Here is a 288358-nt window from a genome sequence, read left to right on the forward strand (position 1 = left end):
TTTCTCTCAATGCTACCTCCTCCCCTTCCTCATTTATCCTACCATTTCTCCCTGTTCATCCTCAAAAGTATATTACCACTTCCCCAATTCTTCTTTTCATCTATCAGGCCCTCCTTTTAGCCTCTTTCCCTCCTACTTTCTTGTAAAGTAAAATAGATTTCTTTCTCCAACTAAGTGTGCATATTATTCTGTCTCTGTGCCAAATCTGATGAGAATAAGGTTCATACTCTTCCCCTCTTTCCCCCATCTTCTCCTTTACTATAAAAGCTTTTTCATGTTTCTTTTTTGTGGGCTAATTTACTTCATTCTACTCTCCTTTTGCTCTTCTTTCAGTGTATTCTTCTTTCTCACCCCTTATGGGATTATCCCATAATTATCCCATCATATTCAACTCACACCTATGCCTTATGTCTATGTATATTCCTTCTAACTTCTCTAGTAATGAGAAAGTTCTTAGGAGTTACAACCATCATCTTCCAATGTAGGAATGTAAACAGTTTAATCTTTTTGAATCCCTTGTAATTTTTCTTTCTTGTTCAACTTTTTTATGATTCTCTTAAATCTTGTGTCTAAAAGTCAAAATTTATATTCAGCTCTGATCTTTTTATCAGAAATTCTTGAAAATTCTCTATTTCATTGAATGTTTATTTCCTTCTTACCTCCCTCCAAAGTATCATACTTAGTTTTTCTGGATAAGTGATTCTTGGTTGTAATCCTAGCTCCTTTGCTAGGAATATCACATTCCAAGTCCTCCCACTCTGTAAGGCAGAAATTACGTGACTGTGGTTTTCTGATATTTGAATTGTTTCTTTCTGTCTGCTTGCCATATTTTCTCTTTGACCTGGGAGCTCTGTAATATTCCCTAGAGTCTTCATTTTGGGATCTTTTTCAGGAGATGATCAGTAGGTTCTTTCATTTTTTATTTTATTTTCCTCTGGCTCTAGAATATTAGGACAGTTTTCCTTGATAATATCTTGAAAGATGTTGTCCAAGCTGTTTTTTAATCTTTTTTTTTTTTTCAGAGGGTTCAATAACTTTTAAATTATCTTTCCTTGATCTATTTTCCAGGTCAGTTGTTTTTCAAATGAAATACTTCACATTGTCTTCTGTTTTTTCATTTTTTTGGTTTTGTTTAATTGTTTCTTAAGATCTCATAGAGTCATTAGCTTCTACTGGTCTAATTATAATTTTTTAAGAATTGTTTTCTTCAGTGACATTTTGCAACTTCTTTTCCATTTGCCTAATTTTGCTGTTTAAGGCAGTTTTTGCTCATTGGATTTTTATGCCTCTTTTACCCTTTGGCCCTTTTCAGTATTGTATGTGGTGTATGCGTGTATGCCTCTTTTATAAAATTGTGACTCTTTTTAAATGTTTTTTTTCTTCATGTATCACTCATTTCTTTCCCTGACTTTTCCTCTATTTTTCTTACTTGATTTAAAAAATTCTTTTTGGGTGTTTTCAGGAATTCTTTTTTTTTCAGTCTGAGACCAATTTATGTTCTTTTTTGAAGTTTTAGATGTAGCAGTTTTAACTTTTGCTGTCTTTTTATGAGATTGTGTTTTGATCTTCCTTGTCATCATAGTAAACTTTCTATGGTCAGGATTTTTTTGTTTGTTTTGCTTGCCTATTTTTTAGCCAATTTCTTGACTTTTAACTTTATGTTAAAATGGGGGTCTACTTCGGAGTAGAAGAGACACTCTCTTAAGTTTCAGGTTTTTTGTGTAGCTTCAGAGCTAGTTCTGAAATTCTGTAAGTTTTCAGTTCTTCCAAGGTGATACGATCTAAGGATATGTGTTTTTTACTCTCTGCTTGTGGTCTGGTCTGTGAACAACCACAAGTACTCTGGAACTGAGACCAGGGTCCCAGTTCCCTTGAGATTGCAAATTCTGATGTGCTAGATAGTGCTCCTTCTTGCCCAGAGGCTGTGACCTGGATTGGATTATGGGCAAAGCAACAGAAGCCTGTCCCAAGTGCCAAGAAAAGAATAATTTTATTATATCTATTATTATAAATAATAATAATATTATTATTATTAATATACTTTATTATAATTTCTTCTGTGCAGATGACCTTTTAAAAATTTAATAGTTTTGTTCATCTCTTCTTCTTTACTTATTTTGCTTATTGTCTGTGAGCTGAGACCTCTGGACTTTGCCCTTGGTTCAGTCAACCCCAAGGCCTGCTATAGTTTGCTGAGGCATAACTTGACATAGTTTGCAGTGGACTGTGCACCACTCTTATCCTGTGTGACAGACTTTTTCTGCTGATCTTTTAAGTTGTAGTGGGCTGGGAAATTATTTTACTCTATTCTTTTGTGGATTCTGTTGCTCCAGAACTCATTTTGAGATATTATTTAAAGTTGTTTGAGGGGAATTTGGGAGAGCTCACAAGTCCCTGTTTTTTCTCTGCCATCTCGGCTCCACCTTGATAGATCTATTCTTTTTGGGAAAAAAGACTTTTTGTTGTCAATTAAGTAGAAGTGAAAGACTTTAAAACTCTTATAGGAAGTTTTTAGATGTAGAATTGCTCAGCTTAGCCTTGATGAATGATGAATAAGTTCACATTCACCACATTTATGCGCTGTAAACAGAAAACCATTAACATATAAACCCTTCTTTTAACACAAGAAGGACCAGGCACATTGAGTGATTCATTTAAAAATAATTTTATTATAATTTACTATAATTTCTCCTGTGCAGATGCCCTTAAAATTTTTTTTTTAGCAATTTAGTTCATCTATTCTTGTTCTTGTTTTTCTTGTTCTTGTTTTTCTTCCTCTTCTCCTCTTTCTCCTCCTCCTCCTCTTATTCCTCTTCTTTATCCTCCTTTTTCCTCTTCTTCCACCTTTTTTTTTTTTAACATCATCATAGTCATCCACAGTATCTTTCATCTCCTCTAGAGCTTCTCATATAAAAATTGGTATTTTTTTCCTCAATAGTATTTTATTTTTTCAAATACATGTAAAGATAGTTTTCAACATTCTTTTTATAAGACTTTATGTTTCAAATTTTTCTCCCCCTCTTTCTTACCTCTTCCCTTCTCAAGACAGCAAGCAATCTGAAACAAGTTAAATATGTTAAATCTTCTAAATCTTATTTCCATATTTGTCATGTTATGCAAGAAAAATCAGACCAAAAGGGAAAAAACACAAGGAAGAAAAAACAAAGAAATAAAAAGGTGAAAATCCATAATTCCCTTTCTGTATGGGGATGACATTTTCCATTACAAGTCTATTGGAATTGCCTTGAATCACTTCATTATTTAGAAGAGCCAAGTCCATCATAGTTGATCATCATATAATCTTTTTGTTACTGTGTACAATGCTTTTCTGGTTCTGCTTACTTCATCAGTATCATGTAAGTCTCTCCAAGCATTTCTGAAATCATCCTGCTGATCATTTCTTACACAAAAATAATAATCCAATACACAATATACCATAACTTATTCAGCCATTCCCCAACTGATGGGCATCTATTCAATTTTCAGTTCCTTGCTGAAAAGAATTGCTACATTTTTGCACATGTGGATCCTTTTCTCTCTTTTATGATCTCTTTGGGATACAGATCCAGTAGTGAGATCAAAGGATATGTACAGTTCTATAATCCTTTAGACATAGTTTCAAATTGCTCTACAAAATGATTTAATCATTTCACAACTCCACCAACAATGCATTAGTAAGAATTATCCCCTTCAATACATTATCTTTTCCTGTCATCTTAGCTAATTTGAGAGATGTGAGATAGTACTTCAGAGTTGTCTTAAAATTAGTGTTTTTTAAAATCAAAAAAGGGGAAATTGGCATAATTTACTAATGCATTGAAAAAAGTCAAAAAGTTGGAGAATGGTTGAATAAATTGTGGTATATGAATATTATGGAATATTACTGTTCTGTAAGAAATGACCAACAGGATAATTTCAGAAAGGCCTGGAGAGACTTACACGAACTAATGCTGAGTGAAATGAGCAGGACCAGGAGATCATTATATACTTCAACAACAATACTATATGATGACCAGTTCTGATGGATCAGGCCATCCTCAGCAACGAGATCAACCAAATCATTTCTAATGGAGCAGTAATGAACTGAACCAGCTATGCCCAGAAAAAGAACTCTGGGAGATGACTAAAAACCATTACATTGAATTCCCAATCCCTATATTTATGCACACCTGCATTTTTGATTTCCTTCACAAGCGAATTGTACAATATTTCAGAGTCTGATTCTTTTTGTACAGCAAAATAACGTTTTGGTCATGTATACTTATTGTGTATCTAATTTATATTTTAATATATTTAACATCTACTGGTCATCCTGCCATCTAGGGGAGGGGGTGGGGGTTAGAGGTGAAAAATTGGAACAAGAGGTTTGGCAATTGTTAATGCTGTAAAGTTACCCATGCATATATCCTGTAAATAAAAGTCTATTAAATAAAAATAAATAAATAAATACATTAAAAAAAAAAAGAAAAGAAAAAGTCAAAAAATATGTGCAATGTGTAGTGTGTAATATCTGTGGACCACCTACTTTCATTAAGGGGTGGATTAGTGTTGTCCTGTTACATCTCTTCACTGGTGATATACTTGATCGTTATAATTTTATTATATTCTCTTTCTCTATTTTTTCCATTTATATTATTGTACTAATATTAGTACTGTAATAGTTGTTTTCTTGCTTCTGCTTTTCTGTGCATCAATTCATGCAGATTTTTCATACTTTTGTGTCTTCATGACACATATCTTTTCTTCCAGCTCAGTAATATTCTATGACATTGAAGTACCACTATTTGTTTAGCCATTCCCAAGTCAACAGGTTTCTACTTTGTTTCTAATTCTTTGCTATCACAAAAAATGTTGCCATAAATATTTTGATAGAAATGGAGATTTCTTATTGATAATTTCCTTGGTATGTAAAAAAGTAATAGAATATCTTGTTTGAACCAATAATGTGTGTTAGTGTGCCTATCATCTCCTAAATAATTAACAATTTTAATTAAAAATTTGTCATGTTAATTAGTTCATTCAAAATATGTTAAAGTGGAAATATCATGAGATTTGCAATCAGCAGATCATGATTTATGTGTTTGTTCTGTTACTTAGTAGTTTATAGCCTTCTAAAGTAGCAGAACTAAAGTATTCTTTAAGAAGAATATGATAAATTTTTAACTAAAATACAGAAGTAGAAGAAAATTTGTCAGAAATATGTGTTACAAAGGTTTTGTTTTTCTTTTTTCAATGGGAAAGTTGGGAAAGAGAAAAAATGTTTGTTCATTCAAAAAACAAAATGTAATAAAAATAGAAAAATTGGCAGTAGACAAGGAAAAGAAAACTTTGGAAGAGCACATGTGTTCTAAATAAATATAAGCAACTATCTTGAAAGAGAAGGTACACAAAAATAATTAAAAAACCATGAGTCTCCCAGGGGGAAATATGATAAATTTTAAATTTCTGAATAAGTTTATAAAGAAATTAGGTAAGAAAATGTCATAAAAGTTTTTTAAATGCTTGTCTTTGACTCCAAATCTTACAATACTCTGCACTGGTCAGACCATACTTGAAATATTATGTTTAGCTTTAAGCACAGTATTCTAGGAATTACATTGATAACATAGAGAGCATTCATTAAAAAGAGACAAATTTGGTAAAAAGCCTCATGATAATATCATTTGAGCAACAGTTGAAGGAATTGCGTAAGGCTATCCTGAAGAACAGAAGCTTCTTCATGGTGTTATAACTATCCTCAAACATTTAAAAAGGTTATCATATGAGTGAGTGATTATCCTTGTTCTCTTTGGCCTCAGACAGCAGCTCTAGGAACAAAGGATAGAAATTGAAAAGAGGTAATCTTATATTTGACATAAAGATAGTTTGCTGGAATAAGCTTCAGTAACTGGTTTGGAAAGGTGAGTGTTAAATTTTTAGCATGATCACCTTTATCTTAAAAATCAACAGATGTTACATGTCAAGGTTTCATTTATTGTTTTGTTGATTATCTATACTTAAGAAAGTGATGGAGAAAACATTAATATTGAATATTAAACTTAAAAGTGTGTAAGGGGTATGTTTTTTTTTTCTCTCAGAAATCCAGTTAAACATTTACCAGCATACTCCTGTATAAAGGAAAACCCTCCTGACAATTAGAACTATTCAGTATGCTCATCAATTTGAAAATGGCTGAATAAGTTATTATATATATACTATATATATTATTATATATAAGTTATTATATATAATATATACATAAGTAATGGAAGACCTGGTTCTGCCTGGTTCTGCTTGTTTTACTAAGCATCAGTGATGTAAATCTTTCCAGGCCTTTTTAAAATCAGCTTGCTCATCATTTTTTGGTAGAACAATAATGTTCCATTGCTTTCCAGAATGTTTGAATCATTTCACAACTCCACCATGAATGCATTAATGTTCCAGTTTTCTCACATTCCCTTTAACATTTATCACTATCTTTTCCTGTCATCTTAGCCAATTTTAGAGATGTAAAGTGGTACCTCAGTTATTTTAATTTGCATTTCTCTAATCAATTGTGATTTAGAGCTTTTTTTAAAAAAATAGGACTAGATACTTTTAATTTCATCATCTGAAAATTGTTTATTTACATCTTTTGACCATTTATCAATTGGGAAACAACTTGTATTCTTATACATTTGACACAATTCTTTATTTTAGAAATGAAGCCTTTATCAGAAAGACTGCTGTAAATTCCCTCCCACCCCCACCCCCCAGCTTAGCATTTCCCTTTTAATCTTGTTTGTTTTGGTTTTGTTTGTGCAAAAGCTTTTTAATTTAATGTAATCAAAGTTATCCATTTTGCATTTCAAAATGTTCCTTAGTAATCTTTGGTCACAAATTCTTCCTTTCTCCAAAGATCTAATTTGCTTATGCCCAAATCGTGTACCTATTTTGACCTTATTTTGGTATGGGATGTGAGATATAGATTTATATATTGCTTCTGACATAGTATTTTCCAGTTTTCTCAACAATTTTTGTGAAATGGTGAGTTCTTATCCCAGAAGCTGGAGTTTTGGAGTTTATTAAAAACTAAATTATTACAGTTTTAATTATTATGTCATGTGTATTTAACCTATTCCACTGATCTAGCACTCTATTTCTTATTACCAAATGATTTTGATGACTATTGCTTTATAATATAGTTTTAGGTCTGATACTGCTCGGCCACCTTCATTTATAATTTCCCCCCATTAATTCTCTTGATATTCTTGCCCTTTTATTCTTCTAGATAAATTTTGTATTATTTTTTCTAGTTCCATAAATTTTTTTGACAGTTTGATTGGTATGGCACTGAACAAGTAGACTGATTTAGGTAGAATTGTCATTTTTATTATATTAGTTCAGCCTACCTATGAGCAATTGATATTTTCCCAGTTGTTTAGATCAGGCTTTATTTGCATAAGAAGTACTTTGTAATTGTGTTCATATAGTTCTTGGATTTGTTTTCTCAAGTAGGCATCCAAGTATTTTATTTTGTCTACAGTTATTTTAAATGGAATTTCTCTTTCTGTAACTTGCTGTTGGACTTTGCTAATAATATATAGAAATGCTGGTGATTGTGTGGATTTATTTTATATCCTGCAACTTTGCTAAAGCTGTTTTATGTTTCAAGTAGGTTTTTGGATGATTTTCTAGGGTTCTCTAAGTATATCATTTGCAAAGAGTTATATTTTTATCTCCTTATTGCCTATTCTAATTCCTTTAATTTCTTTTTCTTTTCTTATTGCTAAGGTCAACATTTCTAGTACAATATTGAATAATAGCAATGATAATGGGCATCCTTGTTTCACCCCTGATCTTATTGGGAATGCTTGCTGATGGTTTTAGGGAGATTCTGCTTATAGTTTTAAGGAAAACTTCTAGTATTTTAAATAAGAATTGGTGCTGTGTTTTGTCAAAATTTTTTTCAGCATCTATTGAGATTAGTATATGATTTCTGTTGGTATTATTATTGATTTGGTAAATTATGACAATAGTTTTCTCTGATATTGAACCAGTCCTGCATTTCTGGTATAAATTCCATTTGTCTATAGTGTATTATCCTACTTCATTAATATTTTATTTAAAATTTTTGCTTTGCTAATATTTTATTTAATTTTTATTTTATTTAAAATTTTTGCATCAATATTTATAAGGGAGGTTGGTCTGTAATTTTCTTTGTTTTAGCTCTTCTTGGTTTAGGTATCAGTACCATATTTGTATCATAGAAAGAATTTGGCAGAATTCATTCTTTACTCATTTTTCCAAATTGTTTACCTAGTATTAGAATAATTATTCTTTAAATATTTGGTAGATTTCAATTGTAAATCCATTTGGGTAGGGTTATGTTGTTGATGCAACTTTAATTTCTACAAATTTAGCACTTTTTTTCTTTTGAGGTTATTAATTGAGGCAATTATTCTGAAAACAACTAATTTCCATCTTGCTAATCACAATTCCCTTTTCTTTTCCCCCTTCCCAAGCCAAAGTTTATTTCCTGATTTATTTACAGAGATGGACTCTAAATTTAGGGAGAGCTCAAGAGAAGTCAGGGGAGCATGAAACTTTTGAAGAAAAATATGAAGACAGATGAGCTTAGATATTGGGATAAAACTAGCCAGCTTGTTCTCTCAAACTGTTTATATATGCTGAAATTGTAAGAACAAGGCAGTGCCTATTTGGACATAAACCAGATTCAGGCATTAAGAGAGACAGGGAATTTAGTGAGAAGAAGAGAGCTTTAGATTCAGTGAACAGAACTATAATGAACAGTTTCTGTGACAAGGTGAAATTATTTAAAGATCATGCAAATAATGAATCTGTAAGCATATATTGGAGATATTGCAGGTTTGATTACAGATCATAACAATAATGTGAATATTGCAATAAAGTAAATTACACTAATTTTTTGGTTTCCCAGTACAGATATTAAGTATGTAATAGTATAATGAATAATAATAAAATAACAGTAAATAGTAAAATTGGAAAAAATAGTAAATAAACAATGTACATACCCTAATTAAAATTACTTTATTACTAAAAACATACTAATCATCATTTGACTTTCAGTGAGTCATAATCTTTTTGTTAGTGAAAGGTCTTGCTTCAGTGTTGATGACTGCTTACTAATCAGGATGATGGTTGCTGAAGGCTGAGGTGGCTGTGGCAATTTCTTAAAATAAAACAACAATAAACAGCAAGAGATACAAAGAGAAATTCCATTCAGAATAACTGTCGACAGCATAAAATATTTGGGAATCTATCTACCAAAGGAAAGTCAGGAATTATATGAGCTAAATTACAAAAAACTTTCCACACAAATAAAGTCAGACTTAAACAATTGGAAAAATATCAAGTGCTCCTGGATAGGTAGCTTAATATAATAAAGATGACAATACTCCTAAACTAATCTATTTATTTAGTGCTATACCAATCAGACTTCCAAGAAAATATTTTAATGAACTAGAAAAATAACAACAAAATTCATATGGAATAATAAAGGTCAAGAATTCAAAGAATTAATGAAAAAAAATCAAATGAAGGTGGCCTAGCTGTACCTTGATCTAAAACTATATTATAAGCAGCAGTCACCAAAACCATTTGGTATTGGCTAAGAAATAGATTAGTTAATCAGTGGAACAGGTTAGGTTCACAAGACAGAATAGTCAACTATAGCAATTTAGTGTTTGACAAACCCAAAGATCCTCACTTTTGGGATAAGAATTCATTATTTGACAAAAACTGCTGGGATAACTGAAAATTAGTATGGCAGAAATTAGGCATGGACCCACACTTAACACTGTATACCAAGATAAGATCAAAATGGGTCCATGATTTAGACATAAAGAACAAGATTATAAACAAATTGAAGGAACATAGGATAGTTTATCTCTCAGACTTGTGGAGGAGGAAGAAATTTGTGACTAAAGACGAACTAGAGACCATTATTGATCACAAAATAGAAAATTTTGATTACATCAAATTTAAAGCTTCGTACAAACAAAACTAATGTAAACAAGATTAGAAGGAAGCAAACAAATGGGAAAACATCTTCACAGTTAAGGTTCTGATAAAGGCCTCATTTCCAAAATATATAGAGAACTGACTCTAATTTATAAGAAACCAAGCCATTCTCCAATTGATAAATGGTCAAAGGATATGAACAGACAATTTTCAGATGATGAAATTGAAATTATTACCACTCATATGAAAGAGTGTTTCAAATCATTATTAATCAGAGAAATGCAAATTAAGACAACTCTGAGATACCACTACACACCTGTCAGAGTGGCTAAGATGACAGGAAAAATAATGATGATTGTTGAGGGATGCGGAAAAACTGGGACACTGATACATTGTTGGTGGAGCTGTGAACGAATCCAACCATTCTGAGAGCAATCTGAATTATGCCCAAAAGTTATCAAACTGTGCATACCCTTTGATCCAGCAGTGTTTCTACTGGGCTTATACCCTAAGGAGATACTAAAGAAGGAAAGGACCAGTATGTGCCAAAATGTTTGTGGCAGCCCTGTTTGTAGTGGCTAGAAGCTGGAAACCCATGAGTGGATGCCCATCAATTGGAGAATGGTTGGGTAAATTGTGGTATATGAATGTTATGGAATATTATTGTTCTGTAAGAAATGACCAGCAGGATGAATACAGAGAGGCTTGAGAGGATTACATGAACTGATGCTAAGTGAAATGAGCAGAACCAAGAGATCATTATATACGTCAACAACGATACTGTATGAAGATGTAATCTGTTGGAAGTGGATTTCTTTGACAAAGAGACCTAATTCAGTTTCAATTGATCAATGATGGACATAAGCAGCTACACCCAAAGAAAAAACACTGGGAAATGAATGTAAACTGTTTGCATTTTTGTTTTTCTTCCCGGGTTATTTTTACCTTCTGAATCCAATTCTCCCTGTGCAACAAGAAAACTGTTTGGATCTGCACATATACATTGTATCTAGGATATACTAGGACATATTCAACATATATAGGACTGCTTGCCATCTAGGGGAGGGGGTGGAGGGTGGGAGGGAAAAATTGGAACAGAAGTGAGTGCAAGGGATAATGTTGTAAAAAAAATTATCCTGGCATGGATTCTGTCAATAAAAAGTTACTATAATAATAAAATAAATAAATAAAAAAATAAAATAAAATAAAACAACAATAAACTTTGTTCCATGGATTAATTCTTCCTTAATTGCCTCTATAGGCAGTTAGAGCCCATAATAGAGTCATTCTTTGGTCTAATTTCAATATTGTTGTGACTCAGGGATTAGGAAGGCCTGAGGATGGGGAGAGATAGGGAGTTACTTGCCAGTGGAATAGTCAGAACACACATAACATTTATTGATTGTTAGTCAACTAATAACATTACAGTAGTAACATCAAAGATTACTGATCACAGACCACCATAACAGATATGATAATAATAAAAAAGTTTGAAACAGTGTGAGAATTGCCAAAATGTGATAGAGACATGATATGAGTGCTTGCATAGAAAAAATTGAGCTGATAGGTTTGCTCAATGAAGGATTGCTACAAACTTCTAATTTATAAAACAAGAAAACCCAAACAAACATAACCCACTATCAGTGAAGTTAAATAAAGCAAATTGCAATAAAATGAGGTATACCTGTATTTTGGTAATATTACTAGTTGGTATTAGTTTTGGCTGTTGGGGAGTGAAATGAAGGAAGTTGGTTTAGTTTAAAAGGGAAATGTTGTGGCTCTATGAATGGATAAATGATAGCTAAATTGATCTCATTGATTCTAGTTTGCTATTCTCTTATTAATTAAATGTTTATTATAACTATACACGAGATGAAAAGGGACTAGATAAAAGAAATGCTTTTTCTAAATAGGAAAGGAGTTAAGAGTTAAGTGGTGGAAACTTAAGTCACACTCTAAATGAGAAAGTTATATCACTATATGGATGTATCAGAGATGAGTGGCAGTCATACAAAATAAGCTTAGGAGAGCAGGGAGGAAACTACACATGCTCTTAAATATTTATGTGCACAGATGTTATGGGCCAGAACTCTGAACTTGAAACAAGGATTCTTACAAGGTATTAACTAAGTGGAATTGATGAAACAATGGTTATCTAGTTTAGCATGGTGCTTAATAGTTCTCTAAGTTCAGTATGATTGATTTAATCTTACAACAAATAATGGTTTCCTAGTGATATTATGATTGGTTTATACTCAGTGTAGAACATATAAGCTGGGAGCCTCAGCAAGATTCATACAGAGGCAGAGAACTGGATGCAGGAGCTTAAATTAAGCTCTGAGAGGAAAGGAGAGAGAAATTCATTTCCACCTTCCGTTAGGCCTCCTTTTCTGAGGCCTCAGCTAGCTTTCTTAAAGCTTCCTGAGTCTTGGAGTGACAGTGAAGAAGCTAAAGAGGAGAGCCTGCCACCAAGAGTCTGACTTTGAAAGAGATAAAGGATTTGGACTTTAATCCCTGTCTACTCTTGTGATTACTGAACTGAAAAGAAGGCTGCTGCTTCCAAGACCTCCAAGAAAACCAAAGCAGAACATTATACACAGACAGATCTAAGCCTTACTCAGCTACTACAAGGTGTATCCATACTGTTGCTATTGGTATGATCAAATTTACCATCATGTTTTTCTAAATGAAAGATAGTTGTGTCAGAGAGATCAGCAAAAACTAAATATAAATGTGTTTTTATATACATTTTGTTGTTAAAAAGTTTTTTGTTTTGTTGAATTGTGTCTGACTCTTTGTAAACTTATTTGGGGTTTTCTTGGTAAAGTTGGAGTCACTTGCCATTTCTTTCTTCAGCTCATGTTATAGTTAAAGAAACTGAGACAAATAGGGTTAGTATGCAGGGTCATATAGCTACTAACTGAAGAAAATTAGTGTTCTTGATGCTAGGCCCAGGATGCTATCTACTGTGCCAACTGTAGCAAAGGGCAAGAAAGCTGTTAAAGTTTTTCCAGTTGTTCTTTTTTAAAATAGCTTTTTATTTTCAAAACACATGTAAAGATAGTTTTCAGCATTCACCCTTGCAAAACCTTCTGTTGCAAATTTTTTCCCTCCTTTCCTTCTACTCCCTCCCCAGTTAGCAAATAATCCAACATATGTTAAACATGTACATTTTTTCTATACATATTTCCACATTTATTAGGCTTCCTGAGAAATACCAGATCAAAAAGGAAAAAAAAGAAGAAAAAATATGTAAACAACAACAAAAAGGTGAAAATATTATGTTGTGGTCCACCTTCAGTCCCCATAGTCTTTTTCTGGATGTGATGTCTATCACAAGTCTATTGGAATTGGCCTGAATTGTTGAAAGGAGCCAAGTCCATCACAGTTGATCATCACATAATCTTGCTGTTGCTGTATACAATGTTATCTTGGTTCTACTCACTTCATTTAGAATCAGTTCATATAAGTCTCTACAAGCATTTCTGAAATGATCCTCTGTGGATCATTTCTTATAGAACAATAGTATTTCATAACATTCATATAGCATAACTTATTCAGTCATTCCCCAACTGATGGCCATTTACTGTTTGCAGTTCTTTGCCACTACAAAAAGGGTTGGTACAAATATTTTTTCACATATGGATCTTTTTTCCTTTTTTATGATTTCTTTGGGAAACAGACCTAATAGAGATATTGCTGGATCAAAGGGTATGCACAATTTGATAGCCTTTTTGAGCATAGTTCCAAGTTGCCCTTCAGAATGGTTGGATCAGTTCACAACTTCATCAACAATGCTTTAGTGTCTCAATTTTCTCATATCCCCTTCAACATTTATTTTTATCTTTTCCTGTCATTTTAGCCAATCTGAGAGGTATGTAGCAGTATCTCAGAGTTGTCTTAATTTGCATTTCACTAATCAATAGTGATTTAGAGCATGTTTTCTTAAGATTAGAAATGGTGTTAATTTCTTCATTTGAAAATTGTCTGTTCATATCCTTTGATCATTTATTAATTTTTTCATTTATTCTTGTGATATTGACATTTCTACATCTAGATTTCTAGTGTGGAAACTCCTTGCTTCTCAAGACTACTAAACATTGATCCCATCCCCAAACCCCTAAAAGAATTTTCTATTTAAGGGAAGAGACTACTTTATTTTTCTCTTTGTATCCCCCATAAGCACATACATCATAGTTACTTAATAATGTTTTATTGTGTCAAGTTAAACTGGGACACAGAGACCTAGGATGGCCTGTGTTACAGAAATTTACTTAGATAAATCTGATCAGGTCTGCCTTACACATATCCCCAGGATTTCTATGTTTGTGAAAATCAGTAAGACAGCTGTTACTGAGCAATGACTCTTGATTCTCTGATCTTTAAAAGGAGAATTGGGAATTATATTTATCTATTATATGTCAAATACTTGGAATGTAAGACCATGATTTTTAGGCAGGATAAAAGCCCCTTTCTCTGATTACTCTGGCTGGATAGTAGTCCTGTTCCACATTTGTATGTCTATAAGGTAATAGATTAATTTATGAAGCAAGCAATTAGCTTGCTTCTATTACTTATTACATAAAAGTCAGTCATGATTATTGAGCAGAGATGTTTACTGAAACAATCTGTAAAACACATATTGGAAGAATCTATAGAGATTTGTTTAGGGCATAACACATTTAAGTGGTGAGACTCAGAAGCAAGATAAAATCTTAGCTTAGTCAAAGGGAAAATTTTCTCATCCCATTTTAGGAGTTTTGGAGGTGAAGGCACTCAAACTCAAGAAACATTTGGGGATACTTGTGAGGGAAGAACTTTACTTAAAGCAAGGATACTTACAAGGTGTTAACTCAGTGGAATTGATGAGATGATGGTTTTCTAGTTCACATATATATTTAATACTTAGTATCATAATGGAATGGTTCTCTAGTTCACACATACATAGTATGCTGTGATGATGTTATTATAATAGAGTATTTAAGGACTGAGAAAGACTGGAAAACAGACATTCCATTTTTGACCTTCCTCCTGGTGACTCTCCTGCCTCCTGCACTAAGATCAAGGCTGGTCCTGAGATACTCCAGAAAGCTAGCCTGAACATTACAGATATTGGCTCTTCCCTAAATGTTTTGAAGTTCTAGGACCTCTCATTCAACCAGTAAAGGTTTATACTTTCTCTCCTTTTCTGATTCTCTTATTCTCTGCTTTTCTTCTTTTTTAAAGACCCTCATTCAATATGAGGTCATTTTAAAAAATATATTCATAATTGTCACAGGGCTTTCCTTCTGGTAATCACCCAAATCTCCAAGTCTTAGCCCTGGAGAATGGCTGGGGATATAAGACATTAAATTTTCTTTTTCTTCCAAAGAAGAATGACTATACCTGATTGTGGTTGAGTGTAAGCAATTTTTTTCTTGGCATAGAAATTCCTATAGAAGATTAGCAGATGATTCCTAGAATATCAGTTTCTGGGAAAGTGTTTGCCCTCTAAAAAAAACAATTCTATCATATTATAAGTTATTTGAAATTAAAATCTGTAGAGAAGTAAAGACTATTGCTTTTGTCTCAAGTTTATTTTTTTAGAACTCTACACACATGCCAGTTTTTAATGATCAACCTTGTTTTATAAGGTATTTGATTTCTTTGCAAGAAATATCACTGTGGTTCAGATAATGGCTGGATACTTGCTCTCCCGTTTTGCATTTGGTAAAGTAAATTTCCTGCAGAAACTATTACAAGGATGTAATTAGATGTGTTTTTAGCTTAAAGAAGCTGACCCCAAACATGGCTGTGGATGCTTTTTCTTTTTTCCACAGTGAGATGCTACTGAGCATCAAGGTATTTGAAAATGCCGGGGAGCACATGCAAACAAGTCTTCAGAGCTAGAGAAGAATCCTCAGCTTTTAGTGCTTAATGAGGATAGTGATTTTAAAACTAGTCTATGGAGATGGTCATAGTCAAATAGAATCTTGTTTTGTATGCATAGTGTCAAGTCAATCAAGTTTCTGATGATCTCAATGTGCTAGGAAAGGTGTTCATAGGACTTTGAACAGTGCTATAGATGTCTATTAGTGGGCTGAGTGATTACATAGCAGGTAGGTATCAAATATAGGTGCCTTCAGTAGGACCCACATATAGTGGAACCCACATATAGTGGAACCACTTTGAGACCATATTGTGAAGGCCATTAGCTTTTGGTCAGGTTACTAGTTGTATAGTACCTGTTTTGACAATGCTACTATTAAAGGTCTTCCTTTATTTGCCTTTCTCATCATAGGACTATGGATAAATTGGTAAGCCAAAGGGGTTAGAAACTGAAACAAAAGTTGTCAGATAGTGGTCTTCTGTTAGAGTCTTAATACCCTCTCCTTTTTTCCTAGAAACCATAATGAATTAGTACAATAGAAGATTATTCTTTTCGAAGTTTAAGATAGTATCCTATTTAGCAGAGAGCTTGATAAAAAACTTTGCATCTAATCAATAGAAAAATACATGAATTAATGATTCATATCAGGTTCTATACATCCTACCCCCCAAAAGATAGAAAGGGTTTCCACTTTTTTGGGGGTTGTCACTGCCAATGTAAATGTCAATGAACAGATATCTGCTAGGAACTGGAGGAACTGGTTCTTTTGAGCACTAAGGTATCCCTGTTGTATAGAATGAGACTTTTCTGATAATAGGCTTATCTTATCCTATAGATTTTCACTTTACTTAGGCAGAGCATTATCAACATGAAATATACAGAGGGAAGCTATTGGCTCTTCATACTTAGAGGCTGTTCTAATCTATTGCAATCTAAAGAAGAGATATAACTTATAAGATTAACTAACAGGAGCTGTGTGCAAAGGGGTCAGAAATGCATTGGTTTCAGCAGGGAGAGTAGAGAGCCTCTTTAGAGATTAGATGAAAATGATACATTGGCAGTTTTTGGTTGAAGTTAAAATTGAAGTTGATTACTGAAGTTAAGAAATAGGCAGTAGTTATTAGAAAATCAATGGTTTTGACCAGTATAGAAAAGCAGTGTGATATAGTAGCTATAGCATCAGACTTGAAGTTAAAAGATCCAGATTTTAATTCTCTTTCATAGTTATTAGCTTTGTGACAATGGATAATTAATTTGACCTCTCTATATGAGCTTTCATTTCCTTATTTGTAAAGTCAGATTAACAATATTTGCATTATTAATCTTATAAGGTTACATGAAAAACTTTGAAAAATGTGAATTATTTTAATTGTATTTTTAATCACTTATAAGTACTTATAATTACTATATGATTTATGAAGAGAAAAAGTAAGTGGAAGCATGGAAACAAAGTAAAAGTTCTGAATCTAGGGCAGGTAAACAGGTCTGAGAGCCTCTGTTCAAGAGTAAATTTAGGACTAACAGGAAGCTATTACTGTAGGTATATTTTGTCAGTCTTTAAAGAACCTGGTATCCTAGTCCTGTCTAGTTCCCAGTTGACTCCAGCTTATAGCAATTAGCTTTATTAGTTTTCTTTTTCTTCCTTCCTTCTTTCCTTCCTTCCTTCCTTCCTTCCTTCCTTCCTTCCTTCCTTCCTTCCTTCCTTTCTTTCAATTGGGTCAGGTTTTAATCATCTCATTGTTGAAGAGAGCCACATCCATCAGACTTGATCATGGTATAATCTTGTTGTTTCTGTGTATAATTATCTCTTGGTTCTGCTTATTTCATTTAGCATCAATTCATGTAAGTCTCTCCAAGCCTCCCTGAAATCATCCTGCTGGTCATTGCTTTTTTTTTGGATAATTTTTTATTTACAAGATACGCATGGGTAATTTTTCATCATTGACCCTTGAAAAACCTTTTGTTCCAGTTTTTCCCCTCCTTCTCCCCACCCCCTTCCCCAGATGGCAGGTAGACCAATACATGTTAAATGTTAAAGTATATGTTAAATACAATATATGTATACATGTCCATACAGTTATTTTGCTGCACAAGAATAGGACTTTGAAATAATGTGCAATAAACCTGTGAAGGAAATAAAAAATTCAAACAGACAAAAACAGAGGGATTGGAAATGCTATGTAGTGGTTCACACTCATTTTCCAGAATTCTTTCACTGAGTGTAGCTGGTTCTCTTCATTATTGAACAAATGGAACTGATTTGGTTCATCTCATTGTTGAAGAGAGCTATGTCTATCAGAATTGATCATCACATAGTATTATTGTTGAAGAGTATATAATGATTTTCTTGTCCTGCTCATTTCACTCAGCATCAGTTCATGTCTCTCCAGGCCTTTCTGAAATCATCCTGCTGGTTATTTCTTACAGAACAATACTTACCCAGCCATCTCCAATTGATGGGCATCCACTCAGTTTCCAGTTTCTGGCCACTACAAAGAGGGCTGCCACAAACATTTTTGCACATGTGGGTTCCTTTCCCTTCTTTAAGATCTCTTTGGGATATAAGCCCAGTAGTAACACTGCTGGATCAAAGGGTATGCACAGTTTGATAACTTCTTGAGCATAGTTCTAAATTGCTCTCCAGAATGGTTGGATTCGCTCCCAGTTTCACCAATAATGCATCAATGTTCCAGTTTCCCCACATCCCCTCCAACATTCATCATCATCTTTTCCTGTCATCTTAGCCAATCTGACAGGTATATAGTGATATCTCAGAGTTGTCTTAATTTGCATTTCTCTGATCACTAATGATTTGGAACACCTTTTCATATGACTAGAAATAGTTTCAATTTCTTCATCTGAAAATTGTCTGTTCATATCCTTTGACCCTTTATCAAATGGAGAATGACTTGATTTCTTATAAATTTGAGTAGCAGTTAGCTTTCATTGTTTTTCATGCTGAGCCAATGGGTGCTGTCCAGTCCTGAATTCACATTAATCTTTTCATAGGGAGATGAGTTGCTACCTTCACAATCTGCAGTTAAATATCTGAGACACCGCCCCATCCTTTATGTAAGTTGTCATAGCTATAAAAACTACTGAAAAGTTTTTCAACAATTTTCTGTAACATCAGATTTGCTGCATGCTTTTTAGGAATGATAATAGCACTTGGTATTTATATAAACTTTAAGACTTGCAAAGTGTTTTATAATAAATTAACTTATTTTATCCACACAATAGCCCTCATTTTTTTTTAACAAAAGAAGAAACTAAGGCAGACAAAGGTTAAGTGTCTTGAGCAATGTGACATATTTCTGAATGCATTAGCTGTCAATAAATTCTTATTAAGGCCAAGTTTTGTTAAGGACACTTATTCCTTGTCATTTGACCAACCCTATCCAACACGTGCATATGTGTGTGTGTGTGTGTGTGTGTGTGTCTGTATTCTTTTTAAGCATCTCTGTATTGGGGAACAGGCCTTTGGCTTAGGAATCTGGTTGTTTCTTTATGTGGGTTTGGGAAGAGGCAGAAACACCACCAAATTTTGTCAAAAATATTAGAGCTGATGATGCTATATGCCCAGTACCTCATTCTATCCTGACTTGGATGTGTATCTCTCAGGTTTGAGGTCTTGCTTTGATTCTCTGTGTTGGAGTACAAAATCTAGAAGATAGTCTGTTACTTGAGAGAGATCTGACAGTAGGGAACTCTCTCCTGATTGAGATCTACTTATTAGTAAACACTTTGAGTGCATTTCTCCAATCAACTTAAATCTATTTAACTATACTAATGTAGCCCACATTTCTCTTTTTTGTATACAAAGATACTGTGAATTATTTTGTCAAATGCTTTGTGGAATTCAGGACTTGAATCATTCTACTGATTTATCATTCTAAAAACCTGGTCAAGAAAGGAAATAAAATTATTTTGGCTTGATTTCTTTCAGTCAACAAGCATTTATCAGTGCCTGCTCTGTGCCAGGCACTGAATTAACTGCAGATTTATTCTATTGAACCAATGTTTGCTTCTAGCATCTATTATTTTCCTCCAAAATACCTGCAAGAAATCTCTATAAGAATCCATCCCAGAACTTTGCTTGGGTTTCAAGTCAAGTTTATTGGTTAGTAGGTTTTGGAAATTACTTTTTCTTAGGGCTCATTGTATTAATTTTCTTTGACAAATGGTGACTCACAAGATAAATATTATGACTTTATCCAACCTATGATTAACACCAGTAGTTTTGGGATGATGAAAGAAAATTGGATTTTCCTCCTGAGGGATGTACAATGGATGCAACTAATAATAATTTATACTCTAATACTTAACTGTTCTTCTAGAACCAAATGTTTTTATGATTTAGAAACTTGGAAACAAATGTATTTTTATTTATTTATTTGAGGAGGAAGCAAAGTGGAATAGTTAAGATAGGACATTGGCTTATTTTAGTCTTTATAGTGCAGAAAACTATGTTATATGTATTATTGCATCTCAGCTTATATGGTTTTTTTTTTTGGTTTCTGTTTTAGAGATTGAATAATAATTGATTGATTCCTATAGTGGGCAACACCATCTACCCAGTCTCTTAGATTCATAACCTATATTAGCTTTTACTATTAACTATTTCTTATTTCCATATACAATCTGTTGCCAGGTCTTATAAATTTATATCTTTATAAATTTAATGATTACAAAATCTTCAAATACCTCCCTCCTTTCTTTCCTCTGAGACTATTACTATTTTGATCCAGGTCCTCATCATCTCACTTAAGTCTATTGTAATAGCCTACTGATCTGTCTCCTTGCCTCCCCTCTCTAATTCATCCTCCAATCGTCTCCTAAAATTATTTTCTTAAAGCAAAGAACTAATTACCCTGCCCCATATTCCCCAAATAAACTCCAGTGGTTCCCTGTTATATCAAATACAAAATACTCTGTCATTCGAAGTCCATCATAATCGATCCTCTTGTACTCATTCCCGTCTTCCTACACTTTACTACCCACCACAGACTCTTTAATCAAGTGTCACTCATCTCTTGGTTATTTCAGTAACAAGATATTTTATTTCTCACATTTGGGAGTTTGGGAAGTTTTCTCTGGCTATCTCCCATGTATAGAAAGTTCTCCCTCCCCATCTATGCCTACTTCCTTAATCCCATCTTCTATGGAAAAGCTTTCCCAATCCCTTTTATTTCTAAAAATGTTCCTCTCTTATTTCTTTTCTATCTATCTGTATACACACATACGTATATATACACGCATTTATGTATATACACACACATATATTTGCATGTGTATATCTATCTATCTATCCATCTATATCTATATGTCTTTTTTTGTATATGTTTGTTGTCTCCCCTCACTAGATTAGGAGTTCTTTGAGAGCAGGGACTGTCTTTTGCCTCTTTTTGTTCTATCTTCATTCTTTAGCATAATGCTTACCACATAGTTGGCAGGATTTCAAGAGACTATCAATGATAACTAGATAAATTACTTAAAAATTCATCTGGAGATACCAACGGTCTACTTCTTTAGACAAACAATGGGAAAATGAGCACATGTTCTTCTGAATGAACAAATTATAGGTAATAGGTGATTCTAAGAAGACAATTCCTTAAAACGTTTGGAGTCTTTACCAGATATCCTTAGGGTGGTTCTGAGCAAACTGGAAACTACCAAAGCTCTTAGCAAAGATTTAATCAAGATCACTGCATAATCAATTAAACTGTGGCTCATCTAGAAAGAGACAGGGACCATATAACATAGACATTCATAGTGTTACTTTATCGTGGAGCAGGCATTTTTACCTAATAGAAGTGGCCTTGATTTTGTCCTTATACAACAACAAAAATGCTCCTAAGTTTTGAAAACTGCAATATAAAAATTACTTGTTCTTTCTGAAATAGGAAATGTTTAAGTTAAGGCCTCTAAAGATACAATCAATTTTATTGGAATTATTATTTTGAATGAAAACTTTGACTTCCTTTGTCTTTTACCTTTATAATTTTTGATGATGTAATGGTGATTACAGAACATATTGATAAACACACACATACACACATTCACACACACACACATTTTGATTATAGTATAATGAAATGTCTGCTATTTTGAAAAGAGAATTGGCTTTTTCTTTCAGGGAAAATTACTTCACATCTTTGCTGATGTTCTTTAGGCTATATATTTGTTCAACCATAAATCTATTGCTCATTAATGACAGACTGTAGATATGAGACTTAATGTCTCACAGTTTTTTCTTTGCCAAACACTATACATTATGGAAAGGACATTTAGTACACCTTTTTTTCTTATTTGATGAGACTAAATATCTTAAATGTTTGTTGAGGAAGAAGAAATGGCAAGCATTGAGCACTCCATTAATAATTAATGCAAGATTATTGATTTAGATGATTCTCTGAGCAAGATCTGTTGACTATAAAATAAATGTGTATGTAAAGTGTGTAAATATTTTTAGATAAATGGTAATGCTGCTTACTTTATTTATTTATTCTAGTGAGGTAATTGGGGTGAAATGATTTGCCCAGGGTCACACAGCTTGTAAGCATCAAATATCTCAGGTTTTATTTTGAACTAATTCCAGGGCTGGTCCTCTATCTATTGTGCCGCCTACCTGCACCATTTACTTTATTTTGAACAAAGTAAAAGATTATTGCTTGGAATGCCAACTTGCATATGTTTTCTCAAATAATTTTTTTTAATAATACTATCTTTTCCCCATTTAAATCCAACAGAGGTCTGGGTGATTTCCTATTGGAATTTTGTCAAAATGTTCTATACATTCAGATAAGATAATAAGACCATCTCCTACCTCAATCATTCCCTAAAGTGATTTTCCTAAAGCAAAGAACTGATTACTCTGCCCCATGACCCCCAAATAAACTCCAGTGGCTCCCTATTAGATCAAATACAAATTATTCTGTTTGTTATTCAAAGTCCCCCACCCCAAATTATATTCAATTTCTTCTGTATATATTTTATTTGCATATGAGTATTTATATATTGTTTTCCCCCATTAGATTATGGACTTATTGGATATAGAACTGTTTTTGCATTTTTTTATTCTCAGCATTTAATATAGTAACTGAAATATAAATGCTTATAGATGCTTGTTGGCTTAGTAACCATAGAGTAGTTTATTCATACTTCTAAAATTAGTAATTCCATGTCAGTTTTCTGCATGTGAAAGGAGGGTGACTATCAGATAAGATTAGAAAATGGTTCTTCATTTTTTCTTCCTCTAAGAAAATACACTCTTACTTATACAGTATTTCCTTCTCTAATTCTGGATTTTGAAAAGAAGATGACAAGATGGTATTATAACTTGGGCCCTTACAGAAGAAATGAAAGTCAAGTCATTACTCCCTTTTTAAAAAGTCATTTTGTATATTTTTATAGTTGTATGTAAAATATAGGATCAAAATATTATAGACCTAGAATCAGAAGGCACTTTAGAGACCATCTAGACTAATGGACCAGGAAACCATGAATAGATCAGGAGAAATGAAATCACTTCTCAAAGCTCATATAGAAAGTGTTGCATCATTTCCCAATAGATATATTTCCTGGATTTGATTCCACCATCATCATGTTCCCTCACCAGAGAAATGGCTGTTAAAAATTTATCAACACATGTCAATGAGAGGGAGGAGAGTTTGAACCAAGAACAATAGTATGATCCTGGAGATAAAAAGAAGATGCTGAACACAATAAAGAAATACAATCAATTGAAAGAAGCCCAAGAAATAAACCTAGACCAGTAGAACAACTATACAACAAGTCCAAGGAGAATGGCAGAGAAAAGAATGATGTAGTCACAAGAAGTGGTACCTGGAAGAATTTAAGGAAAAGGTACAGGCAGCTAGTTGGTGCAATGGATAGAGCACCAGCCCCAAACTCATGGAAGACCTGAGTTCAAATTTGACCTCAGATACTTAACACTTTCTAGCTGTGTAACCTTGGGTAAGTTACTTAACCCCAATTGTCTCAGCAAAAAAAAAAAAAAAAAAAAAAAGAGGTATAACATGTAGTGTTAAATGAAATGAAAGCTAGAGATAAAAGAATATGAAGGAAAGCTTTTAACAGAAGATGGTACACCTCATCAAAGAATTGGATTTTCTGAAAATTAGATCAATTAGATCTAATTAGATCAATTAGAAAATTAGATCAAAAAATTAGATATTCTGAAAATAAGATCAAATTTAAAGCAATATGCTATAAAATAAGAAATATTAAAAAGTTTAAAATAGGAGGAAATGAAAAGCATTTGGTATTAAAAACAAAGTGAAGAAAAAAATCTAAGAAGTATCAGATAACTTAAAAATCAAGAATACAGTATATGGAATATTATGGCAACAACTCTGGATCCTAAATCCTTAAAATGGGACTGTTAGAGTTCTGTGGAGGCAGTGCCCAAGAGAAAGAGATGAGTAAACTAGCCATTGCCTAAAACAAACAAATAAACCTAACATGCATAGATATCCTTAGCATGCTGGCACTGAAGAATGAGGACTGACTGACTATTTGAAAACAATTCCACTTTCTTCCATATGTGAAATCCTTGCATACTTTTTTGTGACATTCCTTTCTATCCTTTTTTTCTTAAAAATATGTTGTTAACATTCATTTAAATTCATTTTCTTAAAGAAGGTATCAAGGTAGAAAAAGAAAGCATACATGGCTCATATCTAAAACAGTATTTATTCTAAAGTTAAATTTCACTTGTGTGCATTGGGCAGTAAATGATCAAATATACAAAGAAATGACATTTTCTTGTTATCTTTGGATAAACAACAAAACCAACTCAACCAATTCTTTTATTTGCCACAGGAAATCCTAAGGTTTATAAAGAAATATATAATTACAGAAACAATTGGGGTTGATTTTATGTCAAGAGCTGGGCAAAAACTAATAGACAACTCTGTGTTCCACTGGTGTCCTTGAAATGCCAAAAGTGAGCAAGGAAATACTCAGCATATTGATTGGACTCCCAAGAATATGGGAGGATAGGAACAAGATGAGCAGCTCTAGCTAAGTTCATGTCCCGAAAAGAAAATGCTACAAAGTTTTGAAAATTATAATGTGGAAATACTGAGTGTTCTTTGAAATAGGAAAGGTTTAACCCAAGGCTGAGAGTAATGCTTCTAGTTTTTATTAGAAATGTTATTCTGAACGAAACTTTGACCTTCTTCCTCTCTTTCCTTTGTAACAGTTGATGAAACAGACTTTTAGATTCATGGTTCTAAAGCTATAAGGGATTTCAGAGACCATCTAGTCCAACCCTCTCATTTTAGAGATGAAGAAATGAAGCCCAGAAAAGTCACGGCCTGAACAAGGCCCATACATCAATGGGATCACAGATTCAAAGGAGTGCAATTGATATTTTGTTCCTTATGGATTCCACACAATCCATGAGACCTCATTCAATAAGTAGCAAATGATGGAGATGACTTCAATTGTCACAAATATTGTACATCTAGAAAACTCATGTGATGTTACCTTTTATTCCTCCTGTCTGAGTCATAAGGTGAAGTATTATTTTAATAGTAGAATTACTTACAGTGGGAGTGGTTGTATTTCCCCAGTACATATCAGTTGAATAATTTAATTTTTCAGGCTACAGGGGATCTTTGTTGTCATTACTATTACAATGAAGGGGCAGTCAAGTGGTTCAGTGGATAGAGCTTTGAGCCTGAGAAAAACTTATTTTCATGAGTTCCCAATCAGACCTTAGACATTCACTACCTATGCAACCCTGTTTGCCTCAGTTTCCTCATCTACAAAACAGAGAAGGAAATGGCAAGCAATTCCTTTATTTGAGAGATGATAGCTGACCGTGACTTTCCCTTTTATCTGATTATACTGGCTTCTTAAATAATTAATAAAGTACTTTCATAGCAACATAATCCAGTAAGTGCTGGATTTGGAGTCAGAGTGGGTTAAATCCTCATTTTGCTTTTTAAGTATCCATATCACTCCCTCTCCAGTCCTTATTATTCTTATTTATAAAAAGAAAGGAATTACTTCTTAGTGACTATTGTGCATGTTTTATGCTCCACATTATTATTATTTTCAAGCAATAGAGAAATAAAGATAAGAAATTATGTAAGGAAATTACCTGAATCTGTGAAAGGAAATAATCAAGTGACTATCATAGACAGAAAATATTTGGCTTTGCTTTTTTTATGCAAAGAAAAGTCAGTTACTCTCTAGTCTATGTTAATTATGAGATGAATTTCTCAAATTAAAAAAAAAAGTAATTCGAAATTCATTATAGCTTCTAAGAAAAGCTAGTATTCACTTTCACTCCACCCCCTTCCAAAGGCTTTGTCTCCAGATGTTATTTAGTATTTATTTTGCAATGCTTATTATGACAGACCAAGCCATTTACGTCCTAAAGAAGTATTGGTCTATTTATTTATAAAGAGACAGCTCCTTGAAGTGAATACAATTTGCTTTGGGTGTGGGCAAAGTTACATACCATTAGAAATGAGTGGGTGAGGCTTCTTCCTCTAGTGTGTTCTCCATTATTGCTTTCATTTCCTTTCCTTATGGGGGCTTTGTTTTTTGTCCCATAAGGTTTAGCATGGTTTACTTTAGGGAAAAAAAAAAGAGTGCCATTATCCTCATACAGGAAATGAAAGAAGGAATGATGGAGTTATTGGATTGGCACATTAACTTACAAATCTGGCCTTGGTCATAAGTGGAGCTGGAATGGCTGGAGGCCTTTCTCATGTCACCTAGACTATGGGGTAACTTGATAGAGTTGGGTAACTAGACTTGCTCTAATTGGAACTAGGATAGGCTAGGGAAAGGGCTGCCAGATGAGACAGAAGTGCAGTATTAGAACTCTATATGTGGGAGAGAGCCAGTAGGTCAAGGGTATTACAAAGAAGCAGCCTGGAAAAGGGAGACAGTGACCAAGATGTGTAGGTACTAAGGAATGTTGTGGTTTGGAATGGGCAAGGACATTCTTTCAACTGTGCAGCAATGATTTTCAAGATACCTGAATGTTCAAGTAGAGCTCTTGCTAAAGTACATTCATTGGATCATAGATTTAGAAGTAGAAGAAACTTGGAAGTTATCTGGTCCACCCCATCCATTCCCCATTTTGTAGATGGTAGAAACTGAGGACTAGAGAGATGAAGTAATGGCTCAAAGTCAGTTAATCTTTGAAACAGTTAGAATTTGAATCAGATCTTCTGATGCTGAATCCAGAAATTTTCATTGATGTATTAAATTTGTTTGTTTGTTTGTTTTTTTAGTAGTATCTAATCCTTTTCATGACCCAATTTGGGGTTTTCTTTGCAAAGATACTGGATATTGGAATGGTTTACCATTTCTTTGTCCACCTAATTTTACAGATGAGAAAACTGAGGCAAACATAGTTAATTGACTTCTCCAGGATTACATAGTAAGTGTGTGACTTTGGATTTGAACTCAGATCTTCCTGACTCCAAGTCTGGCACTCTGTCCACTCATTGTATCATCTAGCTGCCCCATATAGTCAATGGGGAACAATTAAAAAAGATTGAAACCTGTCTTTTAAGAGTATTATTTTTAAAGTCAAATTTTACATGATTAAATAAATTTTCATTTCTTGGGAGGTTTGAGTATTGAATCCTGTCTTGAAACAAAAACAATACTAATCTTTTCATGCTCTGTGGGGGAAGAATCAGTAAAGGTTTTGCTCTTTTATAATAAATTGAATGTGAGAGCTTTTTGGATTTCCTTATCACAACTTTACATTAGATATCAAAAATATTTTATTCTTGATTATGATATTCTATCTTGGTGTATTTACTTTCAGTGAATATCTAGGTTCAGAAGAGGCTCCATGTGCAGTAGAAAGAGCATTAAATTTGGAGCTTGAGATGTGAGTTTGAATCCCCAATCCAGTTCTGTGTTGTACTGCCTGTGTGACTTTAGACAAGTTAAAGTTAAACTTTAGGTCTTAGTGGTCTGACTTGTAAAATAAGGGGGTTGGACTAGATGACTTCTAAGGTTCCTTCCAATTCTATATCCATGAGCACTAAGAATGCAAAAGGGTTTGTTTGTGTTAATTACCTTAAATTTGGGCAAAGTGGATTTTTTTGAGAAAATATAGTCATTGATGTGGCAAAGGTTTATCAACTATACATTTGGTGAAGGGTGATATGAAATAATCTTGCTCACTTTCAGAAGATCTGACTGTCATAATCAGACTTTTATCTCATCTATCAATTCTTTAGATATTCCATTTAAAGGATGCAGAAATATTTCCATTTATTTTATTCCCTGCCTTCTTCATTCCTTTCCCCTTTCTTCCCCTTTCCCTTCTTTCACTCCATCTTTTCTTCTTTCCTTTCTTCCTTTCTTCCTGCCTCCATTCTTTCTTGTTTACCTTCCTTTTACTTACTGTCTTAAGTGTTAACATTCCAAGTCATGATTTCTGTCTTAGGTAGATGGCTTCTCTTTCCCTTAGAAATTTTCTCATATTGAAATTTTTCTTTCAGATAAAAAACATAGTTCTTTTCTTGTTCAGTACTTTTCATATTTAGTGTCCTCTGAATTAAACAAGCCAGAAACAATCTGGTATAAAATAGGTTTCAATACCAGCTCTGACATTTTTTGACAAGGTTTCTATAAGCATTTAGACTCTTTCATCTTGCATCTTGCAGTGAATAAAGTGCTGGATTTGGAGTTAGTATACCTGAATTTAAATTCTGCCTCATCTGAATTCAACTTCAGCTCAGTTCCATCCTTGGATTCTGGGCAAGTCATTTAACCTGTATGCCACAATTTCCCCAACTATAAAATGGAGATATGACGTATAATAATAATATTTTGTGAGGATCAAATGAGAAAGTATTTGTAAATTACTTATCATAGAGCCTGGCATATTACAGGCTCTTAAAATGCTCATTTCCTTTCTTTCTTCTTTTTCAAATGGCAAAATGATGTTTACGCTCCCTAAATCTACAGACATGTTATGAGAAAAGTGTCTTATGAATCATAAAGTGCTAAGTGAGTATGAACTCTGTGCACAAAATATTATATTATCTTGTAGGCAAATATGGCAGGTCACATATTTATTTATGGTTCATATGTAATAGTATACTTTATTGGAATTTATGAGAATGGTGGGCAGGGAATGAGAGTTTTTCTTTTGCCTTCTAAAGAAATAATATAGATTGATCACTTAGAGAGCTGTCAGAAGCTTTCAGAAGAGGCTTATTATTATAATTATATCCCTAAGAAATTGTATGTCATGGGGCCAGAGTGCTAGGCTTTTTTGAGTAAAAAAAACAAACAAAAAAAAACTTAAGTTCAAATAGCAACTCTGACACATACTACCAATGGAAAACCATTTAAACTTTTAATGGTCTAATCACTTTGCTAAGATTGAATGTCACAGAGAAGTTGTAGATCTGTATCATTAAGAGGGAGCTCCCAGAGAGAGAAATCCTTATGTCCTTTTCCTCAAATAAATTATATATAGAGTTGTATCTTGATCTAGACATAGATTGATTTATGTTTATGTATTATAATTGAAGCAAGATATTTCATTCTACCTTATCACTTTCTAATACTACTGATTCACATTAAATATTAATTTAGGAATAAGTATAGTTTGTAAGTATATTCTGCAGAGTGGTAGTTTCTGATTTTGTGTGTTTTATTGGCAATGAATGTCTGTGGTCCAACTAAGGTTGCAGAATGCTACTGGGTTTAAGGATGAGAAAGTTTGCAGGCAGAATCATAAAAATGGAAAGGATCTCTAGAAACCACAGAAAAAGCACAATAAATCTGCAATAAAAGGGTGAAAGACTTCTGTTCTATCAGCTAATTAATTGTTCGACATAGACAACTAGTCATTTGGGGATACATTTTCTGAGGTTTTAATCTTCATGGTCCTTTAAAACATCAGGGCAGAAATACTACCACAAAGCCATACCCTATCAAAATGAGGTTGGGCATCTGGAGATTCCATTGCTTGATAACTCTCGGCAGGGACCCAATTTGATTAAAGTGAAATTCTTTCTGGCTTTCCTTTTGGTTCCACATTTTTCCTTTTGTTTGTCTCACTTAGGTTATTGTTGCATTCGTTCCCCTTGTTCTCTCTGCACTTAGATTCCCCAATGTCAATATACAGCAATCATTTGACTCTCCTGTAAATCTCATACTCCCCTTGCAAATTGCATGATTTCACCAGCTAACCTTACACATCATGGTTCTGGCTGCCCTCTGCTGGTTTTTGTGAATATTGAAGATGACGTTACCTTGCCCCTTGCTTCTGAGATAGGTCTCTATGTCCCAACAAGAATTAACAGGAAATGTTTAATTAGAGGTACTATCATCTCAGTAATTGTTAGCCTTTTAATAGAAGGAGACAGTATGCTAAAATGGAAAACACACAGGACTTTAGTTAGAGGAGCAGAATTTTCTTTGTTTTCCAGGTTCAACGAACCATTGAATATGACCAGCTACCTTTCCTCTTGTTGTTAGGATTATCAAGTGAGATATCTATGGAATATAAAATTTATAAAAGCTTATTTTAAAACATCGATTACCATGAATTATTCAACATATATTTTTTGTTTCATCAGTGAAATCAACAGATTTCTTTAGTGTGGGCAACTCTCTTCAGAAACTTTTCCCTGATGAAGGCATCATTTCTGATTATTATTCCATTCTATTCTATTATTATTTAGAGGTAATGAAATTTTTGGATTATATTAGATTATTTGCATGTACAAATTAAGATCTATTCTTTCATATATTGTATAACAGATTATTCTTTAAACGTGTTAATTAAATAAAATTGACTATTTTGCCAGAATATATTCTTTTCTGCCCTCTTATCCTAAACCTTTGCTTTACCAAGTAAGACTAGAATGGAGGTCAGAAATACCATAAACTTTTATTTGCATGAAACTGAATCATTTTCCTACTTAAACTTTGCTTGTCTACATCTTTCTGGAATCATAGATTACTTTCACTGGTGGTTTGGATGAGATAGAAATCCACTTTCCTGTAGCATTTGGCATTTTCTGAAAATGAGTCATAATCACTTTTTACTATGGGAAAAAGAGGGAGAATTCAAATTTGCTAAGATTTAAGGCTCCAAAAAAGGGGCTGATATCCAAATAACTCCTAAGGAAAATCCCTTAGATTCTAGATAATTGATGTTTAGATTTTTTAAAAAATTAAACTACCGCTTGAAAAATAATTAAGACAAAGTCACGTCTCTTCCAAATAGGAAGGGAAGAAACTTGCTAAAGTATATATGTCTTTGTCCAATGGTGATTTTCTCATTTCTTTTGGAAGCCTGCCCTCTCTTATTCCTTCTCCCCAACTCTTTTCCCTTTCCAACCATTAATTGTTCTCCTGTACAAATATTATGGATAGTCCATATCCAACCACCAAAAGCTTTTTGGAATTGTAAGATGAACTTCTACTACTCTTGATGCTTCATCATGGTGGTGAGAGAACCTTGCATTCTCAAAAGGTCTGGTAATGGAACACAATTCTTGGCAGGACTTATTAAGTTGAAAGTGATTTAATTATAGTTTCAGGATAGATTCTCTATCTATCATTTGAATACCAGCTGAGTGAAGTTCAGAGAGGCTACCATTAGATTAGTTTCCAGTTGATTTTTGTTGCCATTGTTGTTTTTCAAAATAACTTATGAAGAGCATGGGTTGAAAGTTTTGCATCTGTATTGCTAGATGAATAATCCACATAGATAATATCAAGTATCTTTGAGGTACTGAAAATATCTTAGAAAATCTTGGAACTTTTTTTTTTTTTTTTTGCTAAGGCAATTGGGGTTAAGTGACTTGTCCAGGGTCACACAGCTAGGGCGTGTTAAGTGTTTAAGGACAGTTTTGAATTCAGGTCCTGCTGACTTCAGGGATGGTGCTCTATCCACTGTCCACCTAGCTACCCTGGAACTTTCAATAATAAGAAGAAAATGACTACCCGTGAGTGACTTCCCTGTCTGAATCTTCTTTTTGGTGGAAGAATTCTTTTTCAAGGTAATTCTTTGACTCTACTTTGTAAGCTTTGTCTAGTGAAAAGAACACAGGACAAGGGAGATGAGTGCAAATCCTACCTCTGACAATAAACTGTGTGACATAGATAAACTACATCATTTCTAGAAGCCTCCAATTCCTAATTTTTGGAATGAGAATAAATTAATATTTTTTTCTATTTAGCACAAAATTATGCTAAGCCAAAATACCTTTTAACCTTTACAAGGCTTTATTCGTGTAAGCACTTACTATAACTACTTTCTGTTTCTTGTTGGGGGAAAATTTATTTTCCCAGGTCTCCAGTGAGGACAATATTTCTATCTGCAAGAAAAGGCCTATGATGAGATACCTAAAGGCTGCCAGTGTCTGCTAAATTTTTTTTCTAACCCTCATACGACTGTTATCCTATGGTCGAAAGCAGTGGTTCTCAAAGTATGGTCTAGAGAATCCTGGGGATCTCTGAAACCCTTTTAGAGGGTCTACAAATTCAAAAATAGTTTTTATTTCCAATATGTTAAATGTCTACAAATATAACCCAGATAAACAAAACCGCTTTGGAGAGATCCTCAATAATTTTTAATAGGATAAAGATACTGAAAATAAAAGTTTGAGAACCACTGGTCTAAAGCATATGACCATTCAATCTCAGGTCTTTTCTAAATAGAAATCCCTCTTTTCACTCTTTCTCAGAGATACATAGGGAGTTTAGGGATATTAGATTGCTAATAAACATATTAAAACAGTTCTGCAATCCTATTGTTCCTACAGCAAAACTATAATGTATAACTAACATTTTGCATGTGAAATTCATGTTATCATAGCACACAGATTGTTTCTCCTTTCTTTATATTAGGGATTCTTAACATTTGTTTGGGTTATGGATCCTTTTTGGCAGTTTAGCAAAACCTATAGATCCCTTCTTGAGATAATTAAACTATAATTGAAGGAAATCTTTTTTTTTTCCACTAAGAAGTTAATGAAATGAAAGATGTAATATTTTTATCCACCCAAATTCATGGACCCCATGAAATCTATCCATGGAATTTCTGTTTTATATAGTATTTCTGAAATCTCATAAGAATAATAGGTAGTACATAGTAAAATAATGATTGTTTTGGCATCAATAATGGGTTCAAATCTTTCTTCTGTTATTGATTACTTGTGTAGTCATAGGAAAGTCGGTTTATCTCTCTGCTCTCTCCCAAAATGATGGGTTGAAGTAGATGATTTCTAATATTCCTTTTAGCTTTAAATGCATGATCCTATGATACCTTAAGAAAGGGAACATTAACTAAATAGGTAGAAAAACAAGGATCAAGCTGAAGAAGCTATGTCCTGAAATTAAGTGAAGATAACTGAAAATTACAAATAATTTTATCCAGATTATTAATGTAATATTGAAATTTGGCTTCATTGTCTATATAATTAACTGTCACTCTGTATAATAGCAATTAATTCCAGAATCAAATTACCTGGAAAGAGGATGGAATTAGGGAACTCCAGTGAAGAAGAAATAGGAATGATGAGTTTTCCTGTCAATCTCTGAAAAGAGCCATCTTCTCTCAGACCCAGGAGAATGAATGAGAGGTAATGAAGACTTGGTATTTAATGAAAAATTAATTGATTTTCATGGTCAATTCACAGAAGATTCCAAGTTTTATTGGGAAGTGAGGGATAAGAGGGGGAGGAATGATTATTTAGCTAGTTTAAAAATAAATTTTAAAAGCTTTGTTTTTAATATGAATTATACTTTGCTATACACATTGTGTCTCCTTATTAAGAAATGTAATTTTCTTGGAAGACAGGGAGAGCTTCATTTTTGTTTTTGTATAGTGAGTGCCTAGCATAATACATCTAATAGATACTTATGAAATGTTTATTGATTGATTTCAACAAAGAGTACAAAGAAACCAACCTATGTAAGATGCATGGTACAATCAAGTAAGCATGGAATTTGAGTCAGAGGATATCCTTTCTTTCTCACTACTTTGGTCAAATTGATGCAAAATGTGATGACCGTGTATTTTAAAATCAGCCGGAGTCAGGAATTCAGGTTAGGGGAACATCTTCAATCTTTATTCTCAGTAGAGATGAAGAAAGATCGGAGGTAGAAGGGAATTGGCAATAGCAATGTCAGCAGCTGAGTCAAGAAGCTAGCTAGATCAGAAGCCAGGAGACCAGTAGCCACCAGACCAGAACCTAACCAGCCATCTCTCTCTCCCCGCCTCTCTTCCTGCCCCTCTGCCTCCACCCCCCAAAATCGTCATTTCCTATACAACACATCAGGACTTGCACAGAGAGTGGGCGGGGGTCATTCTTTCTCCAAGCATATATATTAATAGAGTATAGTCCAAGTATAGTCCAATTACTATTTAGCCTCATGGGCTTGGGACCTCAGTGCATCAACTCGAGCCTCAGCCCATTACACAAATTGTGTCCCCTTTGATTTTTGAGGGGAAATGAGGGGGGTGAACCCTGAAACTGTCCAAAATCTCCTCTGAAAGAAGGCCACCCTCAGGGAGCCCAGTTGGGTGGTCTCATTTAGTTGGAGATCAGGCCAGGGATATGAGCATACCCTCTATTGAGTTGAAGATTAGTCTACAACCACTCCCAGTAGCTCAGACTCCCAAGATAAGTAAATTTTTTTTCAGTTAGAGATCTAGGCCCGGGTCATTGTCAACAACTAGGAATCTCATTCAATTTTGAACTGAAGCCAGAGCCTCAGATGGCTAATAAAAGACAACTCTGAACCCCGAATCTTTGCAGAAGTCCTAAATGGGATTATGCTTGCCAAGGAAACTGTCTTCTTAGCAAGGTGTCCTCCCAGGACTTTTGCCCACTGGCAAAGATATTCTCTTTTAGTGCCAAGAAATCCCTTTTGCCACACAGATTTCGGGTTTGTAAATTCTTTCGCATAGGACCTGCACCTCAGACCAGAGAGAATTTCCCACCCCAATTCTTGCACCTCATCATGATTACCATTAACCTCATCATTTGCACCTCATCAAAATCACAAACTCTCTGAATAGCATTACTTTGAATCCTCCCACCCCACTCCCTTTCCTTCTTTGAAGTGAAGGAATTGGACAAGATGAACAGTAAGGTACTTTTCAACTCTTCATGGAGGATACCATGTGTGGTATTTTTCAGATATCTGAACTTTGAACAGAATGGTTTCATTCTGCCTCTGCTGCTTTTGTATTATGGGTATGTTCATTATTTCATTCTGATAAAAATTTTCATACATCAATTGACAAAGATATGCATGGGGAACACAAGAAAGAAATCTGAGCATTAAAGGATGATTTCTTATTTCCTCTTGGTGTTTTTGTATTAGATTCATGTTTTGTCTTACTTGTACCCAAGTGTAGCTGCTTTGAGTCAGTTGCTGTTGTTGTGAGTGATTCCAATCCATTTATTTGCATAGCACCTTACAGGTTTTAAAATGTTTTCAAATATATGTTTCTCCCTTTCAAGTTTGTTTGTAAAATCAGGAATTTTGATTCAGTGTTTCTGAAATTTGGAGTAGCTGATCTGAATAAAGAAAAAAAAAATCATTTCTAGCTTAAATCAATCCATAAAATGTTTTCAGTTAATTGGTAATTCAGATTAGCTAGGTTTTGATGGATCAAAATCTTTAAAGAATATTGGACCTGGAATTCGTAGCTCCAGTTTTGAGTGTCAGTTTGCCATGTAACATTGGTAGATGTTATGGTCCAGAACTCTGAACCTGAAACAAGGATTCTTACAAAGTACTAACTAAGTGGAATTGATGAGACATGATGATTTAGTTTAGCACGATGCTTAATAGTTCTCTAAATTCAGTATGATTGATTTAATCTTACAACAAATAATGGTTTCCTAGTGATATAATGATTGGTTTATACTCAGTATAGAGCATATAAGCTGGGAGCCTCAGCTAGATTCACTCAGATTCAGAGAGGCAGAGAAGACAAGCGGACTGGAGGCTGAAGCACAAGCCCTTGGACTAGATTCATCCCATCTCACACCATCCTGGTCACAGGCTCTCCTCAGCTTCCCCACTGAAACCAAGACTCCAGAAGGTCTTTAAGAAAGCTAACTGGTCCCCAGGAAAGGAGACAAGACCAGGAAGGAGATAATAAAGAATCTGGACTTTAACCCCTGGCTATTCTTGTGGTGATTACTGAACTGAAATGAAGGCTGCTCCCAGAGACCCCAAGAAAACTGAACAAGAAGATATTACTGGTTTGGTTTTCTTGGAGGTCTTGGGAGGCAGACTTCATTTCAGCCAAGTAATCACCACAAGAACAGCCAGAGGTTAAAGTTCAGATATTTTATTGTCTCCTTGCCTGGGGCTAGGCAGCTTTCTTAAAGGCCTTCCAGAGTCTTGGTTTCAGTGGAGAAAATAAGGAGGCAAGCCTGCCATCAAGGGGGTGTGAGATGAAGTGAATGAATCTGTTTCTAAGTTCCCAGGCTTGTGCTTCAGCCTCCAGTCGGCTTTGTCTTCTCTAGCTCTCTCTCTTATCATGAATTTGGCTGAGGGTCCCAGCTTATATGCTGAGTATAGACCAATCATTATATCACTAGGAAACCATTATTTGTTGTAAGATTAAATCAATCATACTGAATTTAGAGAACTATTAAACATTGTGGTAAACTAAATCATCATGTCTCATCAATTCCACTTAGTACCTTGTAAGAATCCTTGTTTCAGGTTCAGAGTTCTGGATTAAATCATTCATACTGAATTTAGAGAACTATTAATCACCATGCTAAACTAGATAACCATTGTTTCCTCAATTCCATTTAGTTATTACCTTGTAAGAATCCTTGTTTCAAGTTCAGAGTTCTGGCCCATAACAGGTAGATATTAGATAAGATGCTACTTATCCTTGCTAGGCTTCAGGTTCGACATTTGTAAATTGAGAGATTTAGACTAATTGATTACCAATGTTCTTTTCAACTCTAAAAGTTTTAATCTAGGCAAATATATGCAAGTAGTATTTAATGTTTTATTAAGATAAAATGAATATCAATTTTTTTCTACATGCTTGGACTATTCACTTTTGCATGTATATTTATATGAGAAGTACTAGAACCTAGTTGATAGATAGTTAGGTTCAGGGTTAGGAAGACACAGGTTCAAGTCCCACCTTTGACATATTGTATGAGGTTGACCAAATCTTTTAATTATTTAGTGCACAAGACAAGTCTAAGACTATTGGTTACAAAGTAGGTGCTGACCTGAGTTGATAGAAGGAATTTCCCCAAATGGAAGTTCTTTATGCAAATGAAATCAGAGATCCAGTACCTATCTGTAAATCTCTTTGTAAATATATCCAAAGCATATAGTATCTGATTAAATGTGGTTGTGATCTCAAGGAGTCATGTGTGTTGGCTGAAAGGAAGGTTTTATATTGTTGAATTATGTGCTTCCTGGCTATCTACTGATAAGGGATCTAGAGAAAAGTCCCTCAAATATTGGGAAGACATTTTATGGACAATTTATGAAAGGGCATAGACAAGAATTAAGAAGGATGAGGAGAGTTTGGATTTGTTGCTTGCATTATAGGTCACTTCACATTAATGAGAAAGTATCAAAGTATGAATTTTAGGCCAATTGAAATCCAAAGATTTAATTTTGTGCTGTTATTAGATGTTAAATGGTCATATATGAATGTCATCCTAGGAGATGTGTTTCTGGAAGGACTTGACATATTCCTCAGAAACTCCCATAATCTTTTAATAATAATAATGATAGCTAAAATTTATTCAGAACTTTAGTTAGATGTTTATTAATACTATTATTCCTATCTTACAGGTGAAAGAAGATATGAGGCTCACCCAGCATCCCATGCTTATAAATGACTGAGATGGGATTTGGATTTATATCTCCAAGTCCACCTTAATTACTCCATCAGCCACCTGTTTCCTTGCAGTCTTTTGTCTTTTGGTAGCAATAGAAACTGATGCTCTGCCAGGATTAGTATGAGAGGATTACTTGGTGATGAAGATGGTAGACCCAGCCACATTTGCTACTGTTTCCCTTTTACTTGCAAAATAAAAAAAAAAGTTTGTTTTAGTTCCTCCTCTCCTTACTTCCTTTTTTCAGTTATGATGACATTATTTCTTGGAAGATGGGGAACAGAAGGTGGACATCAGTTGTAATTAACACTATAACTATGCATTATGGCTGACTGGCTCAAAGAGTATATATCTAGGGTAGTGGTGATCTTACTGGCTCTGGAGATATTACTAATCACTGTAATAAGGAATAGAAAAACTTGGCATACAATAAAATGCATTGCAATGCATTGATTATGAGTGAGAATTATTATTTATTTCCTGAGTCAATGAATCAGCAAGCATTCAATGGATATCTATTGTGTGCCATATCTGAATTCACTGAAGGATCATTCTTAAGTTGCTTTCAGTGAATCTGTCACAGATATATATCCCTATGAATAATCACATATACGGGATCATATCATGTTTCACATATAGCAACGAGACTGATTGTTGTCAATGATTTATGGAATCAGTCATTGCTTTATAGCCACTTCTTTTGTGTAGTTGCTTGCCTACATGATAAAGTTAGAATTACAATCTTGTGGAGATCAGTCTTCTTTAACATTGGCTATGATTCTGGTTCTTGTCTAGCCATTGTTCAGAAATCAACAGTTTCCGGGTTAGCTGATCCTAGTCAGTTTTGCTTTAACTAAGAATTACATATACTATATGCTAGAATTTAAGTCCACAATTGAGAATAACAAAGTCTGCATGTGTGAACATTTTAATTCTCAAACTAATTGTTTATTTTACTGAAAATGTATGTCAACAAACAATGGTGTTTGTTGAGTCTAGCAAAGAAATAAATGATATTTTTATTTACCATTTTGTTCCCAATGCTAATTGTGTTTCTAAACACCCTTTTGATATGCTAAGAATTCCCAAGAAAGAACAACAGCTGTTATTTAAATAACATCAATCTAGCTTTAAGGAATAGTCAAACTGAAAGCCATGGGGTCTTTTTGTGAAGAATCTATTTGAAGGAGAATGGTGGTTGCTGTGGTAGCTAGGAAAGAGTCATGGTTTTGGAGTCAGATAACCCTTGGGTTTGAATTATAGCTCTCCAGTAACTTTTTGAACTTGGATAGGCTGCTTCATCCCTTAGAACGATGGGCTTATCTTTTCCAACTCTAAAGTCTGAAATCTTTTGAAGAATTGCCAGTTTTGGGGAGACAATTTTTATAGCTAGTGTTTCTGATAAAGGCCTCATTTTGAAAATTTATAGAGAACGAAGTCAAATTTATAAGAACACAAATCATTTCCCCAATTGTTAAATGGTCAAAGGATATGAACAGACAATTTTCAGATGAAGAAAGTAAAGCTCTCTATTATCATAATGATGGGGTTCTAGTGGCAGAGAGTTGTGGGAATCCCCTTTTGGTCGGCACAGGTCCTTTGTGAAAGAATTCAAGAACCCAAAATATTAATGGCAAAAAGGAGGTTTTATTGGCACTGCAGAGGTCATCTTTAATAGGAAACTGAATTCCTTAGTGGCAGAGAAATAACAAAAGTTTTTTTGCTGAGAAGAGAATGTCTTCTCAGCGGGCAGGAGTCCTGGCAGCTATGCCAAATTGGCAAAGCATACTGCTTTGGACATTCTGCAAAGAAGTGAGTTTAAAATTGCCCTTTAAAAGGGAATCTTGAGGCTCGAGATTCAGGTTGAAAAGAAACCCAAAGTCCCCAGGCCTAGATCTCTAATTGAATGGAAATCACTTTGAAGGCTTCTGGAATTTGGAATTTCCTGAAAAGGGCCTGCATTCCCAAAAGATCAATGGGGTGATGTGCCTTAGAAAAGCCCAGCCAGGAGGATATACTCTCTCTCATTGACTCTCTGGAGTCTGTGAGACCCCAATCTCTCTTCTTTTGCAGATCAAAAGGGGATACAACTTCAGAGTGATTAATTTTACAGATTAAAGGGAATACAATATGAAAAAATGTCCTAAATCACTATTGCAAATAGTGATGCAAAGTAAAATAGAATAGAAATACAAATTAAAACAACTCTGAGGTAACATCTCACATCTAACAGATTGGTTAAAATGACTGAAAAAGATAATGATAAATATTGGAGGGAATGTGGGAATACTGGGATACTGATGCTTTGTTGATGGAATTGTGAATTGTTCAATCATTCTGAGGAACAATTTGGAAGTATGCCTAAAAGGCTATCAAACTCTATTTATTCTTTGATCCAGCAGTGTCTCTACTGGGTCTGTATTCCAGAGAGATCTTTAAAAAAGGGAAAAGGACCCACATGAATAAGAATGCTTGTAGCAGCTCTGTTTGAGGTGGCAGGGAACTGGAAATCAAGGGGTGTCCAACAATTGGGGAATGACTGAATAAAGTGTGGTATATGAATGTAAAGGAATACTACCATTCTTTAAAAAAATAAAAGAAAAACCTAGAAACCCTTATATGAAGTGATGCTGAGTGAAGTGAGCAGAACCAGAAGAACACTGACAGTAACAACAAGATTATGTGATGAGCAACATGATAGACTTAGCTCTTATGAGCAATGCAGTGATCCTAGACAATTTCAATAGACTTTGGATAGAAAATGCCATCCACATCTAGAGAAAGAACTATGAAGACCGAATGCAGATTGAAGCACACTATTTTCACTTTTTTTCTTTCTTACATTTTTCCCTTTTGTTCTAATTTTTCTTTCAAAACATGACTAATATGGAAATATGCTTGAAATGATTGTACATGTAAAAACAATATCAGATTGTTAGCTGTTTTGGAGTGAGGGGAGGGAAGGAATGAAAAGAGAAAAAATCATAGTCCAAAAATTATAAAAATGAATATTGAAAACTAATTTTACATGTAATTGGAAAAAATGAAATATTATTCAGTGAAAACAAGAACTGCCAACCTTATGCTTTTTTTAAAGTCATAAAGCAGGAACAGGTTAAAATGGCAAGTTAAGAGAAAAACCTCAACAATTATTCTCCCTGCTTCCATAGCAGGAAGACATTAGCCAATCACTAGATTTTAAGAGCTGAGCAAAAGACCAATGTAGACTATGGACCATAAGTACAACCGGCAGAAAGGATGGGTATGGAGAGCAGTATATGACCTTTATTAGCATCTGGTCCAAACAGGAAAAATCAAGGTCAGGAACATAGTTTAAAGGTGTAGTAGTAACGATCATTAAATTGAAATACATTTATCTATGATTTATAGCTAGTTATTGATTAAGATGAATTGATTTGCAGTCTTCAACCATGAATATGTATATTTTATATAGAAAGAGAATAGAAAAAGAAAGGAAGAGAAGGAGGAAGAAAAGAATGCTGTGATCACAAAATCAGCCTTACTTGACAATCCTTATTTTACTTAATATATACAAAATACTTTTAAGTTTTTCTTTCTTCAACTTTACTGAAAGTAATATTATTAAACTACCTTCGAATATAAACATCTTGAAGTCAGGAATTCTTTTACTTATATCTTTTATGCCTTGTGAAGGTGCACTTAATAAATGTTTGTTGATTGATGGGTTCTGAAGAAATCTCAATTAAAAAAGTAAAATGTGACTATATAATTCATCCTTGTCTTGAAAGATATAGAGAATAAATACTGAGTTAAGATGTATAGTTGGGAAAGTATGAACATTTGTTACAATTGTGTTCAGCTTTATTTCATCAACCCAGTTTAATCCAACAAGCATTTATTCTATGCATAAGGCACTACACCATAAATTAGAGAATGTGGAAAAAAAACACACACACACACAGTCTTTTCTTCATAGTCCTTCATCAGTACTATAGTGTACTTGAATAGTCCTGGAAAATCAGCAGATATGCAATGCAGGCTTATTGAATGTCTAAACAAATCGGGGGAAATAAAGGAAGGAATAACAATAACTTGATAAATGATACTAAAGTAAGTACCTAGGAGAGGGTGTCATTTGAGAATGAGATAAGTAGAGCTATAGTCCCTCTACATACAATTGTGTAGGATGATTTTCTGTTCTCCCATAATCATAGCATAGAAATTTTCTTTGGAGATAAAACAGGTGATATAAATTTATCATAGATTATAATAGTGACACCTGTACGACAATGGATGAAAATAGTAAAATAAGAAACAAATAAAGCATTTTAACATTTTATACCTTGACTGAGGAAAATACATATATATACACATGTGTAAATACACACATGCATATACACAATGCAATATATGCATATATATTTACATGTATAGTTATATAAACATATGTATATAAAATAAACACATTTATATAAACATATGTATAATTAAACTTTATGTGCATAATGTATATACAATATGCCTATATACACGTGTGTGTATATATACACACAATATATCACAAATCTATTATGCATGCTTTGTATATATACATACACATGAGTGTGTACATGCGTATGTGTTTGTATGTATGTGAAACAATAATGTTTAGACAGTGCAGATGTTAGAGAAGTGCCTAGGGATAGATAGCCACAAGACAAATTTATTTTAAAGTCTTCAGAGAGCAGCAATCTTGACAGGGCTAAGAAGAGTGATGGACCAGGTATTTTATCCCATCTACTACAACAGGAAAGTCAACATGGATCAGTGTAATTCTGTGCTCCATATTCAGAGATGTTCCATCCTGGAGCTGGCTGTCTCCTCTGTATAACACTGGTTGATTCCTTCAGTTATGGTGACGTCAATCCCCCAAAGAGATCCATAGACTGAGAAAATATGGAGAAGAAAAGGCCAAATGATGAAGTAACAGAAAGAGATGGCTTATGAGGAAAGATTTAAATTATGAAGTAGTTCTAAGCTGTCTAAGAAAGAAGAGGAAATATATAGTGGGTTTAATAGTCATTATTTATAGTAACTTAGTAATTAGGATTATATCTGTGCTGGTATAACTTGAATTTATGAAATGAAATTAGAAAAAAAAAACTTAGTAAATACTTTTTAACCCACTATAAAGCTTTAGATCTTTAAATAAAAATAGATTTTAAAAAAACAAGAAAAGGAGGCAGTAATGCATTCTGGATTAGAGAGGAAATTGGTTAGTTAATTTAGAAGGGATTCATGAATGAAAGAAAAACATTTTCTACTAATTAAATCAATTATCACTATCACATTTTAAAATAAAATGAAAAAATAAGCAGAACTTTACAAACTATCAACAAATATATTTATTATGGTGGCTTTTTTCCCACTAGATATACCTTGTTAAAGAAGCAATATCCCTTGGATTCCTCGTGGATCATAAAACAGATAAGGAAGCTTTTTTTTTTTTTCCCAGTGTGAGAGGGAAAAAAGACACAACTGCAAAAATGTGTTACATTTTCTGTGCTCTATTTTCTGTTCTTTATTAATTCAGTTTTTTCTCCTACAAGTATGGATTTGTTTGTTGTAAGTAAGGTTTGTAGTGTAGATACATTTCGCAGTTTATATGACTCTGGGGACAACCCAGACAGGAGCATTGATGAAGGAGAAACCCGTCATTTTTCCTTAGAGATTAGAGTGCTGCTCCACTGGAGCAGAACCACTGGTCCTTCACAGTTTTGTGAAGCACAAAAATACTCTCCATCCCAGCAGTTTCTTCCATATTTTTTCCTCTCCCCATTTTCACATAACCGTTACTATCCATTCTAGGGTTTCTTGCAGGTAGGAGTATAGGACAAGTACAAGGGAACCAATTTTAAAACAGTTCAGTTCTGATAAACCAATGGACAGAAAATCAGGGCCTAATTCTGAGCACTCTTGGTAATCTATTCAAGACATCAACACAGAACTCTTGAACCCTGGATTTCCACTGTCCTTTCATAGTTTTTTTTTTTTTCCTTTTCCCTTCCCCTTCGCCATCTCCCCCTCCTTTTTTTTTTTTTTTTTTGAAGGGATACCATGTCTTTGACTTAGTAGACATCTCTTTTGCTTCTTACTTAAAACAATAGCCTGAAAATTATTTTACAAAGAAAAAAATGTTGCTTTTCCAGATGCCATCATTATAATGTTATGTCCTATTAATAATTATATACAAAAATTCTTAGGTGTCTTTTTACAAAAGCATAGAAGCATATAAGATAACCCCTTGAAAGTATCCCTTCTTTAGACGTCTTTGTACTTGTGGCTCACGAATGTCTTGGTTATTAACTATGTTTGTATGGAGAGTATAGGAACTATCTGGAATGTTGTTTAGATGGAACAGTAACTGGTAGCATATTCCACTTGTGGTTCTAATGGCTAGAGCACCTGTCCTGGGAATCTGGTGGAGATAGCAGCATCATAAGTCTAAAACAATCACACGAGACCTTTTAGTGTACAGTGCTGACTAATACCGATTTCTGTTGTTTATCTTGGACTTTTCGTTTCTTCTGCTGCTGTTTGTCTTTATTTTCCCGTTGATCCCGGGATTCTGTAGTAGGCTCCTGGCCTTTGTTCTCAGGTTTTGTTTCCTTACTTTCTTCTTTACTTAGTTTTTTTCTTTTTCTCTCCCTTCCTTTCTTTCCTGAAACAAAAGGCATACAGGTCAATTTAAAAAAAGTAATGGGGGAAGAAAACCCATATATACATTCAGATTTGCTTAATGTTCATTTAGGCATAGCTTTCCAAAACTTAATAAAATATCTCTCAGCAGGTTTTTTGCAGTGAATCTTCAATCTAAATTGTTGCCTTAAATGTAAGATATTTATTATTTTACCAAAATAGAAATTTATTTCACAAGTCAAGAAGCATTTATTGAGCATTTATTATATACTTACCTGATACTATGCTAAGTTTTTGAAAATTTGAAGGCAAGAACATTCTTTACCCTCAAGGACAACATGTAAACTGCTTTGTATATATAGCTCCTATATCTCTACATTCTCCCCCCCGCCCCCTCCCACTCTCTACTTGTATACATGGGAAAGGATCAAGGATCAGTATCTACCAGAGTTCTTCCTGAAACCACCTCTTCCCCATTGAATTACTTTAGTTTTCCTAAGAATTAAAAAAAAATTAAACCAAACTGTTCTTAGCACTGATTAGCCTTTGTGTCTCCTTTGATTCTGCTTTCTTGTAGTTGTATTTGTTAGATTGTTGGGGTTTCCTATTCCCTTAGTGGGCATAAAAAGGCCCACTCATGTTAACTGTTTTCCCTTACTAACAGGGTAAATTAAAAATAATCTCAGAGAAAAAACATTATCATTGAAGAGGCCTGAGAGAGGTCTTTTGCAGAAAGTAGGACGTGAAGTTAAAATGAAAGAAGACAAGGATTCTAGAAAGTAGAAATTATGCTGGCACTGAATATTTGGTTATTTCTCCTGATCTTATGAATCAGATACAATAAGATTTGTTTAAAATGTGTCTATATATTTTAACATAATTGTTCTTTTTAAAAAACACTTCTTGCCAAATATGGCAAGAGCAATATGGCAATTTGTTTTCCAATCCTGAATTAAAATTACTATTCTATTGCTTAAAATATATCTGTAATACTATTTGTATATCATATTTTCCAACTTATTCATAACATATATATGTAACATGGTTCTAGATAAGGATTCATCCATATGACAAATATTGAAAGTAGAAATATTGGTGAATATAGGTATAAATATATATCTTTTATTATATAATCTAAACACTTAAGGTTGATACTACTTAATGAATCATTTTCACTGGAGTTAACATTTCTCCATTTATGTTATTTTCAATAGTCCTTCATTATTCTCCTGTAATAACAGTCAAGAATTTATTTAATAAAACTTGTCTTTCTGTAATCAATCAACAAACCTTAATTCTTGCCTTTCTGTTATCTATCAACAAACCTTAATTGAGTGCATACTATATAGATAGCATTAAGGAATAAGGTGTTTTGAGTAGAGGAAAATAAAGAGGCATATGATATGGTCCTTGCCTTAAAAGAACTTATAATTTGGTTGGGCAGAAGGAACAACATGTATTAATATAAAGACAGCCAAGAGTATTAGGTGCCTTGATTTCTATGCCCAGGTTTTTAAATTTTAATGCAGTATGATGTCCTGAATTATGTTAACAGGACCAAAGTTCCAGTTTTGACTATGACTAATTAATTAGCTGTATGACTTTAGGTAGTCACTTAATTTCTCTGATCTCATTTATAAAATAGAGACAATAGTAACTTCATAAAGTTGTGAAGGTGTTTTTTAAACCTAACAGTGCTATATAATTAAGAATTATCATTGCCATTACATCATTAAAAAGATAAAAAAAGGATATACTTTTATATACAGAAAGCAAATGCAAAACATCTATTAAAATCCTTGCCATATAAGCTAGAGTAGTTTTCCCCTAAATCTTAATTAAAACTATCCTCTGTACTTCATTAATTCATATAGGCTAGATCAGTAGGGTAGTAATAGAGCATTAGTCCAAAAAAAGTAGGGTAATTTTCCCTAAATCTTGATGAAACCATCCTCTGGGTTTCATTAGTCCATAGGACTAAGACTCAAATCCTTCATGTAGTTTCTAGCACTTGAGTTTTCAGGCATCAGTAAGGCAAGCAAGTATGGAAATAAGAGAGCTGTGCCCACTTAAATCAACACTGTATCTTAGATGAATATTTTTCCATCTTTTTGTTAACTTCCTTTTATCAAATATTATCTAGCTTAAGAATGTCTCATTTTGTTATAAACTCTTAACTTGAATCCTAGTCGCATAGACTAACAAAAGTTAGGCTGGCCCAAAACATGCCTAATGGGTTCTATTTAATTATTTCTTATGATTTTAAAGCATCACCAAATATTTCTGTGAGTTATGGAATACTCAATACAACAGATTTTCCTCACTTACTTGAATTGTTATGCAGACATTTTTGAAAACATCAAAATGAAAAGGTACCAATGATAGAGCTTATGAGAGCTTTCTGATTTAATATGAAATATTTGTTCACGATGGAAAATGTCAAATTTTCCTGCCTCTATGGATTCTGGGTTAGTTAATAAGTCTGGGTCAAAAATGTTAATATTGTATATGTTGCCATCTGATATATGCCATTTTCTATGTTGATACAACTTTAAACCAGACTTCTCTCATTCCATGATTCATAATGATGATGACTCATTTTACCATAGTGTTTTCAGAAATATACTCCATTTCAGAAGCATTTTCTTTTCTTTATTAAAATTTATTCTAACAAGTGTGTCATATTTATAAATGAGTTTTAGGCTTTAGCAAATTAGTAAGAATGATGAAGAGCAGGTTGACTTCAGAAAATCCTGGAAAGACTTAAATGAACTGATGCTGAGTGAAGTGAGCTGAACCGGGAGAACAATGTGTACAGTAACAGCAAAATTGTGTGATGATTCATTATGATAAACTTAGATCTTCTCAGCCATACAGTAATCCAAGACAATTCCAATACATTTGGGATGGAAAATGCAATTCACATTCAAAGAGAGATCGATGGACACTGAATGTAGATTAAAGCACTCTTTTCACTTTATTTCCTTTCTAATTTTGTTATGATTTTTCTTTCCCAATATGGTTAATATGGCAATATATCAAAAATGATTGTACATGTATAACCTACATCAGATTACTTGCTCTGTTGAGGAGGAGGAAGGTAAGAAAGGGAGGGAAAATTTGGAACTCAAAATTTTGTAGCAATGAATTTTGAAAACTATCTTTACTTGTAATTGAAAAAATAAAGTACTATAAAAATGAAAAAAAAAAAAAAAAAGAGAATGTAATCTCCTCATAGCCAAGGTATGTCTTTCCTTCATAGGCTTTGATTATAAAGAAAACCAAGTCACACTGGTTCCACTGTCTTACTGGATTAGAACTTTTGGCACACTGATTAACTCTACCATTCTTTTTAAAGGTACAAAGAATATTGAGTCAAATAATGTAAAATAAAATAAAAGTATTTTAGGTGAACAATGATTAGGAAACAGTATATTATTCATTGTTGTTTCCCAATAGGCTGTCCTATAACAATTAAAGATGCCCCAGGAAGTATCTCTTTTATGAAGAGGTCCTTAAATAAAGGAAAATGTCTGATGTGATTCATAAAACTCATTATGATAGGTCATACCAGGAGCTATAGTAATGAAAACTATGAGCATTGGGAAAACAACAGTAGGGAGCTACAGAAATCAGAATCATTAGACAGAAAATATAAGGATGAGGAAGCATAAAAATAGGCTGACAATTGCTTTTGTGAATAATTGTTATATATGACTAAGTCATGTGGGAAGAGCATATTTTCTGAAGAATTAGAAGTGAATATCATACAGAAGGCAATAGAGATGTACATGAGTGAAAACAGGTAGAACATATAACCACTGGAAAATCTTGAAAGAAAAACAGGAATTACACCATCACAGAAATGTGTGATAGAAAAGAAGATGAGCCAATCATATGTTAAGAATGAGAGAGGACAGCCTGAGTTCTACTTGTACCCTCATTATATCTGGAGAAATTAAGAAAGGCCTTTAGTAAGACAGGAAGTCATAAAAGATAGACAGGTATGGATAAATAGTGACCTGAATATTATAAGGCATATTCAAATTGTTGAGAGCATTTATGTGTCATATGAGCTGAACCTATTCAGAGGACATGTCCAACTCTTTAGTAACATGGAATTCTTTCTCCTTGCAGAACGACTCATCTGAGTAGCACTATATATCCAGAAGACTATATATGTCTCTGGGGAAAGCTGAAGATTACTGGAGAGGGAAGAGAAATTGGCTTGATTGTTTATAAGTTCAGGAACTAGTCCTTTGAATTTTCTCTTGGGTGAAACAAAGTCTTTCTTTTAAAATAGAATAAGTGCCTAAAGTGCTTTGCAAATCTTGAAGTGCTACAAAAATGCCAGGTTTAATATTATAACTTTTATTTGTAATTTTGTCAACCTGAATGCTTACATGGTATCTGAGGGTATTTTTCTTCTTCTTTTTTTTTTTTGTCTAGGTTTTGTAAAAACCTAGACATTATCCAAACTCTGATATTTCTAGGGGACATGAGCGACGGATTCTTGAGAAGCCCTCTGGATTAAATTCAGTTAATATAAATAGATTATGTAGATGCAGAATTTTTCTAAAAACATGATCAGTGTTAGTGATTAGAAATACTAAGTACTTTTTTTGCATAAATACTTTGTTTTACTGTTTCAAATACAGTGCAAAGAAAAATGAATTTGGAATGAAAAGAATTAGGTTTAAATCCTAATTCTATAACTTGTTGCTTATGTGATCCTGAACAAGCTATACAACTTTTCTGGCCATCCTCTATAAAATAAGGAGATTGAACTTGTTAACCAATTAATTTCTTTCCAGCTCTAAATTTTATGAGGACTTCATATTTAGAAGGACATTAAAAACATTAACAATAGAATATAAACTCCTTGAAGGCAACAAGTGTTTTGTTTCTCTCTTTGTATCACCACCTTCTAGCTAAGGGCCTGACATAATAGATATTGAATAAATATTTATTCAGTTGAATTGAACTTGGGAATCAGATGTGGTAAAATGAACAATACTAGAACTCTAGTGTTACTTGGATCCTACAAACTTCTACCCAATTGTAGTCTAATCCAGAGATGACAGTGCTTATCATGTAGTCTGTTTTCAGAGGGCTGGAAAGGCTAACTCCCCTACATTTTCATTCTGAGGAACTTTTTAGAGGTGTTCAAGTTCAACTCTAAAGAAAGAAAAAATGTTAGTGAAAATCTTATTCCAAAGTTCTGTAAAAACTATTGACCTCAAACGAAATGTTATTTTGATGGAAATCATCCAGAAGTTTAGTGTTTGACATTGTTCTCTTGATGATAGTCCAACATCTTACAGCTGTGAGCCCAACCGTCATGTCTTGGACACATTAGAAATATACTTTTTTTCCTTCTTTGCTCAGAGATTGATTTATATATTTTTTAGCCACTTATGACAATATATTCGACATGTAATATATTTCTGTTTATTAACAAACTGATATGGTTATTCTTTAAGACAGGCAGATACATTTTTGGAAGTCGCCTGAAATTCAGTATTATTGGTCTATTATCCAAGGAATAACTATTTAGTCTGGGAGGTGGTGGGGGGGAGGGAGCTGAATTAAAGTAACAGGAAACTAGCTCATTGAATAGAGTTACTATTCAGCAAACTGCTATTGCACAATATAGAAATTGGACTTTTTTTTTTTTTCCAATGGCCCTTGTGTTAGTTGTGGGAAATACTAAATGACCTTTTGCATTGATAGTCACATTTAAGATTAGAAAATCAAATAAAAGGGCCTAAAAATATAGATATAGTATATTAAACTTCACATATACTTGGTTAATTTAGTCCATATAAGACTGATATACATTAAAAGAGGAGTAATCTACTGTTTATTGATGTGGTAATATTTCACTGATGTGGTCAACAGGGATATTTCTAAACATTTTTATGATTTTGTAAACCAGGCACTCTTTGTTAAAGCATTATTTAACATGTGTTATTCCAATAACTATTAGTTGTTGTTGTTGCTGCTGCTGCTGCTGCTGCTGCTGCTGCTGTTGTGCCAGAGCTAGGGGTGTGGGGTCCTCTGGCAATTGAGATGAAGTTCATCTTTGCTTTGGTTTTCCAGCAATAGGGTGGAGTTTGAGCAAAAATCCCATAAAAAGGGAACTCCCCTTAGCACTGAGATAAGATCTGATCATGTGGTCAGTGAAAGGGATTTCTTTTTCAATCCTAGTTTTTAAAATATTACTGGGGGGTGGGGGGGGGGGAGAGGAGGCAAATGTTTCTCCATTATCTTAGATTTTAGATTCTAAAATTATTTATTATGCTTTTACCATTTGACAGATCTTGTGTGAGGCCTTAGAGATACAACGTTCAAAAAATCTCAAACAGTTTCTATTCTACTGTCTTAGACTGGAATTCTAAACCAGTATAATAGCAAGGAGGGGGAAAAAAAAACTACTTGTAAATGAATGAAATCTTTCAAAATGTGGTCCTATCTTCTAACTACACAAACACCCATATACACCTCACACTAGATCTTCATAATAGGAATAATTATATAGAAACATTATTTAATGTCACAGAATTTCATAATTAATCCCAATAATTTTAACATTATGAAAACAGACATTCTTTACCAAAAAAAAAAAAAAAAAAAAAGTAAAGCACATTTGCTGGTTTAGTAGCATTGAAACTTAATTTTTGAAATGTTACTTTAAAAGCTATGAGAATTTTGAATATTTGATATGGGAACTAAGTAATAACTTAGTATGTTTTGAAATGGCTGACAATATGTGATGTTCTGATTAGAATTATTTGTGTTTCTGCCTTATCCTCCTACTAGATATTAAACTCAATATATCAAGAATCTGTTCTTAGCTAAACTTTATTATCTCTCCCAGCCCCTGAAATAGTTCTTGCATATAATAGATAAAATGTTTTCCATGAAAGGATGAAATAAAACATAATGAGAAGCTCAGTCTACAAAATGTATTTTCTCCCTTCCCCCACTCCACTATTTTGAGGTCTATATATGGTACAAAAAATCCAAACGAGTGAAAAGAACCAAGAGAAAAAAAATGGCATTTGGTTAGTTTCCTGGTGTTTAATTGTAAATTTTGTAAATTTAATGTAAACTTTTCATTTAGATCTGAATCTCAGTCCAGCTGAGTTAGGAAATAGCTTATTATTGTGGAAAAAAGGAGCCGTGCTCTTTCTAAAGTCATCTAGTTCATTTATCGAGAATGATTTAGAATTACAAATATAAATTAATTTTTTTCGTATATGTTTAGAAATGTTTGTGTTGAAACTATTATAAATAGCTAGGGCTTTCCTGACCAAAATTTTGCTGGGTTACCACTAGGGGGAGCCTTGGAGCTTTAGCCATTCTGAAGTAAATTGGGAAACATCTATTTTGCTCCAAAAAAAAAATTCCCCCAAATCAAAATATATTCCAAATGCCAGAAATCCCAGTGAGTAAACAGTATCAAATCTGCGAGTCAAACCAATTAAAGCTGGCTTCGTTAAAAAGCCAAAATGTGCTGCTAAATCTTCTTTCTTCATGGTACCAGTAACATCATATCTCAGGTCTATGGTCCCTTCCTGAAATGCCCATATAGCACAGACAGAGTAGGAGGAAGGTTTAGCATAAGGCCTTCTGTTATAAATTTGGACCTGCTTATCTTTTACTTCCTGTTGTAGCCATGAGTTGGTGTGTATGTGTAGGAAAATTTCCTCCCTCCTTCCCTCCTTCACTCTCTCTCTTTTTTTTCCTTTCCCCTCCTTCCTTCCTTCCTTCTTTCCTCCCTTCCTTCCTTTCTTCTTTCCTTCCTTCTGTCCTTCCTTCCTTCCTTCCTTCCTCCCTTCCTTCCTTCCTCCCTTCCTTCCTTCCTTCCTTCTTTCCTCCTTCCTTCCTTCCTTCCTTCCTTCCTTCCCTTCCTTCCTTCCTTCTTTCCTTTTTTCCTTCTCTCTCTGATTCTCTTTCTTTTTTCTTCTTCCTTTCAGTAAGGCCCTTGTGGGCCTTTGTGGGAGAAAATTTATAACCAAGGGTTATAGTGTGGTTGTGTCTCTTTGGTGGTTATGATCTATTGTGCAGATACATATTTAAAGGCTGTGGACTAAAAAAACATAGGGCAGCTTGACCTAGTAGTCTGATCACACAGCTGAGCGTTAACAATGCCAAATTCTCTTCTTAGATATATTATTATGTTGTGGAATTCAATTCAACAAAGCTTTAATAAGGGCCTACTGGGTGTATAGCTCCACATCAAGCACTAGGAGAACTAAAAAATGTAGCTTAGACATGACCCTGTTCTCTTAGAGCTTATAGTCTAGTAAGGAGATCGAATATTTAATTTAAAAGTTTATGGCAAAAAACCCCAAATAAACACATAAATCTATCATAGAAGTACATAATTCATTAATATGCATTCTTGGGGTAAGAGAAATAGACTAAAAGGATGAGGATGAGGGAGGACTTCCTGAAAGATTTGACATATGCATCTAACCAAATTGATTTCAATTGTCTTTAGAATAAAATAAAATTCAGCATATAAAGTCCTTTGCAATCTGGTTCCAAACTATATTTCAGGGTTGATTTACATGATTGCCTTTTAAAGACTATGATATACCCCAGTCAAAATGGCCCACTATATACTTTGCTTTCCTCTTCCCCCCATCCCCACCCCATCCCAGTTCATTTCTTGTCTTCATAAAGTTGTCTTTCATAAAGTTTCCCTGTAGCTAGAATGCTTTTCTTCTACACATTTGACTCTTTAAATTTTAATAATTCTCTTCAATTTTCAGCGTGTTACCTCTTATAAGATTTTTTTTATGAATCCCCTCAGACATTAAAATTCTCCTTCTCTCCCATTATTTTGTCTATAGTTTGCATTTATTTATACTATATGTTGCTATCTCAAAATAGTATTTGATCTCTTAAATGCAGTAACTTTCCCTTTTTTGGTGTTCTTTTACTCAATGGCTAGTGTAATGTCTGGCACATAGTAGGTATTTAACAAACCTTGTTTGAATTGAATTTAAGAGAAAGCAAGGCCAATATTTTCTTCCCTTACTATTTTACCTAAGGACTCCCCCACATCTAAAGTGTCAACACAATGAATTGGAATGATAGTTTCAAATGGGGTAGGTTATTCTTCATCTCAGTATAGGAGATGCCAAGAATCACTATTACTGTGTGCAAGGCCTTAGTGATTCAAGGGGGAAAATAAAACAGTCTCTGACAACAAGGAGCTTACATTTTCATGCCTAGTAATAATTTAATCTTCATTCATAGAATTATAAGTTCTGTTACAAAAACAAATAATTGGTCCCCAATCACACGCACACACACACACACACACACACACACACACACACAGAGAGAGAGAGAGAGAGAGAGAGAGACAGAGATAGAGACAGGGAGAGAGACAGACAGAAATATAGAGAGATACCAAAGAGCGATTGAGACAAAAAAGATAGTGGTGGAGGCAATCTGGCTTAGAGAGCTAGTTTCTTTAGGAATGTTTAATTAACACTTTTCATATAAACTGGTTGTTTGGTCCTAGACAAGTCACTTAAATTCTCTGTGGCCCAGACAACTCTCTAATTATTAATTGCAGAGAAAGTAGAAGCTCCTCGCTAACAGTTCTGTGGACCCAAGAAGTCACAGGTTCAGTCTCTCTTCTCCACTGTGAGCAAAGATAACTATAAACATGAAACAAAGAGATCAATTTAGCATGTCAGCATGAGAGTCTCTATCATGTTGATAAAATGTTGGACTCAAAAATGGTATATTTTGCATGATCTTCATGGAAATTTTAAAGACAAGTGTTCTCTGATTTTAGTTCCATGAGTGTAAATTTAAGATGTAAAAGCTTTTCAGGAAACCAACAAATTTTGAATTGTGTTAAGCACTGTGTGTGTATGGGTATGTGTGTGTGTGTCCGTCCTTGAGGAATGATAATCTAGTAAGGGGAAAGTAAATGAAGCAAGGAATTTCAGGATTAGACTGCACTTTTGAAAGTGTTATGGCAAATGATAGGGGAATTTGACACCTTTGGTACACATTGTTAATTCTGGAAGAATTCAGAGAAATGTACAGTCATTTGTGGTGATAGTAGTCATATAAGACTTCATGGAGAAAATCAAACTGAAATTGAGTCTGGAAGGAAATGGAGGATTTGAAATAACCAAAAGAATATTGGACAGCTTCCCATAAGCAAAAACCCAGATAGATTTGGATGTGCAGGCACAGTAAGGAAACTAGCATCATTGTGATGAAGCTTTGCATCAGGGAATAATTGGAGACAAAGTGGGATAAAGTGTTTTGGACCTCTGGATTAAGATTGAATCATAGAAATCTATGTCACTCTAGGCAACTGTATAGTATAATGATGTGATGGGAGAAGAGGATAGTTTTAGAGACAAGATTTTCTGTGGAAAACTACCTTTGCATCTGATTGTTGTGAATTTGAGTAAGTGTTCTGGTGTTCTAAGTTTCTTTTATAAAACTTAAAGGTTTGGATTAGAATGATCTCTAAGATCCCTCTAACTTTGAATCTCTGTGCTTCACCAGCTATATTATTCTTAAAAAGAATATCAACAAGTATTAAGAACATTTTGCCATCTAATGGAAGCTTGCTTTCTCCTGTAAACAAAATTGTCTTGAAAAAGTGATGTTTGAAAGAGAAAAGGGACAGTTAAGACAAACCTTTCTGAATTTGGGAAAATATACAATAAACATTTTTTCCTATTCCAGTGAATCTGTAGAATCTATTCTTCTTGGACTGGGAGGATATCCAATACTTTATAGATTTGTACAGTCCATTCAGTTATATCTGTTTCTTTGGGTCCCTATTTGGAGTTATCTTGGCAAATATTCTGGAGTGGTTTGCAATTTCATTTCCTAGTTCATTTTACACTTGAGAAACTAAGGCAAACATGAGTGAATGATTTACCCAGAGTCACATGACTACTAAATGGATTTGAACTCAGGGAGATGCATCTTCCTGAGTTCAGGTCCAGCACTCTATCCACTATGCCATCTAGCTAGATGCCCCACTTTTATAGATTACTGTGCAATGTTAGCATACATTGGATGTATTTGTTGCTTAGTATTTAATTTTAAAATCCTTCAATATTACTTCTTTGGAAGCAAAGACTTTTGTAGTTATTAAACTCTGCCATTTTATTCTGTAGATGACAAAACTGATCTCCAGAGAGGTCTTCAGTATGGTATAGTAGAAAGTGTTGAATTCTAAGTCAAGGGACCTAGTTTTGGATCTCTACTTCTTATGATTTGTGAGACCTTGGGAGAGACATTAACTCCACTTACCTTTCTGTAAAATAAAGGAGTTGGACTAGATGAATTTCCATTTCTAAATGTATGATCTTATTCTGCTTTGACAAGGTTACAAGGTTATAAGTAGCAGAATCAAAACTTGAAACTAGCTCCTTTCAGCCCAGATGCAGCTTTCTTTACCCTACAATATGCTTATTCATTTAGAACTAGAATGTTTTTATTTTTTATTTTTTTGTCTTTTTTGATTATCTGGGCTGTGTGCCTAGACACTGTCCTGAGTTTGTTTTGCCACTGAAGATATCTTCTTATGCAAGGTGTAATCATTTCCATTCATATCATATTCCAGGATGATTGATTGATTAATGACTAATTATACACTTGAGCCACATCTTTGGACTTGGTCTTTAAAAGAGAGAGCATACTCATACAAAGAAAAAAGAAATGGAGCTGAGAAATGCAGCTGCTTGAGAATCCAGATGTACAGTCTCCTTCTCCAGGGAGCCTAATCTGAGTCTGTGTGTAACCCCTCTCCTAGCTGTGATATAAAGTTATAGTTTTCTTCTGATCTTTGTCTGTGTCTGTTTTCTTTTTTAATGGTCAAGTCCAAGAGTGAGGCTCAGGTGTTATGACTGAAATCCAATTGAACAAATTATCTTAAATCCTACTATATGCAAGGCACCAAAGAGTAAAAGTTAGGGATCCAAAGACAAAAAGGAAATAGTGTCTGCCCTCAGGGACATCACATTTTACTGGATAAATACAAAATATGTACAGGTAAATATATTATACTGCTCTATGACCCCAATCCATAGAGTATGCCCTTTTAATATACATACATACATGCATATATTTTATGTATGTATGTATATTGATATGCATATATATACATATATATATATATAGTTTTTATTAAGTGCTTGATCTATCGGCCTACTATCTACTATTTCACTTCTCTATCACCTTTTCTCTCTCTCTCTTTCTCTCTCCTCTCTCTTTCTACCTACCCAACTATCTGTTTATAATTTTTGAGGTCCAAAAACAAATTGTGAGGATTATCTGCATACATTTTCAAAGTAATGGATCTAAACATTTAAAATATACAAATAAGAAGCAAAGATAGTTCTAAATACATAACACAGAGACCTAGCTTTAAAATAACATGTAAGATTCTCAGTAGAATGAATAGCTCCTCAAAATGTTAATTATTGGTATAATTAATTAAGTGAAATTTTCTCTTAAGATACCGTCACTGGCCTTGAAGCTACCACTAGTAATAAACATTTTTTTTTCTAGTGAGAGAGATTAGGTTGAGTCTCCAGAATTTTTATATCAAATGTTTATCTTATGCTTCTTAAAAAAAAAAAAAAAAAAAAAAAAAAAAAAAAAAAAAAAAAAAAAAAACTAGCACGGCCATTTAAATGTCCAAAAGTTGAATACCATTTTTCTTAACTCCCATTATCACAAAAGGATGGCTAGAATGCTGGAAAATTTGCTGGTTTTGGAGTGGTTATATCTAGATAATACAGTAGGTTTGCAGTCAGGAAGACCTAAGTTCAAATCTTGTCTTAGACAATTAATAGATATGTGACACTGGCAAAATCACTTAATTTCTGTCAACTTTACTTTCCTTAATTGTAAAATGGGGATCTTAGTGGCACCAACCTCAAAAAGTTATTGTGAATATTCACTAAGATAATATATAGAAAATGTTTAATACAATGCCTGGCACATTGTAATTTCTTAATAAATGCTGATTCCCTTCTTTTCCCTTCTCATTTGAATGTGAGCAAATCACTTTTATCTGACTTTCAGTCCCTTAATCTATAAAATGGGAGGGAAAATAGATACTGTCTACCTTGAACTGTGAGGAGAGGTAATATAAATATGAATTTACTATAAATTTACTATATTATAAATATGATCATGCTAATGTATGATCAAACTAAAAATTATATCACAGCATGATGCAAATATATTGAAATGCCAATTAGTTGCCCTTATTTGAAAAATCTGAATTATACTTTTTGTTAGTTTTATATGTAAATTTATTTTTGTGCCATACATTTTGCCTCTCTTATAATTTCCTTTCAGGTTTATTTAACATTGTCACCACCAATCATGGTGTTCCTTCTGAAAAGTGACAGTACTAGTGGGAAACATGTTGGTACAAAGGAAATAATGCTACATTTGGAGTTGGAGGAAAATGAATTTGAATAATGGCTTTGCCATTCACTCCCTTTTTTACTTTGAGCAAATCGAGTTAACCTTCCTAGGTTTCAGTTTCCTCATCTGTAAAAATGAGAATGGATCAGATTTGAGGACTTTTATGAACCCTAAATCTATGACTCCATGATTCTAAGAATGCTTTCCATTCATTTACCTTCCCCCGTTACCAAGAATAAGGGGTATATTACTATACATTTCCCAAAATATAAGATTCCAAAAAAGATTTCAAAATTTATTTGCTTGCATAAAATTCCTTGACCTTTTTTATAACCCAAAATTTTAAATGCCGTTGCTCATTGATTCTAAACCTAATCTTTCTTGGTTTGTTTTTCCTTACACACTACTCCTGCCAAAGAAAGAGAATCTAGCAATATCACACCTGACAATTTTCATTAGAAAGCATTCATCCTGATGGACCTGGAGGTAGCTTTGTCATTCTTCCTTTTCCATAGGTATGCATGCTTCCAGTCTCTCATGGCTGAAATACATTATCTGGCGCCTGTTTGTTTATGCTCAACATCCCTCAAATGTCTGCTCTGCAGAAAGTCTCCAATCCCCAAACATTGTTTTCATCTTTGATGAAATGGGGCCTTCCAATTAAAAGGGAAATCCTTCATTTCGAAAGGTTGAACAGGATGCTACTTGAAAATTCATTCCAGCTGGCTAAATTGAGCTTTAAAAAAGGCCAAAGCAAGATAATTTTGGGGGCATTTAAAAATCTTGGTTGCCAAATTGATATATCTCTCTATACTACAAGTCCTAGTCTCTTAGGACTCTGGAAAAGGGAACACTTCTATTCCTCTCTTCCTTTGCATTACTGTTCCCTGAATGTACTAACTCCTCTAAGAGTCTTTACTGCTACATTTACAGTTATTGCTTCTGGAAGTAATGCTGATATTTTTCTACACTCTTTTGCCTTTTTAAAGATGCATCATTGTCAACTTGGCTTTTTTTTATCATTCCTCCACAGCTCACTGTTTCTTTTCTTTGAAGTCAGTATCTGTTCTATACAAAAGAATTAAATTTAATACTAAATTATATCATGAGAGGGGAGGAAAGAAGAGCCCACTAAATCTCAAATTCAGAGTGTTTGACTATATAAGCATAGGAATCCAGTTTTTTGAGCCAGAAGGATTCTTAGAAATGATCTAGTTGAATTCCCTTATTTTGCTTAGGGGGGAAATTGAGGCTCAGATTTGATTTGTGAAAGGGAAAAGTGAGTGGGAATATCTGGCTTTGAACCCTTTTTCTCTGATTCAGGGTCTAACACTCATGCCATTGTATCACTTTGCTATTTGAGTAAAATATTCTGAATGGTGCTTCTTAAAGACATTTCCTGACATTTATTTTTAGTTATAGGTTATGTTTTCTGCCTAAATAGAGCTGCTTTTTTTTTATTGTACCTCTAGGAACTGTTCCAAAGCATGTTTTCACTTTGCTTTTGTGGGAATCTCTTAAATTGCTTTCTCTTGGCTGGGCCTTACTCCAAGTTCCATTGTATCATTGATTAGATTAAAAAAAACCAAGTCCTTTGAAAACCTAAACATAGTAAACCATAAATCCTCATTAATTTAGAATTTATCAGAAAGCTACTGAAGAAAGAATTTATGAGGTGACTATGCATAAGCCTGCAGGTGGGTCATGTTTAATCTACTGAAGATAACATGGTTTTTAAAGGAATTCAGCACAGCATCTCATAGAATCAAAATAATGTAACTGGAAGAGATCCATGAGATCATGTGGATCACCTCCTTAAGTTCTTTCTATTCAAGTAGTTATTGTTCATTTATATCTGAGTCTTCCTTTTTCATTTTCACAATCTTAGCCTAATATTTACTAGTTAACACTTTGTCATCAGTTGGTTCTATTCAAAGAATTTCACACTAGGAAGGGGCTTCAGAATTATTTGTCCAACCCATACCCCAACAATTGTAGCCTTGACAATGTCTCTGGCAAATAATCTCTTCCATAGATCCAGTCTTTGATTGAAGACTTAGAGTGAAGGGACCTCATTACTTTCCAGGGCAACAAATTTTTCTTGTAAATGGTTTTAATTATTAGGGAATATTTTTAAAATTCAAATCAAGATTTGGCTCTGTAATGTCCTAATATTGGTCCTGGTTCTATTCCTTACTTCTTCCTCTAGTACTTATTCTTCCTCATGATGGACCTTGTGTAGTGTGGGGTTTGGGGGAGTCAAAACCACAAGTGTAATCACCTTTACAAATGATATCATGCTTGAATATAGCTATTATGTCTATTCTCTTAGGTCTATTTTCTCCTTCCTAAATATTTCCATTTCCTTTAATTGATTCTCAAAAAACAAGATCTCAGGACCCTTCACCATTCTTGTCACTCTCTTGTAGAATCCCTCCATCTTATCAATGGTTTTCTTAAACCACGTAGCCCAGAACTGAACAGAATACTCCAGGTGTAGTTTGGCCAGGGCAGAGTAAAATGGGACATCTACTTCATTATAATTTGATTCAGATTGTACATGGGATCCAAAACACTTTTCCTCATGAGTGTACCAGATCAGCATGATTTTACTAGGCTTTTCCTTTCACCATATGTGTTTGTATATATGGGGACTGGTGGTTTGGGGCGGTGAAGGGGTAAGGGTTGGTGAGACATGTGCAACAAATGTGTGTGGACATATGTATGCACATATAAATATATATACATGTAGTTATTTATAGCATTGTCCCCTTCTACAGATGGAAAAACTCTTCTGCTTGATTTTAAAATATCAGTTCAGAAATAGATCCTTCATTCTCATTCATTTTTGAATAATATAGAAGAGAGTTTAAGTTCTGCCCACAGCTTCCTGCCAAAATAGGTCCCAGCCAACATTGTCCTTTCTGTTGTTTTTCAAATGAAGAGTAGTCAAGCAGACAGAAAGCTGCCTGTCTGTCTAGAGTCAAAGCTGGTCTAAGGCATAACTGAGTAGATGCAGTTTTATCTTCTTCCCAGTTCCATTTCTGGGAACTTCCTACCTCCATTTGATATCACTATCTCCATCTTCATCCATCCTTCCATCAATGTCCAATGTTGTTATTTGAAAACTTGAACTCAAAACTGAAATTCATTCATGCTATTGCTAAAATAATGAACAGCAATAGAATTTCAGGCATTGATTAGAAGGTGGAGTTAAATAAATATTATGGGAAACTGATTTCAACTCATGATGTCAAATTAGATCACAATTTGGCTTGACTTGAAGCAGAAGTTGGAGAGTTTGCTGAGGGAAAATTGTTGATTGGAAGGATGTCTGAAAGGTTCAGTTTATATTAAGTAGAGAAATTTATAAGGGTATGAACCAAATGAACACCTCTTTGGGAAGTTTAGAATCTAGGGCAATTCTAAATAATTAGAGACTCTAATAATGCTCTTGAGATTTGGGTTCTGGGTAAAAGGACCCATTTAAAGTAATGCACATGTATTAAAAAAACAACAACTTTCTTATGGCATTTTTTTGGGGAAAGTGTTTCTTTTTGTGGAATTGCACATACTTATGTGAATATTTTGCTTTTTAATTCACAGTGATAATGTTGCTGCATATATATGGATTCTTCCCTGAGTGTTTCAACTCATTAGTAATTTGACAGAGGTTGAATAATTCAAGTAACAATAAATTCTTGTCCACAGATTTTCTAATAGTATCCCTTTTCCATTTTTCCAACATTCCAACCTGGTTACTGTGAAAGGAGAAAGAGCCCATAGGATACTGAAGGCCATTTTGTATTTCTGTCTATTTCATGGGTTTTGTGATCAACAACATAAAAAATTATATCACCAACTGGCCAACTTTCTGATGATGAACCTTTTTACATTCTTGGCTCTGTTGGTCTTTGAAGGACAGGCTGAAATATAAGCCCGGCTATATGTACTCTATACCAGAAATTCTGATCCACTTTCATATCCTTTGAGAATCAAAGGCTTACCTCCATGATATGGAAAAGTATCAATACTATTGATCAATAATGATTTGTACATGAGAAGCAGTATAAAAGCTATGCATGATCAGAAAGAGAATTGGTTCATACAGTAATAATGAGAGACAATAGAGAGAGCTTTGAAATGGTGTGAATGAAGGGAGCGGTGGAGAAAGGGAAGAGTAGCTAGATAGCAGATGGGAATTGGGGAAACAAATGAAAGGAAAGCTTTAAACACATTGGTTTTAAGATTATGCAAAGCATTTTGAAATATTTAAGTTCCCATATAAATGCCAACTATTTGGGGCAGCTAGGTGATGCAGTAGACAGAGTGCTGGGCCTGGAGTCATAAAGACTCATTTTCCTTAGTTCAAATCTGGCCTCAGACACTTATTAGCTGTGTGATCCTAAGTCACAACCATTTTAGACTCAGTTTCCTCATTTGTAAAATGAATTGGAGAAGTATTTTGCTATTTAGCAAACACCTCCAGTATCCTGCCAAGAAAACCTCTGTATTCACAATGAGTTGGAAGTGACTAAAATGTCTGAGCAATAACAGTAATAACATTATTATCATTTATAAGGTAAATTAAAAAAAAAGAATTATTCAGTGTGAGAAGGCATAAAGTCGAAGTAAAGGCAGATGCAAGGTACTGGCATCAGAAAATTTGAATTTAAGTTCTGGCTCTGATACTTCTAGCTATATTGCTCTGTATAAATAATCTCCTTTCTCTGTGCCTATTATCTCATCTCTAAAATGGGGATATTAGAACTTCATTACCCATTGTTGAACTATTGTGATGAAAGTGCAATAGGAAATGAGGGTGATTGATGAGATCTGTGTCTGTGAGGAAGTGAGTATCCATACCACTGAAATTGTGACTCTATCAAAGAAAGTATGTGTGTAGAGTTAGGGAGAAGAATGTATTGAGAAGTTCCTCTCTTATCCCCTAAGGTAGTTCTAACACCAATGGAGTATCTTCTTTGAAAGAAATGCCAGTGAGCTTTTATTCCCTAAAATTTGTTTTACTACCTATCCTGTATCATTTTACACAATAGATGGTTAAAACATTGTTGTTCCTTTGGAATACCATGGCTCTATTATATCTTTGGAAGATGGCAGCTTTCAGCTGCATTGGCCTCCACAGAGGGCATTTTTTTTTGATGAGGCAATTAGGGTTAAGTGACTTGCCCAGGGTCACACAGTTAGGAAGTGTTAAGTGTCTGAGGTCCGATTTGAACTCGGGTCCTCCTGACTTCAGGGCTCTATGCACTGTACCATCTACCTGCCCTGGCATTTTTTAAAAGATTAAATTTCCACTCTTTCCTAAAGCGGCCCCATCCATACATAGAAAGTGGATTGACTGTTGCTTTGTGTACAAAGAACTGAATTTTGCTTTCAGCAGAATAGGAAAAGAGACAAAGCATGCCAGGACATACCTTATGCAACTCTCCTTTTTAAAGGGTCATGGATAGTAGAATGAGGGCATGTTTAATATTCTAGTGGAGACAAGCAAACAAGATTCATGGAAGAGAGAGAAATAAAAATGGAAATGATGGGCTTTACTCAATCACTAGGAAAATAAATAAACATTGGTCATTTAATTGATGTCTTTAAGGATCAAACATTATGCCAGGAACAGGAAAGATATTTGGAATGACCTTAGAGAAAGCAAGCTTTAATGGGATAAATAGCATAACAAGCAAAAATAGATTGGGAGAGAGAAATCTTAGTGTACTGAGTAGAAGACTTGTCTTGAAGTCAGAAAGCACTATGTTCAAGTTTTGTTTTTGGCTATTAGTATCTGTGTGACCCTGAGAAAGTCATTTACCCTTTCAATATTTCTTGGTAATGCACTTAGATTCTAAATTTTAGTGAGCAGGAGTCTCCATATTGGAATATCTCTACTTGAATGAAATCACTCAAGCACTTGAGTTGCTCAAACTTCAGCTCTTCTTTTCCCTTCCTCTCTAAAAAAGTTTGAAAAACTTGGATCTGTTTTTCCAGATATGGTCTATATGGAATAGAGAGTATATTTGACCCTTGCCTTCTTCATTTAAGAAAGTGTTTTTGTGAGGATTTTTAGAGAAGTGGAATTTGGAGCTGTAAGGAATGAGAAAGAAATCAAAAGCAATTGAAGGCAGAGAAAAGATTTTTAAGAAAACCAGTTTCATAAATTCTTCTCTTTGTTGTATCTTTCTGACTTTTGTACTCTTTTTTGTGACCCTTTTTGATTATTACAAGCTGAATAGCTCTAATCTGGTTTTGGGTACTGTCATTTGGGTTAGAGATTATCTTGTCAAACTTTTTGATACTAAACAAGGTACGTTGTTGCAGAAGGCCAAGTGAAGGTCAGGTATTTCCATGCACTTTTATGACAAATGGTATGAAGGGGTAATCAATCCCACCAACATTTGAAGCTATTGATCTTTCGATTCATTGTATAGAATGAATAATGGAATAACTTGAACCAGTGATGCACTCTCTCCTTACCTCTATCCAAAGTCCAAATTTCCTTCAAAGTTCAGCTCAAAAGCTTTTTGCTATAGTACTTGTTGGGCTGTGGATAGAACACTGAACTTGGAGTCAAGAAGATTCATTTTCCTGAATTCAAATCTGGCCTCAGACACTTACCAGCTATATGACTCAAGGCAAGTCACAATGCTGCTTGCCTCAGTTTTTATTTTGTGTAATGAATTGGAGAGGGAAATGGCAAACTCCTTTAATATCTTTGTCAAAAAAAAACTCCAGATAGAGTCACGAAGAGTCAGACATGAATGAAATGACTTAATCCACATCATTAGGTTTACAATTTGACTACAAAGATAGAGTGCATAAAGGGATTAAAGTGAATTCTTAGGGAAAATAGTCTAAAGTTAGATTAACCTTAAATACCAAACATAGTAGTTTGTAATTTTATATGAAAAGAAATAGTGAATCATTAAATCTTCTTGAGTATTTACATGGTCAGATCTCTGCTTTAGTAATATTGTTTCAGCATCTTATAAAAAGTATCCTTTGTCATGTAAATGAATTATATATATATTTTAAAAGCCATCTCCTATTTGAAGCCTTTCTTGATTACCACCAGTTGCTACTGCCTCTGAAAGTATTTTATTTTATGTATAATTTATGAGTGTATGCACAAAATCCCCTGAAAGAATGTGAGTTCTTCGAGGGTAAGGGCTGATTCATTTATGTCTTTATTGTCACCAGCACAATATTGGATACATTGTAGGTGCTTAAAATATTCTTGTTGATTGATTGAATGGAAGTCTGGAAATTTGAGTTTCAGTTCAGAAGACTTTTATTTTTAGGAAATTCATGGAAACTTTCTGAATCTCATTTTTCTCATCTGTGAAAAGGAAAAAAAATAACACCTTTCTTCTTACCACATAGAATTGTTGTTTGGATTTAATATTGTAAATGAAAGCACTTTAAATTTTACAAATTGCTATACAAATGTAAGAAAAAAAGACAAAGATTTCATTTGGAAAGAAGTGTTGCTAGCTAAATAAATAGGACATCTATTAAATCAAGGCAGACATTCTCATAGCTACTAATCCCTTCAAGTTTTTGAGAAAAATTTTCCCATTCAGTCACTTTCACCCTGTTCATATTCTAAAACAAAGGCAATATATATATATATATATATATATATATATATTTCAAGGGAGCCAAACACTATTATAACTTTATGCTATTTATATATTTTCAGGACAATTTTATTAACTCATCAAAGCACACAATTCATCAGTAACATATTTTCTTTAGCTTGACTTCACTTAGTCACTATTATTTTACTTTAGAAGCATCCTTTCACTGTTGTTAAAAAAGAAAATTTTTGTTTCTGTTGGTGATATGATTCAATAAATAAAATCATCCCATATGAGGTACTAGGCTATGATATCATCACAGCTGCTGAGCAGTGAGTAGATGAGATTTAGCCATGTTGCTATTGCATTTGGTTTCATATTTATAGCATTTACTTTATTCTGTGATTAATGTGTCTAAAAGGTAGGATGATGAATTTAGTCTTTGTTTTCCTCTATTGTACTTTTAAGACAGATGAACTTTCTTGATTGTATCAGAGAAAAACAGGGATGGGGGAGAAGACAAGAAGAGAGGAATCAAACAGTGCTAGCCAGACAGAATTTATCAGTGATACTTCATAGAAGAAGTTAAAATTGCAGGGGGAGGTCAACTACTAAAACTCAAAAGTGCCAAGTGATGCTCATTGTTGGTTAAACTTTGAGTCACCTACAATCCATTAATAGATTCTTATGTAAATTTTGAGGAGCCAACTAATTTCCAAGAAGCATGACCCATTTTCTGGAATGGTTCTGACTTTTTAATGCTCTCATAATTCAATTCATAAACATATGCCAAAAACAGTCTTAAAGATCTCTATCCTAATGCTCCAATATAATCTGAGTCATTTATAGCATTGAACTCATCCATCCCTTTATCCCATTAGAAACCTCAGTGCTTGAACCCCTTCTTTGGGAACATCCTGTAGCAAAGATGGAAAAGTCAACTCTTTTGATAATCCAGATTTATGAATAATGAATTGTTCATAGTCAATTTCCAGAAATTCAGAACTACATTTTAAATGAATGATCATACATTCCCTATCAATACAACTAGGAAACAGATTTTACCTATTAAGGATCTACCTAATTTAGATATATTTTTTTGTCAGCTGGTTTGAGAAACATAATATTGAAAAGGTGTCTAGGTTTTCTTGCTACTTTTCTGCATATGTGAAGCAGATTGAGGGAGGGTGTACATTATCAGTGCCAGTTTGTGAATTGGAATTCTTATTAAGCAGAAATACATCTGGAATATATCATCAGCATTACCAGCTTTAAGACAAATAGAAGAATGTGAAAACATGAAGATTTTTTAAAATGGAATTATGCCTTTGTAGTGGTAGAAAAAAATGATCCTCTTTATATCCAAGGCAGGATATCATTGTAGAAATGCAAAAATTCATATAAGCATTTTTTTCCTTACATGCTTAGCCATTGTCATTCTATTCCTCACTATAGTCTTTCTTGAGGTCAAAGAGTTTTGCCCTTTTCAGAGAATTTATTCACTTAGTTCATGCTTCTGAGTTCACCAGAAATGAAAATGTGATGCTGTATTATGTCAGAATTGTATGTTTAGTCTGCCTTTCTAGAAATAATCAAGAAAAGTTATATATGAAAAAACACAGATGTTACCTTTTCAGTCACTGTCACAAAAGTTTCTAGCATAACATTTAGAGAATAGAGCAGACATCTTGAAATAGTTAAATATATATATATATATATATATCAGATAAAAACTGGTGTCAAAAATAGAAAGTGATCCATATGATAGCATATTGATTTAGAAAACCATAAATTAATATCAGCTCTGTTTTATTTATTTTGATAAACATTTACCAATGACATTTTAATCAAGTTCTTGCTGCATTCAGGGAGTTTTCTGGCCCCTGCAGATGGCCGGATGGACAGTTCTGCTTTGCAAAATCTCTCTTGATAAATGAACACTTATAGCCATATATCTAAAATCAGCTATTAATTTAATGTGTTCTTCTATGTTCTTCTCTTTAAAAATTTAGGAAGAATGATATTCTTGTAGCCTATTCAAGGTTCCACTTAAGCATTTTTGCCATGAAGAGTTATTTTCTTGAAGGCTCAGAATGGTTTCAATCACTTCCTGAAAGGTGGTTAAAAATCTTATTGTAATGTGCCACAATGTTTATCTTGGGATGTTGACCCTTATTTCTTATGCAGTACAAGAATAATGGTTTAAATGCAAGTTGCCAAATGATACTTTCCACTGTGATTCTTGTAGCTGAGATTCTGGCATGTTTATTCTCAAGACTCCATTGTTTCCCAGTCTATATTAATTTTTCTTCTTCTTCTTTGTCAAATAAAATACAGATTCCATTGTTGGTTTAGATCTCAATCATTTCTGACACCTATCACTGTGATATAATTGGATAATCACTTAATATTTGGAGCTGAGTACCAGGGATAAAGTATCTCCTGGAATATAAGCTAAGTTCTCATAATGCTTTTTTTTTTCCTGTGACAATTGGATTTAAGTGATTTGCCTAGGGTCACACAGCTAGGAAGTGTTAAGTATTTGAAGCCAAATTTGAACTCAGGTCCTTCTGACTTTGGGGATGGTTTCTCTATCCATGCACTATCTAGCTGCCCCTCATGATAACATTTTCATTTGAGCATCATGTCAAAGTTGGACTGAGTCTCATACACAATGAAATTAATCATCAATGCTTTCCAAGTTATGCCATTGTTCTATTTGGGATGGTGGGGCTGATTTTAGCACTTAATATTTGATTCTCTTCTATGATCCCCCCTTTTTTGTCAGGGATTACAGAGACTTTTTAGGAAAGAATGCCATACTTTTCTTAAGGGTTGGATTTCTTTTTAGCTCCATAATCTCTCTGTTTTCCTTAGTTTTATTCTATTTCTGTTATAACAAAAGACACACACGGAGGGTATCTATTTCTCTTATTTTCCTTATTATATTTCCACTTCTAATTCCTTCTTGATCACTTTTTTTCTCTTCTACCTTTAAAATTTTTCTCTAACAATTCTACAACTCTGTTTTTTATGATCACCTTTATCCATTTGTTATCTGCTCTTATTATCAGACCTAATAGAATTTAGTTCTTGTAACAGTATTTATTACTGGTACCAAACACCTGAAGGACACTGAGAAAAACTGTATTTTGTAGATTATATTGATGCATCACTGCCCCCTGCTGTCCCAGAGGATAAATTATGTGCATTTATGTGCCCAAAGATGCCAACCTATGTTTATGTAAACTGGGGTACACATAAACCACTACAGATTAAGAATGATGCTATCTGTTAATCAAATATAAATAAAACAACAACCAGAACTGTCTCTATTAATTGAATATGGCTGTTCACAGGAGCTACTGGGAAATTTTAGATCTTTATATGTTAATTGGAACTTGGTAATTTAAAATGACATATATTATTCATTCATGGTGTTTAAATAAATTTTAGCTTTGTTGGCTTAATTTTTTTTCTTCCTGAGAATTTAACAAATTAGATTTTTTTTTTGGATATTATATGAAAAATGAATCCAGCTTGAGTATGGGATTTGAACATCAAAACAACCAACCCTTTCGTGACTAGGAAACTACTTGTTTTCTCTAGAGCAGGTCAAATTCAAAAAGTCATAGGATTTGGGTTGCACAAAGGACCTTTAAAATCACTTAATTCCATCTTTTCATTTACAGATGAGATGAAATGATTTGATCAAAGTAACATAATTATTAAGTCAAGTTGCAAATCAAAGATTCAAAGTCAGATCCTCTAACTCTACATTCAGTTTTCTTTTATTACATAAGAATTATGTATGTTCTATATTTGTCAGGCTTCCAAAGACTATTTCCCTCTCTTTTATTCCTTTTCCTATCTTGCTAGGACATGCCTTCATTAGCACTACCCACTGACTATCACAATAGCTTTTTTATTTCCTGAGGCAATTGGGGTTAAGTGACTTGCCCAAGGTCACACAGCTAGGCCGTGTTAAATGTTTGAGACCTGATTTGAACTCAGATCCTCCTGACTTGAGGGATGGCACTCTATCCATTGCACCACCTAGCTGCCCCCATAATAACTTTCTGATATATCTCCTTGCTTTTCCTTCCAGTTTTTCATTCATACAGATCCTAAAATAATCATCCTTCTATTTAGATTTGGACATGTCATTCACTGGGTCTCTATTGTGTCTCAGTAGACTTCTAAATCTTTTTGCTTGACATTTCAGGTCTTTTACAAACCAACAAGTAAATACCTTTCTAGTCTTTCATATTAATCCTATCCATATACTCAATGCTCCAGTCAATCTAATCTCTAATTTATTCCTTAAAATGTACCAAAGATATTTATAACTTTGCTCACTATTCCCTGTGCATGAAATAACCTTTCTTGCTTTCTTTGCCTTTTGAATTCTCACTCATTCTTTAAAGTTCAACTCTGTCTAGTCCATTGTGCAATGAAAAGAGAACTAACTTTGGAATGAGAACATCAGGATTTGATTCTCAGTGATCCTTGGCAAATCGTTTACTATCTGAGCCTCAGTTTTCTCATCTGAAAAATGATGACATTGAATTGATTGCTCTCAAAAGCCTTCCAGATCAAAAATCCTAAATACTATATTCTGCAAAAAACCTTGAAGTCTTCCTTGATCTTTTTTCTTTCCATTTTGATGTTCAAATGTTACAAAACAGATTTTTAATATAGTTTTAATGTAAGATTGTATATTATAAATGTCAATGCCTTTTTCTCTCACTAGGCTGCAAACTCCATGAAAACAAAGATCATGTCTTTTTTAACTTCAAAATTTCCCCAGAACTTTGATTAGTGCTTTGTACATAGTAGGAATTTAATAAGTATTTGCTAAATGTTATTGCCTATGAAAAAAGTTAAATTCCCAGGAATTTCTTATAAAAATTTCAGGCTATGAAACTCATGGTAGAGGATAATTTAGTATGTAAATGAGCTAAGAATTTATTGTTGTTGAGGATTCTTAGTAATAAACAAGATCTTATAAAAAAAGCAATTTCTTACCTATGATGCCACTTGGGAAAAATGAAGATAGTTTTAATTCCATCCTTCCTCCCTGAATCAAAGAAACTAATTTAAATAATGAGTCAAATATAACAGAAAAATCTAGAACATGATATTTCTTCTTTAATGTATATCTTGAATTCTTTAATAGTGAAAGTTCTCTAACATTGTAAATGTCTTAAAAAAAATTTTTTTTGAGAGGCAACTGGGTTAAGTGATCAGTCAAGGGTGACCCAGTTAATAAGTGTTAAGTATTAAGTGTCTGAGGCCAGATGTGTACTCAGGCCCTCCTGATCCCAGGACTGGTGCTTTATCTAAAACTCCATCCAGCTGCCCCCATTGTAAATGTCTCAAATAATGGAAAGACCACTGGATATGGAGAAAAAGGAGTTGTATTCTAGTTCCAACTCCACTGTTAATTCATTGAGTAACTTTGGGCTAATCCTGTTACCTCTCTGGGCCTGAGTTATCTCATCTGTAAAATACTGGGTTTGAACTATATAATGTCTAACGGTCCCTTCTTGCTCTAATGGTCTATGGTTCTAAGTGCCTTCCTTCCCTCTTATCCCAGTAAGGCCTGAGAACACATCTTGTTCATTGGAAATTCTCTCTTCTAAATCTGTCTGGCTATATTAATAGACCCCTGGAAACCAACTAAGCCAAATAAATGGAATCTTAGTCCTGAATGAATAGGGGCAAGGGAGTGGGCATTTAAAGACTATTCGCAGGAAAGAAAAGCACGTGTCCCCCAATTTCAGTGCCAACTACTTTTGTCAGGCATGCACTCCCATTTCCTTTTCTGCTTAGTCACTGCTCTGCCTCCCACTCAGGGATTAATTGCATGACCTTTGGAGATGAATGATATTCTACTTAATTTCAGCCAACACAATCTGGAGAAGCTCAGGTTTGCTGAATTTCCTCTTGGGTGGTTTTCATTTGTTTTAGGAACATTAAAGCAGCTCATAAATCTATATTTATTATATCAATGAGTAACATACTGTAATTAAATATGAAATGCTAAAGACAAAGTTACGCTGGTATAAGGGTCACAAACCTATTTTTTGCTATAGTTCAATAGCTGTTAAAATCATTCTAGATCTTACCTTTGCAATTGTTAAAGTCTGGATTGATTTAATTTGCATTATACAACATCTAGTTAACATTGTGTGCAGGTGTCTATTTAGTAAATGCTTTTAATGATGATGAAGATAATATAAATGATAAATACTCTTGTCTTTGAGCCAAGAAATTCTGGTTAATGATAGTGTTTACTAATAGGAAAAAATATCAAACAATTGGGCATTTGCCATAGGTGAGGTCTATAAATTTGACAGTGTATTGTGTATGTATCTACTTATTAGAAATATCCTAGATTTACAATAAATAGGAATCTTTGATATTTATGGAATAGGGTTTTTCTCCCTAAATGTGAAGTTTAAAGGATTTCATGTGAGGGCAGCTTTCTTCTTTAGTAAGCCTTGGTCCTTTTTGAGAATGAGCAACAACAACCAAACATCATTTTCCAAAGATTTGTATTATATTCAGACTTAAGAGTATTATTCTCAATGAGGCCACAGTAAGGGAAAAGAACTAAGGAAATCAAACAACACTATCCTATGGTGAATCTTTCTCCCCCAGGAATTTATATAATCCTGCAATGTGTTATAATATTAATAATATAGATTATTAATAAATTTTGTTCAATTGAGTTGAGTTGAAATGAATTTCCACCTACACCTTTTTATAAATACCAGAGAGAGCTTCAGCTCTTGGAAGCAGGCCTTCCATTCTTACCTGCTTTTCTGGTTATATGGTATGAGTGCCTGTATTGAGAAAAAGTTTGGCCCCGTCTCTAGCTTGGCTAGAGACTTTATGATAACAATCTTAGAAGAGCAAAGGAACCAAAGAAAGAAAGATAAGATAACTAAACAAAAATCCAACAATAACAAGAAAAAAAAAAAAAAAAAACACCTGGTGGCTGTAAAGCCTTTTTTTGGTTTGGAAATAAGATTGTTGGTTATGAATCAGTGGTGGTGGTGGCCAGAAGAATCACCTTGAATGGAGTAAAGTTTGTTCAACCTTATATCACTTTAGGTATTACTGAATAAATCTACAATCACTTTTGTGAAAGGTCCAGAAAGGCAGAAGTTTGACATGGTAAAACCTCCAGAATAATGACTTCATGATTTTGGAATTTGTGATAATTCATGTAGGACTGGACTGAATTTGAATTTTGTACTATCTGCGGGAAAAGGATTTGTTAAGAAAATTAACAGCAGAAATGATAAATAAGGGAATTGTTTAACCTATACAAGAGAATGAACAGTAATCAAGAAACATGTCAGGATCAAGTTTTCTTAATTTTTTGTTAGATTTATTCATTTATTAAAGCCACTTCACAAAAGCTATTTCATAACAAGTTAATCATTTAGTTTAAGTCACTATTTGTATGTAAATTTGTATTAGGATCCCACTTCCTTAAACAATATTTCAAGTTGTTCACTACCTTTTAGATTTTCCTCAATTAATTTTTAATGAATGAGATTTTGCTATATTTCAACAAAGCCCAAAGAAATAAAAGAACAAATCCTGGAAGCTTCGAACTATTATCATCAATGAAAGACTCAACATTATCTTTCTTGTGAACCAAATAAAAATGAAATGAGCTTTTGCTGAAGATGGAATTATAAATAAAGGGAGAAATTTTGCCTACATATATGAATAAATTAAGTAAGTTACTGATATCGGGAAAAGAAAAATTCATGTGTTGAGATTAGAATTAAAAAGATGGTAGAAAATCATATGCTTTCAAAAGACATTAAATAATATTGTATTTATTTTATGTATGTATGTATGTTGTTTGTCCTTTGTTCTTGAAGAGAACCATGATATCAGGGAGATATTGCATGACATGCAAGTGAACTGGATTTAAGTGAGGGAAGGATGTTCAAGGTCACCTGCCTCACTTTTGCCTCCAGAGCAGGTACCTATGTGTATCTGTATATGTATGTATATATACATACTATCACCCCAAATAGAATACAGGCTTCTTGAGATTAGAATTCTTTGGTTTCTTTTAGTCTTTATTTCTGGTTCTGGGGATAGTGATATATACATAGTAGGTTTTTAATAAATGTATAGTGATTAAGTGGTGAGTTTGAGAAAAAAAATTGCCTTTTAATGTGGAGGCAAAGAAATATTGGAATAAGTTATTGTAAAAGATACTGGAATGATTTCCTTGATGGATTTTAAAGCTAGGATGGATGATTATTATATTTAAACATGGTTCTGTCTGAAGTCCAGGAAATGTATGACATGGCCTCTATGACTGGTCTATGATTCTGTGTCAACTCTGTGAATTAAAAATAAACTACCTGAGAAGAAAAAAGAAGTAGAAGTAGAAGGAGGAGAAAGAGGAGGAAGAGGAGGAAAAGAAGAAAAAGAAGAAGTAGGAGGAAGAAGAGGAGGGAGAAGAGAAGAGGAAGAGGAAAAGGAGGAGGAGGAGGAGGGGGAGCAGGAGGAGGAGGAGAGGGAGCAGAAAGAGGAGGAGGAGGAGGGGGAGCAGGAGGAGGAAGAGGAAGAGGGGGAGCAGGAGGAGGAGGAGAAAGAAATCCTTCATAACCCTACAGGCTACTTGTACCATATATCTCTCAAAATTAGTCAAATAAAATTCAATCAAATGCTTTAAAAAAATCCAACATGGGATTGAGAACAAGTATAAACTGTCTAAAATAAGTTCCAAAAAATGTAGTAGTTTCATATTTCTAATTCTCTGACTTCATACTGGCCACATTTGATTATTGAGTATTAGACATTGACTTTAAATTAATAGAGGATAGAATGGAATGGTGTTGAATGAGGACATTAAGTTATCAAGACTATGGTGGTACCATGGCAATCTGAAAAATTACAGCTGTTATCCTCTTACAGGACAGTGAAATGAAATGTGGGTCCAGGGCAGTAGCAGCTCTAGTAAATTTGGCTCTAACCCTTACTTCTTGATAGCCTTATTCTTCCAGTGTTCTCTCCATCTCTACCGGATCTCTGAATGGAGGGATTGCCCTATTACACCAAAACTGCCATAAGTACTGCATTTGTTAAAACAAGCACAAAGGCAAAGCAAAAATGGCAACCACAAATTTGTACTATGTTTCCATTAGGACATCTCTGAATGTGCAAATCTCTAATTATTTTTTCAGTGCTTTGGAGGGTTTTATAGGCTCCTAGAAGGTTTTTGCAACATCCTTAATTCTGAAAATCTGTGTGTAATTTAAGGAAAACATGTCCATGTGTTTCTGACTAACTTGCCATTAAGTTTCTTTTGTAAACTCAATTGCATGTCCAAGAAGGATTTAAAAACCAATCTAATTTTTTAGACTTTTCCCAAGAGCAAGGTAACGCAACACACGCCCTACAAGGTTTGGGCTCATCTCTAAGATTTCAGTCTCAGAGTTGCTACAAGGTTAAATCTAATAGGAAGAGAGGAAAACATTTTTATCTTGGCTACCTTTCTTTTTGATACTGTATTTTTAGGAATACCATATACCCAGGTGGGATGGGAGATGCCATGTTAAGATTAAACTATGTGAATAGACCCCTTTCCTTCCATCCCTGCCCCCCCTAAAGCTAAGAAATTCCTGGTGAAATTTTGTACTGTACCCTAACCTCAATCTAGTGTGCCTTTAGCAGATGTCTGCAGCATCTGAGATCAGCATGTGATTTGTACCATATATTCGTGCGTTCCCACTACACAGACTAAAAATCATTCTGCATTTCTTTGCTTGCACATGTACACTGTGTTCTCTCTTGGAACTCTACCCACTTACAGCATGCTTTGAGCTTGTAAACCTCCTGGGGTAGAACTTTTGCTCCTCATCTGGCATATTTACTTATTGTTTAACACTTAGAATAGCATAGAAGCCTTGTGAACAGAGTTGAAAATCCCAAGCTTGGAAATGTATTATCTCAAATAGTTTTATGAAGTTGACACTCTTTTCTTACAGTAGTAGGATGAAATGTTCAATTTATTTGCCTTTTATCTGAAAAAAAAGGTTTTTTTTTTTTGTTTGTTTTTCTAGGAAAAATAAGATTCACATTAAAATATATCCCTGAGAAAAATTATGGAGGAATTTCTAGCCTGAAGTTATTGGTTTTATAGACTGATTCTAAGAGTTTAGACAGTTACTACTAAGTATATGCATTTACTACATTTGAACATGATAGAAACTTATGAAAACCATTTGTCTTTAAAACAGCAGCGGGAATTAGGGTGAACAGTTAGTCATTGGACTGATTCTTTGAATGACAGAATGGGTACAAATTATCCCAGGTGACACCATAGGATAAAAATAGAAAAATAAGTTCTGAGTCATATTCTCCCAAGTTAGTACTCATTTTCCTTTCCCTTCAAAACATGTTGCATTTGTCCAATTCACTCATATAATAACAGTTGAAATTCAGTCCTTCATTGCCTTTTTCTTGTACTATTGTAATAACCTTTTAATTGATTTCCTTGTTTTAAGTTTATTCCCACTTGGCTCCATTGACTTCCTATTACCTCTAGGATCAAATTTAAGGTCCTCTGGCAATTGAAGTTCTTTATAACCCTGATATTCCAATTTTTTCCTCTTCTCTTCTCTCCTTATAAGGATAATTTACTTGTCATAGTAATTTACCTTATTTGTGTGAAATATCCATCACAAATAAAAAATGGGCCAACTGATAAAGCAATGTAATATTGAGAAAGCTAAAGCTAAGGATTATTTTACTTGGAAAACAATCATATTGTCTAGTCTAACAACTTGTTTGACAGATAAGGAAACTTAGGCTCAAAGAATTGAAATAATCTGCCTGGGATCACACAGATAATAAATAATAGAGTCAGGATTCAAAGTTAGGTCATCTGACTCCAGAGGAAGCATTCATGTCACTGCACTATGTTGTGATGGACAAAATGGTAATTATCCAGTCTGTTCAGGAGTTTTTCATCCAATCAGATCCAATTTTTTGAGAGATAGGGCTTGCAGGCTCTTTTGAAAGAAAAGAACAACAAATAAACAGAACAACCCTTCACAAGACAGATTCCTCAATTACAGAGCCCAGGCTTTCAGAAGCTAAAGTTATGACCCAACAGCGTATGTAAAATGTAAACATGAGGAAGCAGTAATTAGCTTTGAGTTAAATTTGAAATCTCAGTGGTCTGGTGGGTAATCAAGTAAGAGGTCATTAACCACAGTGGTGTTTTTCAGAGGGAACACACTCACACAGCTGCTATTGAACCCAGAATGGGCATGTCTTGACTTGTACATGCATGAATCAGTTTGGTTTATAGTTCCTCTCATCACCATACCTATGAGGATTAGAGTAAAGGATTCTCATTTGTTTTAGAAACCATTTTATCCATCAGCCACACTCCAGTGAATGAAGACATTTTTACTAGAATTCAAAAACTGTGAAAAAAGGTTTATTGAAATGAAAGATATCCTATGTATTGTGCCAAAGATGTGCATCCTGGATATAGGATGTGGAGAACATATAAAAATAGACCAATATGGTTAAAATAATTTTATCCTTTTTTGATGGCTGTCAGTTTATGCTTTTTCATCCAAGATTGATAAGAGATTAAATTAGCAGAATTTCATAAAATTAGAGAAGGTTATATATCTGCATGTGTCTCTCTGTGTATCTGTGTATATATATATATATATACACATAAGCCTATATAGGTGAATGTACTTGAGTCCATCCTAAATACATAACAGAGCCATAACTAGAAAGTTTCATGCATAAGGCAAATGGTTAATTAATTTGGAATGGGGAATGGAGGATAACAGAGAGTTGTTGTGATGGAAGTTCTGCTGCTGGGTTAGGGGAATAGGATGGAGATCAGACTGAAAAGGAGCTTAACTGGGTGGTGAACATCTTATAGCTTCTTATTTTAACTAGTTATTCTTGTTAATTCTCTAGGAAACTCATTTGTTTCTATAAATTTCAAGGATTCAAAGTGCTGCCAGTACTTCTCTAAATTTTGATCCCTTTAGGCAAAATCTCAATTGCTTCTTTTTAATTATGGCTTTGATACATATGTATGTTATGATTAGATTAGAGAATTGGCAAGGTGAAGGAAAGGCGTTTCTGAAGAGGAGAATTTGAAGGAAAAAGTTTTAAGAAAATAGAATTAAAATAAAATGAAAATTTTTAAATAAAAAAGGGAATTTATGGTAAAATAAGTAAGTACTAGAGAATAAAATGATTAAGGGGCTCTGAAGAAAATAATTGAATTCTATTCTTTCAGGTACAGGTATGGGAGCCATTTAAGCCTAAGACACTTGTAATAGAAATTCTATTATATGATGCATATGTTTGAGCAGAACCCAGAAGCTTTAACTATTAGAGAGAAAAATCTATAGTTATTGAGTGAAAATTTTAAGTTACCTCTTTGATACTTAAAAATTTATTCAGAAAATGTCTCTGTTCTTAATGATGTTACAAAGAAATTATTCATTTAATAGAAATTAATTGTGAAATCAAGATATATAATTTCAAATCTGAATCCAGTTATTTATTAACTATGTGGGGAAAGTACTAAGGTATAAGTTTCTTAAGATTATTGTGAAGAAAATACTCTATATACTGTAAGTAACTATAAATGTAAGTTATGATTATTATTTTAATTACCTAGATTGTACATATTGGGAAGTCTAGGGAAAACTGGTTATTACTCTTAGAAATATGGTCCTTCAATAAGTTGGTAAGTGAGTGGTTAGAGAAAAATAATTCAGTAATCTAATCTTTGAATAGAGTAATAATTCTATCCCAAGGACTTTGGAATCTGTAAAGTATAACAGAAGTGCTTTGACATGACAATAAGAGTCGTGATCCCTTCATTACTCTGGTTTTATGTGTAGCATGCTAAGTAGATGAATTATCTATCATTGCAAAAGGGCAATCAATAGTATAAACATAAATGTTATCTCTCTCCCAAAAAAAAAAAATTCAGAAAGAAGATTTCTTGAACCTTGACAATTAAAAAAAAAGATCTCCAACAGAGATAATTATCTGCATTTCATGCTTCTTTCCCATCCTTCAAAGTTGTGGATCAATCCTTGACTAGGCTAATTAGTTTATAATTGTCCCACAGTCCATAGCTATAAATTTAGCCCCTTTCAGCCATTTCTCAAACATACCAATATTAAAATGGTGGCCAAAGCCAAAGCATCAATTTACCTTCAGAATGACAATTATAATTTACAATATTCTCAGCTAAAATAAATACCCTTGTTATGCGCTTACTGGTCATAATGAAGATAGAAGCTTTCAGCAAAATGAATAAGCTATAAAGATGAAAACAGAAACTATATTAATATAGACAAATTACTTAATTATCTGACTGGTGATGAACAATAATTGGTTCACCCACTTTTGCCATGATATGCACAACTTGATTTACTTTTTAAAATCATATTATTGTTTATCACTTTGAGAATAGGGCTGGAAGGGTATTTCAGATAATACGGATATCATGGTATCATATTGACAGTTGCCTGATAGTTTCCATAGCATAACTATTGATACAATGAAGGGATCACAACAAACTCCCAGAGGAGGAAACACCTTGTATGGAACTTTGCTGTGGCAGCCATTTCAAAACCCTCACCAAAGTGATCCCTGAGTATAATATGGGAAATTGGAAATGATTTTATTTTCATCATAGTGATTCCTGAGAAGTTTATAATGATACCTAAGCAATTTCCAGAGATGTAAGCCTTAATGAAATGGCCAACTCCATGTTCTTCAAGGTCTTTTCTTTACTGTCTTGCAACTTTAGTCCTTAACAAGCAATGTTTGTTTGTTTGTTTTTAAAGCTCCTATTGACATCAAGAGAGCTGCTACTCTTACTGGTATGGGCAAAAATGGTCTAGCAGAAAGAACATTAGGATCAGCTATCATTGAATCTGGGATCTGCTAGTGACTGCCTGTCTAACCTTGAACAGTCTTTAAACATTAATTATTCATCTACAAAATAAGGTCTTTGGAGTAAATGATTTTTAAGGTCCTTTACAACTCTAAAGTACTGTTTCTATTATTACATGTCACAAAATATTGCCAACATTTCTTTTTTTTTTTTTTAAATCTTCTGCAAAATGAGATGGGTATAATTTATTGATCTCTAAAATCACTCCCAGTTCCAAATTCTCTACTTCTAATATCCACTACAGGTATACAGATAATTATTTGACACCACAAGATAATTACTTGTGTATTGAGAATTATTGCAATTAAAAATAGAACTTCAAATGAGATCTTTGCAAAGATTAATTCATGATTCAAAATTAATTTTATAAAAAATACATGTTTTTTTTTTTTTTACATAGGAGGGCTATTCTAGTGTTAATGCTATTCATTTTTTTCATTATTACATTAGAAAATATCTTCATTAAGCTTGCAGATCTAAAGATTAGACTTTAAAATGACTGACCAGTTGTTGGAAAAGTGACCAGAAAGAAACAACATGGTATCAAGTAGGGGCAAGAACTTGAGCAGGGAAGGAAAGGGGGTGGAGAAGGGAAGAAGGAGAACAGCCAACACAAGTACAAGATGGGAAATCCATGATTATGAAAGAAAAGGTGTATGTTGGTAAGACATGTTTCTTATGTTGTAGTATCACAAGAAAAAAAAGTGTTTTTCAGAAGTTATCTATTTACATCTTTCTTTACTGAGGCAATACCACAGCTGGATGGTTTCTGATTGTTATATTTTTAAAATATGCAGGGCAGCTAGGTGGTGCAGTGAAAAGAGAATCAGCCCTGAAATTAGGAGGGCCTGAGTTCAAATCTAGTCTCAGATACTTAACACTTCCTGACCCTAACCTCAATTGGCACAACAAAAAAGAAAATACCATGTTGTTAATTTCATTCAGTGAGCACTTAATCATTCTTTGCTACCAGACATGATGTAAAAATGCTATAGAAACTGTGTGTGGTACATGGTTAATGTAGGCAATTATTTTACTACATTATATAATATTTGTTACAAGGGTTTTCTTTTCTTTTCTTTTTTTTTTAATTTGGGATTTGTGGGAGTAAGAAAGGGGATAGATATAGACCATAAAAAAAGAAAAGAAGGAAAAGAGGATAATTCAAGAAGAAACTACATGGTAAATTTTTTATAAGTATTGATCAGGTACTGATTTAAGAATTTGTTGATTTGCTCTATAAACTATTAGAAATGAAATACTATTAAAATTAAAAAGCAATAGTAATTAGAAAAATATAAAATTATCAGATCTTTGACACATGGTCTAGGTTACTAGAGCTTTTTATCTTGGAGCCGAAAAGACAAATAAGTCAATAGGAATGTAGCAAATTAGGAATATTTAGTTACCACCTCCATGTAGTTTCTTCTACAGAAGAAAATAAATGAGTCACTTTTTTATAAAAGGTATTTACATTATCAATAATAAATATCTTATTGATAGTGAAAATCATTAAATATGAACAAAATGACACTTTCCCTAATGGATTTTTGAAAGGAAGATTATTAGAGATAATCTGAGTTCCTCCAGGAGAACAGGATAAGTGACTTCTTCAGGCTCTTTACATTTCTGTGATCCTATAGTATGTATATATGTATGACTACAAGGTGATACTGCCAAAAAAATCCCTCTCTGGAGTTTTAGATGGATTTTTGATTTTTATTCTTTTCTTGCTCACTTACAGATTCCTGCACTTTCTAAAATCTTGTTGAAAAACCACATTAGATTTTTTAAAATAAAAAATAAATAAGAAAAATTGTAGAAATAACTTTAATTTTAAAAAATGTGTCTGAGGTACTATTGCATGCATATCAATAAACTTTAAAGGGTTAAAACAATTGTAATCTATGAATTGAATTTTTATTTGAATTGAATTGAATTCAATTATTTTTCAGTAAGAAATGACATATGAAGAATTTAGAGAAATGGAGACAGAAATGGGAATGAGTGCAAACTGAAATAATAAAAATTAAAAAAAAACAGTATACACAATCATAACAACAAAGTATATGAAAAGATTACTCATAGGAAGTTAAACTGAATAATGGAAGTCAATGAAAATCCTAGGTCTTGCCTTATAGGAAAATATTTTTTAAAATGAATAAAATAAAATATTTAATTTAACAAAGGTAAGTATAACTTTTATTTTTGAGAGTAACAATATTTTTTCAGTTCTTTTTTAAGCTCTCTGAAATTAAATATTCTGAAATAAGGCACTTGTATGCTACAATAAAGCAGCTATGTGCTTCAAGTAGATAGAGTGCCGAGCCATCACTCATCTCATCTTCCAGAGGGACTCATCCTTTAAAATTCAATACTGGCCTCAGATACATATTAGTTGTATCACTCTGGGTAAATCACTTAACCCTGTTTAAGCCTCCCTCAAATGTCAAATGAGCTGAAGAAGGAAATATCTTTGCTAAGAAAACCCAAATGGGGTCACGAAGGAGGACAACACTGAAAAATGATTAAACAAAAAAAAGTACAACAAGTGCAATTTTTGTGTTCATCCTCAGACTGTCTAGATACACAAAGTAGAGTCACTTTTGCTTTACTTCTGCACATTTCTTTTCACCCAAGATTGTCCTAGCATAAATTACTTACGGACTATACTTTGGCTTTGAGCAATAGCCCATTAAAATTGCCTTGGGCCTAAACAGTCACTGGATATATAGGATAGCTTTAGATGGGAAAATGGGGATGTTGGAAGAAGGAAATCACTGCTGTGGAACACATTTCCTAGTCTCACTCTTGTTCTCATTCTATGTTTTGTCATACTTTGCCTTCTTGTGATGTTGGAATAGAAGGCTAATGTATAGTTCATGTAGTAACCTATGTAATTTGGGCTGTATATAAAGCTGAATGGGGTTTTACTCTATGTAGTTGTTTGTGGGGAGATGTTGACCTATATTACATTCAAATTCTGCTGGTCTGATGTCCAAAAATGGAGTCTCTTTATGTTGTATTCTATAATTACCATTGTTAGGAAACAGATTCTGAATGATTGATTATGAAGAAAATTATTTTGGAAATTAGAAATTAGTGACCTCTCTTATAATTTATGACATTATTTGTTAAACATTTTTTATCAATTAAAAACAAATTCCTGACAGTAAACAATAAAGGAGTTGTATGTTCTCTATTGTTTTCCACATTTGTTCTGTATTCATAATTAGACTGGTAACTGTAATATTTAAATTGTTTTATAATTTCAGATGTTTCTTTTCTACTTTTCCGTTCTACCTCAGGAGAAAGATTAGTTCTTTTCCTATTCTCCTTTTTGGCTATACTCATACTTCAAATGAAAATAAAATAGCATTCCTGTCCTTTTAGGATTTGAGCCTTTTCTTTGACAATACTCAGCCAGAAGAGTATTCACGTAAAGGTTCCTGGTCTGAACTCTGCCTTTGACAGCTGATAAGTCAGAATCAAGTTTCTGAGGGGCAATATGGTGTACTGAGGAAAAAAGTAGGATTGGGAAGTAGGAGACTTTGCTTTGAGTCCTGCTTGGGGCAATATGGTGTACTGAGGAAAAAAGTAGAATTGGGAAGTAGGAGACTTTGCTTTGAGTCCTGCTTGTTGCTCACTGGCCTACTACTCCATAAGAGACCAATTGTTTTGAGTCTCTTTGAGCCTCTGTTTTTCTTTAAAATGTGAACACTAATACCTGTCCCACCTACTTCATAATTCTGATGTAGGGAAAGCACTTTGTTAATTGGAAGACATCTTGTGGACGAAAAAGCACTATATACATATGGACTATTCGAAGATCCTTTCTTGACCTTTATGTAATAATAGCTACCTCCATCATACTAACAAATCTCTACCATTTTGTCATTAGAAATTAATTCAAAATTTATCTCATTCATCATATCATTCTGTACTTAGAAGAAATGTGAATATGTACATCTATTATGCTTCTTTTCTCATGTAATATATAGCTGTTTGTTTGCCTCTCTGTTTGTTTCTTCTTTTTTGGATCTGGTTCTATAACAGTCTATTCCCCCATTTTATACTTCCTTAATTTTAGTTCCTTATAGATTGGATCACATTTCTGAATTTTGTAACCCTAACCTCCATAAAGCCTAGAAACATGTACCAGCATGGTGGTTCATCCTTGGAATCCCATCTACTTGGAATTCAAGACTGATGATTCTCTTGATTTTGTGGTTCCAAGTTGTAGTGACTTTTAGTAATAATATGGCTAATCTCTTGGAATGTAGATCATCAGGTTATCTAAAGAGGGATGAACTAGATCATGTTTGAAATGGAACATATCAAAGCTCCATAGTAATAGGACAATCAAAATGGATCTGGGTTCATGATTAGCTTCTGTACTTCCACCCTTCGTGAAAAAGTAATACTTAAGCATTAAAATAGAAAGGAAAGAAAAAAGGAAGAAACAAAGGGGAAAAAAGCCTAGAAAATACCAGCTGCTTAGTTAGTGCATGATGAAAATGAATTTATGATGATGTAGAATTCATTGTCCCTCATTGCTGTTATTTCAATTTGGTGTTTGGATTTTAGCCTTTACAATTCCTCAGATTATATGGTACTTTCCCAAAGTTCATTTTAGACATTACAAAAGTATTATTCAATAGGGATAGGCTCTGGATGGAAACAGCTGCAAGCAGCTGAGAAATAATATAATGAAACATTTTTTTTATTAAAGATAGGAACCAAGGGGAAAAAGCAAGTTTTGATATGACTAAGTTTCATATCAGACTAAGAGCAATAATTCCAAATCGTTGATGAATAAATAGGAAGTAGTACATCAAGTGTCAGACAGGAAATCAGATTTAGCTTGGAGACTAAACTGTTATATTTGTTTCACTGAGAATCTTTTGATAGAAATATTCTTGACAGGGTTACAATATAGATATATTGAAATTTTACAATTTACTTTTCCAAAGTATTGTCCAAATAGAAGGCAACTACATCATGTCTGAAAAATATGGTCCATCTCTAGTGCATTACTTTTATTCTTTATTATATCCCTTACATTTATTTTGAGGATACTTTTGGGGTTTTATTATTTTGGGTTTTTTTGAAACAGGGTGATTAGTAATAAGAACATAGCTGGTAGTGTCATGCCCATGACCTTTATGTTTTCCAGGGTGAATTGTCTACCTTTTTGTGTATCAATACATAATCTTTTATGTCTGATTAAGTGATGTACATTGAAATTCTGTTTCATTTCACCTTTTTCATCAGCTAGGGACATGGCCCTATTGTTTCCTGAAATTTTAGAATTTCATGGATCCTAAGGAGTCTCCTTCAAGCATATAAAGAGAGGCTCTGATGGCAGATACAAACACATCTATTCCACCTGGTATCATTCTTTTTCTTGCAGTTGATATTTGTTTTTTGGTTTGGGACAGGACATTAGGTTTAATTGATATAAGGAACTGTCAGTATGGAAATTCCTTCTGCTTATACAGATTAGCAACTATTTTGCAATTTTAGCTTTAGAGAGTTTCATGTAGTCATTGAGGAATTAAGGATTGTTCTCAGGGTCACATAGCCACTATGTGTGAGAGGTAAGACTTAAACATAAGCCTTCTTGATTCTGAGACTAGCTTTTTATCACAAGGCTAAGCAGCTTCTCATACAGAGGCTTTATATTTTTCTAATGTCAATACTACCACTAATAAAAAAGATAATTTGCCTAGAGAAATTACATCTTTAATTAGATAGAAACAGAGGAGGCAAGTATCTTAATTAATTTGCCAATGCATTTTTCCCTGTGTATATGTCTCTTATTTCTGAGATCACAAGTTATTTGATGACAGTAACTGTCTTTCATTTTTTCATTTTCATTTTTCATTAAATTTTTTCTTTTTTTTTTCATTAAAAAAAATCAAAGCTCACACTGATTTATTTTGTGTAAAAGTTAACATTATACTCTGATTCATGCTGTTGTGGGACCTCCAAGATATAGTGGCTTTTCTGGTAGGTATAGTAAATTTGAAAGTGATAGTTGATAGTGGAATAATATTGTTCAGAAAAACCTATATAAACTGATGCTGAGTGAAATAATGAAAACCAAAACATTGTGCACAGCAACAGCAAGATTATATGATGATTAACTATGATAGATGTAGATCTTCTCAGCAATTCAGTGATCCAAGGCAATTCCAATAAACTTTAGATGAAAAATGCCATCCACATATGGAGAGAGAAATATAGAGACTGAATGTGGATCAAATCCTACTATTTTCATTTTTTTTCTGTTTTTTTTTTCTTGTGATTTTTCCCTTTTGCTCTGATTTTTCTCTCTCAACATGACTGATATGGAAATATGTAAAAAATAAAGGTACATAAATAACCTAAAAATAAGATTAAAAAATGATACTTTAGGGGCATATAGGTGGCACAATGTTTAGAACACCAGTCCTGGAATCAGGACCTCAGTTTAAATGTGGTCTTGGATACTTGACAATTATTAGCTGTGTGTCCCTGGGCAAGTCACTTAACCCCAATTACCTTACCAAAAAAAAAAAAAATAAACAACCCCACATACTTGATAAGTTTTTGTTAAGAGAATTTTAGATTTATTGTTAAACTCTGGAATGTATTAGAAAGAAAAATAGAGGAGAAGAAAGGAGAATTTGAACGTCTCTGAAGCATCCTTCTGTCTTTGATTCAATGAAAAGTAGTGGATAGGTGGGGAAGTTAAGATACAGAAAAGAAAGCATACAACAGCGAATGAAGTACAGGGTTGAAATAAAGGATTTTGTCTGAAAAAAAAATCACCACATATCCTGGTTGCTGAATTGTCTGTTGTAATAGGATAATGAGAACCTCACACCAAATCTTATCATCAGATTTTTAACTTTACACTTCTGTGTCTTTAGTTTAAAGATCCCAAATGCTCTGTTTAAGAACCAGGGGAAAGTGTTAGGGAGAGGGAAGAAAAGAGAGAGCAGAAGTAAGTGAAAAGAAACTATTAATCTATCTTGGGTAACCACCATCTAATTTCACATCACAGAAATGAGCTATCATTTTGTGGCATTATTTATTTAATGAATTCCTATTTTTAAGAGCATAAATTTTTAACATTGATACTTAAGTCAACTAAATGCTAGCAAGATGTATTTTTGTGGAACATTATTCTTAACCCAAGGAAAAGATATAAATACCAATTGATATCATTTGTCCATTCAGAAATGTTTTATTGACCTTATATCACAAAATCAAATTATAGCAAATGCTGATTAACCTAATGTATTTATAGAAAAATTAAAATGGACAAAATGCACCTGTAAGTCATTTTAATAAACACAAGTAAATATAACATTAATGGGAAAGTGCCAGCAACTGGAGTGATGAAATGTTTGATTGCCAAATCCTACTTTTTAAATCAGAGATGTTTTTAATTAAATGTTAACAAATGCCAGAAAGGCTCTCCACATTAGCCAACTTTCATTCCTAATTCTAAATTTTATTTAAAACAACTTTATTTATTTATTTTAATTTTTGCAAATCTCTAATATTTTAAAAACCTACTGATTTTAAGACCCTACAGGAATAATTACTTAATTACAAAATGATTTCAAGAAAGCTTTAAGAACTATAATGCTGACAGAATCTTCTTATTTTGTATCGTAAGGCCTTTTTACTTTCAAAGTAACCCAACACCTCCCGTCTATTCACAGTTAAAAGATTCATAGTATCAATAGACAGTTCTATGGAATTTATCAAAATAAAGTTTGTTGGCAGACTGCCTAGAGAAATAGGCAGATACATACATACATATATATACATAAATTAGCAACAGTTATTTGAATTAATTTTCTAAAGTTTCACTGGAAAATCATCAAAGACTACAGTATCAGTCTCCATGTATAATTTTTTTGGGGGAGAAGCTTTTAAAATATTATTATAGATGAAAACTTTAGTCCTTCCAAACCAGAGATCTTTAACACTAAATTATGTAGAATAATCTGTTTCATCTATGGTAATGTGAGGCATGAGAATCTAGCTCTGATACACACTCATTTAATATTATCTTAATAGTAAATGAAAATGGTCTTTGGTTGTTTCAAATATGTATGTGATCCAATCTTCTGGAGATATTGTTATTGAGACACCATTGCAGGACCATATGTTAGAGGATTTGCTGATATACAGAAAAGTCTGAGGATCTTTATTTTGGGGGGAAAATCAGTAGGAAGTTTAGGGAAGTAGAAAGTGTAACTGTGCTCAGGCTTTTGCATGGCTTTACAAACCTGTAAAGAGCTTGATATAGGCATGCTGACTCTCTTATTAATTGCAGAAAAAAATGGGGCAAGATGAGGTGAAGCACTGAGGTCCTTGTCCAGACCAGAGTGAGACTGGGGAGGAAGCAAATGAGAGTAGACAATTGACTAGAACCTACATTTTTAATAGTTGGTGATAACAGAGTTTAGTCCACAGTTCAGTTTTTGTCCCTTTCCTGAAGGGAATGTTCTGATTAAAAAAAAAAGCTATTTGGTAATGCTATTCAACGCCATGTATTCTAGCCTCTAAGACTTGAAATTGAGAAAAATAAAGCTAACAGAAAGGGAGAAGAGATAGGGGAGAGATGATTAAAGAGAAGTTTTTGGCATTTTGATTAAAATTGAATATAATAATATTCTCCCTAGACTATAAAACTGGTAGAACCTTAGCAAACAAAGAAGCCTAAAAGTGAAGAAGAATGGTGGTTGTTGTGGACTACACTCAAGTGCCCCCTATCAACCTTACAGCCTGTATTTAGCTTTGTCAACATTAGACTTCTCTTCATTGTACCCAAATGGTATCAATTCATGTGGGGATCCTTCTTTTACATATAGTTACTATTTTAAAAATGCATTCAAAGTATCTTTACAAAAGTGTCACAAATTTTGTATTTTGTAAATAATTTTTAATTGATCAATTTGCAATATAATTCCTCTTTAGGCAACATAGGAAAGCAAAAGAGAATTATTAGTGTCTGTTCACCATTGTCATAACTGGATGGATGGCTTTCTAGTGGCTAGTGAATAAAGACAGTCTAACAACTATCCTCAGCAATATAATTATCCAAGACAATTCCAAAGGACTCAGGAAAAACATACTATCCACTTCCAGAGAAAGAATTGATATTTTCTGAATACTGACTCAAAGATACTATTTTTCACTTTCTTTTGTTCTTTTTTTGTTCGTTTTCTTTTTTTTTCTTTTTTCTTTGCTAAGGCAGTTGGGGTTAAGTGACTTGGCTAGGGTCACACAACTAGGAAGTGTTAAGTGTCTGAGAGACTATATCTGAACTCAGACCCTTCTGACTTCAGGGCTAGTGCTTTATCAACTGCTCTACCTAGCTGCTCCTTCAAGTTTTCTAATACAAAATAACTGATGTGGAATTGTTTTACATGATTACACATGTATAACCTGTATTGGATTGCTTACCATTTTGCGGTGGAGGAAGGAAAGGAGAAAGGAAGGAATAATATTTGGAACTTAAATCTTAAAAAATTGCTTATTGTTTTAATATATAATTAGGGGGGAAATAAAATTATTTTTAAAAATAAATTTAAAAATAGATTTTTTTAAAAATCTCCTGTAATGTAACCCAAATGGTAAGCATGGAATTCATGTTTTCCCATAGTAGCTAGAGGTCCAGACTTTTAACTTTTCTTCTAAAGGGATGTCATCAATGATTATCTTATGTGAGTTCTACATATAAAAACACTCCTACTTTTGAATCCTGAGAACAATTTATGTATTGCAGCATCATACAAAAATTATCCTAAAGGGAAGCTTTTTTTGGAACTATGTAAAATTTTTTGGGAAGAACAAGTCTGTGATCTCATTAGTGTAGAAAAGGAAGGAAAGAAACAGACATTTATTTTGCATCTACTATGTGCCAGTCACTGTGCTAAGTGCTTTACAAATATTATTTCATTTGTTCCTCTCAACTAGCCTGGAGAGCAGGTGCTATTTTTACTCTCATTTTACAATGGAGGAAACTTCTTAGTGCCACCTAATTTTCTCTGCAACTAGGGACTTTTAGTGATAATTTTTTTTTTTTTTTGCAAGAATGCAGATGATCAAACTCACATGTAACTAAGACTGTAATTTACAGTCTTAGAAAGTTGCTCAAGTCAGTGAGAAATTAAATAACTTGCTCAGGGCCACATAACTACATGTGTCATAGCCAGGGTTTTAAACCTGGCCTTCCTAACTCTAAGGTAATTATCTAACACACCTCCCTCTTTCCTTCTTATTACAAATGCCATCTACATTGACATAATCCTTTTCAAACCTTGATATTTGTCTACCATATTGTAGGTAGAAGCTGGTAGAGAGTTAATGTCAAAGCAACAGATAGGTGACATAATTTTGGCAGTGTGCATACTTGTCAAATCATGAAAGTTGAAAACACAAACAACACATTTAACTTCTATTGTTGTACCTCGTTCTCCTTTTGGACATTTCTTTCTTTGCACCACACACTTTCTTGTCTCGCTCATGGGTGGACACAAGTTGCCCTTTGCAGAAGGATGCTGTATGATTTCTCTGACTCTTGTTTCAGTCCCTCTTTTGAAACCACATGTTTTTCCTTTTTTTGTGCATGGGCTCCATGGACTCCACTCGCTAGTTTCACAGTGCACTGTAATGAAACAACAGTAACATCTTGAGTTGGCTAATAACCATTTTAATTATTATTAAGTAAAGAAAAACTTGTTTTTACTCTTTACTCAGTAGTTCTACCAGAGAAAAATTCCTTCAAACTTGAAGATGAATGGAATGATTTGGAGTAAATGAGAAAAAAAACAAAAGGGAGGGCAGAGGGATAAAGAAAAATCAAAAGAAGATGGCAAATATACATGTGTAACCAAAACCATTTTGACTCTCATTGATTGGCCAACAATAGTTGCCAGCCCAAACCCCTGTTTGGGTCCTAATTGACTCAGAGTGAATTCAAATAGCAGTCATTTCTGATTTGGCCAGAACCTTAAGGGTCTCCTCCTCCCAGATTTATAGTTAGTTAGTTAGTTTTGCTTTGTTTTCTTTTTCTTTTTCTTAATGAAAGAGGCTATGTTTTTTTTTTTTTTGTCTCAATTTCTACTTAGCCTAAATCACTGAATGGATGGGGCATCATCAAACTGAGACCCATTGAAGATCTTAGCTTAAAAGGGACAAGATCTCCCAGTGAATTCAGGGACATTTCTAGTCATCCTGATCTATCTCTGGCCATTGGATGTAGCTGGCTCTGGAGGGGAAAGTGTGGCAGGTAATCTTGCACAGGTCTCTCTCACTTAAATTCAATCCAATTCACTTGTATGTCATGGTATCATGTCATGGTCCTCTTTGAGAATAAGGAACAAAATATTGTTAACTGTGGATATAGGATGGAGGAAGAAAAGCAAGAAGAGAATCACACACACACACACAGATAGATAGATACAGGAGTGTGCCTGTGTGTGCAGGTATATGTATATATGTATGTGTGTATATTTATGCATATATTAAAAACTATAAGCTGCAGCAAAAGTACTGGCTGCCTTCACAGATAGATGTTTCATTCCATATATATTATTCCCTCATTAAATAAACAACAAACTATGAAAAATGAATATATATATGTATATATATGTATATGTATGTATATATGTATATGTATGTATATATATTTATGTACAAATGCATACATATGTGTGATGAGGTACTGGGCAACTAAGTGGGATTGGCAGACAAAGCCTAAAGTACTGATAAGATTATTCCCTGAGGCAAGCAGGGCAGGACGCTGATAGAGATCAGCTCAGACTTACAGTCCCACCCTTCTAGAGGTCTTGGGAATCTCCACCTTACTGTATCCAATCAGAAAGCCAAGTTATGATATCAAACCCCTGAGTTACATTTCCCCTATAAATCTGCCCAAAGCCTATGCTGCCTTTGTTGAATCCCTTTTGGGGTTAGCCTGCCATGATGTTCTGCCTCATGGTGTATTTCTCAGCCCCTCCCATGTGTCTGATGGTGTTTCTTTTTCTTATTTCCTCCCCCTCACTCATAGTATCTTTCTCCTAGTTATAGCTAATTAACTCTTTCAGTATACTAAACTCCTCTATGACTTTAGTTAATGGCATATTCCCACCTCATGGAGTATTCTCTTTCTCCTGGTTAGTAGTGAATTCCACTGACTTGTCTTTTCCATTATTGTTAAATGATAATCCTTGTTAACGATAATCTTTCTAGTGCTTTCCTGATACTGTTTCATATTGACTATTCCTGGTGTCCATTTTACCTTTTTATTTTATCCATAATCTCTTCTCATAAGTAAAGAGAAAATCATTGTGAATTTTTTATATTTGCTTTGCACCCTGTGCTCATATTTGAACTGGGAATTGCAACCTCCACCTCATCATTTGGTGCTCAGTCTCATCATATGGTACCAAACCTAATCATATATACGGAGCTTACCTTTCATTGATACACACACAAATACACACACATGCACATACATGCATATACATGAATATATAGAAATATATGTATACAACAGTGTGATTGTGTGAATATATGTGCACATATATATAAAAAGCACATATATGCATAGATATATATAAACACACATATATATTTATACAATACACATACATGTGTGTATGTCTCTATCCATTCATCCATCCATCTATCTGTCTAACTAGATTTGTGGTTTCATAGGCACAGAAAGCTTTCTGATGAAGCTTCTACTATGCAGGTCAGCCAGCACCTACTCATAAGCTTAAAGCTTTGAAAAGCTGCCTGAGACAAGGAGATGTTAAATAGCTTGCCCAGGTTTACAATTAGTATGTGACAGAGGTAAAACATGAGCCCAGGTCAGTGTGGCCCCCTCTCTGCTTCTCTTTCTCTTCCCTTCCTATCTATCTGTCACTGCCTCTGTTATATTCATGCTTGCCTGGATGATTTTTCTCCTCCTGGGGCCAGCTTCATCTATCTAAGCCACCAAGAATCTCCTGGGCACTTGAGCAGCAAACAGTGAAATGAATCTGGATCATCTCTAAAAGGAACTCCTAATGGTTCTATCGAGTCTGTGTCCTCCCTTTGCAAAAGATTTTTTGTTTCTTCTGTTATTTCCCATTTCAGTTTTTACCGAAGGAGATTTGTGTCCTACAGATGAAGAGGAACATCTGGAAGAAGACATTTCCCTATATCTATTCATAAAAACTCTTTAACTTACAACACCTGGGACAACCCAGGATATTAACTCTTTTTGACTATATCACCCATTCCTCCTACATTAGGCTTTGCCAGTAACCTCTCTCATTACCTCCTATCCTAATAAATCCTTACTGCTGAGCAGAATACCATTCCTCATAATACCTCAAGATGACTATGGCTCTTAAAAGTTCATAGGAATTTAAATCCAATGCATGGCACATTTTTCATGTGCTCTTTTTTTCAGCTACTTTTCAGACATCTAAATGCATCAAGAAAGTAAATAGAAGTTGAGAGTGAAGTAAATGTAATCTCTCAAAACCATTAAAGAGATGCATTTAACTCATTTTAAAATCACCTTCAATCTTTACTTCTTCCTCCTCATATTTTCCTCCTCTTATTTATCAAATTATGTCACTTCATTATGATAAGCCTCAGTTTCTTCATCCATAAAATGGTATGTTGACAAGATTAGGTTCAAGATCACTTCTAGATATAAACTCTACTGATTCCTATCCAGTGGAAAAAAATATATAATTTTCTCTTTCTAATTAAGGATACATTTTCCATTTCTATAATGGTTCTAGAGGTCAGGAACTACTTTTGACTCCTTTGCATCCTCAGTATTTAATATGGTATTTGGCACATGTTGGTTTTGAATAAATATTTATCGCTTGCTTGATGATGATAATAATTATGATGATAAATACAAAAATCATGAATTTTATTCACCTGCACAGTGGCCCACAGAACACTAAACATAAAATAATCAATAATTTCATCAATAAGCTACATTGTACATTGTACAATATGTACATTGGAAATGTACTACGTGCTAGTCATTGTGCTAATGGCAGAAGAACAACTTGTCCCCATTTTTATCTGAATTCAATCAAACAGCACAAGAAGATTGCAATAATGCAATGAGGACAGCTAGATGGAACAGTGGGTAGAGCACCAGCCCTGAAATCAGGAGGACCTGAGTTCAAATCTGGTTTCAGACACTTAACACTTCCTATCTGTGTGACCCTGGGCAAGTCACTTAACCCTAACTGCCTCAGTTAAAAAAAAATAGCAGGTTGAGATAACATAGTTATGAAGGTGAGATAATAATAGTTTATTTTTATGCAGCACTCTAAGGCTTACAAAACTATCCATACATCATCTCAAATATTCTACTATTATTCCCAAAATAGGCTCAGAAAAGTTCAGTGATAGGCTCAGGTGAATTTTGAACTGTGATTTTCTGACAACCATTGTAATACTCTATTCCATATCCTTTGCTGCATCATGCATGGAATCTTTAATAACTTTAATATCCTTGTTTAACTACAACAACGCACTCTCCAGAATCTTCTAATAATACAACAAGAAAACCCAATAAACAATCAACTCCTGACTTAAGATGGAGTAAAATCAAACTGATTTTATGTCAAATTATGTGAACTTAATTCTGACCAAGAAATAATAATTAACTAATGATGTAGGGGAAATGGGAACTTTCAGAGGATGTGAAAAAATATCATCCAAGATTTTGTTGCTATGAAAGAAGGAAATAAAGAGTAAAATCTGAATATATTCTACATATCATGAAAATAGATTTCTCATAAAAAAGTAAACTTAAAATAACTATGACCCCATATTCAGAAAAGCTAGAAGAAATGCAACTCAAGAGAAATGGTAAATTCCAATAACGAAATTATGACTATACAATCTTGAAAACTCTTAGTTATTAATATGGGAAATTCTCTAAAAATAATGTTATGGTTTTAGAGAAAGACATATCTTAGAAGTTCATATCTTAAAGGGACAGGTGAAAAAGACTGAAGGAGGCCAGGATGAATGCAAAACAGCGGTACAAACCCATTAGAATAATGTTGGAAAAGACAAAGACTAGAACGAACTAAAGCTTTGGAAATATGCTAAAGATGTCAAAAAAGTTTTTGTCATTGCTGTTATTATTATTTAATATTTAGAGTGAAGAATCAAACAAAGAAGGGAAAGATCAGTTGTTTGGTGAAGATGACAAAGAGAACAGAATTCCTCAGCTTCTAATGTGTTTCTTTTGCTCTGCTGGAAATAATCTTCATATTGTCAAGAGTGAGTTGAACACCCAAATAAGAGAGAAGATAATAAGAGCACATGGTCATTTTAAAATGAGCTCATGTTTCCAGAGCTGTACAAATAAAATCCCAGGGTACAGAAAGAACTCGCAAAAGTGATTTTGGAATCACTGTCAGCAACCTCTGAGAAATCAGAGAATGGGAGGGATGCCAGAAGAAGGAAAAGGACTAAACATTATTCAAGTTTTCAAAAAGAGGAAAAAGATGGATTTTAGAAAACTACTAAATTCCAAATCAATAGTCAGCAAAACTCTAGTATTTATGATTAAACAAATATTGGTGAAAACTTATAAAATAGTGATCACTGAGTCAACTTGAGCTCACTAAGACTAGAATAAATGATTCCAAACATACTTCAAGCCTCTTAATAGGTTTATTAGATTAATAGATCAGGATAATTCCATAGATATCTTAGCTACAGCCTATAGGATAGAGACTAGATTCCAAGAAATCAATTAATGAATGAATAGCAATTTGAAAGGAAATCTTTATTGATATGATTAAGAGGTCTTTATCTGGTCCTATATTGTTTAATTTTTTTATCAGTAACTTGATAGGATAATGATAATTATGAATAATATTTATATAATGCTTTGAGGTTTGAAAAAATCTTACATTTATTATCTCATTTGTCTCTTGTCAACCCTGAGAAATAGGTATTATTATTATGATGATGATTATTTTATAGATAAGGAAACTGAGACAAGGTTAAATGACATATATAATATACTTATTGAATTTCCAAATGATATGAAGTTGGAAGGGATAGTTAATGTATTAGATAATGGAATCAAGATTTTGAAAGATACTGATACAAGATAAATTTAAACAATAAAATTTAACTAGGCTATTGATTGAAATAAGGAACGGAAGGAAAATCTGGCTAAAGGAAAAAAGATGAATTGAGTGGAAACTGGTAACTCAAACATCTCTGTTAGAGTGGAAAACTAAAGGAGAGAGAAGGAATTGAAAGGAAGCTGCATATAATTAGTAGCTAGTTAATAGCAAATAGCTAATAGATTTTTAAATCTTGATTTAAAGTTTACAAAATGCTATGCAACAGGAAAGTTTCTAGAGGCAAAGAAAATAAAGGTGCTAGAATCATTGGGATGTTATTAGCTTCCTCCCTAAAACAGCAGGGTATAAGCCCCAGTGGAATATACTTTCCCTTCTTTCCCTTTGAAAACACTAGGGTCTTCTCACTGACTACTGCACCATATTGATCAGATCATATTGATCCCTCTACCAAGGTCACTCATCTGAACCTCACAGCATTGATGTAAGGTACATACAATTATTATCTCCATTTTATAGATGAGAAAACTGAGGCTTACTAAATGATTTGCCCATAGAAATACAACTAGTAAATGTCTGAGGCAGGAATTGGATTCAGGTGTTTTTTACAATTCCAATGTTTTATTCACTGTGCCACCTACCTCCCTTATGAGAATGGTTTAGCTGTGATGGTGAGTGAAATGATGGAAGGAAGTAGAACAGGAGAAATAATGCAGCTGTGGCACAAGCTTCTCACAGATCTTCCTTTTGTTGTTTACAAAGAAAAATATCAATGGATATAGATGTTTAAATTTTCCCAGGATTCAGAAAAATTGTGTATGGAATTAGAGCAATAAATGATTTGGACATTGTGTTTCACTTCTATCTGGTTATCTATCTGAATTATATTACTCCCTAAAGAAAGGTTTTGAGTGGATAGTATTCAGATACATAACAACATTAAATAGTCCCTTTTGGAATGAAAATATTTAATATTTTATTATTGTTATTTAATATTTAGAGCAGAAAGTTAAAGAAAGAAGACAAAGGTTCATTGTTTGAGGAATAAAGAACCATGCTAACAGATGACCTTCTCCAATAAAGGAACTCTCCAAAGGATCTCCCTTTTCCAGTTACAGAAAAAAAAAAAGAAAAAAAGTTACTAAGTTCCAGGATTTAAAGGCAATTTTTGCTATCTTTACTACTTTTTGGAAATTGTTCATTAGCCTCCAGAAGTAACAAAGAAAAGCATTTACTTTTCTGTGTGTTTTTCTCCTATTTTTAGTTCTTTTTTTCTAGAGATAAAAATAGATGTAAGCTACTTTTAACCATAATGAAACATAGATGACTTTGAGATTCTTGTTTTACAGCAGACTATTAACTTATCTCAAACATTTCATCTATTTTATCCTATTCCAAATATTTTGAAATGGAAACTCCTTAACAAATTTGAAAGAGTTAAAAAAGGTACATTATTTCTATTACCTCTTGCATTTAAAAATAGAGTGAATCAGCAATGTGGGAACCCTAGTGCAGAGTCCTGGAGACTATCACGGACTGGATCAGGATGATGCTTATGTGCGTATATCAATAACATCTCAGCATCAAAAGTTCTTAGAGGTCTTGCCCAGGGGATCTTAAGATTTAATATGCCCTTCTCCCATTTGGGTCACCATCTGCTCCCCAAGTGTTCATCAAACTTATGGCAGTAGTAGCTGCACATCCGTTTAAAGAAGAAAAAAAAAAGGCCTGACAGCAATCCCTTATTTAGACAAACAGCTTGTTCAAGGACCTTCCCTCTGGGAAGCTCAGCCTGTAATTAATCAGATAGTGGAATTGTCTTATTCTGTCAAAGTGAGTAAATCCCAAAGCCTGCCTTTTTTTAGTCAACAACCTATGTGACTTGGGCTTTCACAAAGCAGTTTGAGAGTAGGATCATAAAATCATGAACTATGTCAATTCTAGATTCATGGTCTCTGATTGATTTCCCCAGGATATGTGCCCTAAATAATCTTGATTATTCTCCTTGGTTGATCCTGGTCAGTGCTTGGCCCAATACAGAATCCATATCTCTCTTAGCCCCAAGAAGTGACCAACAGCTGAATCACAGAACAGTTTTGGTCTTGTGATGGAATTAGCTCTAACTTTTTTGTTATGTTGTGATTGTCAAATTTTTTGAACTGTATAAAAGGAAAAGAAAGATATCTTGGATAATCCAGGTTAAATATATGTCAGGAATGAGTATTACAAAAAGGAATGTAACATGATGTTAGCATGACTTTCAAGAAGATAAATACATATAAATTAATCCATATATTACAGAGTCCCTTAATGTTACCTCATGTTCAAATACACTCTGGGGTTGGAATATGGGGGGAAAATTATGTTCATAAAAGAGGATGAAAGGAGCACAATTGGAATTTTACCAAGGATTCTATCCATCTATCTACCCATTCTCTTTGTTTGTTTATTGCCAAGACTTGGAAGTCCTTCTTGAGGACAAATTCTTTGGCATAATAGGTTCTTACTAATTTCTAAGAATGAGCTCAAAGATTCTCCTCACCAATACTAGTGCACTCCATAGTGTGATTGTTGGCTTCCAACCCTTCAGGGCAGGTGTCAAGGCACTTTCCAAGGTGTAAGTAAAATCCATTTTTACACTTTGTGCAAAAATTTTTGTTGAAGCAGGTATCACAGTCAGCTTTACATTCTGAAATAAAAGAGAAAACAAAACATATTAAGCTTTTATTATCCTCACTGGATTATTATAGGTCCAATTTGCATTGTAAAAACTGAAGCTATATGCAAACACTAAACCAAGGATTTTGAGATATAAACGATTTTGACCAGGATTAATGATTGAGTTCTATATGATTAAAAAGTCTTGTCATACAGTTCACGTATATCTGTCTTTAAGGCAGCACTTCAAATTTATTGATTTGTTGAAATATATTTTTTTTCTTTGGAGGTAAGAAGATTTTTAGACAAAGTTGTTTAATTGGCAGAGAAATCAGGAGACATGGCTACCTGTGATATATTTTTAAAAGTTGGTTAAAGTGTTTTAACAGAGGCTCATAGGTTTAGAGCTGGAAGTGACCTTACTCAGTACAAACTCAATTTTACAATTAGAGAAACTGAGGAACAGAGACTTAAATGACTTGTCTAAAGGCAAACATCCAGCAAATGGCAGACCTAGAACTTCAAGCCAGAAACTCTGTCTTTAAATCCAGCACACTTTTGCACTATGCTACACTAAAGACACATACAATTGAGTAAAAGCAGATGAGGGATGGAGAAGAGATGAGATAATGCACCTCCCTCCCTTCTTTGCTTAAAGTGGTAGGGGTGTTGATAGGCTACACTGATATGGTAGTTAGTTTTATGGAACTGCTTTTCTTTTCTTTTCATTCTTTGCTACAAGAGAGAGATTGCCAGAAAAGGAATGGGAAATGGATATATTCAGAAATGAAGGTGATATAAAAATAAAAATTATCAATAATTTTTTAAAGGAATAAATGGGAACCTTGACATGATGGTATTCTTGAGGCCTATGGCATAAGAAAGTCTCTTATGTAAAAATGACACAGTGAGGTCCCTTTAGCAGTTCTGTGTATAAAACACCAAACAATAACAATAGCTTTCTTTTCAGCATGATTCACACAAAAATCTAGAGTAGTGGAATGGTTTTTTCATTCTTTTTTGTTGCTCGTGTATTTTGATCTAAGTCTATGATTTCATCATTATAGGGGGCTCTGAGTGGGGAAACTACCCTTATTGATGCAAATCAGCAATCCTTTGTAATTCTGAATCTTAGAAAGTTGCCTAGAACACTAAAAAAATCAAATGAATTGCACATATTACTCCAGCTTGTATGTGTCAGAAGGAGGAGTTGGAACTGACTTCTGGGTTGCTCTCTATCTATGAAGCCACTCTAGCTATTCATTGATATTTTACTTACAAGCAAACTGAGTCTTAGAAAAAATTAAATGACAAGCCAAAGGGCACACAGCTGGGTTCAATATTTTCTGCTCTGGGGCAGCTAGATGACCCAGTGGATAGAGCACTAGCCCTGAAGTCAGGAGGACCAGAATTGAAATTTGGTCTCAGACACTTAACTCTTTCTAGCTATGTGACCAGCAAATCATTTAACCCTAATTACCTCAGCAAGGAAAAAGAGAGAGAGAGAAAAATATATTTTCTGCTTTAGCATCCCACCTTTCTGAATTTCAATTTGTTTTTAGTAGTGTTATAATGGATTTCAATATTTCATATTTTCAATCTATTAACCTATAATTCTATTTATTTGGCTAAAATTTATATGTTGACATTTTTATCTTTGATAAGAACAAGTATATAATAAATCATTTCTCCAACATTGTAAATTAATGCATTTTAACATACATATATCTCAGTGCTTATTTCATTGTGCTTATGTTAACAAAAAACTCAGCCACATTTTTGTGAAGACGCCAGTAGACATAAATGCATGCATATAATTATTTTTATCTTTAGAACTCAAAAGAGCTCAATTTAGGCATGTACCTTTCCAGGGAAATTTATGGTTGAATAAAAAAGAAAAGTTGCCGAGTTATCTATGTATTTCATATACTCATCAAATGGAGAGTTGAAATATATACTTGTAAATATTGCCCCTTTCCAAACTTTTTCTTCCTAAGTATCTCAATTTGTCATTATAGGAATTAAACTAAGCCAAACATGAAATAAATCTATTTTTAAACTGAAAATAAAAAAGGAATGTGATTTATTTCATATTTGTGGTATGTTAATTCATTTTAGCATTCTTTTACTTTTTTTTTTTTTTTTTTTTTTTTTTTTGCTTTCAAAGGGAACAAAATATTTCATGTTAGAAAACTATGTCCAGTTACTCCAGTATTTCAAGGGGTCTATGGTCTACATTTTTAGTTTATTTCATCGTATATTTTGTTAATTTAGATGATGACAACTTTACATTTAGAAGAAAATAATTAATTCTAGATATGAAAAAGAAGTGATGTGGAATAGTGGAAAGTAATTAATTTGAAATTGAGATAATTTAATTCCCTCTTCTGACACATATTATCTGACTCTGGAAAAGTCACTTAACCTCTGTTTTCCAAGGCACCTAAGATTTAGAATCACTGATAGTAATTCTTTATTAGAAGAAGGATTTTCTTCACCTAAAAGTTCCTTATACTATTGAACTTACCCATCTAGACTTCTATATCCCTCATTTCCTCAAAATATTCCATGATTAGAATGCAGAGATGATACTTTTTTGAAGCATTTTTGGTCTGAAAATTTCCTAGGAATAGGCACTCTAAAAATCTTTCCAACAAGCAGGTCAGGATCAGACTAGAAATATTTTCTCTCATGTGGATGGATTCCTAGATTAGATTGAGAGATGGGGAATAACAATATGGAGAAATGTGATGAAATTCTGATTGTGAAAACAATTGTTGTTGTTGACAAAGATTGCAGGGCTGGCATTGGCTAAAAGTTGGATCTAATAGTTCCCATTTATGTACACACTAGTTATATTTTATTAATCCAAATAACTTATTTTCTTTTTATGGATATCTCTCAATTACTGTTGTAAATGGCAATAATGAATTTGGTGAGTTAGAGTTTTTGTTAATAGATGTGGTTGGGTAAGAAGTGAAGGATATTCCATTCTCTAAGAGAAAGAGAAATCTGAGTTAGATGATAAGTAGGGAATTTATTCAGAAACAACTTGACACTTGTCAATCATTTACTTGTTGGTCCACATACCATTACTCTAAAGAAAAATCTGTCTGCTTTATGGTTTGAGACTAGTAGGAGAAAGAACAGAATAGAATGACCAGATACAAAACTTCCAATTACTTTATCGTAAATCCCTTTTGGAGTAAAAACAAACAGACAAGAAAATGAACATGATTCTTTAATTCTTTTAAAATGTGGTGAATTGTAGTGGTAAAGGAAAACTAGAACAGATGAGTCAAAGCTCAGAGCACTTTAGATTCAATTCAAAGAAAAATAACCATAGACTCAGATCAATTTTGCTTTATTATTGTATGAATTATTTTTAAAAAGTGACATGTTTATGTAAGTAAGCAACGAAAAAAATCCTATAAACGAATGCTCATTGAATTGGGTTGGATTCCCAGCCTAAAGGGAACGTGCAAATGGAGCTTGGTCTAATTCTCAGAGAAACACTATTATTTATATCATGCTAATGCCAAAAGTGTGTTAGAGGATCTGCCAATTTGACAAAGTCCCTGAGGTGAAATGAACCGGAGGCACTTACTTGTACATTTATTTATATCTGGAGATCGTGTTCCATAGTATCCACTTGGACATGAAGAGAGACACACTCCAATCTGCTTCATGCCATTCCTCTCCAGGACAAAAAATAGCCGGGGCTTACATGACAAACATCCATTGTAATCCGAACATGTTGCACAGCCTCCTTGGCAGCCTTGGCTGACGTTAGGATGCACTGAGGAAATAGATTTAGAAAAACAAAAACAACCCTTGAGCCAGGGATAGGTAGAGAATTAATACCTTAGGAGATTATGTAAGTATCTAAATTGTATTTTATATGCTCTGAAATTAGGAAGGGGCTTTTGGGATACAGCTTTTTTGCTTTGCCATTTCTTAAAATCTCTCATCTTCTTCAAGGATTAGATTAAATGCTTCTCCCACATGAGACTATTGTTTATCATCCCAGTGGCTAGTTTTGTTCCATCACAGAAAATACATAATTACTTGTGTGCATACACACACACACACACAAATATATGTAAATGTGTGTATGCACATGCATACACACATATAAACATGAATATATATGTATGTATGCACATTCCTTGGACTTGCCCCTATTATATCAATTTACCCAATTTGATTGTATTTATTTTTCTGTGTACATGTTGTATCCTCTCTAGCAGGAAGTATGCTTTTTTGGGAGAGTGGCTAATTTTTATCTTTGTACACCAGACACCTAGTATAGTGCTCTGTACATAGTGGCTGCTTAGTGTTTACCAAATCAGTTAATTTTTATGACTGTATTTTTAATGCATAAAACTGCTTTCAAACAGTTTCAAACCCATCTTTAACCTGTATCTTGTATCAATGTCAAATTGCAGGACACTACACAGAATGCATGCAATTTTGAGATTGTCCTAGTGGTATTAGTATCCCGAAAAAAAAAATTGTAATGTGTGAATTATTTCCATAGTTTTGTGTCTTTTTTCATAGTTGTGTGTGTGTGTGTGTGTGTGTGTGTGTGTGTGTTTAATCATGGGCTTTATTTTTGTTTATAATTTATGTGGCAGATTATTAGCACTACCATAATTCCAGTCATTCAGGATTCACTAGATCAATGGGTAGGACCTTAATTCTTCATTCTCATTAACCTATATATGCACTTTTCATTTCTATCCCTATGATATATCTTACTTAGGTCCCCTTCTCTCCACTTACTAGCCCTCACTGTAGTTCAGACCCTTATCACCTCTCACCTGGTCTTCTCATTGATCTAATATATTAGTTTCTCAAGTCTCTAAATTATTCTTTCTAACAGTGGTGTTAAACACTGCTTGGGAGTCTACACAATCTGCAGCACTTTAGACTATTGCTGAAATCAATAATGCAATTGAGAAATATTTAACAAACTAAAAATACAACAAAACATAAATAACATTAATTTTTGGTTTTCTAAGTCAGTATGTGTTCAGTGGGATCCTTATGTATGGTTTAGTGATCTCTGTTTCTATTTGATTTGACACTCCTATTCTACACCTTTGCCAAAGTGATTTTCTTTCCTTTTTAAAAATTTATCTTTCATTTTTTAAAACATTAATAATTTTTTTCTGTGTTCTAAATTCTCTCCCTTTCTCTCAGCTCTAACCCATTGAGAAGGCACGCAACAAGATATCAATTATATGTGTGAAGTCATGCAAAACAGGTTTCTACATTAGTCATGTAGCAAAATAAAAAAGCAAGAAAATTAAGGAAATAAAAAAATTATACTTGAATTTACACCCTGAGTTCATCTGTTCTCTCTGGAGATGGATAATACTTTGCATCATGAATTATATGAATTTCCCAGACATCCCTTTAATTTCCTATTCTTTACCCCCACAAAAGAGCTATTATACATATTTTCATATATATGGACTCAAAGTGGTTTTCTTAAAGTGCATGTCTCCCCTTCTCTTTCTTTGGGCAATAATCCCAGTAGCCCCTGTCATCTCTAGAATCAAATATAAATTTCTGTTTGGCATTTAGAACTTTTTACAACTTAGCTCTGTCTAAAGATTTGCCAGTCTTTTTTATCCGTTCCTTTTTTTTTTTTTTTTTTTTTTTTTTTACACCCTTACCTACTCCTCAACCATCCCACTCTACTGATCAAATTATACTGACTCTGGATGTTCCTTACACATAATGACCTATCTCTCATATGTTTATTACTTTGGCTCCTGGAATACTTTTCTTCCTCAAAGGCACACCTGGAATTCCTATTTTCTTTCAAGACTTTTCAAGTGCTTCCCTTTGCCAGAAGAAGAGATTTTCTAATCCCTTTAATTGCTAATAATCTTTTTACACCTCCACCTTCCATTACCTTAAATCTGCTCTGTATGTGACCATTTAATACTTATAACTGTTTACTGTCCTCTTCCCCCATCCCTTCACCCCTCACCTCCATATATTATGCTATCTACTTGAGATACTATTTTGTCTTACTATTGTGTTATTTCTCTCTGCCTTATCACAGTGTCTGACAAATCATAACTACATTTGTTAATAAACTGATTGAAGAATTTGCCTTTAATTTTTTAAGCTTAGCCAATAAAGTTCACAGGATTTTAGGTTTCGTATAGGCAATAAATTCTGATCACATTTCCTAATTGAAAGGAATCACATTTCCTTCAATTAGGTTTTATTGTGCCAGGCCACATATTTAATCTCTTCCAATTACAACCTGAAGTTGAAAATAAAATGAGGCATTCATCTTCCTATTTTTCCAACATAGAGCCTAAGTAAGTTTGTAATAATCTGTATTGAATTGTATGAGTTGTGTCCTACAGATGAGTGTATTTAGTTGCTTTCCCCTTTTATACCATGTCTTCCCATCCCCTCAAGTGAAAGTCATGCAACTAAGACAGTTTAGTCAGTTCCCCCAAAGGAGAAAGGTAAAATTTATTCCAGACTATCCAGAAGATTAAAAGGCTGATATTGGTTCCCAGGTGAAAGATGCTTGTTAGTCATCCTAAACAAGTATACTTTTAGTTATATTAACTTAGACTGTTATGTCTATTTGACATCTTTAACATTTTCAGATTTTCCTACACCTTTTAGCTTGATGTTGATCATTGTCCTATAATTTTTATGTATATGGTGTGTGAGTGGGGGATGGGGGTGGGGAATAGAAGGTTGAATTTAAAAATTATTTCCTGCCTCTTTTATCTTCTGTTATCTTAAGTGACTTCTTTACCCTAATATTGTATCTTTTCACACTCTTGTCTGGGATTCCAAAGGAAAAATTCTTCATCTTTGTAAAGAACAGGTTTTGTGTATAATCTAGTCAGTTGTGGAACTCTTATACAGGAGCTGAGCTATATTGTTTACTAGCCCTATTATATATGTAATCAACCCCGGACCATGCTTCATATCTCATCTAGTGATTGACTATCACTACTGCTCTGCCACAATCAATATACACCCCTCTCAAGTTCTTGCTCTAAAGCACAATAATCAAATCAATACAATTATTCTTTCCAAAACAGGGATGTTATTGATTCTATGCATTAATTCATCAATCTTGTGACATCCCAGATGAAAACAGCCTTCTTTGGTCTTTAGTCCCCTGTATATATCTTCCCTATTAGAATATAAAATTCTTGAGGGTAGCAATAATCTTACTACTTCTATTCCCAGTACCTAGCACAGTGGCTGACACATAGTAAGTGGTTTTTTTTATTTTTTTTTAAAATTCATTCATCCACTTAGTTATTCATTTGAATCTATTATAATTTTAGCCTTGCAGATTGATAGAATACAAGAAACTTAAGTTCTTTGGTTCAAAAAACTTTTTTTCCCATTCACAGACAAGGATATTAAAACTTAGTAAGATTAAGCCATATATACATATAAAAATCAATTAATGAATTTAATGATAAATACCTACAAGGCTTATGATTCCATTACTATAGGGTACTCTCTCTACCAGTTGTGACTTTATAGATGTACATAGAGGTCAAATGACTTGCCCAGAATCACAAAGCTAATAAATGTTGAAGCAGAATTTGAACTCGGGTCTTTCTGATTCTAACTCCAACCAATATCACCACTACATTTATTTGCCTCCATTAATGATAGATAAAACATTCTATGATATCGCCACCAAAATCTCACTCTGCTAACTCACTATAGAATTGTAGATGGCTGGGTGACATAGTAAATAAAATTTGGGGCCTAGAGTCAAGAAAACTTGAGTTTAAATGCAGTTGTGTGACTTTGTAAAGAACAAATTCCTCAGGAGCAAAATGGGATGTAAATAATAACTATAATAGCATCCACTTTCCATAATTATTGTGAAAAACAAATGAGATAAAGCACTTCATGTAGTTTCTGACATATAGTAAATTCTATATAAACAATAGTTATTATGATGATGATGATGATTGTTATTGTTGTTGTTGAAGTTAATATGAGTGCAGTGAGAGGTCTGGAAGGCTTTACCATTCTGGGAAGGTTTTGAGCATAGGCCTGGGGTCCATACACAAACATTATACTGGGACATGGCTGCTTCTAAAGGTCAATGTTATCTCAATCAATAAATCAATCAATATATAGGCATTGTGCTAAGTGCTAGAACATAAAAAGAGGCAAAAGGCAGCCCCTGTTCTGAATGAGTTTACAATCTAATGGGGATACAAAATGTAAACAAATATATACAAAGCAAGTTATATACAGAATAAAAAGTAATTAACAATGAGAAGGTGATAGAATTAAAAGAAATTGGGAAAGATCTCCTCTAAAAGATAGAATTTTAGTTGGGACTTAAAAGAGGCCAGGAAACTTAGAGTGTCAAGCTGAAGACAGAGAGCATTCCAAGAATGAAGAAATAGCCAGAGAAAAATGCCCAGAGCCAAGAGATGGAGTATCTTGCTCTTAGAACAGACAGAAGGGAAGTGTCATTGGATTAAAGAGTACATGACAGGGAGTAAATAAGAAGACTAAGAAAGTAGAAGGTTAGGTTATGAAGGACTTGAAAATCAAACAGAACATTTTGTATTTGATTCTGGAGTTATCAAGGTTTATTCAGGTTGTGGGTGTGGAGAGGAATGGGAAGGTATGGTTATGAGAAACAGACAGAGACAGACAGAGGCAGAGAGAGACAGAGAGATAAAGAGGACAGACTGAGAGACAGAGACAGAGACGCACAGAGAGAGATAGAGAAATATGGTTACACTTGTGCTTTAGGAAAATCACTTTGGTGGTCTAATGGAAAATGAATTAAAGTGGGAAGATACTTGAAATAAGCTGATTTACTAACAGTAGGTTAGTATTGCAATAATCCAAGCATGAGGTGATAATAACTTATACTAGGGTGATGGCAGTGTGAAAGGAGAGAAGAAAGCATATTCAAGGGAAGGGAACACATTCCAGAGATGTTAAGAAGGTGAAATCAATAGATCTTGGCAATAGCTTAGAGATAAAGAAAGAGAAACAAAGAAGAGTTGAGGGTAACATTTCGACTGTGAGGCTAAGGGAGTGGGGAAAATTATAATCTTTCATAGTAATAGAATATCTAATATAAAGAGTTTTTTCCTCATTACAATCTTATGTTGGTGTTATTGGCAATGGTTTCAATGGCAGATTTGTTAACTCATGTCTAAACACTTCCCCTTGTTAGAACTGCCTTTTCAAATAATTCTGGTGACTTAAGGAACCTTTTACCATGGAGACAAATCCTGCTAGACTTACTGAGAAATAGAAGCAATGAGACTGAGCAGTGTGATCACAAGGGAGCATGGTTTAGATGTAGAGAGGTCATTCGGTTGACCAGCATCCTCTGCTTGGAGAAAAAAACCCTGAAAAAGCCACAGGAACCACAAGCAGCTCATTCTCATTCCAAGAAGTTTTGTAAATAAACTGAGGAAATCTTTTTTTTTTAAGTCTCAGGCAGGATAAAGGGGAAGAAAGGAAGTCTTTTTCCTGTACATAAATTCACAGAATTTTGGAACTGAAAAGACTTGGAAATTATGTAGTATAATATAGCAAGCAGCTAGGTGGTATGGTAGACAGAGAACTGAGCCTGTACTCAGAGAAACCTAGCTTCAAATATGATGGCAGATGCTTTCTAGCTTTGTGACCCTGGATAAGCCAGTTAAGCTATTTATCTCAGTTTCCTCAACTGTAAAATGGGATTAAATTTAGCAGAGTGATTGTGAGGATCAAATAAGATAATATTTGTAAAGTACTTAGCATAGTATCTTGCATATAGTAGATATAAATACTCATTCTATTTCCCCTTTTCCATTACCCTCATTTTTACAGAGGAAGAAACTGAGACTGAAAGTAAATGCTCTATTGTTAGGGAGGTTGGAATGGGATGGGATGGAAACATTGTTAAGAATATAGGATGTTTAGACATTTAAGAAATTTGGAAGTGAATATTGATTGTCAAGTAGTAGGATTATTTTTTATGACAGAATCACAAATTTGGAGACTTCAGAGAAAGTAAGCTCACAAAGTACATATGGTACATTAGGAAGATAACTAAAGTGGGTCTTAGAACCCCTGAGTTCTGATTCCAGCTCTGTTACTAGCCAGCAGTGTTAAGATGGGCAAAATGTTTATCCTCTCTGATTCTCATTATCCAAAGTAAGGGAGGTGAGTGATTTAATGGAATCTTAGATTTGGAAGGGATTCTACAGATGAAGTACAACTCATAACTGAATAATAACTCCCCTATAATTAACCTGACAAGCAATTCTCCAGACTTAACTTTATGACACCCCCTTCCCCATGGAAAGGGGAACTACTACTTCTTAAGGGAGCCTGTTCTACTTTGGGATACCTCCAATTGTTAGAAATTTTATCCCTATTCAAAATTTGCTTTGCCTCTTTTCAGCTTCGGTGTGTTATTTCTAGGTTCATCCTCTGAAGCCAAGAAGTCTGCCCCTTCACCTTCATGACATTTCTTGGGATAGTTGAATACAGAAATCATATCTGTCACCACTCAAATCTCTTTTGGCTAAACATCTCATTTAATCAACTTAATCAATTAAAGTTCCTTTAATCAATCCTTAAGTGGCATTAAATCTAGGTTTAGGCTGTTGCCCCTTTCTAGATACTGTTTAGCTTAATAGAGTTCTCCCTAAAATTTAGTGCCTAGAAATAAAAAAAAATTCCTGCCTAACCAAAGTACCCTATAGAGAAACTGTCACCTCTCTAGTACTTTCCTAGTAAAATCACTAGCATTTATGATTACCATTTCATACCATTGACATATTAATTCTGCAGTTTATTAAGACTCCCTGATGCTTTCTAGATAAACTTCTATAAACCTATGCCTTCCCTATATTGCATTTGTGAAGCTTGTTTTTTTAACCCAACTGTCCCAATTTAGGTTTCTGATTCTATATGATGATAAGCCAGAATCCAGTATCTTCATATCACAGAACTCTGGTGCTAAAAAAAAGCACCTGGAATTCTTAAAATACAATTTCTAACTCCATTTTGCCTAAAGATGTTCAGGTGATAGAAACAGAAGTATGTGTAAATTATATATCTGTCTGGATTCCATCAATGTAGAAAATTTACAGCAAAGAAACTTCTTCTACCTATGCATATCAGCAACTGTTCTACAACTTAAAGTCCTAAAGAATATTTTGGGTCACTGAAAGTTAAACGGATTAACCAGAAATATAGGATCATTATGTGTCAGAAGTAGGACTTGAAGCCAGATCTTCTTGATTCCAACATCCATTTTCTAGAATGAGTTCATCATGTCATTCTACATCTAGATAGGGATATGTAGGTATATATATATATATATATACATATATATATACACACACACACATATAAACACACACATACACATGTGTTTATATGATATATATCTATATATATATGAATATAACACACACATATGAACATAAAACAATTACACCTAGGGCAGGTAGGTGACACAATAAATAGAACTCTGGGCCTGGAATCAGGAAGATTCTTCTTCCTGAGTTCAAATCTGGCTTCAGATGCTTTTAAGCTTTGCAATCCTGGACAAATCACCTACCCTTGCTTGTCTCAGTTTCATCATCTGTAAAATGAGCTGGAGAAGGAAATGGCAAATCATTCCAATATATCTGCCAAGAAAACCCCAAATGGAGTCATAAACAGTTGGATATGACTGAAATAACTGAACAATAATATGCACATATACACATACAAAAGTATATATTTCAACAATTTTATATTTTCAGTATTATGAGTATCTCCTACACTGGTGAACACTGCAGCAATCTATAATTTCCCATCCTGCATAATTTATCTGTCTTTTTCCACGTTTTTTACAAAAGATCTATTCAATATTTCTCTCACATGAACGTGTTTTTATTTATAAACATAGATAAGTATATTATTATTATAAATCATGACTAAAAGTCAGGATGACCTGCGTTCAAATCCTACCCCTCACAATAAGTTCTCTAAATCAGAATTTTGATTCAAATTAAAAGGAAAAGCAGCTCTAGAGGATAAGTGGCATAATACACAAAATACATAAAAATCTGGTCTTGAAGCTCATAAAATATGGGTTCAAGTTCTGACTTGGACACATACTGCCTATGGGACTCTGGTCAAGTCATTTAGGCTCTTAGACCACTAGCTACCCCTTAAGACTATAATTTGCAGAGAAGATGATGACCTACAATGATAGATTTTCTTTCATCAGGAAATTCCTTACATTAGTTAAATCAGAGATTTAGTCCTAGTCCTTTTGTCCTTGCACATATTCTCTCATATATAATTCCACATAATCATCCCACCTAGTTTCTCCCAAATTTGTTCCTATTAGTGGGGAAATGATTTTTAAAATTAAAAAAAAATGGAAATAATATGGGGAAATAGTAATTTACTTAATCTCAAAAAATTGTATTCTAGGATTTTTTTAAATAGGGCATTACAATGTATTGTTGAAAAACTGATTATTGCTGGAAAATGATGGGATTCTTAATCATCTAGAATTGTTTATATGTAGCACATTCCCCTGCAAGCAGGGGAATTGACTGAATGACCTTTTTAGGTCCTTTTTTACATTGCATTTTTATGAGGTCTTGGTTTTATGATTTTAGAGATCATAGTTGTATATCCTACATATTGCTCATTTGCAGGCTGTACAAGGATTACTTAGATTAGGCTTAATATTACACAACTAGACATTCTAAATTTCCCACCCTTTCCTTTGAGGCCAGACTTTCTGCTTTATTTTATTTTATTTTTTAAAATCAGAAACCACAGGAAACAGCTGGCCCAGATGATTTCTGAAGGCCCTTTGCTCTAAAATGCTATGGCTCTTCAGTACTTTCCAGCCCTATGATTTTGTCTGCATGAGCATATCCATCCCTACTCCACCCCTAACACAGAGTGCCAACACTGTACAACTTTGTAGGATTTGTTTGAGAACCACTAAATAATTAATTTGTTTGAGAACCACTAAATTAATCACTTTATAAACCTACTTGGTGATGGATCTTACCAAATTAAGGTAGACTGGTTATGAAATGGCAGATATTCCACCTATCAACACACACAAAGATTTTATGTTTTGATTGGATCTGTTATAACGTGCATTCTACTGGCATAGTTTTCAAGAACCACTGTCATGGCATAATGGGCAAGCAGAGGAGTAGCTTAGTGAGGTTGTTTTTTGAGAGAAAATAATTCTATCTGGTTTCTCTTTCTGTCTTACCATTATAACAGCACTAATATTCTACTTGTATTTGTATAGTGCCTTTAACTTATAAGAATACATTTCTTTACAGAATCATAATTTTTGAGAGTTGTGAGTATCATCAGAAAGTCAGTTAGTTTGGAATACCAGGCTTAGAGTCAGGAAGATCTGAGTTCAAATCTGATCCCAAATGTAAGTTGAATGACCCTGTATAAGTCACTCATGCCCTATTTATCTTAGTTTCTCATCTGTAAAATTTGATCACACTGGTAAAGGAAAGGCAAACCATTTCAATAGCTTTTCCAAGAAAGCCTCATGGAGAAAAGTCAATGAGATTACATAGAATCAGACTTGACTGAATGACTGAGCAACAACGTCTACAAAAGTCCTCAGAAGCCATTCAAGTCCTAGTCATACCTGAAGAAAATCCTTTATAATACGCCCAAGTGATCATCCAATCTTTTCTTAAAGATCTCCATTGAGGACCAACCCACCACCTCTCAAGACAGTGTATTCTACTTTGGGACAGTTCTAATAGAAAGAAATCATTTCCTTGCCTTGGGCATAAATCTGTCTCTTCACCTTCCATCCATTTCTCCTATTTCTGATTTGTAAAATCAAACAGTAAGGAGTTAATTTCTTTTTCTCATGATAGCCTGTATAACCAAGATCTCAGGTATCAGAATCATCCTAAATTTTCTCAGCTCCAGTCTAGTTCCTTCAACTGATTCTTCCATGGCACGCTCTTCAACTCACCATTCTAGCCACTCTTCTCTGGAGGTTTTTAAACTTATCCATATTCTTTCTACATTGTGGTACTTAGACTTACCCTTCATATGTCATCTAAAAAGTGGACAGCAGGGTTTTTACTTCCCTGTGATCATGGACACAATACATTTCTCAAAGCAGGTTAAGATTGTGCTTTTCAAGTGCATTATCACACTGCAGCCTCATCTTGAGCTTGCAAAGCAGTAATATTCTGGGATCTTTTTCTGAAGAACTTATTCAGCAACATCTATCTGTCCCACTACCTCCTTCCCCAACTACCAAAATGGTGGAGTTCTGCAGTGAATATATTTCTGGGCCTAGCATAGAGAAGATATAAGTTCAAATTGGGACCCAGGATGTATAATACTGGGCAAGTCAATTAACCTTTGTTTATGTCAGTTTCCATAAGAATAAAATGGATATTTTTAATAATAATAGCACCTATTATCTAGGTTGCTGTGAGTGATCTAAAAGTTCAATGAGCCGCCTTGGTAGGTAATGGGTCCCCTTTCACTAATGGGTGTATGGCTATTTGATAAATATGTTGTCATATATCTTCTTCAGATATATTTCAAGGTAATATATACACAAATGTATGATCATATGACAGAGAATGGATGTATACTTGTGGAAAGATTTCTAAGAAATGGAAAGTTTATCTTGTCAGGAAGAGGTGTTTTTATCTTCCTTGAGAAAGTTCTAAAGAATACAGACATATATTATAAAGTAGGAATAACTTGGTTGTGAGTAAAGATTTATTTTCTTTTCAAAGCACTCTTCTCTTTAACTGTATTTCATTTTATCTTCACAGCAACCCTGAAAGGTAGGGAATAATAGCACATGATGTTATCCTCATTTTATAGATGGAGGAAACACAGAGACATAAAGAAGTTATGTAATCAACCTATTCCTTAAGCAAGGATTAGAATCCAGATCTCTTCTCTTTAAAAAAAAATAGTATTTTACTTTTCCAAATTACATGCAAAGATAGTTTTTAACATTTACCTTTGCAAAACCCTGTGTTCCAAATTTTTCTCCCTTTCCCTCTTCCCCCAAGTCAGCAAGCAATCTGATACAGGTTAAGTATGTGCATTTATTCTAAACATATTTCCATATTTGTCATAATGCTCAAGAAAAATCAGATCAAAATGAAAAAAAAACATGAAAAAGATAAACAAACAACAACAAAAAGGTGAAAATACTATGCTTTGATCCTTATTCAGTCTCACATGTTCTCTTTCTGGATATTTTTTGCACTTTCCATCCAAAGTGTATTAGAGTTGCCTTAAATCACTTTATTTTTGAACATAGACAAATCCATCACAGTTGATCATCATATAATCTTCTTACTGTGTACAATATTCCCTTGGTCCTGCTCTGGGTGCTTTACTCAGCATCAGTTCATATAAATCCAGGAAATCTGGAAATTTCTTTTCTGAATTCTGAATGGATTTTTTCTGAAATCAGCCTACTTTCCTTATAAAACAACATAAAACAATAATATTACATTCATATACCATAACTCATTCAGCCATTCCACAACTGATGGGCACCCACTCCATTCCATGTCCCTACAAAAAGGGCTGCTACAAACATTTGTGCACATGTGGGTTCTGTTCCTTCTTTTATTATCTCTTTGGAATACAGAATACAGTAAAAAAAAAAGTCATTTAACATTACTCCTTGAGGTAGAAGAAGCTTCCTTTTTTTTTTTTTTTTTTTAAATTTCACTGTTCTCTGAAGATGAATCCCAGTCTTCCCTGTTCCCATAGTAAGTTTTCATACCTGCCACATTCCTGTCCTACTGCTAACTATGTTGGTGTTCTCAGAGGACATCTTAGAGAGTGTAGAAACAATGTAATAGATTCACAAGATCCGTCCTTTTTCGTATCAGTGTTTTCTTCCTATTTGTATGTGCTTTTTTATATATATCAATTAGAAGCAATTATTAAGCACTTACCATGTGCCAGATATTGTGCTAAGTGGTGGTTTACAAATATTATCTCAGTTGATTCTTACAAACCTGTTTGGTAAGCATGCTTATTATACTCATTTTACAGGTAAGGGCACTGAGGCATGTTGGAGTTAACTAACTTGCACAGGGCTACACAGTTATCAAGTGCCTAAGGTTGGATTTGAACTCAGATTCCTGATTCCAGTCCCAATTCTCTATTCACTGCAGTTGTTTTATATCATTAGCTTATCTTTTATACTTTGAGTAGGTTATACATATGAAATTGATAATAGTTATTACATTATCTAAGAAGCAATGAATCAAAATGTGAAATTTGATAAATATTTCATTGAAATCAGGTATATATGTGACAATTGCATGTCAGTTTGTAAGGGAATATTTTATAAAGGAATTATACCTAAGTGACACATGATATAGTAATATTTAATTGTAGTCATCAGTGCTTCAAAATGAAACTTCAAAAATGTTCATGTGTAATTTGCATTTTGTTCTCTACTTGGTTTGAGATAAAGTAATGTCACTGGTTTTAATAATGGTCATCTTATCATAATCCAGTTGTATTGTAATTTAAGACACCTTTGTTTTAAAAGTGTTTTTTTAACTTTCATTTTTTAATTTTTTAAACTTTTTTTAAACTTAGTATGGTGTAACAGTGGCTTAAACTTAGAAGATACTTCTCCAGCTCCTTTAGAATGTCAAGCATTGCTCCAATTTAAACTTTAAAACACTTTAAAATACAAATCTGACATTAAAGGTGTAAGCTACTTTTCAGTCTCTTTTAGGATATGTGTCACATATTCAAAATAATGTTGGAGTTCAGAGGTCCTATTTTTTGCTTCTGTGAGTTCTGAATTTGTCCAAAAGCTAGACAAGGGGTCTACATTTCAGAAACAAAACTGATTCTGGCCAGGGTTATGCAAGTAGACAGAAAGAATGCCATAGAAAATCTGGCCCAGTTTAGATAACCAAACTCATGTAAGAATTTTGTATCAATTATCAGACTTGTCCATCAGATTGCATCAACTCTTTCAAATCTCTAAGGTACCAGTTCATACTAAAGAGGTATAATTTTCTAAATGCTATCCTAGTCCTGTGGTTCTCAAAGTATGTTTCAGGAGCTACTAGTGGTCAATGACGGTTCTCCAGGTGGTCTATGGGTTAGTTTCTTATAGTGTTAATGCTTTTAAGGATGTCTATTCTTTAAATTTTGACTATTATTAAAATTGACATTTGCTTTAATAAAAACCAAATCATACCTAGTTGACATCTTACCCAAATATCCTAGACTCATAGATTCTTTAATAGCTTTGTTGTATTCATTTAGGTGAAGGATTTGTGTGTATATCATGATCACAGGGGTGGAGACTATATCTTTTGCCTCACTGAAACAGACCAAAAAAGATTTAAGAATCACTATCTGGCAGACATAAGGAGTATTTTATTCCATGACTGGTTTGGTAGTCTACCATTATTCTGTGGTAGAACATGTTGTTTTAAATGAGAAAATTTTTTGAGAACTTGGAACATTTTTTCTTACTGAATAATAATCTGCTGAAGGGAGTCTAATATTTTTATTCTATCAATACTTTAAAATGAAACCACAGCAGTCAAACAGACTTAACATTAACTAGCAATTAGATGGGTAGTCCACTAAAATCAAACTCAGCAGATCATAGTAGCTACAGTATTCTTACAATCTCAGATATGACAAACATTTGACTACTAATCTTTTGTTGGATTGCTGGAGTGGGGAGCTGTGCTTTGTCTGGCCATGGGGCAGAACCAGGCCTAGAAATGAGCAGCCAAAATAAGGGATAAGCTTCTTGATACTTAGATGCCCTGTGGAGATCATGCATTTTATTCTACATCAATGACTGCAGGGAGAAAAGAATAGTATAGATATCTTCATTCACTTATCCAAGTGTAAATGTGTGGGTTTTAGAATAGACCAAATATCTTATGCTTTATGTATGTGTTCTTTGCTTAATTATCATATTCAAACATTTCAAAGAGCAAACTCATTTGAGATTCTATTCTTTTAAGAAAACAAGAAAATGTGCAAAATATATTCTGTTTAATGAAGATCATCTCTTTGAAATCCTGCCCTCCTCTTTCCAGCTGCTACCAGTAGTTTAAGGCTGTCTAAGCTAGGAAAGGTAGCAAATACTTTAAAAAGTTTTTCATTTGACACTTTGTCAAGGAGGCTGCTTAGGACATGAGGATTTGCAAGACCATAAAGGGGAGAAGAAAGGGAAAAATGTGGCTATATGTAGTTTCCTTATATCTGATGAATATTTAAATCTAAATAGTTGATGGATCTAGTGATAATTTGTTGCTTTAATTACTTAAATAAATCAAATAAATTTGGAATGGAATAAAATATTCATTAGGTCACTCAGACAGTGATTTTTATACTTTTCTAGTTTATTTTAGTGATGCAAGAGATGCAATCCCCCTTCCTATGATCATGACACACACACACACACATTTCTCACTTGAAAAAACAAACAGTGGAATTGAATTGAAAACTCTATGATGCTATGGTATTTTGATGAGATACTGATTACTTGAGATTTTTAAAAATTAAGTGTATTTATTTGGTGCTATTGCTCTGAATAGCAACTATGCTTTGTTATATTGTTGTAACTTTTTCCCTGTGTCTTCAGCATTTTGTTCTAAATGAATTAAAAACTTTTTTCAATAGAATCAAGATTCATAAGAATTTTTTAATGATATGCCAGTGGTTTTTTTTAATCATCTCATTGCTTTTGCTATGACATTATAACAATATTATACAACAATTAAAAACCTAGGAGTCTTGGGCAACGATTTTAACCAATTTGTGATGAATGATTGATATGAGATATCCTACATATCCTATATTGTTGGCAAAGATTCCCTTTCTTCAAGTAGTCATTCTCCCAAGAAGAGAAGAAAAGAGGATAGCCTGGTTGGGAAATGGATAAAGTACACCTAAATTTTGAAATGAGTCTGGCTTTCTTGATGACTTAGTGTGTGGTATTAATAGCATTCTGCATGAGCATTATTCTAATAGAGTGCTTATATAATAGCTGGATTAATTATGTGCATTCACATGACAGAAAAGTTCCTTTTAAAGGCAGAGATGATTACAAATCACCAGAGTTTTTTTTTTTTTTGCATTCATAAGGTTATTTATGATTCAAAAACTACCAATGTCACAGACATTTTTTTTATCGATCAATCGCACCATTTTTTCTTAAAACAACTTTCCATAATGGCATTATAAACAAGCATCCATCTTGATGTTACACAAGATTTTAAGGTGTCATACCTGACAGCAGAAACTTCAGTGAAACAGATTGCACTTATATCTATGCCCCAGTTAAAAAAAAAAAGTCAAAATAAAACATCATTTGAGAAAACATAAAGGGACATGCAAATACTGAATTATGTGATTTTTAAATATTTCTTGCATTTCTAAAATTCTTTGATTTCATGAACTTATTATCTATGGCCTACTAACCTACTGATAAAGCATTCATTGTTATTGTATTGGCTATTATCTTCCATGTCTGATTTTCCTAGTGGTTACTGACTCCTTTATTTTCTTAGTATTTATATTGTATATATTTTGTATTTACTTATTTCTACAAATGTTGTATGGGCTTCTCTTTCCCATCCCAGTAGATGCTAATTTCTTGGATAGTAAGAACTTTTTTAATATTTGTATCACTTGGGGTTATATTCCATTATGCTTGTCACATGTTAGGCACTTAATGAAGGCTAGATGAGTTAAACCATTTAAAGGAGGCTATATCGAATGGTGAAAGACCTTAAGATATATAGCCTGGTGAGAAGATTTGAAGCAGGACATGTTATCAGACTTTAAGTATTTAAAGAACAGTCTAGCAAAGAAGGAATTAGACTTGTTCTGTTTAATTTTAGAAAACAAAATGAGGAACAATAATTGCAAGTCTGAGACAGGCAGAGTTAAGTTTGTTGTGAGGAAAAGCTTCTTGACAGTCAGAAGGATCTAAAAATATAATGAGCTATCTCATTGGGTAGGGACCCATCCCTCACTGAAGACCTTTCAGGGATGCTACAGAAGGAGATTAAATGAGAAAATTACCTTGGAATATGCAAACCCAACTCCACTGGTGAATCTTAGTGAAAGGCTGTCAAATTGCTTAGATCTGGAACATATTTTCAATTTCTTATTGCCATTATATTCAACTAAAACTTCCATACTCTATTCTCAGCTAGAAGCTAATCTTCATTTTGGTGGAGAATGTTCATTGTTATTCAGGGTAATTATTGCTAGGAGTAGAAACAATAAGAAAAAAAAAGAAAACTTCCATTTGCTGCCCCTTACTTTTCATTTCCTCACTCTGCTGTGGTTCCATAAAGAAAGCTTATCTGTTCCCACAAGTCTCTGGTTTGATCCATATATTCAATATTTTTCTTCCCTCAAATATAGTAATGAGATGATCATCTTTTCTCTTTTTGGATTTCATCTACCCTTTTAAAAGTAACATCTAATAGTTCCTTTTTTGTCAAGGAGATTGTTGGGTCATTTCAAGTGGACTCTTCATGACCCCATCTGAGGTTTTCTTGACAAAGATACTAGAGCCTTTTATTATTTCCTTCTCTAGCTCATTAAAGGATCAGAAACTGAGGCAAATTCATTTAGTATCACATAGCTAATAAGTGTCTGAAGCCAGATTTGAACTCATGAGAATGAGTCTTCCTGAGTCCAAGCCCAGTTCTCTACCCACTGTGCCAAGATGTCCACATCAAGAAAAAGCATTTCAAATTTAATATCCCATTTCTCTGACATATTAAAAATTTCAAATATAAATTGAAAAAATAGCAAAATGGAAAAATTTGGTAGCCATACCACTAATTACTTTATTCCATTTGTCCACATTCTTGTAGAATCATTGAGATTATAGAGTCACTTGGTGGCAGGGTGTTGCTGGAAATTTTTCTTTTATAATCTAGGTAATTTTTGTTGTTGTGACTGTAGTTTAATGCTTGGTATGTTCCCATAGTCCTAAAAGGGGAAGCTCAATGGATAGAGCACTGATCCTTAATTAAGGAACATTTGAGTTCAAATGTGACTTCAGACAATTTATCAGCTGTGTGACATTGTGCAAGTCACATAACTTCTGTTTACCTAAATCCACTGAAGAAGTAAATGGAAAGCCATTACTGTATCATTGCCAAGAAAACTTCATGGACATTATTGGCACACTGTGGTCGACAGAATCATAGAGTCCAACATGATTGAATAACTGGAAACCAACATAGCCCTATAAGTGAAATGAGAGAGAGACAGTATGGCACCTAATAGCAGGACAAAGAATTCACTTCCAAACCAGGAAGATTTAAATTTAGGTCTCACCTCTTATAATACTGTCTGTGTGACACTAGGCAAATAACTTAATCTCTCAATGCTCTGGCAAACTTTCTAAGATTACCTTCTAGAGAAGGTGCCTATCTTCATTAGTAGAGGGAGTTGCCTCATCTGGAAAGTCCCTACATAATGAAATCATAAATTCATTCCCTGTTCTACATAGAAGCATCACAGAGTAGGAATATAATTTTGAACTTACTAAATGAGTCTGGTTAATAACCCCACAGATTACTTCTATGGGAAAAGATTAAGCTAAAGTACTTTTCAAGTAGTGAATTTGAGGGAGACTGTATCCCTTAAAAGAATTAACTATAGTTGAAGAAGTTCCCCAATTTTCTTGTAGGTTACTTGCATAACAAACCCACTTTGAAATGACTTGTTGGCATGTTTGTCAAGGACATGTCATATTAGGCTTCTTATAAATCATGGATTTAGATTTGAGGAAACTTAGGGGACATCTTTTTTATTTTCAACATGATGAGACTAAAGTCTAGAGAAGAAAGTGACTAGAACACAGTAGTAAGTGGTAGAACAAGGAAAGAAACTCCCGGGTCCTCTGACACTGGATTCAATATCCTTTTTTTCCTCCATCTTCCCCCTCTCCTCCAGCATTCTTTCCAGTCTACCATACTGCCTTTCATGGACTAGTCAAGATGGTTATGTTACAAGGTTTGAGACATGCTTTGGAGAGATGGCAAATAATTCACTATTTGAAAAAATAGTTTTTAAAATTTCTAAAATGAATTTTAATTAGTAAACTACATTATTGTTCTGCAAATATTGCAATCAGCAGCTTAAAGATGGTTTAAAAAATTGCTCTATTACAAGCTCTACCTAACAATGCTAACTGAATTGATGGTACAGATAACTTGCTTTATATGATTGTCACAAACCTTCTGCTCAATGATGAGTTCATTTGTCATAAAATTTAAGGAAGATACCAGGAGAATTAATAAATGCCAGCTTTCTTTGTTATCTGAAGCTCATAAACCAGCTTCATTCCTTTATGGTTTTCAGTTTTCCAAGGAGAAAATCAGATGTGTATTTAGGCTCAGATGTCACCTATTCTTTAACTTTCCCATTAAATAGACTTTATATGATTCAGAAAAGAAATCTGAGTTGTATTTTATTGATAAATTTATAATACTTTAAGCTCTCTCCCAAATGCAATTTATTGATAAATTTAAAGCTTTAAACTCTCTTCCAAATGTAATTTCTTAATTATTTTTAAAATGTGTTGCTAAAAATTTGGTTATACAGTTAAAGCCCCATAATTTATAATAATAATAAAAACCAATACTCATAAAGAATTTTCTATAAGCACTGTGATAAGTGCTTTATAATTATCTCATTTGATTCTCACAATAAATCTGGAGAGTAGGTGCTGTTATGATCTTCATTTTACATAAGAGAAATCTGAGACAAAAAGAGGTCAAGGGACTTGTGTAGAGTCACACAGCTAGTAAATATCCGAGACCAGATTTGGAATGAGATTTTTCTGACTCCAAGCCAGATACTCTATCCATTGTGTCATTTAATTCAAAGTTTTGCTGTATATCCAGTGTCCAACTTGAATTTTGTCTATGTTGTAATAAACAATGGTTTCCTAAATGAGCATAGTACAAATAAGATCATCAGAATCACAAGTTTTAGAAGCTGTGGTTTAGTGGACAAGATGCTTAGTAGGGAAGCAAAAAGATCTGGATTCAAAATAGGGTACATGATTCTATGCAAACCACTTAATTTCTCTGAGACTAATTTTTTTAAAAATTTACCTTTAAAATTTTTTTATTTACTATTTTCTCCAGTTATATTCAGAACAAAAAAATTTACATTTGTTTCTAAAATTTTTGAATTTTAGCTTTTCTTCCTCATCCTCACCCATAATTAAGAAACAATTTCTGAAGTTATGCAAAAATTTCCACAAAGTCAAGTTGTGAGTCTTGATTTTTTAAATGTACAAATTAAATGTACAAAATTAGGTGTGTATGTGTGTGTGTGTGTGTGTGTGTGTGTGTGTGTGTGTGATAATAGTACCTATTTCATAAGGTTGTTGTAAAGATGAAATTTATGTATGTAAACTATTTTGCAAATTTAAAAACTCTAAAAATGTGAACTATTATCATTAACATTAGTAATAATAATAATAAATTTCTAGGCATCTAGAAAGCATAATATATAGACTTCTGGACCCATAGTTAGGAAGATCTGAGTTCAGTTCACCTCAAGCACCTACTAAATGTGTGATTTGGGGCAAGTGACAACCCGTCTGCTTCATTTTTCTGAAATGTAAAATGGTAATTATAATAATCACCTACCTCTTAGGTTTGTTATGAGGCATCAAATGAGTTAATATTTGTAATGAATTTTGTAAATGTAAATTAAACACTACCTATTATTATTAAATATTGATATTCTTTTAAATAGATTCCTACTTGGCAACATTATCCTAACTCAAGATAATTATATATGCTTTAGTATATTGAAATCATATTCCTTCAAATATTCCCTAATTTACCTCCTGACTAATTCATATTACTTTTCCTTTGTACATTTCATTTTAAAATAATTTTAAAAATTCTAAATTTCTTTTAGAAAATCTTAAAGTATAACCTACTGAAGATTGTTACTATGTATGATACCTAGCATAGAACTTAAAACATATTTAATGAAAATGATAAATAAATCCTGGGTCTTCTGATCAGTTATTCAAGCCTGACTTTGCCTTTACTAGTCCCACTTCACCCACAAAATTAAAATAGAAAAAAAATTAGTAACACAGATGTCGAAGCCCAGTTGGAATTACCTTTGTGTAATCCTCTGATTTCTAGTGCATTGTGCTTTTACATTAGGACCCAGTTCGATTCCACCAACTTTCTTTTTAAAATTTTTCCATATTCCACAAAATTTTATTGCTTAAGAGAGTAATGGTCTAAGGAATTTGTACAGAGCTCTGTGGGGAATCATGAAAATTTGACCTGAATACCAGTTCTAAAATTCTTTATGTTATTATTTAAGACCCTAGCACTGAGGGTTCTGTCTGAAGTAAACAAATAGAGATCACAAATCTGGAAAGAAATTTAATAAATCACTTGGCCTTGTCTCCAATATTTAGGCAAATAAAGTAGTATTATTCCCATTTTACAGATGAGGCAAATGAGAACTATAGAGATTACACTGACAAAGTAATGCCACTAGTAAGACAGAGAAAGAAATATTTGCAATCCTATTCTCTCTTCCCAGTGCAGAGCTTTTTCTGATTATACCACATTGCCTATTAATTTCCAGGAAGAAGGTATGTTAGTTCAAAGCAAGTGAAAGATATGGTTCTATTCAATTTAATACTATTCAAATTTATTTTTCCCCTCCTTTATAAAACCCATCTCGTTTTAGATTCTGCTTCTCAAATTCAAACACACATACACACACATATACACTCAAACACACATACAAGATGCATTGTTGGAACAGCAATTAACAATGACAACAACACAAGGAGGTCATTTAAGGTCTGAGTGAATCTGTGTGAAGTCAAAATTATGTAGCATTAAACTATGATTGCTGCTATTTTTATGAACAGTACTTTTTAGTCTCTTTCTGTCAGGATTTCACTGCTTGTTATAGAACAACATTGTAGAAATCTCTATCCTGGGAGATCATTTTGTGAAAGCAAAACATGCAGAGCCAGATGAAGGGAATGATTGTGAGTTTTCAAGAGAGAGACTAGATCAAAACTTCTTATTCTACTCTCTTGTATCCTTATAAACTTATAATTTTAACCCAAAGATCTATGGAGAAGGGAAAACTGCTGAATTTAATTATTTTGTAGGACACACTTTAAAAAATTTCAAATACTAGTAGATATCACAGAACTGAACAGCTGGAATGGACCTTGGGGATCATTGAACATAATCTCTTATTTTATACATGAATTATAGTGACTAGATTTCCATCAGATATTTGTATGTGGTCTTGGGCTGCGGTTGGGTTTACACTTTTAGGAATGTAAAGGGAACTTTTTTGTATTCCCTAGAATTGTATCTATTTCTAGGTTGTTTTTAAGCCCACTAATCCTTTTTAAAAAATCAATTTGAATTCCAGATAATGATAATATTGATGCATTTAATTACATGACCCCAGAGCTGTGACTCATTTAGTGAGAACATACAGAAGGGTCTGAAAATTATTTTCTAAATTAGCCTGAGAGTAGAGGGATCATGGAATGACATGCTTTCTAAACCAGTAGAGTACCAATGATAACGACTGTTTCCATTGGAAATGAATTTATTTGTCCACCATTATCCAGTTCCGGTGTCTAATCTCAATGTCTACAGTGATTCCTTATGTTGTCCTTCTGCAGTTCAGACTAAAGTGCACCAAAATGCCCTATTTAATGTTGTCCCTCCTTATTCTTTCCTCCGGAACCAAGGCAGGATTCTCTGAGTCAAATAGTACAGGATCTGCTGGTGCAAACATTAATAAGATCCATCATTTAGGAACAGTTACTTACACTTTGTTTAATCTCTAATGGAAAGGATTTTTCTAAATATTTACATCAGAGCAGTTGTCAGAATGAATCCTGCAAATCACTGGCCTTCTCCCAGGAGGAATGGGGTTGACTTGGACTGATAGAGAAGGACAGGGAAAGGGAAGAGAGGGAAAACAAGAGCAGAGGGAGAGGATGAAAAGGAAAGGAAGAGAAGAGGAAGAATGAGGAGAGAAGAAGGAGGGAAAAAAGAGAGAAGAGAGAGAAAAGAGACAAAGGAGGAGAGGAGCAGGAGCAAAGTTAAGAAGGGAGGGAGAGGGAAAAGGAGAAGTAGAAGTGAAGAAGTGAAGGAGAAGAGGAGAAGGAGCGGGAGAGGAAAAGGGTGGAAAGTCAGAGAAGAAGAAGAAGGAAATCAGGCGAGAAGAAAGTGGAGGGGTGCGAGAAGAGAAAAAGAATGCAGAAAAAAGGAGAAGGAAGGGCAAAGTAAGAAAGAAGTAAGGGAATGGGAGGAATGGAGGAGGAAAGGAAATAAATGAAAGAGGGAATAGAGGGAGATTCTTGTAGATGTACTTTTAGATAGTCTGTGGGCTTGAAGATGAGGGGTTTACATGAATTAAAAAGATACTTCAGCACTGTAGAGCTATCAGTGTAAAGTAGTTGAGGAGCCACTTTAATTTTATTGCTCTTGTAAAAATGACTCTCCATTGCTTCGGATTTTGAAAGAGATGAGGATTGTTTGGATTACTGAGACCCTGTAAAAACATGGTACACAATGCAAGCACCAAAAGTGTGAGGAGCTAAGAACTTGATCTGGGTCACTGGCCTCCTTGCTAGTAAGGATAAGGAAAGGACTTATTCCTTTTGGAAGTCTCTGAGAACCCAAAAAGTATGTGAGAGCCAGAGAGGGAGAGGCAAAAATCTTAGCTCCTGAGGCGCTGCTGCCAAGATAAATGCTTCAGTATTTTATAAATTAACTCTGCTGTCTGCATGTTTGTTTTTGCTTGGGAGTCTCTAAAAGAAGGTTGTTCAGCTCATCTTATTAGAAGCCTTTGGATTTGGGGGTGGAGTGGGGTGAACAGAGAACTGAATAGGACAAGGGATGAGGGGAGTAAATATGTCACATTGGAAAATATTGACAATTTTAAGTTACAGAATATTCTTTACCACAAACTCAAGGTACTCCTTCTCCAGTCATGTGAATTAGGTAGTTAAGTCATAAACCATTATATTAAGCTTTCTGGGGTTGTAAAGTCTCCATTTACAGCATGAGGAATACATTAACTATAGAGGCAAAAGGTTTATTATAAAGCATTGGAATGTCAATGGGGGTGTATATGTGAGGAGCTGAAGATGGTGACTAGCTCTGGAAATAGTTAGCAATTCATCTGATTAGCAATCTCCTTTTGCTATCTGAAATTAAGGATTTAAGTTTCAGGTTTAATTCTATATTGTCTTCCCCCATTAGAATGTAAGCCAACTGAGGACAGGGATGTGTCTTTCTTTTTACTTCAATTTGTACAATTAACACAATGCTTGATACATATATGCATTGCATTGATTAGATCGGTGACTAGGCAACTGTGCAAAGAAGGATCTCACAAAGTTGGCTTTCTAATAAAATACATGGTACCTGCAAATTGCCTCTTTTGTATTATTATGGTGATAGGAATAATGTGCAATTATTCTGCACATAGGATGAGCAATAGGAGAAATAAATATAGAATTTACTATGTGTTTCTGAAACTTTAAGCTCCCAATATCCTAAGATTATGACATTACTAAGGTATTAAATTCATAGTAGAAGAAAGCTAAATATGATATTCAATGGAACCAGTCATGTAGCATCTACCACATCTTTACTGCAGGTAATTAGGATTATTAAGTAAGTATCCAATGTGTGTGTGTGTACTGTGGCAGGGCTTGTTTGTCAAAATGCTATCTGGAGACTGCTAGTAACCAATAAAGAGTGGCCAGAGAATGAGAGATTTGACTGGTTTGCAGTATATTTGAAAATATAAAATTATCCACTGAATGGTTATACAGAACCAATGTTCTGAACATGAGTTTACCTGAATAGAAAGATGATTTAAATTCACCTTGGAAGCACTCAGGATATAAACTCTTGGATGAATCGGTATAGTTCTCTGATATTTAAAGGCAAAAAACTCCAGAATGCTCACTCCAAGTCTTTTCTGAATATTTACTGTGAACTTTCAGTAGTTTAAACCAAGAAACCTTCTTTGTACTGCTAACAAACAGTTTTAAAAGTATATACAAACATATGAGAAGATGATATACTGATGCTTTAAATTATTATGCAAGTCATAGAAAACGTCTCATCAGCTTTTTTTTGGATTAAGATTTCATTTGATTTTGACAAAAAGGCACCACTTGGATTTTGATAGATTAATAATGTTCTGTATTTCTGAAGAGTATTTCTTGATTAAAACAAAAGATGTACATTCTTAGTTCAGATTGTCTTTTGAGGATTACTAGTCTATTGTACAACTAGATTCTTATTCCCAAGAGATAGTTACAATTGGTTTCATCTAGGGATGCTGACATATCCTCCCCTGGTACTTCTTCTGGATTCCTCAAGTGCTGTTCATTTGTTTAGGAACAGAGGAAAACAAAAAGCAACAATGACATCATAAGCATTCTATGTGTATATGTGTGTTTCCACTAGTAGACTCTGACAAGGTAGTTTACAAGATAGAAATGAAAGGAATTAAGCATATATTGGTGGCCTATATACATGTGTTACATGCCCTGTGTGAATAAGCCATTGAGGAAAAAAATTGGTGGAAAAGCCATTGTTTTCTGATGGACTTCCTGTGTTCTGTAGCTTGGATGAGTCTATCCAATCCTGAAAGGGAAACAGCTAAGTCTGGCAACAGCAGGGCAGTGGCTTCAGCCTGCTGTGACCAGTTTCTCTTCCCAGGAGTTGAGTCTGTGTTTCCCCCAACCTAATTACTTTTTGGCAATTGGGCTCCTGGGATTTTGTCTTATTGTAATTCACTGGGGCCTCCAATCCTAAAGTGGAGCCTTCTCAGCTAGCTGAGCATTAGGTTTGACCTTTATAGGGAGCTTTTCCTTGTTGGTGACAAGGCATTGAAAATCATTCAAGGACTAAATAAAATAAAATAAAAGACTGGATCGAGAAGATAAGCATCCAAGGAAGAGTAAATAAAGAATGAAGAAAAAAGAAGCCATGAGAAACAACCTAGCTGCAAACTTTCTCTGAAATAACTTTATAGCTAAAACTATGATTTCTACTAGTTTGCCTCATTTCCTGTAAGTTAGAAAGCTAGAAATTGCAGAACACATAAAATGGAATAAATATCCTTTTCTTTGGGAAGCCGGCATCTCTTTGAAGAGACTATCTGTAGCATATCACTATTCTCTTGGATAAGATTAAATGAGAAACACTGGTTTTCCTTAAATAAACAGATTTAACAGACAATAGATATTGTTTATAGTCTTCATAGTAAATTGCTGAAATATGTCCATATTTCATTTTCACAATTGCCCCCTTTCCTCCCACTCTCCCTTTGTCCCATTAAATTTCAAGCATTTTCTATCCCATATTATCTACTCTTCTACTCCAACTCATTTTTTCCTAATGAAACACACATCTGTTAAATTCACTATCATCCCTACTTTATATACTTTGCTCTTTTTCCCCTCCTCTCCTCTTATTGGACTCTGTGGCTCAGACTATCTCTATCAATTTGAGTGCTTGTTCTAGAAAATACCATATGGATAAGCAATGCTCTTTTGATACATAATGGTCTCTTATATTATAGCTTTATATTTTAAACTGTTGTTTATCCATATCACATCTCTTAGGACAACACCCTCTGGTAATTTGATTCTCAAACAATCTGCATGATGTCAACAATTGTCATCACAACAGTTACTCTTAAATTATAGATTCTATCTTATGGACCCATTAAGCTCTAAGTGAAAGTAACCATCATCAATGCTTCAGTCAGAAATAACCCAAGGTACTGATTTGGTCAGGCATCATAAAGACATAAAGATAGCTTCTTTGGATAAAGACAAAAATCAGTAGTCTTCCATGGTGGTAAATTTATATAGAGGAATTTTGATGTTTAACTAAACAAACAAACCAAAAAAAAAAAACAGGTTTTTTTTCTCCCCATGTGCCAAATCCTAACTAATATATTCTCCTTTAGAGCACTCCTTGAAGCAAATGGAGTTAGTGCGATCTTAAAACGTCATTTAAAATGATGCAATTCTTTGCAATCCTGAAGGAAAGGTCATCAGTTTCATTATCCATGAATGCCATAAATAAAGTTGAATGAGAACTAAGATAGTTATTTTAAGAGAAGAGTATAAGTGGGACAACAGGGCTGCCTGACAATTCTAAAATTTGTTGATTCTGTGAAAAAAAAAAGGGGGTGGAAGAAAGGGAAAAAAAGTGATAAATAGTAAGAGAAACACGTAGTACTATATTTTTAACATAGTGGACATGCAAAAACAAAAACATGCATAGATTGCTGATCGAGGAGGAAAGGAGGAAGAAAAAAACATGAAAACAGCTGAAGTTAAAATGAGATTCATATCCAGGTCTTTATGACTTCAAGATAGGCACTACATTCATTGTGCTTTCATGTCTCTTTAAGTGTATTATGTAGACAGCATAGTAGGATTTAAGAATTGAGAGGAACTTTGGACTAGATGATATCCAAGATCTCTTCTAAAGATAAATCCCTAAAATCTTATACACATAGTGGACACTGAACATTATTTTTTTTTTAAATCTACTTCCTGAAATGCTCTTCTTACAAACATTCTGTTATGACCCTAGACAAAAGTGGTAAATTTTTCTCTCTAAATTCCTATACGTTTTAAATAATAAATGCTAATTATATACTTCCTTATTCAGAGATTGTTTGTGTATATCTTAGCTTTTTTTTTTTTTTTTTTTTTTTTTGCAGTCTCTTGAGAACCTATAAGTATTTATGCAACTGGCTTGCTGGCAAAAGTAGCAATGGGCAAGAGGTAATAGATGGCCAGCCCAGACATTATATTCATACCCACATAAATCAAGAATGCCTAAAGGAAGACAATTAGGATGCTAGATGGATCCTCTGTGGAATATTTGTGAGAGAATGTGACAAGAGTCACATTGTGTGATAAAATGCATAGTGTCTCAAAAGTCTTAGTGCCATTTTAAACTGTTAAAATCCTAAAGTTTAAAATAGTATAGACACCCTTTATATGGATTTTGATCTGCATTGTTGGAATGAACACACACATTGATGTGATCATTAAGAATGAGTTATGAGCAACAGTTAACATTATAAGTGCTTCAATTTTATATAGCTTAAGTTGTAGATTTTAGGCATCATAAAGATGACTTTATTGCTAGATAAAAATATTGGTAGTCTATTGTGGTGGTAAATTTATTTGATAGAATTTTGGTTTTAATGTTTAAAATAGCTTTTTCCCATATGGCAATTCCTAAGTTCCTAATATTCTTTTTTTAGGGTACATTTTAGAGTGAGTGAAGTTAGTATGATCATAAAGCTTCATTAGAGACAAAAAAAAATTAGTTTCTGCCCACAAGAAACTTACATTTGATCAGGTTCAGGGTTCCTGGTTCAAATGAATGAAGAGGATTTTTTTGTTCCAAATTCATATTATTAATGAGAATCTAAAATCTAGTACTTTGAATTCCCTGCAAGCTTAAGTTTCAATTTCAAGTTTATTAATGTCTCCACAATGTATCAATTTTATCATATTTATTTTATCCAGCTAACCATTGTACATTGTGTTACAAGTGGATAAATTGAGAACCAAGAGAGATGGCTGAATTTTTTTCTTGTCTAGATTTGCCATTAATGATTTATGTGATGTTGAGCAAGTCATTTAATTTCACTGATGCTTTATTATCCTCATATATAAAATTAGAATAATGCCCATCCTTTAAGCATTCATATTTATATATACATGTGTATATACTATACATGCATATATACACAATCATATGTACATACACAAATATATAGGGAGAGACAAAGACAGAGAGCATCATGGTGAACAAAGAGATGGTATCAGAGCTAAGATCTGAATGAAATCTCTCCCTCTGAAACATACCAATAGTGTGATCCTGGGCAAGTCACTTAACCTCTCATTGCTCTTCTAAGACTATAACTTAAGAGATGTTAATCTGCATTGATTAAAAATCTTTCCTTTCCCTCATAATTTCATATACATCAATAAAATTACAGGTCCAGGCTTTCTGTCTACCTATCTATCATTGATCTGCATATCAATCATCTATCTATGCTTTAGTAAAATAAACTTACTATGTGAATAATCATTATTGGTTTAGAATATAAACTCCTAAAGAGTAAGGATAATAGTTTAACAAACTAGTTAGTTTGTTTAGATATAGTGTAAGTAATTCGTGAATGGTCATTGAATTGGATCGACTTAGAAAAGTCAAGAATAATGTAGGACATTTTTATTATTTTTTAAACTATAAGCTTAAAAGAAATCATTATTCTGGTAATGGCCTGTTGAGTAATTGTGCAACTAATACATAAAGGTGGATGAGAGGACATATCATAATGAGAAACTTGCTGTTCTTTTTCTTACTAATCTATTGAGCATATGTTAAGAAAATAATGTTCTAAAAAAAGCAGCTTGCAAATTCTGTTATTTTATGTTGTGTGGTAGTGGTTTATATCATGTGGTTATAAAACGGGGCTCTGTGCTACTATTTACTTTAAGGAATGTGCTTTGTATTGGGGTATAATTATAAATATGCTTACCAGCTAGTTTTCTGCAGACATTTCTGTGTGTGAGAGAAAATTTACTACTAACTTTATTTTACATTCACTTGTAATAAGATGTTTTAAGGTGATTCTAAATTTGTTTTATAATGAGAATCTAAACTCAAACCAAACTCTTAGAAGTTAGGTAAAGAAAAATAAAACAAGCTTTGGAAATATGGATTCCTTTATATAGAAGTAGTAAAATGGCAGGACATGGCTAATAGTGAAGGGGAAATGTAGTTAGACAAAACACAGAAAGAGGAGGTGAGGTAAAGGTGTTATAAAAACAGACTCATTTTCTGCAATTCTACTTTGAAAGTAGAACTCTCTTGATGTAGAATCTAAAGATCTGGGTTTGAATAATGGCCATATTCCTTTTATATCACTTTGGGCATAATACTTCCCTTCCCTGGGTTTCTTTTCTTATTTGAAAAATGAGGGGATTGGATTCTAAGGTTCCTTTCTACCTCTAAGCCAGTGTTTCTCTTTAAAGTAGGAAAAAGCCATTTTCCCTATATCCAGGTAAAATGATTTTTTTAAAAATGCATCAAGGTCTACATCTTATGCTAAATTACTCCTTATGATCTTGTTTTATAGATCTCTTGTGCAAAATAAACATTGTGTAGTATTTGATTATGAATTCCTGGAGTGAACAGATGGCATATAGGAAAAAATAAGATATGATCTTACTGTTTTACTCATCTTTCTAATTAACCCCACCTCAAGCTACTAGATGATTTTTGCATAAGATACTCTCCTAATAAATGAATTAATGTAACTGGTGACAGAAAACTTCAACCGATAATTTTTTTTTGTTGTTATGGCTTGATAGATGGTATATGCCATAGATATCATCATCATTTGTATAAGCCTGTGAAAGATGATTCAACAGTTCTTTGTTATTCTTGGGTTATTTTTCAGTCCTTTCTGATTTTTGTGACTCCATTTGGGATTGTCTTAGTAAGACTACCAGCTTGCCATTTTCTTCTCTGGATTATTTTATATTTGGAGAAGTTGAGGAAAATGTAGTTAAGTGACTTGTCCAAGGTCACACAACTAGAAAAGTCTGAGGCCAGATTTGAACCTAGGAAGATGAGTCTTCCTGTCTTCAGGTCTGACATTATATCTACTGTGTCATCTAGCTTATGAAATTCAACTGGGTTTTTCTTCTTTCTTCTTTCCCCTTTTTTTCATTTATTTATTAAAGATGATCATGAAGACTGACTCTGGCTCAGTGAGGAAGCAGCAGGTTGAGGTGTGAGACATCCTACTTCACTTAACTCCTGGATAGCAGGTCTCAAACATCAGGTATTTCCTGAGGGTTTATGGGGAGAGTGATTTATAAAAGAGTGTACATGACAGAAATAGCCTGAGGAGCACTTTCAGATATTCTGAGTAAAACCAACTGCCACGTGTCATTCATAAAGAACATTAGTTTAAGAATTTGGAAGCTTAGAATCTAGTTCTGCCCACTAACTTCTGTGAGATAAAGTAACTTAACATCGTGCCTCAATTTTTTCATCTGCCATGTGAAGAGAGTGAACTAGACGAGCTCTAAAGTCTCTTCCTATTCTTAAATTCTGTAAAAATTGGCCTCAAGACTGTCTGAATTGACAGATTATTATAATTAACTGATCAAATCATGTAATTCTAGGATATAATTAATTATATGAAACAATAGGAGGCAAGAATAAGACCAGAGAACAATTGCAGTGGGATTATTGTATCTATATCTATATCTACATCTATATCTATCCATCTATCCATCCATCATCCATCCATCATCTATCTGTCTATCTATCTATTGTCTTTTATCTCTATCTACCATAGTTGATATAGTATCAGGTTTGGAGTCAGAAAGACCTGAGTTCAAATCTAGACTCATATATTTACTAATGGTATCATATTGAACAAGTTACTTAATGTTTGTCTACTTCTATCTTCTCAATTGTAAAATGGGGACAATAAAAGCAGGTACCTCCCATGGTCGTTGTGAAGATCATATGAGATATCATTTGTAAAGCACTTAGCTTAATGCCTGGCCTAGGTTAGGTGCTTAACAAATGCTATTTCCTTCTTTTCTTCCCTCAGTTGGTGGCTAGCACTATGGGGCAGTGGTTACAGGAGAAAGATTAATACTTCCTGTTTCTGTTATTAATTAGTATGTGACCTTGAACAACTGCATAACTTCTCTGATTTCCTCATCTAAAAAACAGGGCCATTGGATTAGACTTTCAGTCTCTCCCATTTCTAACATTCCAGGATTTGGTGATTATCTAATTCTATTTCCTCAATGAAAACTCAATGAGCAAAGTTGTTACATTGGACTCTGATTTATGCTGGGCATTTTAATGCTTCTTGAGTAGAATTTTATTTCTTAGGAATTGCATTTGCTAAGAGGAAAAGTTCAAGAACCTCCACTTCCCTTGCCATTTAGAAGACTTACCACTGAGGGCAAGTTCTTCTATTTGAAGCAGTTCTATTCTTCCTCCTGCTGGGCTAGGAAGATGAGAAGACCAACAGGCTGGAAACAGTCCCCAAAGCACTTATTCAGTCACAAAGACTGGGAACAGCAACTCTTGGTATTATTATAGGATGACCCTTCCTACAGATAACATATAGAAAAATGTAAAAAAACCCCACTAAACATAGTAAATAATAATAATAAGGTGAAAAAGTGAAAGGGGTTGTGATCTTCCTGGAGATCAGAGATCCTTCAAAATATCAAAGTAAATGGTCATTAATATGTCAATTAATTAAGATTTAAGACTTGACCTCTCAGTTATATTTGCATTTTAAAAGGGAAACTCAGGAAAAATATTTGGTGGAATAGCAAGATGGTTGATCATTTGAGAATGGACAATCTATTTTGTATCATTTTAAGGTAGGTCAGGCCATTACAATGCAGTCTGTGGTAGTAGTGGTGGAGAGTGAGGAAGAAAGTCTCTTTTCCCTTTCTCCATCTGCTTCCAGGAAACCTTTTATACCACTGTATAAAAGGACTCTTAGGATTGGGGAAGTATTCTCCTCAGGACAGGTTTGCTTCACAATGACTTTTTTTTTTGTTTCTCTGTGTATAGGAGAGGGAGGTAGTGTTACCCCTTATCTCACGAATCAATGTTGGGTTTTTCAACCCCATTCCCAAGAGAGTGAACACTTGATTCACTAGCTTTGGAACACTTTTGATTCTGCTTTCATGGAACTAAACCCCAGATTGAGGCTGAGATAAAATGTTACTATGTCTTGCTTGCCTGCTTTAGTAACTAGACTTGTATTAGCTTACTGTGGAGGTTAGCTAGTGAATAATGAATGCGCTTTGTACTTATATACATTTCATAATAATAAATTGTTGGAACACGATCTTCTGTTATATGTAATAAAATGTCAAGTGAGTCTAGGTATGTTGGATAAGGAATTGGATTTATCATCTTATTCTCCTTTTTATTGCTTACGGTTTCCTAAGAAATTAGACTCAAGAGATCCTATTGGATCTTAAGGCAATCATGGAAATAATATAGACCAACTTTCTTATTTCATTGATGAGTAAACTTCACTCAAAGAATCATTCATTTTGCTCAAGTTTTTACAGCTAGTAGCCAAACTGACACCACAACTCTGGTCCCTTGACTCACAGTTCTGAGCTATTTCCACAACACAAAGCTTCTCATCCTAAATTAATTTCTCTACAGTCTAAGTGTCTATAGTAAAGCAAAGACAGATGCTCGATTTACAGACTGGATGGAAATGCACATGAACAAGATAACATTTTATAAGAGCTGGTTGCCTCTCAAATTAAACCTATGTATGAGTTTCAAAGAATTATTTTAATTGGGCATGTGTGCTGTTCAGAACCATTGAAATTTTCTGGAATAATTTTAGCAGGATTCCTTGTAGTAACAGCAGATGGTGACTAGGTTCAATGCCAAGATTACAAATAAGACAGAAATGCTCTTATCAGATAAGAGGCACCTGCAACCATACTTTAAAAATGGAATTTTTGAAATTATTCAAACTCTCCTTATGCTAAAAGAATTCAGGTATTTTTCTTGAAAGTCTCATATAGATGAAACCTTTGAAGCAGAAAACAGGATTTCCTAGGACTCAATGGCAAGCAGAGGTTAAATATTCTGAACGCCCCCACAATGTTCCAGAATGGAACATTCCATTCTTCTCACTATGACTGGATGATGGTCAGAGAGTAAGAATGCCTGAAATATTCCTGAATGGAAAGATCCCATAGGCTGAATACATTAATTAGAGAAAGAAGTAGCACCTTCTCTCTTTTTAGATGTATATTCTCCATTTCCTCAAGGTATATTTGCACGAGTATAAAATTAGGCACTTCAAAACATATTTCACTGAGCAGATGGCAAATTTTAAAATTTAATTATTTGAAATTTTGCAAACTAGCCATTGGGAAAGAAGATCATATTCTTTTTCCTGTATAACTAGCAAAAGCAATGTTTTTTATGCAATTTACAATGTTCCCCTAGAAGTTAATCCTTGGCAAATTCTAGAAAACTTGAACAAAAATGTCAGTGTAGAATGCAATGTTAATCAAGGAAACCATCTTAACCAAGTGGAATATGTAATTTCAACACACTGTCCTGAATGATCCTTACCATGCTCTCAAAATTGAATGATGTTTTCCTAATGGTAACTAAAGTTGACTCTTGCATTTCATGAAACTCAATACCCACTCTGATGGTATTTCAAGAATTCACTATTTGGGAACGAATATTTGATGGATTTTTTTGGTGCTTTCTCTGTCTCTCTGTCTTTATCTCTGTTTGTCTCTGCTCTCTCTCTCTCTCTCTCTCTCTCTCTCTCTCTCTCTCTCTCTCTCTTTCTGTGTGTGTGTGTGTGTGTGTGTGTGTGTGTGTAGGGGGAAGTAAGTGGGAAGGGAGGTGGGGAAATAGAATGAATGGTGAAGTGGGATGGGGGAGGGACAAGTCAGTTTATTTTCTAACATACAATATTTGGATGGAAATAAATTGTGAAAGTGAAAAGAACCTACTTAGTAATGCATTGTATCTGGAATAGTTAGGTCTTGACAGACAGATTATCTTTACACTGTAATTAAATACAAACTTGGAAATAGTAAACACTTTTGTTCTTTCAAAGACTCCTGTCACCTCTACATAGGATCAAAAATAACTCTGTTACTTTTCTGTAGGATTTTAGTATTTGGTTAAATATCCCAGATTAGATTTTAGGAATGTCAAAACAATCTGGAACTCTCTCTCTGGGTTCAAATTGTCTAAATCAACTGCTCATTAAATTCTTTTTATGGAAGCAATGTAGCTAGAATTTCCCTATAATAATCTTAAAATTAAACTTTACTATATAGTGAAATTTCTTTGCCATGTTTTCTGGGGGCCAAATTTGTTGAATATTATGTACAGGGAAAACTTTTGATAGAAGAATGTTGTAACAGCTTTACCACATGCTAATGGAAATACTGTTCATATTTCATCCTAAAAGAAATGTTGAAATGTTAATTGTAAAGCTGTTTCACATTCTTTCCTGTACTCCCCAATGGTTTACTTACAGTAATTTAAGACCAAAATGGCAACACCATCACCATTTCTGAAATTTTAAATAGGATGTTTATATTGAAACAATAAACAAGAGGTAAAAATGATGGAATAAAGGGATAACTCAGAAATGATCCTAATACTAAAATGATGATTAAATATGATTTAAGTATTTAATTTTTTGTCAATTGTTTTTATATCTACTACTACGTATGAGTTTGGTTTTGTGGGTTTGATTTACAAAATTATTATGTAATTGTTAATATATATACCATAATATGCTTTACCAGGGATATTTTGCACTTGTCTCTGTCAGTAAATCCAATTCCCTCCCTAGTGAATGACTGAAGGTAGAAACAGAGAGTAATAGAATTATGTTATCAAACAATATTCAAACTCTGATTTCAGAAAAATAAAATAAACATGAACAAAAATGCATGGTGGGTTCATTTATGATTCATACGGATTGTTACAAATTGCCTTTCAACAACCCAGTCACCAAGAAATATGTTAGGCATATAGAAACAGTAACAGTTAAACTCTTATAGATCTGTGCAGACTTATTTATTGTTTAGCCAAAGTTATTTTCCAGTATTAAACTGAATTGGTTTTCTGCCCAGAATTTCTTTTTAAAATATATTTTTCCTTTTAAGAATTATGTTGGACAAAAGTGAAACATTAAAATGATTATGTTCTATTTAATGTCTATACAGAATAATTGGGCATTTTATGGTCTTTGAGAAATTACTGTTTATCTGGAGTCTAGACAACTGATCTTCAAGTAATTAGATTTTTGGTACTATACTGCTATTGAAACATAGCAAAATCTTAAAATGCTATCTAAATCATGAAGGCAAGACCACTGATGTTCATTACCTTTTTAGTGTTAATATTTTTTGATGTTAATATTTTAATGTTTGATTCAGTTCTTTAAAAGTTGATAATTGCTCAATTAATTATTTTGTTTAATTGGTTATTTAGGAATGTAGAACTATCTTATTCCCTGACTATTTGGGATAAACAAGAGTTTGCAATTTTTGTCTTTCTCCTTCCAGACAAGATCATCAAATTTCTTTCTTAATGATCCTTACAACTTAAAATTTGAGTGGATCAGAGTTAAGTGCAGTTTATGTGGTACAAATAGAAAGATTGAAGTACAGAGAAGCTAAAGGTGCAAGTTAAAGTAGTGGGATTGTTTTATGGGGCTTAACAATTCAAACCAAGACTTTGGATTCTGCAATGAATGCCTACAATCATTTCATAAATCAATAACTATTTCTTTATTGAGACTTATCAGTAGGTTTTATTATTAATTTTTTAGTTAAATCCAAGTGGTGTCATTTCTTCCTAGTGTGTCAATCCATACAGATAAAAGGCAAAAGATACATAGTTGCTCACCTATAACTAACTGCTCTTTTACAAAACTTCTTAAATCTTGTTAAAATATTAGTATTTTAAAAGGAAGAAATCAGGTTACCGTTCTGTATTGGGGGTAGATCTTTTTCAACAGAGTTCACATTGACTAAATTTGCTATTTTTGATGATAACACTTATTAAAGTTACTTGGAAATATTTAATATTTAGAAAGAGCCATTTTGTGAGTGTATAAACTGGAAAAACACTAGACAATTAGAGGACAGATAAAAAGATAGATTAGATAAAATTAGCAATTATCCTTACTCCTTCATTTTTCTATTCACAACTTTACTTATCTGACAGTGACTTAGACTGAATGTTAACAATCTTATCGAAAGAGTAACTTTTTATCTCTAAGCTGTAGAAAACAGGCCTGAATGTATACCCTGGTTGTCTTTAGGAGGGCTGTCTGCTCAATCTGTGTCTTTGTCCATTTCCTTAGGGGTCATTGTTTAAAATAGGCAAATCTTTTCTAAGACCCTAACTAGGGAAAAGACAAGACACCAATTTGTTTCCAAAAAATCGCTCTGTCGTTAAGATGTCGCCATTTAAATTTGTATAGAGGAGTTGGCCCTTGAATTTTTTTCTTTCCCAAATGTTCCATCTCTTCTTCTTTTTTTTTTTTTTTTCTTTCTCTCTCTACCTCTCACCCTTTGCTCATCCTCCAGAGTTCTGTACTGCACCTGCATACAGCATCTTGTCTGTCTCCGCAGAGAACACAAGGGGTCGCACCTTCCACAGTTTTGGAGCCCAGCAGTCACGGCAAAAGCAGAGTAAGGTGGGAGAGAATGGGAGGCAGCAGAGCATGGAAGTTTTCTGAGTTTTCCCCTGTCTTCCCCATTCGCACTCCTCATTTCCTAAAAACCATGTTACATATCAAAAATTCAATTTCTCTAATTTTGCAGGACTGCTCAACAGACACTGAACCCTATCTTAAGGGGAAGATGCTAGACAGGTAAACTACTTTGTGGTTTGCAATGCATGCAGGAGGAGCGTTAGTCTCAGTTTCTGAAGCAGTCGAGGAGTTCGTATTGTCACTACAGAATCCTCCCCAGTTTTATGTCTAAGGCAGTGGATTGAGAGTGATTTAGGAAACGTCCACGTGCTTGGTGCCCTTCAAGAATCCTCTTTCGAGATTGGAGCTAATCGTCCAGGATGCAAATTGGGGTTTGCCAATTAACTTGTGCCTAATTTCAGGGGATGGTGGATTGTTTGGTTGGTGAGTGTTTGATAGAAGTTGGGTGATGGTGGGTATTTGATGGAAGCACAAGTAGTCCTGTCCCCGCTTTGCTTTCCTTATCAAGCTTAGACTAAACTCGACTTTGCTTGCTTTCTTTGGGGGAAGGGAGGGTGGTGATTGACAGCGGTGAGAGGGCACTGCTGGAGCCCTGAGCCGCCGCCTCTCCTATTCGTCTGCCGCCGGGCCAGGGGTTAAAAGGAGTGGGTGGGAAGCTATGAAGAATACAAACCATTCAGTGGCCAAGGATAATAAATCGGATGCCCTGACATGTTTAACTTAGTCCCTCCTGCCCCCTGCTAAGTGAGCCGAGAGCCTAGAAGGCAGGGCCCGAGCCTCTGGCGTTCTTGCTGAGCTATGTTTCTTAAAAGGCAATTTCGAGGTGAATCAAACCTTGTGTGCCCGAGGCAAACGATACAAAGGGAGCTTTCAGGGGGACCGTTAGGCACTGGGGAAGGTGCAGAGACAAACATCGGTCCATGAAGCGATTTCCAAATCCTAACTAAAAAACAAGTCAGTATTTTTTCTCTTCCACGTTGACATCCCCCAGCCTTCTCTGAGAGCTTCTCTGAGTAAGAGCACTTGGAGAACTGTTCCTGAAGGGAGATAGGAACTCAGGAAGGGGGGAGTGGGGGAGCAATGAGAAGAAGGAGGAGAAGCTGGTAACTGCTTCTTATTGGTTCCACCCTCCCGGGAAAATGAATTCAACAAGCACGGGGAAGTTGAGGGGAAAGGTTAATTTTTAGGTTCTGGAACAAAAGTTCCCGTGACTCTAAACTACGGTTGAACACAGTAGATTTCTGTCTTTTCTCTTCTTTCTCCACTCTTCCTTTCAACTTCTAGTCCAGGGGGAAAAGTACTCGGGGTCTGAGACTAAGGACCACTGACAGAAATGCTATTAACCTGGTTGGAAGGCGGAGTGGACAAGGAGGAATCGAGGGAAGATATGATAACTCTCTCTCAAATTCCTTCTGACTCTGAAAAGGCGTCACCTTTCAGACTCGGGACAAACTGACTCATAGAATGGTCCTGCTCATAGTGAGCTTGGCTCTCAGTATCGGAGCTTGGAGGAGATGGGAGTTTAAACAATCCAGGGCCGGGACTGACCAGCTAAGTGGCCAGCCTAGGCAATCTTTAAAGACAAAAGAGTTGGGTTAGAACGAGAGGTGGATATAAGGTGTTGAGATTGCTTCTGAGTTAAAAATCATCTGATGGTTGTCCTGTTCCTGACTGAGCTGGAGACAACTAAGAATTGATTCACTTCTGGGTCAGAGATAATAAAAGAGAATGGTCTGAAGGAATAGTTCTGAATAAAAAGGTGCCTATGTGTTTACTCCAAACCCCATTGGATTGTCCCAAGCCTGTTCTTAAGGTCTGCCTTTTCACTCAGCAGAACCCTTGCATTTGGTGGAAACTGCGTTACCAATAATTTCAATAATTTCAATGACTTTTCCCTCTGGATTTTCCTTACTCCTAGCTACCAGTCAAAGGACAGCGAAGGGCTTCCATTCTGAAGATTAATCGAAGGCAAAGCATTTCATCGCCCACAGCCTTTTAATCTTGGCCTTGCTGTGTTCTAGCATACTCCATGACACCATTAGACGGCAATAGTTGCAAATGCTCACGAAGACACGAAGTTCAAGGGCATTCGGGGTATTAGAAAGAGACACATTGCAGGGGGCTCTAAGATACTCACCCGTCTAGGAGAGCTGCAAGAAGGACCAAGTTGCCTGCTGTTGAAGGATCCAGTAAAAATGATTCTCTCAGAGAAAGGCCAAAGACCCTCTCTGCAAGAGGGAGAGAGCATATGTGTAGGATTCCCAGCTTTAAAGAATGGCTAATTTTATGAAGAGGTGAAACTTGCTGGGGAAGTGAATGTTAAGATGGGGGGGGGGGGGATTACAGTAGGAACCTGTCTCTCCCTCAGCTCCGTTATCTTTGAGGTCTGAGCGAATCCCACCGAAGATTAGGGACTCGAAGGTGAAAAAAGGAGTAGGAAAGCAGGTCATAGGTATATACTTAATAAAATGCTGTTACCTCTACAATTAGGGGTGGAGTGAGTGGGGCGGCGGGCTGTTGTGGAAGGGGGATGGAAAGAGACAGTATAGAGCAGCCCGACAGGTGAACAGCCAGGCTCAGCACAAATACATAAATACAATAAGCTACACTTACTTCTTCGCTGTCGCCTTCCCCTGGAGGCGTTTTGGCTGCCGATGTATTCCATAAAGTTCAAAATGATAAAAAACCAAGAAATCAGTCGCAAGTGCATAGTAACCCGGTAATGGTATCTCTTCCTTTCCCCCCTTGTCTTTTTGGTTGTTGATTTTGGTGTTGGTTATTAAATATGGATATACAAATAAAAACGTATGTAACTAAAACAGCTGAGCAACTTCCCGGCTCAGATCCGACAGTAGCGATGAGGAGGAGGAGAAGGGAGATGAAAATCAAGTGAAGTGGGTGGGAAGGAGAGAAATCAATTATTGCACTTTCAAATTGCCCGAGCAATTAAGTCCGGCAGATCTTAGAGGAGAGCTGTCATCAAGGTGGGAGAGGGGTCCAGAAGAGGCTAGCGGCCACACTGAGGCAGTTGCAGGTAGCATGTTGCGAAGAGGTTGCGATCCCGAAGGCTGAGAGCTGGGGGCTGAGGGCTGGGGGCAGGACAAGGCGGAGGCTGCGGCGCCTGCGGCGGCACTTCAGGCTCTAGTCTCGGCTGCTGGGGCTGAGGTGGCTGCTGCTGCTGCTGCTGCTGTTGGGAGCGCTTGCCTTCAGCACCTCGGTCACAGCCCTAGTTGCCATAGGGCGCTCTTGGCGTGCGAATCTGGAGCTCCTACTGCTGCTCGCATGCAGGAGCCGCACCAGTCTTCTGCAGGGCTCCCGGGAGTACCCCATAGAGGAGGGGGGAGTGGAGGGGGGAGGGGGGAGCTAGGGGGGCGGGGAAGGAAACTGCTGGAGCAACAACCCTGTGCGACCTCAAGAACTTTCAATTTCAAGAGGGAAAGAGGAATCTGGAAAAGTACAGGCGATGTTACTTGGCAGAAGGAAGGGAAGAGGCGCCTTTGGGGCTCTGGGGCTCCGGGCTCCGGTGGAGCATCCCTGGATTGACTGAGGCGCGCTGCAAATTAAATAACAGTTAAAATCCAAAGGAGAGCATGGGGAGTGAATTCGAAACAAAGTCCCACCCCAGCTGAAGGGCAGCGTCAGCCAGTGGGGTGAGAGGTGGGCGAATTTGGGGGCCACGACAGCCTGAGTTACTGGCCGCAACCGATTGAGGCTTCTACTCTAGAGCGAGATAACGCATCCCATCTCATCCTCTCATCTCATCAGCCTGGAGTTGGGCTCCCTTCCACACTTAACCCCACGCCCATCTCACTCCGCCCCCGCCTAAAGTCCAGGGCAGCGGCTGAGCTGTGAGGGGGAGCTCAGCCCGTAACAACTTCTCTCCGGGAAGTCAACGCTGAAGCCAGGGTTCCTTCTGTTTGTGGCTGCTCTCTCTCTGTCTCTCTCTCTCTGTTTCTGTCTCTCTCTCTGTCTCTGTCTCTCTCTGTCTCTCTCTCTCTCTCTGTCTCTCTCTCTCTCCTCCTCCTCCTCCTCCTCTTCCTCCTTCTCCTCCTCCTCCCCCCTCCCCTCTCTCTCTGTCTTTGTCTCTCTCTTTCTCCCTCTTTCTTCCTTTTTCTTTCTCCCCGTTCTTTTCTGTTCTGTCTTTTCCTCCCTTTCCTTCTTCTATCCTCTCCTCTTCTCTCCTGTCCTGTCCTGTCCTCTGCCTCCCCTCCCTTCTCCTCTCCTGTCCTCTGCTCTCCTTCCCTCTCCTCTGTCTCGTCTCTTTTCTCCTCTCTTCTTCTTTCCTGGCCAGACCTTTTCTCTTCTCTCCTCTCTTCTCCTCTTCTTTCTTCTCTTCTCTTGTTTGTTCTCCTCTCCTTTCCTCTCCCACTGAAGATGCCTGCAAAAAGGACGTAAGGCAGGTCCTTCAAAGGGATTTGTCTGATATGCCGAGAAGTATTAGAAAAGGGAGGGGAAAGCAAAGGACGAAGGTTCTGTGTGTGTGTGTGTGTGTGTGTGTGTGTGTGTGTCCTTAGGACATTCTTTTTGGAATTAGTATCATGCCACAAACTCTCTCCCCCCCCAAAAAAAATACATCCAAATTTAGCCCATTTTTATTCTGACAGCTTTCTCCTACTCTCTCACTCCCACCCCAAGTAATTCCCTTTACCACCTTCGGAATCTCGGTGGTTGTCCCTTTCCCTTTCTTAGTCTCTATTTCTGTTGCCCTCTCTTTGTCTCTTCCTTCTTTCTTTTTTCTCTATCTACTAGTCTGCTTATTGGTTTGTGTGCCTGTCTCCCCTGTCCTCAATTATTTTTGAAAATTTTTTGGGAATGGATTTTTGTCTGTGAGGGACTGGGGATGAAAGTTTGGAAAGCTGCTCCCAGTATGTGGAGACCTCAAATACTTTTCCTCTGTCATTCAGGAAAGTCTTCGGGAGGAGATGGGGGTGGGGAAGGAAAGGGGATTGAGGAGTCCTGCAGTGACTGAGAATAAGGTTTCCTCACTCTTGACTGGGGTGAGGGGAATGGAAGGCTTGCACATCTGATATTCTAAGATGTGCTTATGTAGTTAGTCCTTGGTGATCTTTCCATATCTTTTCTCAGAAGCACAGATCTGTTAGTTTTCCATGTTAATTGATGAGGTTTGGAGGTGCAGGTCAAGAACTCTAAAGCCTCTTTAAAATAATTCACAGAATTATATAATTTTATCTGTGCTTTGTGATTAACGTATCTGTTTGATCTTTTCTTTCCCATTCTAGCAGATTCCAATTGATTTCAATGGTACTGGGCTTTTTGGAGATTGTCCAAATTATTTAGGTTTAGAAGAAATGCCAGAGCCAGAGTTTCCCAGGAAAACAATGTAAGGTTCATACTTCTTCTCTCCTCCCTTTATGTATAATCTTTCCTATTCTTAGGTTTTATTAGGTTTACTTCAAAAAGGCTAGAGATAAAGTATAGAAGAAAGGACACCTCCCCATCCACTCCATTTTCCAAGTTTGCAATACTAGAAATTACCATGAGTCTCAGAAGTCCATTTAATGGACTAGCTATGTTTTAGTAATATCCCCAAAGACTGAAGTGAAGACACTCCAAAATGGCTAGGGTGTAACAGGGAGCGCACATAGAATATGAATTCTTGTCAAGCTGACAAAAGATAGAACATGAGAGAAAAGTAGTTCTCTCCTGTTTACTTAATAGAGCACTACTTATGATTGCATATACCTGGTATAGTCTTATCAGCTAAAGTAGACATCATATTTGCTTTTAGTTAGCTATTTGAGGAACTTTTACCAAAAATGTTACAATATGTGGATTCTTGGGGGGAGGATTGCTAAGAATTCTCATTTTTGTTGTTTGGCAAAATTTATCTTCTCACAATGGGAATATTTTTTCTTCTCTACACAAAGAAATTATAGCAAAGCATCACTGAAAAAAATCTTTAAAAATTGGCCATTTGTACATCCATGAGTATATGAGTTTTGGAACAGGAATAGTAACAAACAACAGATGATTTCAGATGTTTTTTCCAATCAAGGAACAAATTTACCTTTCTGGGCCTGATTTTCTCAATCTTCTCTTTTTATTTAACAGCTCTGATCTTGAATATATATGTACCATAAAACTCCAGGGATTTAAAGGACTGTGGGAGGCTCCCTTTGAAAAGAACTCTAGGGAAAGCCTTTCTAATCCAGGATACTTGATCCGGATGGGATGAGATTGCTAGAGGGACATAAAAAAAGCAATTCAGTGAACAACTTCAGGGATCCAAAACAAGTACAAAGACATTTACTTCTCTATATTTGTTGTGCAGTCACATATAGGTTTCAGTATAAGCCAGAATGACAAAGTAAATAAATAAAAGTGAATGGGGATGGGGCAGGGAATGACTGTGTCTACTGAAGCAGTTTAGGGAAAGGAATTTTAGGTCTAGGCTAAAAAATAAATGCTATTTAGAGAAAACATCAGGAAAGTATTAAATAAAACTGTGGGTATATTCTTTCTTGATGATGTGCTTTAGAATAGGTTTTTTTCCCCCTCATGATCAATGATTCCAAACTACTTACTGTGTTTATTTCCTTGGCTGAGCTTTACGCTTCCTCATCTGTCTATGCAGGATGTGGAAACATTACTTGGTGAACATTGTGCAGCATAATGTGAATTATTTCTGTAGAATGTGATACTCATATAAGCATTAGAAGCTGCAACTAATTCCATAATCCAAGTCCAAGTGTGTTTAATGCAAGAACCCTATCTTCAAAATTGCAATTATATTCATTTTTTCTTGTTAAAAATCACTAGGAGAAAAGTGGCAGATGGTAGATATATAGAAAAGTAGGGACCATCATCCATGTAGCCTGTTATCTCATTCTTTTTCCTTCCTTTTCCCTTCCTTCTCCACCCTCCCCAATCCCAGGCAGTCACAAGCTATTTTTGTCCTTTGTAACAGTGACATAAAAAAAGAAAAGAAAAGAAAGAAAATGACTGTCATATTGTTGAATCCATACTGCAAATATGTGGGAGTGGGGGAGGGTTTGGGTGGGTTTGTTCTCAAAAGAGTTTGAGCCCAATAGTTTGGAATGGGATGTAGCTAGTTGTGATGTGAAATTGTTGGCAAGGTTCAGGCTGACATCAGTTATTATACCACAAAGCTAACATGCGTTGCCTGAAAAAGCTCAATTTTTTTTTTTGCTCCCAATGCCTGCAGGAGTAAGAGTGACTAGATTCAGAGGCATCTGGTTGAATCAACTAAAAATAAAAGTTCTAGTATAGGGGTCCTATGAAACAGATGCAAATAGAAGTATATGCCCCTCAAAAAAAGAGCAACAATACTTTGTTACTGAAAAGTGACATTGAAACCACTGCATTCAGGCTCTCATTATCTCTTAAATAAATTAACATAACAATTTCCTTAATTACTCTCTATGCAGGGCATATAGGTGAGACAGTGGATTGAGTATTGGGCTTAGAGTCAGGAAAACTATAGGTTAAAATCTAGTTTTAGATACTTTCTAATTATATGACTCTGAGCAAGTCACTAAGCCCTGTATGCCTCAGTTTTCTCCTCAGTAAAATGAGCTGGAGAAGGAAATAGAAAACTACTATAGTATCTTTGCCAAGAAGACCCCAAGTAGGGTCAAGAGAAATCAGACAATACTGAAATGACTGAGCAACAAAAAATTGGTCTCTATACCCCAGGTCTCTCTTCACTGATCTTTTCTCCAGAGTCCTGTCTGTGACACATAGTTGTGTGAGTTAATTTTAAAGCTTCTACTTAGCAGAGAAGGTGCTGACCTACCTTGATAGAGGGAGTTTCTTTATTTAGTAGTAACCTATATCAGTATAGTCAAATTGCATATAGTGAGCTAGATTTCATTCTCATGCTATAGTTTACTAGCCTCTGATTTATCACAATCACAAATCCGATCCCTCTCTCTATCACATATATATATATATATATATATATATATATATATATATATATATATATATATATATATATATGTAGGAGAATCAGCTTTGGATCATCTAGTAGAATTTTTATTCCCTAAGAGATCAGAAACCATCCATGACCATAGATTGATCAACTAAATGCTTATGATAATAACTTTATCACATGCATACAAAGGATTGCTTTATCAACACAAGTGAATTTTACCTCTGGTAGGTCCCCCCATTGGGTGTTTCAGATTCATATACCCCATTTCTAAGAGAAAACAAAATATTTAATGATCTATAGAAATATATAGTTTTTAAACTATTATCCTTCATAATAGGAAAGAGGGATTTCTTTCTTAACTTTCTATATACTAATGCAGAGGTAAAGAGATGCACTTATTATCTTCATCTACTTGACCCTTTAGAGACCAGTGGTCATGGATGGCTGCTTGTTCTTAAGGAGTGAAGGTGTAGTTGGCTAGCAATGCCCATCCTCCCAATCCTCCTCCTTTCTCAGTTTTTCAGAGATGCAGTGTTGACTGTATGAAGGTTTCATTAATGGGCAATAATTGTGTGGTTTTGTGAAGGTTAATGATTCAACTAGTTTACTATTTTAACACTGAAGGGAATTTTCTTCTAGGTGGAAACTCTGTTGTTTTATCCTTCTTTCTATGTGTGTTAGGGAAAAGTTAGAACCAAAGGTATTTAGAGTGGTGAGAAGTAAATGTAGAGTGGTTTAAGAAGGGCAAGCATAGTGATAGATAAAATTAAAAACGCTGAATAGATGAAATTTGTATTTGGATCTTATCTCCACTTTATTCTTTGAGCTTTTATGCTGCCATTTCCCATTCTATCCACTTCTTCCATCCAGCCCCCTATCAAGAAGCAATGTAATATTATGGAGAAAATAGTGGATTTGTAGTCCAGTTACCTGGGTTCAAATTTTACTGATTCTGTGATTTTAGATAAGATCCTTATCTTCTCTGACGTTTCAAGAGTTTAGAGATGATCTCTAAAGACTATTTCAACTTTTAAGACATGATCTTATGATCTGAATCTTGTCATAGCACCCTACTAGATATATTTTCCTAGACTGTTCACCATATTCTCAACCTCATAGGAGTATTGGTTATCCTCTGTCCTTTCACTTGACCTGGCTCTCAACTTTAAGGGATATTAACTAGGTAATCTGAAAGTAAAATTTGCTAATGTACTAATGTAAAAAGTCCAACTTACTACCCCCAAATCATTCCCTTTAGTTAACATGTTTATTTTCATAGTGGTATATATAGTCTCACACAAAGGGGAGTCCCATCAAGAGAAAGGAATTTTAGGGTCTTTTTAGGAGGAAAGCAACATCATATTTTTTTGTTGAGCAGAGCAAGGATTGGAGACATGCAAGGTAGATAGCCTCTTCGAGCACAGTGAAGAGGAGGGAAAGGATGCTTAAAAGCATTAGCTTATATAAACACTTATTTTTGGCATCAGAAAGCTTATTAATAGCATATCTGCCTACATTTCATGGCATATTACAATGAAGTCATCAAAACTTGATTAGACAATGAGAGGAATATAAAGGTGCCAAAAGGAGTGTGTTATATGTGTTTTGTGTGTGAAACAAAATTTTTGCACTTCGCCCAGGCACATAAATGTAAAAAGATTTAGAGGTCAGAGGAGTGTGCAGTACTTTTTACATATCCCTATTTAGGCAATTGAATAAGGCTGACCTCAGTCAAATCAGAGAATTGACCTAGGATAAAACTAATTGCTCAGGTTTGACACTAAAGTTCACAAAGCACTTTTCTTGCAACAACTTGTAGGTAATGCAAGTACCATTATCTTTATTTTGCATATGAGGAAATGAGAGCCAAAAAAATTGACATGCTTCACCTAGAGTGTCATATTTGTAAGTGAGACAAATGTGACTCATGTTGTGGATGTAGGATGAATATGATTTGGCAACTGATTGTATGTGTAGGAATGAGTGAAGGGTGATTCTGAAGCTATAAATCTGAGTGATTAGAAGAATGTCCTTAATGAAATAGGGAAAATCAGGAGATGGATAGTTTTTTTGTTTTTTGTGGGGGGGAGAACTAATAAATTTTCTTTTGGTCATGTTGAATTTGAGATGACTCTGGGACATTCATTTTGAAATATATAATAGAGAATTAGCAATGTAGGACTAGATCTCAAAAGAGAGACCAAAGAAGCACTGAACTGAGAAGTTTTGCATTAAAAAAAAAAAGATAGTTGAGTACATGGAAGTTGGTTGCTATGAACAAGACGATTGTATACAGAGAAGCTATTTAGAGAGAGAAAAGGGACCAGGACAAAGCTTTTGGACACACCCAGTTGGAGCACAGGATAGAGATGATCCAACTAAGAATACTGTCGGGAATGGTGAGACAGGTAGAAGGAGGACCATAAGAGTTCAGTCTTAATGGAAACCTTGAAAGAAGAGAGCATTTAAAAGAAAGAAGTCAACAGTGTCAAATGACTTAAATGGATTAAGAAGGATAAATATTGAGAAAAGCCTCATGAGAGCTGACAATTGAATGCTCATTGGTAATTTATAGCAGTTTTAGATGAGTAATTAAGTAAAAAGTCCTATTGCAAGAGGATAAAAAGTGAGAGAAGAGGAAATGAATGTAGACAGGTTTATCCTAGGTATTTTATTTTGAAAGGGGAGAGAAATATGAAACATTTACTTGGAAAGGTAGTAGGCTTACCTAAAGTTTGTAAGGATATTTTGGGGGGATATGGGATCTGGTCTGTTTTTAGGTAGCAGAGAGACCAGTAGATAGGAAGAGACTGAAGTTTAGAGAGATGGGGATAATTATGGTGATGACCTGCTGAGACAGAAAGGGATGAGTTCAGAGGTACTGAGGGAGGAACTGGGGGGAAAGTAAATAGTTCAGTATGCTAAGTAAGTAGAGTATTTGAAAGGGGGTAGTATGAGTCTCTAGAGTCATGAAAACATAACAAATACAGTCCTAGAAAGAGTTGGACCAGTGATGAGTACTATGCAGGGTTTTCCAAGAGTCTTTGGAATTTTAAATTTAAATAATTTCAAACTATACTGAGAGTGTTGAAATACTTTGTGCATAATAGGATTTCTAGTTAATTCTACATGATATATTTCTACTCACTCCTTCCATGATTCTTTTTTTGACTATCGCTCTAAGTTTCTAACCTATCATCTGAATACTTGTCCTGTCCTTTCATTTGAGTCTTTGCTCAAGCCCCTTGCTATACCTGAAATGCCTTTTTTTCAATAATTATCTATTCAACCTTCATGCACTCTTCTTTAATTATGTCAATCTAAAGTGATCTTTCTCCTTTAAAATGTGAAGTGATTTTATTTATTAATATACTTGGGAGACCCCATTCTGTTTCATATTATAGACATTTGTGTACTTGTCATTTCCTGTGCTCTTGAAGGACATGGATACTCTCTTACTCATTTTTTTATTTACTCCCATGGCCTAGCACATTGCTTTGTCCTTGTTAAATATGCAATAAAATTTTATTGAATGAATGAATACATGAGCAGTGCAAAATTTCAACAGATTGAACACAAACAATAAATGAGCAGAGAGGGAGTATTATTTATCTTATTAAGAGATAACATAAATAAAATAATAACCCACATTTATATTGTTCTTGTCATTCTAAACATTGCTCAGAAGTCTGTGAGTTGATCATACTAGTATGAGTATCATCACCTTACAAAGGAGGAAACTGGGACCCAAAGAATTTAAATGCTTTTTTCCCCCCAAAAATCACAAATAGCAAAGATTAGAACCTCGAGTAGAATCCAGTTCTTCTGAGTTTAATCCAAAGGTGTTTACTCAGATGAGTACACTCAGGTGTTTACACTCAGATGAGTGTAAATTGTTTTAAAAATAAGTGTTTGAAATTTAAAGAAACCTTTAAGGAATAGTTTTGAGAAAGACCTTTTCAGGCAGTCAGGGACCTAAAGTTTGATAGAGATAATGGGCAAAAATCTAGGAGAGAAACAAAAAGGTTTTTCTGATAGAGGAAAAGCACCTGGAGACAGGAATTTTCTAATATCCTTCAGGATGAATTATTAAATATTCTGTGGATGTGCAAATTTTGTGTTGTATAATAGAAAAGATAATTGGATTTAGAATCAATAGTTTGGTTTTGACTTGAGGTTCTGCTACTAGGTGTATACGTCATCTTAGAACTTCAATTTCCTCAACTATAAAATGGGAATGATAATATCTGAAGTGTCTCCCTCATTGTATTGGGAAAAAAAGATCTTTTCTTTTCTTTTTGTGAGGCAATTGGGGTTAAGTGACTTGCCCAGGGTCACACAGCTAGGAAGTATTAAATGTCTAAGGCTGGATTTGAACTCAGGTCTTCAGGGCTGGAACACTTTGCCATCTAGCTGCCCCTAAAAGGTCTTTTCTTTTAAAAAAGCATTTTATTTTTCTCCAATTACACGTCAAGAAAAGTTTTAGCATTCATTTTTACCAGATTGTGGGTTCTAATTTTTTCCCCTCTCTTTCGATGTAGTTTATATATGTGTTATCATATAAAACATTTCCTTATTAGTCATGGTTATGTAAGAAAAAACAGATCAAAAAACAAAAACATGAGAAAGAATAAAGTAAGTGAAAAAAATATTATGTCAATCCTCATTCATAGTTCATCAATTCTTTAACTGGATATAAATAGCATTTTCCTTTATGAGTTCTTTGTACTTATCTTGGATCACTGTGTTGCTGAGAAATGCCAAGTCTTTCATAGCTGATCATCACACAATATTCTTTATATAGTATATATTGTTTTCCTGATTCTGCCCATTTCACTTTGCATCAATTTGTACAAGTCTTTCTAGGTTTTTCTGAAACCTTCCTGTTTCATCATTTCTTATTGCACAGTAGTGTGCAATGAGAATTATATTCATATACCATGGCTTGTTCAGGAATTCTCCAGTTGTTGGACATTCTCAGTTTCCAATATTTTGCCATCATGAAAAGAGCTGTTATAGTCCTTGTTGCACATGTAGATACTTTTCCTTTTTATGATCTTTTCAGGAAACAAACCTAGTAGTGGTATTGCTGGATCAAAGTGCTTGCCCAGTTGGTTGCCCTTTGGGAATAGCTCCAAACTGCTCTACAGAATGGTTGTATCAATTCACAACGCCACGAACAACGCATTAGTGGCCCAATTTTCTTACATCTTCTCCAACACTTATCACTCTTCCCTTTTAAAATTATATTAGTTAATCTGATAGGTGTGAAGTAGTATTTCAGAATTGTTTTAATTTGCATTTTTGTAAATCAAAACTGATTTAGAGATCTACTTCATTTGTTTATAGATAACTTTGATTTCTTCATCTGAAAACGATCTATACATATCTTCTAACCATTTATAAGTTGGAATGGGTTGTATTCTTATAAATTTGACTTAGTTCTTCACACACACACACACACACACACACACACACACATACACACACACTCTCATATATTTGCCGAAGTAATTAGGGTTAAGTGACTTGCCCAGGGTCACACAACTAGGAAGTGGTAAGTGTCTGGGGTGAGCTTTGAACTCGGGTCCTTCTGACTTTAGGGCTGGTGCTCTATCCACTGCATCATTCAGCTGCCCAATTCTTCACATATTTTAGAAAGGAGATCTTTATCAGGAATATTTGCTGCAAAATTGTTCCCTAGCTTTCTGCTTTGCTTATAATCTTGGTTTCATTGGATTTGTTTATATGAAAGCTTTTTATTTTAATATAATCAAAATTATTATATCTTTTGTAATACTCTCTATCTCTTGCTTGGTTGTTAATTCTTTCCTTCTCCATAGATCTGACAGGTAAACTATTCCTTGCTTTTTAAATTTGCTTATATTTTAATCATGCTTTATGTTTAAATCATACACCCATTTTGATTCTGGATTATTATGGTTTTTGACTTAGTACCAAATCTTTCCACTAGTCCATTACTCTAATTTTTAATCTGTATCCAGATAATGCTGATAATTACTGCTTTATAATATAGTTTGAGATTTTGGTTTTGCTAGGGCACCGTCCTTTTTTTCTTTATCAATCCCCTTGATTGACCAGATTTATTGGTATTTAAATAGACAAACTATTTCCTAATGATTGCTTTATTTCTTTTTCATTTGTGCTGATTTTACCCTTTTCATTTTTAATATTAGTATTTGGTTTTCTTCTTCCTTTTTTTTTTTTAAATCAAATTAACCAATAGCTTGTCTCTCTTATGGTTCCCCTCCCCCCATAAAACTAGCCCCTAGATTTATTTATTAGCTCAATAGTTTTTTTTTTTAAACTTAAAAAAAACTTTTTAAAAACTAGACTTATTAATTTCATTTCATCTTTGACTGTTAGGATTTGCGATTTGATGCTCATTTGGGAATTTTAAATTTGTTCTTTTTCAAGTTATTTTTTAGTTTCATGCCGATTCATTTTTCTATTTCCCCCCTTATTTTATTGACATAAGAATTTAGAGAAGTAAAATTTTCCCTAAGTACTGCTTTGGCGGCATCCTATAAATTTTGGCATGTTGTCTCATTGTTATTCTCTTTAATGGAATCATTAATCGTTTCTGTGATTTATTCTTTTATCCACTTTCTTGAGGTTATTTAGTTTCCAATTAATTTTTAATCTTTCTACTGACTGTTGAATGTAGTTTTTATGGCATTAGGATCTGAAAAGAATACATTTAATAGTTCTGCTTTTTTACATTTGGTTTTGAGGGATTTATGCTCTGATACATGGTTTATTTTTGTGTAGATGCCTTGTGTTACAGAAGAAAATGTATACTGCTTTTGATTTCCTTACAGTTTTCTCCAAAAGTCTATCATTTCTAACTTTTCTAATATTTGAGTTACCTCACATTGTGTGTATCTAATTCTGAGAAAGGAAATTGAAGTATACTACTGGTATAGTTTTGCCATCTACTTCTTTCTGTAACTCACTTAACTCATTCTATAAGAATTTGGATGCTATATTACTTGGTCCATATATGGTTAGTATTGATATTGCTTCATTTTCTATGGTACCTTTTCACAAGATGTAGCATCCTTCCTTATCTCTTTTAATTAGGTCTATTTTTGCTTTTACTTTGAGATCAGGGTTGTTACCGTTGATTTTTTTTTTTTTTTAATTTAAGGAATAGAATAAGTTCTACTCCAACTCCTTACCATTACTCTGTGTGCATTTCTGCTTCAAGTGTGTTTTTTATAAACAGCATACTATAGCATTTTGAGTTTTGATCCATTATTCCATCTGCCTCCATTTTATGGAAGAATCTATCCTATTCACATTCACAGCTATGATTACTATCTGTGTATTTCCCTCCATCCTATTCTTCCTCTTGTTAACTCTCTTTCCTTTTACCCTTTCCATACTCACCAGTGTTTTGCTTCCATCTACACCTTCTTTGATCTACCCTCTCTTCTGTCAGTCTCTACCCCACCCTATGCTCTCCTCCTAATTCAACTGATTATGTATATTATTATTTTTTGAGCCAATACTGATCAGAGTAAGATTCAAACAATGCCCATGATACAAGCATTGGTGGTGTGGTTTCTGCAGGATGCCCCATTTGTCTGGAGCTACACTGAAGCAAATTTCTAGAAGCTGGAGTCCCTGGGCTCCCCTGGCTATGCTAAGATACGTGGGTGATTTTCCTACTCCACACACATTAAGGCTCAGGATCTTCTGCTGCTTTGCTAAGGTGGGACTTGATACCAATTCTCTGAAAAACTTCTTGTTCTGGACTGCCTCCCCCACCCCTTTACCCAAGTGTGATGGACTCTTTCTGCTGATCTTTAAAATTTCCTGGGCTAAAAGATTTTTTTAACCCTATTTCATTGCTGGTTCTGATGTTTTCAGTCTTGGGGGGCTATTTTATGGCTGCCTGGAGGTGAACATAGAAAAATTAGTGATTCACTGCTTACTCTACCATCTTGGCTCCTCCCAAAGTTGTATCTGAAAAAAAGGTTTTTCTTTGTAAACAAGCTAAAAAGTGCTATAGAAATATGTAGTGTTGGACTAACTTTCTTTTTAATATGGTGAATCCTGAGAGAACAAATGCTGTTCTTAATCTCCCAAAATTTAGTTTTAGAGAAAAAAAACAACATGGTTACAAGGCCCAAGGTAGCAACACAAGAGGGGGAAAGGGTGTCCTTCTTGAAGTACATAGATGCAGAAAGTTCTGATCTGAATTGCAACCCCATTACCTTGGCTGAGGAAGCCTATGGTATCCATTTATGCTAGTCCTAGTACAGTGAAGCTTGGGTACCACACATACCATGATGGTTAAAATAGTGGCCAATTTAGAGAGACAACCTAGTAGGGTCAGCCACAGCCTTTCTGGGAAAGAAAAAGGCCAAACTAGAATCATTAAGCTGAATACAATTCTTCTGGTGCAAGAGGGGAAGAATGATGTGGTGGCATTTAGAGTCAATGAGTTTTCCATGTGATCCTCTCTACCTTTCTGGAACCCTCAGATTGTGAAATGCTAATTTTAGCCATATTTATTCATCTCATTAGGGAGGGTATTGTGCTAGGCAGAATCAAGACCCTTTTCCAAAATTAAGAAAGATTAAATCTATTGTTTCCTCTTAATTTATCAGGTCTGCTTTGCTGACTTAGAAGGGGATTAGATTAGTTTCACAAGACTTGTTCTTCATGAAACAATTGTTGATGGTTACTCAGTACCTTGTTTTCTTAAAGGTATTTGGAAACTGATTTTTTGATATTTTTAATGCTTTCTCAGCACAGAAAATAGGTTTGTGGGTCTTATTTTTAGGTCATCTCCCTTCCTTCCCTCCCTCCTTCCTTCCTTCCTTCCTTCCTTCCTTCCTTCCTTCCTTCCTTCCTTCCTTCCTTCCTTCCTTCCTGTTTAGAGTCTATATTACTTCTTTTCTAATCTTTAGGCATTACTAGGTATCAAAATTGGTATTTAGTGGATATGCAGTATCTTGGGATATTTTTTTTTCATTTGCTGGGATACAATGAGATTTTATCTAGCTCAAGGAGAACCTTTCATCAATTCTTTACTTATATAATCTTACTTTCTCCCCTTTGGGAAATTCCCAACTATTATTCATCCTAAAATACAATTCTGCCTCTTCCAAGTTTTAACATCAATGTTATTTAAAAATATTTCTTTTCCTCTTGCTACCTTTACAAATGAATCTTCCCTTGTAATGAAGAAAAAGTTATGAAAACAATCAACACAATGTTTTCATCTGACAGCATACAATAGTTTTCCCTCACAATCCTATGAAATATCAGGGGGCATGTTTCATTTCTCTTTTCTGGAAATGTTATTTTTTTGTTTGTTTGTTTATCGTAGAATCATTGATTTGGGCTAGAGGGGACCCTAAAAGTGATTTAGTCAAAAGAGCATAAATTTATAATTGGAATTAACTTTTAAAATCATCAGATTCAAACTACAAATGAGGAACTAAAATACAGAAAGCTTAAGTGAAGTTAATTGACTTGATAAAGTTATAATAAATGAAAGAACTGAGAATGGAACTCATCTTTTAACCCCAAATTTAGTTCTGTTTCTAGTATCTCACTCTGCCACTCATATAGCTATCATTTAGTGATTTTTTAATTTAATACTCATGTAGCAATTTTATATACTGTTATTCAAGTTCTCTCTAATTCAGTGGAGGGGAAGCATTAGGAAATGACTGAAGATTTTTGTGTGATGGTGTGATTTAATTAGAGATGTGGTATATAGGAAGAATAGATTGGAGGTTCTAATAAGAGGTGATAAAAATGGAAAGAAAGGAATTGCTGAGAGAGAATTTCAGTTACTTCTTTGATTTAGTTTTATCTCAAGAGAACATTCTCCACCTTCTCACCTAATTATCTTCATCATAATCAGTTTATCACTATTTCAAATTTTAAAGTAGTCTACAAATATGAGTCAAGGCAATAAGCATTTTGTGAATATTTAACGATGTGCCAGGCATTGTGCTAAGTGATTTACAAATATTATCTTATTTGATCTTCAAAACAACCTTAAGAGGCAATGCTAAGAGAGGGTAGGTAGGTAGGTGGCACATATAGAACTTTAGAGTCGGGGCAGCTAAGTGGCACAGTGGATAGAGCACTGTCAGGAGGACCTGAGTTCAAATCTGACCTCAGACACTTAACACTTCCTAGCTGTGTGACCCTGGGCAAGTCACTTAACCCTAATTGCTTCAGGAGGAAAGGAAAAAAAAAGAGGTGATGCTATTATGAAATCTATTTTACAGCTAGGGAAACTTAGGCAGAGAAAAGTTAAGTGATTTGAACTCAGATCTTTATGAATACAGGGCTAGTATTCTAACCACTGCACCACCTAAATGCCACTAAGAATATGAGCTAGAGAGTAAATGAAGACATGGGTGGCCTGTCTTCCTCAAAAATGAAGTGTTCTAATATGAAATAGTATTATCATCACCAATTAATTATCCTTAATTATCATCATTATCAATATTTCCTCACTATCAGTGACAAGCACTAAAATTTACTAGGACATGACACTGTATTATGTGCCAAGGATACCGAATTCAGGTCTCATCCTCCATTGGAGGAGATAAATTATATGCCCCCAAATGATAACAAGAGGCAGCACATGTCTATGCCTAGACCACAATTATGTGCTATAAGGGTTCAGAATGTATCATATTTATAAAAACACATGGCCTAAAGGTTTAGAACTTTATCATATCCTCAACCCTTCCCACACACATATAAATATAAATCCACTTAATATCTAATAAAAAGGTGAGCTGGATGAGTGAACCAAGAATCAGCTAAATTTCTAGATCTCAACACTGCCTTTAAATAACCCCCAGTGATATAAAGCTGTAAGGTGTGCAAAGGCCTCTCATTCTATCAACACTATGATGTAGGTAGTGTAAATACAGGGTGCCCCAAAAGCTTTTGTGCATTAAGATTTTTGAAACACTCTATCTTCATTTTACTGATGAGAAAAGTGAGACAAGTGAAACTAAGTGACCTTCTCAATGTGACTGAACTCCTAAATGTGAGGTACAGGATTTAAATGAGTCTCTACTAATCCTAATTTGCTCTTAACACAGTACCACTCTAGTAGAACAATTTCCTACATGACAACAACGATTATGATCCTCTTGGGGACTATATCTCCAAAGGAGAAATGGGATGGAAAATAGTTCTTGATTAACTTAACCTAAAGTTAAATGTAAGGTCCTGCAGAGACATAATTACTTTTTTTTTTTCTGCCTTGACATTTGCAGGAACTCTAAGACCAGTGCTAAGGTAATTAGCCTTTTAAAAGATGCCGTCAAATGGAGGCATTTGGCAGATAAGGATTGTGCCACTTACACATTCTAGCATAGGATTGTGATTTCTCAGCAAAGTCACTGAAGTTGTGAAACAGCCGGACTTTGCTGCAGTTGGTAATTAATGAGGTGCTAAAAGTGACTTAGCAGAGGATCCCAGACTAGAATGTGTGACTCAAAGGGAGAAGAAGCCCCCAGGATTTCAAACCAAAGTGTCATTTAAATAAACAGAAAGCATGTAAATACCAGCCACAGGCAGGATGAGAAATGATCCACTGACTTTAGCAGACTTGCATACATACTATTCAATATAATAGGGTAAGGTTCGGTCACTACATTTTGCAATTTATGAAAAGCTTGTTGTACTTTCCCAGAAAACCTAGGGAAAGTGACCATTAAGCTGCTTTGCTTTATCCACAGCAAAGTCAAACAGGAGATGAAACACTTTTTGATACATACATAAACAGATCTAAATGATAAGAGTTTCTCCACCAGGAGGACTTTCTTCCATCACTCTCTAAAAGCAATTGACTCATAACTTTTAATAATTAAGCTGATTGTTAATATAATAGCAGGATCCTAATGTTTTTTTAAAATACTTAATAATTACATAGTGAACATTCCAAGAAGACATTATTAAAATCTCCTGACATTTGGCAGAAGAGAGAAAAGCTCTAACAAAATAGTGATTTTGAACAATTAAAGATATTCTCCTAGTTTCCCCCAAGCAACAGGCTGCTTTGAAAACAACTAGAAGTAGCCAAATAGAAGCCAGGTAACTTCAGTGTCACAGAAAAAGATTGTTTCAATGCTTCAGAAGAGGAGTTTAGTTAGTAAGACACCTTTACTTCCTAAATGAGATTTGTAAATTATATCCCCTGAATCTCAGTGTCTACTGGAGTGTGAAACTGTGTGAAGTTTGACTTGTCACATAATAAATACCTATGTGCTATTCATTTTAGAAGAGGTAGGTGCTCTTGGAAAAGGCAGGATTTGAATTCAATTACTGTCTGTGTCACATTTGTTGTGTGTGTGACCATGGAAAAGTCTTTTATCCTCTAAATGACCAAGATCACTTTATAAAAATATAAATTGCAGAGTTGCCCAGTAGCAAGTTTACAGGAGAAATTTCCTATATGAATAAAAAGCATAAATTAGGCAATCTCTTGTCTATGAAAATAGTAATTACAATAACAATTTCCCTCCTCTCCTAGTGTTGAATTAAAGCTTGATCTCTCTAATGTCTTTTCCCAAGTTCATCATTCTCTCTATTAGGGTGTCATATCTAGCTCTTTTATTTTACAAATGAGATAACTGACTCTTTGGGAAGTTAAATGACTTACAGAAAGTTGCACAGGTAGTGAGATTCAAACCTAAATCCATCAACTTTAAAAGAAAAATTATTGGATTTATATGCAAGAGATAGGTTTAAATCCTGACAGTTATTAGTTGTGTGACAAGTAACAATTTCTCTGAATCTCATTTCCTTTCCTGTGGTGTGAGGATAAAAAAAAAAAAACAAAAAACCTGATACTTTACTTTGTTCTTGTGAGGAATATGCTTACAAGTGCTATAAAAATATGGGCTATTTAAAGTATCCCTTTGTATAATTCTATTGGATTCATGAAACTTTTTTTTTTAAGTAGCAATAACATAAGTAATAACAAATATAAACCAAGAAGCAAGTGGGGATTTTTAGTGAATTTGAAATGTGCTGATTAAAAATAATTTTTTTCTCTGTTTTCAATAGGGAGCTAATAATGAAAATCATTGTATAAATTTACATGTAATATATGTACACATAGTATTTATGTCCACACATATGAATTATATTACTTTAAACATATTTCAAAAAGTGCATATATGCAAAGTTCTTTATATAAGTTACAAAATTTTAGAGCTTAGTTTTCTATTTCCAGTAATTAAATTATTTGAGTCTTAAGGATGTCATGGCCTTTACCATGGCTGAATATGTTGGGGACTCAGAAAGCATATATTTAACAGTGATGTTTTAATGCTAATCATGAGAAATTAAAAGTTTAAAATATTTTAAGCTAGCTTTTTTAAAATAGAAAAATGAATGTAAAATGTTTTTTAGTGAAATAGCAAAGATGTCTCTGGATTAAGTCTTTTCCTCCAATATACTCTAGAGGGAGTCAAATCTAAGAAAGTTTATCTTAAATGCAGTTCAACCAGTTTCTTTTTAAAAAAACTTTCATTTTCCTTTTTGATGATCTATTTTAATGGTAGTAGTTACCTGGAGTCTTGGGCTAATGAAGTAAAGTTAAGATTGTTTCCTTGTATGACACAGTTAGCTCTTCAGAGAAAAAAAAACAACACATTTTTCTCCCTTGGCCATGACTTGCCCTGTGCCAAAAAACTATTCTAAGTTTTAAAAGAAGACTGAAATGAAGTCTATGAGTGGATGGATCATTATTATGTTATCATTACTACTAGAAAAATAATCAATAAATAAAATACACAAGTCCTACTGACCCTGATACTATAGTATTACGTTCACAATGTGAAGAACATTAACAAATCAAACCAAGCAGTTTATTTCCCTTCCTTTCCTGTCCTACCCCTTCCTCACAACTATATGTTTCATTATAAGGGGGATACAGAGAGGTTAAGAATGACTCAACACAGTACAACTCAATACAACTTAAAGCACATGTTCTGATGATGGGCATTACAAATGTCAAACCCTTGTAACCTCTGGCTAGAGGTTACATGAATGTCAATGAAATTTTGATTCTATAATTTAGGATTAAGGATACAGAATGAGAAGAAAGAATAGGAGGACCTATTCAAAAGACAGTGAGTCAAAAAGATACTTCTGTGTTTAATCCTTTTGATGTTATGTCTTCTTTTGGCAGGCTAGTAAATGGATACTTTTTCAGAATAATGTGTTTAAAAACATAAAATAAAATACATAAGTTTATAAAGGAGCCCAGTTATATTGAAACAGTAATCTTCTAAATTTATGTACTTCTTGAAGTTTATCCATGAAATGGTAGAAGATCTGTAAACCCTAGGCAAAAAATCCTTAAGCTAGGAAAAAAAAAATCTATGGTTAAAAAAACAGCTTATTTTCTTTGTCATTCTATTTGGAGGGAAGTTACTTTTGCATGACTTAATATAAAGTCAAAGTTAAATTACTTTTCACAATAGGAACTACAAGTGCAAATCCAAATATAGTAGCATGCCAATTTAGTAAGTCTTCATAAATGGGAACATTTAGGTTTGTGCATAAGAGATTTGCGCATAAAGGGACAGGAATGAAATTTGCATTCAGTGAAGGCCTGTCATATAGAAGAAGGAATAGAATTAATTTTGCTTTACCTTAGAACTCTACAAGTAGGAGAAAGTAGTTGCAAAGAGGTAAAATATAGACTAGATGTAAGTAAAAACTTCCTAATGATTAGAACTATCCAAGAGTGGTATGAGTTACCATGGGTAATAATTTCTTTTCCCCAGAAATCTCCAAACAAATGCTAGCTGAGCTACTATTTGGGAATGATATTAAAATGATCCTTTTTTAGATATAGGTTGAATCACATATATGTGAATCACATAGATATATGTTGAATCACAGTTGCTTCCAAGATAAGGGTACAGAAAAGAAACATTTTTCAGGAACATGAATTCAATTTAGAGGTCTATTACTAGTTAGTTGTATGATCTTAGCAAAATCATTTAATGTCTTTGGGCCACAGTTCCCTCACCTGGAAAATTAAGAGTTGGGTTAGGTCACCTTATCAAGGCCTCAACCAGGTCCAGGTTTCTATGATATCTATAAAAAGGAGGATACAGAGTTTGCACAAATCAGTCCAATTGGCTATGTTCCAATAGCTCACAATCAAATATTGTCTATTTTCTTTTCAGCTTGTTGCTGAAAGAGGAAAATAACATTTAAGTTCATTTAGAAAATAGAGTAAATGGGGATAGTATCTGTTTTAAACTTAGATCCCTCATGTTTGAAAAGCATGGCTCTGAGACTTTCCATGTGTCTGTGAGGAATTTTTTTTAAGGATTTTCTTTTCAAGAATTTTTTCTTTGGATGGGTGGGATGAAAGTAGATTCTGTTTGTTCTCTTTCACTGGCTTATAATAATAGTTGACATTTATATAACATTTTAGTTAAGGATGACAAAGCACTTTAAATACATTGCCTCTATTAATCCCTGCCATAATTCTGTGAGGTGGGTATTTGAAGTATTATTATTCTCATTCATAGATGAGAAAACTGAAGTTCAGGGAAGCTAAATGACTTGCTCATGGCCATCCAGCTATTAATTGTCAAAAATAGGATTTGAACTCAGCTCTTTCTTGACTCAAAGTCTAGTGTGCTTTGAATAATATCATTCTGTTTCCATATTTTAAAAAAATAGCCAACATTCATGGCATTTTAAAAACTACAAAGGTTTTATACATAAATTTGAATGGTTAAAAAGGTGAAATAATTAGGTGTCAGATTTTAAGCAAGTGTTTTTTAAAACAAATGTTTTAAAAACAAGACAAATATGTCTTTAAGAAGTATATGAAAAAATTTTAAATACAAGATGAAAGTGCTATTGAATTTGAGTTCCATTCCACCTGGCAGCTAGGTGGATAGAGTGGTGGATGGGAATCAGGAAAGTTTGACATTTATTAGCTATATGATCCTGTGCAAATCATTTAATTTCTGCCTTAATTTCTTCATCTGTAAAACAGGAATAATAATAACATCTACCTCCTAGAATTATTGGGAGAATCAATAAGATTACAACTGTAAAGTGCTTGGTAAAGTGCTGGTACATAGTAAGCACTATATGAATCTTAGCTATTACTATTATTATTCTTCCTCCCCCTCAATCTTGTAAAAATTAAATTGACCTAATTGAATTTTATTGTGAACTTGACCATCAACAAACATTTCATTATTCAAAGAATAGAAAAAGAGGATTGTACAAGAAATTGTTAACTTCTGATAGTTTTTTAAACAAATATTAAACAGTGCAATTATGAAAAACTTTTCTGTTTGTGTATTCTTCTGAATTTGATTTTCTCTTCTCTGTGTGTGTATTTTTTCATTGATACTTTTTCTTTCTTTTATTCTTTTTTTTTTTTCAGCATTACTACTAATACTGTAACACAACTTCACTCTTCCTTTTCCTATAAATATAGTTGTCAAGCAAAAAAAAAAAAAATCACAATTGCTTTCTGGCTTCTTCAGATCATAGCTAAAGTCCCATCTTCTGCAATAAGTTCCCAATTTCTCTCAATCTTAGTGCCTTTCTTTTTAGACTACCCCTAGTTAATCTTATATATATATATTTTCTATACATAATTATTTGCATTTTATCTCACCTATTAGAATGTAAGTACCTTGAAAGTTTTCCCTTTTCTTATTTTGTATCCCTAGTACCTAGTATGGTGCTTGACACACTAAGCAATTAATAAATGCTTATTGACTGACTGACATATTGATCACATCCAACAAAATATGTTTCTCATCCTATTTTCACTAGTTGAACGCCTTCCCTTCTTTCTAGTTCAGATGTTGTCTATGAAGTCTTTTCTGACCTTTAAAACTATAAATGAACTCTCTTTTCTTGAATTTCCCATGTCAGTCTGCTAAGTTATTTCTTTTACATTTATATGCTAACATGTATTGTTTTAACTTGTTAATTTGTCTTAGATACCTATTGATCTGTAAACTCTTTGAGGGCAGGTTCCAGCAGCCTTCACTCAGAGCTATAAGTAATTAGAGAAGGTGCCCAGTATGTCTTCCATTACAATCCCCAATGCTGATCAATTGACATTAACAATTGGCATTTTAATTTAAGAATCCTGGGAATTCTATTTCTCCCCAGACTACCATCCTGGTTTCCAATCCAACCCCATCAGTCATCAATCTAGGGGGTGAGATTTGGCAACTATTTCTGCAGATCCTGCAATCTAACCTTTTTGGAAACCACAACTACTGAAACATCAGGATAGTTGACACCACCAGATGACTGCCAAATGGATTAGCAGAAATAGTTATGGATTTTTTTGCTGGAAAATAGAAAAAGATATATTACCACCTGTTTTGTCTCTAAGCAGAGATTCTATTTGTATCTCTAGGATTTAATACAATACTTTGCACACAGTAAGCACTTGATGCTTTTTTATTTGTTCACTGATTCATCCATTCATTTATTCATCCATCAATTTTTGTATCTCTTGTTTCTATTAGATTTTTTTAAATGACTGTAGTGGTGATAATGAAAATGATAGGTTATTTTAGGGATCAGAAATCAAAGAACTCAGAGATAATCTGGTCCCATTCCTCACTTAACAGTTAATGTAACACAGAAAGGTAAATGACATTTCCACACAGTAGAGGGAGGATTTGAACCCAGTGCGCTTTCTTCATCAGTGTTTACTACTATTGTTTATAAAATACTGAAGACTTTCTGATCAAACTCTAATATCAATATCACCAAAAACAGGAGACTTCAAAGGATGTATTATCCAAACCTCTCATTCTGCAGATAAAGAAAACTGAAATCCAGAAAAGAAAATTGAATTTCCCAAGATTTTACCAGAATTAAAGAGAAGAGTTCATTATTTGAACCCAAGATAAAAGGATGATCAAACCTCTGTCCTTCATCCAAAATAACTTGTCATCATTTATATTTTGCATGGCCATGCTCTGTTGGCATTTCTAAAAAAAACAAAAACAAAAACAAAAAAAACCCAGATGTTCACAATGCTTTGCTTCTCTTGGAATAAAGTGCTCAATGGTAGAAGCCAGAGATGAATATGCTAGCTATTTAATATTTCTGAAGAAAGATATTAAGAATAGTGTTAATTGCATTTCTTGAAGGTTTTCAGAGATAGGCTACTGTACTCTTTAATACAAGATCTTAGAAAAGGTTTCTGAGGATCCTCATTGTTCCCTCTATCTTCAGGCTCATAGGATTTTAGTCGGCTTTGACAGAATCATAGATAGGAATTTTTGAGTCAACAGGACCCAAAGAAATCATTTAGTCTAATTTTTCCATTTTATAGATGAAAAAACACTTTTTTTTTTGATGTACTCTATTTTTAATAATTTAGATCAATGGAAGAGAGGAGTCATTTAACCTCTTTAGGTCTCACTTTCCTTACTTATACATGAGAGAGTTAGACTAATGCCCTATCAAGTCTGTCCCATTTCCAAATCCACATTATGATTCTCTGTAAATATGCTAGATTCTTTCCTCCCTATTCCTTCCTTTTCCTTTAAACTCCTTAAAAACTCTTCCATTGTAGATATCTATGATTCTACAAAAATCTCTGAAATGACAGAGCATAAGCAGAAAAGGTTAAATGATCATTTCTCTAATTTATTTGGATTCCTTTAAAACAAATTTCATTTGATGACATCCTTGAAGCCAAACTCCCATAATATTCATCTTGGAAAAGGGTTTAGACACAGGTTTATAGAAGAAGACTTTTGGTAAACATTTGGCTCTTTTATCTTTTTGCTAATCAGAAGTACTTTGAGTCAAATTCAAACAATAATAATCTCAAAAATGTTTTGGAATGTTTCAAGATTACATGTTTTGAGTAGGGAAATAATTTAAGAGATTATAAATCGTGTCATGAGGGCTAGGATTAGCAATAGGATTTGATTGAATTCTTGGTCCTATATTAAACAATGTAGCATACGTTTTATACATGAGACAAATGTAAATTTGAATGAGTAATACCAACAGGATACTTTTAGAACATGGAACAGTTAGATGGGCTTGTAAATTAAATGGCATTGAGAATAGAGAAAATGTAATGCTTCTGGGTATATATAGTGCTTGATTCCAGGAGGCAAATTTAAATTCAATGGGTAGAAACAACAAAGAGGCTGGTTTCTACTTAGCATAAGGAAAGATTTACTTACTATTAGAGTTGCCTCAAAATGGAATGAGTTGTCTCAGGGGTAGTATGTTTCCCATCATTGGAAATTTTTATTTTGATAGTGTATGACCTAGTGTGTGTGTGTGTGTGTGTGTGTGTGTGCGCGTGCGCATGCACGCCACACATTAGAATCTTAATTTGGATTCAGGTTTAAAAAGGTAAACTCTGACCTTGCTTCCAAGTCTATCATTTCTATGATTTTAAGATTTTAAGAGCAGACTTAGAGCTCATGTTTTCCCCAAAATAGATAATCTCTGTGTCAAGAAAAGGATGCTTTAAAAACTATTGGACATAAAATCTATTTCATATTAAAATTTTGTTTTAAAAATGTTGAGAATGGATGCTTTTATTGATTTTTACTTATCTTCTCCCTTCTCAAGTCTTTTCCTTAACCTTCTTTTCTTTTTTTTTTTTTCTAAAGTACTTAGCAACATAGGTCAGAGTCATCATAACAAATTTAACAGGAGATTTTTTTAAAATGCAATTTTCTTATAAAAATACTTTGTTAGAAAAAATTCTTAACTTGTAAGCATTATAATTTGAAAGAGTTGTCTAACCCCTGTTGTGAGTTAACAAGGGTAAGAAGTCCAGAAAAGGGGAAAAGAAGAGGGATACTGTTCATATCATCACTTCCATAGAAACCTTCAAGTTTCGGATTTTTTTTTTGTGTGTGTATGTTGTTTTGTTTGTCTCTTTTGTGATTCTAAATTTGAAGTAGGGTCCCTCACCACCATGCTGTAAGCAGTTAGGTTTTTTTAGTCTAGGAGAAAGAATATAATGAAATAGAACACTGGATTTGCATTTTAAAAGTTTGGGTTTGCTTCCTGATTCAACTTACTACTTACTACATATGTGACCATGGCCAAGTAATTTAATGTCTCTGGTTAAATAATAATAATAGCTAACATTTACATAATTCCTACTATGTATCAGGTATAATGTTAAGTGCTTTACAAATATTATCATGTTCCTATAGCTTCTAAACAATGCCTTTCCACGAAGCTTGTCTCTCACTATGAGGCCTTACTGTCTTATACTAAAAGTACAAAGAATGTTTTTGTTAGATAAAGTCATGAAAAATTAAATAATAAGAGCTTAAGTTTTGGTCTGTCCTCTTTATTTCACATATTTTTGAACTACTCAAAATTGGTGAAATTCATTCTTTAGCTGATTTTGGAATGTAACAGGGGAAATTTTCATCATTGCCAAACTTTAACCATGGGTAGAATGGGTCATTATCATTTGTATGTGAAATAATAGCTTGGTTCTCATAAGTATTTCTTTTTCCCATCATCTTCCTCTTCCTTTATCAGAATGACTTAAAATTTCACCATTATATTGATAAATATATATTAAATTATATCACATTATGGTATTAGAGTCTTATTCTAGATCTTTCTTTTTAATAAGAAAAAGGAATCTAATGGAGATACTGAAAAAGGAGGGAAGAGGAAAGTAGAGATAGAAGACCCAGGAAATGAATGTGAAAGGATATAACAATTTCAATCAGCTTGTCATAGTAATAAATAGAAAATGAAAAAAAAATTAGCATGAGCAAAGCAATTCTTTTAAAGGCATTTGAGACTTGGCTTCCTAATAGTTACAAGAGAATACTAATGGCTAATCACCATTTTTAATTTGTGAAATATCTTTTCTCCTAAGAGATCAAAGTATTACATAAATGCATTGAGAATAGGGTCTTAAAGATTCCCTTTAAATTGTGGTATATGAATATTATGGAATATTATTGTTCTGTAAAAAATGACCAGCAGGATGAATACAGACAGGCTTGGAGAGATTTACATGAATTGATGCTAAAGGAAATGAGCAGAACCAGGAAATCATTATATACTTCAACAACGATACTATATGAGGATCAATTCTGTTGGAAGTGGATTTCTTTGACAAAGAGAAGATCTAACTCAGTTTTAACTGATCAGTGATGGACAGAAGCAGCTACACCCAGAGAAGGAATACTGGGAAATGAGTGTAAACTGTTTGCATTTTTGTTTTTCTTCCCGGGTTATTTTTACCTTCTAAATTCAATTCTTCCTGTGCAAGAAGAAAACTGTTTGGTTCTGCACACATATATTGTATCTAGTAGGTACATAGGACTGCTTGCCATCTTGGGGAGAGGGTGGAGGGAGGGAGGGGAAATGTCGAAACAGAAGTGAGTGCAAGGGATAATGTAAAAAATTACCCAGGCATGGGTTCTGCCAATAAAACGTTATAATTATTTAAAAAAAAGGATTACCTTTTTATTTCCAGAGTAGGATTTATTTGGAAGTAGCATATCTTTGTGTTATCCTCAAGTTCCTTGAAGGAATGGATCTTTATGTATTTACTGTACTACCTCCATTCCTATAGAATTCCTTCAAATCATGGCTTCAACAGAGTCCTACTTGCTTTCCATCCTGGAAACCCTCCTCCCTTTTTAGCCAGGTTTCCCTTAGAAATGACTTTGATTTATATAATCTTACACTAGAATGTAATCTCCCTGAGGGGAATAATTATCTCTTTTTATCTTGTATTCTGAGTAATTTGCACATAGGTACTTAAAAGAGTTTTGATGTTTGGAACAACATTTTTTATCCCTGATGGTATCAAGTAGAAGGTATAAATATTTGTGGAATGAATGAGTGAATGAATGAATGACATTATAGAGCTTTGTAATTGGGGTGAAGGGTGGAATTTTAAACTGAGAGGGAAATAAAGAAAAAGAGTGAGTCTTGTTGATGACTTATTTTGGATTTCTAGGAGAAAACTTGCTTTGTTATTAATGAGAAGTTATTCAGCCTAGGACTTCATCTTACAGTTTTTAAAACAGCAACATCATAATGTTTGCAGTATGTAGTTTTTTTTTTTTTTTTTTTTTTTTTTTTTTTTGTGATGAACAATTTTACTTTTGTGTGACACCAAGTAGAGTTGAGTGCACAGCCCTGGTTTTAGGCCAGTTTGGTGTGAACAGAAAGAGATTTGAGTCATAACGTAGTTCAGTTTTATAGGGTGGCGCTATTTTCATTGTCTCTGAGTCTTGGGATTTTCCTTCTCCCTTATTTATTTCTTTTCACACAGTCTGTTCAGCTGCCATCCTCTGGCTTTGAGTGGGAGGACTTGTTAGACCACAAACTTCCAGGCTTTTTGTATATCCTGATGAAAAATCTCCAATTTCTGTGTGGAACATAAACATCAGGGTAATGTGTTTAAAACTCAAACTGAGCAAAGAGTTTGCAAAGATTAACTGATGGGAGTGAGGTGGTGGTTTTGCATCAACTGAATTGTTTAAAAGATAGCCTGACTCATCTTTGTCACCCGGGTATGGTGGGGAATGTGTGTGCCTGGGGCAAAATGATCTCATTTGTTTCAAGGCCCCCATTGATGCTTGTCACCAAATCACTCCAACTTCACTATTGCTTCTGTTCACTGTGGCCTGGTCCTTTTTGACTGCTTCCTTACTCTCTCATCTTTATTCTGGTAATATGTTACTTTAACTTTTAAACATTTCTAATCTTTTTTTTGTTAATCTCACCCTAATTTCCTAAAGCACATCTTTCATTACCTGGAACAATGAATAAAATAGAGAAAAGTGGTTCAGCAAAACTAACACAAACTTGACAGAATATGTAATTTTCCATACTGATAAGACCTCCCAAGAAATCTGCAATTTTGCAAAGAAGGAAGGGAAGTTCATTTTCTATTCTTTTAAAACTGGTAGTGGGTAGTTTCTCAAAGCTAGTATTCTCACCAATGAAATTATAGATATAAATAAAATAAACAATAACTGGTCTTTTATAGAACTTTACTCAAATGAATGTCTGATCTTTCTTCCTTTTTTACTACCCTGCCTTTTAATAATGTTCATATATTCATAAGGATCTATGTTTTTGAATTTAGCTTTTCTCCTTAGCACTACAGATTGCAACTCATCCGTGATTGCCTATTCCATCAAATGCTTGTTCATGTCATCCTGAAAGTCTACTACTGATCTAACATTCTAAAGACCTCCCTTGATTTGTCCCATACATTTCAAGAATGCCAATAGAACACTCTGGATATCCATTTGCTATCCCTTTTGCTATATGATTGATCCATTTTTCCTCTTTAATATGCATTATATTCTTTAAAAATTTTTTGTTTTATTTAAAAAATAAGAAAAAAGGAAAATAAAAAAGGAATACAAAACAAAATGAAACAAACAAACAAAAGAACATTGTCATGTGCACAGCAGAACATCAGGAAGGATTTAAAATATATAACAACAAATCATCAGATCAAGATCTTTACTTCCTTGTAAATTTTTCTTTTGTTCTCTGCTGCTCAGTTTTTTTACTTTATTCTTTTTTTCCTCCTTTCATCTTCCTCCATTACCCCCAATAGGCTAGTAGTTAAGAAAGGATATATTTATGTTTACATATACACACACACATACATAGACACACATACCTCACCCTCCCCCAACACACACATCCCTCTTTCCTATCCCTGCTGACCCTTTGCTTTAATTCTGCTCCTAACTTGCCTTGCGATTACTTAACCTTCCCTTAACCATGGATCCTTCCCTTGTCTTCTTCTTACACTCTTTGCTTCCTGATATGCCCATCCCTCTCCCCTTATTTCTTTATAGATTTTGTAGAGTGCTCTATATACTCTTCATGGTATATATGTAGTGTTACCTATTTAACCCATTCCTGATGTGAGTAAGTTTTCAGAATTATGAGCCCTTTAATGCTTCTCTGTCTATTCTTCCTCTGCATCTCATTTGTATAATTATTATTTTTGTCTTAACTCTGCCTCAATCTTTCTTTTGAGCTGTCCTATTGTTGATGTCAATCTTACAAATATGGTACCCATTTCCCATTTATATAAAAACAAACAAACAAACAAACAAACACACAAGCAAACCCATAACGATTTGTCCATATTAAGTTCCTTAAAATTAATCTTGGATATTGGCTCTTACATGTTATATTTTCTGTTGAGTTCAGGTTTGGTTGGAGAAAAGTCCTGAAAATCTGCAAGTTTGTTGAATGTCCATTTTTTTTCATTCAATATTATGGATAACTTGACTGTATGTGATATTTTGGTGCACAAGCACAGTTCTTTTGATTGGTGTCATATATGATTCCAGGGCCCCGAGTCTTTTATTGTGACTGCTGATAAATCCTGAACAATTCTAATTGTAGCACCAGCATATTTTAATTGCTTTTTTCTTGTTTCTTGAAGTTTTCTCTTTGTTCAGAGAGTTTCAAAATTTGGCAATAAAATTCCTATGTTGTTTTCTACAAAGGGTCTCTTTGAAGTGGTGATAGTGGATTTTTTCTATTTCTACTTCTCTCTCCTGTTCTATCACTCAAGGACAATTTTCTTGTATTATTTCTTGCATTATTATGGCAAGATTCTTTTTTTGATCTCAACTTTTAGGCAATTTAATTATTCTTATATTTTCTCTTTTCGATCTGTTCTCCAGATCTATTGTTTTTCTTATGTTTCACATTCTGCTCTATTTTTTTCATTCTTTATAATATATTTTCTTATTTCTTGGTCACTCATAGCTTCACTAGCTTTTCCTTGCCCAATTCTAAATTTCAAAGTTATTTTCATCTTTGAGACTTTGTATCATGCCTACCCCACTCCTCCTGCACTCATAAGGTGGGCTGGTTCCTTCTCAACCAGGGGTCTGGCTTTGTAGCACAGTTGGGGCTGGTGTTCCCAGTCAGCTGAAGTTCCCTCAGTCTTCCTAGACTTAGATCTTGATTCCACATGTTGTCCAGGAGGTGAAAGTTTCTGTGGTTCCTGCTGAGGCTCCACCCACACCCAACTCGCCCCAGGGCTCCCCACTTGGAGTTTCTGTGTAGCTATCCTAGAAGTGTTTGCACTTCACACAGGTTAATCCCTGGGTCTTTCATTGGATTTTCTTAGGTTGTATTTGGAGGTCCCCTTGTTCTACCACAAGTTTTCTTAGTTTTTCACCAATCTGAGGCACAAATTTTTCTATTTGTGAGGGGAAATCAGGAGAGTTGGAATTTTACAACCTACTGCACCCTCTTCCCAAAATTGTCTGCATTATATTCTTGACTTTGCTTTTTATCACTGTTCTTTGTGGTTCTTCATTGATTCTAAACTGTAATTTGCTTCTATATATTATGAGCTTCTTCATGAATTTTGTGAAATATTAATTTTTAATTCTTTGGAAATAGCCATGTCCCATATTTCATTGCCATATTGTAGTACTGATAAAATGTTATTATTGAAGAGAGTTCAATAATACTCTCCTTTCATGGAAAGCTTGGGTCAGTAAAAGAGTTTTGCCATTTTTGGAAAGCAATCAGTCCATTCTCTGTATTCAACTCTAGTTGCACATCTGTTGTTAATCCCAGATATGCATATTGATATACAAGTTCTATAAAATGTCTACCCAAATGTGTGTTGAAATCTTTTCAGTAGTCCTTCATCAAAATTGTCTTTCCTATGTTGATGGATAGGACAAACTCTTCTTCTAGAAGACCATGAAATATTCCAGAAGTGTGATGAAACCATAATAATGTTGTAAACCGACAGTATCTTCTGGAGGATTAAGTCATTTACAAGGAATCCCCACTGGATCTCTTTAGTCTCAGGAGTAAACACATTTGGTGAGCACATATCACCCTGTTTTATGCCTTGTCTGATGTTTATGACCAGAGGTCAAGGCAGGTCATCAAACATTTATTAAGCACTTATTATGTTCCAGGTACTGTGTTAAGCCCCAGGAATATAAATATAAGGGGGAAAAAGTCAATCCTGCTATAGAGGAATTTACAACCTAATAAAAGTGACATGAAAAGGCATATGAGGTAGGTAGGAAAAAAAAATGATGACATCCAGCTTAGTGGCATGATGGAGAAAATCTTGTGGAGATAAATTAGGAGTCAAGTATGAAGGGAGATGATGATATGGTTGAACTGAACCCCCTCATTAAAATGGAGGTACTGGGAAGAAGCAGTCAAGCAGAAGAAGTCTTAGGGATGAAGGGTGCTTCCAGTGTGAAAAGTAGTAAGTAGTGGAATGAATTTCCAGGGTGAAGAGAGAAAGAACACAGAAGATTTCAGAAAGGCCTGGAGAGACTTACACGAACTGATGCTGAGTGAAATGAGCAGGACCAGGAGATCATTATATACTTCAACAACAATACTAGATGATGACCAGTTCTGATGGATCAGGCCATCCTCAGCAACAAGATCAACCAAATCATTTCTAATGGAGCAGTAATGAACTGAACCAGCTATACCAGAAAAAGAACTCTGGGAGATGACTAAAAACCATTACATTGAATTCCCAATCCCTATATTTATGCACACCTGCATTTTTGATTTCCTTCACAAGCTAATTGTACAATAATTCAGAGTCTGATTCTTTTTGTACAGCAAAATAATGTTTTGGTCATGTATACTTATTATGTATCTAAGTTATATTTTAATATATTTAACATCTACTGGTCATCCTGCCATCTAGGGGAGGGGGTGGGGGGGGTAAGAGGTGAAAAATTGGAACAAGAGGTTTGGCAATTGTTAATGCTGTAAAGTTACCCATGTATATATCCTGTAAATAAAAGGCTATTAAATTAAAAAAAAAAAAAAAAAAGAGAAAGAACACAGAAAATGAGTGAGTTGAACAGGCTAGAAGGTAATGAAGAAGTGTTTGGTCTGGGTCTCTTTTTTAAAGTGAAGTTTTTAGGGTCAGATCAAAAGGTCAATTATTTCAAGGAATTGTAATATTATTGATATATGAGCCAGAAAAACTTTGTTGTAAAACAGCATATTTGACTTTATGTATGCAATTAAATTTGAGAAGTTCTTTATGTATAGTACTCAATACCAAATATTTATAAAGAAATATAAAGTAATTTTGAAAGGGAGAGGGAATTTATGATGGGGAGAAGTGGGAAAATCTTCCTACAGGAAATGACATCTGAACTATGCTTCAGGAGAAACATTGTATGAGGTGACAATAAGAAAAGAGTTCTTGCTTCAATCTTCTAGCATAAAGAGATACTTTGTCATATTTAGCAATCATTACTAATGGCCTGGTCTTATGGGAATTTTATTCTGGCCTCCTTGGTGAATTTGGGGAAGATCTCCTTTCTATGTCACTTTGCAGTTTTTGAAGGAAGGATTCTCCTCACAGTCTGTCTGTGGGACAAGCAGCCCACAGAAGGTAAAGAAACTGAGTCTTGGAGAAGCTGTGCTTTTCCTAAGTCCATATGAAGTCAGAACTAGAATACAAAGCTTTCATTGTTCTTTCCACACCAAGACTTACTACATCTTAAAATGGAGACTTGTTAATTTTTTTGATTTGGTGTGAAATTCTGAATTAAAATTCTGAGTAAGAAATGAAAATATTTTATTTTATTTTCAAAAGAAACCAAAACACTAGTTTCTCCTTTTACATAATCTGAAGAGCATAATTCTACTGAGAGTTCTTACCTGTAGGGTTGGGTAGTGGTGAGGGTATGGGGAATTGGAATTTGTATATTGATATGTGGAAATGACAGTGATTCAAAATTTACCTAATTAAATGCAAAGGTGAAGAGTAATTTTATAATAACAAGATTTGAAGCAATGAGAATTTAGATAAGGATAATCAAATCTCATACTTCAGCACAGAAATTGATTGTCCCTGAGATCAAGATTCTCCTTCTCTCTCCCTCCCTCTCCCTTGATGAAGTAATTTCTTGGCTCTTCAACCTGTTATTCACAATTTATATACACTGTTACTGCCAGCGTCCCTTCCCATTTGGCAAAAGGAAGGCCATAAGGTCCCCAATAACTCTATTGCTTACTGCAGTAGAGTTGGCTCCTGCTGCCTTTTCAGTTCTTGGCTTTGTGCTTTGACAACTCTCAGTATCAGATGTTGCACAGAAGTCCCAATAACAACAACTTAGAATAATGACCATCTTTTTCTCCTCTGGCAGGTTCTTTTATTGGAAAGCTTTCCATATGAGTTTTGTTTTCTGGGAAAAAAAAAAAAGGTACTTAGAGTTATCCTTACAGATGTCTACGTTAGCAGAAATGCAACTACTGAATTTCTAAGAGACCAGACTAATATTTCTATCAGTACCTTACTGCATACTCTCTCCTTGAGTATTGGGTCTTCAATTTCCCTTAGAAACCATTTAACTCTTTGGTATATAAATTGAGGATGAAAGTTATCTCTGGAAATCTTGGTAAATAAGCCTATTTCTATGTGAATGCATGACTAGCCATCAAAAGAACTGGGATGACTGATAAACAGTTATGCATCATACAGTATATATCAGAGGATATACTATATCAGTCTTTCTGACTTAAAATCAGCTTTCTGCTCACTAGTTCATCTACTAGTTGGTGATAAGGCATCAAAGAATTATAGATTTAGAAATAAGAGACCTTAGAGACTATCAAGTAGGACTCCCTCTTTTTAAAAAAAAAATATTTACAAAGCATATACATGGGCAATTTTTCCAATTATTGACCCTTGCAAAACCTTTTGTTCCAAATTTTCCTCTCCTTCCCCTCACCCCATTCCTACCTGGCAGGGAGTCCAATACATATTAAATATGTTGAAATGCATATCAAATCCAATATATGTATACATGTTTATACAGTTATCTTCTTGTACAAGAAAAATCAGATAAAGAAGGGAGGAAAAGAAAAACTGAGAAAGAAAACAAAATGCAAGCAAATAGCAACAGAGAGAGTGAGAATACTATGTTGTGTTCCACACTTTGTTCTCACAGTTCTCTCTCTGGGTGTAGATGGGTCTTTTCATCACTGAACAAGCAGAACTGGTTTGAATCTTCTCATTGTTGAAAAGAGCCATGATTATCAGAATTGATCATCATATAGTCTTGTTGTTGTGGTGTATAATGATTTCCTGGTTCTGCTCATTTCACTTAGCATCAGTTCATGTAAATCTCTCCAAACCTCTCTGAAATCATCCTGTTGGTCATTTCTTACAAAACAATAGTATTCCATAGCATTCATATACTATAATTTATTAAGCTATTCTCCAATTGACTCTTCACCACTGCTTAAGATTTCTGCCTCCTTCAAGACCTAGTTTAAATCTAATCTGCTTCTCTATCCTTTTAGCTCCATTGCTACTGCCTTTTTTTCTGAGATTATCTTGATTTATATTTTATATATGTAAATATTTATTTGCATATTATCTTCCCCACAAGAATGTAAGCTCCTTGAGGTCAGGGATTATGCTTTTACCTTCATTTATATCCCTAGCTTTTAGCAGTCTACCAATATAGGAAACCTTTAATAAATGCATGGGAAGACTAACCCATTTTTTAGTTGAGTTCCCTTGTTGAGATACTGGCTTCCTTTGAACATGAAGTATGCATACTTAAAGGCAATCGCTCTGTGTGAAAAACATAAAAAGTCCATAATATCAATTATATTTCTTATTATCATTCATTTTTGTAAGTATATTGCAATATTGATTTTTCAATAAAACTAACTTTAAAATTGCTACAATTCTAGAATAATTATATATATAATTAGAATTTTTATAACTCAATTTAAATTTAATTAAAACAATTTTATTGTCTTGAATTTTTATAAAGCTAATAATATCCTTTTGTATTGGATGAAAACACAAATAGTTTGAAAGAAAATCCACTAGAACATATGAAAGTTTTATAAGTAAAGACAATAGGGAAAGTTTAAATGGGAAAACTATAGAAACACAGAATTAAAAAGCCCAAACACCCCTCCCTCCAGACAGAAAACAAACCCAACGAAAATGTCTCTATTTATTATGGCAATTCACAAATAATCTTATTATAGAAAGACTGCTTTGTGTGAATGCTTTAGTAGCAGAAAGAATGACATTTAAGTAATTACATTGGTATTTTGAATTGTATAAACAGAATACATTGGCAAGATGATAACTTTTTTTCAGAGAAAATGAAAAACATTTAAGAAACAAAACGAAACTAAAAAGAATCTTGATGTCATGTAAAAGATTATGCATTTGTTTGCATCAACTCTGACATATATCGATTGTACAACTATAGATAAGTTACTAACTTCTCAGCTTTAAAAATCTTTGTGTTGCAGTGTTTTTGACTTGCACTGGTGAAGAAATTCTTCACCAATTTCTATATTGATAAAATCACAGGTCCTGTAAAAATAATAGCTGTCCACAGAATTCATAAATGAAAAAGCCTTACTCAGTAAGAGAAATAATACTGCCTATAGCTATTAATATGATAAAAAAAATCAGTGAAACATATGTAAAGCATCTCCATATGTTTTCATTTACAAATAATTAAGTGAGAAAAAAATTGCCCATATGTCTGAAAACCTTTGTAACTAATTAATTGAAAATTAAAATCTTCCTATTTTATATCACAAGAGGGTGAAGCAACAAACATATTAAAAGATGCTCACTTAATTACATATGGATGATATGTTGTTGAAATTTAGGCTAGGGAATATTTCTCACTTTGAAAAGCTCTAGATATGAATGCTGCAATAAGAGAAAATTTCAATTTATTCGATAGTTTTTTTTTTTTAATGAAAATGATATAATATGGGAGAATTATCTTAGACTGAACTGCTTTGCAAATGATCTACAAATAATTTATATTTTATCATATTAATAGCTAAAAGTAGTACTATTTCTCCTACTGAATAAGGCTTTTTCATTTAGGAATTCTGTGAATACTTTTTTTTTTTTTTTTTTTAAACAGAACCTGTTATTTTATCAATATAGAGAACTCAGTGAAGAAATCCTGCTGATGCAGATCATCATTTGCTCTGCAACTCGGTCTTAGAAATGAATCAACAGAATTCATTTAGTGTCAGGATGAAACATAGGTCTCTAAGCTTTACTTAAATAATGTGTCCTTTAATGCAATTTGGACAAATTATGTCCTTTACAACCATTTCTTTTGTAAAATGTGAGTGAGGAGGAAATGCAATTTTTGCTATTTATAAAAGTATTCAACTATATTTTAAAAAGCACATTAAAATGAAAGCTCTTTCAAAATTATGATGCTAACGTGATAAAAACAGAGCTAAATCATTCATTATATAGGCAGAATATTAAGCTCATAGAAATTATTGTGAAACATAATGGATTTCTTGTGCTAATATACTTTGAAGATTGTTGAAATGAAAATTATTACCCTTTCCCCTTCTGAGTGATAATAATGAAGATGAAGAAAACTCATTTATAAAAAAAAAATCCTTTTTCTGATATTTGTATTTTTGGAGATTTTTTTTGGGGGGGAGGGGAACTACTCTTAATAGAAATTCCTTAAAATTTTATGCTCTAATCTGGAAAGATAAAGTAATTGTACTTATGAGAATCAAAATTCTCACTATGGATAATAAATGTGTTAAATAATGTTTTGTATATATTTCTAATTAAAATTCCTTCCCTGAAAAAAAAAAGAAAGTGAAGACCTACTTATTCATCTCTTGATTATATTACAGAAACATTTCTCATTTTATTTTGACCTAGATATTAAAAAATAGGAATGGATGGGAAGTTTTTCTCCAGGACACATATGGTACTTTAGATTGTACTTCATCTAAACAAGAACAATTTGTATAATTGAAATAATATCTTGAAACAAGCATTCAAATTAAACATCTTATGATATTTTGATTATGCCTAAAGACTGCCCTATTTTGTGAAGTAAAATGATGAAAATTTTTGTAGTATGCTATTTGGTTTTTGTTTGTTTCTTTTTGTGAGGCAATTAGGGCTAAATGATTTGCCCAGGGTCACACAGCTAGTAAGTGTTAAATGTCTAAATTCACATTTGAACTTAGGTCCTCCTGACTCCACTGTTGGTGCCTTACCCACTACACTATCTAGCTGCTTCATATTATACTATTTGCAAGTAAATAATACATTTAGTGTTATACTATTTACGATATATCATTTGTATGAAATCGAGTTTTCTGTTTTAGTTGTTCTAAAGTCAAAATATGACTCTCTGGTATTGGTTGGAAAAGAATATAAACAGCAATATCTTCATGAATATGACTTTCAGAGGAACTTTGGGTCCTAAAACAAGTCTACTCATAATATCAATGATATTAGAATAATGATTATTATCGACAATTTATAAATATGTAAAATGTAAGGAATTTTTAACTAATTAATTATTTAAAATTAAATAAACAAATATTTGTGTGGGGGATGTTATTTTTTCATTTATCTATCTACCTACTCACTTACTTATTCACTTATTTATACAGTTTTTCATTTGTTCATTCATTTATTTCTGTTGGACTAGTGATTTCATCTGTAAAAGGAGCTCCTGATGAGAAACTTCATTTACAAGTACAGATCAATACCTCTGCAATTTATAGTCAGACTTTCTTGGAGGCCCTGAGAAGCTGAATGATTTTCTCAGGATCCTGTAGTCAGTATGTGTAAAAGGTAATGCATGAACCCAGGCATTTGAACCCAGTTCCTTATCTGCTATGCCATCTTTCCTCATATTATTTTTATTGTGTATTTTAAGATTTTGTGAGGGTTGTTATAATAAAATTATAATAAACTTTTAGTTTCATTAAAATAAATAATAGCTAAGATAGATATCTAGTCAGTTTTATGAAAAAAAAATATTATTTTTTTGCCCAAAAGGGGAATGATGTTACATAAATTTTAGAAATTTCCTTTATAGAATTGTTGGAACTTAATTATATTTTAGGAAAATTTCTTATATTTTGTCCCAGGTCTTATGTTCTCCACTTACTCAAACACCAGTTTTTGGTTTTATGACATTTATTCAAAGTTTAAAAAACTCTCACTAAAGTAGAAATATCAATGAGGATCAATGTCAAGTTCCACTCACCTGTTTGTACAACCACAAACTTTAATTTCCCATCTCAAGTCACTTCATTCTGTTGATGAGAAAGGATGAGCATAACTGGTATTTTGATGACCCACTTGTTCCAATATCTCAGAAAGCATGCCATGTGTAAAGTCTGAAAATCATTTTACCTTGTTACAGAAAGTTACAGGAAATAGTCTCTGGTCTAACTCTTCTTATGGTGATTCCCATAACATAATAAATTGGGTCTATTGGAATATTCTTTCTACACATTCTTGCAGCTTTCATTCTTCTACTTGTAGCTTGTTTCATGCATTTGTCAATTATACCTGTATCTGGCTTGTGCTCCAATCCCCAGCATTGCTATTAAAATTTTAGCAAAGGTAAATTGACTGGAGGATAAGGACAGACTGGCTTAATGCCAATTGCCATGTTTGTTTCTCCAATTCATTTTAAAATGTCCCCAGGGCTCTTTTCTGACATCTCATATTCCTCCCTGCCTACGGCCCATCTCTGGCTCAGAGCCAGGCAAGTTAAATTTACATTATAAATTCAGGAGCCCTAGAAGGGCTGTCCTGCCCAAATTGCCTAAATCTTACCCATTAAGATTTAGTTCCTTCTATGCTACTAGGTACAAAACAGTTATTAGTCCGTGATTCAGACTCTGAATAATTTTTCCAATCTTTGTTAAACTAGCAAGACAAAATTTAAAAAAAATCATCAAAGCAAATAGGGTAAACAAAAATAATAATTTATATTTATATAGATCTTTAAGTTACAAAACCTTTTCATTATAACAACCCTAGAAGATAGATAATAGAAACACTATTATCTTTATTTTACAGATAAACAACAACCATTTAGTAACAGAAAAGCACTCTTTATGCAGATCCTGAATGACTATTATGATTGGCTGCCCCAGCCTTCTACCTACATAGGGAAATCACAAGATATTGAGATATGTTTTTGGGAATGGGGAGTTGAGATAAAAGATGACTTAGCTTTCTTTGATTTCTTTCTTGTTTGGATCAACAATAGATTCTGGGAGGATGGATTAAGAAAATGGATGAGAAATAATAGGATCACTTGAAGGAGCTGGGGATATTTATCACATTTTGATTTATGTAGAATATGATGGCTGTTCAAGTATTTGAAACATCAGCTGATTTATTCTGGTTGGTCTAAAGAACGGATGAGTTCAACAATGGGTTGAAAATCCACAGAAGCTGATTTTTTATCTCTTCCCCTTGTCACCTCCCATCCAAGCCATTTTTTTTTTTTTACTGACTCTATGACTCCAGTGAAAAAAGTCCCTTTACTAAATGCAGATATACCCATATTCTTATTTTTTTTTTCAGTTTCTTCATTTATTATTTTTTCTTTTTTTTTTTAATAATTATAACTTTTTATTGACAGAGCCCATGCCTGGGTAATTTTTTACAATATTATCCCTTGCACTCACTTCTGTTCTGACTTTTCCCCTCCCTCCCTCCACCCCCACCCCAAATGGCAAGCAGTCCTGTATATATACACATATTCTTGAAGCCTTGGGCATCAAGAAGTTAAATGACTTACTCAGAGTTAGTGAGTATCTGAAGAGATTTGAACTGTTTCCTGATTGTGGTGCTTATTAGGTGCTTATCTACTTTCTTCTTTCTAATTTAGGAGGTTTTTAAGCAGATGTTGGGTAGTAACTAATTGTTGGATAAATGGGAGAAAAGACTGATGTTAAATATAGGACATAATCCTATAGCTAGTAACTCAGATTCAAATTCAAAGTCTCCTATCTACAAATTTAATGGTATAGAAAAATCAAAGTAAGTTTGGGGAATAGAGGGCAAACAATAAAAATGTGATGCAGCAAGCAATGTGGTGAGCACATTTCCTTATTTTTTCTTATGTAACTTGCACCAAGTATTTCACCTCTTTTTCTCACATGTAAGTTGGACTGGTTAAACTATATGTTCTCCAAAGTCCCTTATAGGACTAAATTTTAACTATCTTTTTATATTGAAATTTTTTTTCTATTATATGGCTATATGTTTCATCTATTTTGATTATAAGGAGTTTTATTTTGTAACAGTCATAAGACTTTCTTAAATAGGGTGCTCTGCTGAATAGCTATCATGTGAAACATGATGATAAGGTCCCACTCTAATAGATTTAAAATCTAAATAACATCAATACAACATATAATACAACATATAACACATATGACACAGGTATTGTGGACTGGGAATGAAATAAATTGGAGGCAAAGGGAAGAGGAGAGAGGTCAGACAACGCAACGGCCTCTTAGAGAGGTCAGACAACAGCAACGGCCTCTCAGTCTCCTTGTATCATCCTCTCACAAGAGGAGATCCATTCTGTAGGTCTGGGTTGGATCTTCAGCAGTCACTGTCAGGTGGCTCCTGTGTATTCCAACAGGTCCTACATTATAATACTACAAAAAGACCTGCAACTAGTTATAAATATTTTTGTTGGTACTATGTGTTCTTAACCCACCATTTATAATTGTGACATGAATATCTGCCAAAGGCAGATAAATTTGCAACATAAAAGCAGCATAACAATTGAAAAAGATTGCTTATGGCCACACACAGAAGTCACTTGGATTATTTTTCTTAATCTAAGAATTTATCATAATAGAATCTCCTTAATTTTCATTTTCCTAACCCATAGTTCCTAAATTCTTAGAGAAAACTCAACAGCCACATCCAAGACTCAGAAAAAAGATTTAACATTTGAGAACTGAAGTGAGATTGAAATGTTAAGGACAGACTCTCATATAATTAAAAGCAATGGATCAGGGCTAAAAAAAATGAAGACTGAGTCAATAAACTTCAATTATTGTCTTAGCTCAATTGTTCTGAAGTAGAAAATAAGCTATTGACCTCTGCTTCATTTGAAGCTACATCATCGTTTAAGGAAATGAGGCATAATAAAAGAGAGAAGAATAAGTCTTTGCTTTGAAGATCCTACAAATATGGAACTATGAGTTATAAAGGTATTGCCAAATGAAAGAATCAGTCAACAAATATTTATTGGGTACCTCATATGTTTGTCATTATGGAGGAAAAAATATGTATAAAGAGCTTCCAGTCTAGTTGGTGACAAGAGATATACATAAACTAATTGCTGAACAAGATTGTATTATTTTATAAGAGCAGTAATATTTTGGAGAGGAGGAACTGGGGTCTTTGAGGAATTTTTACTTGTTATTGGTAAAACAATCATCATTGGTCAGAGGGCTGGACTTAAACACCTTCTTGACTAATAGACTGTCATCCTCCTTTTTTAGATTGCCTCTTTAAAATAGTATTATACTGATATAATAAAGTTAATGAAAGACATGGGTTCAAATTCTACTTCCAGTGTTTGTTAATTGTGTAACTATTCTTACTGTATCCTCTGACTGTATAATTATAATTATTATTTAATTTTTGTAAGTCTTAGCTTTTTTATAGGCAAAATGGCAAGTATACCTATAATACTTATATTACAAGTTGTTTATTTAAATATCACCATGACCACCACCACTACCACCATCATTATTATAAGACTGAAGTCATAGGCTTTGTTATGTAGAAGGGCATAGCTAAAAACTACTGTTTGCTTTTGGATGGGAGATGGTCCCATTTTATTCTTATATTGTTGCTTTTGTGAACCCATATTCTAGTCAAATGAGAAAATACAGAAAGAGTGCTTTGCAAAGTGCAAAGCATTATAGCAATGTTAGCTATCATTAGCTATCATTATTTATTATATTCATCCTTACTAAATTTAATCTGATTCAATTTTGACCTACTCATTCTAGCCTGCTTATATTTTCTTCATTCTCACTTTGATGGTCAGCATGATAGCTGTCTCCTAATTTCATGTTATCCACAAATATAATAAGCAAATGACAGAGACAAGCTTCAAACCCTATTCTAATGAATTCAAAGTTGGTGGTATAGAAAAATTAAAGACTGAGAAATAGCACATGAATGTGACAACCAACTGGGTACTGATGAAATAATGGAACAACTATTATAATACAATGTTAATGAAGGGGGCAGAGCTCTTTTCATGTGTAATCTGGGACCAAGCACATTATTTCTTTTTTCTTTCTCTCTTTTTTTTTCTTGAGCTACATGTTCTCTAAAGTCCTATCTAAGTTTAATTCTAGATATTCATGTATGTATGGTATTACTCTGTCTTGAACACAATTAATTCTAGTTTCTAGTAGTAATGAGTTCTAGCTTTGCCCACTGGTTGTGTGATACTAGGCATATCATTTTCTTCTTAGTGCCCCTTCCACTGTTGTTGTATTATGTATTACTATTCAGTTGCTGTCATATTCTTCTTTAAAATATAATGTTCTCTGGAAGCAGGTTTCTCGGGGGGCTTCTGGAAGCGGCCTTAGTTTCACTTCAGTAAATACCTCAAATGCAGCCAGGAGTCAAAGTCCAAATCCTTTATTGTTTCCTTCAAAGTCTTGTCTCTTTTCCTGGGGCCCAGTTAGCTTTTATAGAGTCCTACCTCTCTCCTTGGTTCCGAGAACTTAAGCTGCCTTCTCTGGCTTGTGAATCTCCTTGACTGAATCCTGGCTGAGGATCCTAGAGTTTCTGCCACTAGTCCTTTGCCTCTGCCAGCTTCAGCCTCCAGCTTCCTCTGAATGAGCTTCTAGTGGGCTTCTGTTCTAGTGGGCTTGTCCTCTAATGAGCTTGTACTTTTTGGCCCTGACAGCTCTTCTTTATATATGCTCTCTTAAAGGTGTGAATCTTGTGGAATTATAGTAAGTATTAAGTACATGTAAATTAGAGAATCATTAACTTATCAATTCTACTGACTTAGCACCTTGTAAGAATCCTAACAAGTTGCCTATCTGTGTCAAGAGTAGAAGTTTCCAGAAATTCCTAAAGCTAATTAAACCACAATTCTGGACAACAGTTACTATTCAGTTTTTAAGAAATAAATAATTAGGCTATATTACTAATTATATGGTATAAATAAATAAATAATACAGGAAGGAGAGACTGATGAAGGTTACATTCAAGGAAGCCACATGGAAGAGACTGGATTTAAATAAGAACTTGAAAGATGGATAATATATAGATAAGCAGAGATAAGTATTGAGGAATTCTAGGGGGATTCCTCTTAAAGGGAAAGCCTAGATAACAACATGGAAGTGAGAGTAAATCTGGTGTAGGAAAACATTAAGAGACTGATTCATGAAAGGGGAAGTGAAAAAAAAAGTTTGGATCTGTAGGATTTCACATTATAGAAAGTCTTAGACCATAGGGCATCATTAAAAGTTCTTAAATAGAAGAATAACATTGGCATAGAATTATATAGACCCAGAATTATGTAGACTCAGTTCCTACAGAACTGACTAAAGAACTATCAACACAGTTTTTTAAGGCCTTGGGGATTATGGTTACTTTCAATCCATCTATTGATTCTTCTGACTCAGAGAAAAGTTGTTGTTGTTGTCCTTTATATTCAAAGAGGGCCAAAATGACATCACTAGTTACAGTGTATCTGACTGTGGCTGATCAGATCAATATGAGCTTGGAATGCTCTGTCACAGATCAGACACAGATAAATCCTATGAACATTTGGCTTCTTTTATTTTGTACATCTCACATTTCTTTTGGGTTAATTAAATTCTGCTTTGCTCATAGAACACAACGCCTTCTCTGATAAGAGCATGCCATACTGGGCAGTCCTGTGCCAGTGTCTCCCATGTCATACAATAGATTCTAAAGTGTATGTGTGTATGTGTGTGTGTTTTTTGCTGAGCTAATTGGGGTTAAGTGGCTTGCCCAAGGTCATACAGCTAGGAAGTGTTAAGTGTCTGTGGCCAGATTTAAACTCAGGTCCTCCTGACTCCAGGGCCAGTGCTCTATCCACTGTGCCACCTAGCTGCCCTGATTCTAAAGTTCTTAAGCAAAATCTTGAGAGTGTCTTTGTATCATACTTTGTAAAGTGATCACAGGATACTCACATCTTTTTAATATACTATAACCTCATCATCTTTGTCTATGACTATGACCATCAATATCAACCAAGCAGGAAAGTGGAAAATCAGTCTAACTGATCTGTACAGAAAGAAAATAGTCTATCATGATTTATTCTCTTATTTTAAAGATGAAAATACTATGGTGCAATAAACATTCAGTTTCCATGGTTCTTTCTCTGGATGCAGGTAGTATTTTCCATTCCAAATCTATTGGAATTGTCTTGTAATAACACATTGAAAAGAGTTAGTTCATCACAGTTGTTTATCACATAATCTTCTTGTTACTTTATATAATGTTCTCTTAGTTCTGCTTACTTCACTCAGCAACAGTTCATGTAAGATGAAATATGCTTTTTCATCATTTCTTATAGAAAAATTATATTCCACTATTTTCATATACTACTTATTCAACCATTACCCAACAGATAGGCATTCATTTACTTTTCAATTCTTTGCCACTACAAAAAGGGCTGCTCCAAACATTTTAGCACATATGGGTACTTTTCCCTCATTTAAGATCTCTTTGGGATATAGACCTAGTAGTGAGACAGCTGGATCAAAGGATATACACAGTTTTATAGCCTTTTGGACTAGTTCCAAATTGCTCTCCAGAAATGGTTGGATCAGTTCACAACTCCACCAACACCAATTAATGTCTTAGTTTTCTTATATCCCCTCCAATATTTCTCATTATCTTTTCTTGTTATTTTAGCCAATCTGAGAGGTGAAGTGGTACCTCAGAGTTGTTTTAATTTGCATGTCTCTAAACAATAATAATTTAGAGCATTTTTATATGTTTAGAAGTGACTTTAATTTTATCATCTAAAAATTGTCTGTTCATATCCTTTGACCAATTATCAATTAGGGAATGACATTCTTATCATTTTGAGTCACTTTTCTCTATATTTTAGAAATGAAGCCTTTATCAGAAACACTGTCAATAAAAATGATTTCCCAGCTTTCTGCTTCCCTTCTAATTTTGACTAAATGGTTTTGTTTGGACAAATCCTTTTGAATTTAATGTAATCAAAATGATTCATTTTGAATTTCATAATGTTCTCTAGTTCTTTGATGATAAATTCCTCCCTTCTCCACAGATCTGACAAGTAGACTATTCCTTGCTCTACTAATATACTAGTATTTCCCTTCATTTCTAAATCATGACCCACTTTGACCTTATTTTGATATAAAGTGTTAGATGTTGGTCAATGCCTAATTTTTGTCATAATATTTTTTAAATTTCCCAGCATTTTTGTCAGACAGTGAGTTCTTATTACAGAAGCTGGAGTCTTTGGGCTTATCAAACACTAAACATTGACTATTGTGTTTTATATATGTAACCTATTCCATTGATCCACTACAGTATTTCTTAGCAGTACCAAATGGTTTTGATGACTGTCACTTTATAATGCAGTTTTAGGTCTACTATGGCTAGACTATCTTTCTTTGCAATTTTTTCCCATTAATTCCCTTGATATTCTTGACCTTTTGTTTTTTCAGATTAATTTTGTTATTTTTCTAGGTCTATAAAATAATTTTTTTGTAGTTTGATTAGTAAGGCACTGAATTAGTGATAATTTAGATAGAATTGTCTTTTTTTATTATATTAGCTCAGTCTACCCATGAGCATTTGATATTTTTCCAATTGTTTAGAATTAGTTTTATTTGGGTGAAAAGTGTTCATAATTGTGTTTATGTAGTTACTGGCTTTGAGTTGGTAGATAGACTCCCAAATATTTTATATTGTCTACATTTATTTTAAATGGGATTTCTCTTTGTATTTCTTGCTGCTAAACTTTGTTGGTAACATTAAAATACTGATCATTTATGTGGGTTTATTTTATATCCTGCAATTCCATTAAAGTTGTTAATTATTTCTACTAGTTTTTTAATTGATTCTCTAAATATACCATCATATCATGTGCAAAGAGTAATAGTTTTTTCTCATTAGCTACTCTACTTTTTTCAATTTCTTCATCTTTTATTGTTAAAACTAACATTTCTAATACAATATTGAATAATAGTGGGCATCCTTGTTTCACCCTTATATTACTGAGAATGCTTTTAACTTATGCCTATTATACTTGTTGTATATATGTTTAAAAGTATTGATATTACTTCTTTATCTATGATATCCTTTAGCAAGATGTAGTTTCCTTACTTATCTCTTTTAATTAGATCTATTTTTTTGCTTCTTCTTGTTCTGTGATCAAGATTGCTACCCCTGCTTTTTGTAACTTCAGCTCAATCATAATATATTCTGTTCTAGCCTTTACCATTACTCTTCACGTATCTTTCTGTTTCAACTGTATTTCTTGTAAACAACATATTTTAAAATTCTAGCTTTTAGTCCAATCTGCTATGTACTTCTATTTTGGGGAGATTTCATCCCATTCACATTCACATTTAAGATCACTAAATCTGTATTTCCATTTATACTGTTTTCTTTCCCTCTTTCCCTCCTCACCATTATTTTGCCTTAGTCTGCCCTTTTTTTTTAATCACTCCTCTTTTCTTACCACTTTCCCTTTCTACTTCAAAGCTCCCTTCTATTAATCTCTCCCTTTACTTTTCCCTTTCCCATCCTACTTCACTATAACATGAGCCAAATTTCTATACCAAACTAAATATGTATGTTAGTTATCTCTCTCTGAGCCAAATCTGATGAGATTAAGGTTCAAACAATGTTCATTCTCTTCCTCTCTTTCTTTCTTTCTTTCTACTATCATAAGACTTTTGTGCTTCTCTAAGATGAAATTTATCCTATTTTATCTTCCCTTTCTTTTTCTCCCAAGACAAACCTTTTCCTACCCCTTAATTTATATATATATATATGAAAGTCAATTTATATCACATCCTCAGTCTATGAATACCAGTTCTAACTTCCCTAAGATACAGTTCTTAAGAGTTACAAGTATCATCTTCCCATGTAGGAATGTAAACAATTTAACCTTTAAAAAAACATAGTTCCCCCCCCCCCCGCCCCCCACCCAGTTTACCTTTTTTATGCTTCCCTTGAATCTGGTATTTGAATATCAAATTTTCTATTTAGTTCTGGTCTTTTCATCAGAAGTGGTTGAAAAATTACAATTACCATTACTCATTTCTTTGAATGTCCATCTTTTGCCCATCTAATGCTCAATTTTGCTGGGTAGTTCATTTTTAGTTTTTGTTCAAGTTCCTTTGCCTTCTAGAATATTACATTTCTGGTCCCTTTAAGGTGGAAGCTTTTAGGCCCCGAGTAATGCTAATTGTAACTCCTCCATATTTGAATTGTTTTTTTCCTGGCTTCTCGCAGTGTTTTCTGCTTGATCTGATAGTTCTAAAATTTAGCTTCAATATTCCTTGGAGTTTTCATTTTGGGATCTCTTTCAGGAGTTAATTGGTGGATTCTTTCAATGACTATTTTGCCTTTTTGATTTTTGATTACCTTATATATTATATATATATATATATATATATATATACATATATATGTATATATACATATATATCAGGGCAATTTTCTTTGGTGATTTCTTGAAAGATGCTATACAGTCTCTTTCTTTCTTTTTTATCTTGGCATTCAGGTAGTCCAATAATTCTTAGATTGTCTCTCCTGAATCTATTTTCCAGGTCAGTTGTTTTTTCCAATGAGAATTTTGCATTTTATTCTATTTTTTCTTTTCTTTTCTTTTCTTTTTTTTTTTTTTTTTTTTGAATTTTGTTTGGCTGATTAAATTATTTTCTTCAGTTGGATTTTTTTAACCTCCTTTTGCATTTGGCCAATTGTACTTTTAAAGAAGTTGTTTTGTTCAATGGGCTTTTTCTTATTTCTCCAATTCTATTTTTAAGCAGTTGTTTTCTGTTATGGACCAGAACTCTGAAACAAGCATTCTTACAAGGTGTTAAGTCAGTGGAATTGATAAGACAATGGTTACTAAGTTTAGCATGTTGATTAATAATTCTCTAGTTCAGTGCATGTATTTAGTACTTAATATAGTTCCACAAGATTCACATCTATGATGATGTAATTAAAATAGAGCATAAAGCTGGGACAAACTCAACCAGGGTCAGAGAGCCAGAGAAGACAAGAGGACTGGAAGTGAGAGCTCAAGGAGAGACATTAACTTCATCTCACACTACCTGATGGCTGACTTCCTGCACTTCCCCCACTGAGACCAAGTCCTGTCTGAAAGGCTCTTCAGAAAGCTGCCCAGCCCCAGGCAAAGAGGCAATAAAGAATTTGGACTTTAACACCTGGCTATTTTTGTGGTGATTACTTGCTTAAATGAAGGCTGCTCCCAAGACCTCCAGAAAACCAACCAGAACATTAAAGTTTTCTTTTTCCATTTCACTAATTTTATTTTTAAGGAGTTGCTTTCTTCAGTATATATATTTATATATCTCTCTATATACAGACAGATATAGATTTTTTCCAACTTCATCAATTTTATTTTTAAGGAATTGTTTTATTCAGTCAATCTCTATACTTCCTTTTTCCAGCTATTGGCTGCTCCCACCTCCCTACTCCCCCCCCCAAAAAAAAAAAAACTTTCATAGTTCTCCTGTATAGTTTTCATTTCTTTTCCCCATTTTCCTTCTATCCCTCTTTTAAAATCCCTTTTGATCTCTTTCAAGGGAAACTTTTAAGTTTGAGAGCATTTCACATTTGAACCTTCACATGTAGGCATTTTTCAATTGTTGTTCTCTTGAGCATTTGTATTCTGATCTGAACCTCCTGCTAGATTCCCCTCACTGGATCTTCCTGCCTATGTCTGGCTGTGTTCCACCTGGCCAATTCAGACAGACCTTTCCTGAAGTTCTTCCAAAATATCTTAAGCTGAAAAATTATTTTACTGAGTGTTTGTGGGTTCTGTCACTAAAAATTCCTTCAGAGGCTTGAACTTGTAATGGGCTGAGGTTTGAGCTGATGCACTGAGGTCCCAAGTACATGAGGCTAGATAGTAATTGGGCATACTCTATTAATATACATGATTGATTAAGAATGGCCCGCCCACCTCCTTGCAAGTCCTGATGTGTTGTATAGGAAATGACATTTTGGGGTGGAGGCAGAGAGGGAAGAAACAATAGAGATTGGGCTGAGTTCGAGACTGAGTTTGGTTGTGTGGCTGTTATGTTCTTGACTCAGCTGCCACATTGCTATCGCCGATTCTCTTCCACCCCATCCTTCCACGAGAATAAAGACGAATTTTCCCTAACCGAATTCCCACCGTTGATCTTAAAATACACGATCTTAAATTTGGCCCAACGGTGGGAACCAAGGATAAGAAGTTCCGGACCAGGAACTTGGGTGAGTATTTTAAAGACAAAAGGGAACTTATTTTCTTAAAAACTAAACCAGTAATTTTTTTTCAAAATGGGACAAAGGCTAGCTAAAGACTCTCCATCCCCGCCCCAACCCCACCCAAGAGTGGTGCTATGGAAAGCATGATTAAGCTGACAGAAAATAATTTATTATAACTTGGGAACAGATAAGGGATTTTGGGGTATATTAAACTGCATCTCCCCTTGGATGGGAGGAGGAGCAGATTCAGATAACTGGTCCCGGGTTGGACAAGAGACAAATTTCAGAGAATATGGTCCCCAATTCCCATGGAGGATTTTATTTATACAATGTATTTCAGTTAGCACTAAGAACCCTTTAGAAGAAAGAAAAGCCCTTGACTCCTTCCACTCCTCCTCAAATTAGCCATGAATTAAGGAGGAAGACAATGAAGAGATTAATGACCATTCCCACAGGGCATGGAGACTTAAGGGAAGGGGTGGTGACCTTCCCCCAGGGAGGTGGTTCAGCCCACCCCAGGAGCAAGTGATTGACTTCTTCCACCAACTCCACCCTCGGGGATGGAGGGAGGAGGGGCATGGGGGGGCAGTAGGGGACCAACCTTGAGCAGGCTTCAAGAGGGCTTAAGGGCCAAAGAAAAGGTGTGGACATCCGAGCCACAACCACTTATGTTTCCTGTATTTCCTCTAAGCCCCCGGTCAACAAAGAGAAGATACCCCTTTAATGTAGAAATCATTAAAGATTTAAAAAAGGCCTGCACAATTATGGGGCACATCAGCTTTGGGCAAGAATTTTTTAAGTCTTGACTCCTGATGACTGGAAATCTATAGAAGGGATGCCTAGAACCTGGACAAAATTACATGTGGCTTTTGAAATAGTGAGTTAGGATACAAGCCCAACAAAATAGTCAAAATTTGTTCATGCTTGGATCACCTTGACCCACTACAAGGTATAGGTCCATTGCAGACGTCACAGCACAGGTTAATTATTCAGTAGAGCATATGAGCAAATTGTGCAAATGCTATCGCGGGATTATTCACAATAAAATGATAAAGGTGAGGCCTTCAAAAATAATGCAACCAGATGAGCCCTTTGTGATTTGTGGACGTTTCAGACTGCTATCACAAGAACTAATGGGGGAAAACCAAAAAGATGTTTTAATAACAATGGTTAAGGAAAATGCTAATGAGGTGGCAGAAGGATTATACTAGGGATGCCGGATCCCTTTAGAGGAGTTCATAAGACCCAGCCACAGTACAAATGCCTTTTATAGCCAGACTATGATGCAGACTTCCCAAGATCCCAACATGGTAGACAGGGTCCTTCCAGCAAGGGACTTTAGAGAGAGAAACGGGCAATGCTTTCTGTGGAAAGTAGGGCACTGAAAGCCCAATGTTGGTATAGAGGCAGAGGAGAAAGGGGGGAGAAAAGACCCAGTATCCCATGTCCAAATGCAACAGAGGCTTCCATTCCTCAGAATGGACAGGTTCAGGGAAGGAAGGGGCCCAGCCCCCGGCCCCGGGCAAAAACACTTGGGGCATGATAAAGCCAATGGGCACCCAGAGGTAGACGGCCAATCCCCAATATGACCAATCAGCCAAAAGCCATGATGGAAAGGGATTACAAATCAATCAGCCCCTGTAAAAAGGGAACTTGAAATGGGGATAAACCTAGAAAATTCTGTTCCTTCCAGCCTATGGATCCCCTTGCCCCAGGCACAGTAGGTTTGACCATTTTCCCTGAGAGGTACAAAAGTGTCCATCCAATACTGATGTGGGAAATGGGAATGTGATTATCCCAGTCACCAATAAGGCAGACAATGTGACTTATCACCAGGAGAAATAGTAGCACGGTTTACTCACGAACCTAATAAGCAGCCCGGGATAGTCACCAGATTCTATTCCAGATCACAAAATCCAGAGTTTATTGGACAGCAGTTAAAAACTGACCACCATGCTCAAATTAAAATGGCCTTCCATTGGAAGGATTGAGACACTGCAGATCGACGGTCATTGAGGTGCCAGCTCCCAGCACTGGCCAAAAGATTAAAGAGACAAACCCATGTCTGGTGAGGAGGATCATTAGCAGCTGGTTAGGGGCCCCATGGAGATGGACTTTGAAGGCAAAAAGGAGTTTTACCCTTTTAAGTTGAAAATCCCCATCAATCTGTGGGGAAGAGATTTTTAAGCAATTAGGTTAAAATGAGATTGGTTTTTCAGGCTGCTGTTGAACCCGCCAACACTTTCAATTTGTTCCTATCCAATGGAAAATGACACCAGTGTGGATAGAGCAGGGCCCTTAAGTAAAGATAAAATTGGCCTTTTAAGATATAGTACAGGAGAGCTTGACAAGGACACTTAAAACCTTCTAAGTCCTTGGAATTCCCAGTGTTTGTTGTAAAAAGAAATCTGGAAAATGGAGGATTTAACGGATTTAAGAAAAGTGAATGAAAGATGGAAACAGGAATTCCTTTTCAGCCTGGACTTATCTCCCACCAGTTGCCTAGAGAATGGCCCTTTGGGTCATAGATATTAAGGATTGTTTCTATTCTATCCTCTGAAAGGAGGATAGAAAAGATTTGTTTTTCAGTGCCCAGTTAACTTAGTGAGCCTTATAAAAGATAAGGGAATGGACAGTTTTGCCACAGGGAATGAAAAAAGCCCTACTATATGTCAAATGATGTTGTGCTGTTTGCTCCGGGAAGAAAAGTTTCCCGTTATCATTACATTACATGGATGACATTTTGGGATTTAAAGAGGAACAAATGTTAGAGGATGTCTACAAAGGACCATAGAAACACTAAGGAATTACAAATTATAATAGCACCAGAAAAAATTAAAGAAGTCCTTTTCAATATTTAGATAGAAGATACCCTAAGGTGCTTACAGTTCAAAACTCTCCTTGAACAGAAAAGCTAAACACATTGAATGATTTTGAAATTGATAGGAGATATCCAAGGATGCACCAGGTTAGGGTTTGAACCATGTTACAACCGTTATAAGGACATTTTAAGGGGAGAAGTGCTTTAAATTCACCAGCCAGCTTACAAAAGAAGCTAAGAGGCTTTGAGAGAAGTTGAACTGGCTTTATCCAATGTGGTTGAAAGAGTCACAAACCCTTGGAGATACTGGGTTTTCACACAAGAGGCACCTCGAGTCCTTCATCAAGGACACAGTGTGATAGAGGGGAACCTCCCAGCACAACCAGATCAAAGTTAATTACCCAGTGCTTGTTAGAATTTTATTAAAGGCCACTGGAGCAGCAATTATTCGGGACAAGACCTGATAAATATACACCTTTATACCAATAACAAATTTGTTGTGAGACCATCCCAGAGTGGCAAATTTTAAGCCATGGTCCAAATTTTTACATGGGTCTCCATTAAAGAAACAGACTTTACATAATTGGGCGGGACTCTTGAAGAAAAAGTTTCAAAGTTCCCTTCAAGGACCAAAATTTCACGGATGACCAAAATAAATTTGTGCTTGTACTCATGATCTAACTATAAAAGAGATGAACCCTTTCAGTCCACCACAGAATGAATTGTAATCATTCTAGCTCTTACTTTTATCCAGGGACAAAATATAATATCTGATTCGGCCTATTAGGTGTACAAAGAATTGCCACAGCCCAAATAAAATTTGCAGCCCTTATATATCAGTTTAAGAAACTTCAAGAGCAAGGAGAAAATCCAGGTAAGATTATATATTACATGTCCATTCTCATAGTGGACTTCCAGGTCCATATTTGATGGCAATTAAAGGCAGATAGCTTCAACTATGTTTCAATACCCCTTTTTTCCAAGAAGCTCAGGATCCATTCTAAATATCATCAGGGTGAGCTTTACGCCAAATTTGTAACAAAAGGAAGTAGGAGCATAGTAAAGCCTGACGGTTGCCTTCCTTTCCACGCCCCACTGCCTCCAGGGAAGAACCCTCGTGGTTTGAGACCCAATGAAACTGGCAAATGGATTACCCATTATAAATCTTTGGTCGTTCTTTCATCCATGTTTGGTAGACACCTTTCAGGATTCACTTTTGCAATGCCAGCAAAAGAGACAGCCCAGGGTACTGAATTCTATACAAGATTTCATTATGGGGGCCAATAAAAAACAGACAATGGTCCTGCTTATATTTAAATTTTGGACACTTTTGCACAGTATAAGATTTTAAAGGCATACCTTTTAACTTCAAGGAAGGCAATGGGAGGAAAAAGATATTAAGACGTCCTCCAAAACAAAAAAAAAGGGGAGCCAAAACCCTTTAGAGAATTCAAATCATTTTTATACTATTAACTTTTTGATTTTGACAAAGATGCACTGGTCGGACAGGTTTAAACCCACCGAAGGTCAGTGTCCAAAGAGCAGCTCCACTATCTTTAGATAATCGCCAGGTGGGTGGAGAGACCCAGAAAGTGGTGAATGGAAAGGACCAGATAGGTTAACCGGGAGAGGGTTTGTTTCCACAGGTGGAGAAGGAACGATGGGTGCCAACAGCATATTCCCTTTCCATCGGAGAGAGGAGCAGACCTTTGAAACAAAGGGAAGACCCAAGAAATATCGGGTGGTGCTGTTGCATTGTGCTCACCATTGAAAGAGCGGGAGTTATGGCTGACTCATGGACATCAAAGATTGTGATTTCAAAAACCCCTAGGGAATCATTGATTTCTGAGCCATAGGATTCAAAAACCCCAGGAATCATTGGATTCTGAGCCTAGGATTTGAAAACCCTCAGGAATCATTGGACTCTGAGACATAGGATTGAAACCCCCAGGAATCATTGGATTTCTGAGCCAGGATTGAAACTTAAATCATTACTCTGGACATAGGATTGAAAACCCCAGGAATCTTGGATTTAAAAGATTTGAAAACCTAAATCATTGGATTTCTGAGAAATGAAAGACTGTTAAACACTTAAAATTTAAAATCATTGATTCCCTAACAAAAAAGATTTTTCAGGACTTCAAAACTAGGGGATCATTGGACCTGACATGTAAAACAATGGAAAAGATTGGTTTTGGACTATCTCTTTGCTGAAAAGGTGTATTTGACTGTTGTTTAATACCACCTTCTAGGACTTTGATCTTTTCCAACACCATGTTATTTATATTGTTTGCTATTCTGCTACTTGTGTGTAAAATGTTTGTTCAAATGGCCTGCACTGACTGAGGGAGGGTCATCCCTTAGCCCTTTGTTTTGCTATGTGCTTGTGTAATACCTCCCATGCTGATGGGTTTGTATAATAAGACCTTCAGCCCAGAAACCCGCTAGCAACCCCATTTCCCTTTGGTGTTTTCATCTCCTTCCTGAGATGTCAGGGAGGGCGGATCATCTCCTTTTAGTGCTTTCACCCCTTTCCTGAAAGTCAGGAGGCTTGTACCTCCTTTTGGTGTTTACCTCCTTCCTGAGAAGTTAGGGAGGCTGTGAACCCCCTTGAGGTTTGGACCTCCTGAGGAGTCAGGGGATGGCATGACCACCGGTGTTCTAAAATAAAAGAAAGGGGAAATGTAACAGGTTTGATGATGCACTGAGGTCCCAAGACATGAGGTAGATAGTAATTGGGCTATACTTATTAATATACATGATTGGATTAAGAATGGTCCGCCTACTTCCTTGAAGTCCTGATGTGTTGTAGAAAAGATTTTGGTGGTGGAGGCAGAGAGGGGAAGACAAGCTGGGAGAGATTGGGCTGAGTTCGAGACTAAGGTTGGTTGTGTGGCTGCTTAGCAGCTTTTGACTAGTGCAAATTGCTATCCCATTCTCTTCACCTCCCATCTTTCACGAGAATAAAGACTGACGATTTTCCCCTAACCTGAATTCCTGACTCGTGCTGATCTTAAAATACACGATCTTAACATGAACTAGCATTGATTTTGAGGAAGTTGGGAAGAACTAAGGCAAGAGAAGGAAAGTTAAACTCATCAGCTCTCTTGTTGACTAGCAGTGATCAAATTTTCCCTAAGTGCTTATTTATTATTCCTTTTTCCAATTTGTTTTAGAGTTTTAGATTTGCAATTAATCTATTTTATTTTATTTTATGTATTTAAAAACATTATTCTGAGAAAGGGTCCAGAGTCTCACCAGACTGCTAAAAAAGCCCATGACTTCAAAAAAAAAAAAAAAAACAACATGAAAAATCCTTGGAGTAGAGGTATAGAAAGGGGGAAATAACCATTGTCTGATGCTTTGGGCACAACAGTAATAGGCAGTAAAGAGACTTACCATATTTTGTATAACATCTTTGTCATAGGAAGATAGTCAACTGCAGTTGCCCAGTTCCTTGTATGTGTTGTGTGCAATATATCCTAGGATTTTTACAGCATATGCATAAAACATTTATTAGATATGTTTAAAGTCTTGGAGATCTTGAATTAGAGCTCTAGAATAAAGCAGGTGTTAGCAATTTGAACAAATGAAAACAAGCACCCATCTTCTCATAGACAGAGACAGAGATAATGAGTTCAGAGCATTGAGCTCCCAAACAAGTCTGGGTTTCTGGAAATTATATTTCAAATTTCTAGAATTTTTTTTTTTATTTGTGAAGGAACTTCAACCTGTTTCTCAGCTCGGTTTCCTTCCTTCTCCCCCGCCCCCACACACTCTCATGTTGTTTATTTGCTTCCAGATTGCCAAGATTGAGCTGATGATTGCTAAAGCTGTGATATAATGGATGGAAAGTCCTGTGGACTTAATTGGAAATCACTGAGAAGTACACACAGAATACAGTGCCATGAGCTTAATAAGGGCTTGATCTATAAATACATTGTCTGACTTTATGGAGAGTAAATAAAAGAAATATTTATTTGAACACTTTGAATTCAATTTAATATGAAATGTTTATATTGAATACTTTATTTGAACATTGAGTTTTTGATAAAAGTGTAGTTGAAGGATATTGTCTACTGGGTTATCCAATATTCTTTATGCAAGGGCTCATAATAATAACAATAGTAATGAAATAATAATAAAAGGGAGCACAGTGTAATAGAGAGAAAGCAATCCTTAAAGCCAGAAAATATGATTTCAAATCCTGTCTAGGCAAGTCAGTCATGTTTCGGGCAATTCTTAAAGATTATAAATTGAAGAGAAATTGCTGATCTGCATTGGTAGAGGGAATTTTTTTCACTGGAAATATCCAATTTCAAAAATATTAGAAGTCTAATAACTGACATATAGTCAAAAGCACTTCTCATAACATGTCTAATTTGACCCAGACAACATGTTGTCTTATGAGGTAGATGCTCTTAAGCACTTCTCATAACATGTCTAATTTGACCCAGACAACATGTTGTCTTATGAGGTAGATGCTCTTATTCTTGAGGAAAGTGAGGTCAGAGGTTAGATGATCTTCTTCATACTGTAAGTGACCAAGACTAGATTCCTGACTTTCAAGTTCAATTTTTTATTTTCAGGAAATATTTTTTCATTGCAACTGACTTTCTACACTTTCATTTGTCAAAGAAGGGAGAAAAGAAGAAAAGAGGTAGGGAAGGAAGGAGGGAAGAAAAGAAAGAAGAAAGGAATGGAGGGAAAGAAAGAACAAAGAAAAAGAGAAAGGGAAGAAAGAAAGAAGTAAAGAAAGGCTATATAAATTTATATCTTTCTCTTTTAGATTTAGCAGCCCAGAAACCTAGAGATAGTATTTTTAACAGCTAGTTGTCAATTGATCTAAGTGAACTACTTAGGAGCACCTCTTCTTCCTTCTTCTTTTATTTTTTCTTTCTCTAGCCTTAATTCTCTTATTTTGTGCTATTTGACTTATGAATTGCTTCTAGTCCTTTGTCAAGTCTCATCCCTACCCACAAATGAAAATAATAAATACTTCTTGTTGCTGATTCCAGCACAGTGATTGTGGTAATGACACTTAGAATTTATTTTAATTGCATCACAGGCCAAAGACATAGCCATTCAGTATTCATTTGATTTTTCTGAAGTGAGCTGAAAGGTCTCCTTTCAATCTGGATGCATACTTTGCATAGGAAAAAGAACAGCACTATAGTCCTGGGACTTTGTAGCTGCTATTGGCCATAGGGGTAGCTATTAAATAAAGCCCCACACTGCATCAACAGTCTCCCTTGGAATTATATCCTTTCTCTTGTTTCTTCTTATAGATGGTCCAATACAGTTGCTTTGATTTCCTCATGTTATTGTACTTAATATATAAGTACAGTGAGTGTATACACGTGCATATTTACACAAACACATGCATATATGCATATACTTATATATGTCCACATACATATATGTATACACAGATTTTCCTAAATATTGGAAGGGGAAAGACGATCATCTAATGAAAGTTTAGATAGGATCAAAATTTTTCATTCCTTCTATCCAAAGTCTACATAAAAAAGCCCTGAAAATTCCAATTGCAGAGGGCCCAAATGTACTGATTAGAGGATCGAAATGTCGCCAAGAATGACCCACGGAGTGAATCATTTGTTTCCCTAGGAACATATGGAATCCACTGACTTCAGGAAATATTTTCAGTGCACACACATATTTCTTCAAGACATTAGCATCCCAAGGGAAGAGGAAGAATAAAAACATGACAGGGAGTAATTTAAAATGGCAGGTATTGCAGTTTTCTTTTCCTGGGCTGGAAACCTGATATTTGATACAAATGTAGATGATTTTCTTATGATTGCTATAAAAAGTTGATACTATTCTTTCCAAATTTCTCTAAGATTTATTTTTTCCTCCTCCTTTGTGGAATTTTGTTATTTTTTAAAGCCTTAGATTGTGGGGACTAAGAAATCAAAACACTGCACATTATTTCTTATACTGTAACCACAAGAGAAAATCAGTACTAATGCTCTGATTCACAAAAGAATACAGCTTATTAGTTCTGGTCAGGTTCAGTGGGAAAACAGAGGCTTAAATTAAGTTATATTTCATTAAACTGTAACATCATCAGGTCTTGATTTTTCTGTGTTTCAGTCATGTTATTCCTCCTTTTAATTTTAATCATTTATAAATTTTTTGATAAAATTATAACCCAGGGACCAAGATTAAAAGCCCCCAAATGAACATTATTTTAACTGAATATCCTTTTGAGGGCAGGGCATTGCGTATGTTCTAAGTCTGAGTTGCATTCCTAGAGGGGTCTGGAAAATATGAGAAAATTCATCAGTATTTAAAGAAGATATGACCTTTTATTTAGCACTTCATAGAAAAGTTAGAGGCTGCCTTAATCATTAATAGTGGGCAGAGTGCTGGACTTAGAATGTGGTTTGAATTCTCCTTCTGACTATTGCTAATGTGACTCTCAACAAGTCACAATATTTCTCACAGCTTCATTCCCTCTTCTGGAAAATGGAGATAATTATGGTTTGTTTTGAGGATCAAAATACTGAAATACTTTTTAAATTTAAAGCATGATATAAATATTAATTTATTACTATTAGTATTATTACTATCATTATCATCACTATTATTACCTTATGTCTTTGTCCATCTTGTCCCAAAGTTCACTTACCATAGCTTCTGAGACTACAAACTATACTACTATACTCCCATTAGAAGATTTGTTTTATCTGTCCTAATCCTAAATATAAATATTGCATCAATCTTTAGCAGTATTGTTATCATATGAAGCACTCATATATATCTTTATATCTGTAATATCCTTAGAAATCACTTGTAACTGTGAAAAGTCTTCTGCAAAGAGCTTATCTGGAGCTAAACTTCTTCCAGAGCATGATGCATCTTGAGTTCCTTCTGGTGACACAGTTTCTATCCTTGGAGCTGGGTCTCTCCAAGGTGGTATATGTCATGGCTCCCTTTTGGATGATACATGGACTGTTTCTAAAGAAGGCTCCTTTCAGTGATACTTATGTCCTGGCTCTTTCTGGTGAACACCTTGACATTCTCCTGTTTGATTCCAAAGTGTGCCTCCTCTCTCCTTGGAATGGGGGACTTTGCCAAGTGGACTGGCTACTGAGCAAAAGGAGGCACATGCCCAATCAATTTAAAAGGCAAAATGGTTTCTGCTAGCTTTCCTCTGTTTTTTGAGTACTCAGGACTCTGATACTCTTCTTGAGACTTTCACTGAGCAGTGGGAGAGGACCATATTGTTGGCTCAGAAAAGACTAAGATTAACCTCTGGAACTTTGTGTTTTAGCCTGAGCACAGGTGACTGAGTAGTAATCCTGAATAGGGTATTTTTAGCTTTCGAACAAACTTGTGGAACTTGAAAGGTCCATTCAATTAGGGGCAGAAGAAGTCTAAAACAATGAGCACGTAATTCAAACTGAGAGGGTGAGCCTAAATCATACATAAACTGGCTTGGCAGAAAAATATGGATCTTGAATTGCTAGGGCAGGGAAAAGCTAAGATGAAAATGAAATAGTTGTTTAGAAATCCTACAAAATGTTATAAAGTGTTTAATATTTTAAATATCACTAAAGAATGTTAAGAGTAACAGGTTAATATTTACTAATAAATACTATTTATTGTCTTCCCCTAACAGAATGTGAGCTCCTTGAGAACAGGGACTGTCTTGCTTTTTAATTTGTACTAACAATGCATCACACAAAGCACAGACTTACTAAATTTTTTTCATGTATTAATTTATTTGATTATTTCTCTTGAGTAAATAGTTATCCTAAGCCTTATCTACTTTGTGCAGTGAATGCCATTATAGAAAGGATTTCTTTTAGTAGTTAACCTAGTATTGGCCAAATATAAACTTTAAGACTTTCCCCAGTTTCTTAATAGCATTTAACTCATAGTATTGCTGTGAATATCACATTAGATCATGTATTTTAAGTAGTTAAAATGTTATATAAATGTAAGTTGTTATTATTGTTCTATTATCCTAGTTAGGTTATTACTTCTTTCTGTCTCAGTTTAGCCTATTCATTGATCTTTCTGCCCTTTCAATGCAAATTTTATTCTCCTACCAGAGATAATTTCTTTTTGTACATCCCTGATTACATCATTTCTCAATTTATAGACATTCAAATAGTGGAGTACTATTGATAAAGAGAGCTAGGTGGCATAGTAGATAAAACTCTGGGCTTGGAGTCAGGAAGAATTAAGTTCAAATATGACCTCAAACACTTATGGGGATAACAGCACATCTTACCTTGCAGGGTTATTTTAAGGATCAAATGAGATCATAATTATAAAGTACTTTGTAAACCTTAAAGTGCCATTAAAATGATAACTGTTATTATTACTTAACCTCTTGAGTTTCTTTTGTCACATTTGTAAAATGGGGCCAATAGTACTTATGTTATTTGCTTCTCAGCATGGTAGGAAAGTGTTTCATAAACTTTAAAACACTATAAAGAGGGTCCCCAGAGTCATAATAGCTTAAAAGCTTAAAACTTACTAAGGCTTTTGGGATACCCTGTGTAACAGTGATCTGTTGTTGTTATTATTATTGTTATTGCCATACCTGGAATGGATTTCCCTATCATTTCTTTCAATTGATATTTTTCTCTCTTATAAAGGTCTGGCTTAGGTGCCTTGCTTGTTTTTCCCCAGCTAGAAGTGCTTTCTTTCTTCTTGTATCTTTTCTAATATATTGTTTGTTTGGAGCTCTTTTATGTATTAGATATAGTCTATTTTATATTAGACTTATCTGTAAATATAACATTTCTATTTTAAGCATCTGCAGGTACTATATACCCCCATGCAAATTCAAATGGAATTTGCAATGCCCAGGTCAGTGTCCTTCACATAGTAGGTACTTAATTCATTCTTACTGAATATGTGAACAAATTATTAGATTTAACAAACATTTTTTGAATTACTGGGAATTAGTGGGTGCAAAGAGCTCAATGAGTATTATAAGATAACTGTACTGACTTGCCATTTTCAGCGACATTAACTAATTTTAGAGGAAGTTGAGGAACTATTATTTTATGATAAGGCAGAGAGGGAAAGATAAAGCAATAAGGCCACAAATCTTCATTAAAAACTTAATCTATTCTAGGCATTTGGCATTGGGAGTACAAATGAAAGAAAAAATAAATACAATTAATTTTAATTAATTTTGAATCTTGGAGGCTCCATGAATTTTCACTATCTAAATCACCCTTAGGTTCAAAATTGGAAAAAATTACTTTTTAAAAAAAATTATATAATATACTTTTTTAAATTAAAGCTTTTTATTTTCAAAACATATATACAGATTATTTTTCAGCATTGACCCTTGTATATATAGCCTTGCGTTTCAGATTTCCCCCTTCTTCCCCCCCACCCCCTTCCCTAGATGGCAAGCAATCCAATATATGTTACAAATGTTAAAACATATGTTAAATTCAATATATGTAAACATATTTATACAATTATCTTGCTACACAAGATCAGATCAAAAAGGGAAGAAAATGAATAAGAAAATAAAATGCAAAAGAACAAAAACAAAAAGAGTGAGAATGTTATGTTGTGATCCACATTCAGTTTCTGCACTCCTATCTCTGGGTTTAGATGGCTCTCTTCATCACGAGATCATTGAAACTGGGAAGGCATTACTTTCTAAGAGGATGTGTTCTAGACTTACTAAGCTGGGACATGCTTATCTGAGGCTCCAACTGGTAAGGCTAAAGTAGATTTCTGAGACAAGGATTATTCTAGGGACTACCTCTGTCTTTTCTGTTATCTCTATAATGACTTTTTGTTAGGTCTTTGTAGGTTTTGGTCATCTGCATTCATAATATCTTTGGAACAAGGGAAGTGTACATTGTACAAATGATCTCAAGGAAATTATATTCAAATACATAAAATAGAGTTGAAAATCAGTGATAAGGGAAAGATACCTGAATGGGGACATGGTGGCAAAATCCAGAGGATCAGAAACACACCTAGAAGGGAAAAGAAACATGATCAACTTGGATCTGTCCTTCAAAGGAGGTCCCTGAAAGGAGCTCATCGATGGGAAAAGGATCTAAGGTAGTAGAAGGATATTCCAGAGTGTGAAATAGTCTGAGGTGAAAAAGTGAAAAGGCATCTAAGCAATGGCCAGCTAGTTAGTGGGTGAATAGAATATAGGGCTTGGAATCAGGAGGATTTGAGTTCAAATTTGGCCTCATATACTCATTAGCTGTATGTCCCTGAACAAGTAAAATGGAGGTAATAATAGTATTTACTTCCCAGAATTTCTGTGAGGATCTAATGAAATAATATTTATAAAAGTGCCTAACATAATGCCTGCTACATGATGTTAACTATTGTTATTTTTAATTATTATGAGGACAAAGTAAATCACCAAAATAGCCAAGAGGAGATGAAACATGACTAACTTTTACAAGATAAGAGAATTTTTCCTTTGCCAACATGCATTCTGGATGTATGTTATCATTTCTGCCCTCTATCCTTCCGCTGTTGTTAAGAACCCCATGAAGGCTTATTCATATTTCAAAGTTACTTATATTGTCTGAGTGTTACCTGCTGGGGACATATAGGAGTTAAAAGGAACTTATTCTAAGAAGACTTGCCCTAGTTGAGAGGGGTTTCAGGTAGTCAAGAAAAAATAATATCTTGAGAACTGCTTGAGTTTATACTCTTCCATTTGGAAGAAGTCACAGCAGTACAGGTGACATCTCCAGCAGGTGGCAGCCACTACTAGGCAAAAACATAGTGAACAATAATTTTCAGGGGTAGGTATACGAACAGGAAGGGGTGGAGCTTTAGCAGATGATGCTTCTAGAGAGGTAGAATGGAACACACTAAAGGAACTTCAAAAAAGTGCCCATCAGTGAGATAAAGCAGGATGCTGGGAGACAGATTAGTTTCTATCATGTTTCAATCACCGCAGAGAATGAGTTGTTTAAGAAGCACTTTCTTCTCCTAATGTGCATGGGAGGTGGTAGGAAATTTTGACCTTCTGTACAATTGTGGGCCAAGGATGATTCTGCCAGTGTCATTTACTAGGCTAAGCGAAGCAGTAAGGCATTGTGGATAGAGAGCTGGTCTTAGATTTAGGAAGATCTAACTCCTACCTTAACCCATGTTTTTGTATGACCTTTGGAAACACACAACTCCTTGGTATTATAGATCAGTCTTTAAGATTCAGAAAGTTTGTTGACTTACATTGGTAGAGGGAGTTACCTCATCTAATGAAATCATAGGTTCTGTCTTTATCCTTCTTCCTTTTCTTAAAGTATGTGATTTATAGATCCTAAATGGTTTGTTGTTAGAATGGCCATTATATATTGAGACATATTTGTATATCTATTGCTACCCAAATACTACGCTGGACCTGAGGCCATTGAAGATAATCCAGAGTCTCTGAAACCCATCCTATATTTAAATAGAAGCAGGATGCCAGAAATATTAATACCCAATACCAGTCAATATTTTAATGATGGGTTTAGTCTAGTGAGATTAGTTTTGTATTGGAGGAATCTGCTGTTGGCTAACCTGGCAAAAAAGCTTTGATTCCTTAAATTATCTTCTAAATAGCAAATTTTTTTTTCCTCTTTGATACACAAAGCAAATTTGTGGCTAGGTTTGCCAATTAATTTTACTACATTAGTCAAAGTGTTAGCAGCTGTGCTGTGGCCTGGACAGGGAGGCTTCCTGTTATTATTTCCTTAAGCAATCTAGAATGATTTTTCCCCTTGGTCCAAGACAAATTATCTTACCAGGGTTTTTCAAACCCTTACTATGTTATAGTTAAATAAAATGCAATGGTTAAATGTCCTTTATCTTTAATTCAGGATCGAATGGATTAAATCTCTTGAAAATCTTCCTTCATGGTACCCAGAAAAGCAAAACAAAAAAACAAACTTGTAGATTAGTGCATAACATTAAAAAAAGATAATCCCATGTTCTATATCTCATGTAGGATTATATTTAACAGTCTTCAGTATTACAAATTTGATCTAACAGCTTTATATAATATAAATATTATCTTTACTAATTTCTAACAAAATCCTCTCTCAAAATCCTGAATCCTTATTTTCTTTCCTTGAAAGAGCTGTGTTTAGGGAATTCCATATTAATTTAGTACCTGCATATATCTTTCATCTTTCTCTTTCAATCTTTTATCAACCATATCACTATTTTAGATCTATCTTGCCTTCTTACTTTTCATTCCTTAGTTAAACTCCCTAATATGTAATGGAATTCCATTCCTCCACTAATTCCCCTGTCCTCTTTCTCATCATGTTTCAATTCACATGGGTTCTGGTGTTGTACTCTGTATTATTTACCTGTTCTCCTATAATTTATCATCTGAAAACTAATCCTGCTAAAACTTAGATCACTCTTTTACTCTACTATCTTGCACTTGTCCATCTGTTGATTTATAATGGTTCTCTAGTTCTTTCAAGTTTATATGTTTTCTCTTTAAGTGAATTGTAAGCTCATTGAGGATGGGGGCTATGTCCATTTATATTTCCCCAAAGGCATTTATAAAAGCTTTGTGCATACATAAAAATATATCATTTTTGAAATGAGAAAATTTCTGAGAAGGCAATTTGTGGGGTTTGAGGCTCTAACTTTGAAGGTTAAAATGTCTTTTATTTATTTCAAGATCAGCTTCAAGTACTTCAGGTTTCACTTTTTAGAAGGAGGAGAAGAGGTCAAAGATGGTACCTTTTAAAAAAATTCTGTTATTCTGTTGAACATACTGGGGGACTTGAGAACCCACCTTGTCCAATGTGGTGGCCAAGTTTGGGGTCAGGAGCTTACACTAAGGGTTGAGTAAACCAAATTTATGGCATCCTGAGGGAAGGCTTGGTATTGGTAGCAGATGTGAGGAGGGGTTTGGTATCGGTACCAGATGTGAAAGTCTCAGCTATGATAGGGTATTAGGCCTTTTCTTGTCAGGTGAGTGCAGGAGTGCTAATCTTTCCTCCAGGTGGCCATTACCCCAGGGGAAAATAAGCTATCTAATTCTTGCTGGGGCCCAGTTGGCTATCACTGTGTTGAGTGGCAATCAGGACTGGTCAACATGTTGTTTTACTTATCAGGGAGATGGTGGGGGAGGGGTTTGAAAACAAGATGGTAGTAGCTGTATCTTATATTATTCTATTTTAGGACCAATATTCATTATCAGAACGAGCTATATTCACCTTGCTTAACCATGGGCTTCATATCCATATATATATATATATATTATCCATATATATTCACTAAATAAGAATTTTGCTTTTTCAGGTTAACAAGAATGTTTCCTTTTATTTTCCAGCTCTCTATTTTTAAGAAGAAAGAAGAATACAGACAAAATAAACTCTTAAAATTTTAGATAATGACCTAGTAGGACCTAGTAGAATCTGAAGGAGCAAATACAATCAATTCAGAAAAGGCATCAGGCCACACTTAGTCACCACTGGGATTGTCAAATAATTTTGCAACTTCCCTCTTTTGTGTTTGCAATACAAGGCCTAATTTGGAAAGCTCAATAAACCCTTGAGCTATGAAATTCTGACACTGTTAAAAAAAAAATCCAACAACAAACTCGACAGAAAACATATGAAAAAGCTCAATTCCAATAGCTCTATATAAAACATGAGGATTTCAGCAAACCAACCATAATTTGATTCACATCATTTAGGATCCTTTGACCTTTATGATTGCAATAATTATCTGGCACCTCAAATTACAAGATTGCATTCCCAATTTCATCTTTTTCCTATTCAAATACTATTTTTGAAAGCATGAGTCATGAAGACAAGAAGGCTGATTCTTTAAAGTTAAAGCTTGAATCAATATGTTTAAGAACAACTTGTTTCTTTGCCTTATGCTTACTTTAAGAGACTAGTTTGTCCATTGTCATTTGATAGTAGCTTTTGGTATTTGAAAAAAATTGTGGAAGAACAATTCTTATTTCCTATTCTCTAGATTACTGTCAGAATCTCTTCAGAAGACAGTCTTCTGAGAACAATCCCTACTCCCAACATCCTCTGCTACCTCTTCCTGTATTTTGTCTCCATTCAGCTCTATTTTTCCATCGCCTGGTCCCTTTCTTTTTCTACCTTCCCTCCTCTACATTTTCTTAATTTCTAATTTAATTACTAACTTTTCTTCATCTTTGTCTTCTTTTCAAACTATTTTCTCTAAAAGACTTGATATTCCTGTCCACCCTTGGCAGTGTCATTATTTCTTCTTTGAGACACTAGGTCTATTATATTCAGACCCCATTCTATCACCTAACAACCATTCTTCAAGGTTCATTTCATTATCAGGTTAGATAGTAATTTTTGTGAACCGATAGGTTCTAGGTCATTCTCTTTTTCTATTTTAAGGAATTCTGTATGTACCTTGGATTACAGTGTTCCTCTCTACCCTGGCCCTCATCCTCATTATTGTGAACCTCAATAAACTTATTAGTTTTTCTTTAAACTTCTTCTATCTTCCTAGTTCATTTACTGCCTCAATTTCCATGATTTATACTTTCACTTTACGTGATTCATCTATCTATAAGAATGACCATAACACTGAACTATGAAAAATTTTAAATTCAAGGATTTTTAACTCTTAAATTCCTCTCTCTGATTTTCTGTCCTTCCATATCTTCTTCTCTCTTAATTATTCTTCACCCTCACTGAGACCTGTATTCCCTCCATTCCTTTGTACCTTCTTAGTATATCATCCCTGCTTTGGTTTCATTTTACTTTCTTAATACCCTTCAACCTATAGTTAATCAATGCCCACCCTTATGCCTCCCTCCCCACCAACCCCCCCCCTCCCCATTCCTTTGCCCTTTTGCTGTCCCAGTCAGAGTTCCAGTACTCAATCTGGATTACTCTCCTTATCTACCTTTTCCTCTCCTATTCATGTGCTAATGAATACTGCTGGAGAAAGTCCCTAGACATTGCAGATTAAAAGTACAATAGAAATTTATATGCTATCTAATCTTCTTTAATTCCTGAGTGCAACACAGCAATCCTTCAATTCTTCCCTAGTGGACTTTTACACTCCTCACAGGAGAGATTACAAACCTAGTTTCTCTCCAAACCTCTCTAAAACTACTTTATCCTTGCCCTCTCACAGTAGGGATTTCATTTTGGCTACTTGGCACTTGAACATCCTTCTACATCATCCTCCATTTTCTCCTCTTTTATTTCAGTATTGGAGGAAGAAGGGGACCTTGTCTTTGGGAAAAGAAACCTTAATTTGTAACTTTGTTCCATTTCTTTCCGTCTCCTCTAGGACCTTGCTTCCTGGATCATTTTCTCACTCTTATTTGTTACTGCTTTCTACAAACATATTCTATTTTCTAACTCCTTTGGAAACAAACAAACAAACAAACCCAACATCATCTTTACTTCAATCTCTCATCTTAATCTTGCCTCCTTTTTACAGACAATCTCTTAGAAAGAGTTATCTATTCTTGCTGCCATAACTTCACTCCTCTATTTATTTCTCAATCTCTTCCATTCAACTGGAATTGCTCTAGCAAAGGTTAGCAATGGTTTGTTAAAACAAATGTCTTTTTCTTTTTTTTTTTTTTTCATTTTACCTCTGTCTTCACCTTTTGAAACTGTTGACCACTCATTATTCTTGTTTCTATTTATTTATTTCCTTTGTTTCCATGAAACTCATATCCTTGACTTTCCTCCTATTTGTCATAACTTATTTCCTCCCATTGTCTTCCAGTGCACTATTATTTTATCTTCTGCCCAAATATGTGTGGTTCACTTATAAAGCTCTATTCTGGGACCTTTTTTATTTTCTTTTTCTTTTTTTCTTGATATATCATAAATTTTCATACATTCAATAATTATCTTTATGTAGATGATTCATACATATACTATCTATATATGGGTATGCATGTATGTATTTGTGAATATGTGACCTTATACACACATATATGTCTGATTTTTCAGCCTTTATATTACTGAAATATTTGACTCTATTTTGTTTTTTGAATTCTTTCATTTTCTAGATGAGAAAAATGAGAAGCAATGGGATTAAGTGACTTGCCTAATGTCAAAGGCTTACTTCTGTGAAGATTCTGATATTGATTTCTATATACTTTTAAGGGTAATAAAAGCTGAATATACAACTTCCTTACTATAAATAATTGCATTGAATAAATTTATGACTTTCCTTTTTCTTGATACTTTTTTTTTATTAGTGTTATATTTACACTTAAGAGTCATTTAACTTTATCAGATAGGAATGGTATTTGGAATAGAGAATAAGGGAATACAGAAAACTTTTTGGAAAAGAATACTACAAAAGAATATTACCTAAACAAAGAAGTTGAAAAGGGGAAGATTTTGAATGATACACTTATGGGAAAAAATAAACTAATAAGAATAAAAAAAGTTATACTAACCATGTAAATAAATTAAAGGAACTTGAGGTAAAATAAACAGAAATGGGAGAGAGCAACCTTTGGAGGAACAGACTGACATAAAATTAGTCTAAGCAAATCAATCACAAGGATAAAAGACTGACTTAAAAGAGAAAAGACCAAACATACCAAAATAGCAGAGTAGGGGAGATTTGATCAGAGGAACTCTGATAACTGGGTATTCTGAAAGGCCCTCTCCCAATTCACTTGATAAAAGGGAAGATGTAAAGGTGTGAGACTTTGAGGTCTATTTGTACCTTGAAAGTTTATCAGATGCTTAGTGGTCTATTTGCATATTATACTCACAGGATTCTTTACACATACTCCTTGATGTTGGCATATTGGAGAAACCAACTTAAACAACTTAATAGTCAACTCACTGAAGCATTTGTAGCAGAGTGCAGATGGGGGAGAAGAAATTTCTTTCTTTTCTCCTTATCAGTAATACCATTTTGATATAGAAACACATGGAAACATCCAGTTGACAAAGTTTATTTGTGAAGTTGAGTTGAGAATCTGATATCCTGGAAGATGGTATCTGGATTGAGAGTGGCAGACCTCAGAGCCATGATTACTACTTGTCTTGGTATGTGGGTTTGGGTTCTTTTGGTAAGACCATATTAGTACCTTAGGCCAGTATTTTCTATTAATCTGTAGCTAGAAATAGTGGCGACTATGGACAAACACTGGAGCCACATATGTACCCCAGCAACAGCTTGAGGATATTTTATATAGCATTTATCTATGTATTCATGCATCCATAAATCCATCTACCTATCTACTTATGTATCTATTTATCTATCTGTCACATAAGGGGAACTTAGTGGCACCCTAGTAAATTTTCTTGACCACATGACTTTCCTATGTGTATTTTCCCCTACTTGTAAACTTTATATATTTATCTTTCCTGCTTCTGTATGTATTTGTGGGAAAATGTTTTGTACATTAATGAGGTAGATTTTTTATTACTATTTTTCTTAGTATGTTCTTGTGGTATATACACCTTTGCTTTGAGCCTTTTCATAAGAGCTATACTAGCCTGACACTGGTCATTTGGGTGTCTTAGTCTGCAAACCCCTTGACTATTCCTCTAATGCTCAGACTATATGATTCTGATAACAACACTGAAAATAATTTTGATTAATCCTCTTTGGTTGGGTTTGAATTAAATCTAGGAAAAGAAATATTGCTCAAAATATTTCAAAATCTGCTGTATATAACTAATTCTGGGTTCTCTTCCCACATCAACAATGTGTTGGAAGCATTCCTACACCAGTTCTCTATTCATTTAGGTTTGATGTTAGGATGAAAAGAAGCACTCACAAGTCATTGAATAGTTAACAAAAGATTTACTTTGCCCTAACACCACAAGAATATGCAACAAAGATACCATGCTGTTTCTCTTGATGTAACTCCTCTCACTTCCATGTGGAAAAGAATATGATCATCTACCAGACAAGATATGGTGAATCATGTGGTCTTTAGAAATCTACTAAGTCAAAGAATCTGTGACTCCACCTTGGTAGAGACTTTGTATACCCACAGGGACTGGGAAACTTAGTCAAACCAAAAGGTACTATTATAATCTGCAATAGAGAAACAATAGAAACTTTACCATTAAAAACATGGGGAAAACAAAATCCTTTTTCTCTCCAATATTTTCACTATCTCTACTATATCCACTGTCTCCATTAGTTACAGAAATAGTAGTCATAAAAATAACAAAAAAGAAATTAAAACTCATAAATGTCAGAGTGTATAGAAAATTATGCCTACTTGTAGGTAATATGATAGTTTGCTAATTTTATGAGATTTTCTAATTGATACAATAGCAAGGTTTAGTAAAATAGTAGGACAAAATATAAATTCACAAAAATCAGTAGCATTTCTATAATATAGTAATTACAACCAGGAAGAAAATATGAAAGAAAAATTCCATTTGTAATAATTCCAAAATGCATAAAAAACATGGGAGACAGGTTTACCAAGGCATATTCAAGACTTAAAATAAATATAAACATAAAACACTTTTCAGGAGTAAAAGAAGACAAATAATTGGAGGGGTATTCACAGCTCACTTTTGGACTATGTCAATACAGGGGAAAAAATGAGGATACTACCAAAATTAATTTACAGATTTACTATAATAACATTCTACTACCAAGGTGTTTGCTTTTTAGAAGTACCCTAATTAAATAACAAAATTCATGTAGAATAACCAAAAATCTAGAATCTTTAAAGAAATAATGAAAAAAAGTTTACAAAGAGAGAATATCATTTATAAATCTTGAAGCATATTTTAACAGCAGTCATGAAAACAATTTGCCACTAGAAAAAAATTGAAAAGAATAATGATAGCTTGTATTTACATAGTGCTCGAGTAAATCTGTGGAACAAACTAGAAAGGCAAGAATTAAAAAAAAAATTCTAATGTAATAGCTCTGTTTTAGATGGACCCAACAAGATAAACTCCCTGAGAAAAAAATGTATTTTTAAAAAGAAATTTAGAGAAAGAAACTGATATGTGGATTTTTAGCATTGTAGCAGGTTAAGGTTTTGAATATAGTCGTTACTATGGGTGGCCGAGATTTTAACTAGTAGTGCAAGGCCAAGCCCTGCCTCACAAGCTGAAAAGACTTTGGCAGAATTTAGACTTAGGACAACATTTTACAAAGTTTCAAATGGATACTTGATCTAAATATTAAAAAAAAAATGGTGAAATATTGGTGAAAAGAAGAATTCTTAAGTAAACAGAGATTAGGGAATTGATAGTATTTAAGACTATAGAGTTAGAACTGGAAAGAGCTTTAGAGGTCTTCTACAGTAATATATAAGGAAAGAGAGACCAGGGTGGTTAAATATCTTTGCTTTCTTTGAGCCATTATCAAGGTCACACAGGTAACAAATGACAAGACTAATATTTGAACTAGGATTGAGATATAAATGTGGATCCTTTGACTTCAATTCTTCTGCTCTTTCATATAAGTAATTTCATATCATATAAAAGATAAAATAAAGAGTTTAAATTATACAAAATTAAGAAATGCCTTTGTCCTACCATAATAAATGTTACTAGAATAGTAAGGGAAATAATTTATTAGTTAAAAAAAAAAGCAATATGTATCAAAAGTCTTGGGCAAATGTTTTATATGCAAAATTAAAAATGAATTCATATAAATGGATAAAATTGTCATTCTTTAATACAAAACCCATTAAATATATTTTAAAATGTTCTTGAAAAATTACAAAGTGTTCACAGTCAAACAATAGATTTTTTAAGTCACTAATATTAGAAATACAAATTAAAACCCTGAGGTTTCACTTCACACCCTGTAAATTGGCAAAGATTTTGAGAGATGGAAATAATCAATGTTGGAAGGACTTAGTCCAAATATTCTGGAATTATGCTAAGAAAGTGACTAAAATGTTTATATCCTTTCACCCGGCATTGTTGCATTGTTAAGCACATACTTCCAAGTAGGTCAAGGCTTAAAAAACCCCAAAACAAAACAAACAAAAAAAACCCATCTCATTTGCCCCTAAGTAGGTTAAGGATGAAAAAAAAAAGATCTCATATATACCCAACTTTTCATAGTAGAATCTGAAGTAATAAAGAACCAGGAAGGAAACAGGCATCATTTAATTAGGGAATAGCTACATAAATTCTAATACATGAATATAATGCAATATTTTTGTGCATGAAAATAACTATTGTAAGGAATTCAGAGATCCCAGAGGAAGAATTCTGAGCAAAGTATGGCTATATTTGTGTGTGTGTGTGTGTGTGTGTGTGTGTGTTTGTGTGTGTGTAATTTTTTGCAAAGACCAATCTTGGCTTTGGAGAAGAGATGAGGAAATTTCATCATTAAAGTAGGATTTCTGGAAATGGAATATTATATATCCTGTCTGATAAGGTCAATGTGCCACTTAAATTTGCTTAATATTTTCTCTTCTTTGTAATAAGGGAAGACTCATTGGGTAGAGGTGTATATTTAGAAAAGATAATTAGCAACTAAATGATAACAACAAAAAAATTTTCAAAAGAAATTATAGAATTAATTCAAAATAAAGATAAAAGGGGGAAAAACAGACCTCTTTAATGACTCACGAAGAGTAGAAAGAATGAAGAGAAAAAAGCTCCCAAGAAACTAAAGCAGTAATTGAAAAAAAAGTCAGGGAATCAGATTTAGAAAATCAGTTTAGGTACTCAAAGGAAAATCAGTTTCTAAAATCATATAAAAGCAGAATTTAAATAGCTAGCCGGATTTAGCTACGATTACTGAGAGATTATCAGAAGCACTCAACAGAGTGGTAAATTTAATATGGCATCTTAACATCTAGTCAGAACATTGTTGCCATTATAGTTCTAAAGGTAGGGCAAGAGAAAGCCCAGAAAAACACCACAAATTATTGAAACTTAGGAAATACAAGGAATATGTTAGCAAAGTTAGCACTATTTAGCCAAGAACAATTTATTAACTTTCTTCAAATTATTAAAGGAGATCTGTTTGATAGGAAATAGTGTCCATCTGTTTTCCATCCCCCATGAATCTGGAATAAAAGGAAATGAACTTTTAAAATGGCAGGAAGAATTTCAGTTAGATAAGGAAGAACTTCCTGAGAGGATGGGTTGTATATTCACTGGAGCCAGTTATCCAACAGTCCAAGAAATCTTCTTTCATCTTCTTCATCATCATCATCATCATCATCATCATCATCATTATAGTACCTTTTATTTATTCTATATTTGCTCATATGAAATTTTTTCCCATTTTTTCTAGAGAAGCAAGACAAAATTTCAATATAAACTTATTCAAATGCTTTATAGATATACATACATATAGATTCTAAAAATGTGAGATTACAAAGAGTGATAATTATACTGTGCTTCTTAGAGAACATAGGGACAGGTGGAAACAGTGGAAAGAACTTTGTATCTGAGTTCCAGTTCTGCCTGTAGTGCTTACTGCCAATGTGATCTTGAGCAAGTCATTTTATTTCTTACCTTACTTTTTCATCTGTAAAACAAAACATTTAAGCTCTAGACTTAAGATAGTATGAAATTTCATTTGAATATTGAAATGTTTAGGACTTGGTAAAAGGAGAGGGAATATGGTGTAGTGACTAAGACACTGGATTTGTAGTTAGGAAATTTTGGGTAACAGCGCCCCCTGAGACACTTTCTAGTTATGTAAACCATATTGCGCTTCAACTTTTTTATTTGCAAAATGAAGGGAATGGACTCATGGCTTCTAAGGTACTTTCTAACACTGTCTCATCCTCTAAGATTCAGCGGAAATATTAATTCTTTGAAACCTTCTTGGATTTTCCCAGTTAGGAACCATCTTTTCCTCCTAAGATTCCACAGAACACTGTACTCATATATATTTCAATAGAATTCACATTATTTTGGGGATTTTTTTCTTTTTCTTTTTTTTTTTTTTTGGCAAAGAAACTGTAGTGATTTGTCATTTCCTTTTCTGGCTGATTTACAGACGAGGAAACTGAGGCAAAGAGTGAAGTGAGTTGCCCAGAGTCATATAGCTACTAAGTATCTGAGGCCAGATCTGAATACAATTCTCCCTGACCCAGGTCTAGTGCTGTATTCACTGAACCACCTAGCTGTAATAATACCAATAACAGCAGCAGCAACAGTGACAATTATGACAGTGACAACAACAATGTGATAGGCTCTGTGAGGGCAAAGTATCATCTATCTTTGTAATTTTCTCAGAACAGTAGTATTGCACAGTGCAATAATCCCTGGTTTTGAAGTCAGACAACTTGGTTCAAACACTACTTCTTTCTGCAGGACTTTTAACTATTTTGAATTTCAACTTCTTGCTCTATAAAATGAAGGGATTGGTCCAGATGACCTCCAAAGGTCCCTTCTAGCTCTAAATTTATGATACAATAAAAAATACTCTGCATATAATTATCCACTTAATAAGTGTTAGTTGAATATGAATCTTGAAGAGTGCTACTCTAGGTCCATAGAAGATAAATTAAGAATTAAAGCCCAATTATGTAGGAGGGAATCCTAATTCATTTGGTGATCTCATCAGCTCTCCTGGGTTCAATTATCATCTCTATGCAGATGATTCTCAGATCTCTTTATCATGTTCTAATCTCTCTGCTGAACTTACATCTCAAAAAGCTTTTGGGTTATCTCAACCTGGATATTCTGTAGGCACCTCAAACTCAGCAAGTCCAAAACAGAACTTATGATATTTTTCCATAATTCTTTACATCCTTCTGAACTTTCTTATTATTCTTGAGAATACCATAATCTTTCCTGTCACTCAGGTTTGCCACCTTGCTGTCATCTTTGAACATCCCCTATATTACCAATCAGTTGCCAAATTTTGCAGTTTTTTTCCTCTATATTTACTTTTTCTGTTCATAGTCACATATTTTCTTTCTTTCTGTTCATACAGTCATAATTATATTTCATCCCCTCATTATCTTAGACTTCTTGCTTAGACTTCTGTAATAGTCTTCTGACTCTTTTCCTGACTCTTTCCATTCCTAATTTCAAGGTGATTTTTCTAAAACATAGGTCTGATCATTTAACCTTTCACTTCTCACCTCACTGAACTTCAGTGGTTTCTTGTCACCTCTCAGATCAAATATAAAGTACTTTTTTGAGTATTTAAAACTTTTTATAAGCTATGTCTTTTCTACTTTTCTGACTTTTTTTCATCTTATTCCCCTTCATACAGCCTATAATTCTACCAGATTGGTTGTGAAACTTTTTTCCCTCTCCAAAACTTTGCACTGGTTTTTCCTTCATGCTTGGAATACTTTGCTCTATCTCTTTCATTTTTCTGACTTACTTTAGAAGTGAACTATCTTCCCTATCTTCTACAGAAGGCCTTTGCCAGTCTTTTCACCTACTGACTATCTTCATTTACTTTGTATACATCTTCTATGTGACTAGCTATTGCTTTGGGAGGGGGAGGTGTTCTCTTATCTTTAGTATTCCAAAGGATGTTTGATTTTATCCATAATATATCACCAGTTTTTGTATATTTATTTGCAGATTTCAAAAACTTACTAATTTTCATCTATAAGTCCATTTGATAATCACAAAAGAATACTTAAACAACTGCATAATAGAAAATAAATTGATACAGATTGTAGTCATCATTAGAAAATTTTCTTGTTAAAGATATAAACAAGGAGATGGTTAATATCATTGTAATTCAGAACCTCAGGCTTGAATAAACTCTTGATTTCTTGCATCTTGTTATTTCTAGGTTTTAGAAAGCCTAGATTGATTGATTTAGAAAGATTGATAGAAAGATTTAGAAAGATTGATGCTTTGCATTACATGGGGACAGGTATGACTGTCTTTCTTGTCCAGCCAATTAGTGTTAAGATCAGTAGCATAGCTCAGAGAAATTTGGTTCACGAAAATGCCGAGAGGTGACATATTCTCTTGCATTTGGCAAGGGTTATGGAGCAAGAACTTCTTAATTGGCATTAAAGCCAATAGCAACAAATAAGTGCCAGCAAGTGATTGCTTCTATTGCTAGAGGTTCACAGTAGTTAGTGATTGATAACAAGAGAGTCCTTCTTTTCTATCTTTTTCATATGACCTATATTCTGTCTGCAAGAATTCCTTGAAAAGTAAGTAGCAAACTAACCAGTAAGGGCATTAAAGTGATTCAATTAGAAAGAAAATTGAATCCCTTTGAGAAGAGAAGGCCCTGTATAGAAAAACTGAAGGAGTCAGAATAAAGATGGATTTTGTGAGATAGGGTATCAAATGTACATGAAGGCATTTTGAACAAAGAGACAATAACTTTCTTCTTATCATCCTCTTTAAACTGCCCAAGCAAGAACAGGAAATGTAGATGGGGACCCCATCACTCTCATTTTGAATGTGTTAAAAAACATCTTTGTCACTTCGCTTAGGAGACTTTCCTCTTCCCACATCCCCCGACATCCCCAACTGTGTGAAAGGTCTTTCATAGGACAAGAAAACTGTTCAGAACAGTTCTTAACCTTTTTTTTTTTTTTTTTGGTCACATGGTCCCTTTTGGCAATCTGGCTAAGCCAATAGATTCCATCTCAGAATATTTTCAAAGGCATAAAATTAAACACTTAGACTCTCAAAGGAAAACAATTATATTGCAATGAAGTTACCAAAATATTTTTTTAAAAGTTGTCAGATGCCAGGTTAAGAACCCCTGCTTGGAGAGGTTTTCTTCTTTGAGGGGTCACTGCCAACACAGGAGAGGGGGAGAAATCATTAAATAAATGAAGCATAAATGTTCCTCCTTCCCTTATTTGCATATTAAGGTAGAGGAAGAGGATAAAATTTGGAAACTGATTTCAGTGGTAAAGGGAACTTCTGTGTGAGAAAATTCCCTCTACTGGCTACAGCAACATACAATCTTAGGGAAGTCCTTAGAAAACATATGGTTTTGTGTTTTATGAGGGTCAGGCAGTTAGGTGGTACAGTAGATAAAAGAGCCAGACCTGAAGTCAGGAAAATTCTTCTTCGGTTCAAATTTTGATTCAGATACTTACTAGCTATGTGATCTTGGACAAGTCACTTAATACTGTTTGCCTCAGTTCCTTAGCTGTAAAATATGCTGGAGAAAAAAAATCACAAGTTGTTTCAGTGTCTTTGCCAAGAAAATCCCAAATTGGGTCACCAACACTCATATACCACTGAAGCAACTGAACAACAACAACAGGACTTTTTGATTAGAGGGCCAGATTTCTATCCACTACATATTCATTAAATATTGATTGACTCCAAAGACAGTTCTTTCCATTAGAACATGCTGCTCATTCTCTTCTTTCTTATATAGATTATTTAGATGCTTTGCAACAAGGAGTTTAATGTTGGATTTAATGATTGGATTAGGGGTGAGATCATGATCTTATTTCTGCTACTAACTAGCCATGTATTCTTGAGAAAATCGCTTCAATTCTGTGCAACAAATATTTAAGTTTAGCTCCATGCTAGACATTGATTATTCAAAGACAAAACCAGTCCCTGTCTGACACAACATATATTTTACCAAGGAGACATAACGTGTATGCAGAAACATAACTATATATGTATATAGGCACACATATAGATGTTTATATATATATATGTAAATATAATATAGGCATATACAAATATACATACACATATATAATATTTAATTTCCCATACTCAAGTTATATTCCTTTTATAGAATGCAAATTTTTTCAGGCAAGGGTTGTGAGCATACATATATGCATATACACACATGTGTATGTATGTGTATACAGGTATACATATATACATACATAATTCACACATGCATGCATATATACACACATGTGGAGTGACCAATAGATCATGAGCTCTCTGTCTGGAATCAGGAAGATCTGAATGAAAATTTCATCTCAGAAACTTACTGGTTGTATGACTTTGGGTAAATTACTTTACCTAAGCCTTTTTAATCATAAAATGAACATAATAATAACATCTGCCTCACAGGGCATTTGTAAAGACCAAAGAGGAAAAAACAAAGAGGTAATGTTCCTGATACATAGCAGGTGTTTCATAAATTTGTTTGTTTCTTTCTTAAAAAACAAAACAAAACAAACAAACAAACAAAAAAAAACATTTTATAGGGCAGCTAGATGGAGCAGTGGATAAAGCACCAGCCCTGAATTTAGGAGGATCTGAGTTCAAAGCCAGCCTCAGACCCTTAACACTTCCTAGCTGTGTGATTCTGGTTAAGTATCTTTTAACCCCAATTGCCTCAAACAACAACAACAAAAAGTTAATCATTTTAAAAGGAAGATAGCATTAACTACTAAAGGAATCGTGAAGAAGGTAGCACCCAAACTGTATCTGAAAGAGGCTAGGGATTATAAGAGGAGGAGAGAAGGAATTCTCAGGAAAGGAGGTGGTTTGGGTGTATCACTTGTGCAAAGGTGTGGAGCTGGTCATGTGAAATGTTATGATTAAGGATTTACATCCTTACGTTAATCAGATCAGGTTAACCAGACTAGGTTAATCAGATCAGAGAATATGTTAAGTGGATTATTATGAAATAACATTGGTAGTAGATAGGAGGTAAATTGTATAGGGCTTTATATGACAGGTTAAGGATTTTATGTATTAACCTCAGCACAAATTTTGAGTATGGGAGTGGGGACACCAGAGTGTTCTGAGAGGTAGGCTAACATTGTCATATCTATATTTTCAGACTATCAGTCTGACAGCTATGTGGAGAACATGTTTGCGAGGGCAATGGCTATAATTTCTTTCTTAATTATCTTATCTATAAAATGAGGTATTAGTTCTAAAATCCCTGACAACTTCAACATTCTATGAGGCAATACATTTAAGCTCCAAGAGGTCTAATACCAATTTAATGTCTGCTGATATGGATAAACCCCTTAATTTGATAGTGATAAATCTTATTTAAAGATCCAAGCCATATTCTGATATCCCTGCTTAACACATGGAACAAAAAACAGCTTTAAAAACTGCTGCATTTATGCATTTGGAAAGGGGGAAACCTGAGACCTGATATGGCAGGGTTTTTAGGACTTAAGTACCCAAGGGAAAGACATTAACACATGTCTATAAAGACAGTAATTTGAAAAAGAAACTCTGAAACAAGATTATTAATCACTGGAAACAGAGAAGACTGTCAAGGGTCTTAGAAAAATGAGTTAGTACAAAAAAGATAACCTGGAAGATTGCCTATAGGGAGGTAGAGGGTTGTATGAAATTGATAGGGTTGGGAAGCCCTAGCATTTGTAGTTATTTTGTCCCATTCTTGTAACTCTGTTACCTCAACTTTTCTGAACATATACTTGAGCTATTCTTATCATCTCTCCTATGAGGAATCTGAAAAAGATTAGATTCTGTTGAGATTTCTGTGTAAATTTTGGTCAGCCTGGAAATTCCCTGGAGCCTTATGGCAATCAGAGCAAAATGTTGGGATTATTCCAGATTTCATTAATTTTAGGGTCATAATGTCATAAATTTGGAGTTGGGTGGAACCTCAGAGACCATATGGAACAGTCTACTCATGTTATAGATGAGAAAGTTGAGGAATAGAGAATTTAAATGACTTGCCTGAGGTGGTACAGGTAGTGTCAAAGGTGAGATCTGAACCCAGTTCTTTTACTACAAAGCCAGTATTTTTTCCTCATTATGTTGGGCTGTAATTCTCTTCTGGGCTGAGAGTTGGTTACAGCTCTTGTTCTGGTAAACAGTCAAGGGAGAAATAATCTTTCAACATGATCGAACTTTCTTATTGCAAGATTACTCCAGGCATATCCACACAGTAAATATTATAATCTGTCATTGCAGAAATCCCAAAAGTTCAAAGGGGCTTTGATGTAAGTCCCATCATAAACAAATAAAATAAGCAAAAAAGTAATTTCCTTTCAGATCTATAGATGAGAGAAGAAGTTGTAACTAAACAAAGGATACAAAGAATCATAGAAGACAAAAATGGAACTTTGGTTCTATAAAATTAAAAAGTTTCTGCACAAACACAAATAGTGCAGTTAAAATTAGAAGGGATTCAATTAACTGAGGGGGAAATCCTTTCAGCAAGTATCTTTGATAAAGGTCTCATATCCAAGACATATAAGGTTCTGATTTAAAATTTATTAGACTAAGAGTCATTCCTCAACAGATAATTTGCCAAAAAAAAAAAAAAAAAAAATGAACAGGCAGCTCTCAGTGGAGGAATACAAGGTATTAACAACCACACTTTAAAAAAAAGATATTCTTCTTCAGTAATAGTTACAGAAAGGCAAATTAAAGAAGCTCAGAGGTTCTCTTTCTCTAACCATTAGGTTGTTGAAGGCAATTTTAAAAAAAAGAAAAGAAAAATGATGACTATCAGGGGGACCACTGTAAAACCAATGTAATATTTGTAGATTGATGAATTAATCTACCATTCTCTAAACTAATTTTGAATATTTCCAAAAAGGTACTAAAGTATCCATCTTCTTTTACCTGGTGATACCATTATGAAGTAATACTCCAGAGAAAAAAAAGCATAAGGGGATTTAAGTGCAAATTAATTTCTAATAACATTATTTGTTATAGTGAAGATGTTAACTAAGAATGTGTCCATCAGTTGGGGAATGACTAAAAAAAATATGGCATATGAATTATAGTGTTCTTCTTTTCTAAAATATGATCTTTCTCTGGGAGCAGGTTTCTTGGGGAGCTTCTGGAGGCAGCCTTAGTTTCAGTTCAAAGTAATAATCACCTCAAATGCAGCCAACTGTTAAAAGTTCAATCCTTTATTGTCTCCTTCAAAACAGCCCAGTTAGCTTTCTTTGGTTCCGAAAGCTCTTGCTACTAGTCCTTTGTCTCTTCCAGCTTCAGCTTCAGCCTCCGACTCCCTCTGAATCCTGGCTCTGAATATCCTGACTGAATTCTGGCTCTCAATCTCTTCAAATGACTCCTGGCTGAGGCTTGTCCTTTTATATGCTGTTTTAGAGGTGTGAACTCAAAGGTTGACTCCTCCTCTGAGAGTGGGCTTGTGGGAGCTGTGACTTGTGAATCCCCCAGACTGAATCATGACTTGTGAATCTTGAATGCTAATGTGTGAACTAATGTGTGAACTCTTAAAGGTGTGAATGGTGTGAACTCTGAACTAGAGAACTGCTAAGCATGATGCCAAAATTAGACAACTGACTTATCACTTTGTAAGAATTATTGTACTATGAGAAATGTTAAATGGAACAGTTACAGACAAATCTGGGAAGATGTGATCTGATGCAGAATGAAGTGTATAGGACCAGGTGAAGAATTTATATAATTTTAATAGCATTGCAGAGGAAAACAACTTTGAAAGATTTAAGAAATCAGATGAATGCAATAACCAACTAAGATTCTAGAGGAACCATGATGAAGCATACCACCTTTAAACAGAGAGGTGATAAAGTATAAATGTAGAACAAGTTCTACATTTTTACATATGATTAATATGATAATGTTTTGTTTGAATATATATATATATATATTTGTTACAGAATCTTGATTTTGTTTTTTAAAATGGAGCAGGAAAGATAGGAAGAAAAGAGATTATGGATAGAGTATCCTTTCCTCACTCCACTCCAAATGAAAGAAATAAAGAAAAGAAAAAAAAAAGGTCATTCAATCACTTTAAAAATACAGAAAAGAGTACAGAAAGAAGTCAGAAGGATTCATGGACAAACAGGACAGTTTAGAAAGCCATATGTTAAATATATTATGTACTTGAAAAGCAATTGTACACAAGAAACTTACAGTATCATATCCTTGCTTCTTTGTATTCTACTATGTGTATGGAAACATTCATTTTATTTGGTCTTTACATTTAGAATTAAAACAACAAAATTCCAAAGCATTAACAGGAAATTTAAGGAGCAAAAATATCTTTTTTTTTTTTTTTGGTACTTTCAACAACTGGCCAGTCTTGTGTACTCAGGGATGATAATGTTTTATACTTTTTCTATATAATCTTTCGTGAGTGTCTGAATTGAAGATGACTGTGAAATGAGAAGTATATTTCTGCTTTGGCCAGGTTCATAGTACAGCTGGCTAATAACACAGGAGAAAAAAGTGAAAGTAGCAGCCAAATATGCTTAAAATTGCAACAGAGGCTTTTAAATCACATGTAATATCATCAGTATGGTGCTAAATCATGCATCAGGGTTTGGTTTCTCCGGAAAGTGCTAATGTTTTTGATGCTATAAAGAAACTTTTTAAAGAGGCATAATCAGAGAACACAAGCCAATTTATGAGTGCATTAGTAGTTCAGATGTGGTCTCCTATCTGTTAGCAATGAGTCTTGGATGCCTTGGAAATGTGAAACAAATCATATCAGCCCGAAAGCCTCTCACAGCACTTTGCTTTGGTAGTAAAGTGTACCAAAGATAAAATTACTTAAATAATGTTGTGTTGAAAAAACACACATACATTTAGGAATTTTCTACATGTTAGAAAAAATAAGAGTGGGAACTTAAAATGAGATTTACTCCTATAAGTGCCTTGTATAATTCTAGTGTAATGTTTACTAGGCGTTAAATGCAATGATAATTCCAATTCTATCCTGTAAAACATTTTGAGAAAGTCTGATTGCAGAGTTATGTGTTTGGGATAGTTCCAGCCAAGCTCAGCAAAATACATGCACCTGTTCTTTTAGGAACAAGAGGCAGGGGTAGTGCAATGGAAAGTGTGCTGGAATTAGGAAGCAGAAGACCTGGGTAGATGAGTTTGCTTCAACCTGGACCAAACTTCAGTTTTTTTAAAAAATCATGAAATAACATGGTGTGGAAAAATGAACTCTAGATTTAGAGGCAGAGAACTTGAATTTAAATTTCAATTCTGCCAATTATTGTTTTGTGACTTGGGCAAATCAAAACTTTTCTGGCCTCACTTTGCTCATTTTTATACAATGAAGAGATATGATTAATTAGCATTTATTGAGTGCTTACTATGTACCAGGTACTATTCTAGGTAATATATAAAAACAAAAAGGGAATAAGTCCCTATTATTAAGAAGTCAGGTAATATATTTCTATATGTTTATGTAAAAATTAACAATTACATACAAGGGAATTTTAGGGGTAAAGAGCTAGCAGCAAGCATTACCAGGAAAGGTCTCATATAGGAAGTAGCACTTGAGCTAACCTTTGAAGTAATCTAAAAACTCTAAGACAGGGAAATAAAGAAAGAAATAAAGGAAATAAGGAGTTCCCCATGAATAGGGAACATTTTGTACAAAGATACACAAAAAGAAGGTAGAATATCATGTTAGAAGCAACAAGAAGATCACTTTAACTATACTGAAGAAAAATAGCAAATAATGTCTGAATAGGTAGATTGAGAAGAGTTTTAAATGCCAAATAATGTACTATATTGATCTTAGAGATAAAGAAAAGTTATTGGCGTTTATTAAGTATGGAAGTAACATGGTCAGTTACACAACTTACAAATATCATTTGTAACTGTGTAGATGATTTATGTAGAGAAAGGAGAGACTTGGTGCATGTCTAAGATCTTTTCTGGCTCTAAATCTATGATTCTTTGACCTGTTTCTTGTTTCTGTCCTAAGAGGCAATATCAATAGAGGCTTGGTTCACAACACATGAATCTAAATGGCTCTGTGATTGTGAATAAGTCACGTAATTGCTTACTTTTTCAGAGAGCTTTCTAAGACTACAAGTTATCAATCCATGTCAGTGGAGAAAGTTTCTGTACTGAGAATTCTCCATAGTAATGAAATCACAGGTCCCAGAAAACAACAATAACAAAATTAGGCAATTTTCTTCTCCCCTTTAAGACTGACTTTCAGCCTTTACCATTTGGTATATGTCTGTTTAGTTAGAATATGGATAATAAATATTATATCAAGGCATATAAAGATACTACAGTGAATTGATTTCCAAGTCTATTGCATCATGAAATAATTTTCCCCTTTGAAAAGCCATATGATTTAATAGTTGATGGGCCTAAGAGTCAGATACCAGCTTTTCCATTCTGATTTATTTGATTCAGAGGCTACATGTAGTCTAAATTGCCTTTTAAAGATTATTATGCCAGTTCCCCTCACCCATTTTTTTTTGTTTGTTTCTTTTCCTCCAAATTAGTTTAGGATCAAAGTTTCATAGTTTTCAATTGGAAAAGATCTTAGATGTCACATAATTAAAAAAAAAGTTCTGAACTTTTTTGTGTGTCTTGGGCCCTTTTGGCAGTCTAATTAAGACTATATCTCCCTTCCTAGAATAATTTTTTTAAATGCAGAAAATAAAATATATAAGATTACAAAGGAAATCAACTATTTTGAAATAGTTATAAAATATATACTTACTAAAAACAGAGATCTTAGTTTAAGAACCCAATATTTAGTAAAATCTTTCATTTTATTCATTCGATACATTTGATTTTGACACAATAACTACTTCCTAATACTCAAACAATACCTTACCCTCTCATAAAGAATATTCTTTGAAAACATTTAAACAAAAGAGTTTAATTGTGGAATTATAACTGGTAGCACAGACCACTTCCCACTTTTTAAAATTATCACTATTAACAAAAAGGAAGGATGTGTTCTTCAAATTTGATATTGTAATACCAGCATTGTCCATTGTATTTGACAATGTCTGTACTTATCTATTGTGGTTACAAAATAACTATTAGAGACAACACTAAAAGGTAACCACAATATATAAGTATTTTTTGCTTCTATTTTATTTATTCTGTATCATTTCATATGTCTCCCTATGTTTCTTTGAATTACTCACATTAATCATTCCATATGGTGTAATAATATTCTACCATATTCACATATCATAATTTATCCATTTTCCAATTGTTTTGGTGCTTAGATTATTTCCAGACTTTTGTCATCATAGATAGTGTTGCTATGAATATTTTTGTTATTTGTGGATCTTCATTTGATATTACTAATCAGTTGGGATTTATAGTATAATATCTGAATCAGAGGAAATGAACAATTTTGTAATTTGTTGAATAGTTCAAATTAATTAAAAAAATTATTAATCTAATTTCCTTTTGTTCAGGTTTTTCTTTTTTTTTGGAGGGGGGCATGCCTGCCTCTTTGTGATCCTATTTGGAGTTTTCTTGAAGTTTCCTGAAGTGGTTTGCTATTTCCTTCTCCCTGTCATTTTGTAGATGAGGAAATTAAGGCAAACAAGGGTAAGTGACTTGCCCAAAGGTATCATAGGTAGTGTTTAAGGTCTAATAGGTAGATTGGGGCTTAGAAAGATGAATCATCCTGATCCTAGATCTGGCACTCTAGTCACTGAGCCATCTACCTGCTCATTCACTTACTGTTACAACACTATATTTCCTCTTGATATCCTTTCCCTCTCTCATCCTTCCCTGAAATCATTCCATATAATGAATAATATTTTTAAAGGAAAAAAGGAAGAAGAAAAAGAAAATCAGTAAAATTGATAATTGCACAAAAAAGTCTGAAAATTTTGCAATGTTTTCATTTATGAGCTTTCTACCTCTGCAAAGTATTACATGGAATTGTATTCTCATAGCTTTCCTTTGGTGCCATACCAATTCTTTGTAATTCTGAAATGTTCACTTTCAATTGTTTTATGATTATTGTTCTTCTCATATAAGGTGTTCTATTAATTGTGCATTTTGTTTTCCTGACGATTTACTTCTTTCTGTATGTTCACTAAACCATTCAATACTTCTCTATATGATCAAAAGTGTCATTTTTATGAAATGAGAATATTATGTTATATTACTAGACCATAATTTATTTAATTATTATGCAATCAATGACCATATACTGTGTTTTCAGTTCTTTGTTACTACAAAGATTGCTTCTTTGAATTTTTTGGTATGACTAGGAATTTTTTATCAATGATCACCTTAAAGTATATATTTAGTAATGGTACCTCTATGTCAAAAGATATGAATTTTTTTTACAAATTCTGAATTATTTTATAGTATGTGTGTAGTTAATTGTAGTTCCATTAAGAAAAATACTAATATCTCTACCTTCCTATAATCCCTCTAATATTGACTATTATCATTATTCATCATTTTTGCCAATTTGTCAGGGTTGTTTTGATTGTTGTTTTGATTTTCATTCTTCTTTTGAGTGCCCACTTAGAACCTTTTTTATGTGTTTTAAGAACTGTATCCTTTGATTATCAATTGGGGAATGACTTTTGATCATATGTTTCTGTTAGTTTTTGAGGTATCTTGGATATATTCCCTTATCTGAGAAATTTGATACAAAGATTTTTCTCACCTCCTCCATTTGATCAATTTGTTTATCCTCTGAGCTACATTAGTATTATATGGAAGGTTTTGATTATTATATCTTTTGTGATTGCCTCCAACCTTTGTTTGGATAAAAATATATAGAATGCTCTGTTGAGAGTTAATATGAACTGTGTCTCTTCTGATTTTTATAATGACATGATCTTTTATATTGTCATACACCCATTTAAAATTAATTTATTAGTTTATTTTTTTACAGAGGCAATCAGGGTTAAGTGACTTTGCCCAGGGTCACACAGCTAAAAGGGTCAAGTGTCTGAGGTCAGATTTGAACTCAAGTTCTCCTAACTTCAGGGCTGGTGCTCTATCTACTGTAACATCTAGATGCCCTAATGGTCTAAAATGTAAGACTAGCCCTTATTTTTTGTCACATTTCTTTCCAGTTTTCCCAGTAGTCTTTTTAAAATCAAATATGTAATTACATCCTAAGTAATTTATTATTTTTACATATATCAATAGTGGGTTGTTAAATTCTATTGATTGTCCTTTAGTTCCTTTTCCCATCATCTACTATTCTATTTTTTTTTTTTTTAACAAATACCAAATGACTTTTATGACAACATAGTTTGTGGTATGGAAGTGTTATTCATCCTTCATTACAACCCTTTTCACTATTTCCCTTGATATTCTATATATTTTATTTTTTCCAAATGAATTTAAATTTTTATATCTAGTCTTCATTTCATTGTTTCATTGGTATGACATTAAATTCTGTTTACCATTGGAATTGTTAAATTTAATAATTATGTGCCTTGTAGTTTGCCTTATCAGATTTTCTTTTCTGGAAGGTGATCTGTGTTCTTTTAATTGCTATTTTGTTTTCTGTAATTAGAAATCTTGGGAAATTTTCTCATACTTTTTTACATTATGGTGTATAAGATTTTTTGACTTGTCTTCTGGGAGACTTGTGATTCTTAAGCTATTTATTTCTATGCATTCTGTTTCTGAGTGGATCACAGAGCACAAACTGATGGGCCAAACTGTGTTGTCTTCTGCAAGTGTGGGATCTGGTAAGAGGGGTCTTCAGGGAATATATCAGGGGTTAGAGATTAGCCTTCTTTCCTGCTAATTAATCATGTTGTTAACTTCAACTTCTTATATTGATTGGCTTATGGAAAGAGTTATAATTACTTTACCTCTTGCCCATTTTTCTTGTTTGGAAGAGTTTTGAGAGTTTAGAAGTACTAAAAATGTCTAGTTCTCCATTTTATTGCCATATAATCTAATTTAAAATTAATTTCCATATTATTTGGAACAAATAAAGTTTTATTAAAAGCGAATTTGAGAGAATTTCCTCTAGTTCTCTAGGTCCATCTTTGTTAATTCAATGAGTGTGAGGTGATGCCTTGCAATTGCAGCAATTTTCATTTCTCTGTTTAATAATAACCTTGGTAAGATTCTCAGAAAGCTACTGGTTTGCATTTCTTCTTTTAACAATCATTTCTTGAGTTGGGATAAAGATTATACCTATTATTTCATTGACATATGGAATTTTTTACTAAGGAAACTCCTTTAAGTATCTTCTTTGGAAATTATATTTTTGAGGGGATGTCTAGAGCATTGCAGGATAATGTGACTTTCTGAAGTTAATATAGAGGCAGGCAGGATTTGAAAACTCCAGTTTTCATGGTTTCAGATCTCTATTACTCCATCTTGCTTCTCTGTTGAGTATCAGCTCTTAACCTTATTGATTTGTGTCAGTTTCCTACAGATTTTAGATGTTAGAGTTGTTTAATGGAAATAGTTTTCTTCTCATTCTATCTGTATCGATTTCATTTCTGTAAAACTTTAAAAATTTATATAATTGAGATGATCTTCATTTTTTATAATATTAACTGTCTCATGTAAGATTGTAAATTATTCCTGAAACCACCATATTTAGGAATATAATCTTGAATTCTCCAGGAATTATTTTTAGATTGAGTTTTACAAGTACATCATTCAAATACTTGGGAACTATTGTGATTCATGATGCCTTTCTAAACATATATTTTAGCTAACTGCTTACCAAAATTCTAAAGTTTTGTCATTTAAAAACTTCTTCCTCGAAAAGGGGGGGAAGGACCTATTTGTACAAAAAATATTTATAGCAGTTCTTTTTGTGTCAAAAAAATAGAAATTTCCCATCAATTGGGGAATGGCTGAACAAGTTGTGGTTTATGGATATAATGGAATACCACTGTGCTATAAGAAATGATGAGCAGGCTATTTTCATAAAAATAGCAATATTATACCAGTGATCAATTGTGAGAGGCTTAGTTACTCTGTTGAAGACAATAATCCAGGACTGTTCCAAAACTATCATAATGAAAAAATGCTATATACATCCAGAGAAAGAATTGACAGGGTCTTAAAGCAGATTGTAGCATATTATTTTTTTCACTTTCTTTGTTTTTTTAATTTTTTTCTCTTTTGTTCTCTTTCTTCTTTTACAATCTGGCTAATATGGAAATATGTTTTATGTGATTGCATATATAACCTATATCAAATTGCTTGCCATCTTAGGGAGGGAGAGATAAGAAGGGATAAGAAAATTTAGAATGAAAAATAGAAAAAAATATTTAAAATTGCTTCACATATAATGGAAAAAAATAAAATACTATAGGAATTGAAAGAAAACACAGTATTCATGGTCTTGGGTTTACAAAATGTTAAAGTTTTGTGCTTATTTGTTTTTAGGTTTTGTTTATCTAACCAATTCTATTGATTTATTTTTCAATTTTCAATTAGTATCAAATAGTTTTGAAAATTGTAAAATAGTTTGAAATATGATAAATAATCTCTATACTTTTAATATTTTCTTTATTGTTTCTTTTTTTATCCCTTATCTTTTAACTCAATATGAAATAAAGTATAAAATATTCCCTTGGTAAATCAATATAGTACTAAATAGCTTTAGAAATTTGAATATCATTAACCATTTTAAAATATTGGCATAGCTTATATATGTGAACAGAGAATATTTCTTCCAGTATGTATATATATATTATTTATGTAAAGAATATTTTTATTCATCTGTTAGAAAAATTTAAATCTTTTCCTTCTTTACAACTTTGTTTTCCTTTGTAATATGGAAAAATACTTATAATTTTTATACATTTATCCTACAACTTTATTAAAGTTCAGTTGATTTGATTTTTTGTTGATTCTCTCAGCAAACTATTAAATTATCTTCAAATTGTAATATTAGATTCTTCTCTTAAATTATTTTTCTCATCTTATTGCTCTAGATAATTTTGATGGAACTCTGTCAAATTATAGTGAAGATAGTAGACATATTTTCTTCACATACATACATAAACACATACATATAAAAGTGTATATGTGTGTAGTAGGGAAAACTTCCAAGGTTCACTCATAAAAAATCATATTAGCTTTTGATGTTAGATAAATATTTTCATATTAGGGAAAGAACGTTTCATTCCTATTTTTTGGCATTAAAAATTAAATGCATTCTGTTTCATTGTAGGTTTTGTAATATTTATCGAAATTGTTATGGGATTTTTATTATTTTTAAGGCTGGTATTTTGCTAACACTTTTCCTAACATCGATTCATCCTTGAATTTGTATTCTTATTCAAAATTTATCATTAGGCAAATGGAAATTACAATTTGGCAAAAACAATTTTGCCTAATTCATAATAGCCTCTTAGCTAAAATTTTAGTTATTTTTGTATCAATATTTATTGTGATATTATCTATTTTTATATATTTGATTTGCTATTTTTCTCCTTGGGGAAAAAAGTATCATCTATACCTTAGATAGTTTTGATAAGGTTTCTTCTTTATATTAGCAAACTATCTTTTTACTATGGTGTTTATTTTGTTCTTTAAATATTAAATAACACTCAGTTTTATATAGTCTGGATCCAGAGGGTTTCCTTTCACTTTGGTAGTTGGGCAATATCACTTTCTGTGTGGTTGAGGTATTAGATTCTATCATTTTGTTAGTTTAGGTATTTTTATCTATTCATTTATTTCATTTAAGTTCTTAGTTTTGATGCCACGTAACTGAAGTATAATTATTTCTGATAGTTTTCTTAATTTGCTTTCCATCATCTTGCTTATTTTTGATCTTGACAATTTGTTTTTATCTTTTTCATTAAATTAGAAATAGTTTGTGTTGATGTTTTTTTTTTTTTAAATGATAGAGTTGTTTAATCCTTGCAGTGATAAAAACCTGTAGGTCCTACAGTCCTCACCTCCACTGCAACCACAGCTGCTAAAGACCTGAAAAGGAATATTCCTACCACCAAGGTCCTTAACTCTGTCAAGTGACTATTCATCAAAATAGATATTTAAAAAAAAATCATTGCAAAAGACATTAAAGATGCTTCACTATCTGTTTTGCTACTGTATTCTAAGAACTACTTGACCTTTCCATCTGACTTGCAGGTGACAATACATCATATGAATTCTTTCCCTTTATTAGAATTTAGACTACTTAAAAGTGGACAATTATCTTTTTATCTCTAATATTTAGCATAGTACTTTTCACACAGTAAACACTTACTCTGGACTGCAGCCATTATAGCTATTCTATGCTCACTATCTATGTAAATGGCATACCATTGAAAGAATTGGTAGACACAGATGCAGATCATACAGTCATTAGAGGTGACAACTACCTAGTCATTGGCCAAAGATTAAGGCAGACATCTATATGTCTGGCATAGGAGGATCAATAGCAGCTGAAGTTAGTGCTACCCCTTTGAGATGGATATTTAAAGGTGAAACAGGAGTTTACTCCTTTTGTAGTAGAAAAAACCCCCATCAATCTATGGGGAAGAGACATCTTACAATAGTTAGGATTATGAATGAGTACTTTAGTTTTTTAGGCAGGGCTGCTATTGAAGGCCTACCTGCACTCTCATCTGTTCCCCTTCAATGGAAAACCGATAGACCCATGTGGGTAGAACAGTGGCCCCTACAAAGTGAAAAAAATTCAGGCCTTATTACAGTACAAAAAACTTTCTTTAAGAACAGAGAAGTTAAACACCTTAAATGACTTTCAAAAATTGATAGGAGATATCCAATGGATGTGTCCAGTGTTAGGCTTAACTACCTACCAGTTACAACCATTATATGACATTTTAAGGGGAGACAGTGCTTTAAACTCACCACACCAGCTTACAAAAGAAGCTCAAGAAGCTTTGAGAGAGGTTGAACTGGCTTTATCCAATGTGGTTGAAAGAGTTACTCAAAAACCCTTGGACATATCATTTTTTGCTACAAAAGGGTCAATATGTTCTGGCTCTCTACAACTTACCAAGTACTTTTTCATTCATTCATACACTCATCTATTCATCCTAGACAGTCAATGATGAGGCTAGTTAATTTTGGAAATATGTCCATAGTAGATTGGTTACTTGATGGTGATTTCTTTCTTTTTTTTTATCAGTAGAATACACACACACTCACACACACACACACACACACACACATTATAGCTTCTTATTGACAGAATATATGCATGGATAATATTTCAATATTGTCCCTTGGACTCACTTCTGATCCAACTTTTCCCTTCCCTCCCTCGACTCCCTCCCCTAGATGGCAGGCAGTGTCATACATGTTAAACATGTTAAAGTATATCTTAGATACAATATATGTGTGCAGATCCGTATAGTACTCTTGTTGCATAAGAAAAAACAGATGCAGAAGGTAAAATAACATGGGAAGAAAAAACAAAAATGCAAGTAGTCCACATTCATTTCCCAGTGTCCTTCTTTGTGTGTAGCAGCTGATTCTATTATTGATCAACTGGAACTGAATTGGATCTTCTCTTTGTTGAAGATATCCACTTCCTTGATAGTGATTTTTTAGCCAGTTTTTTGCTCTATACTGGTGATGTCAGAGATATAAAAGGTAGAATTAACACAAAGAAACAAAGTTTAAAAATTGTGTGTAAACATTAATTTGGCTCTATTCTAATTAATTATAACTCTAAACATGAGATTCTGCCTAATGATCAACAAATTATACTATAGAAGGAAATGAATCATATCAATCTTGAATGTTTTTTACTCTAAATGAAACCAGAACACAAAGGAAATTGTTGCTAAATTGAAGGATGACTCATAGATTCTCTTTTCAGAACAATAAGGGAGCTAAGGGAGTTGGTTTTTATCATGTTTCCAAATCCATTTCCTGGGATACTTGGGCATCTCATTTTGCAGTGCTCATGATAAGCATTTGTAAAAAGACCACCCATAAAGATAAATGTGGCTTATTCAGCAGCATCTGTTGGAGAAGAGAAGAATATAAAGGAATTTGATGAGGAACTTGATAAAATACTTACAATTAAACCAACATAAGTTTTAATGGTTGATGACTTGAATGTGAAATTTGACATAAGGGAAAATCTCAAAAATATTTTAGAAAACATGCTTTTTATGAATCAAAAATGGGAGAAGTGAAAGTCATTGACTACGTCAAAGCCTTTTACCTATTTATCATGAATTCTTTTTATAAAAAATAAAGGTGATAAGTATAGGTCATGGTAAACACAATGTTACATCATATAAAATATTTAGTTATCCATGTAGGAATAACTGCTAAATCACCAATATTATTTGAAGTCACAACACTTGTTAATTTATTAAAGCAAAGGGAAAAAGTAATATCAAATTAAAATAAAAAAATCAAAATGAAAACAAAATGTGGAATGTAATTCAAATAATTATAATACAACCCATTTAAGTATGTTGTTAAAGCTGATAAAAATAGCAAATTGAAAAAGAACAGTGAAACAGGAGTATCACCATTTCCTAAATTTAGTTAAAATGTCACAAGCAGACACAAAAAGCATTATCAGACATATGTAGTTGATTTCTTTGACAAATGGGAAAATATACCAGTCAAGAAAAATACTAGTTTGCAATGAGGGCCGTGAAGAGAAGGAACAAGTATTTATTAAGTATATGTTAGACATTCTACTAAGTACTTTTCAAATATTATCTTTTTTAAAAAAAATATTCACAGCAACTCTAAAAGAGAGTATCTTTTATTATCACCATTTCATAGTTTAAGAAACTGAGGAAAACAGAGGTTAAATTATTTGTTCAAGGTCAAAAAGCATTATCAGACATATGTAGTTGATTTCTTTGACAAATGGGAAAATATACCAGTCAAGAAAAATACTAGTTTGCAATGGGGGCCGTGAAGAGAAGGAACAAGTATTTATTAAGTATATGTTAGACATTCTACTAAGTACTTTTCAAATATTATCTTTTTTAAAAAAAATACTCACAGCAACTCTAAAAGAGAGTATCTTTTATTATCACCATTTCATAGTTTAAGAAACTGAGGAAAACAGAGGTTAAATTATTTGTTCAAGGTCAAAAAGCATTATCAGACATATGTAGTTGATTTCTTTGACAAATGGGAAAATATACCAGTCAAGAAAAATACTATTTTGCAATGGGGGCCATGAAGAGAAGGAACAAGTATTTATTAAGTATATGTTAGACATTCTACTAAGTACTTTTCAAATATTATCTTTTTTAAAAAAAATACTCATAGCAACTCTAAAAGAGAGTATCTTTTATTATCACCATTTCATAGTTTAAGAAACTGAGAAAAACAGAGGTTAAATTATTTGTTCAAGGTCACACAGCTGGATCTGAAATCAGATTTTCCTGACTCTAATCCCAACACTCTAAAATAACTAGCTGCCTCCAGACAAAAGAAACTTTTTGTAAACCACAGTGAGTAAATAGGTAAAGATTCTGAGCAGTATTGCTTCATTAAATAGTGAGAAATGGTGGACGGTGTAATTGGAAGTTTGGTGGAAGATCTAACTAATGGATATAATAATAATAATAGGATATTTAAATGGAACTGGGACAACTGAGCAGATAAAAATAGAAATATTCTATAATATTTCTATGATAAATTATTTTCTTGATCAATGAGATTGAAGTAATTCCATTTGTAATATAATATTAAATCCCACCCCCAACACTAACTAATAAGAGAAGCAAAAATGAAAAGAATAACTGGACTAGATATATATGTATATGATATGTATGTATATATATATATATATATGTATATGTATATACAGAAGAAGTTCAAAGTGGAAGTAACAAAGTAATATAAAGTTGAGAGTGGTTTAATCTAAAGCAATATGAAAAAAAGGAGTTTGTCAATTTTTTTTTTTGGATTTTGTTGCTATTTCAAATCATAGAACACCATAGTCTCTGAATAACTACATTAAATACTCCACAAAAAGCAAAACTGGATGTAAGCAGGTTATAACACACTATTGATAAGGTATTGTGCAATAAACATATTGTAAGGGACATCATCAAAGAATTTTGTAATTATTAAAGAAGGGAACTCATTAGTAAAGATGACAAACGATGTAAATAATAAGTGTTGGACATAGAGAAAACAGTCAGTGTTGGTAGATTCCAATGTTCCAGGAAATGATATTAGAATGATAGTGAAAACATCATCAAATTATATATTCACTTTGATTCAGTCATACCATACTTGAGCTATACACCAAGGAGATGAAAGGCAGGGGAAAAGTTGTACATAGACTATATTATTAGCTGAATTTCTGAGGGAAACAATTAGTGGAAAGGAAAGTGGGTGTAACAACCATGCTAGCACCCAGGACACCCCAGAATCAGCCGGAGTCAGGATAAGCAAAAGTCCTCAGTCTTTATTCTTGGTCTTAGATGCAGGATTGAACAGGATGGAAGCAGAATCTCTGTGTCTGCCTTCTCCCTTGTCTACTGCCAAGAGTGTGTCCCTGGCTAGCTTTACTCTACCCCTTAGTCCCTCCTACAATCCTCTATACACCAATCATTGAGCCAGTACAGATAGTGGAAAGGACCATTTTCCAAGAATATACTCATAGAGTATTGTCCAATCAGTAGTTAGCCTCAAGCACTCAGCAGTCCCAACCTCAGTGCATCAACCCGATAGTTTCAGCCCTCTATATTTCCCTCTTTCTTTTGTTTTAGAACACAGGTGTTCATGCTATCCTTGACTTCTTAGGATGGTGAGAGCCCCCCCCAAAGGTGGTGATCACGCCCTCCCTGACTTCTCAGGAAAGGAGGTGAAAACACCGAAAAGGAGGTGATCACGCTCCCCCTGATTTCTCAGAAAGGGACGTGAAAGCACTAAAAAGGAGATGATCACACCTTCCCCGACATCTCAGGAAAGGAGATGAAAAGCACCAAAGGGAAGTGGGGATTGCTAGCAGGTTTCTTGGCTGAAGGCTCTTATTAGAAACAGGTATGCACAAACCCATCAGCATGGGAGGTATTACATGAGCACATAGCAATAATGCAGAGGCTATTAGTGGTGACTCTCCCCACAATCAGTGCAGGCTCAATGTGGCACAACAAATATGAATTGTATATGCAAGTAGTGATATAACGAACAACATAAATCAATATGGTATTATAAGAGATTTCCAGAAGTCCTAGAAGGAGGGTCTGTAAACAAGTCACACATATGCCTTCTTCAGCAGCCAAGAAATAGTCCAAAACCAATCTATTGTCCATTGCTTCACATGTCAGGGAATCCAATGATTCCTGAAAGTTTCTGAAGTCCTGCAATAGTCTTTTCATGTGTTAGGGAATCCAATGATCCCCACAGATTTTGAAGTCCTCCAACAGTCTTATCATTTCTCAGAAAATCCAATGATTCCTGAGGGTTTTCAAGTCCTACAACAGTCTTATTATATCTCAGAGAATCCAATGATTCCTGAGAGTTTTGAGGTCTTACAACAATCTTATAATGTCTCAGAGAATCCAATGATTCCTGAGGGCCTTGAAATCCCATAACAATCTTATCATGTCTCAGAGAATCCAATGATTCCTGAGGGTTTTGAAGTCTAACAATTTTTGATGTCCATGAGTCAAAAGCCATAACTGCCATGCTCTTTCAATGGTGGGCACAGTCAGCAACAGAAAAATCCAATGTTTCTTGTGTCTTCTCCTTTATTTCAAGGGTCTGCTCTGTCTTTCTCCAATGGACAAGGCAAATACGGTTTGTTGGCACCCATCTGATTCCTTCTCCACCTGTGGAGATACAAGTAAAGCCTCTCCCCCAAGCAGTTAACCTATCTGATCTAGGGTTAGGGTTAGGGTTAGGGTGAGAGTCGGGAGTCGGGAGGCGGGAGTCGGGAGGGCGCATTTAGGGTTAGAGTCGGGAGTCGGGAGGCGCGAATTTAGGGTTAGGGTTAGGGTCTCTACACATCACCTGGTGATTATATAAAGATAGTGGAGCTGCTCGCACTAGACACTGACCTTCCGGTGGGTTATAAAACCTGTCTTCCAGAGCCAGTGTATCTTTGTCAAAAATCAAGAAATTAATAATATAAAGAGCTAGATTTAGAAGTTCTCTAGGGTTACCTGTGGCTCCCCCTTTCTTTTGTTTTTGGAGGAACGTCTTAATATTTCTGTTTCTCCTCTCCACTATTGCCTGTCCTTGAGGATTAAAAGGTATGCCAGTGGTGTGCAAAATCTTATACTGTGCACAAAAGTGTGCAAAATGTTTAGAAGTATATGCAGGTCCATTGTCTGTTTTTATGGCTTGTGGCACACCCATAATTGCAAATGCTTGTATAAAGAATTCATTGACCACTTGGGCTGTCTCTTTTGTTGCTGGTACTGCAAAAGTGAATCCTGAAAAAGTGTCTACCACAACATGGATAAAAGAAAAACAACCAAAAGATTTATAATGGGTCACATCCATTTGCCATATTTCATTGGGTCTCAAACCATAAGAGTTCTTCCCTGGAGGCAGTGTAGGAGTGTGGAAAGGAAGGCAAGTTGTACAGGCTTTTAATATGCTCCTTGCTTCCTCTCTTGTTATTTCAAATTGCAAACGTAAAGCTTGAGCAGCCTGATGATATTTTTTTTCCTGATGATATTTAAAATGAGATTCTTGGGCTTCTTGAAATAAAGGAGTATTGACCAGCATAGTTAGAAGGCTATCTGCCTTTGACTTACTATCAAAAATTGGACCTGTAAGTCCACTATGACAGTGGACATGCAAAATATAAATCTTATCTGGATGCTTTCTCACTTGCTCTTGAAGTTCCTTGAAGAGCTGATATATGTTAGAGGCTACAAATTTTAATTGGACTGTGGCAATTCTTTGTACTATACCTACTGAAGAGGACAAATCAGATAATTATATTTATATCTCCTGAATAATAAGTAAGAGCTAGAATGATTGCATACAATTTATTCTGCTGAGTGGACTGAAAAGGAGTTTCAACTACTCTCTTTATAGTTAAGTCATGAGAGTATACAGCACAAATATTATGTTTGATGCATCTATAAAGATAGTTGGTCCTTTAAGAAGAACTTTAGAAACTGTCTCTTCAAGAATCCATTGCCAATTATGTAATAGTCTGGTTATCTTTAATGGAGACCCATGTACAAAATTTGGAGCCATGGCTAATAAAATTTGCCACTCTGGGATGGTTTCACAGCATACATTAATTTGTGCATTAGCATAAAAAGTGTATGTATATCTTGTCAGGTTTTATCCCAGATAATTGTACTGCTTGCTTAATGGCCTTTAATAAAATTCTAGCCACAAGCACTGAGTAAGGAGTAAGGCTTTGTTCTGGTTGTGCTGGGAGGTTCACCCACTCTATCACACTGTCTCCTTGATGAAGGACTGCTATGGGTGTCTCTTGTGTAGCAAAAACTGATATTTCCAAGGTTTTTTGAGTGATCCTTTCAACCACATTGGATAAAGCCAGTTCAACTTCTCTCAAAGCCTCTTGAGCTTCTTTTGTAAGCTGGTGTGGTGAGTTTAAAGCACTGTCTCCCCTTAAAATGTCATATAATGGTTGCAATTGATAAGTAGTCAAGCCTAACACTGGATGTATCCATTGGATATCTCCTTTCAATTTCTGAAAGTCATTTAAGGTGTTTAGCTTCTCTATTCTTAAGAAAAGTTTTTGTACTATAAGCACCTTAGGGTATATTTCATATCCTAAATATTGAAAAGGAGCATGTATTTGAATTTTTTCTGGAACTATGTGTAATTTGTAGTACCTTAGTGTTTCCGTGGTCTTTTGTAGACATGCTTCTAACATTTGTTCCTCAGGTGCACATCCCAATATATCATCCATATAATGTAATAGCATAACTTTTGGAAAGGCTTTTCTTACTGGAGTAAGAGCAGCAGCAACATACATTTGACATATAGTAGGGCTGTTTTTCATTTGCTGTGGCAAAACTGTAGCACTAACTTCAGCTGCCATTGATCCCCCTATGCCAGACATGTAGGTGTCTGCCTTAATCTTTGGCCAGTGACTGGGCCAGTTGGCACCTCTAATGACTGTACGATCTGTACCAGTGTCTACCAGTCCTTCTAATTGCATGCCATTTATATAGATAATGAGCATAGGTCGGTCAGCTGTCATAGCTGCTGTCCAGTATATTGCTGGATTTATTTGCTTGGAGTCAGAATCTGGGCAGCTATCACCAGATTGCTTATTAGGAGTCTGTATTAGTAAACCTGAAGCTACTACTTCTCCTGATTGATAAGTCACACATTGTCTACCTGTATTAGTGATTGGGATATTGTTTATACATTCCCCAGTTTCCCACATCAGTGTGTGGATGGACACTGTTTTGTAAGTGCTCTCAGGAAGTGAAATGGTCAAGCCTACTGTGCCTGGAGGCAAGGGATGCATAGGCTGGAGAGGAACAGATTTCACCTCTCCAGGGGGTATCTCAGTTGTCCCAGCTGCATACAACTCTATTCTCCCCAATTGCAATCCCTTTCTTCTATCAGATTGCTTTCTGGCTGGTTGATTGTGTAATCCTTTCTCTCATCATATGGCTTCCTGGCTGATTGGTCATACCTGGGTATTGGACTTCTAGTCACTCTCTGGTGTAGCGTCGGCTGCCATCATGCCCCAAGTGTTTTTTGCCTTGGGCCCTGTGGCTGGGCCCCTCATCCCGTTTCCCTGAATCAGTCTACATTCTGAGGCCCAATGGAAGCCTCTGTTGCATTTTGGACATGGGATTTTGGGTCTTGTTCTCCCACCCTGTTTTCTCACTATGTTTCTATGCCAACATTGAGCTTTCACATGTCCTACTTTACCACATTGAAAGCATTGATGAGTCTCTCTGGAAGTCTCTTGTCAAAAGGAGACCCTGTCTCCCCATGTTTGGATTTTGGGAAGTCTGCATCATAGCCTGGCTATAAAAGGCATTTGTGCCTACTGTGGTACAACATCTTATGATCTCCTCTAAAGGAGCATCCTTGCATAGTCCTAGTATAATTCTTCTACAAACCTCATCAGCATTTTCTTTAGCAAGTTGCCTTATCATAATGTCTGTTACAGCATTTTCACCATTAGTTCATACAACAGCTGTCTGAAAATGTCCCACAAAATCAGCAAAGGGTTCATTTGGCCCTTGTGTTATTTTTGTGAAGGCTTTACCTTTGTCGTTCTTATTGAGAAGTAAAATCCATGCTTTGATAGCAGCAGCAGCAATTTGCCCATAAGCTGCTAAGGGGTAATTAATCTGTACTGAAATTTCTTTATAAGAACCTGGTCACAGGTGATTGGAGGATTAAGTCCACTATGATTATTTTATTGGGCTTGTATCCTACAGAGGTCACTGTATTCAGAAAGCCACAACAAGTTTTGTCCAGGTTCTAAGCATGTCCTTGCTATAGATTTCCAATCCCTAGGGGTTAAGACTTCATAAGCCAAATTCTGTAGTAACAGCTTAACATAAGCTGATGTAGCCCCATAAAGAGTGCAAGACTTTTTCAGGACTTCGAGGATTTCTATATCAAAAGGAGCATATCTTTTACTTTCTTGACCTGAAGAATCAAACTCTTGAATCCTTGGATACATTTCAGGTTGCAAATCACTTAAATTCTGGCCTTCTTCAGTGGCTTTAAATATGGCCTTTTGCAATCTAGTCATAGGAGGGGGTGATTTGGGGTGGTGTCACTGCCTCTCTCACTACTACCCCCCCCCCTCCATCCAGGATTGAACAGGATAGAAGCAGAATCTCCGTGACCGCCTTCTCCCTCGTCTACCGCCGAGTGTGTCCCTAACTAGCTTTACTCCATCCCCTAGTCCCGTCTACAATCCTCTATACACCAATCATTGAGTCAGTATGGATAGTGGAAAAGACCATTTTCCAAGCATATGCTCATAGAGTATTGTCCAATCCGTAGTTAGCCTCAAGCACTCAGCAGTCCCGACCTCAGTGCATCAACCCAATAGTTTCAGCCCTGTACAGTGGGGGGTTCATTTACTGCACAGTAGCTAAATAAACTGTAAAATATGAATGAAATATTTTGCACATCTGTAATAACAAATATGAGGAGCTTATAGTAACTTTTTACACGAACATATATAGAATGAAGTAAGCAGAATCATATACTTTATAATTGCCACAATAAAATAAAGAAAAATAATTCCTCTCAGCAGAGAAGTGGTAGATTATTTGTGTACAATGAGGCATACATTTTCTAACACAGTGTAATTTGGCTTTCTCAACCACATTTCTTTGTTTTAAGGGAAATATATATTCAAAGAGATGCATGTCCTTGGAAAATGAGAGTGCTAGAAACATAATTTAAAGAAAAAATATAGAAGGAGGTGAATCAGTCATGCGGTAAATATGACTTAGAGCCCACAGGTGTTTGTATATTCAGTATTCTTCATGCCTTGCCAAGAAGATTAAAAAAAGTTCCATTCTTCTGGGTGAATACTCTATGCAAGTTTTCCAGGCTGACATAAATGAAGATGATAAATTGTGGTAGGGCTGTCATCTTCCCCTTTGGAGGGGATACCTACATCAATGAGTTTGTGGATGTATCAAAGTTTGAAATAGTTTTATATTTTTCCCAAGATTTCTTTATTTACTCTAATTTTATTATGTTCAGGAAATAATGTCTGATAGTTCTGTTTTTGAATTTATTAGTGAGATTTTTATGTTCTAGGTCATGACCACTTAAGGAATGCTACCCAAGGGTAGCACTGAGCTCTCCTGAAGTATGTTGCAGTTGGATTGAATGCCTACAAGAATAACAGAGAGATCCTTTCTTTTTCATAAAAAAAAAAAAAACTTTGATTTTTGTTCCAATTCTATAGAATGATGAGTGTTTGTTTTTATCAGAAAAAATAGCTGAGTATAGAAATTCATCAGACTTATATGTATTTTAACTTTTTTATAAACTAGAATAAGTTGATTTTTGCCTCTAAAATTTTTATGTGGAAACTTCTTCAAATTAAATTTCATTTGCAATTTTTATTGTGATAAAAATCATTTAAAACCTAAAATTAAGGGCATTGTAATACCTTTTCCATGTTCCTGTTTATTTTGCAGAGAGAGGATAATTATATGTCTATTGAAGAACAACTAATATTAAGTGATTTCCATTTAATTTCAATTAAAAATCTAAATGTTCCATTTGAAATCATATACCAATCTTCAGGGGTTAGAATGCTATTATTTTTTTTCTTTATGTTTCTAGCAAAATTATTATACTTTGTATACTACATTTATGAAACAATGACACAGGCAGACTGAAACAATGACACAGGCAGACTGGAACAATTTCTTTTGTTTGTCTTTAGGCATAATTTCAAAAAAAACATAATTTTTACAAGTATTTGAATATTTTATAAAAGGACTGTTTCTAATTTTCATAAAAACTCTTTCATTTTTCCTGATTTATATCTGAGCAATTGGAATCATGAAGATTCACTTTGGGAAACTGAAAAGTTTTTCAAGAACCATTTCCATCCAATAAATAATACTTCAGCTATTTATTTATTTATCACTTCTCTTCTGAAATATTCAATACACTTCATTGTTTTTATTCACATTTATTTTTATGAGCTAGAGATATAAATAATATGTAGACTCTCTTGTTGGGAAGCCCATGGTCAAATTCTGCTTTTGGTGTTTCCTTTGAGTCACACACAGTTCTCTTAGACTTATTTCTGCTGATATTCACTTTGAATTTATACTACTTAAATTTGTTTTGTTCATAGATATAGATATATCCACAAATATATTGTTTCCCTTGAGAGAACATAAGACTCTTGAGAGTAGGGATTTTTTTCATATTTTGTCTTTGTACCCCAGTACCTAGTACAGTGCCTGATGCATGGTAAGCAATAATAAATGCTTTTTGATTAACTGATCTAATTGAGGTTGTGGTAATATAAAATTTTCATGGCTCCTGGCAGCATAACTTCAATACTTTCTTCAGCTCCTTTCAGTTACACATGGATAAGAGCAAAGAAAGCAGATGGTATGAGTAATTAATACATATTTGGGGTTTAGCAAGCATGATGAGCAGCAAGGTAAAGGGAAAGGTTAGAATATATATAATGGTGTAAGATTGAATTTATTCATTAAGATGTCAAGAGAGGGAAAGGAGGAGAGTACAACCAGGGAATTATGATGGTTGAGATGCTCATAATAGCAATGTTTGGCAGGTGCTATTATATCCCCCCTATTTTATAATTGAGAAAACTGAGATAGAAAAGTATTAAATAGTTTGCTCAGGGTTATACAATCAGTAAATATCTAAGGTCAAATTTAAACTTAGTTCTTTCTAACTTCATGCCCAGACCTAGCTGCTGATCCTAGCTGGTTTTATCTGTGAAGAATATAGGAGAAGATGGGATGAAGGGTACATATGATTGATCTTGGCAAAGATAAATATTATCCTTTTTTGTTGAACTAGTGACAGAAAAGATAATTAAAACCACTAGAGTTTAGGAGAAAAGTTGGATCTAGAACATGGAATCATTTTCACAGAGATGATAATTAAATTCAGGTGAGCTAATTAAGTCATGAAGTGAGACAGAATAGAGGAAAAAAGAGAAGTTCCAGAACAAAGTCTTAAAGGATTGTCATATTTAGTGGGTAAGACCACGGAAGAATCAGCAAAGAAAAGTAAGGAGAGAACAAGGAGAGAGTAATGTCATAAAAATCTAGAGAGGAGAGATCATCCAGAAAAAGGACATGATCAAAAGTGTCAAAGACTTTAGAAGGATTGAGAAGAATGATGGAGTGAGGGAGATCCATTAGATTTGTCAAAAAAAAAAAAATGATCATTAGTCACTTTATGGAGCCCAGTTTCAGTTGAAAAATGAGGAAAAAGTCAGAAAGGTGATAGTTTGAATTTAGTGAGAGAAGTGGAACCAATGATTATAGGTGTGTTTATCATGGAGTTTTCTAATAAGAGATGAAATAGATAGAAAGATAGCAAGGATGATAGTATCAAGAATATACTGGCGAAAGTGGAATGGGGGAGACATCATTTATAGTAAGCAATGAAGGAACCAATAGATAGTGAAGTATTAGAGACTGGCAGATAGAAGTTGTACAGAGGGCAATCTCCTGAAGAAGAAAGGATGAAGGAAGAAAGAATGGATGCACATTGCTAAGCTTTCTTTGTTCGAAGAAGGGTTATTTCTTCATGAGAGATAAAGGTGAAAGAGAAGATAGCAGGGTAAAGTGTGTGAGTAAAGTAAAATGAGAGGGAGAGAAGAAAAGGGAAATCTCAGCAAATGGCTTCAATTCTTTCAATGAAGTATAAGATGAGGTCCTCTTCTTTTTTATTTTTAGATATTAAATTCTTAATAACACAGAGAACTTTCTGTCATGCTATAATGACTTTTTAAAAAACATACACTACAGAGCCACTGAAAAATAGAGTTCATGTTATGAAATAATTAAAAAATCAAAACATAAAAAGAAACCATTCAATACTACTAGATGAAGAAGAATCAAAAACTGTAGAAATTGGGAAAAAAAATTTTTTATCCCTTGACTCCAGGCATTTTGTCTAGTGGTTACGCACATATGGGATATTCTTCCTTTACATCTTCCTCTATTGGCTGCTTTGAAGTCCCAAGTGAAATCTCATTTTATACAGGAAGGCTTTTCCAACCACAATTCAGGAGTCTTCCCACTTCAAAATATAATCTTTTATTTATCCTGTCTATAACTTGTTTGTATATATGTGTTTGTTTTCTTTACCATGAAATTTTAAGTTAATAAAGGGCAGGGTTTGTTTTTTGCTTATGAGGTCCTCTTGTAAGAGAGGAGGGAGAAGGCAGTGCTATGGGAGGCTTGAAGAGCAATAGCCATGTTTGATATTGCTACTGTGGTGAGGTCACAATTGTGGTTGGATAATATAAATTTTTAGTGACCCCAATCAGCACTCTTTCATGACCTGCTTCAACTCCTTTCAGTCAGACATCAATCTTATTGTTGTTGTTGTTTGTCCTTCTTTCTTGAAGAGGACATCTTATATGTAATGCCATGATATGCAAGTGAATAGGATTTAAGTGTATGAGGACTATGCAAGGTCACCTGCTTCACTTTCCCCTTCAGAGCCATCTGGATCCACTGGCAATATATAAATAAAGACAACTGGAGATGACTCTGGATGAAATGGGAGTTTTTAAGTTAACAAATTCAGTAGGTCCCAGTTTGACTGAGGCCACACCCATTCAATGATTAAGGCTAGGTAGCAATTGTCACAAAGAATCTTCACTTTCACCTAGTGGGAAATTAAGTAAATAAATAAATGAGGGAAGGAAGGAATCAAGGAGGCAGATTGTGCAAATAACTAGTGCATATTTGGAGTCTAGCAAGGGATGATAACTTATAGGACAAAGCAGAGGATTTGAATAAAAATGATTTTGAGATACGCTGATTCATCAAGGTATCTAGGTAATGAGGGAATGAGAATGCAACCAGTGCAAGGTGATAGCTTAGGAAAGAACTGAGGGGTGTGTGAACTGGAAGTCATGTTGAAAATGTAAAACAAGGTTAGACATTATAAGACTGGGGGGGGGGAGAGATGGAAAGATAGAAAGACATGATCAGGTAAGGAAATACCATTCACAAACATGAAAGTTGAACATTTTGGATGATGGCAAAATTAAAGTCATAACCATTTCAGTTTGTGACTATTCTTCCTCCTCTTCCTTTTCCTCCTCTTGTTCTTGTTCTTTCTCTGTCTCTGTCTGTCTCTCAGTCTATATGTTTCTTTCTCCTTATCTTTATCTCTATCTCCTTTTGTCTCTCTTAAATAAACCTTCTTTCCCTTCATCGTCATCTATTAACCTAGTACTAATTTGTACTAATTTCAAAGAGGTGCTATTTACTTCTCTGGAGGTCTGGAGAGAATATGCACACACTTGGAGCAACTCTATATGTACCTCTGTTTGGCATCTGGAAACTCACTGCAGATGTATCTTTCTTTCCATTCATTTCAGGTGACCAAAAATATTTGACAGTAGTATACTTTTAGAATCCTTATTAATGCTACATTTGTAGGTAAGATCATGCTTCTCATTTCTCCAAGAAGTTCTAATACCTCCTTATTGACTTGAGAAAAAAGATACATTAGTCTCTGATATTTAAAGCCTTTGACCATAATCTAGTGTATATCTTCAGGCTTAATGAACATAACAACTTGCCAGTCATTCCACATTATAACCAAATTATAGTTTACTAGCTATTACCCATAACCATATGCCTCTCATGAACTGCTGCCATACCTGAAATTCACTCCCTTTTATCATCTGTATAGAATCCTTAGTTTCCATTGGAGCTCAACTACTATCTATACAAGGCCTGCTCAGATCACTCAGTTACTGATATTCTTCCCTTTTAAATTAATTTATATTTACTTTACACATATAATGGGAATTTTGGTGCATGTACATGGAGGATGCAAGGAGAACTGGTCCCAAGAAAATCCCAGTATTATGGGAGATGATGGATTATGGAAGTACCTTAGAGATACTGGAACATGCATAGGCATTCTGTAACTGGTTCAAATTGAATGGATCTTTTTCTATTAGCTGCCTGGCCAGAAATATTTATTGTCTTTGAAAAAAACTGAATAAGACTTGGTCAGATCCTCACAAAATTGTCTTCATCTATACTCTGGTGGGATGACAATGTCTGATGAGAGACTATATTCTAAGGAAGGGGACCATTGAGACTTTCTCTAAGGAAACCATCCAGCCCCCAAGGGAAGGGCCCTCCTTGCCCTACTTTGTACTTTTGTTTTCTAGGTACAGAGAATGGATGTTCCAATCCTAGGACAGTGCAATCCAAGAATGAAAATCTGGGCTGGATTTTACAGCCAACACAGAATGGATAACCCAAGGAATAAAGAGAGATAGTTGTGATCTGCAATTATGAGAATAATAGTTCAAATTGTAATTTTTTTCTTATTTTTTTTAAAGCTCCCCCACAAAATAAAAACTAATGCAATGTAGGATAGAATTTTTTTTTCTTCTAAAAGACAGTCAATTTGTTTCAAGGAATTGTGAGTGACTTTAAAGCCTTCAGCCAAAGAGTCTACTGGCAGCAGGACCACCTTTGCACATACATAGGGTTAAACTAGTGTTATGTTCCTCCACCCCTTTTGGACCGAAGTAGTATCAGGGGATTATGCACATGAAATATTGGAAGAAATGCATGAATGCTTGTTTTCTTTTTATATCTTTGAAGCAAATATTTCTTTGTAAAAGCTTTGTAAAGCTACTTTACCCAAGTTAAAGTGGTTAATCAGAACTGAAGTGATGTTACTAATCCCTAACAAATTAAGGGGGACACATAACTTGTGGAAGATCAAGCCAATAAGAATAGATAACCCACAAACTCCATTGGGTACCCTAGGAGCTTCTGAAGTAAATTAAAGAGTAGTTGTAGCTGGCCTGACAGCACAGTGCCCAGAATATTTTAATTCTTACTGAATGAATAAGGCTGATTCTAGAAGTTTTCCTTTAGAATTATATCATACCTAAGATGATGCTCATAACTGACTGATGATAACATAATATACTACTACCTAAGAATGATTCAGCTAGCACACTAGAACCAAACCATTTATTCAGAACAGGTGAGAGAAGCTGAGTAATGGAAAGTCATGCATATGTGGAAAGAGAAGATTCTTTGAAAAGAAGATCATCTGTGGTATTAGATACATAAGATAGAGGTGATTACTCATTTCATTCTGCATGTGGTTATAATAAAATGCAACTCTTCCTCTTTCACATAAAAAATGAAGCTGGGAGTGGAGATGGAGGCAGGCATTTCAATTGGCTTTGACAGGTTGGAGTAATTTTCAACATGACTTTGAGATAGTGGTTTTGCTTGGCTAATACATATTTTTCAATTTTGTCAATTGAGACAGAAACCTCAAACATTAGAGAAGTGTTTGAATTAGGCCGTTGTGTGCCAGGAAGACACATTGACTTTGGTGTACAATGTTAGGATCATGAATTTTGTTAAACACAATTGCAACCACATGTCCCATTGCGAAGCAGGCAATGAAGAACAAATTAAAAAACAAACAACAACCCAGAAGTGGGTTTCATAAAGAAGCACTGAATAAAAGCAGGGGTGTTTGTTTTTTTTTTAATAACACAATTGTGCAATTACTGTAATTGTTTTTCACATTATGACAATATCAAAGAACTGAATTGATCTTGCCATTATTATTTATATTTTCTTATTAGTGAATCAAAGAGATCACTGGAGTTAGGAGGACTAATAGCTCAAATTTTCATCCATCTCTTTTTTATACACTTTTTTAAATGCTCAAGGAAATAGTTTGAAGATTAATGAAATTTAAAATAAAATTTATTTTTTCCCTAAAAGTCTTGGAATTTTATTTCAAGGAATTGTAGATGAGTAAGATGATTTAGAAGGTCTTTTGTCCTTAACATATTGCCCAGGATTCATTTTCTGATTTCATCTAATTATTTTATATCCTAGCAGATTTTGCTATCATTACATAAGCTTGTTAAGAATGATGCTTGAGATGGATAGAAGCAGCTACATTTAAAGAAAGAACACTGGGAATTGGATGTAAACTGCTTGCATTTTTGTTTTTCTTCCTGGGTTATTTATATCTTCTGAATCCAAATTTCCTTGTGCAACAAGAGAACTGTTCGGTTCTGCACACATATATTGTATCTAAGATATATTGTAACCTATTTAACATGTATAAAACTGCTTGCCATCTGGGGGAGGGGGTGGAGGGAGGGAGGGAAAAAATCGGAACAGAAGTGAGTACAAGGGATAATGTTGTAAAAAATTACCCTGGCATGGGTTCTGTCAATAAAAAGTTATTTAAAAAAAAAGAATGATGCTTGAACTTCTTTCTTGCTCTCATAAACTTTCACACTATAAGTTCAATTGAGTTAAATATTCATATTTTTTCTATACAATATTCTTTTTTTACCTCTTTCTTTTTCAGTATAAATCCAGTCGAGGTTTACACAATAAGCCTATGATGATGTTATTTCTTTTTTTAAATTATAACTTTGAATTTATAAGATATATGTGTAGAGGGCTGAAACTATTGAATCAATACACTGAGGTCGGGACTGCTGAGCGCTTGAGGCTAACTTGTGATTGGACGATACTCTATGGGCATATGCTTGGAAAATTGTCCTTTCCACTATCCGGACTGGCTCAATGATTGGTGTACAGAGGATTGTAGGAGGGATTAGGAAGTGGAGTAAAGCTAGCCAGGGACACACTCTCAGAGGTAGACAAGGGAGAAGGGGTCCCAGAGAATCTGCTTCTATCCTGTTCAACCCTGAGTCTAAGACCAAGAATAAAGACTGAGGTCTTTTGCTTATCGTAACTCCGACTGATTCTGGGGTGTCCTGGGTGCTAGCATGATTGTTACACACACACACACACACACACACACACACACATATATATATATATATATACACACCCATGTTCATGGGTAATTTTTCAGCATTGACAATTGCAAGACCTTTTGTTCCAACTTTTCTACTCCTTCTCCTTACCCCTTCCCCCAGATGGCAGGTTGACCAATACATGTTAAATATGTTGAAATATAAGTTAAATACAATATATATCTATATATATACATGCCCAAACAGTTATTTTGCTGTACAAAAAGAATAGGACTTTGAAATAGTGGACAATTAGCTTGTGAAGGAAATAAAAAATGCAAGCAGACAAAAATAGAGGGATTGGGAATTCTATGTGGTGGTTCATAGTCATCTCCCAGATTTCTTTCCCTGGGTATAGCTGGTTCAGTTCACTATTGCTCTATTGGAACTGATTTGGTTCATCTCATTGTTGAAGAGGGCCACATCCATCAGAATTGATCATCATATAATATTGTTGTAGAAGTATATAATGATCTCCTGGTTCTGCTCATTTCACTCAGCATCCGTTCATGTAAGTCTCTCCAGGTGTTTCTGAAATCATTCAGCTCGTCATTTCTTACAGAACAATAATATTCCATAATATTCATATACCACAATTTGTTCAGTCATTCTCCAACTGACGGGCATCCACTCAGTTTATAGTTTCTGGCCACTACAAAGAGGGCTTCCACAAACATTCTTGCACATACAGGTCCCTTTCCCTTCTTTAAAAATCTCTTTGGGATATAAGCCCAGTAGTAACATTGGTAGATCAAAGGGTATGCACAGTTTGATAACTTTTTGAGCTTAGTTCCAAGCTGCTCTCCAGAATGACTGGATGTATTCACAATCCACCAACAATGTATCAGTATCCCAGTTTTCCCACATCTCCTCCAACATTCCGCATTACCTTTTTCTGCCATTCTACCCAATCTGATAGGTATGTATTGGTATCTCAGAGTTGTCTTAATTTGCATTGCTCTGATTAATAATGAATTGGACCATCTTTTCATATGGCTAGAATTAGTTTCAATTTCTTTGTCTGAGAATTGTCTGTTTATATCCTTTGACCATTTATCAACTGGAGAATGGCTGGATTTCTTATAAATTAGAGTCAATTTTCTATATATTTTGGAAATGAGGCCTTTTTCAGAACCTTTGACTGTAAAAATGTTTTCCCAGTTTATTTATCTTATCTGCGTTAGTTTTGTTTGTCCAAAAACTTTTCAATTTGATATAATCAAAAGTTTCTATTTTGTGATTTTGTGATTTTAGCTTTACGGCTAACCATAGTGGGGTCCCTAATCCCAGTTTGTGCCTTAGCTTTAGTGTCTTCAGCATTGGTAAAGTCATGTAAGTTGCGAATTTTAATATCAACTAGGGCGTATTACAGCGCAGTTGAGCTTTAACTTTATTTGGTAGGTTGTATGCTTAAACACCCTTTACGCCATTCTTCTGTTAATTTGGGTCAATCGTATGACCGCGGTGGCTGGCATGAGATTTACAACCCTTATTTATTATGATTTAGTCAAACTTTCATTTATAGCTCAATGTTAGTCACTGCTGTAACCCGTGGGGGTGTGGTTAAACAAGGTGTCATGGGCTACTTTTGTAAGTGTGCCTGATACCAGCTCCTTTAGACTCTATGGAAGTTAAAAGGGCATACTCACTGGGTTGCAGAAACTTGCATGTGTAGGTCTAATAACAATTAACAGTAAGGCCAGGACCAAACCTTTGTGCTTGTGGAACTGATTAAAAGTCCATCTAAGCATTTTCAGTGCTTTGCTTTGCTTAGTTAAGCTACACAAACAGTTAATCAAAAATTTCAAAATTTATCAAAATTTATCAAAAATTTTGATAAATTTAAGTTTGTATATTATGTCAGTATTAAATTTATTTTCCTAAATTTTTTGTTTTTCCATGAAAAAATTTTAAGATTGGGTTGGAAAGCGGACATATGCTTAGTTTATAGGATAGTAGGGTGTTTATAATAATAGCCTGTAATAGTTGAAGTTTAATAGTGAGTGTCTGTTTGTGGGTTTTAGTTAGATCTAGTTGCTGCTTGCATGTGTTTTAGTACCTATTTCTCCGTGGTATTTAATTACCATACTAAAGGCCTATCATCCGGTTTGGGGGTTTGATGGAAGCGATAAAATTTAGTAAGGAGGGTAGGGGGGTTTAGTGGTAAGAAACTATTATAAATATTGTTTGTCTTTATTTTCGTTTAAAACACACACACGCACACATACACACATATACACACACATACACACACATACACACACACACATACACACACACATACACACACATACACATACACATACACACACCTGCGTCCACTCACACAAATGAACTTTTAGTTCCATCATCTAGTCGAGGGTGGTATATTTTGCGTGTGTGGGAAATATAAACGCATTTCTAGTAAGGTTTTAGTAATATAATAATAATATGTCTATTGATCATTGATTAATATGTGTAAATTAATTGATAATTTAATATATAGCTTAATATCTAAACATTATATGTTGTTATTATTCCTAACTAATAAAATGTTTAATCATCATTCATTGAATTATACCATTTTGGAAATAAGCGCGTGCCCGATGTTCATTCTCAGATGATGTCCGGTTGAAATGTTGTTGGTCTTGTTATGTAAGTCTGCACTTTTAATGGCGTCCTCCAGGCTCCCGCCCTGGTGATAAACCACAAATTAAAAATTACCTAATGCCATAGCAATCACTGGAGATGCCACGATATGAGGCCAAATAGCATTGTTACCATCACAAATACCTCTACGAAAAGCATGGTTGAGCTGAAATAGGAACAAATGGGCCTGAAGTAGCAACCAAAAGCCAGTCAGAGGAAATAAGGTTCGTCTGCAAATTATGGGCTTGCTCTGAAGGATTTGGTGTCTTCAGAAGGCAGGTTGCTGATCTCTTGTGAGTGGAGGGTAAAGGTATTTCTAATGATAGTGATCTGCTAGTGGAAATAGCTTAGTTGATTTTGATTCATGGATTTAATGTCTATGTACGCCAACATGATATGTCTTACATAATATATATTATGAATTATGTACTATTATGAGATATTAGTTTAAGATATGCACATGTATTCATTAATGTTTAACAATATATTATATTAATGTATTTAGTAATATATACTTGATATGTACATTATTATATGATAGAGGACTATAAATGTATGCTCTATATACATAAATATATATGAATACATTGATATATATGTATATGTATGAATTTATATTTTTGCTTAAGTAAAACTAAAAATTTGCAAAAAAATTGCAAAAATTTGCAAAAAATTTAATACTGGGATAGTATGCAAATTGAATTTTGTGATAAAAATAAATAAAAATTTTTAGTGCAGGAAGTATTTTAAGTAGAATATCGGCTTTGGGCATTGATGGTGGGGCGTAATGCCTTCTTCCTGATGGGTCCTAGGAAGGGGTTTTACCTTCATAGCTGACTTACAAGGCCAGTATTTTGGTTAAATTACTTGGACTCTTCATTTAGGTTTTAGTATGTAGTTTTCAAATAGTCTTGCAAGAGGTATTAGGACAAGAATCAGTAAGAAGTAGAGTATAGAGGCTAATTGGCCGATAATGATAAATGGCTGCTCTACAGGTTGGCCGCCGATTCAGGTAAGTGTGATTAAGTTGGCAGTGAGGATTCAGAATAGGGTTTGGGAGATTGGGCGGAATATCATGCTTTGTTGGTTGGCAGTATGAAGTAGGGGGATGATTAGGAGGATTAGGATGGATGCTAGTAAAGTGAGAACTCCTCCTAGTTTGTTAGGAATAGAGCATAGGATAGCATATGCAAATAGGAAGTATTATTCCTATTTTATAGGAATAATGATCTCTAGTTCTTCTTTGGTCATAAATTCCTTCCTCTTCCACAGGTTTGAGAGGTAAACTATCCTATGCTCTTCCAATTTATTTATAATCCCATTCTTTATGCCTAGGTCATGAACCCATTTTGACCTTATCTTGGTGTACAGTGTTAAGTGTGGGTCAATGCCTAGTTTCTATCATACTAATTTCCAATTTTCCCAGCAATTTTTGTCAAATAGTGAGTTCTTATCCCAAAATCTGGAGTCTTTGGGTTTGTCAAACACTAGATTATTAAAGGTATTGACTGGTCCTTTGAACCTAACCTATTCCACTGATTAACTAGCCTATTTCTTAGCCAATACCAAATGGTTTTGGTAACCGCTGCTTTATAATATAATTTTAGATCTGGTAAACCTAGGCCACCTTCATTTGATTTTTTTTTCCATTAATTCCCTTGAAATTCTTGACCTTTTGTTTTTCCATATGAACTTTGTTGTTATTTTTTCTAGGTCATTAAAATAGTTTTTTGGGAGTCTGATTAGTAAAGTGCTAAATAAATAGATTAGTTTAGGTAGTGTTGGATGACCTTATTTCTTGACAACTCTACAACTTCAGGACTTTAATCTTACAATTTAACATCATTGCCAGCATGCTCAAGTCAGATCTGAAATTTACTGCTTTTGATCAAAGAGTATTATTGAAAGATTTTATGAAGATTAGTTATGATCCATTCTGTAAAATATTATAAAGATCAATATGGAATAACAATCCCATTTCTGAATAGAAAAATAGGTAGCATTTCAGAATTAATTCCATAAATGTAGTTGGTTATTGAGGGAATGGGGTTGTTTTTGATTAGATTTTTGTATTTCTGGTGTCTCTCACAATGCTTTGCACATAGAATGAACTAAATAAATACTTATTGATTGGATTGGCTCTCTGCTCATAATTTTCATCAATTTATCTCCATCATGGAAAGAGTTTAGAGTTTTCTTTCATAGCCCCACAAAATACAATGATAAACAACATGAGCTTAGTTCTAGCTCTCATTAATTAAAAATTATTTATAATTTTTCTCAAGTTGTAGCCTAAGTCTAATCAATATGCATTCCCAGAACAGTAATTGATCAGTTGACTGTATACTTGCCACCACTTCCTCAAATACTCTGCCTTTTGCCACAAATTACCCACATTTCCCCCAATATCATTTAAACTGTTTTGCAATCCCATATTTTCCACCAAGACATTCCTGACTAACTCTATATCTAATGATGATTTAGTTTTATACTCAGGATTTCTATAATTACAAAAGAGCCAAGGCAGAGCTTTTCCACTTTGCATACCACATAGGAGCATAGAATTATGCATTTCTAGAGTTAAAAGGAAGTACTGAGTTGTACTAAATGGTCTCATTCCTTCTAGTTCTGCTGTGTGTGCCCAAGAAAAGGTGATAGCTTTTAGTGTATTTAAACCATCGTGTCTTTTATAAAACTTTGACAGTCACTAAATCTCAAAATTAAAAGGAAGTTCTGGCCCAGTCCTGATGAGAATTTCTTCAGTAGCCCAGATGATAAGTAGTCATCCAATTTTTTGGTGAAAGGTATCGAATGAAGTGGAATCCATCACTACTCAAGGTAATTCAAGCTATATTTTTATAGTCCTAATTATTAAAAAAATTTTCCTTGGATCAAACCTAAATCTCTTTGTAATTTCACCCTAGTCACTCTTCTCTGGATGGTCATTCACACTGAAGTCATTCCTATAATATGACACCCCTAATATGGTACCCCTCTTGTTATCTTTTGAAAGCATAATACAGTGGGACTATTCCCTTCCTATTTCTGGACAATCTGCTTTCTTCTCATAATGCTTGTTTTATTCTTTATAGTTGTATTTCCAATGCCTTGTATACTGCATGACACATAGAAACTGTTTAATAAATATTTGTTGATTGACTGACACTGCTTAATTTTGTTATTAGTTTTCTTGCCTGTCATCTCATAATGTTGACTCAAGGTGAATTTTTATTTATTTATTTATTTTAATTTTTTATTTAATAGCTTTTTATTTACAGGATATATGCATGGGTAACTTTACAGCATTAACAATTGCCAAACCTCTTGTTCCAATTTTTCACCTCTTACCCCCCCACCCCTCCCCTAGATGGCAGGATGACCAGTAGATGTTAAATACATTAAAATATAACTTAGATACACAATAAGTATACATGACCAAAACGTTATTTTGCTGTACAAAAAGAATCAGACTCTGAAATATTGTACAATTAGCTTGTGAAGGAAATCAAAAATGCATGTGTGCATAAATATAGGGATTGGGAATTCAATGTAATGGTTTTTAATCATCTCCCAGAGTTCTTTTTCTGGGCATAGCTGGTTCAGTTCATTACTGCTCCATTGGAAATGATTTGGTTGATCTCGTTGCTGAGGATGGCCTGGTCCATCAGAACTGGTCATCATATAGTATTGTTGTTGAAGTATATAATGATCTCCTGGTCCTGCTCATTTCACTCAGCATCAGTTCGTGTAAGTCTCTCCAGGCTTTTCTGAAATCATCCTGTTGGTCATTTCTTACAGAACAGTAATATTCCATAATATTCATATACCACAATTTATTCAGCCATTCTCCAACTGATGGACATCCATTCAGTTTCCAGTTTTTAGCCACTACAAAAAGGGCTGCCACAAACATTCGTGCACATACAGGTCCCTTTCCCTTCTTTATAATCTCTTTGGGATATAATCCCAGTAGTAACACTGCTGGATCAAAGGGTATGCACAGTTTGATAACTTTTTGAGCATAGTTCCAAACTACTCTCCAAAATGGTTGGATTCGTTCACAACTCCACCAACAATGCATCAATGTCCCAGTTTTCCCGCATCCCCTCCAACAATCATCATTATTTTTTCCTGTCATTTTAGCCAATCTGACAGGTGGGTAGTGGTATCTTAGAGTTGTCTTAATTTGCATTTCTCTGATTAATAATGACTTGGAGCATCTTTTCATATGACTAGAAATAGTTTCAATTTCTTCATCTGAGAATTGTCTGTTCATATCTCAATGTACATGGCATAGCCAAAAAAAATTTTTAATTTTCACCAAGTGACTGACAGTAAAGATGATGACAGCTAGCATTCATGTAACCCCAAGTGTATGCATTGTGGTAAGTGCTTTACAAATATTATCTCATTGATTCTCCCAGCAACCATGGGAGAAAGGTGCTATTATTCATTCAATTCTGCAGTTGAACAAATTGAGGCAAACAGAGGTTAAGTGACTTGTTCAAAATCACCCAATTAGTGTCTGAGACTGGATTTAAACCCATGGCTTCCTGATGCCACTCCCAAAATTCTATTCAATATGACCTCATTAACATTCTCTTTGTTGTTAAATCAAATGACATTGTTCCCAATCCTTACCTTTCTTGACTTTTGTTCACTAATTAGCACTAGAGACTCTTTCTTTCTTACTACTCTGTCCTCCTTTATTATCTATAAGAGTAACCCTTCTCATTTCTCCTTTACAAGATAATCATTTACTTCTCTTACTGGGTGGACATACCTCAGGACTCTGTCCGAGATCTTCTCCTTTCTCAAGACTTTCTATTGGTGCTCTTATCAGCTCTCACTGTTTCAATCTATGATCATTATGCATGTGACTTCCAAACTTGCATAGCCAGTCCTCATACCTGTCCTGGGTTCTGATTCTATATCTCCAATTGTCTGGAGGGGATCTCTGCTTGAATGTCCCATAAGCATATTAAACTCAACATATCTAAGACATAATACATCTTTACTACTTCCAATTAACCTGTGTGTCTACAGCATTACTATTTTTCCACTCATTCAAACATGAACTCTAGGGATTATGCTATATTGTCATCTCATATAGACAATAAATTGTCAAATCTTGTAAATTTTATTTCAACATTTCACATCTGTCTCATTATCTCTGTCTTATACATCAACTACCCTAGTGATTTCTCTATGTCCGGCATATCTTTCTTCTACCTTCTTTTCCCACCAAATTGATAAATCTAAAGTTTAAGTCAGACCATGTTGGCCCTTTCTCTGTTTGACACTGAAAGACTTTCATGGTCTAGATCCACTCTTTCTTTCCAGAGTCATTTCACATTATTTCCCTATAAAGTATGTGAGAGTGGGAATTGTGGAATCAGTCTGAAAAGAAAAATCAGATCTAAAATATGCTGCTTTTGCCACATTGTATGCCATCTCCTACCTCCATGACTTCATAGACTTGTCCCCATACATATTCTCCTCAACTAAACTTCTTGAAACCCCTAGTTCCCTTTCAAGGCTCATCTCCAACACTACCATTTTCAAGAGGCCTTTCTGATTTTTCATTTGCTAGTATTTCACCCCCAACTAGAATATACATATTTTGTATTTATCAAATACTTCCTTTTGGACAACTATACACATTCTAAACCCTTCCTCCATTATTTTCTACCATCCAGTAGATGATAAACCCATTTAGGACAGGGATAGTCAGATTGTTTTATATATATATACACATATATATCTTTAGATACAGTAGTTGCTTAACTAATGTTTGTTGATCAAGATAAACTGTTATCTAGCATATCTCCATAATCTTGCTAATTTTGTAATTGTGAAGTTCATTTTTAAAAATTCAAAGTATAAGACATTATTTATCCTTACTGATAACTAAACAACAAAATGAAAAAAAAAGAAAACTGAAGTATTTTTGTTGTACTTGACTTTCCTCACCAGCCTCCATTCATTCTTAGCTTTAATACTTTTCACTATTTTTTGCAGGGAAAATGCAAAAACAGTTCATTGTTTATATATTGTTTATATAAAATACAAATAGAGCTCAACTATCTATCCTCTATCTAGTTTTTCTTTCTTTTTTCTTCTATTCATTTATCATTTTTTTCTGTAATCTATTCATTTTCTATCATCCATCTATTTATCTTCTCTTTCTTCCTATCATTCATTTATTCATCTATCTTCATTTTCTATTATATTCATCTATTTTTCCTTTTATCATCAATTAACTCATTCATTTATATATCTTTATTTTTCTTTCTATAATATTTATATATAATTCATCTATCTTTCTATATCTACATATTCTTCATTCATGAAATCCATGTACATTACATGTTGTGATGCAAATATTTGTCTGAGGATATGTGTCCTCTTTGATAGTTAAGTCTTGTCAGTATTGTCTGTTTTGGATCACAACTTCCAATAGGGCAGGGGCCAAGTCTGCTTGATTTCCTTTGTACATCATCCAGCACAGTGCACTGCACATGTAGGCACTTAACACATGCTTCTCAATGATGATGGTGGTTTATGTCACTTCTCTTTATACCCCTGTGTCATGACCATAAATTCCCTCTTGCTGTCAGAAAGATTTTGAACATATCTCCAATGTGTTATTCATATTTCTTCCAGGCACAAAGTATATTACTAGAGGTCAACATATAAAATTTAGTCTCAAAATGCCTTTAATTTCATATCATTGCTTCTGGATCTCTCCTGCCTTGTCAGGATTTTGTACATGGCTAAACTTTGAGATGCTTTGGAACTCTCTCTTTCAATTAATGGCACAAGTTTACTGAGCATCTCATAGCCATTATTAAAATTGTAATGCCAAAAGAAACTGAGCAAGACAGATATTAGAGACCAATTCAATAGTTTATTAAATGCAGAGAAATACTGGGACCAATGGATCCCAGGGCTAGCCCCAAGTATCGGGATAGCAAGTCTTTTATAGAATAACAACAATGGAGGGACCTAGGTGGGGATAGAGGGAGGTTACTGATATTCTAATGACATTAAGGAATGTCTATAAAACCTTTATCTCAACCATTAAGAGGGGATGGTCATAACTTTAAGGCAGAATTAAGAATAGGATAATTGGAGGAACTGGTCACCCCATTAAAAGGGAACTTTGGCAGTACAAAATGAGATAAACATTAAAGAAAAGGGGTAGAAGAAGAGAAAAGAGAACTTGACCAAACATGTATGTCATTATTTTCCTAATGGAAAAATAGATTCTGTCACAGCAAAGAGTTCATCCATCTGCTGGCTTACAGCAGCTTTGTATTTTATTTCCTTGAACTTTGAGACTTTCAGATTGACTCTCCAAAAAAACACTGAACTTTATTTCTGAAGTGGAGAGAGAGAGTGTATCTTAGTGCCTAGCACATACTTAATTAAATACTAGTTGATACACTAATGTGGCCATCAAACTTTAAAAGAATCTTCCAGAAAAGACTTTAAAGATATTTCAAAATTACAAAATTCCTCTCTTTGGCCTCACATAGCATTTTTTCAACTAGGTATAATCTGTCCTTATTGACTTCTAATTGGGTTCATATAGGGAAGTAGGGTGTTCTTAATTTTTCATAAAGAGAGCTAGTACAGTCTTTAAACATACAGTAGGTAAAAAGTTATTAGAAATAATCTATACCTTTAGCAAAGTTTCAGGATACAAAATAAACCCACATAAGTCATCAGCATTTTTATATATCACTAACAAAATCCAACAGCTAGAGTTTCAAAGAGAAATTCCATTTAAAGTAACTACTGATAGTATAAAATGTTTAGGAATCTATCTGCCAAGGGAAAATCAGAAACTTTATGAGCAAAACTACAAAACACTTTCCACACAAATTAAGTCTGATCTAGCCAATTGGAAAAAATTAAATGCTCTTGCATTGTGTGAGCAAATATAATAAAGATGACAATACTACCTAAACTAATCTATTTATTTAGCGCTATACCAATCAGACTCCCAAAAAACTATTTTAATGACCTAGAAAAAATAACAACAAAATTCATATGGAAAAACAAAAGGTCAAGAAATTCAAGGGAATTAATGAAAAAAAAAAATCAAATGAAGGTGGCCTAGTTGTACTGATGTGGGAAAGATTCCAATCTTTGATTCCCAACCCCCCCTAGTTAATGTAAATTACCCTTTGACTCACAAATCCTGGTCCCTTTGAATTCCAATAGAAAATCCGGACCTGTCCCAGCCCCACCCGGATCTGAGCCAACTTTGGGGCTATACCCCAAAGCCCCTCGAGCTAAGTCTCCGACTTAAAAGGGCCACACTGGGAACCCCTCTTTGCAGAGATTCCAAACATGGTTCGCCATGTGAGGACCCTCTGTCCACTGGACCCTCTGTCCAGTGCCCTCCTTATCTCTACCTTCCCTTATCTCCTACTTCTAAACTCAATAAACCTCTTCTATCAATCTAGCTCTCCAGGCCAATAAATGCTTTTATTGGGAATGCCGCGCCGCTACTAGACCTCGTATACCGCCATATCCTTGCGCTGAATCCAAGGGGGTTGCAGGGGAACTCTGTTTGACTCTCTGTACCCTAAACCTGCCACTAGAACTTAATTAAACTCTAATTTCATTTAGGTACCCCAAATCTAGACCTCAACATTTGATCTACACCTCAACAGTACCAGATCTAAAATTATATTATAAAGCAGCGGTTACCAAAGCCATTTGGTATTGGCTAAGAAATATACTAGCTGATCAATGGAATAGGTTAGGTTCAAGGACAAAACAGCCAATAACTTTAATAATCTAGTGTCTGACAAACCCAAAGACCCAGTTTTTGGGATAAGAACTCACTATTTGACAAAAATTGCTGGGAAAATTGGAAATTAGTATGGCAGAAACTAGACATTGACCCACACTTAACACTGTACACCAAGGTAAGGTCAACATGGGTTCATGACCTAGGCATAAAGAATGAGATTATAAATAAATTGGAAGAGCATAGGATAATTTACCTTACAGACATGTGTAAAGGAAGGAATTTATGACCAAAGAAGAACTAGAGATCATTATTGATTACAAAATAGGAACTTTTGATTATATCAAATTGAAAAGTTTTTGTACAAACAAAACTAATTCAGACAAGATTAGAAGGGAAGCAACAAACTGGGAAAACATTTTTACACTTAAAGGTTCTGATAAAAGCCTCATTCCCAAAATATATAGAAAACTGACTCTAATTTGTAAGAAATCAAGCCATTCTCCAATTGATAAATGGTCAAAGGATATGAACAGACAATTCTCAGATGAAGAAATTGAAACTACTTCTAGCCATATGAAAAGATGTTCTAAGTCATTATTAATCAGAGAAATGCAAATTAAGACAACTCTGAGATACCAATACATACCTATCAGATTGGCTAAAATGAAAGGGAAAGATAATGCGGAATGTTGGAGGGGATGTGGGAAAACAGGGACTACACTGTTGGTGGAATTGTGACTACATCCATCCATTCTGGAGAGCAATTTGGAACTATACTCAAAAAGTTATCAAACTGTGCATACCCTTTGATCCAGCAGTGTTACTACTGGGCTTATACCCCAAAGAGTTACTAAAGAAGGGAAAGGGACCTGTATGTGCCAAAATGTTTGTGGCAGCCCTGTTTGTAGTGGCTAGAAACTGGAAAATGAATGGATGTCCATCAGTTGGAGAATGGGTGAGTAAATTGTGGTATATGAATGTTATGCAATATTATTGTTCTGTAAGAAATGACCAGCAGACACACCTGTCAGATTGGCTAAGATGACAGGAAAAAATAATGATGATTGTTGGAGGGAATGTGGGAAAACTGGGACATTGATGCATTGTTGGTGGAGTTGTGAACGAATCCAACCATTCTGGAGAGTAGTTTGGAACTATGCTCAAAAAGTTATCAAACTGCATACCCTTGATCCAGCAGTGTTACTACTGGGCTTATATCCCAAAGAGATCATAAAGAAGGGAAAGGAACCTGTATGTGCACGAATGTTTGTGGAAGCCCTCTTTGTAGTGGCTAGAAATGAAACTGAGTGGATGCCCATCAGTTGGAGAATGGCTGAATAAATTGTGGTATATGAATATTATGGAATATTATTGTTCTGTAAGAAATGACCAACAGGATGATTTCAGAAAGGCCTGGAGAGACTTACACGAACTGATGCTGAGTGAAATGAGCAGGACCAGGAGATCATTATATACTTCAACAACAATACTATATGATGACCAGTTCTGATGGACCTGGCCATCCTCAGCAATGAGATCAACCAAATCATTTCCAATGGAGCAGTAATGAACTGAACTAGCTACACTCCAGAGAAAGAACTCTGGAGATGACTAAAACCATTACATTGAATTCCCAATCCCCATATTTATGCCCACCTGCATTTTTGATTTCCTTCACAAGCTAATTGTACACTATTTCAGAGTCTGATTCTTTTTGTACAGCAAAATAACGGTTTGGTCATGTATACTTATTGTGTATCTAATTTATATTTAAATATATTTAACATCTACTGGTCATCCTGCCATCTGGGAGAGGGGGTGGGGGTAAGAGGTGAAAAATTGGAACAAGAGGTTTGGCAATTGTTAATGCTGTAAAGTTACCCATACATATAACCTGTAAATAAAAGGCTATTAAATAAAATAAAATTTAAAAAAAAAAAAAGGAATGACCAGCAGGATGAATACAGAAAGGCTTGGAGAGACTTATATGAACTGATGCTAAGTGAAATGAGCAGAACCAGGAGATCATTATATACCTCAACAATGATACTGTATAAGGATGTATTCTGATGGAAGTGGATTTCTTCAACAAAGAGAAGATCTAACTCAGTTTCAATTGATCAATGATGGACAGAAGCAGCAACACCCAAAGAAAGAACATTGGGAAATGAATGTATTGCTTGCATTTTTGTTTTTCTTCCTGGGTATTTTTACCTTCTGAATCCAATTCTCCCTGTGCAACAAGAGAACTGTTTGGTTCTGCACACATATATTGTATCTAGGATATACTGGGACCTATTTAACATGTATAGGACTGCTTGCCATCTGGTGGAGGGAGTGGAGGGAAGGAGGGAAAAAGTTGAAACAGAAGTGAGTGCAAGGGATAATGTTGTAAAAAATTACCCAGGCATGGGTTCTGTCAACAAAAAGTTATAATTATGAAAAAAAATAAAACAACAGCCAGTGACAAAAAAAAAAAATACTGAACAAATATTAAAAAAAAAAATACAGTGGATACTCAGTAAATATTTTCTGAATTGAAGAACCTCCTAAATATATACAGGCAATACTGTTTTTATCTTACCTGTGTAGGACATTGATTATAAGCAGGAAGTTAGCCAAAAAGGACTTTGAATTATTAAATTACATATCCACAAAAACAACAAATTGCACTCATGTTCTTTACTCATAAAAGTCCCTCTGCCCTCACTCAGAACCTGATTACTCTTATTTAACACAGAGTCCTAACTAGCTTGGTCATCTCACTCCCAAAGAAAACCACCTGAAGCTTTGGACTGATGTTTTTTTTTTTGTTTGTTTTGTTTTTTTAAATCTGGTCATAAATGACAGACTCCTTGACTTTTCTTTCTTTAGTCAGTCTTTAATTTTTCATAATCTTCAGGATCTTAAATGATCTCTGAAGTTTTTTCTTGCTCTAAATACTATGATCCTATGATCTCTAATTGGATTTTTGAACTGCCACATTAAATTTATTATATTAAAAGCAGACATTTCCTGCCAGACATTCTGCTAAATCTTAGGATAAGCCTCCATGCTTTTCTCTTTTTCACTCTTCCCCTCCTTTCCTCCACCCCAAAATATAGCCTATTATCAATCCAGCCACTTTCTTCTCTGAAATTCAAGCTATCCATTTCTTTTAGGATTCAAATTTCAAATCCCTTGACCAAATCCTAGACGTTACACTTGGATTAAGGTAACTATCTGTTTGTGAACTCACAGTTTCTTACCATCCCAAACAACTCTTCATATTTTTGTTAAAATTTTTTTTTAAACTTCAGTCTTGTATTTTTCCACATTACACAAAAAACTTTAGTAGAAAAACAATGATTATACAAACCTTATAATCTCCACTAAAAATAGTATAGTGGATTAAGTGCTTATTGTCATTTGACATTAGTTGTTCAGTAGTTTTCAGTCATGTCTAACTCTGTGCCCCTATTTGGAGTTCTTGGTAAAGGTACTGGCATGGTTTGCCATGTCTTTTCTTAGCTCATTTTACAGATGAGAAAACTGAGGCAAAAGAATTATGTGATTTACTCAGGGTCACACAGATAAGTATGTAAAGCCAGATTTGATTAATGAAGATGGGAATTCTTGACACCAGGGTTATCATTCTATCTACTGGGCCACCTATCAGCTCAGTATTAGTGAGATCTGAATTCAAATCCTATTTTTTAATATATGACTTCGAAAGCTTTAAAACATTATGTAGATAATAGCTATTATTATTATATTTATTACGTATATAATCAAGTATATATTATTTTCTTATATGTTATATATATAATTAATTATTACCATGAATAATGTTATTATTATTACATATTTCTTACTGTCCCAGGAAGTTCTTCAAGAATATAAGGTTGACCAAATTGCTGATCTGTGTCAGTGGGACTTTCTAGCCTCAAAGTTCTTTATGGCAATGAAATTCCTATTCTGACTCCCAACATTACATGTATATTAACTTTAACACACACACATACACACACACACACACAAACACATGTATATAACATTTATGATGCAGCAACATGATAAAGTAGATAGACCCCTGGGCCTGGAGTCAGGAAGATCTGAGTTCAAATATGGCTTCAGAAACTTGCTAGCTGTGCAATGCTGGGCAAGTCAATTACACTATCTTTGCTTCACATTCTTCATCTTTAATATGGGGATAATAATGGAGCCTACCTCATAAGGTTGTTGTGAGGATCAAATGAAATAATAATTGGAAAGGGCTTAGCACATAGTAATGACTATATAGATTTTATATATTATTGTCTCATAGTAGAAGTCATATTTACTTCTGTATCTTCTTATTTCTTTTATTTTGTCTATTTCATTCCAATTTTATTGCTATATTATTATTCTGGTTATGCTTTCTTTACTCTGTAGTACTTCATATGCCTTTATATTCTTCATGTTTGTTATTTCTTATGAGATAATCATTGGTATAATTAGATATTTTTTCTCTAGCTATATCATGCTGCTGAGTTCAGCCCTTCAGTAACTTCTAACTGTTCTCCAAATCAAATACCACCTTCTGAAGGTTACCTCCAACGATGACCCTATATTACTCATCTGTTCTCATTTCCTGGTTCTTTGAAATGAAACATGAAGAATTGTAGAATTTACATTGACCAGATTTTCCTTCTTAGGTTTTATTCTGATCCTCTAATGAAGGCCCTTTAAACACATATGACCCACTACCACTCAAGAAGAAGATTGAAGATCCTGGCAACATTATTTGCCACTTTTTTTGATCCAATTCTACTAAGCTACTTGGTCTAGCTTTAGCTTTGGCTGATGTTTGATCACTGAATCCTTAAAATGTTTTCCTTTAGTTTAATCTTAGATTTACTGACTTGCATCAGTGAATATTCCCTCACTTATCATCTTCATTTTACTACCTGTCCAATACTTCACCAGCACTCATTCCCCCTGTCCCTTCCATGGTATGATGACTTTTTACAGTATTTCTGGCAAATACTCCTATGTTACCCTTTTGCTTCAAAGGACTGCTACTAGCTTTGAACTTCAGTTCTACACTTGACAACTGTTCCTTGAATTACCCATTTTTTCAGCTACTCTGTCAAGTCAATAAACATTTAATAATCACATACCTTGTTGCAGATATTGTGCTAAGCCCCCAGAAGACAAATTCAGGCAGAATAATAATCTCTGTCCTCAAGCAGTTAACTAATAATGGGAAGAAAATCTTTTTGTTGTTTATCCTTTGCTCTAGAAGAGGACAAAAGACAATGCAGGTGATGTCTTAACTTGCTGATGAACTGGCTTTAAGTGAAAAGAGCTATGAAGAATCATGAACCTCACACTCTCCTTCAGAGTCATTAAAGTCCAGGGGCAATACAAAAGTCAAGATGACAGACAGTAGGGTAGGATGCAATGAGTGACCTTGCCTTTCTAAATTAGAGTCTTTCTGAATTCTCAGTTTGTCGGAATGCCTATTTAAGGATTAAGGGCTGGGTAAGAATTGAGACAAAAGATGGCTTAATTTACCATCACAAAGGTATCATTCTGAGAGGGGAAGAGTCTTAGAGTTTTTTATTCTAAAAGAAAAAAAAAAAACAATTGCTTTTTTACGATTATTCTAAACTATCAAAAACCATGAGCCCCAGGAGTTTGGGTTGGGGGCTATTATTAGCCATTCAATGAAAGGCAGTAATTGGGGTTTAAAGACCTAGTTAAGTAGCTTCATTAAAAACATAATGGACTTTTAAAAAGTTTATTTTTTCAGAGCTATATTTAAGTAATCATAAATGAAAAATATGCAGAACAAAAATTTGTTTGTCCTGTTTTTTTTGGGAAAAAAATAAAAAGAAGGAAAAGAAAAGGAGGAGGAGGAAGAGAAGAAAAGGCAGAGCAAGAAGAAGAAGATAGAGGAGAAGGAGTAATAGAAGGAGGAAGAGAAGTAGGAAGATGAATCAAAGGCAAATATGAAAATGGGATTGGAAGAAGAGATGAACATATGAAGGCATGATATAGAAAACCTGGATATTCAGGAGCTTAGAAATGAAATGAAAATGTGGCATACTTGTGTATTCTTCTTAAAAAGAGGTTCTAGAAGGAACCAGTCAGAGAGCTAGACATCAAAAGAACAGAAGGCACTTTTGGTGTGAAAAGTTCAGACATGGAGTAAGTTTCCAGGTTGAAGTAAATTCTGTAGAACTGAAGGAAACCCCAAAACTCTAAAACTCCTTGAAGGACAGATTCTCCTCGAATCCTTCCTGAGAGATGGGCACCACCCCCATTGATAATACTCACCACTGATTAAGCTTCCCATTGAATTAAAGAGACTCATTCAATTCTATTCAAATTCAGCTGAAGCTGTACCCAGCCTCATGAAGTGCAACCCCCAACTTGTAGCCAAAGCTTATAAAAAGAACCAATCTCAAACCTTCTTTTTGTAGAGGAGCTAACATACTATCCTTGGCATAACAGCAAAACTCTGTCCCCTGGGATGATATTCTCTTCCAGTGTCACCCTTTCTTTATCTCCCTCACCTATTTCCCTAACTAGACTTTATGCATCTCTGTTGGGATTTCTCTGCTAGAGACTTTATATCTCTCTGTTGGGACTTTGCCACTCTATTCATGCATAATAAAGGCTGACTTCCCAATGCCTATAATAAACTTCTTTTACCAATGTAGGTTTTTGGGTTTATAAATTACTTTATGAAGAATCTCTGCACCGCCAGAAGGAGGGGTTCCCCAAACTCCCTAACCATGTGCCAAATCCCAAGGGGACTTAGGGTAGCCAAACCTCTTCATTTGGTTCCCTGAACCCCTAACCTGCCACTAGACCTCATCATTTAACTCAGTGACCACCAGGAACCTCAATCTCATCATTTGGTTCCCTGACCACCCTAAATTTAGACCTCATCATATTTTGGTTCCCTGACCACCCTAAATCTAGATCTCATCAGAATCAGAAGCACTGTCAGGAGAGAAACAAAGATGGAGCTGAACTGGACAATTTTTGTAGTCATTATAACACAGTCCCACTTATGTGATAGGGTAGCCTCCTTATATTTAGAAATTGTGACTCTGCCTAATTGCTTCCAGTTAGATGTTGGTTTCTTAGTTTATTGTCAGGGATATTAGATATTAGATATGTACCTTTTTGAATGGAATTCCATTTTTTTTCTTGTCTATTTTTCTAGGTTCCTATTGAGATCTGTCTATATGGTAAATATCTGAAGTTGGTTTTGAACTCAGGTCTTTTTGACTTCAGGTCCATTGCTGATTAACCAGCTGCCTATGCATGAGAAAGATGATCAGATCTTTCCCTATGGCCTTTCTTCCCATCTTTCCTTTAATATACATATGCTTTGGACATCTGCCTCTCTAAAGAAATTTTTTCCCTCTTTGCTAAAGGAAGGTTTATTTAGGAGAAGAAGTTATAGACAAAATGAAGACGTAAAATAGGTATCCAGAATGGTAAATAAAGTTGGGAGAGCCTATAATTTCTGTAAGCAAATATTATCATTAAATATTTGTAAAAACTCTTAGCATAATGCTCTTCATACAGAAGATTTTAATAAATGCTTATTCCCTCTATTATTTCTTTTGTTTATATGGCACTTCCTGTTGGCATTTTGATGTTTGGACTAGGTGACTTCTATTTGTTCGAGTGACTTTTTTATTTAAAAGATATTTCATTTTCTGCCTGCTATTGTTCTTATTACTCAGTTGTTTCAGTAATGACTTACTCTTTGTGACCCCATCTGGAATATTCTTGGCAAAGATATTGGAATGATTTTCCATTTCCTCCTCATCTAATTTTATAAATGAGGAAACTGAGGCAAACCGAGCTAAATGACTTTCCCAGGGTCACATAGTTAGCATTTGCCTGCTACTGTACTACAAATATCCTTATCTCTCTGCCTGCATTCTTCCTTGTGGTTAGTTTAGGATTATAGACTAGATCAAGTATCAGGCCATTAAATTTTTTAGGAACCTCAATTCATAGCTGAATGACAGAGCCATAGTACAGCAATAACTCCAAGTTGATATGTTCTTCCTGGTGTTCTGACATGGTGAGGGACATGTTCAAAGCCACTGTTCAACAGCTGGTTGCCATTGTAATCATTGGTATTGATGCCCAACTATTTTGAATCCAGTTTGGTTCTGACAGTGGCTGACATCTGTTGAATGATGGCTCATTTGTGAGCTCCAGTCCTTCAATATCTAAATGTTGTATGCAGGATTTAAGAAGCATTCTAGGTTGCTCCTTCAAAGTTGTCCTGAATCTCTCTTTGCACAAACCTGGAAGCTATAATCTTGGCTTTCTCATATTCCTGAACTTCTTCATGGGGTAAGGCACCTTAAAGAATGTGCCTTTAACCCTTCTTCCTTACACACATACACAAACACTCCCTTCACCCCCCCCCACCCCACCCCATTACCACCATTCATGCACCTATACACCTTGGATATCTGCCTGTCTAAGCAACAACATGGGAGTGATTTTCAACAACCCGTGGCAACTAAATCATCACTGATTTCCATGGCTGGTTTCAATAGAATTGAGATTTTTGTCAAGTGAGAATGTCTTCCTTGAGATTCCATTCATCATTCGTTAAGATGTATGTGTTTATTGGAGCCTGTACAGGACAGCATTTTGCAGTATATCCAGACTTTTGATTCAGTCAGATATTAAAAATTCTCCTGAAGGGCCTTTTTAAAATTTATTGTATTCCTTGCCAAGCCCCAGGGAGGTACACAGCAATTTAGAAGGTGAAAAACCATAGTAAACGGAAATGGAAGCAAGGGAATGAAAAGCCTTTGGATTGTAGAACTTGTCTCCAAGTATTTACGGATTCTGGTTGAGCACATTTATTTCCTTGTCTTTGTTCCTACAAGACTGGGAGTGGAGGAGGAGATCTACTTGTCTTTTATTTTTTAAACAAAGAATCCAAAGGTTATTTTGTGTAGACCCTAGTGGTTTTTAATATCATTGTAATGCAAGTTTGATTTAATTTCAGAGTAGGCTTAGGAAGTGAAATACAATATTTACACTTGGCTTATTTTCTCCTCTTGTCAGAAAGCAACTACTCTGCAGAAGGAGAAATATGCAAAAAATGTATGCATTTTAACTGTAAAAATCAATTGTCATAAACTGTATATATAGCAAATCACATGGGAAGTCTTTATTTCCTAATTCAAAAAAGCTGCCTCAAAGAAATGTTTCAGCACACAGAGGCACATGGGCCACTTGGCAGACGGCCTAATTGAAACCAATGCCCAGGGAGAAGAGTTGAACTATGCATCTGCCATCCAGAACTGACTGCTCTACACTTTGAACCAGTGCTGATGTCTTTGTACACAAAGATCAAAATGAGTTTGTTTTATTCAGCCGGGCTGTGGAGGTGCACGTATATTGGCTTCTGGATGCAATAAAGCATTGAGCTTTCAGATAAACAAACTATAAATCTAATCAAGCCTGGGCACAATGATAAGTGGATTGTGCTTGTACAAGATGAAAAAAGACAACAACCATAGCTTGCTCCCATTTTCATGAATTGGAGCACTGGGGATGAAGCTCCAGAGGCTGCCAGATTTAACAATTGTATGTGCATTACGCACAGAAAGCAGAAGCAATACTATCCTAAAGAGCCTTTTGGGGAGTTTCAGAAGCTTGTCAGATGGAAATCACTGAAAATTCTCCTTTTAGTACAGGTGCTATTCACACCTTCTAAACTTTCAGCTCAGGAAAAGCTTTGGTTGCTTTAATTTAGTTATAGCCCTGGATAAGCAAAGAGAGCTTGAATTCTTTTCCCAATTGATGGCCTAAATTGGAAAGTAACATAGTACAGTAGACTTTACATCCCGTACTATACCTGTGTTTTAGTACCATTTCTGACTCATTTTTCTTAACTGTAGATCAGAGATAGTCATGTCTCTTGCTGCTATTTCATAGGGATGTTGGGTACAGAGAAGATGGCATATCTATTTTTTTTTCAGACCCTGAGGAGCTATGTAGCTATTGGATCTATTAAATTGTGAATAACAATAAAAACAAATAATCATGTTTTAGAGTAGACTGAAGATGTTCAGCTATTTTATTTTTTTCTCAAGAAAGTGATACAGTATAGATTAATAATAGCTAACATTTGCATAATGCTTAACGGTTTGTAAATTATTTTGTACATATTATTCCATTTCATCTTGACAATGATTTTATGAAAGAAGCTTAATTATAATCTTTATTCTACGAAGGCAGTAAACATAAGAAGAGTTAAATCAGCCTAATGGTAATTATGTCATATTTACTCTGTACCAGGAACAATGTTAAGTGTTAGAGATATAGAAACAATGAATGGAAAGAAAATCTTAATTTACAAGGAAAATTACATCCTAATAGGAGAGTTATCAAGGATATACAGAAGATGGCACCACTGATGATGATGAAGAAATGGCTGTTTGGTAGGTGAGATGAGGAGGGCTTTTTTTATACTTTTTTGTGTTGGTGGAGCCTTTAGACATAGATATGTTATAAATAGCTAGAAATAAACAATTGGCTTAAAGAAGTCAGAGATAAAGGTATAGATTGAGAAAACTTCCAACCTCATATCATAGTGGAAAACAGGTAAACAAAACCCCATGCAGACAACATATAAGGCCAAATATAAAACATAAAAAGATGATAATGGTAGAGGAGCAAGATACAATGGAGGAAGCAAAGTAAGAATGAACATCTTGATTGATGAGAACCAAGAGAGTATACTTCAGTGAAAGCTCAAGGTGGCAACAGTTTCATCTGGTACTTACTAGTGAACACTGCCAAATATAATTGAAGGAAAAAGTAATAGTGTATCTGATGAAAAACTGTTTATTTTTAAACAATAGCATATTATTTTTTCCAATTACATGTCAAGAGAGTTTTTATCATTAATTTTTACAGGACTTTAAGTTCCAAGTTTTCTCCCTGTCTCTCTCCCCTTTCCTTTCCCCTCAAATGGTAAGCAATTAGTATGTCGTATATGTGCTATTATGTGAAACATAATCCACATTAGTCACCATTGTGAAAGAAGAAACAGATCAAGAAGAAAAAAAACACAAAAAAAGAATAAAGCAAATTAAAAAAAATCTTTGATATGCATTCAAATCTATTAGTTTTTTATCTGGATATGGATAGCATTTTCCTTTGTAAGTCCTTTGTCCTTGTCTTAGAGCATTCTGTTGCTGAGAGGACCTGAGTCATTCATAGATAATTGTCACAAAATTGCTGATAGTGTATACGATGATTCCCTGATTCTGCTCATTTCCCTTTGCATCAGTTTACAAGTCTTTCCAGTTTTTCTAAAATGTGCCTGTTCATCATTTCCTACTAACACAATATTTTTCCATTACATCAATATACCACAATTTGTTCAGCCATTTTCCAATTGATGGGCATTCCTTCAATTTCCAATATTTTGCTATCATGAAATAGACTGCTATGAATGTTTTTTTTTTTTTTTTTTTTGGCATATGTAGGTGCTTTTTTCTTTTTTTTTAATGATCTCTTTGGGATACAGAAATAGTAGTGGTATTATTGGATTAAAGAGTATAGACAGTTTGGTTGCCCTTTGGGTATAGTTCCAAATTGCTCTCTAGAATGGTTGGATCAGTTCAGTGCTTTAGTGTCTCAATTTTCCCACATCCTTTCCATCATTTAACATTTTCCTTTTCTGTAATATTTGTCAGTCTGATAGGTATGAGATAGTATCTCAGAGTTGATTTAATTTGCATTTCTCTAATAAAAAGTGATTTAGAGCACTTTTTTTTATATGCCCATAGATAGCTTTGATTTCTTCATCTGAAAACTGCTTGTTCATATCCTTTGACCACTTATCAATTGGGGAATAGTTTATATTATTAAAATTTGACTTGGTTCTCCATGTATTTGAGAAATTAGGCCTTTATCAGGTCCACTTTTAAAGTTTGTTTACTAGCCTTTTGCTTTCTTTCTAGTCTTTGTTATATTGGCTTTGTTTGTACAAATGCTTCTTATTTTAATATAATCAAAATTACCTATTTTACATTTCATAATGCTCTCTATCTCTTGTTTGGTCATAAATTCTTCCTTCCTCATAGATCTGATATGCAAATTATTTCTTGCTCTTCTAATTTGCTTATGGTGTTGTCCTTATGTCCAAATTATGCATCCATTTTAACCTTCTCTAATATATGCTGTGAGATGTTTATCTAGTTTTATCCTATTGTTTTCTAATTTTCCCAGCAGTTTTTGTCAAATAGTGAGTTTCCATCTCAAAGGCTGGGGTATTTAGGTTTATCAAATACTAAGTTACTATAGTCATTAACTACTCTGTCTTCTGTACCTATTCTATCCCACTGATCCACCACTCTATTTCTTAACTAGTACCAATAGTTTTGGTAATTACGGCTTTTTAATTTAGTTTGAGATTTGGTATTGCTAGGCCACCTTCATTTGTATTTTTTCATTAATTCTTTTGAAATTCTTGAACTTTATTCTTATGGATGAATCTTGTAATAATTTTTCTTAGTTCTGTCAGAGTTTTGTAAGTTTAACAGGGATGGCACTGAATAAGAATGTTAGTTTAGACAGAATTGTCATTTTTATTATATTGGCTTGATCTACCCAAAAGCAATTGATATTTTGTAATTGTTTAGGACTGACTATATTTGTGTGGAGTATTTTATAATCACATTCATATAATTCCTGAGTTTGTGTTAGCAGATAAATTTAAGTATTTTATATTGTTTACAGTTATTTTAGATGGACTTCCTTTATCTCTTGTTGCTGAAATTTGATGGTCATTTAAAGAAATGCTGATGATTTATGTTTTTATCTTATATCCTGAAACTTTGCTAAAGCTGTTGTGTCAAGTAGATTTTTGTTGTTGATTCTCTAGAGTTCTCTAAGTATATTGTGATATCATCTACAGACAGAGAATTTTGTTCCCTCATTGCCTATTCTATTTTTTTTTTTAATTTCCTGTTCTTATTGCTACAGCTAATGTTTTCAGTGCTATATTGAATAATAGTGGTGATAATGGGCACCCTTGCTTCATCTCTGATTTTTTGAAGAAAGCTTCTAGGTTATTCCTGCTGCAGATAATGCTTTGGGATGGTCTTAGAAAGGTACTGCTTATCACTTTAAAGTATGTTCCCTTTGTTCCTATACTGTTGTTTTTAATAGGAATGGATGCTGAAGACTTTTTTGCCAAAGACTTTTTTCAGCATCTATTAAGATGCTATTAAGATATCAAATGATATCTATTGGTTTTATTATTGGTATGGTCAATTATCTTAATAGTTTTCTAATATTGAACAAGTCCTTTCCTGCTATAAAACCCACCTGGTCATAGTATATAATCCTTATAATATATTGCTATAATAGTCTTGCTAGTATTTTGTTCAAATTTTTTTTTTTGCATCAATATTCATTAGGAAACTTGGTTTTTAATTTCCTTTCTCTGATTTAGCTTTTCCTGATTTAGGTATCATCATCAAACTGCATCCACTTCTTCACCTATTTTTCCAAATAGTTTATATTTGGAAATTGGAATTATTTTGTTTTGGAATTGGAATTAATTGTTCTTTAAAAGTTTGGTAGAAATCACTTGTGAACCCGTCTGGTCCTGGGAATTTTTTTCTCAAGGAGTTCATTAATGGCTTGTTCAATTTCTTTTTCTAAAATGCAATTATTTTGACATTCTATTTCCTGATCTATTAATCTGGGTAATTTATATTTTCATAAACTTTTATTCATTTTGCTCAGGTTGTGAGACTATTGGTATGTAATTGTGCAAAATATTTCTTAATGGTTACTTTAACTTCTTTATCAGTAATGATTTAATCCTTTTCATTTTTGATATTGGATATTTGGTCTTATTGCTTCATTTAAAAAAATCAAATTAACCAAAGGCTTATCTGTCTTGCTGATTTATTCAGAAAAACAGCTCATAGATTTATTTATTAGCTTTTTAAAAAAAACTTTTAACCTTAATACTATCTTTGATATTCAGGATTTGCAATATTTTTGATTCATTTGGGGATTTAAAAAAGTGTTCTTTTCCTAGTTTTTTAGCTGTATGCTCAATTCATTGATCTATTCTTTTTTCTATTTTGTTTATATAAAAATTTAGAGAAATAAAATTTACCCTAAAAAGTCTTTTGACTACCTCCCATAAATTTTATTAAAGTCTCATTATTGTTTTTCTCTTTAATGAAATTATTGTTTCTACAATTTGTTCTTTGACCAATTTATTTTTTCTTTAGGATTAGATTATATAGCTTCCAATTAATTTTTAATTTATCTTTCCACTGCATTTTGTTGAATGTAATTTTTATTACATTATAATTCAAAAAGAATACATTTAACATTTCTGACTTTCTGCATTTGATTGTGGCATTTTTATGGCCTAAAATACAATCATTTCTTATGTAGATGCCATATGCTGCTGAGAAAAAAACACATACATATATATATATATATATATATATACACATATACATACACACACACACACACACATTATATATATGTATTCCTTTTTTATTCCCATTTAGTCTTCTCCAAAGGTCTATTTTATCTTACTTTTCTAATATTCTATTTACCTCCTTAATTTATTTCTTGTTTCTTTTTTATTGGATTCACTGAGTTGTGAGAGGGTACAGTTGAGGTACCCTACTAGTATAGTATTACTGTTTATTTCTTCCTGTAACTAACTAACAACTTCTGTAAGAATCTGGATGTTATCCCACATAGTGTACATAACTTTAATATTGATATTGTTTCATTTTCAGTGGTGCCTTTTTAGCAAGACAGGGTTTTTTTTTTTTTTTAAATCTCTTTTAATTAGCTCTATTTTTACTTTTGCTTTGCCTAAGATCAGGATTACTATTCCCAATTTTTTTTTTTACTTCAGGTGAAACATGATAGAGCTGCTCCAAACCTTTACCTTTACTTTGTGTGTGTGTCTCTCTGCCATATGTATATTTCTTGTAAACAACATAATGTACGATTTTGATTTTTATTCCACTCTGTTACCTGCTTCCATTTTATGGAAGAGTTCATAATTATTACAATTCATAATTATGATTATTATGTATTCTCCCCCCATCATATTATTCCTCCTCTTTGTCCTCTCTCCTTTTACCCTTTCCCTCCCCAGTAGTATTTTGCTTCTGTCTAACATGTCCCTGATCTGCCCTTCCTTCTGTCAGCCTCTCCCCTTTACTTAATAATCCATTCCCTTCTTACTTGCTGGTTGGGTAAGATAGATTTCTGTATTCAATCAGTTGTGTATTTTATTCCTTCTTTGAGCCAATACAATAAGAGTAAGGTTAAAGTGATTCCCCCTAGCCCACCCTTTCATTTTTTCCTCCAATGTAATAATGTTTTTTCACACCTCTTCATGTGAAATAATTTACTCCATTCTACCTTTCTCTTTCTTCTAAGCATCAAATGTACTTTTATTTCTCATTCCTTACTAATTTTTCAGATCATTCCCTCAAATGTAACTTATACCCATACCCTCTATGTATATTTCATCTAACTATAAGCTTAGTTGCACAATTTTATAAGTATCATCTTCCTATGCAGGAAGGTAAACAGTTTAGTTCTGTTTGATACCTTATGTTTCTTTCTCCCTTTTTACCATTCATGCTTCCCTTTAACCTTGATATTGGATATTAACATTTTGGTTTAATTCTGGTCTTTTCCTTATGAAAACTTGAAATTATTCTGTAAAGACCAAGTTAGCACCCTGGATACCTTAGAATCAGCCAGAGTCAGGATAAGCAAAAGTTTGGTCTTTATTTTTGGTCTTTAGAGGGAGAAGTGAATTGGATGGACCCAGAATCTCCATGACCTCTCCTCTTCTTCTCCCACCCCAAAGTGACTCTGGCTAGTCTTACTCTACCCCCTAGTTCCTTCTACAATTCTCTGTATACACCAATTATTGAGCCAGCACAGAATAGTGGAAAGGGCTATTTTCCAAGCATATGTTTATAGAGTATTGTCCAATCGGTAATTAGCCTTAAGTGCTCGGTTGTTCGACCTTGGTGCATTAATTCAAGAGTTTCAGCCCTTTACATCATTCTATTTAATTGAATGACCATTTTCCTCCTTGATACGTCATGCTTAATTTTCCAGGTAAATGATTCTTGGTTGTAGTCCTAGCTCTCTTGCCTTGCAAAATATCATGTTTTATGACCTCTGATCTTTTAATGTTGCAGCTGCTAAGTCCTATGCAATCCTGATTGTGATTCCTCAATATTTGATTTGTTTCTTTGTGACCACTTATGGTATTTTTTGCTGATTATTCTGATTATGTTGATAATTCTAAAATTTGACAATAATTTTCCTTGGAATTTTTTGGGGGGATCTTTTTCCTGAGGTGATCAGTAAATTCTTTGGGAGCTTCTTTTGCCCTCTGGTTTCAAGATAATGAGACAGTTTTTCTGGAGAATTCTTGAAAGATGCTATCCATATTCTTCTCCTGATTATGGTTTCCAGGTAGTTCAATGATTCTGGCATTGCTTTTCCTGGATCTATTTTCCAGGTCACTTGTTTTTCTCATGAGGTATTTTACATTTCTCCCCACCTCTTTTTTTTTTTTTTTCATTCTTTTGGATTTCTTTGATTGATTCTTGATGTCTCATAAACTCAATAGCTTCCATTTGTCTGATTCTAACTTTTAAAGAGTTGTTTTCCTAAATAGCTTTTATACTTTCATTTCCATTGAGCCATTGTACTTTTTAAGGAGTTGTTTTCTTCATATTTTTTTTGTTTTTTTTTTTCCATTTGGTAATTCTACTTTTTAAACAGTAGTTTTCTTTTTCTAAGTGGTTGACTTTTTTTTTTCATAATTCTCTTGCACCATTCTAATTTCTTTTTCTAATTTTTTTTTATCTGTCATATGACTTTAAAGCTCCTTTTTGAGTTCTTTTATGAGGTTTTTCTGGTCTTCAAACCACTTCCTACTTTTCCTTAAAGTTTGACCCATAGGCATTTTGACATTGTTGTCTTCTTCTGAGTTCAGGGCTTGATCTATCCTGTCACTATAATAACTTTCTATGGTCAGATTCTTTTTTATTATTGTTTTTTGCTCATTTTTTTCACCTTTTTTTCAATTGGAGCTCTGCTTCTGGGTAAGAAAGTGCACTGTCTTGTTCTTATTATGCCAACACCTGGATGTCCTGGCTGTTTATTGGTACTGTACTGATGTTCCCTGAGGCATGGAGGACTCCTGAATTTGGTGCTAGGCTGAGGGTTGATAGGTGATTGTATTGCTGGAGGCTGTAGGGGTCTGGCAGCTTACCTGGTGCTGAGCTGGGATCCTAATGCTAGTCTCCTGTGTGGCCAGTGGAGTGTTTCTTTGTTTCTCTGGTATATACCGAAACAAGTAGCTGTCTGGACATAGGTGGTTACCTATTTGCCTAGAACTATGTGGCAGTTGTAAGAACTGGATTCTGTCCATTCCCCTGACTATCATGAGGCAGTGGGGTATTCTGTTGTTGATATTTGCCTTCTGCACTTCATAAGTGCTCAGCATGTCATATTGGTTTGCTAAGGTAAAAATTGCTGCTGGTTTTCTGAGTTTCTTCCTGTCTTGGACTGCATTCCCTTTTTACTCAAGTGAGGCAGACATTTATTGCTAATCTTCCAAGATTCTTGGCTCAAATTTTTTTTGACTCCATCTTTTTAGTTGTTTTACTATTTCAGGATTTTGGGAGGGAGCACTATTTCATGGTTGTTTGGAAGTGAAAGCAATTCTGCCTTCCCAGTTCCCAGAAATACACTGTTATGTTTTAGTGGTTATTGGTAACATGGGAGAGAACATTTGAATGGAATAGGCAAGGAGACTCAAGAGGGAGAAGGTGGATAGAAATGTGAGTAGTAGCTAAAGTCTACTTACTAATTAATAGATGTGCCTATTATCATCATACAAATGATATTAGAATTGAATAAATTTTTGAAAATAAATTTTTAGGCATTTTGGGCTTGTCAGAAAATGCTGATACGTGAACATAGAATCATTTGATTTGAATATCAAAATGTATTCTTTACCTTTGTCATCTTTTAATTATTCTTAGAGCTACAATTTTCCAAATAAAAAGTATAATTTCTCTTTTCCTAAAATTAATCAAGAAAATGAACTAGGTTACTCATTTCTTTCTCATACTCTACTCCCTCCCTCTACCCCTATCAATTGGTTTATCAACCCTTCTGCCTTTTTTGGGAATGTATCTTGATGCCTAGCACCATGCTCAGTCAACTTCAGGCTGATAGCATGCAAGGACAATCAGATAGTCTTTCAGCTCGCTTGTATAATTAGCTATTATGTCAGTATTAAAGATATCAGAAGGCATTGTGGCTCATAGATACGGTGAATAGCAACTAAGTAAGTACGCAAACACCTGTTAGCCTCAATCGAGACTTTGAGTATCATTAACAAAGAGACATGTTCAGACTTGAATGTGGGTCAGATTGTGGCTACTTTAAGATTGGATTTGCCCCAGCAGCAAATGATTTGGTGGCTAAAGTTGACATAAAACTTATTTAGTGAAATGGATGGCCCCTACTTTTAGATGCAGGATGAAGAGATGATGGAATGGTGCTGATATGGCAGTTTGGGTAATAATAACACATATTGTCCCAAATATTATTGCATTTAATCAATGCACTTTAAAATTTTAATCTCCAGATTTTCTAACACTTCTACATGTCTCTTATTCTTTCATATCTTTATTTCTCTCCAACTAGATAAAAACCCACTGGAGCCATCTTACCAGGACTTATAACTTTGTATGAGTCACAGAATGTGTTATAATCAAATCATGTTATGTGGATGCTTGGTACATATAAATAAACATTTATGAAGAAAATCTGAATCAACTACATATATTTTTTTCTGCCTCTGGATGAGGGTAATGAAATGTAGAATTGAAGTGCATCACACTTTTGCAAGGATTGATTTCATTATAGGCAACTCATGTTGATTATAAGTTCAGTATACTTTGGGAAAGCTTGAAAATAGTTTTTGAGATATTGAAAGTTCATTATTAAAAAAAAAAACTATAGAAGAAGTGAAAAGGATCATTCCTTTTTTTAAGTAAGAAGATTCTTATAACTTAGATCATAGTATTTTGAGCAAGAAGGCACCTTAGATATTATCCAATTCAATCCTTTATTTTGCAGATAAGTCCTAGAGAGGTCAAAAAACTTTTCCAAAATAGCAGAGATAGGATTCAAACTAGTTTTCTGTGGTTACTAATTGTTATATCATGATGCTTTTCCTAAAACATTGATAATTTAACACTTTCTTGGTCTCACCAAAGTTAGTATTCCCTTTACTGGTATAAATCACAATACATTCTTGTCTCCTCATCCTTTATAATTCTTGCCCATGTCTTTCCACAAATCTTCCATAGAAATGAAATCTTACATACCAGAGATATTTTTATAGTTCTTTTCTTTTAGTATCTCATGGATGCCAAAGCAATATTGGGTTATCTAACTATTACTCTCCTCTCTACCTCACCCCCCCCCATCACTTCTGCTACCTGATTATTCTGCCATTTTTTTTTTTCCTGGTCATCCATTTCTTTAATATGTCTTAGTACTTCTTGCATGTAAGAAATCATTGATAATCAACTGAAGTCTCTTTATATCCCTTATGCTTCTCTTCATTTTCTTTAAGCAGTTTTTATTTTCCAGAAATGTTGGTGCTTCATAACTATAAGATACACAGTATCACAAAGAAAATACTAGTATTAAATAAAACGACATTTTTATAGCTTGGAGAAGACTCTAATAAGTGAGAATAACACATAGTTTTCCAAATGCAGGCCACCTTGCTTTTCTCTTATTCAATTATGGACCCTAAGTATAATTTTCTATAATTGACTATAGCCTATACTAAGGAGAGGAAGCCCTTAATGAACTTTTTGAAGAAAAATCATCAATAGACAATATTTTAGGAGAAATGAATAGGAACAGATTTAAGCTAAAATATAAATTGAGAGATAATATAATATGGTGAAGAGACTCAGAGTCTAAATGACCTAAATTCGAGTCATTTCTGCCTTTGACACATACAGATTGTGTGACTTGGAGTAAGGTGCTTTACCTAGAAATAACCAGGGTACTAACTTTCAGGTTTTAAGTTCTCTGGAAGTTGCTAATACACATTGGAAGAAGGGATTCTCACTCCAGAAAGTCCTCTACATAATTAAAACCATAGGTTTATGTATGAGTGCACGCATACACAAACACAACACACACACACACACATACACACACAAATAATAAATAATAAATAACTAAATGAGACAGCTAGGTGGCATAGTGGATAGAGTGCTGACCTTGAAGTCAGGAAGACTTATCTTTCTGGATTCAAACCTGGTCCCAGATACTTACTAGCTGTGTAAAATGTAATCTGAAAAATGAACTGGCAAAATGGCAAACTAGTATCTTTGTTAAAAAAAAATTACCCCAATGGGGTCATGAAGGGTCATATTTGACTGAAAGGTCTGAATTCTTTTGGAAAACCAAATAAATAACTAAAGCACTTGTTGCTACTAAATTATTTTTATATGTCAGGAAAACTCAGATCACTCTTGCTGCTTGGATGGTACTGAAGACATTAGTTAGTTGTGTATGTGTGTACAAAATACCACCATTCCTAAATTCATATTCTCAGACAAGAATGAAAGTTTTCCAGTATATTGAACACACATGTATATTACCTTTAGAATTTTTACCTTATATGTATGCATATTGTAAATCATTGTAGTACATGGACTTTTTGGATAATAGCTAACACATAAGTTCTTAATTTCTGTAAGAATATAGGAAGAAGAAGGGAAAATAAAGACAGGATACTATTAATAAGTGAAAACTGTATCATGTGGGAGTGAATTTATTAAGATGATTTTGTCTTACTATTGATAAGTATGGGCTCTCACAGGTGATTAAAAATTTGATAAAGTTTTGTGGTCTGTTGAGGAGACATTTAATGCTCCCTTGACAGACACTGGATCCAGCTACTTGAGAGCTTTAAACACTTTTTGTTGAAAATATGTCTTGTATATTTTGACACATTTTATCACATTTTCCATGATGTCATGTTATTTGAATAAAAAGTGACTTTTTAAAATCATAGTTGTTTTGTGTATATCAAGACAAAACATTTGCAAAATATCCTGAGTTCTTTTCACGCAGATCTTTTGGAATAGAATGGAATCACCATGATGATTCTGAGAGGGGAAAATGGAATGGATTGACCTTAGTTACTCCACAATGATTATCATCACCCGCTAGCAAACTCATAGCCCGTGAATGGAAATGACAAAATTGAACTTATGAGAAAGATCAAGATCTGTCTTATAAATAGGCAAACAAGTCCATTGTCCTAGAGATTTATAATTTGTTAGTATGCCTAGTTCAAAAGCTCTTTTTTTTTTCATGGTCAGAAATGTCCAGGAACATTTTGAAAATAAGGCTTTCATGCTTCAAACTTCAAAGAAACAGATTCTTTGTCAAGGAACTTTTTTGTGTGGAAACAGAGTAAAATAAAGTTGTGAATTGTGCCATCAATAAGATGTAATATATCTTTAGCCCCTGGAAAAAAGGGACAAAGTTTTCATAAACTTATACTCATTTTGTGTTTACACAACATGGACTTTCTTGCAATTTCTTAGATGTCTACAATTTTTCCTCTGGCTTCAGGAGAGATTCAGTATGAAACAGATGAAACATACTCAGGGCAGATACATAGACAGAAAAGAGAATTTGGTAACGAAAATGTCATTTTATCATAATTCTTCCCCCTTCCTTCCTTTCTTTTTTTTCTTGGTGGAAAACTAAAAGGAAGGGCTCTTCCTTCTTAGATCATATGACCAGGCTGTCATCACCATTTCTACCACATTATTACTGCCAGTTTAAATGGTAACCAGAATCAGTAAACTTGCCACTAAAGTTTCTGTCTGAAAAATGCCGATGAGATTTTGGCCCTTTTTCTGTGTTTTAATGTGCTCATAAAGTTTGTTTTAACAGAAGATGTTTAATTTGATGAACCTCACAAGTCTTCAGGACTTAATGACTTCATCACAGAGTATTAAAATTTTGCCTAAGTAGTTTAGGTGACTAGTGTTATTTTTGTGAATGCAAAAAGGTGGTAGGAGTGTCTTAAGTATATATATGTAATCCATAGCCATCTATTTTGCTAAATAATTTCCCAATAATCTAGTTAATGTATAGGTTGGATAAAAATCTTTTAGCTCAGTCACCCAACTCAGCTCAAGATATCAGCACCCAGTTCATGCCTTTGTTTGTTTGCTTAATAGGAGATTCCTAGCTCTTTTAGTACTTGAATAATTCTCCCCATCTGAATCACAAGTTACTTACTATTTCCTTTTCTTCTGCTGCCACTGGAGGTTGTTGCTTCTTATGCCTTCACTGGCCCTCCTTCCTATGCAGTAGGTCAACAAACATTGTTAAACACTTACTATTTGCTAAGGACTAAGGATACAAAGAAAATAAGAAACACAGTCGCTTACTTCAAAGAGCTCATATTGTAATGGGGATGACAATATGTACACAATTATGCACATTCAAGATATATGAAGTTAAATGGAAAGTAATCCTAGAAGTCCTGGGCAGCTCATACATGAACAAAATTCCCATTTCACTAGGACTTCTTTCTTCTTTGCTTGGGTGTCATGAATATTTTATGTGATATGAATATAGATACAGATAAAGTTAGGTATATACACATACACACCTATACCCACATGTATATCATATATATATGTATATATATATATATATATATATATATATATATATACATACACACAATGCATATATTTAGTAAACACACACATACATATAGATATACATACATAATGAATGTATTCTGTACATATACAAATACATATATTTAATAAACAGACATATATACATGCATTTGTATGCCCAATTAATTGTTCTCCTTTATAATTCCATATATTTATTTTATACATTTAAAAACATCCTTTGAGGGTAGCTAGGTGGCACAGTGGGTAGAACACCAACTCTGAAGTCAAGAGGACCTGAGTGACCCTGGGCAAGTCACTTAACCCCAACTGCCTCAACAAAAATAAATAAATAAATAAATGAAAATGAAAATAAAAATATTATTTCAAGAAGAATCTATGGGTTTCACTAGAATCCAAAAGAATCCGTGACACAAAAAGACTTAGAATTCCTGTTCTATATCTCTCCTGGAAAATTTCCATAGAAGAGGGATCCATTATCTCCTAAGGTAATGGACTTTACTTTCAGATGATTCTAATTAGAAAACTTTCCTTTATAACCAAAATTTACCACCTGGCAATTTCCACCTACTGTTCCTAGTTCTACTTTCTGAAACCAATTAAAGCAAATTTCACACCTCTTACATGATAGTCTTTTAAGATGCTTGAAGGCAGTGGCTTATGAGAATAGTATTAGAAGAGTTGACCTATTCATCCTCTATGTGTTTTGGTATATCCTCTTAAATATTCTCTCATCATTCCTAAACATACACATTTATTCCTAACATTGCCTTCAGCTTTCACACCATTCTGGTGTCATTCTCCTATGAATCTTACTCTAATTTATCACTCTTCCAAAAATGGGATGTCTTGAACTGACCACAAGATTGTAGCTATCATTGGATAAGAACATCAAATAGCAAATCACCACCTTCATTCAGGATGTTATATATTCAACATAACTTCAAAGTGTAACCACGAATAACTTGTTTTGAATTTGTGAAGTTGTTTTTTTTTCCAATCAAAATGTAGGACTTATTGTTTATTCACTAAATTAAAATGTTTATTGACATTTTTAGATTTGGCCATTGTTACATAAAGATAGTTTTGAATTCTGTCATTTATCATTTTAGTGATTACTCACAGCTTTATTAGTTTTTAAGGAGGATAGTGAAAGATTTTTTCCCTGCTCATCAAAATGTAACAGCAAACTCTACTAGCTTTGATAATGTAAAATATAATTGTTTTTGTCCAAATCATTAATTATGAACAGCAATGGAGCCAGAGGCAAATTCTTAAGGTGCTCCAGCATGGACTTCTTTCCATCTTAACAATGATGGATTAATCATTACTTTGCAGTCCCAGTCATTCAACTCATTCTGGATCCACTAAAATCTAGTAATTCACATTTATTTCTTTATATATAAGAACATAATGATGGACATTATTATTAGTTTCATTAAAATATACAGTATTTGCAATTTTCCAGACAATAATCCTGTCAGGATGAAATTCCCTTGATGATCACTACTCCCCTTTTTAAAAGTTCAAAAACTATGTTTTTTAAAAACCATCTCTGGTATTTTGCCAGGAATTAAAGTCAAATACATTGTTCTCTAATCTGAAGAATTCCTTCTCTTCCTTTTTCTCTTTGAGTCAACTAGGTGACATAGTGACTAGAGAGCTAAACATGGATTCAGGAAATCCTCCAAGCAAATCTAGCATTCACACATTTATTAGCTGTGTGACTCTAGGCAAGTCAATTAACCTTAATTTCTTCAACTGCAAAGTAAACAATAGTATCACCTACCTTCCAAGATTGTTGGGATGAAAAATAATATATTTATAAAGCACTTGACAAACCTTAAAAGGCTACATTAAAAACTAGCCTTGTTATTTTGTAATCCTAATGATTAACACAATGTACTACTTAGGTACATAATAAGTGCTTAACAAATGCTTATTGAGTAACTGACTCATGAATGTAAAATTAAATTAGTTACTACTAGATCTTAAAAAATATGAGATCTTTATTTAGTCATATATATGTTCTGTTCTCAATTCTTAAAATGTCTCCCAAAACATGCAGAATTAATACTGTATATATTTATGTGCATAATGAAAGATTGACTAACATATTAAAGAACTGGCGCAATAGGGACTCGTATATCAAGGGCCCAAAATTATATTCAAATTTTGTTTGCTGGTGTATCCATGTCACTATGAAGTAATTGCCTTAAGAACAATCAAAAATATCCCTCATCTTATGGGGATTGCATGCAATTTTGGCACTGTGATATTTCAAAAATCACTTCTTCAGCTCAGCAATTATATTTCTCCTTTCCTTAAGCATTCTACATGGTACATTCGATTTAATGCTAGATCTGGAATTGGAAAGACCTGAATTCCAGTTTGGCCTCAAGCACTCACTAGACCCTAAACAAGTTAGTCAAGTTCAGTTTGCCTTAATTTCCTCCTTTGTAAAATGAGGATAATAATAGCTCTTCTTTCCTAGGGTTATTGTGAGGATCAAATGACATAATGATTGTAAAGTATTTAATACAGTGCCTAGCTTAGGTTGTTTTCTAATTCATATTCAGTTGTTACAGTCTTTGTGACTCTTTTTTGGGATTTTCTTTGGCCAAGACACTGAAGTGGCTTGCCATTTCCTTTTTCGGTTCATTTTGCAGATGTGCTCATTTGCAGATACGTCACAGGGTTAAATGACTTGCCCAGGTTCATATAGCTAGAGCCAGATTTGAACTCATGAAGATGAGTCTTCCTGACTTCAGACCTGGCACTCTTCCCACTGAGCCAGCTAGCTGACTCAACCTGTCACATAGAAACTGCTATATAATTATAAGCCATTATTAACACATAACAAAACACTATGCAACCCATCCTCTGTTATTTTCTCCCTTTTAGACATCTTCTTTATATCTCTTTAAAGAAAAAAAAAATAAGTCATTGTATGAATTCTCTCTATTCCATAATGTTTCTTTAGATAACTTTTCTTGTTTTATTAGCATAATATGCCTTTGTTTCAGACAAAATTCTGAAACAGAATTTTATTTTTAAGAGAATATTAGCCCATTACGTTGTTTTTCCCTGTATTATATTGGGATATGGGATCAATGGATCTTCTCTCTGATCTCACTGAAATGTTCTTTTTCCTGGAAGAATGTACATCCCAGTATGACTTACCTCTCCTTCCTCATCAGTCATATATTTGAAGACAGACTGGTGATTTCTGCCAAAATTTCCATCATTTCTACTTAGGGAAGTTGTTACTCCTTATTGATCAGAATTAGGTCCAGATAGCAATTTTTTTTCCACAAAGAATGAAATTATCTGTTGGACTACCTGCCAGCTAGGGGAGGGGGTGAGAGAAGGAAGGGGAAAATGACAACAAA

The 288358-nt window shown here is 34.2% G+C and overlaps 1 protein-coding gene across 1 annotated transcript; it reads right to left on the reverse strand.

The window, feature by feature from the left end:
• Positions 1-43051: 43051 nt before the first annotated feature.
• RSPO3 (R-spondin 3) lies at positions 43052-141988 on the reverse strand. The gene is made up of 5 exons (XM_003769416.3): positions 141276-141988; positions 101818-102009; positions 98095-98241; positions 89888-90085; positions 43052-44392 (listed from the first exon to the last, which is right to left on the reverse strand). The coding sequence occupies exons 1-5, from the start codon at positions 141370-141372 to the stop codon at positions 44199-44201; spliced, it is 828 nt and encodes a 275-aa protein (XP_003769464.1). The 5' UTR covers positions 141373-141988; the 3' UTR covers positions 43052-44198.
• Positions 141989-288358: the final 146370 nt, after the last annotated feature.

This window comes from Sarcophilus harrisii, chromosome 4, assembly GCF_902635505.1.
Source record: "Sarcophilus harrisii chromosome 4, mSarHar1.11, whole genome shotgun sequence".
Lineage (NCBI taxonomy): Eukaryota > Metazoa > Chordata > Mammalia > Dasyuromorphia > Dasyuridae > Sarcophilus > Sarcophilus harrisii.

Bases quoted from the DNA above. Each gene is read 5' to 3' on its own strand.
- RSPO3 (XM_003769416.3), bottom strand. From the start codon at position 141,372: ATGCACTTGCGACTGATTTCTTGGTTTTTTATCATTTTGAACTTTATG. The intron at 102,010-141,275 runs GTAAGTGTAGCT...CTATTTCCTCAG, and splicing joins GGGAAGGCGACAGCGAAGAA to TGCATCCTAACGTCAGCCAA. The intron at 44,393-89,887 runs GTACAACAATAG...CTTTTGTTTCAG, and splicing joins ATGTCCAAAAGGAGAACGAG to GAAAGAAAGGAAGGGAGAGA.